The sequence below is a fragment of the Pipistrellus kuhlii genome, unplaced genomic scaffold, assembly GCF_014108245.1.
Source record: "Pipistrellus kuhlii isolate mPipKuh1 unplaced genomic scaffold, mPipKuh1.p scaffold_m20_p_17, whole genome shotgun sequence".
NCBI lineage: Eukaryota > Metazoa > Chordata > Mammalia > Chiroptera > Vespertilionidae > Pipistrellus > Pipistrellus kuhlii.
The window spans coordinates 3,682,255-3,969,195 of record NW_023425482.1 but is presented as its reverse complement, the minus strand read 5'-3'; the positions used below and the strand labels follow the sequence as shown (position 1 = coordinate 3,969,195).

Below are 286,941 nucleotides of genomic sequence, written 5' to 3'. Positions count from 1 at the left end.
TTAATATTTTTTTTTTAGTTGATTTCAAAGAGGAAGGGAGAGGGGAAGAGAGAGTGAGAGAGAAACATCAATGATTAGGCTGAGAGAGAATCATTGATCAACTGCCTCCTAAATGCCCCCTTCTGGGGATCAAGCCCGCAACTCAAGCATGTGCCCTTGACTGGAATTGAACCTGGGACCTTTCAGACTGCAGGCCAACCAGCTAGGGTTCCATTGATTTTTAAAGAGAGTTGGAGGGAAGTGGGGGCAGGGGGAAGAGACATATTGTTTGGTTGACATATCTCATCTATGTGGGAGAGACATATTGATTGGTTGAGTCCTGCAAGAGCCCCAACCAGGGCCTGGAATCAAACCTACAACCCAGGTATGTGTCCCCTTTCCCCCCTATTTTATGTTTTTATTGATTTTAGAGGGGGGAGAGGGAAAGGGAGAGAGAGATAGAAACATCAATGAGAGAGAAACATCATCAATCTACTGCCTCCTGTACACACCCCACTGGGGATTGAGCCCACAACATGGGCATGTGCCCTGACCAGGAATTGATGAGAGAATCATTGATCGGCTGTCTCCTGAATGCTCCACACTGGGGATTGAGCCCACAATCTGGACATGTGCCCTGACTGGGATTCAAACCGTGACCTTCTGGTTCATAGGTTGATGCTCAACCACTGAGCCAAGCTGGATGGGCAAGGTTTCAGGTTTGATTCCCAGCCAGGGCCAGGGACATACATAGGCTGTGGTTCATTTCTGATTGGGGCATGTACGGGAAGCAACCAACCAATGTATCTCTAGCATATCAATGTTTTATCCTTCCTCTCCCTCCCTCCCTCCCTCCCTCCCTCTTTCCCTCTGCCTCTCCCTCTCCCTCTCTCCTTTCTTCTTTAAAAAAAAAAAAAAAAAAAAAAAAAGAATTACAAAAGAAAACTAACTGTCCTTATACAAAACTGCTTGGATGGATCTCAAGGAAAATATGCTGAATGAAAAAAACCAGCCTCTAACTGATACATATTGTAGGATTCAACTTATATGAGAATGTCAAAATGACAAAATTCTAGAGGTGGAGAACAGATTAGTAATTACTAGGGGTCAGAAAGGTGGGAGATGAGGGGGTTTGACTGTAAAGGGAGGTCTTCATGATGGTGGAATACACCTGAGTTAACGTGGAGATTATAGGAATCTCATGATAAAATTGCAGAGAATGAGGCACACCGAGAAACAGGTGCATATCAGACAGTTGATGTTGAATAAGGCCTGTGGACTGTGCAATGTGGGTTTCCTGGTTTTGACATTGCTCTGTAGTTACTCAACATGCCACTAGGAAACTGGGTGGAGGACTTCTCTACACTATTTTTGCAATTTGCTGTGTATCTACAACTATGTCAAAATTCTTTTTAAAAAAGTTTTGGGGGGCAGGGGGGAGAGACATTGACTTGTTATTTCACTTATTTATGCATTCATTGGTTGATTCTTATATGTGCTCACCTAATATATTTCATGTTGGCATATCAGGATGGTGCTCTAACCAACTGAGCTATTCGGCTAGGGTCATCAAAATATAAAGTTTCAAGCAGAAACCGGTTTGGCTCAGTGGATAGAGCATCGGCCTGCAGACTGGAAGTTCCCAGGTTCAATTCCGGTCAAGGGCATGTACCTTGGTTGCAGGCACATCCCCGGTAGGGGGCGTGTGGGAGGCAGCTGGTCGATGTTTCTCTCTCATTGACATTTCTAGCTCTCTGTCCCTCTCCCTTCCTCTGTGTAAAAAAAATCAATAAAATATATTTAAAATATATATATAAAGTTTCAAAAACAGAACGCTAGGAGATCTACACTCTGAGGTCCATAAAACCAGGCCCTGGAGTGAGGGGTTTGCTATGCAGGGAGGTCAAGGTAACTTTTGATGACAGAGCTTTATTTATTTCATTATGTTTTTATTGATTTTTCAGAGAGAGAAAGGGAGAGGGAGAGCAAGATAGAAACATCAGTGATGAGAAAATCATCAATTGGCTGCCTCCTGCATGCCCCCTGCTTGGGATTGAGCTTATAACCCATACATGTGCCCTGACTGGGAATTGAACGGTAACCTCCTGCTCAACCCCTGAGCTGTACCAGCTGGGTGATGGCAGAGCTTTGAGTGTCACTACTCCCATTTTTGCTTGGAGCTCACTGACAGAGCATTGCCTTGCTATTGTTTTTCTTCTACAGCCACTCCTCCTGCTATTTTTCAACATTTTGTTCCTGTGTGTATAACTTCAGATTTCGGTATTTACAACCTTGACCTGTGGAAGGAACACATTTCAGAAATATGAGTGGTGAACCCTGGCAGGCCTTCCCAACTAGCACTCTGGAATGAATTGCATAGGGTCCCCCTAACTCTGAGGAGTCTTTGGGGAGTGAAGCTGCATCTCGCCAGATTGCCTTCCTCCTGCCGCTTGTCATTTTCCATGTTAGCGTTTCACTTTTCCTTAAATGGGAGTGTGAGCAAATGGAGCAGAGAGTTGGCTTGTCTGTTGGGTTGTGCTTGCCCCCCCCCCCTTTTTTTTTTTAGATAGATTTTTATTGATTTCAGAAAGGAAGGGAGAGGGAGAGAGATAGAAACATCAGTGATGAGAGAGAACCAATTATTGGCTGCTTCTTGCACGCCCCCTGCTGGTTATTAGCCCACAACCCGGACATGTGCCCATGACCAGAATCAAACCCAGGACACTTGAGTCCCAGCATAGATGCTCTATCCACTGAGCCAAACCAGGTAGGACTTGCTCTTGTTTCTGAATGGTTTTGCAAGTCAGAGTGATTTTAAGACATCACCTTTGTCCAGCGAAGTGTATACCTTTCTGCATTCTCCACCCTTGGCACATGAACAGGACTGGAGTCATCGTGGCATCCTGCCTTACTGCACTCCACAGCGCAGATGAGAGTGATGTCGCATACCTGGGAGATGTTTCTTTGAAGTTGTGGAGTGGTTTTCTTGGGATGGCGTGTGGTTTGGGCTGTCCTGGTAGCTGCTTTTCAGTGACATTGGTGTCAGCTCCTCAATGAGGTGGCTGCCTTCCCTGAGCTGGTACATTTGGCTGGGTCCCTCGCATTGTCATGGGAGCCTGGAGTGAGCAAACGACAATCTGCTGTGAGGTTGCAGTGCCTGCCATGCTCTCAGGGTTTAAGTCTGCAATATTTCTTCTGAATTTTACTTTTGTTAAAAGACTTAATGGGTGGTTTAAAATTGTATCTGTCTATGTCATTTTATTAGTTTTTTGAAGTTGGGAAAAGTTATGTCATGGCATCTTTATTTTTTACACTTTGCAGTATGGAATTTTTCAAACATCCACAAAAGCAAAAGTGTACACTGAGCACCCATGTCTCAGGTCAGCTTCAGTCTTGCCTGTGCTTGTCCAGCCGTAGTCCATGCACACCTCCCTCTCTTCTTCCCAGAATGTTATGTTATTTTATTTAATTAATTAATTATAGGTGATAAGAGCATTCAAATTTTTATTATAAAAAACATCATAACACTAAGTTAAAAATACTGAAAAAAATCATTCATAATCCCACCACCTTAATATTTTCATTTCTGTGCATTTCCTTGTAGCTCTTCTCTATATGCCTAACACATGCATACAAGCAGGAGACACTCAAATTTGCCTTGTGGCAATAGCATATTAAAAGGACTCTTCAAAATCATTTTGCCAACAGGAGCCTCATTTGGCATATTTACATTTGTCACATGAGCCTCAAGTTTATACAATTCTAAACTTACACATCAAGGAACAAGGATGCCCAAGATCTCATGGTAATACAATAAAAAAACTCAGAATTTTTTCTTTTTCTTTTAAATGACACCAGCCCCCAGAGACTGGGAGTCAGAGATTTTTTTTTTAAATATATTTTATTGATTTTTAACAGAGAGGAAGAGAGAGGGATAGAGAGAATCATCGATCAGCTGCCTCCTACACCCCCCCCACTGGGGATGTTCTCGCAACCAAGGTACATGCCCTTGACCGGAATTGAACCCAGGACCTTTCAGTCCGCAAGCCAACGCTCTATCCACTGAGCCAAACCTGTTTCAGCTAGAATGTTATTTATTTATTTATTTATTTTAATATATTTTATTGCTTTTTTTACAGAGAGGAAGGGAGAGAGATAGAGAGCCAGAAATGTCAATGAGAGAGAAACATCGACCAGTCGCCTCCTGCACACCCTCCACCGGGGATGTGCCCGCAACCAACGTACATGCCCTTGACCGGAATCGAACCTGGGACCTTTCAGTCCCCAGACCGACGCTCTACCACTGAGCCAAACCGGTTTCGGCAAGAATGTTATTTTTTAAAATATATTTGTATTGGTTTCAGAGAGGTAGGGAGAGAGAAATAGAACATCAATGATGAGAGAGAATCATTGATCGGCTGCCTGCTGAACACCTTATACTGGTGATTGAGCCTGCAACCCAGGTGTGTTCCCTTACCAGAATCAAACTGTGACCTCCTGGTTCATAGGTCGACACTCAACCACTGAGCCGTGCCAGGTGGGCCCCAGTGTGTTATTTTAAAGCCAACCCAAAGTTCTGAACCTTCATGCTCTGAATGTAAATGCTCTGAATATCATATAATGTAAGTTAAAAATAAGTTATTCATACCATCTAATGAGGTTCAGAGTCCTCAGTTGCTTCATAAATGTGTTTTTGCAGTTGTAGATCTGAGTAATTCATTGGGACCCTTTCTAGACTTGCTTTTAAATTCTCATGTGAGGCCGGGACCGGTTTGGCTCAGTGGATGGAGCGTCGGCCAGCGGACTGAAAGGTCCCAGGTTCGATTCCGGGCAAGGGCATGTACCTTGGTTGCGGGCACATCCCCAGTAGGGGGTGTGCAAGAGGCAGCTGATCGATAATTCTCTCTCATCGATGTTTTCTAACTCTCTATCCCTCTCTCTTCCTCTCTGTGAAAAATAAATAAAAAAATATATATATATTTAAATTCTCATGTGAGAAACCTGGGACAAAAAACCCAGACCAACTGTTAGAGGTAGAATATTCCAGAATTTCCTGGAGTAGTCACTTTGGCTCAAGAAAATGCAGTGATGAAGCATAAGAGGAGGGCCCTTGCTCCTGGGGTCCACCCTGTTAGCAGTTCCCTCCGTGGGTGCTTTGTGGACCTAGCAGGCATCCTCAAACTTTTTAAAGTGGGGGCCAGATCACGGTCCCTCAGAGAGCTGGAGGGCCGGACTATATGAACTTCTAATTCCTACTGTAACACCTCGGCTGCGCTCACTGCCCAAAAAACCTGGCGGGCCGGATCAGACTCCTCTGCGAGCCGCATGTGGCCCGTGGGCCGTAGTTTGAAGACCCCTGACCTAGAAGGTGGCTGTGGACAGCAGAGCCCAGGTTTCCATCTGCAGTTCTGCCTCCGGAAGTAAATCTGGCAAGTTCTCGCTCTTGTGATGATTTTGGTAGAAAGCTCACAGAGCAGGATCACTCCTGGGTGGGTGCTTATAGACTCTCGTGGACCCTGGTAGGAAATGTGTCCAGTGTCTAGGACCTCAGGGGAAGGACACAGTGTTGGGAACCCCTACCATAAAGGCCACTCTTTGTCTCTCAGGAATGGGCACCACTGACCATGTCATCGTCCTGGCATCCACCAACCGAGCTGACATTTTGGACAATGCTCTCCTGAGACCAGGCCGACTGGACCGACACGTCTTCATCGACCTCCCCACACTGCAGGTCAGTGTGGCCTGAGGCTGCTCTCCTTGGTCAGATGCAGCTGCTGATTTCCTCCGGTGCTTGTCTCTCCAGATTTTCTTTGGCTCACTGCTCTTCTCATGGTTTTGCAGCTTGTTTTTTGTTTCTTTCTCTCCCCTTCTCCCCCCACATTGTTTTCCCCTTTATCCTTAAGTATCTGGGGTTGAATCAACATGTCTCAGTTGAGTTTTGTAGTATATTTTTTGGAGAACCTCAGAATTCTCATCCTGACCAGCTCAAATCCTTGGTGCCTCATAGTTGTGGAACATGAGCTCTGCAGCTGCCCTGAAAGCAGGTTGGGAAGGGGCGGGAGATCTGAATCTTTGGCTCCACCAGCCTCCATGTCAGGCCTGTGGATGTCCACCTCTGTATAGCCAGGTGTGGTGGCCCCTGAGGAAGCAGGAATCCAGCATGCAGTGATGAAAGGATCACATGTGGTGGAGACCACCATGGGTAGGGACAGGGTTTGGAGGGTGAACCTAACAGTTGGTTAGTTGGTTACTGTGTCTGTAGGTACACACATGGGGGCACAGGGGTGTGGCTTATGGCACACCCAGTGCTCATTGTGAGTTCGTCTCTCAAATTACCACTCAGACTAAGAAGTGGATTGAGGCTACCCTCTGATAGCTTCTAGAGGAGTGGCTGTCCATCTTCCTGATTGTAGGAAATGTTTACATTGTTTACAAATGCATGAATCAAAGGCTCCACATAATAACTGTTATTTTGATGCACTTTAATTTCTATTCTGTTTCCTTTTTTTTTTTTTTCTTTTCATTTTGTAAGGCTGCTTGCAGCTCTAAATTGGTTTCACAAACTATGGTTGTGATTAATGATGAGGAACTCCGGAGAGTGCCTCCCTGGTGGCTCCTATCTGCGTGGCAGATGTGCTGACCCACACTTGTATCCTTCTCCCCTGTCTTTGGTAGGAAAGGCGGGAGATTTTTGAGCAGCACCTGAAGAGCCTGAAGCTGACCCAGGCCAGCAGCTTTTACTCCCAGCGTCTGGCAGAGCTCACGCCAGGGTTCAGCGGTATGGGTGCCGGTTCTTATTGATCCTGAGGGCAGAGGGCAGGTGGTCTTTCCTGCTTGTGTGGGTGCAGGCTTCCCCGGGTGCCCTCCATTCCCTCCCTGGGCAGCACGGCCTGGATGAGAGTGAGGTTGTGCACGCAGAGCAGGCATGAGATAAAAGAATTGCACAACACTTTACTTCTCCTCCGCAAGGGGTGGAAAACCCAATAGTGGTTCTGCATTTAGACTGCCCCATGTGTGTGTCCCCACTATGGGCAATCCTAGAAGTTCCGCCTTTAGGGATCCCCACAGAGGTTCTTCAGTTCCTGTCCAGCTCAAATCATGAGATTCCACTGCTCCCCCAGCTGCTACCATGGTTAGGCCTTGTCACTGCTCTCCCTCAGCATCTCAGTTTTTATTTGTAGACACAGATATCACAAATAAAGAATTTTGGGGGAACACTTTGCTTTCCAGCATTTGCCATCAGTTTGTCTCAAAATCAAAATTTAAATTAAAAATTTTTTTTTCTTTTTCTTTCTTTTTTTTTTCTATAAGGCTCTCATTTTAAAGGGCAATGTATTTTTTTCTTTTGAGTTTCTTTTTTTTTCTTTTTTTTTAATATATATATATTTTATTGATTTTGTACAGAGAAGAAGGGAGAGAGATAGAGAGTTAGAAACATCGATGAGAGAGAGTCATCGATCAGCTGCCTCTTGCACACACCCCCACTGGGGATATGCCCGCAACCAAGGCACATGCCCTTGACCAGAATCGAACCCGGGTCCCTTCAGTCCCCAAGCCGACGCTCTATCCATTGAGCCAAACCGGTTTCGGCCTTTTGAGTTTCTTAACTAGAATCTTTTGGATACTACAGAGCCTTTAATTTCTTTCCTTCCTTTTTTTTTTTTTTTTTAAGGCTGAAAATCTTGTTATTTTGTTTGTTTTTTAATTGATTTTGGAGAGAGAGGAAGGGAGCAGGAGAGATAGAGACATCCATCAGCTGTCTCCTGCACATCCTCTATTGGGGGCTAAGCCCACAATGCTGGGATATACCCTGACTGGGATCGAACCAGTGACTTTTTTTTTTTTTTTTAATCAATCTTTATTGTTCATATTGTTACAAAGGTTCCTCATTTCTTCCCCCTCCACCAGGTTCCCACCCCATCCTCCGCCCCCTCCCCATCCCCCATTGTCCTCATCCATAGGTGCACAGTTTATGTTCAGTCTCTTCCTCCCTCCCTTTCCCCGATAGTAAATCCCTTTTCAGATAATAAATCAGTTACTTAGCATTTTCTCATATCAATAATACCACCACATGCCCAATGATACATTTCACACAAAAGACATTTCCAAATAGGTCAATCAGCCTCATCCAGGCCCCACCCAAGGCACTCACAGATCAACACAGATCAACACCCCAGCCCTATACTAACTCAATACATCCAGATCTAAGCCTTCATCACTTGATTCAGCAGACCCTCAAGTTCCCACAAAAGTTTCCAGCCATGTCTGAGAGGCAGCTGTGGGGCAGGGGCAGGCGAGGAGCGAGCTGTTCCGGGCCTGGCTGCTCCGGGCCTGGCCTCTGTTGCTCTGAACCAGTGACTTTTTGGTGGATGGGATGATGAGCCCCACCAGCAGGACTGTTTGTTTTTAATCATCATCCAAAGATGTTTTTATTAATTTTGAGAAAGAGAGGAAGGGGGAGAGACAGAGAAACATCGATGTAAGAGAGAAATAGCCATCAGTTGCCTCCAGTATGCTCCCTGGACCAGGGATTGAACCCACAACCTTGGTATGTGTCCTGACCAGGAAACAAACCTACAGCCTTTAGGTGTACAGGATGACCCACTGAACAACCTGGTCAGGGCTAATTTTTTATCCATCAGTGCTTATATGAATTACAGGGTGGAATAAAACACCAGCTGGTACATGAAAGTGTGTTGATAATAGTTGTGTAATAAAGCAGTGGAGAAGGCAGAAAGACTGAAAGAGGTTAGAGTGGATGTGAAGAGGTGGTTCTTTGGGGCCAATAGAGCTGGAGCACTGGCTCACAGCCCTTATCATGCCTTATCCCTTGACCCCTTTTCATTTATTTGTGCAATTCTCCTTTCCTTTCCTCCTCTCCATCCCTGAGGGAGCAGAACCAACACCCCTGCCATTCCCTGTTTTGCTGACAGGTGCTGACATCGCCAACATCTGTAATGAAGCTGCTCTGCACGCTGCACGAGAAGGGCACACGTCTGTTCACACTTTTAACTTTGAGTATGCTGTGGAGCGCGTCATTGCGGGTATGAGGCATAAATGCCAAAAGCGAATTCAGGGAGGGTGGGGCTGAGGGAGTAGGTCAAGCTTAGATGTCACATGGAGGGTCTTATCAGCAGGGAATTACTGGACAAGAGAAAATACATAAAGTATTTGTATTTTTTTAAATTCAGGGGTTGACACTAGGACTTAAAATACTGTAAATTTGCATAACAGCAGACACTCTTTAAATCTATATATATAAAAGCCTAAGCAACGGTCTGACTGTTGGACCATTTGCCCAGTAGCTACGATGCGCAATGACCATCAGGGGGCAAACACTGCAACTAGTGGAGGAGGGAGCCCGATTCCTCGCAGAATTTGCTGTGGATTGGGTTGCTGCTAGGACACTCTTGGCCCCAGAGCTGCTTCACTCCCCCACCCGGACCCAGAGAGGAGGGAGGAGGGAGCCTGATTCCTCACGGACACGGCCATGGGTTAGGTTGCTGCTGGGGGGAGGGTGGGAAGAGATTAACCAAAGATCGTATATGCATACTAGAGGCTCGGTGCACAGATTTGTGCACCAGTGGGGTCCCTTGGCCTGGCCTGCGGGAATCGCGCCAAAATTGACTCTCCTAGATCCCCTGAGGGGTCCGGGGTTGTGAGAGGGTGCAGGCCAGGCCGAGGGACCCCACCAGTGCATGAATCCGTGCACCCAGCCTTTAGTAGAAGTGTAAACGGATCTTGCAAACCCAAATGTGAGTGGGGCTCACCCCATTAGCCATCATGTGATGCCTGAGAGCCAACTGCAAATGGACAGGCCATTGTGCATGTTGTCGGGTCTGCACTGCTGCTGCCTAAGGATAGAGGGAATGAATGTCTGCTGAGGGCTGTGCTCTGTTAGTTAACTCTGTCTCTGCTCTTCCTGTGCTCTGCTTGGGACATGAATGGGAGAGATGTTTAGGTAGTGAGGGCTGGGGTGCTTCTGTCAGTGCTTAATCATTGCTCAAAGTGGGATCTCCTCTCTGAGGAGAGTAGGACTGAAAATGAGAGAAAGCATCTAGAAGCTTTCATAACTTTATGTGGCAACGTTCAGACATGAATGGTACATCTTGTCCTTGAACAGGGTTGAAACCAAAAGCACTAGTCCAAGAAACTGAAAGTTTAAAAAAGGGAAACTGGTCCTCCCTACAGATGTTTGAGAAGCACAGGCTCTGCGTGTAGTTAGTGAGCCCTCTTTCGTAAGCTGTCCCTACAAAAAGCGTCTTCCCATCACCCCCAGTTTGAGTTAAAATCTAGGACAAATGCTGCCAGGTTTTCAGACGGCAGTTTGGGAAAGAATTAAATTTGTGTGAATAGAAGGAACTATTGTTGCTGTTTCTTACTATAAATTTTGGTTTTGTATAAGCTATTTATTTTTACACGGAAATTAATAAGCTTACAGTAATATTATCAAGGCAGGAAAAACCAAAGAAAATACTAATAGAATACTGTCCCCCCAGCCCCGCCCCCCTGTATGGGGTGCTGAGAACAGGAGGAGCTCTCTTGTCCTTACTTGGTGTGGACTGCCTGAGCCGGAACACGTTTGTGTTCAGGTAAAACCCATCTTGTGGGGCTGTGATATCATGTTTAGAGGCTCATATATTCAGCGCTGGTTGAAATGATTCGTCTGCCACAGCCAGTGCATCTTAGAAAGAATTTACAGCCTCATGGTAAATGCGGTGGATGATTCTAGTAGCATGATAAAATAAATACCCTGAACCTAGAGCTTGCATAAAATGGAAACTTAAGGATGTTTGGAAAACTTGGGACAGTGAATGAAATCTTAGCAACAATTTGAATAGGTGAAATGTAAGGTAAAGTTACCAAGACAAGAGATAGTCAACTACTAAGGGCAAAAAACTGTAGAATCACAGGGGCTGCAGTTATCCCTGCTAACTCTGGGAGAAAAGCCAACAAGAAACCTAGAATTTGGAGTGGAGCCCATACTAATCCTGTCAGCCCTGCAGCCCCACCGAGGAAGTCTGCAGGAGCTGTTTGGATTATTCCAGCATTTATGGAAGTGGGAACAAACATGCCCCCCTCCAACACCTCTCATACCTAATGAGTTTCCCTTTGAATTGGAGCAATAGTTGTGGATGGGGTCAGCTTGGGGCAGAAACACAGAAGGTGACCATCCCATGAGGATCTCGCAACAACATGGTAAACAACTTAAGGCCAAGCAAGGAAGGTTCCTGCAGGCTTACAAAGGATTATTCGTGGGCCTAAACTCCTGGGCATTCTTTCAGGGACGGCCAAAAAGAGCAAGATCCTCTCAAAGGAAGAGCAGAAGATTGTTGCATTTCATGAGTCAGGCCATGCTTTGGTTGGCTGGCTGCTGGAGCACACTGAGGCTGTGATGAAGGTAGGGTGTCGGAGAGTGGGATCCAGGGAGGGTCTGGGGTCTTGGAGAGTTGGGACTCAACTGTCCCTTCAACAAAGCTGAGTGGGAACAGCACTTGTGTGTGCTTGATGAAGAGAAAGCACAGCCTGAGGCTGACCTGGGTGGGAACAGGTGGAAGGTAACTGCAGGATCCCTCACTTTGGAATCATAGGACAAGAAGAGGTCTGACCTCTATACCAGTTGGGTCCAGTTATGGACATGACCATTTGAAATCCACATGACTATTTGGGGTTTTCCCATCTACATTCAGTTTTGGAATTAAGAACCGTCAGGTTTACTATCAGCTCTAACATGTGGATCTAATGATTCCTAATCGTAAAAAAAGGTGAGTTGAGTACACTTTTTTAAAACACTATTTTTCTAGACATTTGTGAGTTTGATGAAAATTTGATAGTTCCCCCCAAATGTGTGAATTTGTGATCATGAGGTCCTTGAATGACCACTAAGAAAAATGTAAACGTGTGGGATGCCAGGTGCCAAGTCTGTAAAGATGAGGGCACGGATTGTAATTGTACCCTCCACCAAAGCACGTGGAGTCACTGGGAGCCTGTACGTGTGGTTTGGTTCCACTGGCAAGGAAGAGCTGCATTGCAGTTCCCTAGACCCAAACACAGAAACAATGTGGCAGTTGCCACACTGGCGATCGAGCCCACAGCCGTGACCTCCTGGTTCATAGGTTGACGGTCAATCCCTGAGCCATGCCTGGCAGGTTCGTTGGTTGCTTCTTGTAAGTGCCCTGACCAGGGATTGAACCTGCAATCTTGACATATTGGGATGATGCTCTAAGCAACTGAGGTACCCAGCCAGGGCCAAAAAGTAGATTGTTAGTCTGGGAATCTGCTGACCAGGCCAGTTCCTTTTATATGCTTATCAGAGGGCTGAGTCTACTATTTTGTAATAGAGATAAGTGGATGCAGCAGCCACTGAAGTTGGTGATTTGGGCTAGGTCCAGGGTGAGGCAGGGGGGACAGTTACCTATAGTGTGATATTTATGGGACACTAAAATATTCAGTAATCAAGTTAAATATTTTAAGCCTGGCCAGTGTGGCTCAGTGGTTGAGCATCGACATGAACCAGGAGGTCATGGTTTGATTTCCGGTCAGGGCACATGCCAGAGTTGCAGGCTCAATCCCTGGTATGGGGCATGCAGGAGGCAGTCCATCAGTGATTTCTCTCTCACCATTGATGTTTCTATCTCTTTCCTCCCTTCCTCTCTGAAATCAATAAAAAATATATAGTTTTAAAAAGATAAACATTTTAATGCATTATCAACAAAATAAATATTAATGCAGAAAAATCTACAATGGGAGGATCCAAGATGGCTGCGCCCAGGTGAACACCTAGCCGCAGCCGCACACAACAATTTCAATAAAATACAACTAAAATATAAAACGGACATTGCCCAGAACTACAGGAAGGTTGACTGACTGGAAATTCTACAGCGAGAAGCAAGGAGAAAACCAGAAGGAGGCGCGGAGGAGCTGGAAAAGCCCAAGGTACGGAGACGCGGCGCGCGGAGAGGACGGAGCCAGAGAGGAGGGAGGCCGAGTGCCTGGCGGGCGTTCCCCAGCAGAAAGGAGAGAGAAGCTCCGACTGTGCTGGGCCCCCAACTGCTCTGAACCCGGTTCTGGGCCAGACCCCGGGGACTCAGGCTCAGCCATAGGGAGCCGGGCTGTAAGGCGGAACCCCGGGGAGAGGCGAAAGGAGGTCCCGGAGGCGCGCACACTGCGCGCAGAGAAGGGACGATCGGCTGTGCCGCGAGATTGCCCTGACGGGAAGGAGACCTGGGCTCCAGTCTGCTCTGAACGCCACCTCCAACTCCACTTCCAACTGAACTGAACCCCAATACCGGGCTCATTGGGGGAGAGCATAGACTGTTTGGCAGCAGGCGAAAATCGAGGGCACCTTTCTCTCAGAGGCGCCGGCAGCAGCGAGCACTGAAGGACCCGCATAGGGCGGGGCTGACAGAAGCCAAAGCTGCAGGCTCCACCCTGAAACCCCGTCCCATCTGTAACTGCGAAATGCGACAACAAAATAGATCACAAAAGAAAGAAATGGAGGACAAAAAGCGTCTGGATATAGAGTTCAAATCTACGCTTATAAGGTTTTTCAAGAATTTCCTAGAAAAGATGGATAAGGCCTATGAGGATATGAAAAGAGATCAACTAGAATTAATAAGGAGTCAACAAGAAATGATAAGGGATCAACAAGAAATAAAGAATACATTGTCTGAAATAAAAAATATTTTACTGAGTCCTAAAAACAGAAGGGAAGATCGCAAGAATCAAGTCAAAGATTTGGAACATAAAGAGCCAGAAGACACTCCTCCACAGAAGCTAGAAGGCAAGAGAATCCAGAAAATTGAAGATAATGTAAGAAACCTCTGGGACAACTTCAAGTGAACCAACATCAGAATTATGGGGGTCCCAGAAGATGAGAGAGAGCAAGATATCAAAAACATACTGAAAGAAATAGTGACAGAAAACTTCCCCTACCTGGTGAAAGAATTAGACTTACAAGTCCAGGAAGCGCACAGAACTCCAAACAAAAGGAATCCAAAGAGGACCACACCGAGACACATCATTATTAAAATTCCAAGAGCAAAAGACAGAGAGAATATTAAAAGAAGCAAGAGCAAAGAAGGTAGTAACCTACAAAGGAGCACCTATACGATTGTCAGCTGACTTCTCAACAGAAACCATGCAGGCCAGACGGGAATGGCAAGAAATATTCAAGGTGATGAATAGCAAGAACCTACAGCCAAAAATAATCTACTCAGCAAAGCTATCACTCAGAATCGAAGGCCAGATAAAGAGCTTCACTAATAAAAAAAAGCTAAAGGAGTTCATCACTGCCAAACCAGAATTATATGAATTGCTGAAGGGGGTTCTTTCAGAAGAGAAAGTAAACAAAGATAAAAATTATGAACAACAAATACATAACTATCAACAAGTGAATCTAAAAACCAAGGAAATTAAAAAAATCTGATGAACAATATTAACTGTTGAATATAATAGAATCAGAGGTATGGAAGGGGAGTGAACTGACGATTCTTGGGGTAAAGGGGAGAGGGGGGCGTGGGAAGAGACTGAACATAAACTGTGCACCTATGGATGAGGACAATGGGGAGAGGGGAAAGGGCAGAGGGCGGGGTGGGAACCTGGTGGAGGAGAGCAATGGTGGGGGGGGGGGGGGGAAAGGAACATTTGTAATAATATGAACAATAAAAACTTATTAAAAAAAAATCTACAATGATGCAAATATCACTAAAATGAACTCTTTTCAGAATTTTTTATTAGATGGCTGAAAGTCATAAACTAGTCATAATGAGAAAAACTCCCTTGAGAGGCTCATACTTTGCTATGAAAAGATAAGTTTTTATTGCTATTTGGTTATTTCCAGCATTTAATTGTAGTTTAGAGTTGGATTTTAAGTTTCCCCTTTCAATTTTCTGGCTACTGTGAGGTGGTTCTCTTGCCACTGTAACCCTCAGAAATGGCACCTGTGACCCAAGTCACTCCTTGTTGCTCAGGAACAGGCCTTGTCCTGTTGAAGCTGTTCACACACCTGGTGTTGGTCAGTGAGGAGGCTAAGGCAAGGTTACTTTCCATTTCCCCCATATAACCTCTTCGTCAGAGGGCTACTGTGTAGGGGTATGGGGGTTACTTGGTGGCCTTGGTCCCTGCACTTCCTGATTGCTTCACCTAAAAGCTCCTGTCTGGGCCGTTCTTTACTTCATTTTTACCTAGTAATGTGCAAGAAAGACACACCCACATGTGTGAGCCATTCTCTTTAATGATGGTAGCTTCTTTTTATAAAAATGGGGATAGTACAGATTTGCTTAACAGCTTAAAACCCTCTGATTAAAGATCTCATATTTCTCACCTTCATCTTTAAAGCCCACATCTTGCCTGCTAACTCAGGCCACCTGACGTTCTGCAGGTCTCCATCGCACCTCGGACAAACGCTGCACTGGGCTTTTCTCAGATGCTCCCAAGAGACCAGCACCTCTTCACCAAGGAGCAGCTGTTTGAGAGGATGTGCATGGCCCTGGGTGGCCGTGTGTCGGAGGCCATCTCCTTCAATAAGGTCACTTCTGGTAAGGAGCTGGCCCTGCAGGACCTGGAGTTCTTACAATGTTTTAACATCCTTTATCCCTTTGCATAGAGGAAGGAGGAGGGAGGGGCATTATATCTGATGAAAGAATTTGAATAGTAGGATACAAATATCATTTACATTTCCTTAAGTATGCTTTTGTTTAAAACAATCTTTTAAAAATATGTTTTTATTGATTTCAGAGAAGGGGGAGAGAGAGAAACATCAGTGATGAGAGAGAATCATTGATCGGCTGTGTCCTGCACACCCCACGCTGAGGATTGAGCCCACAACCTAGGCAGGTGCCCTGCCTGGGAATCAGACCATGACTCCTCGGTTCATAGATTGACACTCAACCAATGAGCCATGCTGGCTGGGTTCATTAAGTGTTTTTTAAAGATGAGATATGGTGAAAGGAGATTTGAAATAAACAAGACTTTTAAAATAATTTATTTGTTACAAAAACGTTTACATACATGTGGATTATAAATGCATTTACTTGGCTAATTATTGGTAATTCAAGTAACTTCACTATTCTCAAGCTATTATTTCACTGGGATGGCAAGAGAGCAGGCAGAAAACTTGCCCTGCTTGATCCTTGGCATTGGGGTTCCATGTTGACAAGTGTGTTCCGTGTATACCTGGACTTGTTCTGGAGAATTGCTTATCAAGCAAATGCAAATATGCAACCCATTTAGTTTTTTACTCTTAATTTATTTGAGGTGGGTGGCAGAGAGAGAGATAGGGAAAGAGAAGGGTGGGGGGGGGGAGAGAGAGAGAGAGAGAGGAGAAGAGAAGAGAGAAGAGAGATTAGTATGTTGTTTTACTTATTTATACATTGCATTTCATTCATTGGTTGATTTTTTTGTTTTTTATGTGCCCCACCTGAGGATTAATCCCACAATCTTGCCATATCAGGATGATGCTTTAACCAACTTAGCCACCTGGCCAGGATCTGAATAATTTTTTGGACAAAAGAGCATTTTTAAGTTTCCAGTCTCTCTCTTAAGGAACAGTATCAGGATACAGTTGTCCCTTGGAAACTCTGCATCTGCTGTCTGGCCTAGGTGTTTGCCAGTGGGGTCCTCAGGGTGCACTGGCTCTGCACTCCCAGGAAGAAAGCTTTTCTTGGCCCTATTCTCCAGGAGCGCAGGACGACCTGAGGAAGGTTACGCGTATTGCCTACTCCATGGTGAAGCAGTTTGGGATGGCACCGAGCATTGGGCCCATCTCCTTCCCTGAGGCTCAGGAGGGCCTTGCAGGCATTGGTCGGCGCCCCTTCAGCCAGGGTCTCCAACAGATGATGGATCACGTGAGTTCACAGGCCTTGTCACTGCCCCTTGTGCCAGCCTCTGCTCTATTCAGCCCCACAGTGTGGTAGAGGGCAAGTCATTGTATTCAGAGGAGGCTCCCACCATGCCCTGTCCCTGAACCTGCACATTGGGCTGTTTCTCCTGACCTCTGTGGTCTCTCTGAACTGCCTAGTGTGTGTTCTTGGATGAGGACCCCTGTGTGGCTCCTGATGAAATTGTAGATGATGGGAAATTGGGAAGAATATCAAATAAATGCATCAAATGACAGAGCCAGTGCCAATTATCCCTGTGGCCAGCATGGACATGCTTCATTGTCCAAAGGAGATTGGGCCAGGACAGTGTCCAGCCTGTCCTGGGGAGGCTCTAATGGGCCTGGTGCATGAGCATGTGAGGCATCTGCGGGCATGGAGGACAAACATGGAGGACAAACACAGGGTCCTTATCCTTTAGGAGGGGGAGGAGGGGGAATCTACAGGTGGGAATGGCTGCTGTGGGCAGGCATCCTGAACTATGACATTCCCAAGGTTGGGATGGGGGCCAGAAACTGTTGGGAGCTGACCTTTTCTGACAAAAGGCTGTGGTTCTGAAACTGCAGTTCTTTGGAGGACTTTGGTGATAGAACCAGCCTATAGATAGTGCTGGGAATAGTGTTCAGCTGTTCTCATTACAGATCTCCTCTCTCATTCTCAGGAAGCTCAATTGCTGGTGGCTAAGGCCTACAGGCACACTGAGAAGGTGCTGCAGGACAATCTGGACAAGCTGCAGGCGGTAAGACTTGGTGCATTCTAACCTCCAGGCATCTGTCTGTCTCTTCAGAAGTTGTGTATATGGGTGCTATTACTAGGTTGTGCTGGCATAGCTAGTCATGCTTTTATGGAATACCAGTGGCCTGGTGCACAGATTCATGCACGTTGAAAGGAATTTAATTAGAAGAAATATTTTAATATCACTATTTGCCCTTTCTCTATAATAGAAGTGTCAACCAAATTCACGATCAACAATGACAGATCAAAACACTCGTGTAGTTGGCGCTAGCAAGAGCTTTATATGTATCATATATGTGCGAGTCAACTTAGCCTTTTACAGATACAGAATAAACTTGCTTCATTAGGCCTACTTTCTGACGTAGCTAAACTTTTTCCAACCCAGTGAAGCACCCCAACTTGTCTTTCAGGTAATTGTCAGCAACACAGCAGTAAATATCAACACGAAGCAGATTATTATTGTAGATCACTCAGGGAGAACAAAGGGTAAAATATTTAACTGCAGCGGTGTTTGACTATATTCTGTGCAGTGAGAAAACCTAAAGTCATTTCCAAAGTCCACCATTTCTTTCTTTTCAGTCGGGTCAAGTTTCTAAGCTTTCTAAATCTCCATTTTCTGGCTAATGAAAAGAAAATAGGATTCCATTGAGTCTCCTATCTATCTACTCCAGGACTTCTCTGAGGAGCAAATGAGATGAGGCAGGGGAAAACACTTCACATTTGGTTAAAGTATAAAATGTTTCCACCTGGCCATAAAGCAAGTGGTGTTCCTGGGCTAAAGAAACTCCAAGGAGGCTAGTCGCTAGGGGGAATAAGCTGGCAATGCTACATGGCATCATTACCTGGATGGTTGGACAGTTAGCATATTAGCCTTTTATATATATAGATTTCAAATGAGCACAGAATTATTTTTTTTTTTGTTGTTAAGAGAAAGAGACAGAGAATCCAAGATGGCTGCACAGGTAAGCACCTAACCGCAGCTGCAAACAACAATTTCAATAAAATACAACTAAAATATAAAATGGACATTACCCAGAACTACAGGAAAGTCGACTGACTGGAAATTCTATAACGAGAAGCAAGGAGAAAACCAGAAGGAAAATCAGAGAAGCTGTAAAAGCCTAAGGTACGGAGACACGCGGTGTGCGCAGAGAGAATGGAGCTGGAGAGGAGGGGGCGGCTGAGGGCCTGGCTGGTGTTCCCTAGCGGGAAGGAGATAAAAGCTCCGGACTGTGCTGAACCCCAGACCCGACAGCGCTGAACCCCAGTTCTAGGCCAGACACTGGGGACCCAGGCTCAAACAGAGAGAGCTGGGCTGTAAGGCGGAACCCCGAGGAGCAGCGAAAGGCAGAGCCCCGGAGGAGCGCACATTGCGCGCAGAGGACGGACTGTTGAGTCTGCTGCCAGATTGCCCTAGCGGGAAGGAGACAAAAGCTCCGGCTGTGCTGAGCCCCAGTTCCAACTGCTCTGAAACCCAGTTCTAGGCCAGACCCCGGGGACCCAGGCTCAAACAGAGGAAGCCTGGGCAGTGAGGCGGAATCCCAGCAGAGCGGCGGAAGGTAGAGCCCCCGGAGGCACGCACATTGCGCGCAGAGAATGGACTGTTGGCTGTGCCACGGGATTGCCCCGGCGGGAAGGAGACAAAAGCCCCAGACTGCTCTGAACCCCACTTCCAACCCCACTTCCAACTGAACTTCACCCCAGTTCCGGGCTCAGTGGGGGAGAGACTAGACTGTTTGGCAGCAGGTGAAACTCAAGGGCACCTCACTCTCAGAGGTGCTTGCAGCGAGTACTGAAGGACCCTGAGGAATACTGAGACTCAGGAGCCGCATAGGGCGTGGCTGACGGAAACCAAGGCTGTAGGCTTCACCCTGAAACTCCGCCCCATCAGGGAAGCTGCGAAAATGCCGAGACAAGGAAATAGATCACAAACAAAAGAAATGGAGGACAAAAAGCGACTGGATGTAGAGTTCAAAACCACACTTATAAGGTTGTTCAAGAATCTCCTAGAAAAGGCTGATAAAATAAACGAGACCTATGAGGATATGAAAAGGGATCAACTAGAAATAATAAGGGATCAACAAGAAATAAAGAATACATTGTCTGAAATAAAAAATATTATACAGAGTAATAAAAACAGAATGGAATATCGCAAGAATCAAGTCAAAGATTTGGAACATAAAGAGCCAGAACTCACTCCTCCGCAGAAGCAAGAAGGCAAGAGAATCCAGAAAGTTGAAGATAATGTAAGAAAACTCTGGGACAACTTCAAGTGAACCAACATCAGAATTATGGGTGTCCCAGAAGATGACAGAGAGCAAGATATCGAAAACATACTGAAAGAAATAATGACAGAAAACTTCCCCCACCTGGTGAAAGAATTAGACTTATTAGTCCAGGAAGCGCACAGAACTCCAAACAAAAGGAATCCAAAGAAGACCACACCAAGACAAATCATAATTAAAATTCCAAGAGCAAAAGACAAAGAGAGAATATTAAAAGAAGCAAGAGCAAAGCAGGTAGTTACCTATAAAGGAGCACCTATACAATTGTCAGCTGATTTCTCAACAGAAACCATGCAGGCCAGACGGGAATGTCAAGAAATATTCGAGGCGATGAATAGTAAGAACCTACAGACAAAAATAATCTACTCAGCAAAGCTATCACTCAGAATTGAAGGCCAGATAAAGAGCTTCACTAATAAAAAAAACCTAAAGGAGTTCATCACCACCAAACCAGAAATATATGAATTGCTGAAGGGGGTTCTTTTGGAAGAGAAAGTAAATAAAGATAAAAACTATGAACAACAAATACGTAACTATCAACAAGTGAATCTAAAAACAAAAAAAAAAAAAAAAATCTGAGGAACAATATTAACTGTTGAATATAATAGAATCAGAGGTATGGAAGGGGAGTGAACTGACGTTTCTCGGGGAAAAGGGGAGAGGGGGGCGTGGGAAGAGACTGAACATAAACTGTGCACCTATGGATGAGGACAATGATGGGTGGGGAAAGGGCAGAGGGTGGGGTGGGAACCTGGTGGAGGGGAGCGACAGGGGGGGGAGAGGAACATCTGTAATATGAACAATAAAGATTAAAAAATAATAATAATAAAAAGAGACAGGTGTGGGAGGAGAGAGAGAAAGAAACATATTTTTGTTGTTCCACTTATTTATGCACTCATTGGTTGATTCTTACATGTGTCCTGACGAGGTATTTAACCCACATCCTTGGACTATCAGGGTAACACTCTAACCAACTGAGCTACTTGGCCAGGGCTCAAATTAACACAGAAATTTAGAAAACAACATACCAAATATGTGTTCCACCCAGCTCAGCTGAAATATAATATTTCCACTTTTTAGCATTTTATTATGAACATTTCAAGCCAATTCTTTCAAAATAGAAGAACATAATAAACCCTCATGTGTCCATTACCCAGTGCCAGCAAATATTAATGTTTGGTCAATTTTATTTAATATTTTTTCAACTCAAACTTTTCCTGAAATTTTTAAAATAAAATTTTAAGTTTAGAATAGTTTTAGTAGATTTACAGAAAAGTCACAAATGTTATAGAGAGCGGGTTTTTTTATACCCTACACCCAGTTTTTCCTATTATTCACATCTTCCATTAATATGCTGCATTTTTAGAACCTAGTGAGCCAATATTGATATATAAACTAGATTTCCTTAGCCTTTTCCTAATGTCCTTTTCCTGCAGGGGCACCCCCCTCACTACCACATTTACATTTAATCATCACGCCTCCTTGGGCTCCTCTTGGCTGGGACAATTCCTCATTTCTCTGTTGTTGATTGTCTGCAATGGCAGTGTTAGGAGATGGGTCTGATGTTCTCACAATAAGCTGGGTGATGAGTTTGGGATTATCTCTTGACTTCATAGGTGAAGTTACCGTGTCCCTATATATGTGGGCAGCTCTTGGTTGATAGGCTGTTGCGTTGATGTGAGGCACAGCCAGCTTGGCAGTTGTGCATATTAGATTTTCCAAGTGTTGCCACTCACTAGCAGAGTGTGATATTGTAGAATGCCGGGCCTACTCTACCTGCTGAGCCATAAACTTTTTTTAAAATAAATATATTTTTATTTATTTCATAGCGGAAGGGAGAGGGAGAGATAGAAACATCAGTGATGAGAGAGAGAACCATTGATCAGCTGCCTCCTGCAAGCCCCCTACTGGGGATTGAGCCTGCAACCTGGGTTTGTGCTCTTGGCCAGAATGAAACTTGTGACCCTTCAGTTCGCAGGCCAATGCTCTGTCCACTGAGCAAAACCGGCTAGGGCTGAGCCATATACTGGTACTTGTTGACAACTTAGCTGGCAAATGCCTTGGTGTCACACATGTGCATTGTCATTGCCACTGGGCAGGACCCAAGCTCCCTGTGATGGGCCGAAGATGTCCTGCCTCAGTTTGCACTGTGATCGTGATAGACTCACATCATCAGTGGGGTACGGAACTTAGCAACGTATTAAACCAGTCACACAGATTAAGTGGTCACCCAGTTTGGGGATGACAGAAACCAGTCCAAGTGGCTGTGGCAGCATTCCTTGTAGTGGGACTGAGCAGCAGTAATTGAGTGATGGTACAGAACACTCCCAGGATTCATTCAGCATGTTTTCCATGATCATCTCTAGAGAGGGAGAGGCCCCCTTCCCAAGCTGTGAGGTCCTCCAACTTACACCTCAGTGCCAGCATTCCTCTCAAGTTCCAGTGAGGATGTTCTGCATTTTAGTCCCTGCCCCCATACAGACACCCACACCTTGTTTGGTAAAGGAAATCGAAGATTGCCCAAAATAAGTAGAGATTTGGAAGGGAAACAGACAATTAATGAGGCTGCAGCTGGCAAATCATCTCCAAGGTTGAGACAGGGAGTGATTCTTTGCTTAAGCTGCCTGTGTGTGCTGCTTCCCTGGGAAAGTGGCCTGTCGGGGGGCATCCTACTCACAGACACCCCTTTCTGGGTGGGTGGGAGGCCCCCCTCAGTGCTCTGCTCTCAAAAGGCTCTTGTCCGTCCTTGTCCTCCAAGGTTAACACACTGTCCTTTGTTCCTCTTAGCTGGCAGGCGCCCTGCTGGAAAAGGAAGTGATAAACTACGAGGACATCGAGGCCCTCATCGGCCCCCCGCCTCACGGGCCCAAGAAGATGATTGTGCCTCTGAGGTGGAGAGATGCGGAGAGGGAGAAACAAGACACTGGGGAGGAGGAGGCGCCTCCGCAGCCCCCGCTTCGAGGGGAGGAGCCGTCTTAGCCCAAATAGCTGGGCCTTGTTAATTAATGGTGCCATGGGGACCCAGGGAGTGTTGGTTACTTAGCTGCTCCCCAAGTTCCTTTTCACCGGAGATTTGAACCTCATCACCCACCCTGGTCCCTGCTGAAGGCCTTTTAAGAGGTGTTTGTTTCTGTACCTGTGATTATAGTAAAGACTGCAGAGGATTGAGATACCATCAAATAAAAGTCGAATTATTTCATTCCATTTCAAAAAAAAAAAAAGACTGCAGAGGAGAATGATTTAGTTTTGCTTTTGTAGATTGTTTTTTCCCGTGAGGAGAGAGGGGTTGTCAGTGCTTGTTTCAGGTGCACCGGGAGGAGCTCCCAGGTTTATGACCCGGCAGTTGGGCTCTTTCGGGGCTTGTGCAAGAGCTCTCCAGCTCTGAGACTTTGTCAGCATGCTAATCAGGATCCAAGATGAAAGGACACTGAGCCAATGTCCTCACCCGCACTCAATTGGCGCACAGAATAGGGGACAGGCACCAGGCCTAAAGGATTAAAACACTGCCACCTACTGCCGTGCTGTCTGATGCCTACAAATACCCCTCCTCACTGGTCTGGTGGGGATACCTGAGGACTGTCGATACTTTATGATAGAGAATCCAACTATGTACCAAGTGGTCAGCTCTAATCCAGAGGGGCTGCTGGGTTTGTCCTGGACACAGGGTTGTGTGTTTACAAGTTATAATTTTAGCAGTTGAAGAGCCCCTTTTGTAGGAATCTGGGATAAGGGGACAAGGACACCTCAGCACGCAAGATAGAAAAGTGCACTCAGCTCCCATCTCCCTGGAGGTGTGCAACACACACTCAGGTGCTCCTACTTCTGCTCTCATCACTTCCCCGATTACGGGTACTTCTGACAGAATGGTGGTTCTGTTGCTGTTCCCACACTGTGCCGAGGAAATGCCTGCTGAGCTATAGGTGGGCAAATATAGGTGTGATTACACACCGGGGCAGGGGGGCACACAAGCTTTTTAAACTTTTTCTTTTTTTTTAACATATATATTATTGATTTCACAGAGGAAGGGGAAAATAGAAACATCAATGACAAGAGAATCATTGATTGGCTACCTCTTGCACGCCCCCCTGGAGACCGAGCCCACAACCTGAGCATGTGCCCTTGACCAGAACCTAACCCAGGACCCTTCAGTCCACAGGCCAACACTCTATCCACTGAGCCAAACTGGCTAGGGTGACACTTGCCTTTGCTCCAGTTTCCCTAATTCATTTCCAGAGATCTGCATATAGTCTAGTATCTTTGCCTGAGGGTAGTATCCTTTGTAACGTATAAAGGTGGATACTGACAAGCTCATCCCTTGTATTTTATCCATTAAAATGAATCTGTATTTCCTTTGGAAAATCATTTGCTGAGCCCAGAAGATGCTCAGTGAGAAACAGGATGTAAATGGCATGAATGGGCTATAGGAGGGGGCAGGTGTAGCTGGTTTCCCAGCACTTGCTGATATGAATGAGTTCATGGCCCCTCAGCCAGTGGGCAGGGGGTGCTTTGGGCTATGATTAATAGTTTGAAGACTTTGGCCCTCTGGTCAAATTATGTTACCTCCCTATCATGAGATATGGCATTTGAGAAGAGTGCCAATACTTATACCTCAACTATCTCACTTAGACGATGTTCACACCTCCTTTATTTTATTTATTCTTTGTTCTCACCTCACGATATTTTTTCCCATTGATTTTTAGAGAGAGTGGATGGCGAGCAAGTAGGTTAGGGAGAGAAAAACATTGATTACCTCCCAAATGAGCCCCACCCAGGGCTGGGGATGGAACCTATAACCCAGGTACATGCACTTGACCGGGAATCAAACCTGAGACCCTTCATTGCATGGGATGATACTCTAACCACTGAGAGCACCGGCCAGGGCTCACACCTCCTTTAAAGAGGACCCTAGCCCAGCCCTTGTTGCTCAGTGGTTGACTGTTGACCTATGAACCAGGTGGTCATGGTTCAGTTCCCAATCAGGGCACATGCCCAGGTTTCTGGCTCAATCTAGAAGGGGGGTGGGGGGTATGTAGGGACTAGTGAATCAATGATTCTCCATCATTAAAAAGAGGATTCTAAAGGTGAAGAGGCTTCAACAGTACATGGTCCCTAGAGCAGTCGGACCAAACCAGGCAACCTGTGTGCTTGATGCTGGGAACAAAACTCTGACCCTCTGCCCTCACCCAGCAGAGGCAGTATATCCTGGCCTGATTATAACTTCTGAAACTCTTAAGTCATGTGTTAATCTCCTCATTGAGACAAACACATGTTCCCTAAATAAACATATATACAATTAGAGCCTCAGAAAATAATTAAAAATAACTTGTAGCCGAAGCCGGTTTGGCTCAGTGGAAGAGCGTCGGCCTGGGGACTGAAGGGTCCGGGGTTCGATTCCGGTCAAGGGCATGTACATTGGTTGCGGGCACATCCCCAGTGGGAGGTGTGCAGGAGGCAGCTGGTTAATGTTTCTCTCTCATCGACGTTTCTAACTCTCTATCCCTCTCAATTCCTCTCTGTGTAAAATCAATAAAATATATTTTAAAAAAATAAATAACTTGTAGTTCTTAAATCAATACAGATAATTCTTCACTCTGATATACTCATAAATGTGTTTTCTGTTTAAATTTTTTATTTTTTTGAGGTATAATTGACATACTAGTACATCAGTTTTAAGTGTACAATTTAATGATTCAATATTTGTATATATTGCACAGTAAGTCAATATCAACAGTTAGTCTTTTTTTGTTCTATAAACATTTTTTTTAATTGAATTCAAAGAGGAAGGGAGAGGGAGAGATAGAAACATCAGTGATGAATCACCAATCGGCCACCTCCTGCATGCCCCCTGTGCATGTGCCTTCAACTGGAATCGAACCCAGGACCCTTCAGTCTGCAGGCCAATGCTCTTATCCACTGAGCCAAACCGGCTAGGGCCAGAGTCTTTTTTCTTGTGATGACAACTTATTGACTTTCAGCAGCTTTCAAACAAAACATTTATGATGATGTTAATGTACTTCCAGTTGTCTTTCACTGAAGTTAGTGTTTTTCCATATTACAGGAACCTTTGAATTAACCTCTATCTGGTTTATGTGCAGACCATGATTTTGGAAAGTGGATAGACTGAATGGTGATCAGTCCTGTGATGAAGCTGTGTAACATTATCCTGTTCTTTAAAAAAAAAAAATATATATATGTATGTGTATATATATATATATATATATATATATATATATATATAAAATTGATTTTACACAGGAATTGAGAGGGATAGAGAGTTAGAAACCTTGATGAGAGAGAAACATTGACCAGCAGCCTCTTGCACCCCCCGCACTGGGGATGTGCCTGCAACCAAGGTACGTGCCCTTGACCGGAATCGAACCTGGGACCTTTCAGTCCGCAGGCTGACGCTTTATCCAATGAGCCAAACCGGTTTCGGCTAAAATATATTTTTTATTGATTTCAGAGAGGAAGGGAGGAGAGGTAGAAACATCAATGATGAGAGAGAATCATTGATCAGCTGCCTCCTGCATGCCCCACACTGGGGACTGAACCCACAACCTGGGCCTGTGCCCTGTCTGGGAATAGAACTATGACTTCTTGATTTATAGATCGATGCTCAACCACTGAACTATGCCAGCTGGGCTATACTGTTGTGATTATTTGTTAGGCTATTGCTTTGCCTAATTTAGTCATCAGTCCAAATTGATATGACAAAATTAACATGCTGTTTTGCAAAATGCCAGAGATAGGACTTTTCCCCCCACTGTCAAATCACTTTGTTGCTATGATATTATTATTATTATTATTATTATTATTATTATTATTATTAACCTTTTTTGCCCTAGCTGGTTTGGCTCAGTGGATAGAGTGTCAACCTGCGGACTGGAGGGTCTGGGGTTTGATTCCTGTCAAGGGCACATACCCAGGTTTCAGGCTCATCCCCAGTAGGGGGCCCTGCAAGAGGCAGCCAACCCATGAATCTCTCTTATCGTTGATGTTTCTATCTCTTTCTCCCTTCCTCTCTGAAATCAATAAAAACATATTTAATCAATAAAAGTGTATTTAAACTTTTATTGATTGTGCCCTTGACTGGAATCAAACCTCGGACACTACAGTCCACAGGCCGACATTCACTGAGCCAAACCAGGTAGGGCTATGATACTAATTTTAAAAATAAATCAAGACTGTGTGACGAAGAGGGTTCCAGAAGCTATTGCTGACTGTCTTAGATTTCTTTGAGGCTGACCCTCAAAGCACCAGATGGAGGAGGCCGGTCAGGTGCAGGTATGCAATGAGCAGGCACTGCCATGAGTAATTGGGGCTCGGTCTTCAAGGAAATCCTGGGTGTGCAAGGTTAGGGTTGTTAGGGTTAGGGTTAGTCTCCCTTAGTTGAATTCTCCTTCCAGGGGCATTAGCTCTTTTTTGTCCAGAGGCTGTCCTAAGGGATGGGCTGTCACTACAATTAAAGGTAAAACCCTTGAGCCAGCTGTCTTTGTATCAGAAGGATTCCTGCATGACAGTTCACTTCTTTAACCTTTCTTAGTGGGAAAGTTGAGCATGTTTTCAGCAAAACTTTCCCATCAAAAATTTGTTTGGGTCGGTATTTTGCATACTTTTCGAAGGAAGTATGGAGTATTCAATTGTGAAAAATTGGATTCTACCCTGGCTGGTGTAGCTCAGTGCTTGCCCTATGAAACAGGAAGTCACAGTTCAATTCCGGTCAGCGCACAACCTGGGGTTGTGAGCTTGATCCTCAGTTGAGGCCATTCAGGAGGCAGCCAATGAATGATTCCCATCATTGATGTTTTGTCTCTCTCCCTTCCTCTTGAAATCAATAAAAAAATGTTTAACTTTATGTGCAGTAGAGTGAGGTCCTCAAATAATAACTTCACCTTATTAGACCACTAAGTATATTCTGAACAATTTGCAACTTGAGACCTCTAATCCCCATCCAGTGACCCTGACAGCAGCTTCATAACCAGGTGCAGCTGGAGCTCAGGTGGAGGGGAGGGTTAGGGCAGATGAAGCTGCATGAGTCTGGGTTTGTCCAGAAGAGAAATTGGGAATGGAGATAGGAATATTTGAGATTACAAAGCAAGGTATCTTGGTCCATGGTGAGCTCATTGAAAGGGGCCTGATAAATTTTAAGCACGTCTGCTATTGCCCTTATTCATATTAAACGCGTATCTATTAAATGGCAGTGTGGGTTTGAACTTGCCATGTAGGCTCAGTATATTTGTCTGAATAGATTGTTTGTGCCTCATCTGTTACACACGTTTTGTCTTCGGATCATAACATAATTCCTCAGTGAGCCCCAAACCTGATTTTTCTAACAGGATATCCCAATAGAGAAATCTTTATCAGCAAACTGTTTACTCAGTGCAGGACACAGGCCTCCAAATTTCTCGGTTTGTGATATTTTAAAAATATTAGTTTTTGCTCGGAGGAAGACTGGTAATTGGGGTGAAGGTGGGAAAGAAAGAGGGTTACTGGGATGTTAAGGCCTATAAATAGCAGAATGTCGAGTTCCCATACTTGTCCTGGAGAATAAGAGACGCGCAGGGCACAGATTACAGATGTATGCCTGGCTACCTAATGTTTGTTTTTTAAAAAATATACTTTGATTTTTTACAGAGAGGAAGGGAGAAAGAGAGCTAGAAACGTCGATGAGAAACATCGACCAGCTGCCTCTTACACACCCCCTACCGGGGATGTGCCCGCAACCAACGTACATGTCCCTGACTGGAATCGAACCTGGGATCTTTCAGTCCGCAGATCGACGCTCTACCACTGAGCCAAACCGGTTTCAGCATACCTAATGTTTTTTATGTCTGTCTCTGTGAAGGGGCAGCGGCCACGAGGGTTCCTGGTGCCACCACTTACTGCCCTATTTCAAAGAAGCTACCCGATCCCTCCGCCGACCAAAGGAAGTTATACCATTAAACGCATGTGAAGTAGCGGCTGCCGGCTTACAGAAGCTGCCTTAGGTATCCCATGGGGAAGCGTAGCGAGTTCCGTAAGGGTGGAAGCTGGAAAGGCCCGGCGCAGCCAGGAGTTCCCAGAATCCACGTAATCGCGGCTCTTTCCCAACGTGGTTGAAAAGCGCCTACCCTCCAGGGCCGCGAGGGCGACTGGGAGTGTGTGACATCACTTCCGTATTCCCGGCTCTGATTGGGTAGGACGCGCCATCGCTTCTGATTGGCCGGGCCCACTGCCATCCCGGGGTGCTTTGCGGCGCCGCTCTCTTTCCGCCGGCCGTTCTCTTTCGGAGAAGGTGGGTACGTGTAAGGCCATGGCTGGTGGGGGCCATCGGTTGCCATCGGGCTCCATCCGCTATCATCGGCGTAGGGCCACGCCACAGACGGCGGCCCCGGGCTGTAGCCCGGCTCTGTGGGCGCGCCGTCCGCCCGGAGCTCGGGCCCTGACTCGCTTTTCTCCGTAGGCCCGTAGGCAGCAGCCATGGCGCCCAGCCGAAATGGCATGATCCTAAAGCCCCACTTCCACAAGGACTGGCAGCGGCGCGTTGCCACGTGGTTTAACCAGCCGGCGCGGAAAATCCGCAGGTGAGTGGAGTGCTCAGCCAAGTGACGACGGTGTCCGATATCGCTGTAACCTTAGGGTGCAAGTACACTTGAACCCCATAACCCTGTGATAACCGCGTGACTTGCAGCTCCACGTTAGAGCCGACGTTGTAATGATGTAATCGAGGGCGAGCTGGTGGCGACTTTGGGCTTGGGGTCGCAGGTGGGCGGCGTTGTCTGCGTTTTCCACGTCCCGCCGTGGTGCGGGATAGCAGACGCCCGCGTGGGAAGATGGGCCTTAGGGTGTCGTAACTGCCGCCTGTCTGTCTGCTCAGGCGCAAGGCCCGGCAAGCCAAGGCGCGCCGCATCGCCCCTCGCCCCGCGTCCGGACCCATCAGACCCATAGTGAGATGCCCCACCGTGAGGTACCACACCAAAGTGCGAGCCGGCAGGGGCTTCAGCTTGGAAGAGTTACGGGTGAGTATCCGAAAAAACGCATTATTAGAGCCAAATAAGGTTTGCCTCAAGGGCTCACAGTCAAATGATGACATTCTCCGGAATCGCTGTACTGCCTTGATGAAAGTACATTTGAACCCTTTTCCATCTGACGACTGAGCCCTTCGGTTAGGGTATGGAGATTAAAGACTCCTTGGGACCTCATTGGTGTCTCTCTCTGCGGGCAGGTGGCTGGCATCCACAAAAAGGTGGCCCGGACCATTGGGATCTCGGTGGATCCGAGGCGGCGGAACAAGTCCACCGAGTCCCTGCAGGCCAACGTGCAGCGGCTGAAGGAGTACCGCTCCAAGCTCATCCTCTTCCCCAGGAAGCCTTCGGTCCCCAAGAAGGGAGACAGTTCTGTGAGTACAGCCCCCCAGGCTCCTGGTGGGGCGGTGAGGGTTGTGGAGGGTCTCTGAGGCTGCAGACTGGCAGGGTCGGGTGACTTGTGGTGTAAGTGGTGTCTGTCCCTGGGTCCAGCTGTGGTGAAAAGGAAAATATTTGCCTGTAGCCTTTCTGTCCCCCCAAACTTGGTCTTCATGTTTGGGTGGTAAAGAATTGTTAATGAGAAGAAAGATCCTAAGAATTCCCAAATTAACCCATCAGATGTGCCAAGATTCACTCATGTTCCTCAAACACTGAGCTTTGTTTTGTGGTAATGGCAAAAGCTGTTTGTCGGGAAGCTTTTTTACATTGGAAATGTTTTGCTCTAAAATGCTTTATAAATAGCACAAATGTTTCTAAAGAAAGGCGTTTTGGGTTTTTCCCCATTTTTTGTTTTGTTTGTTTTTTAGAGAGAAGGAGGGAGGGGGAGAGACAGCTATGTGAGGGAGACACATCGATTGGTTGCTTCCCACATACTCCTGTCCAACCTGCTTGGGCCTGTGCTTTTACCACTGACCCACATCAGCCAGGGCCATGGTTGATTCTTGTATGTTCCCTGACTGAAAATTTATCGTGCAAACCTGGTGTATCGGGGAGGACACTAACCAAACAAGCTATATAGTCAGGATTCTAGAAAAAGTTACAGTGTCCACCCAAATGGGCTTCCAGGGAGTTGTGTTGGCGAGTCACTTTATGCTCTAGTTGACAGTTTGCTCTGCCTGCATCTCTGGAACAGACATATATGCTCGTGCATGAGCCAGTATCTGTCATCTGTCAGATAGAGCGGGAATTCGGTGACATTCCATTACTTGGCAGAGAGAGAGAGGTCTAGGGCTGGCTTGGAGCCCGTAGGGAAATGAGTTGAGCCCAGTTGATTCTCCCTTCTCATTCATAAACAGGCTGAAGAACTCAAATTGGCAACACAGCTGACCGGACCAGTCATGCCCATACGGAATGTAAGTAAAGGTGTTTGGATGATGCTCAAGTGAATATTTCTTGAGGTGGGGATAGGCTTAAGGTGGCAAGAGCATCCTGCACTCCCCCCACTCCCTTTATTTGTTGACAGTATTAATAGATATCCCCCAATTTCTCATTAAAGATGGAGGGCCTTGTCTTCTCTTTGAGAAAACTTGGGAGACCCATATCTCCTTTTCATCCTTCCATGTTGGGTTCATTTTCCCTCCTTGCTGTTTGGAAAGCTCATGGAGTATTTGGTGATTTTTGTAAACTGCCCATCAAGTAACTGGCCCCTTAAGGTTCCTCTGGGAGAGAGGAGGTGGGCCCAAGCCTTCCTTCGCTCAGATCTTTTGTGTCCAAGCACAGCACACTACCCATCCTTCGGGTATAAGGAGCTTGCTTCTGCCTCTGCTTTGAGTTTGGGTCCTTTTCTAAATCCAGAGGTTATCTTCCTTGGTGGCCTCCACGATCTCTCCAGGTTCTGACATTTGGGTTCTGAGCCTTGTCACAGGCCTTATTGTAAGTGAGACTTTGACCTCCTGTGCTTCCAGGTCTACAAGAAGGAGAAGGCCAGGGCCATCACAGAGGAGGAGAAGAACTTCAAGGCTTTTGCCAGTCTTCGAATGGCCCGTGCCAACGCCCGGCTCTTTGGCATCCGGGCAAAAAGAGCCAAAGAAGCTGCAGAACAGGATGTTGAAAAGAAAAAATAAAGTGCTGTTGGCAACTTGTGATAAATCTGTAGTCTCCATGTATCAGTCTGTATAAGGGATAGGTGTGGGGCCTGTTTTTCCTTAGGAGGGCCTGGGGGCTGGGCAGGGGATGAGGGTGTTCTTGTAAGGCAGCTCAGATGCTGGGTTGCATCCTACTGCCTGTATTTTAGGATTACTGTTTGTTCATTTGATTGAATAATCTGTGGCAAGATTACAAATACTAATTTTTCAAGTTGAGTTCCCTTTTTGGTTGATTAAACGAGAGTAGTTTCCAGTTATTTTAGTGTGTCTGGGCTTGTCTGCACCTCTGCTGTGCTGACTTGTATGTAGGCTTGCTTTGGTGCAGAAAATAATCCTCTGGCTGTCCCTGCTTGGCTGAGAAGTGGCAATTGGGAAGTTCAGCTGCTCCCCCCTGAGGGAGGCTGGAGCCCAGCCAAGTGTTCCCTTTGTGGGTACATGGTACCAAGAGGGTCTGGTTTCTCTGCAAGTGAGATCCTCAGCTAAGGCCCCATTCTTGTCCCTGTACTGTTCGACTTTTAACATTAAAATGTTAAAAGATGCGGATTTCAATGGAAGTTGTGTGTGACATGAAGATCAGCTGAAGTGGAGGAATGGGAACTTGAGCCTAAGGTGTGTCCAGCAATCCATATGTGGAGGGACTGCTTCTGAAGGGCCAAGTGGCACCTGTTCTGATACTTTGCTTAGGGCCTGGTGAGTTGGAATAGCTCTTGCTGTGGTCTTCACAGGCTTGGAGCACAGTGTTATACAAGACAGGCCCCCACTCCACTGCACTAGCACCTTAAAGTTCTGTCTTGGTGGGTAAAGGGAAAAAGCACCTGCCTCTCAGTGGCTTCTTCCTACAGTCACGTGCATGCCTGTCCACCTTCCACCCTGTGCCACCAGCTGTACTCCAGAGAAAAGGGTCTTAGCTCTCAGGACAGTCCTAGTGTGTGCAGTGCCAGTGAGACAAAGGCCTCCCCAGTGCAAGAATCTCATCCACCCAGCCTCTAGTATACATATAATGGAATACTTTTCAGCCTAAATGGGAAGAACATTGCAACATGCTACACCATGAATTGAGGACAGCATGCTAAGTGAAATAAGCCAATTACAAAAGGACAAATATTCCATGATTCCATTTATGTTAGGTAGCCAAAATTATAAGGGATAGAGAACGGAATGGTGGTTATTAAGGGTAGGGGGAAGAGGAGATTGGGGAATTAATGGGTATAGTATAGAGTTTCAGTTTTATTAGATTAAAAGCATTTATATTGGGTCTAGTAATGTCGTTTTTAAACATTCGTTTAAAATCTTGCTTGGCGTTGACTTGTATTGACATAACCTTCAAACACGTGGTATCTATAGAACGTGTGAAGTGCAATTAACAAGTTTTGCTTGAAAAAGTTTGTGTTTGGTTTGGTTTTTGTTGCAAAACTAGGGCTAAGAAGATGGCGGATGAAGAGCATATTCGGCACTGCATGCTTTACGAGTTCCAATTAGGAAGAAAAGCAAGTGAGGCTGCAAAAAACATCTGTAGTGCTCTTGGTCAAAATGCAGTTAGCGCCAGAAAATGCCAGCGTTGGTTTGAGAAATTTTGCGAGGGAAATTTTTTGTTAGATGACAATAGTAGTCGAAGCCGTGTGTCCAATTTTGATCAAGAAGCTTTTCAAGCTCTTTTGGTGCAAAATCCTCAAATTACCCAACAAGAGCTTGCGACAACTTTAAATTGTTCACAAAAAACAATTTCCAATCAATTGTGTGCACTAGGCAAAGTCCAAAAGTTTGGAAAATGGGTTCCTCATGAGTTGACCGACAACAACTGTAATCAGAGTCACAATTTGCAGTTCGCTCCTCTCTCGTCAAAACCGTTTGCCGTTTTTAGAGCAAATTGTTACCGGAGATGAAGAATGGGTGCTGTATGTTAATTTGAAAAGGCGGCCTCAATGGTTGGACAAAAATGAGGCTCCGCAGCCCACGCCAAAACCTGACTTGCATGCGAAAAAAATGATGTTGTGTGTTTGGTGGAATTTTAATGGAATTCTTCATTATGAACTTTTACCATCTAACCAAACCATTACAAGTGCAGTGTATAGTGCCCAATTGGAAAGGTTAGCCCAAGCTTTAAGAGAAAAAGAACACGCGCTGATTAATCGGAAGGGCATAGTTCTTCACCACGATAACGCACGACCGCATACTGCAAGAATCACTGCTGAAAAACTGCGCCAGTTGGAATGGGAAGTTCTCCCTCAACCTGCATATTGCCCCTTCCGATTACCATTTGTTTCATTCTTTACAAAACTTTCTTGGAAAAAAATTTAATAATGAAGAATGCCTCAAAAATGCATTGACCGAATTTTTTGCATCAAAATCACAAGAATTTTACAACAGAGGGATTAAAATGCTTCCTGAGCGTTGGGCACAAGTAGTAGAAAACAACGGCAACTATATTGTTGATTAAATTTTGTTGTATTGTTTAAATAAATTCGATTTAAAAAAGTATTATAAACGACATTAATTATTACTAGACCTAATATGCTGAAAGCGGTTTGGCTCAGTGGATAGAGCGTCAGCCTGATTCCGGTCAAGGGCATGTATCTTGGTTGCTGGCTCATCCCCAGTGGGGGGTGTGCCGAAGGCAGCTGATCGATGTTTCTCATCGATGTTTCTAACTATCTCCCTCTCTGTAAAAAAATCAATAAAATGTATTTTAAAAGAGTGAGAAAAGCATTTACATGAATGTACTTAACACTACTGAACTATACATTGAAAATAGTTTAAAAGTATATTTTATATATTTTGCCATAATTGAAAAAACAGGTGTATTATAACCTGCATGAGTACAGTAATAGGTTACTCCACATACACCATTACCCCCACTTCAAAGAGCAACCTTTCCCTCAACCCTCCTCAATGGAGTTTCCAGCCCCAGCTGCCCACTCCAACAGCCTCCGACAGGCCCTGGTGGGGAAGTGGATGTCCAGAAGTTTATTTCACACCCCACAGTCCCCCATGCCAAAGAGCCTGTCTGTTTCCAAGTCTCAACCTCCAAGTTTGCTTTAACTAGGCTTTTAAAAAATATATTTTATTGATTTTTACAGAAAGGAAGGGAGAGGGATAGAGAGTTAAAAACATCAATGAGAGAGAATCATTGATCGGATGCGGGATGCCTCCTGCACCCCCCCCACTGGGGATGCGCCTGCAACGAAGGCAACGTGCCCCTGACCTGAATCGAACCTGGGATCTCACCCTTCCTTTCCCTCCCCTCGCCCCCCTCCCCCAGTCTCCAGGTCGACGCTCTATCCACTGAGCCAAACCAGCCAGGGCTAACTAGACTTCTTAATGGCCAGATGACCAGCGAGTCTTTTCTATCTACGCCTTTGGCGCCCCTTTAAGTATACAATTTAATGTCTTTTAACAAATTTAAGAGTTGTGCAACCCTCACCACAGTCCAGTCTTAGAACATTTCCATCACCCCACTTAGCCTTTCTGAGGCCTGGGATCTTCATCTATAAATGGAAACAAGGCGAGCTTAGCACATAATAGGCCACCAACAAATTTTGCCTCTTATTGTACTTGCTGTGTTTATTATTTATTATTTTTTTACTTGCTGTGTTTAGATTGCGCAGCCAAGCCCTAGCCCTGTGATGCCCGCCATGCACAGCGTCCTCCGGCAGGGCAGGGGGCCGCGCCGGAGAAGGCCACTAGTAGGCGCTCAGTTCTGCCGACCGCCCCGCCCCGGGCGACCCCTGCGATCGCGGAATCGGGCCTCCCCAGGCGCCCTGGCTACGTCAGCGGGCGCGGCTCCGCGCTGGATTGGTGATGCCTGGGAGTTGCGGCGCCTGCGCAGAGGGTAGGGCTGCGTTCACTGGGCCCGGCCGTGGGCGATAACTCGGAGCGGGCCGGAGCGGGTGGTGGCTGTCCTGCCCCGACGGTCGCACCATGGCGGAGGAGGAGCTGGAGGCTCTGCGGAAGCAGAGGCTGGCGGAGCTGCAGGCCAAGCACGGGGTGAGCGCCGCCTGTCCGGCCTACTGCCCTGCGGGGCGCCGCCCTCGCCCGAGGTGGAGGGCTCGGCCCCGGGCTGCGGCTCTGGGCGCCTCGGCCGGGGCTCGGCCGCTGGCGGAGAACCCGCGGCTGCCCCCGAGGCCGTCCTGGGCCGCCCCACCCTTACCCCCACCCCGCCCATCGCCTGGGTGTGGGGCGGCGCCCAGCCGCACGTGCTCTCCGCGTTGGGGTGGGTCCGGCCCGGGGCCTCTCGGGCTGGGTTGGGCTCGCCTCAGAGGTCTCGGTTCGAAGCGGAATGCTTGGCTCCTCGGGTCTGTATCCTTAGCTTTGAGATCTGGCCTGTTTCCTCTGCTGGTTCCAGCGGGATTGTTTTCTAGAATTCTGTCCCACGTAACCGACCATTGGTTGAAGGTCCGCTGTGCGTCCCGTCTCCTGTGAGGGAGTGACGGTCCGGGGAGGAGCCAGACACCGAACGCGAGTCCCACAGACACAGTCCTCTAGTGAGGACTGAATGGCTGTGATAGGGGTCGAACGCGATCGTCTCCAAGGAGGTGCCATTGGAATCAGCGTCCCCAGTGTCCTGCACGTTCCCTCCCCGCCCCCCCGAACTTATTCTTAGCACATAAAGTGCGGGTTCATTGTACAGGGACTCCCCTTCCCAATGGTTGTTTGTATTCCAAAACATTCTATTAGATTGTGACTTTAGAAGCTTATCAAAACATTTATTAAAATTGTTACATTTTCATTGATTTTAGAGAGGGAGAAGCATCAATTTTGTTATTCCACTTATTTGTGCATTGGTTGATTTTTTTTTTTTTAAATCATCACCGGAGGACGTGATTTATTGATTTTAGAGCGAGAGAAAGGTGGGGGGCGGGGATGGGGAGGGAGAAAAAAACTTCGATGTTCGGCTCCCACCGGGGATCAGATCTGCAAACCTAGGTTATGTGCCCTGAATGGGAATTGAACATGCAACCTTTTTTTTGTTAATCCTCACCCGAGGATATTTTTCCCATTGATTTTTAGGGAGAGGACGAGAGGGAAAGGGAGAAACTGGGTGTGGGAGGAACACATGCATTGGTTGCCTTCTGCAAGGGCTGGGGAAGAGCTTGTACGGAGATAGGTGCCCTTGACAGGAATCCAACCAGGGAGCCTTTGCTCCATGCACTGGGCCAGACTGGCTAGGGCTTAAGAAGTGGAAACTATCCCACTGACTTTTTGGAGGCCCAGCTTTTAATTATTTGTCAATAAGTTGATCTCTACCACTGCAGGAGCCTATTATCAGAAACAGGTCAGAATAATTGTATTTTTCCTCTGTGTATTTAGTTACTCAACTAAAAGATAAAATTATATTTCCAGGATCCTGGAGATGCAGCACAACAGGAAGCCAAGCACAGGTATGGGCTGGAGATCTGAAGGGTGGTTTCACCAAATGCTTTTTTACTTTAGTTATTTTAATAGTGTGTTAATCTAAGTTTTTCCTGGAATAGTGATTTTTTCCTAAATCATCAGGGTATTGTTATTAAATTGAGAGTTTAAATGTATAGAATATCACAGCTCTTACTACCTTGTTAATGCAATTACTGGTTGCTGTTTGTTTCTCTGCTATTATAAACTGTGACTGCTTTAAAATGAATATAATGCTAGGACTGCATCACAGGAATGCTGTGAGGGTTACAGGGGTCCAGGACCTTGCATTTAAATTCTGGGTAAATACTAACTGTTAATTGTATCCTGGCACATGGCGTGTTTATTGAATGGTTAGTTATCCCATCATGCTACCTTTTTCTAACTGTGATAAAAGAACACATAAGATGAAATTTCCCATAACAAGTGTAAGTGTATGAGAATAATGTTATATTCTCATTAGTATGCAACAGATCTCTAGAACATTTTTATCTTACAAAACTGAAACTCTATACTTATTGAACAACTCCCCATTTCCCTCTTTCTCCATCATGCCACCTGTTAACTCATCCAGCAAGTATTTATTGAGCACCTGGTCTAGGTCAGGTGCTCCGCTGGGTCTTTGAAAATGGGCAGGGCAGAGAAGGGTCCTGCCCGTACATGGTTTGTGTTAATGCGGGAAGAGAGGTGGTGAGCACCTGGGATAGTGCTAAGAAAATGAAACTGTGAATTCCATTGATTCTGAGATGGACCTTTTTTCACATTTTAACATATCTGAAATTGGGGTGATTTTCATAATTGATCACTATTGTCCTGGATTCTTCCAGAGAATTTACTTTTGCTTCTGCTACCACTTGGGTACATTTCTAATCTGAGACATCTTAAAGTTAAATTCTCTGTTTAGGGTTCCCACTCCCTCCACCCTGACAGCATGAATTCAGACAGCAAACTTGCATGACTAAAGCTTGAAGTAAAAATTCTCAAAGGAACTTTTCTTCCTCCACTCAGAGCCAAGTTTGATGCATGCATCCTTTTTTTTTTTTTTTAAATATGTTTTTATTGATTTTTTACAAAGAGGAAGGGAGAGAGCGAGAGAGCTAGAAACGTCGATGAGAGAGAAACACCAACCAGCTGCCTCCTGCACACCCCCCACCAGGGATGTGCCCGCAACCAACGTACATGCCCCTGACCGGAATCGAACCTGGGACCCTTCAGTCCGCAGACCGACGCTCTATCCACTGAGCCAAACCGGTTTCGGCGATGCATGCATCCTTACTTGCTGCTCCTTTCTGCATGGCAGGCTTAGTTGTTTTTAAAAATAAATTTTATTGATTTTTTACAGAGAGGAAGGGAGGATAGAGAGGTAGAAACATCGATGAGAGAGAAACATCAATCAGCTGCTTCTTGCATACCCCCCACTGGGGATGTGCCCGCAACCCAGGTACCGGTACATGCCCTTGACCGGAATCCCACCCAGGACCTTTCAGTCCGCAGGCCAACACTATCCACTGAGCCAAACCGGTTTCGGCCTGGCTTAGTTCATGTTTACCTTGTATGTGGTTTTGCTCTCTGATGCCCGAGCTTTAATGTGGGGTCTCTTTTTTATTTTTTATTTTTTATTGATTTTTTACAGAGAGGAAGGGAGAGGGATAGACAGTTAGAAACATTGATGAGTGAGAAACATCAATCAGCTGCCTCCTGCACACCTCCTACTGGGCATGTGCCTGCAACCAAGGTACATGCCCTTGACCGGAATCAAACCTGGGACCTTTCAGTCCACAGGCCGACGCTCTATCCACTGAGCCAAACTGCTCAGGGCTAATGTGGGGTCTCTTATTAGACTCCTCATCTAGGGTGGGTTTTTTTGTTCCTAGAAGTAGGTATCACTGTGGTCCATCTTACAATCAGTGGTATCTTAGACTCAGTGGGATATAGTAACAGTAGTTTACTGCAGGGTTGAATTGAAGTCCTCAGGTGCAATAAGGAAATGCCCCATGGAGGTGGGCTTCAGGTTGTGTTACACGAACCCTAGGGCTCCTCCGATGGTAGGTAGTGGCCCTGCCAGCCCAGCTCCCTCAGCTCAGTTAAAGAACTTCTGCTTTTGTCTGTGTTGAGTATTAAGTTCCTTGAAGGACTCACTTAAAAAATTTGCTGCTACCTAAAGTTTGAAACCATTGTCCTATGAACATGAACTAGTTTCTACTTGTATAGGTAGGAGTGTAAGGACAGTTGCAGTTAAATTTCACTCACCCTCCTCACCCAAAAACATACAACTGAGAGTCTTGGAATATGGATTTGGTTCTAGCTTGGCCACAACTACCTTATAGCTTCCCTAGATGTCTCAGCTTTTTTATTTTTATTTTTTTAATTTTTTAATGTTTTTATTGATTTCAGAGAGAGGGGGAAGGAGAGAGATAGAAACATCAATGATAAGAGACTCATTGATTGGCTGCCTTCTGCATGTGCCCTGACTGGGAATTGAATCTTGAACTTTTGGTTCATCTGTAAACGCTCAATCACTGAACCACACTAACACAGATTAATCATTTGGTCCTTTAATTGTTGGAAATCTCACTGCAGATTTCTAGCACTTCTCACACACTAAATGCATAATAAATGTTAGAGTGGTTAAACTGAAACTCCACCATGAATTATGAAAATGTAAGGTTTTATCTTTCAACGTGGTAGGTTTACACCCACACAACAATATAAAGCTGGCTTTTGAGGGCAAGAGTGGCTTCTTCAGTAATAACAGCTGTGCCATCCATGTAGCACCTACTGTAGTGCGTTCCATACATGCAGTAACCTTCCATCTTGGGAAACGTATTGAGTGAGTTACATTTTTGTGTGTTCAATAGGAATGCTGACAGCTTAGTTCTAATTTTGCTTGACCTGTTTTTATTGTAGAGAAGCAGAAATGAGAAACAGTATCTTAGCTCAAGTTCTGGACCAGTCAGCCCGGGCCCGGTGTAAGCACTTTCAGTTTCTTTTAAGTTATTTCCATAAAATTGGCTTGGGTTAGTCGAATGGGGAGATATGAAATTATTGCTATCTCTAGGTTAAATATTTATTTAACCTATAAACACTTAAAATATAGATATTTATAAGAAATATGCTGTTTGTAAACCTAAAGAAATGGACTTAAATTATTATTTTTAAAATATATTTTATTGATTTTTTTTAGAGGAAGCGAGAGGAATAGAAACATCAATGAGAGAGAAACATCAATCAGCTGCCTTTTGCACACTTCCTCCTGGGTATATGCCCACAACTAAGGTACATGCCCTTGACCGGAATTGAACCTGGGACCCTTCAGTCCACAGGCCGATATTCTATCCACTGACCCAAACTGGTTAGGGCTGGACTTAAAAATTATTAAATATACCTGCTTGGTTCTCTCCTATCAAGGAGATAATTTCCCAAGTGCTTATTAGGTAAAATATATAGCCAACAAGTCTTAAGTCAATTACAAAGTGTTGCTGGTAGTTGACATATGTAATAGGAGATTGAGGGGCTTATTTATTTATTTTTGGAATTCTTTTAAAAACATGTTTTTATTGATTTTAGAGGGAGAGGGATAGAGAGATTGAAACATCAGTCAGCTGCCTCCAGTGTGCCTCCTGGGGATGTGCTCTGACTGGGAGTCCAACCACTGACCTCTTGATTTAGATCTTGGTTCATGGGTTGATGCTCAACCTCTGAACCACACTGGTCAGGCTGAGTTCTTTTTTTAAGTTAATTTTGCCTGGCTGGCGTGGTGGTTGAGCATGGACCTATGAACCAGGAGGTCATGGTTCGATTCCCAGTCAGGGCACACGCCTGATTTTCAAGCTCCATCCCCAAAGTGGGGCGTGTAGGAAGCAGCCCATCAATGATTCTCTTCCATCATCGATGTTTCTCTCTCTCTCCCTCACCCTTCTCTAATATCAATAAAAATATATTAAAAGAAAAAAAAACTTTATTAAAAAAAATGAAGTTAATTTTATTTTTTCCATTGCCCTTTAGCCTTCTATGGCTTGAGAGATTTATTGTATTCTCCATTTTATTTAGTAATTTTTCATATTTAAAAACCAAAGAGAAAACCATGTAGAAAATATAGTATCTTGAAGCCTCGCTTAGAATAGGCAGTCTAGATAGATACTGATTATATCTGAGGTAATATGAAACATATTTTCCAGAGGGCAATCATACATATTTTTAAAAAGCATGGGGCTTAGACTCCAAGGAACCAAGTTTAATTTTGGCTCTGCCACTTCTTCTGTGTGGCCTTGACTGAGGTTGACATGGCTGAACTTTAGTTTCTTCATTTTTAAGAGGGTAACAATACTTCCTGCCATGCTACTTTCAAGACAAATAAGTCTGAAGTGCTTTGGAAATGTTGGTGCTTAGTTTTGTTACAACATAAGTGCATTTAGTTTTGACTTTTTTTTTTGTATTTTTTTTTTAGTAAGTAACTTAGCACTTGTAAAGCCTGAAAAAACTAAAGGAGTAGAGAATTACCTTATACAGATGGCAAGATATGGACAACTAAATGGGAAGGTAAGCTTAGGACTGCCTTGAGGTAGTTTTACCTATTGTGTACTTTATCCAAGCATGTCTTCAAAAGGTCAGGTCCACTCTGGCCAGGTAGCTCAGTTGGTTAGAGCACCATCCTGATATGTCAAGGTTGTGGGTTCAATCCATGGTCATGGTACATACAAGAATGAACCATTGGCTATGATAAGGGGAACAACAAATCAGTGTGTGTGTGTCTCTCTCTCTCTCTCTCTCTCCCTCCCTCCTCCTCTCTTATCCCCCCTCTCCCTCTAAAATTCAGTTAAGGCCAGTTTCATCTTCTGGTTACAGAAATCTTATTGACTATTTTTTATTTCTTTATGTTTAAATATGATTTCATTGATTTTTAGAGAGAGGAAGGAGGAGGGAGGGAAACAGAAATCAGTGTGAGAAACAGAATCATACCTTTTGGTGCATGGATGACACTCAACCGAGTTACACTGGCCAGGGCTCTGTTAAAAAAATATGTTTATTGATTTCTTTAGAGAGAGAGAGAGAGAAATGATGTGAGAGAGAGAACATCAATTGGTTGTTTTCCATATGCACCCTGACGGGATCAAAACCCCAACTTGGGTATGTGCCCTGACATGGAATCCAACAGGTGACCTTTTTAGTGTATGGGACAACGCTCAACCAACTGAATCAACCAGCCAGGGCTTGTTGACTATTTCAAGGAGAGAACATTTTTCATCAATATTGAGAGAGAGGGAGAGAGAGAGAGAAACATTGCAATGAAAGAGAAACATCAGCCAGTTGCTTTCCATACATGCCCCGACTGGGGACTGAACCAGCAACCTAGGCATGTGCTTTGACTGGGAATTCTGAGTCCTTTTGGTGCACGGGAGGAAGCCCCGACCAACTGAGGGAGCCACACTGGCCAGGCCTCAAGGAAGGAATTTTTATTTTTTATTTTTGTAGGCTTTATTTTTTATTATTATTATTTTTTAATAAATTTTTATTCATATTATTACAAATGTTCCTTTCCCCCCCTTCTCACCCCACCCTCTGCCCTTTCCCCACCCCCCACTGTCCTCATCCATAGGTGCACAGTTTATGTTCAGTCTCTTCCCACATTCCCCTCTCCCCTTTTCCCCAAGAATAAACACTTCACTCCAAGGAAGGAATTTTTAAAGGTGAGAATAGTTGGATCTACTCTAAAAGATATCCTAGTTGCCTTTCCCAAGATCCTCTGCTATGTTTCTTTCCTGACATTGTGGAACCTTGTTGATGTCTGTGTGACCCATGACTATTAGGGTCAGCTGGCTTAAAATGCTTTCATACTGGAAACGGTTTCTCAATAATACAGATTAAGTCAGGGAGGTCAGTTGTTTGGAGCGTAGTCCCAAAATGCCAAGGATGCCAGTTCGATTCCCATGGGTTCAATTCCAGGACAAGGCACATATGAGAATCATCCATGAATACATAAATAAGTGGAACAACAAATCGATGTCTCTCTTCTTCTCTCAAATCAATTAAAAGAATAAAAACTGATACATTAATAGAATAGGTAGACATTAAACTTGTTTTGCAAATGAGGAGGTGCTAAAATTCCTGGTTGTGTGTGTGGCGAGAATGTCCAGGGTGCAGATGCACCCGTCTGCACTGGGAAGCCCTCTGCTGCCACCACGGCCTGCGCCCCTTACTCTGAGAATGGTGTGGAAGAGACCATGACTGGTTCATCTTTTTTGAGTGACTTATCTGCTGCATTTAAGCTTCTCAGGGCTTAAGAGCAGAGTCAGTGTCTCTATCATTGCTACAGTAGAGGGTTGTAGGTGGCTGCCTATGTCTGCTAGCGGTGATAAAGGTGTTCTTTTTAAAAATATATTTTTATTGATTTCAGGGAGGGAGAGGGAGAGAGAGAAACACCAATGATGAGAGAGAATCGTTGATTGGCTGCCTCTTGCACACCCCCTACTGAGGATCAAACCCGAAACCCAGGCATGTGCCCCTGGCCTGAATTGAACCTAGGACCCTTCGGTTTGCAGGCTGATGGCTCTATCCACTGAGCCAAACCAGCTAGTGTGATAAAGGTGTTCTTGGATTTCTCTGAGGACCTTAAGTGATGTTCCTCCTCTCCCCCCTCAAATGACTAGCAGAGCAAATTCTATTTGGCACTTAAAACTAATACAGGCATACCTGGGAGATATTGTGAGGCTGGTTCCAGACTACCGCAATAAAACTAGTCATAATCTTTTTGCTGGAGCGTCTTGCTTTCATTTTGTAAAACGTACCATGTTCTGTGAAGTGCAATAATGGGAGGCACAATAAGACGAGGTATGTCTATAGTTGTAACTGGTAGTTTTGACCTCCTGTCCCACCTCTCTTCCCTTTGACCTCTACCTCCACACCCGGCAAGACTGAAATGCTTCAATCTCCTGAAGTCAGTTCTTTGATTACAAAAAGAACTTTTTCTTTTTGGTTATCCTAGGTAACAGAACAAGGTTTAATAGAAATCCTTGAAAAAGTAAGCCAACAAACAGAAAAGAAAACCACAGTTAAAGTAAGTTTCCCAAATAAACCTGGCAGAAGAGAAATATTGGTATTTTAAATGTTGTGTTGAATATACATCTACTGTATCAAAATATTTCAGCCCGTAGACATTTCCATTTTGTAACACCTGGACATTTGTGGGGCAGGCTGCATATATTGAGGGGTCTCATTTTTAAAAAAAAATATATTTTATTGATTTTTTACAGAGAAGAAGGGAGAGAGATAGAGAGCTAGAAACATCGATGAGAGAGAAACATCGACCAGCTGCCTCCTGCACACCCCCTACTGGGGATGTGCCTGCAAACCAACGTACATGCCCTTGACCGGAATCGAACCTGGAACCTTTCAGTCCGCAGACCGACGCTCTACCACTGAGCCAAACCGGTTTCGGTGAGGGGGGGTCTCATTTTTAAGGCTCTTGTTTCATTATATTTAAGACACTAAGTTGTTTTAAAGACAGACAAAAATGTTTTGCTGTAGTAGTTAGAGGTATTTCTTCTCAGAAAATCTGAGTTGTGCTTTATTAAACGGGTAATAACACTTGTTTAATCTCCCTCCCCCCCAGTTCAACAGAAGAAAAGTAATGGACTCTGATGAAGATGACGATTATTGAATTTAAGATGCATAGACTCTGGAACTTAATGGAACAATTCCAGGACAGATAATACTTGGCAGTTAAGATCTGATTGAATGTTCGCTTTGTTTATTGTTTATATACTTTTAGAAAAGTAAACTTGTTATGTAAAATAAACAATTTGGGCAAAGTCATTTTAGTACTGTAGCTGAATCAACAGAAGATCTGCATTTTGCATTTTTTCCTTTTCTACCAAAAACTTTTAAATGTGTAGCAGCATGGCCAAGCAGAAATAGAAGCTGCTTGAGTAGGCTTCAGTAAGAACAAAATAGCATCCAATAATGTCATGGGAGTTAAAACCTGTGGATTAAGCTAAGTCAACTTTAATATCTAGTATTCCTAAGACATAGGTTCTGAAAGCAGATGAGCTATTTTTCTCCCTGCAGATAGTACTTACATTTAATGTAAGACTATTTTTAGCTTTGGTTTCATTTATAATCTGCTTTTCAAAAGCATCGAGGTATATTAAATTATCTAATAAATATTACCCTTATCCAAAAAACCTCATAGCTAGAGTGACACTTCCATTGAAAAAAACTCCTAAAATAGGAAATATTGGTAACAGTTCAACAATAATAAACATGTCTGTAAGTAAGAGAAATAACTTCTAATGATTAAAATCTAGTTGAGATGGCTTAAAAACAGTTACCTTTTTACCTAGCTGGCTTGGCTCCGTGGCTAGTGTCAGCCTGCTGACCGAAGGGTCCCAGGTTCAATTCCAGTTAATTGAATTGATCCCCAGTGAGGGTTGTACAGGAGGCACCCAATCAATGATTCTCTCATAATTTATGTTTCTCTTCCCCTCTTCCTTCTTCTCTGAAATTAATAAATTAATATGAAAAAGCATTGTCTTATAAATATATATATAAAATAAAAATAGTTACCTTTTGGTAGAAATATTCTGGGTTCTTCACTGATAAAACTGCAGGTAACTTAAAGCAAATATCATCTCTTGTATCATGCTTCCCTCCCACTAGGTTATGAAAACTGCTCATAAGTTTAAAGTGAGCTGTTTGGTGTAACCTTTTAAATATCTTAGTTCTGTGAGACCCAGCCCAGGAGGAAGTTATAACACTTAATGAGATGAATAGAATTAGAAGCGAAAAGTGATAGGAACTGTGGTTTACAGTCCAATCTGTATATTTAAACTACATTTGAGAGTTTACTCTATTAGAGACCAGAGATTTGTAACTAACTGTATAGTTAATGAAGAAAGTCAGTGTTGGCATGAAGTGTCTAGAATTCCTGAATGAACAAATGAATGAGTAGAACCATTAAGAACATCAAGATTTTTTAAAAAGGAATTTAAAAAAATTTTCATCAAGGATTTTGAAAAAACAAAACATAAACCAATTACAGGTAAATTTTGCTTTAGTTCTCATTTACATAAAAATGCTGGAGAGAGATTTGTTACATGCTTTCTTGCAGAATAACCACTGTCCTAATGGCAAGTTAAGTCAATGGGTTGTTTTGTTCAAAAGGATGAAAAATGAGTCAAATTAGCAGAACAACAGTGCTCATTTCCTGTGTAGGCTAAGAAGCTGTAATATATTCATTTTTGTTCTTCTGATTTTAAAAGAAAACAGTTTTGGGGCACTATGCACTATATCTAATATATTGCCAGCCCTAGTCCAGGTAGATGGGTAGCGATCTCTGAAAGATGCAGTTTATGTTTCAGTCACAGTCACACCTGTAACTGAAAAATAAAATGTATATCCATCCAATGGGGGAATATTTTACCACACACACAGCACATGGTTATAGCAGAGAAGCTTAGAAACATATATTCTCTATAGCAGCACATTAAAAAAAGTCACCATGACACACTCAAGAATCATAAAGTTTACTGTTTCTTTTCCATTATTTGGCACATACCCAAGGCACATTAGAAAATTAGAAGTCATAAATTATTTTGTAGAAAAATAATCAGTCCCTCCCTTTTGTACATACACAAGTATTTCTAAGAACATGCACAAAACCTTTCCCTATTAAAAGTTATTTGAAAATGTACTCAGGATAAACCCATGTTTTGGATCTAAACCAATTAATAAAAAAATAAAAGTATAATTAGTAGAAACTCATAAAAAGGAATAAGTGGCAATAATTTCTAACTAAAGTTACTTTGACCTGGTTTGTGCTGTAAGTTTTGAAACTGATCAAAAGACAATAAATCCCTGGCCGGACTAGCTCAGTTGGTTAGTGTTGTCCCCATATTCAAAGGTTGCAGGTTTGATCCCTAGTCTGGGCACATACAAGACTCAACCAATGAATACATAAATAAATGAAACAACAAATTGATCTCTCTCTCTCTCTCTCTCACAAAAATAAAAACTAAGAAAAGATGTGCCAAATCTATTTTCTATTACCACCATCCTTCAAGGGTGACAATTAAGGAAAGGTTCTTAACAGAAAGGGATGTTTCTCAGGTGCACATGTGCAGTGACCAAATAGCTGTATTTTGTTGTAAGACAAAGTATACCCACCTTTTCCCAGTGTAGAATAGATTTTATATGTCCTTTTTACGAAAATGAACATCAAAATGGCATTTAGGCATCTTTGAGTTCAAGTGTTGCTTTTCAAAGGAACATTTTCCAGGTCCTATTTTCTTCATTCAAATGTGACATTTCTGCCCAGCCTCCATCTATATATATAAAAGCCTAATATGCAAAGTGTCCCCTGGGGAGTTCCAGAGACCAGGAATTTGATTGCTTACTATGATGTGTGCTGACCACCAGGGGGGCGGTGTGGAACAAAGGAAGGCCCCGGCTGGCAGCTAGCAGCCACTAGGGACCCTACCAGTGCACAAATTTTGTGTACTGGGCCTCTAGAAGTACCATAAAACTTAAATTACTTGTCTTCAGGTCATCCCAGGTGGAAGAATTCTTTTAGCTTGTGGTTTGTTAATTTATATAGGTGACAGAAGTTTAGCACCTTTCAGTAGGAGGTCAGATCTGGTGATGAAACATCTCGCTGTAACCAAGGCACCCTAATACTTAAGAGTAAACATCTCTAGCTGGGTAGCTCAGTTGGTTAGAGCACTGTCCGACATGCCAAGGTTGTTCATCTCTGGCCAGGGCACATACAAGAAGCAACAACTGAATATATAAACAAGTGGAACAACAAATAGATGTTTTTCTTCCTTCATGTCTCTCAAAAGCAATAAAAAAAATTCTTTAAACAAGAAACACCCGAGCCCTAGCCAGTTTGGCTCAGTGGATAGAGCGCTGGCCTGTAGACAGAAGGGTCCTAGGTTCGATTCCAGTCAAGGGCACATGCCTGGAATCGTTGCAGGCTCAGTCCAATGTGCAGGAGGCAATCAATGATTCCCTTGCATCATTGATGTTTCTCTCTCCCTTCCTCTCTGAAATCAATAAAAATATATAAAACAAAACACCCAAGTCTTAAGGAACTGACACCCCTGGAATTTTTGTCTATTCCTTTTCAAGGGCATTCATTAGCTCTGAAGAGGAAAGGGATGGTGATTTTTTTCTTTGTTGTATTCTTTGAGCCGCAGGAAAGCTTTCAGGAACTTTCTGCTTTCTCTTAAGCCAAACAGAAAGTACATTCAGTTCTATGCTGTCTGTATTCATGGTCGGCATCTTCTCATTAAGGATTCACTTCAGATAGCAAATGTAATTCCTTATTACCATCAAGACTGGGGAATACTAGCCTCGTGGGGAGCTGCTCTGGGCCTTCGGAGCAGCTGCGTCCCGGACAGTGTGTCTCCGGAGCGTTCGCCTGTTCCCAGGCGCGGCTTGTTTCAGTCCGGGCCTCAGGCTGCTCACCGTCTCCTCTGTCAGCAGTCTGCAAGGTGCTCTGGGTCGATAGGTTCTTTTGCTTCTGTGCAACCCTTTGCCTTCCTGGCTAGAGAGAAGGTACAATTTGAAAGTTCACATGTGTGCAGTACTTTAAACCACCACCATGACAATAACACCTACCTTTGAGAGCTTGTATGTGCTCATACTTTCCAGACATAATTATTATTATTATTTTTTAAATATATTTTATTGATTTTTTTTACAGAGAGGAAGAGAGAGAGATAGAGAGTCAGAAACATCGATGAGAGAGAAACATCGACCAGCTGCCTCCTGCACAACCCCTACCGGGGATGTGCCCGCAACCAATGTACATGCCCTTGACCGGAATCGAACCTGGGACCTTTCAGTCCGCAGACCGATGCTCTACCACTGAGCCAAACGGGCTTCAGCCAGACATAATTATTTTAAATCCTCACCTGAAGATACTTTTTCCATTGCTATTTAAAAAAAATTATTTTATTTTAAAATATATATTTTTGATTTTTTTACAGAGAGGAAGGGATAGGGATAGAAAGAACATCAATGAGAGAGAAACATCGGTCAGCTACCTCTTGCATGCCTCCTACTGGGGATGTGCCCACAACCAAGGTATAACCTTGACCAGAATGGAACCTGGGACCTTTCAGTTTGCAGGCCGATGCTCTATCCCCTGAACCAATCCAGTTAGGGCTCCACTGCTATTTTTAAAAAAATATTTTTTATTGATTTTAGAGAGGAGGAAGGGAGACAGATAGAAACATCAATGATGAGGGATAAAGCATTTATGTAGTATCTAACACATGGAACATGTACATGCAGAATTGTCTAAATGAGCAACTGTATACCATATTGAGAGAACTTTTTTACTCATTTATATACAAACTTAGTTTCTTCTTTTCATTAATGATTAACATATTAGCAAATTTGTTTAGTGAAAGTTGAGAGATTTTACCAAGTATGCACCCCATGAACTGCAATGTCTTTCCATGAATATAACTATTTTCCACTTTTTCTTCACTTTCCTTTCTTAATTCAGAAATGCATTATTAAATACAACAGTAAATGACTTCTATACTTTTGACCTTGCCACTAAAGAGCTCATTTTGTTATAGTGAGGGGAATAATGAAATGAGAAATGTGTTTACCATGAATTAGTTTTTAAAAAGCCAAACTTTAAAAAATATTATTATAATCCAATGTTTAATAACTCACCTCACGTAAAGACTCTTCAGGGATATTAGTGACACTTTTATCTCTTGCCATAATCTCCCTTGAAGTCCTTCCCCTGAAATCCAAAACAAATTTAATGTTTGAGATAGTGTTGCAAAACACTGTGGTTGGCCACAAGATGGCAGCATTTGATGAGAGCATATTTGTCTATAACCTATTCAAGCTGCACATAATGCTTAAGTTTTCAGTAAAGGTAGGGTCAAAAACAGACTTCAACTCAAATTTTATACTCACTTAAACTGACCAACTGAGGGGACAAAGTAAAACTGTCTTGTAAAAGGTTCATCTTGTAGATTATACATTTTTGAGTTCCCTGCAGATAAAAGGATAAACATTTGAAAACTTCCAAATAATTTAAGAATTAAAAAAAAAAAATTATGGCATAGATATCACTTTCATAGATATCACTTTTCATAGATATCATTTCAATTTCTTACTTTAACAACATTTTGAAAATTAAGCAATGCGTGCATGTACTTAAAGAAACATTTATTACTCTGTGAACCCCCATGAAACAAAGATAAATCCTTAATACACTAATACTCCCTCGCCACAGCCCTGAGATAGCTTTGGGATTATTCAGATATGTGTGTGGTTTATTCACATATTTGCACTGCAAACTCATATTGTAATTAAAACAAAACGTCTAAACTATCACAAGTTACAAAAAAAAAAGGGGGGGGGTGAGGGAGAAAATACTGCAGCCTTATCTGTTGGGCAAATGCTGTTCTAATTACCATCAACCAAAAAAAAATTATTTAAAGGTAGCATCTACCCTGATGTTCAGGAAATGCCTAGAAAAAGGACTGGCTTTGGAACATGAGACATGAAAGAAACTACCAGAGGTTGCTCCTCTCCAGTTGGTGAGTGGAGGAGGCCTGACCTTGAAGGTAATGCGAAGATTCATCATCTCAACCAACCAGAACACTAATACAGAAATATCTGATAAATTAGGGTGTAACATGTATTTCTTCGGGCCTATCTCCCCTCAGTCAGGATTATAATTACATTGTACATTTACAATGAAATGAAAACCAGCAACTACTCATGAACTTCCAATAACCCAAGTTGAGAATTATAGAAAGAAGTTCTTACATTTTTTCCTGATCTTCACGGTAACGTACTCCTTGTGGTCTGTTTCGCCAACTTCATCTAACGTGGCCACACAGCTTGGTACTACCTGAAGTAATTCCATTATTTTTGAATTCTATAATTTGAAAGGGAAAAATTAACAGTAATATTTTTTTTATTATTTTCAACAGTTAATTGCCTATTTTTTATATAAATGTCAGTATTAGGATAGCTGGACAGCAGAGCTAAGAAAAAGCAACTACAGATGAAACTTTGAGGCCATAGTGTAAAGCAGCCCTACACTCGAAGCCAGGCTCCGCCCTCTGCTAGGCACTCAGGGTGAGCACTTGGCTGCTCTGTGCAACTAGGCTGACAACAATGGGATCGATAATTTTAGTTATCAAGAGGCTATCCAAGGCCCAGCACATAGTAAGTCCTCAATAAAAACATTCATCAGAATGTTTGAGAAAGTGCTCAACTAAAAATTTAAAATATGTTGCCGAAACCGGTTTGGCTCAGTGGATAGAGCGTCAGCCTGAGGACTGAAAGGTCCCAGGTTCGATTATGGTCAAGGGCATGTTCCTTGGTTGCGGGCACATCCCCAGTTGGAGGTGTGCAGGAGGCAGCTGATCAATGACTCTCTCATCGATGTTTCTAACTATCCCTCTCTCGTCCTCTCTGTAAAAAATCAATAAAATATATATTTAAAAAAAATTTAAAGTCAATACTGTTAAGAAATGTCTGAAACTTAAAATTCATTGAATAAGTCTATGAGTATGTTGGCTTTCTGTGACTTTAACATGTCAGTAGTATCATTTAACAGCCTACTAGTTGTCTACCCAAGTGGGCGACTAGATAAAGATTCAACATGAAAACAGGAACAGTAAACATGGTAAACATGGCGGCACTGGGAATGGTCCCAGGCCATCACAATTGTCCTGCAGAATTCAAGGACTTTTAAAGCCACCAACTGAACAAACTTCCTCCATCGTGCTGTTAAGACCACAGGTGTATTTCCAATGCAGGGAGGGGGCGGCCAGAATGCTGTCTAAACCTGCTACTTCTCTGGGAGGACCTGACTGCCCGTCAGGGGGCAGACTAGGGCTCAGACTGCGGCTGGGAGAGGAGCACCTCTCCTCAGGCCTTGGAAAACGACCCCTGAAGGACTGGCTCCTGGATCCCGAGCAGCCCACTGTCCAGGTGGCAGGTTAACCATATTGGCAGACTTCTAGCAATTCACAGGTCTGCCATTTCAGATCTGGTTTACACACAAGGCCTATCCAAAGTGAGCGGGGAGGGGGTGCCGCCCGCTCACCTGCTCAGCGTAGTCCCTCGCGGTGCACTGCCTCTTGTTCAAGAGCTGGACCGACGCCCCGTGCAGCAGCAGCAGCTCCACGACCAGGACGTGCTTCTCCAGCACAGCCTCGTGCAGGGCTGTGTTGCCCTTGTTGTCAGAGGCGTTGATGGAGGCCCCATGCTGGAAAGAGGCAGCACAATCAGAAGGGACGCCGAAGACGGTGCTGATGCAGAACCTCGACGGGTGTTCACTCTAAGATTCTTTCAACTTTTCTGTATATCTGACATTTCTCTTAAAATGGGGTTAAAGTAATACTGAGAAAAAACATTTATGTGCACAGATAGTCACTGCAGCATTTATCATTATGGCAGAAGAAATAGAAGTCACCTAAATGTATAAAGCAGGAACAGTTAAATAAACACTCTATGGTTGATCCATAGATACACAACCATTAAAATTTGAGATTTTAATAAACAGTTTTCTACCATAAGCAAAATAAGATAGAAAACAAGACTGTTCTAAATTATGCACATTTTCTTTCTTTTTAAAAAAATCCTCAACCAAGTGTGTATATATATATATATTTTTTTTTAAAAATATATTTTATTTATGCCGAGACCGGTTTGGCTCAATGGTTAGAGCGTCGGCTTGGGGAACCGAAGGGACCCGGGTTCGATTCCGGTCAAGGGCATGTGCCTTGGTTGCGGGCATGTCCCCGGTGGGGGGTGTGCGAGAGGCAGCCGGTCGATGACTCTCATCGATGTTTCTGGCTCTCTGTCTCTCTCCCTTCCTCTCTGTACAAAATCAATAAAATATATTTAAAAAAAAAAAAATAAAAAAAAAAAAATATATTTTATTTATATTTTACAGAGAGGAAGAGAGAGGGATAGAGAGTTAGAAACATCGATGAGAGAGAATCATCGATCAGCTGCCTCTTGCACACCTCCCACTGGGGATGTGCCCGCAACCAAGGAACATGCCCTTGACCGTAATCGAACCTGGGACCTTTCAGTCTGCAAGCCGACACTCTGTCCACTGAGCCAAACCGGTTTTGGCTCAACCAAGTGTGTGTGTGTGTGTGTGTGTGTGTGTGTATATATATATATATATATATATGTATATATATATATATATTTTTTTTTTTTAAATATATTTTATTGATTTTTGTACAGAGAGGAAGGGAGAGAGAGTTAGAAACATCGATGAGAGAGAGTCATCGATCAGCTGCCTCCTGCACACCCCCTACTGGGGATATGCCCGCAACCAAGGTACATGCCCTTGACTGGAATCGAACCCGGGACCCTTCAGTCCCCAAGCCGACGCTCTATCCGTTGAGCCAAACCGGTCCCGGCCCAAGTATATTTTTCCATTGCTTTTAGCTTAACAATAACCCACAACCTTCAGACCAACTATATTTTTCCATTGCTTTTAGGTAGAGTGGAAGGGAGATGGGGAGAGGAAGAGGGAGAGAAAAACTGATGTGAGAGACCCAAGACACACTGATTGGTTGCCTCCCGCACTCGGCTTGGGGATGGAGCCTACAACTGAGGTACGTGCTCTTGACCAGAAAAAAAAAAAAAGACAAAGGACATTCAGCTCACACTAAAGGTAACAGTTCAACTTAACCCAATACAATTCAATCTACCCTACAGGTAAAGAAGGCAAGATCCAAACCTTCAGCAAAAGCAGTGTCTGTGCCCTTAACTCGGCATCCTGGCAGACACGGAGAACCATTGTATGGAAATTTCATGCAGAGCTTCTCTCTCCAGGGGCAGCTTAAAGCAAAGGGCAAGCCCTGCCCATCTGCAGTGCACTGCCAGGGTCTCGCCAAGTGACGAGATGCCATCACTGACCAGTGCCAGCAGCTCCTGGGCTGTGGGGCCCTTACCTGTAGCAGCAGCGCTGCAACTTCATGGTGGCCGCTGGCACAGGCGTAAATGAGGGGTGTGCTTCCACTTACGTCCTTTTTATTGGGTTTTGCATTGGAGTCTAGTAGGTACTTCACCACCTAGTCCAGAGAAGGACAATTTTTAATTGAAATTGTCTGGGAGAAATCCTTGATATTCTTTTGACTCTTCTCTAAGTTTATCAAGCAGACTCTTTAGATCCAGGAGAAAGCAGACCAGGTGGAAGGGGGGGTTAACATCTGTTGAGGGTTGACTGTGTGCCAGGCACTTGTTTCTTCATTTAATCATTTGATCTACCCCACAGAGAGCTGGAATTCTTACTCCAGCTTTACAGGTGAGGCAGCTGATGCTTGAAGCAGGTGTTAGGAGAGAGGTGGGAGAACCACTGAAATATGATTCCTGGCTTTAAAATGCTTACATTAGAATAAGGGAAAATGAAAAATACAATTCTCAAAACAAAAATGGGACTTTAAAAAAGTCAATCATTCCTTAGTTATCTCTTGGCCCTCCTTTAGAGGGCTGTACTCTACTTTATTATTATTATTTAAAATTTTTATTTATTCTTTTATTGATTTCAGAGAGAAAAGAAAGGAGAGAGAGAGAGAGAAACATCAACAAGAGCCCTAACCGGTTTGGCTCAGTGGATAGAGCGTCGGCCTGCGGACTAAAGGGTCCTGGGTTCGAGTCCGGTCAAGGGCATGTACCTTGGTTTTGGCATATCCCCAGTAGAGGAAAGGGGTGCAAGAGCCAGCTGATCGATGTTTCTCTCTCATTGATGTTTCTAACTCTTTGTCCCTCTCTCTTCCTCTCTGTGAAAAATCAATAAAATACATTTAAAAAAACTAACAAAAGATAAACATTGATGAGCTGCATCCTGCACCCCTTTCCCCCACACTGGGGATTGAGCCCACAGCCCACATGCCCTGACCAGGAACAGAACTGGTGACCTCTTGGTGCATGGGATGACATTCAGCCAAAGAGCCACACCAGCCAGGCTACTGTTATTATTTGTTGTTAATCCTCACCAGAGGGTATTTAAAAATATATATATATATATATATTATTGATTTTTTACAGAGAGGAAGGGAGAGGGATAGAGAGTTAGAAACATCGATCAGCCGAAACTGGTTTGGCTCAGTGGATAGAGCATCAGCCTGCAGACTGAAGGGTCCCGGGTTCGATTCTGGTCAAGGGCATATATTAATACCTTGGTTGTGGGCACATCCCCAGTAGGGGGCGTGCAAGAGGCAGCTGATCGATACTCTCATCGATGTTTCTAACTCCCTTCCTCTCTGTAAAAAATCAATAAAATATATAAATAAATAAAAAGAAAAAAACATCTATCAGCTGCCTCCTGCACACCCCCAAGGTACATGCCCTTTACCAGAATTGAACCTGGGACCCTTCAGTCTGCAGACAGACGCTCTATCCACTGAGCCAAACCGGTTTCGGCCAGAGGGTATTTTTAAAAATATATTTTTATTCTTTTTTTACAGAGAGAAAGGAAGAAGGATACAGAGTTAGAAACACTGATGAGAGAGAAACATCAATCGGCTGCCTCCGGCACATTCCCCACTGAATATGTGCCCTCAACCAAGGTACATGCCCTTGACCAGAATCTAACCTGGGACCCTTGAGTCTGCAGGTTAATGCTCTATCCACTGAGCCAAACTGGTTGGGCCAGAGGGTCTTTTTTCCACTGATTTTTAGAGACACTGAAAGGGAGGAAGGAAAGACAAAGGATGGAGAGAGCGCGAGCAGGTGAGAGAAACATCTATGTGAGAGAGACCCATCGATTGGTTGCCTCCTGCATGCCCCCTGACAGGGCCAGGGATTGAACCCACAACCCAGGTAAGAGCCCTTGACTGGGAATCAAACCCTCATCCTTTGGTCAGATGCTCTAACCTAGGGGTGTCGAACTCAATCAGAGAAGGGGCCAAAATCTAAAATCCAGCCTAAATCGCGGGCCGAATGGTTTACTGAACAGTCATAAACTGTCATTGTGATGGAAACGCAGCGGAGTGCAGTGATGACAGCGCGGTGCGGGCCACATTGCAAGGCCTGGCGGGACGGATTTGGCCCGCGGGCCTTGTGTTTGACACATGTGCTCTAACCACTGACAGCACTGGCCAGGGCTGTTCTTTATAAAGTGCTGAACTGTTTGGCACTGACCAAGCACTGTGGGATGTCAAGGCACTAACATGCTGCTGGAGCCTGGGAGGACCAACACCCAAGCACCAGAGAGCTCGGGTCAGGCTGGGTCAGGCCAGCACGCTGTGAGGGCGGGGAAGCGGGTAGCTCCAGTCCAGGGGCGTCAGATTCTGTGTTCTGTTGCTGAGTGGTCCATCCAGGTGCTCCCCAGATTCTCAGGCTGGGAGGAAGGAAGGGTGCTGGTCCTCTGAGCCACATGTCAAACCCCTGACCCAAGGCAGCATTCCCAAGTGAGGTTCTAAGCCAGGGGTGGGGACGTCTGCCTGCGGGCTGTGGAAGGCTGTAGAATCATTTGGTCAGGCCTTGAAAGGCTTCAAAGCTGAGTTAGTTACCTGTTTGGCCAAATATAGCGGCTAATTTTTAAGTTGACAATTCTGGATGGCCCGTGAATGATGTTATAAATATCCAAATGGTCTTTGGCAGAAAAAGGTTCCCACCCCTGTGCTAAGTACAAGCAAACACCCGAACACTCTGCCCGGGACACCCTGTACCTGGAAGTGGCCTTGCTGGCAGGCCAAGTGGAGTGGGACAGCTTGGTTGGCGTTCCTGGCACCCACGTTGGCACCATGCTTCAGAAGGAGGGGGATGAGGTCCGCCCGGCCATGCAGGGCAGCAATGTGCAGTGGGGAGGAGCCGTCCTGGTGGGTCACATTCACACCGAGCCCACTGGCGGGAATCTTTGCCAGCTTCTATAGGTTCAGAAGACAGAAACAGAGTGTCATTAGTATTTAAAAAACCAAAGCCATCTGCCCCTCACAGCCCTCAGCAAACTCAAGGTTGCACGCAGTGGCATCCAGAACCAGGTTACCCTCAGGTGAATCCCCACTACTTTATTTATTTATTTTATTTTAGTTAATCCTCACGTGAGGATATTTTCCCATTGATTTTTAGAGTGGGAGGGAGGGGGAGAGACGCACAGAGAGAAACATCGATGTGAGTGAGACACATTGATTGGTTGCCTCCCACACGTGCCCCAGATCAAGCCTACAACCGAGGTACGTGCCCTTGACCAGAAACAATCCTGAGACCCTTCAGTCATGGGGTGACATTCTAACCACTGAGCAATCGGCGAGGGCCATCTCAACTACTTACAAAAGATATGAAAGTCAAAGGATTAACTTCTATTTTTCAAGAAAACATCCCCCAAAGTAATTCAATATTATGCCAAGGGAATAAAAAGTCTATTCAACAGATGACGCTGGAACAACTGGGTATCCATATATCAAAAAACTGTCTGTCAATCCTTATCTTACACGAAACACAAAAATTAAAATGTATCTCAGATCTAGATGTAAACACTACAGTTGTAAAATTTGAAGAGAAACAGAAGAAAATCTTTCCAACATTGGGATAAGCAATGATTTCTTAGAAAAGACAAAAAGCAAAAACATAAAAGAAAACCTTGATAGACTAGGTTTAGAAATTGTAAATCTATGCTCTCTGAAAGGGACAATTAAGAAAATGCACCTTCCCCCTTCCCCTGGGAGAAACGTGGCCACGAGCAGTGAGGGGCGCCAGACGGGGCGAGGCCTGTTATGGAGATGAGAGTATGTCCTCAGACCTCATGGCATCACTGAGCGGCTAAGGATATCGTAAAAAAGACAGGATACTGTGATACTTTGGTCCTGTGTGTGCTTAAAAAGGTTACAGGTTCTGTGCTGATCTTGTAGAACACCTTAAGAACATCAGCCGAAATTCAGATAGATTTGTCCCTATGAAGGATGATTTCATCAGATTAAAAAGTTACAGGCATTACATTCATATGAATGAAGAGACCAAACAGAGAGAATCTGATTGTGGCAATTTTATGGAATAGACAACTTGAAATACAATTTAAAAGCCTCTTAAATGTTCACTGGAGCTCAAAGGGAGATATACTACCCTGTTTCCCTGAAAATAAGACAGTGTCTTATATTAATTTTTTCTCCCAAAGTTGCTCTAGGTCTTATTTTCAGGGGATGTCTTATCTTTCCATGAGCTAGGTCTTATTTTCAGGGAAACACGGTAGTAGAAACTGAGACCTGAGATGTTAAGTAACATGTCCAAAGTAAAAAAGTTTGTAAATGGAAGATCTAATATTCAAACCCATGTTCAACTCCAGAGTCCAAGACTGAGACCACTAAAACTAATTCTCTCTAGAGATGGGTTGAGACGAATTAGGCTAAAGAGAGAAAAATTTCACAAAGAAATCAGCATCATTTTTTTCCTGAGCTTAATTTTCATATTTACTGAACTTGGCTAAACTAGCTCCCACCATTTCTGGGAGAATGGAATATTTGTAAATAGTTAACTGCTCATTATATGAAATGTCTTATACATTATATTAATAAACTATGAAGAATTATGTTCCAATAAAATATTGACAATAAAGAAAATCAAAAGGCAGGAGAATTTGAAATCTTACTCCCCAGCTTATATTGTCAGTTTGGCTCACATAAACTCTAATAAAAATTCTCAAAATAGCCGAAACCGGTTTGGCTCAGCGGTAGAGCGTCGGTCTGCGGACTGAAAGGTCCCAGGTTCGATTCCGGTCAAGGGCATGTACATTGGTTGCGGGCACATCCCCGGTAGGGGGTGTGCAAGAGGCAGCTGGTCGATGTTTCTCTCTCATCGACGTTTCTAGCTCTCAAACTCTCTCCCTTCCTCTCTGTAAAAAATAAAATAAAATAAAAAAAGAAAAGAAAAAAAAAACAGAACCCAAACTCTACAACTCAATAACATAATCTAATTATTATTATTATTTAAAAAAAAATTTTTTTTATTGACTTCAGAGAGGAAGGGAGAGAGAGAGAGAAAAAATAAAACAAAACAACGATGATCCCTAACAGTTTGGCTCAGTGGATAGAGCGTCAGCCTGCGGATTGATTCTTGTCAAGGGCATGTACCTTGGTTGCAAGCACATCCCCAGTAGGGGCCATGCAGGAGGCAGCTGATTGATGCTTCTCTCTCATTTGATGCTTCTCTCTCATTTGATGCTTCTCTTGCTCTCCCTCTCCATTCCTTCCCTAAAACATCAATAAAAACATACTAAATTTATACAGGTGATTAAATAAACAAATTATGGTATATTCAACAAAATGTTACCCAGAAATAAAAATAAATGAGCTAGTAATGCAACATGGATCTCAAAAATAATCTGCTGAGCAAAGAAAGCAGACTCAAAAGGATGTGAACTCATGTACAATTCTAGAAAACGCTGATGAGTCTGTAAAGACAGAAAGCAGATCAATGATACATCTGGCAAATTGTCCGTGCTGGGGACAGGGCAGAAGGGAGGGAGGGCAGAGTTGCACGTGGCATGAGGACTCTGGTGGTGATGTGGATGCTCTTGATTGTGGTGATGGCTTCATGGGTGCACAAAGAAACTTACCAAATTGTATTCTTTTTTTTAAAAAAATATATTTTATTGATTAAAAAAATATATATTTTTTTATTTATTTTTAAAAATAAATATTTTATTGATTTTTTACAGAGAGGAAGGCAGAGAGATAAGAGAGCTAGAAACATCAATGAGAGAGAAACATCGATCAGCTGCCTCCTACACACCACCTACCGGGGATGTGCCTACAACCAATGTACATGCCCTTGACCGGAATCGAACCTGGGACCTCTCAGTCCGCAGGCCGACGCTCTATCCACTGAGCCAAACCGGTTTCGGCCAAATTGTATTCTTCACATGGATATCCAGGAAGTCCTTACTTAACATTATTGATAGGTTCTGCGATGTTAAGCATAACGACGTATAACAAAACCAGTTTTACTACTGGCTAACTGATATAAGGAGTTAAGTTCCAATAACATCTCATCAGCATTATATTGAAACTAGAGACCTAAAATACAAAAATTTGTGCAGAGTAGGCCTTTCTTCCCCCAGCTGCCAGCACCAGCTTCCGTCCTCCGGCCGGCAGGCACCTGGGACCGGTGGGACCGGGCTTGGCTCCCCCAGGCTGGCTTCCCTCTGGCCCCAGCTTCGTCAGGAAAGATGTCCGGTCTAATTAGCATTTCATTGTTATAGATATTATTTGAGGACTTGTTGTACTTTATTGTATGTAAGTTATACTTCAATAAAGAGTTTTTAAAAACTTTATATACACCAGTGGGATAGAAGAGAATGGGGTTGGGGAGAAGTTTTAATTTAATAACAGAAATGAAGCAATTTAGTTTTGTGCCTTTTTGAGAACTTCCAAAAAGAGAAAAAGATAAGAGTTTTAAAAAATAGATATTTTTATTGATTTCAGAGAGGAAGGAAGAGGGAGAGAGAGAGAGAACATCAATGATGAGAGAGAATCAATGTATGGCTGCCTCCTGCACACTCCCCACTGGGGATCGAGCCCCAACTGGCATGTGCCCTTCCTGGGAATCAAACCCGGGACCCGTTAGTCCGCAGACTGACACTCCATCTACTGAGCCAATTGGCTAGGACCAGATAAGAGTTTTTATTTTATTTATTTATTTATTTATTTATTTATTTATTTATTTATTTATTTATTTTCAAAAGTAAGAGGCAGGTTCTTTTATTTTGAATTTCACTTTAGGAGACATTTCGGGGATTGGGAGCGTGAAGAGGGTATATTTTTATTTAGATTTTTCCTCCTTTCCGTCCTTGAGGTAGAGGGGCATTTTATTCCCCCCCCCAATTCACATAATTTATGCGTACCGAGGAATGCCCAGATAAGAGTTTTTAAAAGAGCAGGGAACATAAGGCTTTTTTGGAGTCTGTTGGTTTTTTTAATTGATTTTAGAGAGAGAAAAAAAGGAGAGAGAGAGAGAAACATCAATCAGTTGCTTCCCATAGCACCCAAACGGGATCAAACCCGTAACCTGGGCCGGTACCCTGACCGGTGATTAAACCCAAGACCCTTTGGTACACGGGGTGATGCTCCAACCTACTGACCCACACTGGCCAGGACAACATAAGGCTTTACTCCAATAAATTCAACAGATATTGTCTTGTGTTTTAAGCATCTTGTTACAGCTGATGAACTAAGGTGAGAACAGAGTATAGAAAAATAGGAAAAGAAGGGAGATGGAATAACTGCTTCTAGTTGCCAATACTCACTGACTGGAGCTGGGGTTTTGTTACTTCATTCTTTTGAAACATCAGTTGCCTTCTTTTTTTTTCTTTTTCTTTTCTTTTTTTTTTTTTAAATAAACGTTTATTGATTTCAGAGAGGAAGAGAGTGGGAGAGAGATATAGAAACATCAATGATGAGAGAGAATCATTCATTGGCTGCCTCTTGCACATCCCCCCTCTGGGGACTGAGCTCACAACCCGGGCATGAGTCGAACCAGGGACTCCTCAGTCCACAGACCAATACTCTGTCCACTGAGCCTAGCTAGCTAGGGGAATCCCTATGTTTTTCATAGTCACCCATCTAGGGGAAAAAGTTTTTGGACTGTACACATCCGGCACCATGGGAACAGAACAAAAGCTGCACAGTCTAATGTACATATTACCCTGCTGCTGAAAAGCTACACGTGAGTGAAAAATATAGTCATTTCAGTACTCTTAGGTTGCAGAAACCCATGGTAAAGCTTTTCAAATAAGGTAGTATAATCTTACAATATGAAACATAACACCACTATATCCATTTGTAAAGTCAAATTAATTTTCTTAGTATGGAACACACATTGAGTTAAGAGCTAGCACATGAGTGCATACTATGTACATGATGCTATTTACAATTACACAAAAGAAAATGAAATACTTAGGTATACATTACAAAATGGACAAAAGTCTGTTATTCTGAAAATCACAAAATGTTGATGAAGAAATCAAAGAAGGCCTAAATATATTAGAGATATACCATATTCATGAAGACTCAACATAGTAAAGATGTTATTTCTCTTCAAATTGATCTACAGTTTTAATGCAATTCCTATCAAAATTCTAGCAAGGTTTTTTTTGTAGAGATAGTCAAGCTTTTAACTTATAGGAAAAGGCACAGGCTCTAGAATAGCTAAAACAATCCTGGCAAAGAAGAGTAAATTAGGGAGAATTCACTTTACCCAATATTAAGTCTTACTATTCAGCTGCAAAAATCAAAATAATGTGGCACTGTGTGGCCTGCAAGGGAGGGCAGTTGAGAGAGACCAGGCCTGCAATGAGGGCAGTTGGGGGCGATCAGCCCTGTAGGGGAGGGCAGTTAGGGGTGACCAGAACAAAAGCTGGAAGCAAGGAAATTGGGGGCAAACAGGCTGACAGGGGAGTAGTTAAACATCAATTAGTCTGGCATGGGAGTGGTTAGGGGGTGATCAGGCTGGCAAACAGAAGCAGTTAGGGGCAATCAGGAAGGCAGGCAGGCGAGCAGTTGGGAGCCAGCAGTCCTGGATTGTGAGAGGGATATCTGACTGCCCGTATAAGGCCCGATCCCATTGAGCAGTCGTACATCCCTCGAGGGGTCTCAGATTGGATAGGGTGCAGGCTTGACTGAGGGACACCCCCCCACCCTCGGGCATGAATTTCGTGCTCCAGGCCTCTAATACTAGTATAAAGAACTCTGAAAACTCAACAGTAAAAAACACCAACACACACACACACACACACACACACACACACACACACACCCCCGAGGCCCAGAAGCTCCAGAGTGTCGTCCTGATATGCCTGGTCAGAGCACATTCAAGAATCAACCAATAAGCCCTAGCTGTGGAGTGTGGGCCTGTGGACTGAAGGGTCCTGGGTTTGATTCCAGTCAAGGGCACATGCCTGAATTGCGGGCTTGATCCCCAGTAGGGGGCATGCAGGAGACAGCCAATCAATGATTCTCTCATCATTGATGTTTCTATCTCTCTCTCCCTCTTCCTTCCTCTCTGAAATCAATAAAAATATATTTTAAAAAATCAACCAATGAATACATAAATAGGTGGAACAACACATTGATGTCTCTCTCTTCCCAATCAATAATTTTTTTTTAAAGAAAGAAAAGAGTAACAAAGTGGGTAAAGGAAATGAACAGACATTTCAATGAAGAATATATACAGATGGCAAATAAGCACAGGAAAAGAGGTTCAATATCATCACCCAGTAGGGAAAGCAAACTGCAACCCAATGAGACAGTGTTACACTTATTCGAATGGCTAAAATAACAAAGAGTGACAACACCAAGCTGGTGAGGATGCAAAAAACTGAATGGCTCAGAGATTGCTGGTGGGAATGTAAAATGTACAACCAGTCTGAGAAAGTCTGTCAGTTCCTTACAAAACTAACCACAGAATTAACATGTAATCACTCGAGTCAGCAATCGCACTTTTGGGCATTCACCTTAAAGAAAACTATGTTATGTTCTTACAAAAAACTTGTACAAAATGTTCATAGCAGCTTTATTTGTAATTTCCCATCTAGAAACAAGCAACATGTCTCAACAGGAGAGTGGTTACACCAACTGGCACATACAACCATGAAATACTGCTCAACAATAAAGAAGTAAACTGTTAACTACATGCAACAACTTGGAATCATGCTAGACAACAAAGCCAATCCTCAAAGGTTACGTGCTGTATGATTACATATATAGCATCTTTGAAGTGGACAACAGATTCGTGGGTGGTGGGGTGAGGGTGACAGAGAGAGGTGGGGGTGGTCGTAAAAGGGCAACGTGAGTGATTCTTCTCCTGGTGAGGGAACTATTCTGTTCCTTGAATGTGGTGGTGGGTACACAAAGCCACATATGTGATAAAACTAGAACTAAACCCACACACACACGAGCACAGGTAAAATGGGATATTTCAGCAAGGTGAATGGACTGTATGTGTCTATGGTTCTGCAAGCTGTTACCATTAGGGGAAGTGTCTGCCACAGAGGAAGCACCAACGTGAGCAATGGTAGTGGCAACGGACCTCGAGTGCAGCCTCCCCAGGGGATGTGGCCACGTGGACGGAGACCCTCAGGCGTGTCTATTTTTTTTTTTTTAATAAATATATTTTATTGATTCTTACAGAGAGGAAGGGAGAGGGATAGAGAGTTAGAAAGGTCAATGAGAGAGAATCATCCATCAGCTGCCTCCTGCACACTCCCTACCGGGGATGTGCCCGCCACCAAGGTACATGCTCTTGACTGGAATCGAACCCGGGACCCTTCAGTCCGCAGGCAGACGCTCCATCCACTGAGCCAAACCGGTTTTGGCGAGACGTGTCTATTTGTAAACTCCTGCCTGTGACTCAGGGGCCCAGAGAGCCATGTGGATGTCCCTGCTTACTGACCAGCCTGTTCAGGAAGCAGGCAGCCCAAGCCAGATCCTGTAGGGGCGCCAGCTTCTCTCTGCCCTTACCTAACTAACCACACCACATCTCAGGGATACCCACTACCAGCCACTCAGAAATCAGCTGGCTGAGAAGCAGACATCGTTCTCAAGGGGACAAAGAAGAATGCTCCCTCCTATCACCACCCTCATCAACAGAAGCAATGCCAAACCTTTTGAGCTGGAGCACATTTTGGGCATTGGCACAAGGGGTGACAAAATTCAAGGTCTGCAGCACTGACAGCATCCTCCGCATCCTCCAGGTCCTCCTCTGTCCACTCCAAAAGGTAACGCACCTGAGGATGTACAGTAAAAGAGAAATAGGAACTTAAAACTCACCCTTAACTCTTTTATAAGATACAGTACCTTAACTCTCTAACTGTTCCCAAACCAGGGCCACAGTCACTAAAAAAATGTCAGCTGCTGCTCACAAAGATTCCAGGGGTCACATATGCTCAAGCCTTTTTAAACCCTTTCATAGTGATAGAGAGATTAAGCTACTGTTTCTGAAGCTTGTGTTAGAAATTCATCCTTTCTTCCTTCCTTCCTTCCTTCCTTCCTTCCTTCCTTCCTTCCTTCCTTCCTTCCTTCCTTTCTCCCTTCCTTTCTCCCTTCCTTCCCTCCTTCCTTTCCTCTCTCTCTTTATTGTCGAGAGTATTACAGATATTCTCTTTTCCCTACCATTGCCCCTCCACCTGGTTCCCACCCTGCCCCAGGCCTTTGCCACCTTATTGTCTGTGTCCATAGGTAATGCATATCTATATAACAAAAGCCTAAACGACCGTTACGGTGGAATGACCAGGAAGACCGGTTGCTATGATGCACACTGACCACCAGGGGGCAGACGCTCAGCACAGATGCTGCCCCCTGGTGGTCAGTGCGCTCTCACAGGGGGAGTGCCGTTCAGCCAGAAGCTGGGCTCACGGTGGCGAGAGCAGCTGTGGTGACTGGAGCCTCTCCTGTCTCTACAGCAGTGCTGAGGAGCAGCAAGCTGAGTGCTAAGGAGCAGCAAGCAGGCAGGCTCCAGGAGCAAGGTGTCCCGGACCGTGAGAAGGATGTCCGCCTGCTGGCTTAGGCCTGATCCCCAGGGGCTCCTGGGGTGTGAAAGGCACCAACCAGGCTGAGGGACCAACCCCAATGCACAAATTTCATACACCAGGCTTCTAGCCTATATATATATAAAAGCCTAAGCGACTGTTACGACTGGATGATAGCTATGATGCACCATCACCAAGGGGCAGATGCTCAACACAGGAGCTTCCCCCTGGTGGTCAGTGTGCTCCCACAGCCAACCTCCTGTGGCTGGCCAACCTCCCCCAGTCCCTCCCTTTGACCCGCTGGCCCAGAATGGGCCCGATTGGAACTGGACAAGATGGCCCCGATCGCCTGCCAGGACAAGAGACCCCATCTGTGCACAAATTCATGCACTGGGCCTCTAGTATGTATATAAGATCTTTATTGAATCTCTTCCTGCCTCCCCACCCCTTTCCCTCTGAGAACCATTAGTCCATTTTCATGCTTGTAATTCTATTGTATTTGCAAGTTTATCCTATTCATTAGATTTCTTTCTTTTTCTTTTCTTTTCTTTTCTTTTCTTTTCTTTCTTTTTTTTTTTTTTTACTATTTTATTTTATTGATTTTCCACAGAGAGAAAGGGAGAAGGATACAGAGCCAGAAATGTCGATGAGAGAGAAACATCGACCAGCCGCCTCTTGCACACCCCCTACTGGGGATGTGCCTGCAACCAATGTACATGCCCTTGACCGGAATCGAACCCGGGACCCTTCAGTCTGCAGACCGATGCTCTATCCACTGAGGCAAACCGGTTTCGGCTCATTAGATTTCTTATTCTTTATTTTGATTTTTAGATTCAATTGTTGATATGTATTTACTGGCATTTTATTGTTCATAATTTTTATCTTTTTCTTCTTTCTCTTCTTAAAGAATACGCTTCAACATTTCATGTAATACTAGTTTGGTGGTGATGAACTACTTTAGTTTTTCCTTGTCTGTGAAGCTCTTTATTTGATGATACATTTGCAGGGTAAAGTAATCTTGGTTGTAGGTCCTTGCTATTTATCACTTTGAATATTTCTTACCACTCCCTCCTGGCCTACATAGTTCCTGCTGAGAAATAAGCTGATAGTTATATGGGTGCTCCCTTGTAGGAAACTGCTTTTCAGAGTATCTATCTTTAACCCTTGGCATTTTAATTATGTGTTTTGGTGTGGTCCTCTTTGGGTTCCTCTTGTTTGGGACTCTCTGTGATTTCTGGACTTGTAAGTCTATTTCTTTCACCAGGTAGGGGAAGTTTTCTGTCATTATTTCTTCAAATAGGTTTTCAATATTTTGCTCTCTCTTTTTGCCTTCTGGCACCCCCATAATGTGAATGTTGGTACACTAGAAGTTGTCCCAGAGGCTCCTAAAACGATCTTCATATTTTTGGATTCCCTTTTCTTTTTGTTCTTCTGATTGGGTGTTTTTTGCTTCCTCACATTCCAAATTGTTGATTTGATTCTCAGAATCCTCTATTTTCCTGTTGAATCCCTGTAAATTAGTCTTTATTTCAGTAGTCTATGCTTAATTTCTGACTGGTTCTTTTTCATGTCTTTGGTATTCTCACTAAAATCCTTGAAAGTCTAAGTGTAAGTGTCTTGAAGGTATCATAAAAATATGTTGAACTTGTATCCAGTAGTTGACTCTCTCCCATTTCCTTTATTTGTGACATGTTTCTTTGTCACCACATTTTGGCTGCTCACCTGTGTTTGTTTCTATGTATTAAGTAGAGCTAGCATGTCTCCTGGAGTTGGTAAACTAGCCTTATATAGTAGGTGTCCTATAGGGCCCAGTGGCTCAGCCTCCCCAGCCACCCAAGCTGGGCACTATAAGTGCTTCCCTATTTAAAAAATAAAAAATAAATTTAAAAAATTGATTTTTTTACATAGAGGGAGAGAAATAGAGTTAGAAACATTGACGAGAGAGAAACATTGATCAGTTGCTTCCTACACCCTCCCCCCACTGGGGATGTGCCCACAACCAAGGTACATGCCCTTGACCAGAATCAAACCTGGGACTCTTCAGTCTGCAGGCTGACACTCTATCCAATGAGCCAAACCAGCTAGGACTAAGTGCTTCCCTTTGTGGGCTATTTGCACAGTCTTATTATATTTGAGCCTGATTGCTATTGGTGACACTAGGAGGAATAGACCTCCAGGCAAATTACGGTAGCTGTGAGGACCAGCTGCAACTATAGTGGGAAAGCTGCTGTGCCGGAAACCCCTCTATGAAGCAGGACTTGCTTCACTAGGGCTATGGAGCTCACTGAGTCTTCCCCTTGAGTGTGTTGCCTGTGGATATGTAGAGTGCAATGTGGTATGGTTTGAAGCTGTCTACTGGATAAGCTGGCCCTTGGGTCTCTTGGGAGGTGCAAAGTCAGCCACTACCTGGGGCCACTTGGCAGGAGCTAGAGATATCTGCAGATTCTTTCTATTTATTTTGGGTTTGGAAGTGCCCAGGTGAGGTCCAGCTTTGAATTAAGGCAAGCTGGTGCTGCTGTAAGGTGTCAGGCCCTTTATTGATAAGTTTGGGGGTATGCTGATGCCAGCTGCTGCTTGTTTAAGAGATTTTAGCAAAGTCTAAAGCCTGAGCCAGGACAGGCCATTCATATGGAAAAGCTACTGCAAATATCTTGGGTGGGGCTGCAAACTGGAGGGGATGGGATCTCAGGGAATCATCAGGTTGATGGGGATTCAGATATGATTGCCAGTCAGCCCTGGGACAGGAAGGTCCCAGAACAGGAACAATGACTGCTGTGAGCACTTCCGTCTGATAGAAAGCTGCCCCTGAGTTCCTGCACTTCTGCCAGACAATCCAGTTCCTTTCCATGGGTCTGGGTCTCCCAACACTACAGCTCAGAGGAAGTAAGTCTAAGCAAATTCATGCCAGGCCTTTAAGATGGACACCTGGGCCTTCCTGGCAGCCTCTGTGTTCCTCAGCCACAATCCCTGCTGGTTTTTACAGCCCCAAGTTACAGGGACTTCTCTTCCCACTTCTTAAACCCTGGATAGGAGGTCTGGTGTGGGGCTAGGACTCCTAGCTCCTCAAGGGTGGCCTCCACAGGGATAATTTACTTCTGGATTAAGAAAAAAATGGCACACGTCTCTAGTTGGTTTGGCTCAGTGGATAGAGCATTGGCCTATGGATTGAAAGGTCCTGGGTTTGATTCCAGTCAAGGGCCTGTACCTCAGTTGCAGGCTTCTCCCTAGGCCAGGCCCTGGTCAGGGCTTGTGCAGGAAGCAACCAATCGATGTGCTTCTCTGACATTGTTTCTCTGTCTTTCTCTTCACTCTCTCTAAAAATCAATGCAAAAACATAATTGGATGAGGATTAAACAAATAAAACAAAACAACACAAAAACCGGCACACATGGGTGTCAGACCAGCCTGTTCTATGCCTCCATCCATCTTACCAGTCTCAATGTGCTTTCTTCTTTCCTTCTCTAGTTGTAGGGCTTCCCTTCAGCCAGTTCAGGTGTTCTGAATGATGGTTGTTCTGTATTTTAGCAGAGTGGTGCTGCTTGAAAATGCTATTCCTGGAGCATTTAATAAGCACATCCTCTTTGATCTAACTGTACACTTTCCAACCAGCCCCTCCCTTTTCACCTGGAGAAAACTCACTCAAGAGGTCAATAACTTGTTCAGGGCCATTCAACTATTAAGTTGTGGTTGGAACTCCATACCAATGTCCTCTCCAATAGAGAGCACTGGAAAGACTGCCAAACAGGTCAAATTTATGTTCCAGTAAAGAAAAGCTTCTAAGATATTAAATTTGAGAAAACATTCTCAATACATATCTAGGCCTGGTTCTCAGCACTGAGGAAGTCAGCATATGCCTGCAAGACTGACAAAAGGTTTCAGGAACCCCTCTTTGACCCCAAGCTTCTCTCTTCGAGGTCCCTTCCATCCAAGAGACAGACACTTGGTCAGGGTGGAAACACCAAAGGCCCTGACTGAGGGTCCTCACTGACCAGGTTAGCCAAGACTGAGGGCAGCTTCTCTTGATGAGAAGAAGGGAACAAGAATGGGGGCAGGGAGCTGAGGTGGTCCCAGCAGGAGGTTGGAAGCTATCACATGAGTAGATCATTTGGATGGGGGCTCCAGGGCATTGGACAGTTGGTCTCAGTTCTCTCACCCACCCACAAAAGGAAGGAATTTGCTAAGCACCTAACTGTTTCCTCCTTTGAAGACAAAACAAATCCCTTTCAGGAAGCCAAAGGCAAGCCAGGCAAACTGCCTGTGGGAATCTGTCTCCACTCTCAAGTGATCTCATCATAGATGTTCCCCGTCACCTGGCACTGTGGGTTAGGACACACACCTTCCCTTCCTGCAGGACATCCTCAACAGGTTCAGACCTACACCAGTCAGCACCATCTTGTTTGGCACCTGCTTGACTCCTTGGGGCCTCAAGCCTCAGACTTCAGCCTCCTGGCCCAGGTGTCCACAACTTCTCCAGGGCCACCCTAACACCCCCTGGGCTCTGCCCTCACCTCCACCACCTCCTCCTCACCACCTCCCTGTCTGCTCACCTTCTCCCTAGCTAGTGGGTCAGGCTTTGAGCCCATATATTGAGACCTGGGTGTGGGCGGGCTAGTCTCTTACCAACATCTCACCACCCTCCCAGAATATGAATGTCTAAGAGGCAGGGACATGATCACTATGCAGCTTTATGTCCTCTCGCCTCATTATTTGTGGTGGAAAGGTCACATTGCCATTACCAAATATTTACTAAGTGTACCGCCTCCTATGTGAAAGTGAACAAAAAGCCACACAACTCCTAACTGAACCGAGAGCAAGCTTTGTAAAACGTACTTCTACAAACTCACCATTTCTAAATCTCCATCAGCAACTGCTCTCAAAAGCTTTTCTACCTTAAAAAAAAAAAAAAAAAAGAATGTTAGAAAAATAAGTTTAATAAAATAATAAAAATAAGAAGCCCTGGCCAGGTAGTTGTTTGGTTAAAGCATCATCCCAATATGCCAAGGTTGCAGTTTTAAGCCCTGGTCAGAGCGCATACAAGAATCTACCCACGCCGAAGCCGTTTGGCTCAGTGGATAGAGCGTCAGCCTGTGGACTGAAAGGTCCCAGGTTCAATTCCGATCAAGGGCATGTACGGGTCTAGTAATAATTAATGTCGTTTTTAAACATTCGTTTAAAATCTTGCTTGGCGTTGACTTGTATTGACATAACCTTCAAACACGTGGTATCTACAGAACGTGTGAAGTGCAATTAACAAGTTTTGCTTGAAAAAGTTTGTGTTTGGTTTGGTTTTTGTTGCAAAACTAGGGCTAAGAAGATGGCGGATGAAGAGCATATTCGGCACTGCATGCTTTACGAGTTCCAATTAGGAAGAAAAGCAAGTGAGGCTGCAAAAAACATCTGTAGTGCTCTTGGTCAAGATGCAGTTAGCGCCAGAAAATGCCAGCGTTGGTTTGAGAAATTTTGCGAGGGAAATTTTTCGTTAGATGACAAGAGTGGTCGAGGCCGTGTGTCCAATTTTGATCAAGAAGCTCTTCAAGCTCTTTTGGTGCAAAATCCTCAAATTACCCAACAAGAGCTTGCGACAACTTTAAATTGTTCACAAAAAACAATTTCCAATCAATTGCGTGCACTAGGCAAAGTCCAAAAGTTTGGAAAATGGGTTCCTCATGAGTTGACTGACAACAACCGTAATCAAAGAGTCACAATTTGCAGTTCGCTCCTCTCTCGTCAAAACCGTTTGCCGTTTTTAGAGCAAATTGTTACCGGAGCTGAAGAATGGGTGCTGTATGTTAATTTGAAAAGGCGGCCTCAATGGTTGGACAAAAATGAGGCTCCGCAGCCCACGCCAAAACCTGACTTGCATGCGAAAAAAGTGATGTTGTGTGTTTGGTGGAATTTTAAAGGAATTCTTCATTATGAACTTTTACCATCTAACCAAACCATTACAAGTGCCGTATAGTGCCCAATTGGAAAGGTTAGCCCAAGCTTTAAGAGAAAAAGAACCCGCGCTGATTAATCGGAAGGGCGTAATTCTTCACCACGATAACGCACGACCGCATACTGTAAGAATCACTGCTGAAAAACTGCGCCAGTTGGAATGGGAAGTTCTCCCTCAACCTGCATATTCTCCTGATATTTCCCCTTCCGATTACCATTTGTTTCGTTCTTTGCAAAACTTTCTTCTTGGAAAAAATTTAATAATGAAGAATGCCTCAAAAATGCATTGACCGAATTTTTTGCATCAAAATCACAAGAATTTTACAACAGAGGGATTAAAATGCTTCCTGAGCATTGGGCACAAGTAGTAGAAAACAACGGCAACTATATTGTTGATTAAATTTTGTTGTATTGTTTAAATAAATTAGATTTAAAAAAGTATTAGAAAACGACATTAATTATTACTAGACCTAATACCTTGGTTGAGGGCACATCCCCAGTAGGGTGTGTGCAGGAGGCAGCTGATTGATGTTTCTCTTTCATTGATGTTTCTAACTTCTATCTCTCTCCCTTCCTCTCTGTAAAAAATCAATAAAATATATTTAAAAAAAGAATTTCTTCATTATGAACTTTTACCATCTAACATTACAAGTGCAGTGTATAGTGCCCAATTGGAAAGGTTAGCCCAAGCTTTAAGAGAAAAAGAACCCACGCTGATTAATCGGAAGGGCGTAATTCTTCACCCATGACCTCATAAATATGTCTCTCTCTCTCTCTTTCTCTCTGTCTCTACCTCTCAATAAATGAGAAAAAATATTTAAATAAACCACCTTTCTGAAAGCCTAGTAGCTTTCATTTGTTTCTTAATTTGGAGTCTTGATTCAATAGCTTTCAAATATATCCCTATAACTGCTCAGACATCCTAGAAAGTGCTGGTGTGCTCTGAACCCATCACCCTGCAAGGTCTATAAAACGACACTGCTATCATGTGGCAAAGTGAGATGATGGCCACCTTGAAGCACAAGCACTCCCTAGGCCAGCCACCTTCAGAACTACAATTATTCAGTCCTCATTATCTGCTAGCTGAGAGTACATACAGGGACATCCCTCCCAAGGATGATCCCAGGTCTCTGTAAGGCCCTAGAGAGTGCCTGTTGGTTTTCTTTGCTGTGTTTTTGCATTGGCCTAGCTTGCTGGGTTATCTCCATGGGCTGGTCAGGGCTTGAGGGTAAATGGGAGAAGGGGGTCTTAGGTAGAGTTAGTGAGGGTCCCCACCCACAGGGAATGAGCAGAAGAGTGTGGTGTGGCACATCCATGCAATGGTCTACTCTGTGGGCTGACACTGAACAAAATCTAAGATTAAATGCAAAAAACAAAACCCAGGCTATAAATCAGCTTTTACTAAACACAATGTGTGAGTGTATATAAATGTCTATATAAACTTTGTAAGGAGTTAGAAAGGACCCACCTCAGCTAACAGAGGTCTTATGGAGTGGGAGGTGAGGGCAGAGAAAATTCGCTTTGTAAAATGATCTTAGATCAGTGGACTATAGGTGACTTTACTTATACTTTTCTTAGGCTATTCTCTCTCTCACACACACATTGTCCACAAAGCAAAGAGCTGCTGAGGGAGCAGACCATGAAGGGCAAGCAGGGTGAGAACATCTGGGCTCCTCTCCAGGCACCGACGTTGGCCACAGCAGGCAAGGCTGTCCTGGTTATGGTGGTCAGGCCAACTAGGTGGCCCTCATCAGGCCCTCTTTTCTTTTCTTTTTCTCTCTTTTTAATATATTTTTATTGATTTTAGAGAGGAAGGGAAAGGGAGAGAGAGAAACATCAATGATGAGAGAGAGAATCATTGATTGGCTGCCTCCTGCATGCCCCCTATTGGGGATTGAGCCTACAACCTGGGCATGTGCCTGTTACTGGAATCAAACCCGGGACCCTTCACTCTGCAGGCTGATGCTCCATCCACTGAGCCAAACCAGCGAGGGCAAGCCCTGACTCTTTAACCAGAGCCATATGCAGGGCCTCGCAGCCCTTCCTCCCAGCTGGGGCCTCACCTCTCTGTAGTCTTTCTTGGGTTCCCTTTGTCTGGAGCTGACAGACACAGAGGAAGAGCTGGAGGCAGAGGACCTCTGACTGATGGAATCCATGAAGTGTTGAGGGGGTGGCACAGGGACCTGCAGCAACGGAGTACGACAAGAGAAGAGGCAGGTGAGAGCCAGAGAGGGTGCTCTGGTCATAAACAGAGCCAAGGATTACCGCCCTGTTCACTTACCACTGAAGACTGTTGTCTCCTTTCAAAGGACATGGGACGGGCTTCCATTATAGACAGAATCTAGGAGGACAAAGGGGACAAGCAAAGTACTGAATGAGATGGATCACCAAAGCATCACCCATAATACCCCACTGACTGCCCATCTCCTTGGAAAGGGAGACAGCTCAGCCACACCCTTGGAGAGACAGGGAAACCGCAGCCTGAGTGGAACTGCTCAGAACCAGAGTAAGTCTGGGCTTCCTCTTGCCGCACCACATTCCTGCTGCCTGGCAGAGGGGCTGGTGCTTCCCATGAACGGGCTCAGAGGACAAGAGAAGCCCAGCCACAGAAGGGGCCTCAAAGGCTGCCCTGTCTAGCCCCCGGGCTATTTGTCCACAGGAATGAAGTGTGGCCTCTTCACTGGCACCACGAGCAGCTCAGAGCAGACCCAAGCAGGCAGCTATCTCCTTCCCTCTGAGACCTCCCTTGGGAAAAGGCCTTTGGAAGAAGAAACCCTCAGCTCCGCCGGGCATCTCAGGCCACAGGCAGCACCCCCCAATCCATCAGCTGTGGCTGCTACAGAGCAGACCCTATGAGTGCACGGGAAGTATGGCCCAGGGGTCAGGAGCAGGGATTTCACCTTCAAAAACTGTGCTCCTGTAGATCTTATGTTAAGTGTTCTTGTCACACACAAACATAATAAAGATTAGAGGAAACTTTTGAAGGTGATGGATATGTTTATAGCACAGATTGTGGTGATGATCTCACCAGTATGTACGTCTCTCCAAATGCATCAAGTTGTGTACCGTCGTGCCTCATTTGATTGTGCTTTGCTATATTGCACTTCTCAGATGTTTCGTGTTTTACAAATTAAAGGCAAGACTCTCCCAAGAGCAAAAATTTATGACTCACTTTCCTGCGTGGTCTGGAATCAAACCTGCTATTTCCTAGGTGTGCCTAAACATGAAATATGTACAGCTCTTTGTATGTCCATCATACCTTAATAAAGTAGTTTAAAAACTGTGCTACTTGCCGAAACCAGTTTGGCTCAGTGGATAGAGCGTTGGTCTGCGGACTGAAAGGTCCCAGGTTCAATTCTGGTCAAGGGCATGTACATTGGTTGCGGGCATATCCCTAGTAGGGGGTGTGCAAGAGGCAGCTGGTCGATGCTTCTCTCCCATCAATTTTTCTAGCTCTCTATCCCTTTCCCTTCCTCTCTGTAAAAAATCAATAAAATATATTAAAAAAACACACACAAAAAACCAAACAATAAAACAACCGTGCTACTTCTAGAAAATGATATAAACTGTAAGGCTTCCCTAGAAGAGAGTCAGAAACTAAACGGAAGCCGAAAGCATCAAGAAACAAAAAGCAAGGCCTGTGCAGAGGGAGACAACAGGAGGCCTGTATTAGAATAGAATCATTTGCCCTAGCTGGTTTGGCTCAGTGGATAGAGCATCAGCCTGCAGACCAAAGGGTCCCAGATTCGATTCTGATCAAGGGCACATGCCTCAGTTGAAAGTTCCTCCCTGGCTCAGGCCCTGGTCAGGGCTTGTGCAGGAGGGAACCAATCAATGTGTTTCTCTCACTTCGATGTTTCTCTCTGTATTTTCCTCTCTCCCCCACTATCTCTAAAAATCAATGGAAAAATATTGGGTGAGGATTAACAACAACAACAACAAAACAATCCTTTGCCCTGACCAGTATTGCTCTGTGGTTAAAGCATTGTCTCGTGCACTGAAGGGTAAGTAGCAGGTTTAATTCCCTGTCAGGACATATACTCAGGTTGTGGGTTCAATCCCCAAATGGGGTGCGTATGGGAGATAAACAATTGATGTTTCTCTCTTATCTCCCCCTCTCATTGATGAACAATATCCTCAGGTGAGGATTAAAAAATAAAATACATAAAATGGAATCATTTCTGTGAGCCACAAATGTTCTATTGTAGACACATCAACCTGATGACCTGGGACCTTTCACTCACATGGCTCAGCTTCCTCTGGCCAGCTGGCCGACCACACTTCACTGAAGGCATGCCTTCAATCTGCTGGGAGATGAGGTACAAAGAAATGGTTTTTCTAAGCTGCAGACTCCTCATTCCCCACTCACTTATGAAGTGAGCACTTTTACATGTCAAAAACTGAATGCTAGTCCGGACTGGTTTGCCTCAGTGGAGAGAGCATCGGTCCCAGGTTCGATTCTGGTCAAGGGCATGCACCTTGGTTGCAGGCACATCTCCAGTAGGAGATGTGCAGGAGGCAGCTGATCGATGTTTCTCTCTCATTGATGTTCCTCTCTATCCCTCCCCCTTCCTCTCTATAAGAAATCAATAAAGTATATTTAAAAAACAAAAACAAAAGAAACAAACAAACAAAAAACCCCAAAGAAAAACACAAAAAAACTGAATGTTCCCAGACATTAACAAATCACTTTTGGAAGAAGTAATACCCAATGATGCTCAAAATTGGTCAAATCAGGATCAAGTTTTTAGGAGCTGAAGATAAAGTAAAATCCTTTACTGCTTCCATGTTCCACTCCCTTTCTCCACTTCTGCCGGTCAGAGTTACTCTCCCGTTTTACCCACTCCATTTGCTCATAAGGCAATAGCATTCAGAGGCTGGGGCAAACTCTGCTGGGAGTAGCTCTAAGAACACAAAGAACAACTCATCCTAATATATAAAAACCCAGGGTCCGTACTGACCGACTGAAGGATTGACTGAATACTGGAAGTCAGTCCTGCACTCAGTGCTGGGTTGCCATGGACCCAGCACTGACTGCTGCTGGTGCAGGCGTAGTGACCCAGCACTGACTGCTGAGCGGGCTGTGGATCAGGCCCAGAGAGAGGCCTGAAGAGAGAGGCAGGGTCTGATCCAGAGCCTCCGTGACAGCTGTTGATCAGCTGTTGCCTCTCTTTCTCTTCGGGCTTCACCAGCAGCCATACCTCTTTTTCTTCCTAGACCTCCAAGGGGGCTGCTGATTAGCCCTGCCTCTCTGATCAGGCCTGGAGATAGGCCCAGAGATGCTAACTGGCATAGAAACTGACCAATCAGAACCAAATCTGGGTGAACTGTGAGGAGCCAAAGGCTGCCTAGAGGAGGAGCTTTTGACGCCAACTGGCATAGAAACTGAACAATCAGAACCAAATTGGCTGGCAGGGGAGGGTAGTTGGGGGTGATCAGGCAAGCAGGGGAGGGCAGTTGGGGACAGGTGAGTGGTTAGGAACCAGCAGTCCCAGATTGCAGTAGGACATTCTCCAAGGGGTCTCTGATTGGACAGGGTGCAGGATGGGCTGAAGGAACCCCCCTCCGTGCATGAATTTCATGCCCCAGGCCACTAATAATAATATAAATAAGTAAAAACCCATTAACCATCAGGATCCAAATGCAGCAGAGAGAGTACAGGCCAAGTCCTGCCCTCAGGCACTAATGCAATTTGTCCAGCATAGCCAAGACCTAATCTGTAGACATTGATTTTCTTTTTAAAGTCATAGTCCTTTAAAAAACAAACAAACACAAAACACAAAAACATACACACACAAAAACAATCTACCTTTGGGTTTAATGCACACTTGAGGGGCGTTTCTTTCATTCTGTTCTGGATCTCTGTGGATGCTCCATTTTGTAGCAATGTCTCTATGATGCCCTGGTAACCCCAGCGTGCAGCTATGTGTAGGGGGGTGTCTCCTTTCTCATTACCAATATCTAGTTTGCATGATTGCACATCATAGTAGACCAAAGCCTTCACACACTGCAAAGAAATTGGGAGATGCCACATTATCTCACATGCTAAGCCCCAGGCAACATCTGTGTACTCCACAGCCTAGATCCAGGTCCCAGCTCAATCAAGGCTCCACTAACCAAGCAACTGCACAGTTACAGAGAGGGAACCCAGGGGCTCCAAATTACCTGATCAAGACACCTCGCTTTCTCAAAGAACTCAAGGGTCTGTCAGTTAGAAATGGCTAAATACATTGTGATGTATCTATGTGCAGAAAGAAATGACCACAACAGGCCCGAGACCACAGTCCCTTGAAAGGCCTGACTGCAAGGTTGGCCCATGACTTGCAGTATTCCTTGGAAGCTTGGATTTAGGTTGTGTCTAAGTCCTCTACCTGGTAAGAGGGGCTCACTGTGCCCAACCTGTTGATATGAACACCTGTTTTCTTTCTGGAAGTCTGACATTTTGGTACATGCCAGGCAGAGGGTGTTTACATGACCAGCCTCCAATAAAATGTGCCCTGAGTGGCACAATGAGCTGCCCTGGTAGATAATATTTCATAGGTATTGTCACAATCAATGGGTAGTCTTAAGAACTCTGATACAATACACATAATTGATTACTGCAGCGATGAAAGACAGGCCAGATCTATATTTACTGACCTAGAGAATTTCCATAATGTAGCATTAAGTTAGGAAAGCAAGCTGCATGAAAATGTGTAGGGTACGATCTCGTTTTTACACATCACCCACCCCACCCAGCTTCAACCCTATCTATAATAATAAAAGCATAATATGCTAATTAGACCAGATGGCCTTCTGGACGACCTTCTGGATGAAGCCGGGGCTATGAGGGAAGCCCGGGTCCCGGGGGCCTTCTGGTGGCCAGGGGGAAGGCCTACTCTTGCACAAATTTTGTGCATCAGGCCTCTAGTATATGTATAAAACTACTTGTATGTTACTATGAAGAGAAGGGGGAGGGAGAATAATTAGGAAAAAATAAAACACACTGTTAAATATTAAGTGAAAATGGAAATTATGAAATTCTTGGATATTACTATAAAAAAGTAAAAGGTAGAAATTGAATATGAATATAAGAGTCAGATGGTAGCAGGGATGAATGGAAATAATTTTATGACAGATAATGAGCAATCAAGTTTCAGGTTTATTTCAACCTATCATGTAAAATTTTTTAATTAAAAAAATTACACACCATATTGTCCAATAATTATCCACACAAAACACACTACACTAAACTAAGTAAAATTTCACATTTCTTCACGGAGAGAAAAGGTGAATACAGCCGGGGACAGCAAGCACCACTTACGTCTTCGTGGCCGTGAGTGCAGGCCAGGTGGAGGGCGGTGTTGCCGTTATTGTCTTGCACATCAGTGCTGGCCTTGTAGTGCAACAGCAGCAGCTTGCAAAGGGGAGGAGAAAGCAGGTAATAAGGGGGAGGTCACTTGCTTCTATTTTCAATCTTATTTACCCATTCTACAAATAAATGATATCACTCTCATCCTTCCTTAGAGAGAAAAATGTTTTGAGATATAAAAAAGTACAGCCCTCCCTCCCTCTACCCCCAGATTATCAGGACATTTTAGGAAAGCAAGTCCTAAAATGTTTGTTCTGATAACCTAGACCTCACAGTTTTGTCCGGGGTTGGAGGAGCCCAGACTCGCAGCCCTGCTGTGCAGCTGCAGCATAGCCAGTGGGACAGAGGAGCGCAGTCAGCACGACTGGAGTCAGTCAGAGCCCAGCTCATCTAGCACGTGCACTGGTGGCGCCGTCACCCCCTGCTCACCGTCACGCTCTGATAGCCCTTCTGACATGCAAGATGAAGTGGAGTTGACCCGTGATAGTCCATGGCATTCACCACAGCGCCTCTGGAAACCAGGAAGTCAATAAGGGATGCCTGCCCTACAGAACAGAAGGACTTCACAATGGAGAAAAACAAAAGGCTTTCAGACCCTAAGTGTGAAGTCACAACATTACTTTACCCTCTTGTTCCCTGGCATGAATCAAGTCAGACTCCACAGATTCTGGGCACTTCAGGGTGCCTCTTAAGAGGGACTTAGCTCCTTCTTAGCAAGAGAAGGTACTGGGAAAGAGCCTTAACACCCACAGAAGATTCCCTGGTTCATAAGATGAATACTGAGAACTATTAAAAAATATGACAAGAAGAGCCGAAACCGGTTTGGCTCAGTGGATAGAGCGTCGGCCTGCGGACTGGAGGGTCAGGGGTTCGGTTCCGGTCAGGGGCATGTACCTTGGTTGTGGGCACATCCCCAGTGGGGGGTGTGCAGGAGGCAGCTGATCGATGATTCTCTCTCATCGATGTTTCTGGCTCTCTATCCAACTCCCTTCCTCTCTGTGAAAAATCAATAAGATATTAAACCAGAAAAAAAAAAAAAAATATATATATATATATATATATATGACAAGAAGAAATGTTCTTACCTACCACTGAGTGAAAAAAGCATAGAATAGAACAGTATGACCCCCACAAGATCATATGCTTTATATTCATATACACACAAGCACAGGGAAATTCCAGATACTCATAAATAAATATTATATCTGGGAGACAGAAGGATGGCAGGTGACACTGGAGAAGATTGTGTTTCTACTTTGTGCACTTTAAAAGTTATTTTTTAAAAGCGGGATATAAGAAACCCAATTCTAAGATCATTCTCATAGCTCGGACTCAAGCCTTCCCTCCCTGTCCCCAACCCAGGACAGTGAGAACATGGATAAGCCCAGCAGCAGCACAGGAAAGCCTGAGGAACGTCTGCTATTCTCTTCCAGCTAAGCCATCAGCAGTGGCCCACGATACAGCCCTTTCCACACCCAACTCCACTGCACCTGTTGGCCAGGCTTCAGGCCTCTGCTAGGCCATCCTTGGCTCCATCCCTTTTCCTTGACAACCCTCAGAGGCCCATCCAAGACCACATACCACAGAGGGCAGCCACATGGAGTGGTGTATGACCCCTGTCATCTCTGGAGAATGGAGTGACGACTGAAGGATCATTCAGCCTCCTAAAACAGAGAAAAGATACAGAGAAAGACACCCGAGGAATGGCAGGGCAAAGCCTCCTCCTGACAGGGCTGGCCATGCCAAGGTCTTGGGACTGGAAGACAGAACTCAGGGTGTGATCCAAACTGGGTCTCTCTTATAGTGTCCTGGAGAGAATCCACTCCCTACTCACAGGGTGAGGGACTGAGGCATCTAGTGTCCCTGCTGGCCACCCCACTCCTCCAGGCCTTGACACCCAGCAAAACAACCTGAGGAAGTTAAGGGGAGACCAAAAAGAGTTTCTGGAGGAAGCTGGTGTTCCTCCCATCCTAAACACATTTGCCGAGGCTGGGCAGGCCCTATATCTGCCTACCCTGTATCCAGCCCAGCAGCATGCCAAGTACTTTTAGGACCTTTATTCCATCTAATGCTCCAAAGAGGCAGAGATGAGTGTCCCCACTTTATGGCAGAGGAAGCTGAGTGTATCCAGGATAAGTGCCTCATTCAAAATCACATGGCAAGGAAGTAGAAAAGTTCCATCAAAGCCCTGAGTATCCTGCTTCCTGGCACACAGAGCCTCTGTGCGACTCTCTTACCCAGAGACCAGTTTCTCACAGTCATCACAGAAGCACAGGGGGTGGCACATCTTTTGGATGGCATCTTTTTCTTGGTCTTCTTGGCTCAGAAGTCTTTCCACTTCTTTTTGGTTACCTGAAGCAATGTGCTGAGAAGTGATATCAAAGATACTATCAATATTGAGAAATTTGCTTTTTAAGGTGTGAATTTTTTGAGTGTTGCTGAAACACTAATATATGGATGGATGAATTGATTTGCTCTCTGAGATTTATTTCAAAATCATCTGGGCGGGTGAATAGGGAAAGGGGGTGAGAGTAGAGATGAACTAAGTTTGGGAGATGGCTATATGGAACCTGTCCATGACACTAATCTTTTACTTTTGTAGTTTGTAAATGTAAGAAATTTTCATAATTAAAAAATGACAACTGACAAAATTCCCAAAGCAACAGAAGTAGAGAAGCAATACATTCAGAATTCAGACTCTTACTAGAACAAGCCTCGGTTCTGTGCTCCTGTATCTGATAAACCTTAGCTTGCAGGGTGAGGGAGGAAACAGCTGCAATCAGCAGAAATCCCATCAAAAACCAAGACTGCAAGGTTCACTCCTGTGATTCCTGGATGTGTTCCCCCAGGAAGTGGGATGTTCTGGGGAGCACCCTGCCCCAGGAGGCGCTCTGGGCCTCCATGGAACCCACTCTGGCTCCGGTGACCTCTTGGGGCGATCTGCCCTCTCCTAGTACTCCCTTACTGCCCAGTGGGCACCTCGACAGCCTCCCAGCAGTTGAACAGATCTGAGCAGGTAGCTGGGTGCACGTTCTGCTACATGATCAAACCACCCCCAGGCAGTCCGCTCCCAGCCCAGGGGAAACACACACTTGAGATGTGGGGCTCCTGGAATGAGAAGAAGCATCCCCTCTGTGGGGCCTCCAGGGAGGTGCCACTGAACTGGCCTATGGACAAACTGTGTTTTGTCGAGTGGAAAAAGGATGGTTGGGGCAGAGAGTTCCACAGGTGGAGGCCCAGGGCCCTCGGTGAATCGTCCAGCAGAGCTATCACATAGCACACACTGTGCAGATGAGCACAGGCGCTGATTTCACCTGTAAAACCTCAGCATCCCTACCACCCCGAGCACAAGGCGAACTTCAGTGTTCAGCTATGTCAACCACCATGTGGATTCTGTAGAGATGCTGAAAGATGGCGTGCTCCTCACAAAGAACGACTTCTGGTGTCTTACCTTAAACAGGCAGTCAATGGGAGTTGAAGTCATCTGAGAGAGTAAGCTCATTCTCTGCTTAAGGAACAGTCTGTCACCAAATCCCTCGGACTCCTGCAGGAAAACCCAACAGTCTGTTTTATCCCTCGCTCCTCTTTCCCCCTTTCCCTGAGCCACAGAGCTGACCCTCATCAGGATGGGAGAAGGACTTCCTATCTGTCTCTCCAGAAAGTGGTAGCTCTGATGACCGTTTTTCAGGGGAGCTCTGGGAGAGCGGCGGCACACTGGCTGTGCAGGTGTAGAATGTGTCACCTCTAAGTGTGGAATGTTGCATGCACACACCATCCTCCTGCAGATGGAACCTGGACTGTGCTGGCCTCCTTCTCCTCTCAAGCTTCTGTCCCAGCCTGCACAGCCCTATCCCCTGCCATTTTATCTGCAGTCCACAGGCAGGAAAACCATCGGACAGATGGTCTATATTTCTCTGCCGGGAGCCGTAAGGAAAAAGTCCGGTCTCACTTCCTTGTCAGTTCCACTTCCTGGTTGAGCAAGAGGCCGCCAAGACTGTTATCCCTCACACATTGGAATAGTCAACCAGCTAAGAACAGGTACCCACCGCCCAGTCAATCACCTTGTGACAACCCCCCCTTTTCTTACCCCTCCCCTCCCAGCCTGAGAGCTTATAAACTGTTGTTCTTGAATAAAATTTTGAGGCTTGATCAGAACCCTGTCTTGCCTCTGTTCTTCGCGTTCCTTGTTTGCTTCATTCTCGTAGGTGATTTCCACGTGCCCTCGTTGTTGCCCCACGGGTCGGGGCATTTCTCAATGTCAACCAGCAGGGGAGGGAGGAGTCTTAGTTTTTGAACATATTTATTAAAATAGCAAACAATAGGACCACTGGCTCCAAGTCCAATAGGATACTGTGGTCTACCCAATTAATAAAGTTATGATTACCTAGATAAAAAAAATCTAATAATGTACCCTTACTTTATTTTTCTTTTTTCTTTTTTTAAAAGTATTTTATTGATTTTTTTACAGAGAGGAAGGGAGAGAGACAGAGAGTTAGAAACATTGATGAGAGAGAAACATCGATCAGCTGCTTCCTGCACATCCCCTACTGGTACATGCCCTTGACTGGAATCAAATCTGGGACCCTCCAGTTCACAAGCCGACGCTCTGTCTACTGAGCCAAACCGGCTAGGGCTATTTTTCTTTTTTATTGAACTTATTGGGGTGACATTGGTCAACAAAATTATATAGATTTCAGGTGCACAATTCTATAACAAATCATGTACTGTGTGTTCACTACCTCAAGTCTCCTTCTGTCACCATTTATTCCCCCTGTACCTTCTCCTATCTATCTTTATTTTATAAAATAATTTCTAGTAAGATACTTTAATAATGCTCAGTTGAGCACCTGCTACTAAACTGTCTAATGACAAATTAACTTCCTTAAGTCGTCTTTGGTGGTAAAGGGAATTTTTTTCCAGCGAGTTGCTGCCAGAAGAACTCACCAACCCAGATAAAACTTTAAGATAAGGCCGAAACCGGTTTAGCTCAGTGGTAGAACGTCGGTCTGCGGACTGAAAGGTCCCGGGTTCGATTCTGGTAAAGGGCATGTATCTTGGTTGCAGACACATCCCCAGTAGGGGGTGTGCAAGAGGCAGCTGATCAATGTTTCTCTCACATCAATGTTTCTAACTCTATCCTTCTCCCTTCCTCTCTGTAAAAAATCAATAAAATATATTAAAAACACACACACACACACAAAAAAAAACAAAACTTTAGGATAAGGCTTACAGGTCCAGCTAAAGTTAGAGCTGACAGCATTTTGAGAAGTAAATCATTTCTGGGGTCTACTGTCAAGACTGCCCTCAGAGGATTAACTTGGCAAACAAACACCAACACCTCTAAGACAGTAAGCTCATTCTCTGCTTAAGGAACAGTCTGACAGCATTAGAACCACTTTAGCTCTCCCAGCTGTTATAAGTTATGAGTACTCTGTAGGTTTTTTTTCAGTGATTTATAGCTGAGTAGCTTAGGGTCAGAGAAACATCAAAGACATTACTGTCCAGGTAAATTCAGTGTTCTTTCCTCGACTCTGGGGAATTATCAAGGGCAGCAATGAAGAGAGGCAAGACTTCTAGGACTGAATCTTCAGGGGAAAATGAGCTGCCAGAAGACATAGCATAAGAGAGAAGACCTATTTAGGAATGGGGTGAACACTACTTATTAGAAACCTGATCAAGTGAGAAAAACCAGAGCCTGAAAAGCTAGAGCAGAGGAGGTTACAGATGCTTCCAGGTTCTCTCTCTTGGCTTTTCATCCCATTAATGTGTGTTTTAAAAAAAATATTTTTATTGATTTTAGAGAAGAAGGGAGAGGGATAGAGAGATAGAAACATCAATTATCAGAATAATTGATCAGTTTGCTCCTGCTTGCCCCCTACTGGGGAGAGAATATTAAAAGCAGCAAGAGAAAAACAGTTAATTACCTACAAGGGAGCACCCATACGACTATCAGCTGATTTCTCAACAGAAACTATGCAGGCCAGAAGGGAGTGACAAGAAATATTCAAAATGATGAACAATAAGAACCTACAACCAAGATTACTCTACCCAGCAAAGCTATCATTCAGAATTGAAAGTCAAATAAAGAGCTTCACAGACAAGAAAAAGATAAAGGAGTTCATCAACACCAAACCAGGATTACATGAAATGCTGAAGGGTATTCTTGAAGGAGAGGAAGAAGAAGAAGAAAAGTAAAGGTAAAAATTATGAACAACGAAAAGACATCAAATACATACCTATCAATAAGTGAATCTAAAAATCAAGTGAATAAAAAATCTGAAGAACAAAATGGACTGGTGAACATAATAGAATCAGGGACATAGAAAGGGATTGGACTAACAATTCTCAGGGGGAAGGGAGTCTGAGGAGTGAGGGAAGAGATTGGACAAAAATCTTACACCTATGGATGAAGACAGGGGCGGGGGTAAGAGCATGGGGTGGAGTTGGGAATCAGGTGGAGGGAAGCTATAGGGGAAGAGGGGGGAAAGAGGAACACCTGTAATAATCTGAACAATAAAGATTATAAAAAATAAAAAAATAAAAAGATCCTCAAAATTCACATAGAAATATAATTTCCTCTCCTTAGCCAAAGCTCACCAACCAACCAAGAAAGTAATAATAAGGTCACTGAGTCCTAAAATTGCATACATTAACCTCATTTCCTGCCTATATGGTCAAGATATCCGAAGTCATTGTTTCTAGCTTCCCCTCTGCCCATGTGCTTTTGAGGATGCCGAGGATCAGTGAAGTAGGATATAAACAATGTAAGTCCGGATGAAAATGCACAAACTTTCACAGCCAAATCTGGTTCTCAGTGTGCAGTGTGCTGGGTTGCTTTCCGGGCTCAGGGCCTGTAAACAGCTGAGGCCCCATTCTAAGGAGACCATTTAAAAATTCACCCTCCATACCAACCTCAAATGTGCAATGACACGCCCCAAAGACAGACCAAGGTAGGAGGGGATCTTACCAGCGGTTTAACAGAGAGGCTTCCTTGCCGAATATATTCAATTGCAGCTTCAATTGAGGTCAGGCAGTATCCCAATTCATCTTTTGTCGAGTTGCTAAATCTAAAGTTTTTGATATAACTTAAATTTGCCATCCTAACAAAAGGGAAAAAAAAATGTTTTATTCTTGTATACAAGTAACACTTGCAGAAACAATGCCATTGGCTTAAGTGACTGAACTTGGTTAGCTCCAGGAACACTGATTGCTAACACCTCACTCTCTATTCAGAGTGTGTGTAATTAGGAAATAAATAAAACTACTTGTTATTTTCCTGGAATAGGCTTAAAATATATATATATATATATATATATATATATATATATATATATATATATATATATATATATTATTGATATTGTACAGAGAGGAAGGGAGAGGGATAGAGAGTTAGAAACATCGATGAGAGAGAAACATCCTGCCTCCTGCACTCCCCTACTGAGGATATGCCCGCAACCAAGGTACATGCCCTTGACTGGAATCAAACCTGGGACCCTTCAGTCCGCAGGCCGACACTCTTATCCACTGAGCCAAACTGGTCAGGTAGGCTATTTTTAATTTTTATTTATTTTTAAAATTGATATTTAGAGAGAGAGGGAGGGAACATGTGAGATCGAACCATGGATCAGCTGCCTCCTACATGCTCCCTCCAGGGAATTGAGCCCGAAACCTGGGCATGAGTCCTGATTGAGAATTAAACCGGCAACCTTTCAGTGCACGGGACGATACCCAACCAACTGGGCTGAAATAGGCTATTTTTTTTAGAAAGCTCATTATTATAAAGTGAGCTGTGAGTTCCTTTGGGACCACACAGCTTCCTGCTTAGCCACTGACTAGCTGTATGTTCCAGAATGAGAAACGTAAGCTCTCTGGACCTCCATTTCCCATCTATAAATGGAATGAGAGCCACTCACTGCCAAGTGAAGGTGGAGCAGGCATAGCACCTGTCTCATGAGAGGTGCTCAATTTCCTACCCTGTTTCCTCGAAAATAAGACCGTATCTTATATTAATTTTTTCTCCCAAAGTTGCGCTAGGTCTTATTTTCAGGGGAAATACGGTAGTTATACTTAAACTGCCATTTCAAAAACTATTTTAACAAAAAATATTACCAATTAGGAATCTCTGTTTTCACAAGCAAGTATAACAGGACCGATAGCAGATCATCAGCACACATAGTCTCCAAGTTAACTGCAAGGGGAAACATGTTCAAAGTCATCATGAGACTGAAATGGACCAATAATCCTCTCAACTCCTCATCACAATTCAATCCCAAAACCACAATCCAGTAAGATTAAACATTAGAAATTCGATTGCACAATTTCCTTTACAGTGTCCTGAACAGATGTCAGGTTCAAGGGGAACACAAACGCCTAGCACTCCCATAACATGTATTATACAAGACAAGGGAACTCCAAGCAAACCACCCCTCGCCCCCTTCCTGGATGGGCAAAAGCCCAGGGAGTCAGTGATAGTGGACAAAAAGCAAAGGTGTGCCCAGAGCCACTGCTGAAAGCCTCTTCCCTCCTGAGATCATTTCTGGCTTATGCACTGTGGAGTCCAATGCTGAAGTAGCTATTTTTTTTTTTTAATCCTCACCCAAGGACATGCTTGTAGAGAGGAAAGTATGCCACATACACCACATTTTATTTCATTTAATTTACTTTTAAAATCATTCCCTATCTGCATACACAAACCTGCCTCATTATTTTTTTCTGGGTTATTTTGTTTAACTTTTATACTGGAAAATTTTAAACATATACTAAATGAGTGCAAGCAGTCTAAAGGATATTTGAACCCCTATGTATCCATCACTAGCTTGGCTCATTTCTGAGGCTGTTGTTCCTCTGCCACCATTTTTTTTTTCTCCCCCACCACCCCACCCCCTTCTTCCTCTGCCACCATTTTCTTACCACAGTCATGACACATCTACCCCCATCCCTTTAGTAGGCCCTCATCAGCACAGAACCCAAGGTGCTCAAGCTAGAAGGCTGGGCTGCACACACCAGCCCATCTGTATGGTCCTTTAAGACAGCACTGCTCCTTAACAGACTTCTGCTTCTGGGTGGATGCATCTACCCCCTGCCCGGCCCCTTCCCCAGCACAAACCTCTCTGGCTAGGAGACTGTGTAATTAGCTGCACCACCTTTCGCAAACAAACCAACTTCTGCTGTGGGGAGGTACATTTGTTCAGCTGGGCCAGTTCTCTCTTTGCACGAGGTATGTTGAAGCTGTAAAATAATTTGGCAAATGACAACTGAAGAGCACAGCATAAGAGCCCTTTTTCTCTGGTCTAATAATGTACCTCTGATTTACATTTCTTATAACAAATCTTAGTAATGAAAAATAAAAATAGAAACTCAGAAGCCATCTCACTCAAGTCAGTGGCAAAACACAACAGCTTCAAATGTCTCATTCAGGCTACCTACTGACAGCAGCACCAGAAAATTAGAGGGGGGGAGAGGGGAAGCAAAAGTCCTTAGCCTCAGAATGAAATAGCCCAAAGGGGAAAAATAAGTAGTTTAAACATAAACACTTTAGATATTTTTTTTATCCTGATGAAACTTAATCCAGAAGGAGGTGTCTCTTTGACAGGGTTCCCTCAATGGGCAGATGAGGAAAGCTGTCTCCATGCAGAACCCACCTGGGTGAGCTATGTGCCCACCTAGAGACCAACTGTGGGTAACCACAGCCCCGTTAGCTCCCACCCAGGTGGTACGTGGGCAGACAGTTGCAGGAGGGTGACAGCTACAACATAGTCACCTGCCAGCATCAGCACCTTATCCTTGGTCACAAATAACTGCACTGCTCCTCAATGTGAAGCAAGTCAAACCAGCCTGCCGGCACTGCTGCCGAAGGCCTTGCTTCTGAGGAGGCTGAGCTGCTACAGTGCAAACCCTTACCTGAACTCAGGTTTCACACCAATATCTTTCTGCTGAAGATCTTGAAGGCTTCTTGTGATTTTGTTAAAGGCAGCATCCTAACAACAGATTTTAACGAAGCTTCAAATTTCCTAGAAAGCACAGAATAAGGCTTCCAACCTGGGCGATGCAGATTTAGAACCTACCTCACTTGCCTCCATCGTCCCCACATATTTAAAGATCAGATCATAAATATCGTGTTGGATGTACATCTGTGAAATCAACGAGCCCCAGTTCAGGGTGTGTATGTGGGCAGCAAGGAGCGTTGCAGCACTGCCGCCTTCTCTCCCCTCACTGCCCTGGCCTCTTACCTCTACTGCCTGCTTCATCAGGTTCATCTGAGCCTCATGCCTAGCAAGCATCTTCTAGAAGACAAGAAAAGTAACGTAAAAGTGCTTGGCTTTGCATGTGGGCAAACAGCAATTCTCTCTTTTGAAAGTCCTGCTGCTTACCAGGTGAGAGTCCCTCAGAAGGTGCTGGAGGCATTTGGTGTAGAGCGCATTCACCGCGTCCTAAGTGACAGAGCGGAGAGACAGGTCACTCTCATAATCTGAGGCCATAACACAAAAACCCGGACATGTTGCATGAAGAAAATATTTTACAAAATGTAACAGACTTTAAGTGATTATGCATGCTTATCAACTCAGTGATTTTTTTTTTCAACTTTTTTTTTTTTTTTTTAGTTGTATATGCATTAAAAGTAGAAACAAATCCTTTTGGAGTTAACAAGATGCATACACACACACACACACACACACACACACACACAACATTGATTTCAGAGAGGAAGTGAGAGGAAAAGATAGAAATATCAATAATGAGAGAGAATTATTGATTGGCTGCCTCCTGCATGTCCCCTAATGTGGATCAAGCCCCCAACCCAGGCATGTGTCCTTAACAGGAATTGAACCAGGCCAGTGCTCTATCCATTGAGCCAAACCAGCTAGGGATATACCATATATATATATATATATATATATATATATATATATATATATATATATATATATGTATATGTATGTATGTATGTATTTTAGAGGCCCAGTGCATGAAATTCATGCATGGGGGCGGGGGGGGGGGGAAGAGGAGGTGTCCCTCAGCCCAGCCTGCACCCTCTTCAATCTGGGACATTCCTCTCACAATCCAGGACTGCTGGCTCTCAACTGCCTGCCAGTCTGATCACCCCTTAACCATTCCCCTGCCAGCCTGATCAACACCTAACTGCTCCTCTGCCAGCCTGACTGCCCCTACCCCCCCCCCCCCCCCCTTGCCTGATTGTCCATAACTTCCCTCCCCTGCAGGCCTGGTTCCCCCCAACTGTCCTTCCCTGCTGGCCTGGTCACCCCCAACTGCCCTCCCTTGCTGACCATCTGTGTCCACATGGGGGCAGCCATCTTGTATTGGAATGATGGTCAACTTGCATATTATCTCTTTATTATATAGGATATATTTTTTTAATCCTACCAGAGGATATTTTTTCATTGATTTTTTTTTTTTTTTTTTTTTTTTTTTTTGGTGAGGGGTAGAGTGGAAGGGGAGAGAGAGAGAGAAACATTGATGTGAAAGAGACACATTGTTTGGTTGCCTCCCAATGCACCCTGACTGGGACTGCATGTAGGATGATGCTCTAATCACTTTGCCCACTGTCCAGGGTGATAATATTAATTTTTATACTTCTCTATGATTTTCAAGTTTTCTACAGTGGCTTGTACTACTTTTATAGTTAGAAAGAAATATTTCAAACAAACTTCCAACAGTGGAGGCAGCAAAGCTTCAGAGTAAACTGAGGGATTCTGGGCTCTCAACTGGCCTGAGACCAGGCATGCCTGGCAAAGCAAGACACAGATACTGACTATGTGATGACGGAGGCTCTTCCTTTCACATTCCCTGAATGTTCGCTGGAAAGAGGCAATGTTCTTGTCAAATCTCTCCGAGTGTCTTCCCAAAAACTCTCTCACATCTTCGATGGTTTTCAAGGAAAAGGTATCGGAGGGTGTTGAAGGCTCTTCTGAAAAAGAGACAGAGTCAGGGTGAGTGAAGCTTTCACTGTTTCCTAACAGGGGAAGTGCCACATCCTTTGCCCTGCTTCCCCAGGGGGAAGAGGAGGATGAACTTATTTCAAGATATTGCCCAAGGGCAGCCCAGTTATAAGACAACCTAAGGGTCAGAGAGCCTGGTCCAATGAGACTGTTTTCTGGGACAAAAACTAGACTATCTGGGACCTTGGGCTTGATCTGTGTGGCTCTTGTGAAGAAGCCCTGATACCTGATAAGAGCCTCAGACTACATTTGGCACATTGCTGCCTCAATTTCCTGCAGCAGCTGGAGAATTGTTATTAAAAATAATGAGATGTCAAAGAGGCACCACAGTGGGGCTGGTGGGTAGTAATGCTATAAGAGTTAGCTCTAAAGCTGAGGTCGAAGCAAAGCCAGGGCTACCACTTTGCACAACTCTAAGGGACGACACCCACACTGAGGCCTATGTGAATACTGCCTCCTGGAACTGTCACGTCCAAACTGTGAACCTTCCACAGCAGCCCAGTCCACACCTCAGCTCGAGAAAACCTGATTAAATTCTATGGGGAATTATGTAAATAATTACTCAGCTTTCTTGTGGGCTCTTAAATATTTTATGAGATGTTTGTAACAGTTACGTCTGGAGGAAATTTAATAAATACATTGCTCCAAATCATGAGAAAGGGGTTTTCTTATAGAATACCTGAACTCTCTCTCTTCTCCAAAGGATGGGCTATACACAGCAGGCTGAAACTTTCTTCTTTTTCATTGTAGAAAGTTTCTTCAAAGAGAATGGGCACTGAGAGAAGACAGGCGAAACCAGTTCCTAATTTAATCCTGTTTCCTTGTATAAAGACATCCTAGAACAAGAGAACCATTACTGCACTACTAGCCAGTGGCGACCATTGACCCCTCCGCCTGGTCCCAATACAGTATTTTACCCAACCTGCCCCTCTTTGCTCCAATGTGGCTTTGCAGGAACAGCACTACTCTTATTGATTTTTCACACACACACACACACACACACACACACACACACACACTGACTTGTTGTTCCACTTATTTATGCACTCATTGGTTGATTCTTGCATGTGCCCTAACTAGGGATCGAACCCACAAACTTAACATATATGGATGATGCTCTAACTAATTGAGCTATGGCCATGGGAGGACTACTCTTTAATTTGCTTTTTGATACTAAAATGTTTTTCTTTCCTCTTTGTTCACTCTGTAGTTGTGGCTACAGTAGTATCCTGAGCCTTTTTATATTCTTTGAAATATATTTTTATTTCAGAGAGAAAGGGAGGAGGAAAGGATAGAAACATCAATGATGAGGAGAATCCAAGATGGCTGCTCAGGTAGGCAACTAGCCGCAGCCGCACACAACAATTTCAACAAAATACAACTAAAATATAAAATGGACATTACCCAGAACTACAGGAAAGTCGAATGACTGGAAATTCTACAACAAGAAGCAAGGAGAAAACCAGAAGGAAGCGCGGAGGAGCTGTAAAAGCCCAAGGTACGGAGACACGCGGCGCGCGCGGAGAGGACAGAGCCGGAGAGGAGGGAGGCCGAGTGCCTGGCTGGCGGTCCCAAGCGGGAAGGAGAGAAAAGCTCCAACTGTGCTGGGCCCAGCTCCAACTGCTCTGGACCCCAATTCTAGGCCAGACCCTGGGGACCCAGGCTCATCCATAGGGAGCCGGGCTGTAAGGCGGGACTCCGGGGAAGCCGCGAAAGGAGGTCCCGGAGGCACGCAGACTGCGTGCAGAGAAGGGCCGGCCGGCTGTGCCGCGGGATTGCCCTGACGGGAAGGAGACAGGGGCTCCAGACTGCTCTGAACGCCACCTCCAATCCCACTACCAACTGAACTGAACCCCAATACCGGACTCATTGGGGGAAAGCATAGACAGTTTGGCAGCAGGTGAAAATCGAGGGCACCTTTCTCTCAGAGGCGCTGGCAACAAGTACTGAAGGACCCTGAGTCTCAGGAGTCGCATAGGGCGGGGCTGACGGAAGCCAAGGCTGTAGGCTCCACCCTGAAACCCTGCCCCATCAGGAAAGCTGCCTGCGAAAATGCCTAAACCAAATAGATCACAAACGAAAGAAATGGAGGACAAAAAGCGACTGGATATAGAGTTCAAAACCACACTTATGAGGTTGTTCAAGAATCTCCTAGAAAAGGCCGATAAAATAAACAAGACCTATGAGGATATGAAAAGGGATCAACTAGAAATAATAAGGGATCAACAAGAAATAAAGAATACATTGTCTGAAATAAAAAATATTTTATGGAGTCCTAAAAACAGAATGGAAGATCGCAAGAATCAAGCCAAAGATTTGGAACATAAAGAGCCAGAAGACACTCCTCCGCAGACGCAAGAAGGCCAGAGAATCCAGAAAGTTGAAGATAATGTAAGAAACCTCTGGGACAACTTCAAGCGAACCAACATCAGAATTATGGGGGTCCCAGAAGATGAGAGAGAGCAAGATATCGAAAACATACTGAAAGAAATAGTGACAGAAAACTTTCCCCACCTGGTGAAAGAATTAGACTTATTAGTCCAGGAAGCGCACAGAACTCCAAACAAAAGGAATCCAAAGAGGACCACACCAAGACAAATCATAATTAAGATTCCAAGAGCAAAAGACAAAGAGAGAATATTAAAAGAAGCAAGAGCAAAGAAGGTAGTTACCTATAAAGGAGCACCTATACGATTGTCAGCTGATTTCTCAACAGAAACCATGCAGGCCAGACGGGAATGGCAAGAAATATTCAAGGTGATGAATAGCAAGAACCTACAGCCAAAGATAATCTATCCAGCAAAGCTATCACTCAGATTCGAAGGTCAGATAAAGAGCTTCACTAATAAAAAAAAGCTAAAGGAGTTCATCAACACCAAACCAGAATTATATGAATTGCTGAAGGGGGTTCTTTCAGAAGAGAAAGTAAATAAAGATAAAAATTATGAACAACAAATACGTAACTATCAACAAGTGAATCTAAAAACCAAGGAAACTAAAAAGAAAAAAAATCTGAGGAACAATATTAACTGTTGAATATAATAGAATCAGAGGTATGGAAGGGGAGTGAACTGTTTATTCTTGGGGAAAAGGGGAGAGGGGGATATGGGAAGAGACTGAACATAAACTGTGCACCTATGGATGAGGACAATGGGGGGTGGGGAAAGGGCAGAGGGTGGGGTGAGAAGTGGGGGAAAGGAACATTTGTAATAATATGAACAATAAAAATTTATTTAAAAAAAAAAAGAATACATGTTAGCTTCAGGAAACATTATTTTTTGAATCAATAAATGTTTATGCAAACTTAAATAATAAGTAGCAAAATGTTATAGATTAATAGATTATATAATAATTCTAAACTTCATAGAATTGTTTTGGTATACTAGCATTCTTATTGAATAAAGTGACATTTAGAGAAAAAAAAAAAAAGAAAAAGAAAAAAAGAAACATCAATGATGAGAGGGAATCATTGATCAGCTGCCTCCTGTACATCCTACACTGGGGATTGAGCCCAGAATCCAGGCATGTACCCTGACAATGAATCGAACCCATGACCTCCTTGGGTCCATGCTCAACCAGAGCCACATTGGATGGGCCCTGATCTTCTTTAAATGTTGCAACAGAAGAAGCACTAAGCTGCTTCTCAGAGTAGCAGAAATGACACCCTCCAGGTATGGAAGAGTAGGAAGGCTCTCCTATCTGAACAGAAGACCAAAGTGTCCGGTGTTCAACTGGATGGGACTGGACAATGATGCTGTGTCCGCTTTGAGGCTCATCACTCTGGCCATGGCCAGGGAGCCCATGGCAGACCCGCTGTAATAAGCCTGACTGCTCTGCTCTTTGTAGATCTGGGTACCCCAAAGAGAACAAAAAACTAACAAGGGACTGGCAGCTGTGGTGAGCAGATCTCTGGCAGGAAAACAGTGGCATGCCTCGTGAGCCACTGGGCTGCTGACCTCCAAGCCAGTGTCCAGGTCACTCCATGCCCCATCACTCCTCTTCCCCACAGTGCCTACTGCTGCTGGGTTGGAGGGTCCTGACTAGGAATGGAACCTCCCACTGTCAGAACCTACCTGTTTACACTTAAAAAATAAGAAAATGCATACTCCAAAGTTAACTCTGACAATGAAATAGATGGACATCATGTGCCCCCTGAAGTGATACACTGAGGAAGATAAAATACCCTGTGGAAGCAATCCTACCAGAAACGATAACTGCTAATCTAATCATGAGGAAACATCCGAGGGCCCACACGGAGGGAGAGTCCCCAAAGCAAAACAGAAATGCCAGTGTCATGAGAGACAGACTGAGAGCCTCTTGCAAAAGAAGAAAACTAAAAATGCGTTCTGTGACCCTGGGTCTGAAAGGAGAGTATTAGTGCAATTAGCATAGCTTGTATAAGAGCTAGATGTTGGAGGACAGTACTCTATCAATGTTAACTTTTCTGAGTGTGATCACTGTGCTCTGGTTATGTAGGAAATACAGACTGAATTATTTTGAAGTAAAGGGACATGGTTTATGAAACATTTTCTGAAAAAGGTTTAGAAAAAGTAGTAGTATAGTGATAAAAAAAAGTATTATGCATAGTGATAAAATAAATGTGGCCATAATGTTAATAGTTCACCAATCTAGGGGAAGGGTATAGAAGAGTTCTTTCTACTTTACTGAAACTTTCTGCAGGATTGAGATTATTTCTAAACAAAATTGTGTGTTTTTAAAAAATATATTTTTATTGATTTCAGAGAGAGAAAGGGAGAGGGAGAGAAGATAGAAACATCAATGATGAAAGAGACATGCCTCTTGCATGTCCCTTCCTGAGAATCGAGTCCATGACCTGAACTTGTGCCCTGACCAGGAATAAGGACCTCCTGGTTCATAGGTCATTGCTCAACCACTGAGCTATACCAGCCTGGCTCAAAACAAAGTTTAAAAAAAATTAAACTTCATCCCTGATCTCCAATTTGTGGCCAAGAAACCAATGAGCTCTCAATGTCACAGGGATATAATAGCTTGCTTTGCCAGGACCTTAAGGAAGAGATATCACTGGCAGGAAACCCACAGGCTGAGGAAGAGATGCCCAGCCAAGGCCCTGCTCAGCTCTGCCATCTCCTCTTTCCTCAAAGGCAGCGGGCCCTCCAATCCCATCCCACAGGGCTGATGTGATAAAGCCATCATTTAGCATAGATGTGAAAGGGCGACAAGCAGGATTCTCTCCCCTCCAGCCCACCCAAATACTGAGTGAGTAACCCTGGTTGACCCACAAAGAAATGAATACCTTTCCATTTAAGGTCTGAAAGTGTTCTTCCACTGGTTTCAAAATATAGGACTCAAACTGACAAGTAGACTGAACATTGCTTGTTAGGCTTCCTTTGCAGGGTACTAAGACCTGGAAAAAAAAAATAATTAGAGTGAATACTAGAAATGTGTCATTTACAACTTCAGCAGAACAGGATGCATCACAAAATATTCCAGCTGGAACTGTTGTGGGGACCTACTGCAGAGATAATGCCCGGTTCACTTGCCAACACGGCAGCAGGTGATGCTAGCAGGCTCAATCTGTTGTCATTGTGATGGAGCCCAATCAGAGGGAGATAGTTCCCACCCTGTAGGGTCCCTCCCCACAACTGGACTGGGTGCCCCACTCAGTCATCAATTGGCTCCTGAATGTTCCAGATGGAGAGAGGATAGTTTAGAAAGCACAGAAAAGTGACACTAATAAGTCACATGTATTCCCACACCTAAATGACAAACACTGCACATGAGGACAGTTTCCTTCCCATCTTCCTTCCATGTTTGTTTTTAAGACCAGTTGTGATCACAGTTGTAACACAAGTACAGAAACTCAGTTTCTTATTTCACACTGTCACCTCCACCAGAGATGCCTCAGTGTGCCAGACCCTGGCTTGGGGGAAGGTGCAATCTGAAACCTGAATTTTTAGTCCAACAGCGGCTACCTCACTGACCAGACACCAGCTCCTCAGCTCCATGCAGCACAGGAAGGAGTTTGACTCAAAATGCCTGCTGCCCTGGCACATGGATCTATGCTTAGCTCAGGGACTCTCAGACTCCAGTGTACCCAGAAGGAAGATGACCCAAAGCAGCTAAGTCATTCAGAGCCCCATCTCCTAAAGCAGCCCAGCCAAAAGCAAGCGGCTTCTGCGCTATCCCCACTCTACACAAGAGGAAAGTGAGACTCCGAGTTACATAACTTGCCCAGGGTCACACGGCCAGGGGGTGGCAGAGCCACATTTCTGACGCCAGCCGCCCTCCTATCTGCTGCCTCGTGGAAGCACTGCCCAGCACCTCCTGCACTTTCCTCTGCAGACACCATGGAACTCGGGGGCCTCTGGGAGCAGCGGTCTTCAGGAGCTTCCTCAGGGAGTCAGAAAGAGCAGTGCAGCCTCTCTCCCCACGGAGACACCCCAATCCCCCACAGCAGGAAAGGGAGGCACTGACTGATGGAAGAACTCAAGCCTGTCCACGAAGTGGCCTTGTCCTACCTCTAAAAATCAAGACTGAACCAGATCAAGATATAGATTTAACTACCAATTTCAGGAAATACAGAGAACAGAGGGCCATGTTAAATACCACTACACGCCTGAAACTGGCAAAAGCCAGATCTACAGAATAAATGACCAAAGAAAGAAAGAAAATTAGAAGAAAAAGTTAAAAAGAAACTGAAGATTGCACATTAAGTTTTGTGCAGTTTAGTGTACTTCAGTTTAGCTCAATAAAGTTAGGAGGAAAATGCCGAGACCGGTTTGGCTCAGTGGATAGAGCGTCAGCCTGCGGACTGAAAGGTCCCAGGTTCGATTCCGGTCAAGGGCATGTACTTTGGTTGCGGGCACATCCCCCAGTAGGGGGTGTGCAAGAGGCAGCTGATCTATAATTCTCATCGATGTTTCTAACTCTCTATCCCTCTCCCTTCCTCTCTGTTAAAAATCAATAAAATATATATTAAAAAATAAATAAATAAAGTTAAGAGAAAAAGAGAGACTTATCAATTCAACATAATGTGTGGATCTCCTTTGAATCTTGATTTGAACAAACCAATTGTAAAACTAACAAAAAAATATGAGCGATTTGGGAAATTTGAACAGGACTAGCCATTAGATAACGTTGAAGAAATATTGAGGCCCTAGCTGATTTGGCTCAGTGTATAGAGCGTCAGTCTGCAGACTGAAGGGTCCCAGGTTCAATTCCAGTCAAGGGCACATGCCTGGGTTGTGGACTCAATCCCAGTGTGGGGCTTGCAGGAGGCAGCCGATCAATGATTCTCTCTCATCATTGATGTTTCTATCTCTCTTCCTTCCTCTTTGAAATCATCAATAAAAATATTTTTTTAAAAAGAAACATTTAGTAATATTTTTAGCTGTGATAATGGCAATGCCATTTTTATATTTTTAAACGATAAGAGCCCTTATCATTTAAAAATATATTCCTAAATATTTACAGATGAAATCCTATGACTACCTTATATAATTTTCTAGGATTTGCTTCAAAATAATCCATGGCTGAGGATGCAGGGCAGGAGGCGTAGAAATGGTATGTGACTGATCACTGCGATGGTGCATAATAATATTATTCTTTCCACTTTCATGTGTTTGAAATGAAACATAATTTAAAATTTTATTAACAAGAAAAGGAAGGTCCTCAAGTATGAGCCTGGATTGAGAAACCTCAAGGCTCCCAGAAGACCTCATGGCAGAGTGAGCACAGAGAGAAGGAAGATCCTGGGGGCCTGGAAGTCTGCCACAAGCAAGGGAACGCCACAGACCAGACACAGGGGATGCGGGATGCCAAACTCAGAGAGGCCCTTCCTCGTATGGACCCAGTCCAGCTCTGTGCATGAAGGAGTCTCGTGGTCCCGTTAGAAGGGCCTCTGAGGATCAGGAACTTCTGAGGTGCTTGGGGGAACTCCACCTCAAGGGTGAATATATTCTATTTCCTTGTTACGAAAGCCTCCTCCACCTCCCTAACTTGCATAGAGTATGATTGGCTCCCACTGCACTATAACCTTATTATCCAGCACATGGCTCGAAGTATAGAACTGCCCAATCAATGTCTGTGGAGTGAATAGAGGGTCCTCCAACTTCAGGCCCTTCCCCCACGCCCCCAGTTTTCAGGCAGACAAGGCTGCCCAGAGCATTTCATTGCAAGCAGAAGCTAGAGGGTGAGTCCTGAGTCCTGCTGCGTTTGGGGGTGGGGGTCAAGTGCCTCAGAAGCTGCCCAAGGCCGACACTCTATCTACTGAGCCAAAAACGGTTTCGGCTTTATTTATTTTTTTACCCTCACCTGAGGATATGTTTTTATTGATTTTAGAGAGGGGAGAAGAAAGAGAGAGAAACACATTGACATGAGAAACATCGATTGCTTGCCTCTCGTATGCTCCCCCACCAGGAATCGAACCTGCAACCTTTTGGTGTACGGGATGATGCCCCAACTGCGTCACCTGGCCAGGACCACAGTGTGGCATTGAAAAGCACCTGAAACTTACATATGTTATCTAGACAGTACTTATTAAATATAATAGAACAAAGATGGGAAGGAAATATTTTCCTAATTAGGTTAAGCCCTCCCAGTCAACATGATTGCTTTGCATCCCATACCTTTTCTCTATGACACTTACCATCTCTCCCACTAGAATTTAAATTCCATAAGGGTAAAGATGATGAAGTATATTCATATTTTTTGTTGAATTCCCAGCATCAAACATAGTACCTTGCCTAGAAAAGCATTTAATAACTAGTGTGAAATGAATAGATAACAATGACTGTCTCTAGTGACCTTTCATGAGATTTTTATTTTCTTCTTTGGCAACAGCTGTATTCCCCAACTGTTTTTTTTTTTTTTAAAATCTTTATTGTTGAGAGTATTACAAATGTCCCCCCACCCCTTTTCCTCCCATTGCCCCCTCCACCTGGGTTTCGCCCCACCCTAGGCCTTCACCACTCTATTATCTGTGTTCATAGGTCATGCATATATGCATATAAGAACTTTGGTTAATCTCTCCCTGCTCCCTCCCCTTCCCTCTGAGATGTCTTTGTCTGTTCTATGTTTCCATGCCTCTGGTTCTATTTTATTCATCAGTTTATTTTGTCCATTAGATTTCTTGTCTGTTTGACTTTTAAATTCAGTTGTTGACAAGTATGTGTTTATTATAATTTTATTATTCATATTTTGGATCCTCCTCCTCCCTGCCCCTCTTCTTCTTCCTCTTAAAGAATACTCAACATTTCATGCAATACTGATTTGGTAGTGATGAACTCCTTCAGCTTTTCCTTGTCTGTGAAGCTCTTCATCTGACCTTCAATTCTAAATGATAGCTTTGTTGGGCAGAGCAATCTTGCTATTCATCACTTTGAATATTTCTTGCCAGATTTATTCCCTTCTGGACTGCAAAGTTTCTGTTGAGAAATCAGCTGACAGTCTTATGGGCACTCCCTTGTAGGTAACTGACTGCTTTTCTCCTGATGCTTTAAAGTTTCTCTTTTTGTCTTTAATTCTTGGCATTCTGATTATGGTGTGTCTTAGTGTGTGCCTCTTTGGATTCCTCGTTTGGGATTCTCTGGGCTTCCTGGATTTGTAAGTCTATTTCTTTCACCAGGTGGGGGAAGTTTTCTGTCATTATTTCTTCAAATAGGTTTTCAATATTTCATGTTCTCTCTTCTCCTTCTGGCATTCCTATAATGTGAATGTTGGTACTCTTGCAGTTGTCCCAGAGGCTCCTTACACTATCTTCATATTTTTGGATTCTTTTTTATTTTTGCTCTTCTGAATAGGTATTTTTTGCTTCCTCATATTCCAAGTTGTTGATTTGATTCTCAGAATCCTCTATTCTCCTCTTGAATCCATGTAAATTATTCTTTATTGCAGTTAGTATATGCTTAATATCTGACTGGTTTTTTTTTTTGGTTTTTTTTTGACTGGTTCTTTTATATGTCTTTGACATTCTCACTAAGATCCTTGAAAGTCTTACTAAGTCCACTGAAGCTCCCATTAATTCACTTCAAACTCTCATTAAAATCCTTGAGTAAACTTGTAATCATTAAATTCTATATCCAATAGTTTGCTTGCTTCCATTTCTTTTACTTGTGACATGTTTCTTTGTCTCTGCATGTTAGCTGCTTCCCTGTATTTGTTTCTCTATATTAGGTAGAGCTGCTATGTCTCCTGGAATTAGCCTTGTTTAGTAAGTGTCCTGTAGGGCCCAGTGGCTCAGTTTCCCTAGTCAGCTGAACCAGGCACTCTAGGTAGGCTCATTTGTGCACAGACTTGAAGTTGAGCCTTGACTTTTTCTTGTCTGTGAAGCTTTTTCCAACTGTTTTTAAAAAATATTTTTAAAATATGTTTTTATTTATTTCAGAGAAGAAGAGAGAGGGAGAGAGACAGAAACATCAATGATGAGAAAGAATCATCAATAGGCTATATCCTGCATGCCACTGAGGATAGACCTTACAACCCGAGCATGGGCCTTGACCAGGAATCGAACCATGACTTCCTGATTCATGGGTCAACACTCAATCACTGAGCCAAACTGGCTGGATTCTCCAACTGTGTGTGTGTTTTTTTTTTTTTTTTTTTTTTTTTTTAATGTTTTTATTGATTTCACAGAGAGAAAGGGAGAGAGAGAGAAAGAAACATCAAGGATAAGAGGGAATCATTAATTGACTGCCTCCTGCACCCCCAAATCCCCACTAGGGATTGAGCTTGAAATCCAGACATGTGCCCTAACTGGGAATCGAACAAGTGATTTCCTGGTTCATGGGTGGATGTTCAACCACTGAGCTCTCTATTTTTACAATGAACTTTATGACTTCTAAAATCAATAGTAAGCCCTAGCTGGTTTAGTTCAGTGGATAAGAGTGTCAGCCTGTGGACTGAAGGGTCTTAGGTTCGATTCCAGTCAAGGGCACATGCCCAGGTTGTGGGCTTGATCCCCAGTAGAAGACGTGCAGAAGGCAGTCAATTAATGATTCTCTTTCATCATTGATGTTTTTCTCACTCTCCCTTCTTCTCTGAAATTATTAAAGATATATTAAAAAATAAAAATAAGCCAACCGGTTTGGCTCAGTGGATAGAGCGTCGGCTTGTGGACTGAAAGGTCCCGGGTTTGATTCTGGTCAAGGGCATGTACTTGGTTGCGGGCACATCCCCAGTAGCGGGTGTGCAGGAGGCAGCTGATCAATGATTCTCTCTCATCGATGTTTCTAGCTCTCTACCCCTCTCTCTTCCTCTCTATAAAAAATCAATAAAATATATTTAAAAAATAAAAAAAAAATAAAAAAAATAAAAATAAGCCCTAGCTGGTTTGGCTCAATGGATAGAGCGTCAGCCTGTGGACTGAAGGGTCCCAGGTTCAATTCCGGCCAAGGGCACATGCCTAGATTGTGGGCTTGGTCACCCGTAGGGGGCGTGCAGGAGGCAGCCAATCAATGATTCTCTCTTATCATTGATGTTTCTATCTTTCTCTCCCTCTCCCTTCCTCTCTAAAATCAATAAAATATATTGAAAATAAATAAATAAAATAAAAATAAAAATAAGCCCTAGCCAGTTTGGCTCAGTGGAAAGAGTATTGACCTGAGGACTGAAGGGTCCCAAGCTTGATTCCAGTCAAGGGTACACGCCTGGGTTGCAGGCTCAATTCCCAGTTTGGGGTATGCTGGAGGCAGCTGCTCTCATCATTGATGTTTCTATCTTTCTCGCCTTCTCCCTTCCTCTCTGATAATATATATATAATATACTTTTATTTACTAAAATTTAAAAACAACAACTTTAGATAAAATGTATGAATCACAAAGCCAATCATAAAAATCAAAAGGGACTTCAAGAAATCAGGCTTTTGATAAACTGGGTGGACTGGGTGGTGTGAAAGTCAGTTGCAATTTTTCAGAGGGCAGCTGAGAACCTGACATCATTGGGCTAAAGTGACTTCTCCTTTGGTTCAAATCCACAGCCTCCTGACATGCCTGAGTAAAATCACACCCCATGGCAGGAAAAGCAGGAACATAGTATGAGAAGAGGACAACACACAGAAAGAAGACTCCTCAAGCACAGGATGGCCCAGAGGCGCCCACACACTGTGTCCCACTGTGCTGTGTAAGACAACCTCAGAACTGGACAGACCTGCAGTGTGAGGCCTGCCTTCTCGCCAAGCAACAAGGCCCCACAGACAGACTACAGTCTCTCTTGCACACTTCCCTCATTCCTGTTACCTGGCTGCCGTCAAGGTGTTTGAGGTTGTGGCCCCTATTTTAAACATTCCTTCACTGCAGAAAACGCCTTTGGAAGTGACATGGGAATGTGTTCACAGATTCTCTTATTCTATAGGAGTGAGCGCCCACCTCACACCAGGACTCATGAAGCCCTGAGAAGGAATGTCATTTCTGTCCTCAATAGCCCTCACGGTCAACATGGAAACAAAAGAATCAGAGGTGAACACCATGAGACCTGTGTCAACATGGACTGAGAGTGCAGAAAAAAGATCACACCCTGGGTTGGTACTTGTTCATACCGAGTACAGTCTGGGGCTTGCATAGGTTTGTAGCTGATTCCATATAAACTTAACTGAAGCCTACTATATTTCTGGCCTCACCAGCACTACTTGGTCCATAGCTAATGGAAAAGGACAACCCTAAGGGTTGATGCACTTACAATGCCATGAAGTTGGGCCACCTTGTTGCACAAGTCAGGACGCCACTTTTGAAGGGCCAGGTAGAAAGGGTTTTTCAGGAGATCCTCATCATAAAGAGCCATATGGACTTCAGATGGGGCAAAGCGAGATCCTGGGACAAGGGAGAAAAAGGCAGTAAATGACCACCGTCGGATTCATAAAACACATGCAAGTCTGGATCTGGCAATTTCTAAAAATGGTCCTTGACACAGTACTCTACACACCTAACATCCCAGCACGAAATGTCAAAGATAATCCATCAGTTCTAGCATGACGTGTTTTCACTGGTTAAATGTATAAATTATGTTCAGGAAATTAAACTCCAAGTCACTGCAAATGTGAAAGTGGTTCTTGTTTAGAACATCCTACATGACTAAAATTATGACATTTTATTAAAGATATGCGGGTATTTTTAATCAAATATTTTAAGCATAAAGAAAAGTAAAAACAGAAACTACCACCCAGAATTACCAATACTTAACACTTTGCCATATTTGCCTCAAACTTTATTTAAGAAAGAGTCTATCAGAACAGACTGGACCCCTGCTGTGCCCATCCTGATCCCATTCTCTCCTCCCCTTCCAGAAGCAGCCATGATCCTGGAGTTGAATATCATTTCTGTTTACATTATTATTCCTTTAACACTTATATATTCATAAATAAACTAGAATATTGTTTTATGTGGCTCAAAATTTACATAAATGGCATCACAGTATAAGTATTCTGGAACATATCCTTTTCAATCAACATTACATTTGCAAGTTCTACCCATGCTGATCCACACAGCTCTCATTCATTCAGATTTTTGTATAATATCTTTAAGTAAACATGACACAATTTATTTATCTAATATCCTATATTTAAGTTGTTTCTACATTTCTATTATTACAGACAATGCTGGAATGACCACTCTGTACCAGACTACACATCTAGGAATGTCCCAAGGAGGCACTATAGGGCAGATCCACCTGTACCATCACCAGATGCTGGCAAGGCCTTGTGCTCAGGATTTATAGTTATTTATATATCTGGATATTAAAAAATGCTGCAAATATCTTCTCTCAATCTGAAACTGTCTTTTCATTTTTTCAAATGGGTGTTTTCAGATATCAAAGTGTTTGATTTTTTTAATTAAAAAATTTTTTGTTTGTTAATCCTCACCCAAGGTTGTTTTTCCATTGGTTTTTAAAGAGAGTGAAAGGGAGGGAGAGAGAGAGAGAAACATCTATGTGAGAGATATATTTCGATTGGTTGCCTCCTGTGCATGCCCTGACCAGGGCTGGGGATCAAGGTAGATGCCCTTGATTAGTATCAAACCTGGGACCCTTTAGTGTGAGGGCCAATACTATCTACTGAGCTAAAGTCATTGAAGTGTTTGATTTCTTTTCTATTTTTTTTTTTTTTAATTGGCAGCAGGAAGGGCACCAGGGGTCTGACTGGTGGGGTCAGACCAAACCTGGGTTCAGCAACCTCAGAACTTGGGTTCCGGCTAGGAAAGAATTCAGAGGAAGACCCAAACTGTAAGAGAACATTTATTTGGTAAATTATAGAGGTAGAAGTAGCTCGTAGAAGAAATTGGTTTAGAAAACGAGTTATTGAGATAAAGAAAGGGCCCTTGGAATGGGTAAAGTGCCAGGGGAAGGGGGAGGGGTAGGAAAGGCACTGGCTTCTCCCTGGAGGGAGAGCACCAGTGAAGTGTTTGATTTTATTTTATTTATTTTTATTATTTTATTTATTTATTTATTTATTTTGAAGTGTTTGATTTTAATGTAGTTGAACTTGTCAATCTTTGCCTTAACAGTCAGAGCTTTTACGATTTTAGGGAATCTTATAATCTGGCATGTCTCTTTGCAAAGGGACTTAACATTCCCCCAATCAGAAAGTGGTGTCTACTTCCTCACCTCTTGAGTCTGACTCAGCCATGAATTGCTTTAACCAGCTAACAGAATTGATACTGTGTGATTTCTGAGGGTTGACCTCAATAGGCCTTGCAGAGTCCACTCTCATTCTCTTGGTGTCCTGAGTCTACTCTGCTATGAAGAAGCCCATGGGATGAAAGACCATCAAATAAGACAGAAGCCCAGGTGGTCCAGAGAGCACAGCTATCCCACCAGCTGAAGAACCACCTGCCACCCCACAGAACAGTAGGAAGTAATAAAATGTGGCAGATTAAGCTACTAAGTTTTAGGCTGATCTGTTATGCAGCAAAGGCTATCCCTGAAACCACATCCTTTCCAATACCAAGGCCATAAAAATTGTCCCTATAACTTCTAAGAATCCTTAAAACTTTTTCATTTTTAGGTGGTCTTTATATTTATACTAATGGCCCAGTCTGGCCTGTGTACCTGTCATAGTGCGGGAGCCCTCCATTCCATTGTCCCAAAGGGGTAGGCCCCGCCCACCCATCCAGGGTTCCTCAATGGATTGCCCCAAAGAGGTAGGACTGAGCTAAGGGTCCTGCCTCCAAGCCATGTGGAGCTGTGGGACCCTTAAGCCTTGCCACATGAAGGTCTCCACTGGGCCCCAGGCCTCCTGATGATGGACTGTGACAACGTGATGCAAGTCCCTGCCCACCCATGCCTGCTGCACATTGGTCATTATGTGTGAGGGCATCCTGACCATTAGCATATCAGCTCTTTATTATATAGATGTTATAAATCAGACATCTAATTTAATTTTTTTTCCATAAAGCAAATTGTCAGTTTGTTTGGAATGCTATGACAGAACACCATAGACTAAGTGGCTTAAACAACAAAAATTTATTTCTCACAGCTTTGGAGACTAGGAAGTCCAAGATCAAAGTGCCAACAGATTTGGTTCTTGGTGAGGGCCCACTTCCTGGATTGTAGACCTTCTCACTGTATTCTCACATGATAGAGAGAGAGTATCCCTGTCTCTTTCTCTTTTTATAAGGGCATTAATTCCATAATGAGGGCCGTACCTAACACTAATTAGATCCCAATGTCCCACCTCCAAATACCATATTAAGGATAGGGCTTCAACATATAAATGGGTGTGTGTGTGTGGACGGATGACATAACAATTATCCAATTATGTTTTTTTTTATGTTTTTATTTTATTTATTTTAGAGAGAGAGAAAAAGATAGAAACATCGATGTAAGAGTGTAACAGCGATTGGCTGCCTCCTGCACACTCCCTATGAGGGATCAAGCGTGCAATCTGGGCTTTCAGTGCACAGGACAATGCCTAACCAACTAAGCTTCGTCGGCCAGGGCCCCATCATTGTTTTCTAAATAATCTATCCCTTTCACATGGCTGATAATGCTATTTTTGCCATACTCCAATTTCCCATACATGTTTCCTCTGTTTTTAGGCTCTATTCTGTTTCAATGATCCAGACCAGTGCTGTCCAACAGATGTATGTAGAAAATATAATAACATACATATTATGCATAGTTACATATGTAATTAAAAATTTTCTAGTAGCCACATAAAGAAAAAAGGGAAATTAATTTTAATAATATATTTTACTTATCCTATGTTCAAAAGATTAATTTTTAACATGTGACCAATATTTTAAAGTTATTAAAGACATATTTTACATTATTTTTTTATCCCTACTAAGTCTTCAAATTTTACGTTTATAGCACTTCTCAGTTTATACTAGCCACATGTGCTTAATAGCTGTTATATTGAACAGAGCAGGGCCACATTATGTTATGACTACAGCTTCACAATCTGCCTTAATATCTCATAGAGAAAGACCTCCCTCCTTGTTCTCCAAAATTGTCTGGTTATTCCCAATTGTTTGTAATGTCATACGAATTAGAATCAGTTTATCAATTCCATGAAAAATTCTGTTGGGATTTTTATTGAAACTACTAATTTGAGGACAAGAGAGTCAATATCTTTATAATAATCTTATTATCCATGAACATTGTATGGTGTGTCTTTCCATGAACATCTTCTTCTATGTCCTATATAAAGACCATATATAACCCAGCCAGTGTGGCTCAGTGGTTGAGCATTGACCTATGAACCAGGAGGTTAGGGTTAGATTCCTGGTCAGGGCACATGCCAGATTACACGCTTGATCCTCAGTAGGGGGCATGCAGGAGGCAACCGATCAATGATTCTCTCTCATCATTGATGTTTCTCTCTTTCTCTCCCTTTCCCTTCCTCTCTGAAATCAATAAAAATATTATACAAAATATCATATATAACTTTTATTAACGTTATTTATATGTTCTGTATAAATTTGTTCCTTTTATGAATGGGAACTCCATTGTCCCTGGGTTGCGGTTTTTACTGAGTTCTCAGAGAGGAATATGAAAAATGGGCACAGAAAAGGAGTCAGAGGTCTAGCCATGTCACTGTATCTCTTGAGTCTCCATCTCACTCTGTGCAATAGAGAATACAAATATCTTTCTTACAGGATTTCCATTTCCATTCCTCCCTCATCACTTTTGCCATCCTGCATACGAAAGTACCACCACTTACTGCTAGCCCACATGGTCCCTCTGTGAGGATTAAAAAGAAATACCAGGACACATGGGTTGATAAATAGCTAACAGGCTACATATCAGCCCGTTTCCCACAGTGCCCCTCTCCCAAGCAGAGTAACTTTTACAATAAATAACCTGCACATTGCACACTATAGCTCTATTGTTAATGTTTGACATTTTCCTTTAAAAATCTACTCCCTTTTAAAAACTTATTTAAAATTTATTTTAAAAGAATATTATACCTAAATGAAAAAAAATCAGTATCAAATTCCATAAAAAGAAGATAAACTTAAAATTAAAAGTTATAAGAACAATTCACACTATTTAAAACCTTGCTAGATACTATTGCCTAGCAAAGGTTCTGAGCTCAAGCCTGTGGCTTCTTCGTTAAAAAGAAAAAATTAGCCCTAGCCGGTTTGGTTCAGTGGATAGAGTGTCAGCCTGTGGACTGAAGGGTCCCGGGTTCAATCCTGGTCATGGGCATGTATCTCGGTTGCAGGTTTGATCTGGGCATGATTGGGGGGCAACCAACCAATCGACGTTTCTCTCTTACATGTTTCTTTCTGTCTCTTTTCAAAATTCAATGGAAAAATATCCTTGGGTGAGGATTAACAAAAAAGAAAAAGAAAAAGAAAACTAGCAATTATTAAGGTGCATCAAGTAAATTTATCCTTGATATAATCAGATGAATGAAATATGAATGAAAACTAAATTACTTTCTTACTATGTAATAATATTCCAATATGCTTCCTTGGGAAAACACCAGAACAGTATGCATAAGTATATTATGAATTCTCTCCCTTATAGTTAATGATAAAAACAGCTACCATTTGAGAACATCCTTGGTCCAGGCACTGTGGTGACTTCTATACATCCTCACCCCATTTTAATGCTCCTGACATCTATGGGTAACTAAAAATAACTAATACAACAACCATAGGTATCATTAGCCCTATGGCACAGATGAAGAAACTGAGGCTCGTTGGCTAACTTGAGATTACACAAAGATGTCAAAATTTATTCTAACACCTTCCCCTTTAACCACTACCCCCATCATGCAAAAGAAATATGCGTGGGTTAGGGGTTATTTCATGAAGCATGGATGCAAGGATTCCACACTTCATTTACCCCAAAGGAAAAGTCCCCCTACAGACAGCTACACAAGCCTCACATGGAATCTCCTCAGTCTGGTCGGGCCAGAGCTGTCCTGGCTGTAGCTCCTGGGGACTGCCTGAAGGAGGCCCTGCCAATCTGCTTATCGAGGAGTCTAGCGTGAAATCAGTTACATATAATCCCTTCCTGGACCACAGAGATAATTCTGCAACAACTTAGGTATTTGATCTGTTGAATTACATTATTACAAGCACAGATAATCCTTTCATGAGTCCTTACCAGAAGAACTGAATAATGTAATTTTGCTGGGACAGTCACAAGAAAACCAAATTCTTCCAGGTTACTGACACAGTTGATTCTAAATGGCAGAGTGCAAAAGTAAAGATGCCTTGGACAAAAACCTCACGAAAAACAAGGTATGATATGGTCAGACTAAAGCTGCAAAGGGATACTCCTGCTCTTCCAGCAAGATGCTGGCGGAACACCAACACCTCCGCCCCCAAGATGAAGGTGACAAGGGCTAGTTTTGACAGAGAAACTAATAACCTAGCTGGGAAGCAAAGAATGTGCACCAGAAGAGTAAAACAAACCCCGAACAGTGCTGGGAAAAGTGAGGACCAGAGACAGGAACAGGAGGGAGGAGATTGGGGCAAGAAGTGTGTGTGTGGGGGGGGGGGGGGGGGAGGGGGAGGGGGAGGATCCTGGCAGGAGGCAGGAAAAGGTTCTTGTGGGCACAGAAAACCTGAATAAAGCCCCAGCCGGTTTGGCTCAGTGGACAGAGCTTTGGCCTGCAGACTGAAGGGTCCCAGGTTCAATTCTAGTCAAGGGCATCTACCTAGTTGTAGGCTCAATCCCTGGTCCTGGCCAGGGCATGTGCGGGAGGCCACCAATCAATGTGTCTCATATCGATGTTTCCTTGCCCTCCCTCTCTCTTTCTCCCGCCCCCCACCTTCCATTCTCTAAAAAAAAAAAAAAAAAAAAAAAAAAAAATCAATGGAAAAATATCCTTGGGTGAGGATTAACAAACAAATAAAAAATAAAACCTGAGTAAACCTTTTTTGACTTGATGAGAAGACGAGTCTATAGAAATAATAATAATTCAAACAGAGCAGGTAAGAGAAGGCTCCTAAATGCCACATCAAAACATTCAGTTTAAAAGCATGAACTGTGTAAACACATAAGACTCCTAGCAAGTATTGCTGGTAAATGGGATGGAGCTTACTGTTTTTCAGTCCTAAATAATCTGCTTTCTTTTGGACATAGTCCTCCTGGTTGCCAACGACTGAACCCTGAACTCTGTCTAGGAGTAGATTCAAAGAGCTCTGTCCAGCACTGTTCTCAACCTTTCTGTCCCAGGTTTAAAATATGTAATAAATCACATACAATTTGGTGCTTAATGCCAGAGTTGAATTCTTAAAAATAATATTTAATATTCTGACAAGTTTACTTGCAAGAATTAGTTTTATATTTTAAAATATCAAGCAAAGTAAAGATGCCTTGGACAAAAGCCTCATGAAAAACGATATGATATAGTCAGACTAGTTTTTCCTCATAAAACTAAAAAGGTGAGTGAGTCCTCTTATAAAACTCCTTTTTTAAAAAATTACACCCCTGCCCAGGCTGGTATGGCTCAGCTGGTTGGGTATTGTCCCATGCACCAAATGGTCACCGGTTCAATTCCTGGTCAGGGCACATGCCCAAGTTTTGGGCTCCATTTCCAGTAGGGGGGCATGCAGGAGGCAGCCAACTGACGTTCCAATCACACATTGATGTTTTCTCTCTCCCTCTCCCTTCTTCTCTTTAAAAAAAATCAGTTAAAAAAAATAATTAATTGCATCCCTGCCTAAGCTCAAATAATGGATTCATTTACAGAAAATCTAGCAAAGTTAGAGATCAAATAGCCCTGAACCTGAGTTATCTAAAGCTACTCTGTGGTCAGGATAGCCAGGCAAGGCCTCAAACCAGTACCAGGTATTTCAGGAGGCAGTGTGCACACTTGTGGTTTTGTGGTCTTCAACCGTCTTGCCAGCCTGGAGGTCTCTGGCTGGCCAGGGACAGCAAGTGACAGTGTGCAGCCTGGCTCAGCAGAATCCAGCATAGGAGAGTCTGCACCTCCAGAGATGCATTCCCTGCTGAAATCTCACTGCTGTGGCTCTTCCTACCCTTCCAGGGACCTAAAGACCCTGAACAGGCAAATTGATGAGCAATATTCTCCAGCTGGAGGAAAAGGCAAAAAGGAAAAACTTTCTACTCATCTGTTTTCATTTCAAATGGAAGCAATCTGCTGATATAATAATGTATGGTCTTATGGTCACTTGTGTCCTTCTGGCCTATAATGTCTATGGATCTCATACATATTTTTCTCAAAGCTCCTCTTTGAAGCACCCTGCCTGCACCTGGCTTACTTAGCTCCCTGTAGGCATGTTAACTATTCTTCCACTTGACCAAAATAATAGTGGGGTGTTAGAGGAAGCTTAAGCTCCCAGGGAGGGATCATCTCTCACTGGAGCTGGAAATCCACTGCCCAAATCCAAGGGAAGAGGAAGGGCTGTCCCTAGGCAGCCATTGGCTAAAAACAGAAACAAACAGCTTTCTTAGAGCTGGCTAAACACAGTGACAGCTGGACTGTGGAGGGTCACAGAGGGAGAGAAGGTCTCATGGTTGGAAAGGGATGTGACCACCAAGGGAGCAGGAAAGTTTGGAGGAGCACAACTGTTTGCAGAATGCCACTCCATCACCCTGCTCCCACAGTTACAGGTGCAGTCACCTCCCTGAGTAACCCACCTCCCTGCCAGTATCTTGGACAGAAAGGCAGGAGCTCCACGGGCCACTTCTCAGTATGTCTCAGATGTGGAAGCAACCTCAGGACAAACCAGGTCTGGATTCTTCAGATGTAAATCTTTTCTAGGTCTGGTATCTATCATCACATGTTCGCATTCCTCTGCTCCTCTAGGAGAACATGAAGTTACTGAATACCAAGCTAATCCTGGCAGTTCATCAACAGACAGACACACTAACAGGCACAGACACGTAGAACAAAGAACCAGCAGCTGCCCTCATGAGGACAACACAATCCAAGGAGCCACAAGGAGGCACAGTCAAGACCTGACGGCAGGCCCTATGCAGATACCACAGCTCACTCCCCCAGGGACACTGTCCTACAGGATTATTGCAGGTGACAAGCCACGGATGGGAGAGCTCACCCAACGTGTCCATCCAATGGCACAGCCCCAAATGCTTTCTTGCTACTAGAGCCTGTCAGAAGTATCTGTTTTGGCTCTCATACTGCACTTTTCCCTTGGAAGCCTACAGGCTTCGCCTGCTGATGTCGCTCAAACTTGTTCACGGGAAAGACCACAAAGTGGTCTGTGCAGGATTCCACAATGACTTCCTCTCCACTCACTAGGAGATGAACTCTTAATTACTCTGGTTGGCATTAAGGGTCTCTTATATCTGACCTCCTACTCATCTCCACAGCCTCATCTCCTTCTGCTGTCCCCACAACTCCTCAAAGAGATGGGTTCTCCCTCCTACCATTTTGTCCCGAAAACTACACTTCCTCTCTCAAGGCATCCTTTTGACAGGTGGGTGGCTGAGACCCTCCTTGGCAAAGAATGGACAAGGCCAAGAGAACCTGAACCCTCACCACAAATGGCAACTGAATCAACGAACTAAAGGACAGTCTCCTGAGTGAGAGCAAACCCTGAGGACCAGCCCTCTGGACCCTCCAAAGTGCCTCAATACCAGGACCAGAGAGGTGACCTAGAAATGCCAAATCCCCTGCTCTGCTCTAACGCTAGTGCGACTGTGTGCTGACCCTCGTTTCTTGAACGTCCCAAACCCTCAATTAAGACTTGACAAACCTGCTCTGGCGGTCCAGCAAGGGCCCGAAGTGCCCAGGTCCCCAGCATCTCAAAGGGCACCCAGAGGAACGCGGCCTGGCACTAGAACCTGTAGGCTGTCCATTTCTAACAAAAAGAGCTGAACAGACCCAGTGTCCGGAATATCTCTAAGTGCTTAAGAATTTTCCTGAAGTAATCTTTACCTAGCAGGACGAGGAGACCCTGTTCCGCGAGAGGCAGGTAGGCAGGGGTTCCCTTTTCCTTCCCCGGTACCTTCATCACCCTCTACCCGGGATCCACAAGAGCCTGGCCGGAGGCCCTGGACAACCACTCACAGCCTTCTCTCCACTTTCACGGCCCAGGCCGCCCGCAAACCCAGGAGGCCACTCCGCCAGGAGCTACGGTCCCGCCCACTGCCCGCAACTCTGAACTCCGGAGACCCCGGACTCGCAGGCCCGTGCCAGCGCCGCGGGGGTCAGAGGGCGCCTTCTTCCCCCACCTCACCCCACCCCAACCCATCCCGGAAAGGAGAGACCGAACAAGTCCTGCTGCGGACGGGACCGGAAGAGCGCGGGCAGAGCGGGCTATCGGCGAAGGGTCGGGGCCTTAGGAGTCGCCCGGGAGCCACCGTCCCTGCCAGGGGCGCCGTGGGGCGCCGGGGGCGGAAAGAGTAGTTGCCAGCTCCGGCCTCCTCCGGCCTCCGGGTCCCGAGCGCAGCCGTCCCGAGGGGAGGGAGGCGCGGGAGCAGACAGGAGGGAGGACACTTACTTAAAAGGCTACATAGTTTCACTCCCTGCCCTTTCCGGAGCAGCGGCGACACCACCGGCCCCTGGGCTCGGGCCTCAGGTACCGCCACCCTAGCGCGCGGCCCCACGCCACCGCCCACCCTCTTACTCCACCGTTGGGCGGGGCCGCGTCCCGGAGTCAGCCCAATGAGCGGCCATCCTGACCCAGAGTGATGTGCGCGCAGAGCAATCATTAAGCCCGCCCAGCCGGGGGCGGGGCTCAGGCGGCGCACTGCGCTTCCTACTCCGGCGAGAGCCCAGAGCTGCCGACTGCGCATGCCCACACCGAGAGAGGGCGGGGTCGCGAGCAACTGTGTCAGGGAAGGGGTCCAAGCTTGGTCTCTGGAAAGCGGGCTGGATTGAGATTGGGGACCCAGGAGCCATACCTCCTCATGTATCGCCCTTTACTGCTTGCTTTGGAGGACGGAGGTGCCCAGTCCTATGAAGAACAACACTCCCGTCGCTGGCAGGGGCTGGGAGTCATGATCCTTTATCCTCTATTAATAGACGAGGTTCTAAGCCCCTCACTTGCTTGGATGTAGAATGACACAACCCCTCACCCCTTTATTTTTTTTTTACCTGGGCCTCAGTTTTCCCCATCGGTAAAATAGAGGGTTAGATATGCGAAGCGCTATTATTCCCAACTGCAACGGGGGGTGGGGTGGGTGAGAAGGAGGGAGAGACAAGGGACCTACACGTGACCTCCCGCGCGGGCCCCGCCTATCCCTTGTCCAGGGGATGGAAGCATCCCGCGGGGACGAGCGGGCGGGATGAGTGGATCCTAAGAAGCACGACTCAGCCATCCTGGGCAGCGGCTAAAGCGGAGCGCGCCGCTCGCGGGTTAGTCCTAAAGACGGTACCCGAGGATGGGGACCACAACCCGGGCTTCGCAGGGGGCCGCCGTGGAGGCCAGGGCAGGACAGAGACTCAGCGTGTGACCTGAGCGTATCTGGGAGGATGGACGAGGAGACCGGAGGCAGCTAATGCGCCGGGCGGCGCACATCGCGAGTCCCTATCTGGCTCCGTCGACAGCACTGCAGCACGGAGCGGGTCTGGGGCCATGAGGAAGGTGCCGGCGGCCCGATCCGGAGCCGCAGGGGGGATTGGCCGTTTGGCTGGGCGGAGGGCCTGAGGCCGGGAGGGGCGCAGGCTGTCAAGTCGCGCCGGAGCGCACCGCTATGGCGAGGGAGGAGTGCAAGGCGCTGCTGGACGCGCTCAACAAGGTGACCGCGTGCTACCACCACCTGGTGCTTACTATCGGGGGCTCGGCGGACTCGCAGAACCTGCGGGAGGAGCTGCAGAGGACGCGCCAGAAGGCGCAGGAGCTGGCGGCGGCCACCGGCGCGCCGCTGACGACCGCGCTGCGAGACAAGGGCCTGCGCGCGGAGGAACGCGCCGAGTTCGAACGCCTGTGGGTGGCCTTCTCCGGCTGCCTCGACCTGCTGGAGGCGGACATGCGGCGCGCGCTGGCGCTGGGCGCCGCGTTCCCCCTGCGCGCGCCGCGGCGGCCGCTGGTGCGCACCGGCGTGGCGGGCGGCGCGGCGGGCGTGGCGGCCCGCGCCCTGAGCGCTCGCGCCCTGCGGCACGAGGCGGAGCGCCACTTCGACGCGGACGATCTGCGCGAGCTGGAGCGGGATATCCTTCAAGTGGGCACGATGATCTACGACCTGGAGATGAAGGTCAACGTGCCCCGCTGGACGGTGCAAGCCCGGCAGGCGGCGGGCGCCGAGCTCCTGACCGGTGCCGGAGCCTCCTCGGCGGGTTTGGTGTCCGTGGAAGAGCGCACAGGGCCCTGCGACCCGAGCAAGGCCCTGGCTGCCACCGTGTTCGGCGCCGTGCTGCTGGCCGCCGTGGCCCTGGCGGTGTGCGTGGCGAAGCTGAGCTGACCGACACCCGAGAGCCTGCCGCCCAACTCCTTCCGGACCGCCGCCGCTCCTTCCCCAGAGATGCTCCTCTCCCGGAGTGACGCTTCCCGCCGGGACTTGGGATGGGAATGGAATCTGGCATGTTTAAGGGGAGCGATTCTAAAACCCCGTGTGTGTGTGTGTGTGTGTGTGTGTGTGTGTGTGTGTGTGTGTGTGTAGGGGTACACGCGTATTTCAAGCACACACCTACCAGCAGAACGAGGTTTCCTCCTGCTGGCCAGGGAGGAGTTAACTTGTGCAGGCTGCCAGGGCATTACCGCTAATGTTTGCGGGAGCTTTATCCTCTATTAATAGAAAACGGTCCACAGTGACCCCAGGTTCCTCTGAGTTAATGGGTTACCGCGTGTGCTGCTGGGGCGTGTTTGCACAGAGTCGCAGTTTGGTGCCACCAATCGCTACCGGAAACTCCCACGTTCTACACGGGGCAGTTTGATAAAGGCGGTGATGAAAAGAAGGGTGGAGAGGGGGGCTGTTTTGCTGGAAAGGGGTTGTTTCTTCCTGGACAAGAGGCAAATTGCAACAGGATATAAGCAGGTTTTTGTTTGTTTTGTTTTTACTTTAATCCTTTGGGGCCTACGTTTAGGAGAGGGAAAATGGACGTTCATGCAAAGTGCTTTCTGGATGGTTCACGATTGCGCTTCTTGGCAAAATCACCAAAAGCAGCTAGAAGAGGCTTGGGGTTGTGCCCTCGCTGCAGGGTCTGACTCTGCTTAGGAAACCAGAGATGGGCCACAGGACCTTCCTTCACCTTCACCAGGTTGGACCCCCTGCGCACACTGCCTATTTAAAAGGGCTCTCTCTCGCCTGCCGGGGCGGGGCAAGCTTTGGGAAGGGCCACATGCTGTATAAACAGGAACTTTCTCCTTCCCTTTGGCTTATTTTTGTTCCTCCTTTTCGCGGAGGGCTAGGGAATCCTCTTTGGAGCCCTTAATCCTGTCTATCCCTTGGAATTTGCTTGCCAGCCAGTAGGACAGCTGGCTTTGGAAGGAGCTGCACAGCTCTCTGACCCAAACACTGCCCCCTGAGGGGACACAGTGGCATCACTGGCGTGCAGAGAAGTAATCGTTTTAACTTGGAATTTAATGTTTTAAAAATAATCACTTTAAAGAAAAATCACATTGTGTACTATCAAAGTTGTGTTTTTTGTTTTTTCTAAAAAACGTTTGGCCACGAATTTATACGTGCCAATAAATCAGACACAGTCTTTATTTATATACTTTGGTTACTAAATATATATTTCCATTTAGTTTTAAAATTGATCTTGAAGGCAGGAGTCATAACAAAAACTACTAGAACCACAGGTGTAGGTGACAGAAATTAAGCAGCCCTTCCTTCTCTTGGTCAATAAATAAAGAAATGTAGAAAACACCCTGGGTCTGAGGCTAGAATTTGCCTGAGCTGGGCTGCCACCTCCTACCTGTGTTACCCAGAGAATGTCTGTTGAGAAAAAAGATGTATTTACTCCCTGAAGGTAATAATTAACTGACAAGGATTTTTTTTTTCTTTTCTCTCTCTCTCTCTCTCTCTCTCTCTCTCTCTCTCTCTCTCTCTTTATTTCAGAGAGGAAGGGAGAGGGAGAGAGATATAGAAACATCAATGATGAGAGAGAATCATTGTTCGGCTGCCTCCTGGACATTCCCCACTGGGGATCGAACCCTCAACCACCCATGTGGCCTGACCAGGAATCGAAGCAGGACCTAGTTTGTAGGTCAATGCTCAAACACTGAGCCATGCCCCTGGGCCCTCAGCCACTTTTTTTAAAAATATATTTTTTTATTGATTTTTCACAGAGAGGAAGAGAAAGGGATAGAGAGTTAGAAACATCGATGAGAGAGAAACATCGGTTAGCTGCCTCCTGCACACCCCCCACTGGGGATGTGCCTGCAACCAAGGTACATGCCCTTGACTGGAATCGAACCTGGGACCTTTCAGTCTGCAGGTCGACGCTCTACCCACTGAGCAAAACCAGTTCTGGCTTTCTTTCTTTTTTACCCCCAAAATAAGAAAAGGGACCAAGAGGAGAGAATTGGCAGGTTTTCACAAAGGCAACTTGGGAGGGCCAAAGGTAGAGGTAAATAGCAGCAGGAGTGCTGTTTGGGCGCAAAGTCCTACCTAAGGACAATCCTCCCAGCCCAACCCAATCCCACTCCTCAGTACACAAGTTCCAGAAACTTAGAATATGAGATGCTTGCATAGCGGTTTTAAATGATTCACAGGGTCTTAACCTGAATAAAAGTTTTATGACAATAACTAATTCAAAGGAACTTATGCCTCATCCAGTCTGGGTGAGTCTGAATAGCAGCCAACATAAAATTATTTTGCATCTGACAGTCCAGGGTACTTTCAGAGATGACACTAAAGTTTTCTAACTTTTTTCTTCCTTTTCCCATACACAACACAACATGGAATCTCTGTCATTTTCCCCAAAGTCTCATCCCAGGCAAGAGGAGGCTGGGGCATTTTGTGACCCAGTGTTGGAAAATATCCCTAAAAACTGAGCCCTAAGTAAATTCTTCCTTTTCTAAGACTGTGATTCTGTTCTTTTTTTTAAGAATATATTTTTTTTAAGAATAGTTTTATTGATTTTTTTTTTTTTGAAAGAGAAGAGTGGAGAGGGAGAGAAAGAAATAGCACACTCCCTACTGGGGATGGAACCAGCAACCTCCTGGTGTGCAGGACAACCCATTGAGCCACACTGGCCAGGGTCTGACTATGTTCTTATCAAGGTGTTTTGTTCATGAGAAACAAATTGTTCAGCAGAACCTGTTTTTTAAAAAAAATCTTTAGAAGTTGTGTAATCCATAGAGAGCAATTGGTTGTCACTCTTTCCACCCACTTGGCAGATCCTTGGGTCTTCACTTATATTGTATGTGCAATTAGATGTGCACCTGATTCTGAGAGTCCTCTGCTCACTGAAATTAGTGACAGAGTGTTGCAAAATTAGACCAAATTACAATAAACATATTTTTTGCTGTAGACTTGTTAGCTTAGACAACACCCTGAGTTTGAAAATGTTAAACATTAGGACTATTTGGCATTATTTGTAGATATAACATTGCCTAATAGAACTGTTGCTCGATGATACAAGCAAAATCACTTGCTGCTTGAGCAATAGGCTACTCTTTCTCTCTGCTCTGATTCCTATATATATTTCAAGAAATTGCTTTCTTGTAGAAGCCTGATTTAATTTAGATGTTTGATATGTTAATAATTCTCTAAAAAACACTTGGTATGATCTTATACCATGATACAAGTGATAGAAAAGAAAACAAATTCAACATGTTTAATATAGGGTATAATGAAGCGGTCAATGTTAAGGTCTATGTCAGAGAACATCTAATTTCCCAAATTAAAAGTACAAGCTAAAGCATAGAGTTTTACTTCCAAAGTAAAATGCTGTTGTTAAGTAAAATCTCTTGTGAAGTTAAATACTTGTAAAGAGGAAACATCCCTGGCTTTTCCTTTGGGAAAACAGCACTGCTTTTTGTGACACTGAAAAGACAAGAACTTGATATGTCAAGGCACTTATCATGGGAACTTTGAATTATTGCTATTAGTTTAAAAAAAGCACCAACTAATAATGTTTGTGGGAGAAAAAAATGCCTGCTGGCAAATTTTTTTATTTTATTTTTTTATGTGCTCTAAAAACTTACACTTTTAAAATGCCAGAAGGGAAAATATTTTTGGTAAATAAAAGTAGAGCATAAACTTTATGATTTACCTAAAGTTTACAATAAGCTACATATGAGATGGATGATGTCGAATGACTAAAAAGTACTTTTGATTGAAGCAAGAGAGAGAGAGAGAGAGAGAGAGAGAGAGAGAGAGAGAGAACCCTAATAATGCTGCATTTTCCTTTTCAATGTGCACATTGGTATGTTTTTATTACTTGGTTGCTTTTCAGAATGTAGTTCTCTCTTTATTGAGTGCTTGTTAAGGTTGTGAGCGCCAGAGTGTGAGTCTGGATGTCAGTCTGAGAAATAAAGTAATTAGGACTGGTCCCTATGAGGGCATGCCTCCTCCGGCAAGGCCGGACCAGCTGCAACTGTCAGGGACTCTGCCTCTCTTTCCAGGTACCTCAGACAAGTCACTGACCTCCCTGTGCCTCACTTCCCTCATTTATGACATGGCTATGTGTGTGTGGGGGTCCTCACTAATGCCAAGGTCCCTTCCAGATCTTAAAACGTTTAATGGAATGCCGTTAAACAAGAAAGGGTTATTTTGATTGTTTGTTGTGTTTTGGTGCATATTGAAATGAAATCTTACAGTTTGGTGGTTATTGTCTAATATTAGTCTGTGGGTAAATTCCATATGATTTTTAAAAATTAGAATGAACTAAGCTTATTTTGATTTTAGTCCGTATCAGAACTAGTGGGTGGACATAAAAAGCAAATTTGTGTCAATGCTACTTAAATTAGATTAGAAATTTAAATACAGACCCTAACTCTAAGTCCAAGGAAGCCCAGTATTTATTAAATAGTTTGTTGTACCCAGCAGCTGGACCATCTAAATTGATTCTGGGAAATTACAGACGTGAAAACCTGTCATTTGTCACGCAGACTGGGAGAATCCTACTCTGTAAGTAACCTGGTGCCCTCAGAACTGTAACTACATTGGCCGCCTGATGCTGGGGAGTGTGAGCACAGCATGGATTGTTTTGTATGTGGCATTGATAGGAGCAGGAAGGAAATGGTAGGCACTAACAATGTTCATAGGTATTATAAGTCATTTCTGTTCTGTCTTCATCAAAGAAGATACACTCTGACCTGGTAACTGGCTCTCTCTGGGAGTTTTCCCCAGGATTGCTGTCCATTCTCTGATTCTGGGAACGGGCTAAGCTGTTTGACATCATAAAGGATTAACTACCTGGTTTTCAGTGCTGTCGGATCTGGAGTTCAGCACAGTCCAGGGCTTTTATCTCCTTCCCGCTAGGAAACGCCAGCTAGACACTCAGCCTCCCCCTCCTCTCCGGCTCCATCCTCTCCGAACGCACGTGTCTCCGTACCTTAGGCTTTTACAGCTCCTCTGATTTTCCTTCTGGTTTTCTCTTTCCTTCTCGTTGTAGAATTTCAGTCAGTCAACTTTCCTGTAGTTCTGGGTAATGTCCATTTTGTATTTTAGGTGTATTTTATTGAAATTGCTGCAGTTAGGTGTTACCTATGCCGCCATCTTGGTTTCTCTCTCTATCAGATTTTAGGATTCTGGGATCGGACACACTGACCACATACCCCACAGCCTTTATTCTGCTATACGTAGCTTTTCTTCCCTATCCCTATGTAGTCAGCCAACTGGTGGAAGCTGTTAGAGTAGTTTAAAAAAAATAGTTTTTATTGATTTGAGAGAGAAGAAGGAAGAGGGATAGAGAGATAAAAACATCTATGAGAGAGATAAACATCCATCTGCTGCCTCCTGCATGCTCCCTATTGAGGATCAAGCCCACAACCCAGGCATGTGCCCTGACAGGGAATTGATCTGATGACCTTTTGGTTCATGGGTTGATGTTCAACCACTGAGCCACATCAGCGGGCTGAGTAGTTTTTTAAAAGATGCCACATCTGCTGCTCTCTCCTATTGCCGATAATTCGAATAAACATAAGATTCAACCTGGTCTCTACTCATTGACTTTATGGCAACAGGCAGCAACGGACCTGTTATGTCTGGTATCAGCATCAGATCCAAGGTGGAATAAAAAGCTTTGTGTATTTTAACTAAAATGTTTATTAAAAATTAAAGATAACATATATTTTATATATTTTTAACTTAGTTGGAAAAGGTGCCCTCAAATGATTCAGCTGTCAACTATTGTGATTTAAAAAAAAAAAAATCCTAATCTTTTTCATGCATATTTAAAGTGAATGTTATTTACCCTTCACAAATTTCATTACATAAAGAGGTGTTCAGAAATACCCTAGGATTATAAATCTCCAAGTGCTGTTCTACAATGTGATTATACTCATCTTTTAATGCAGCCTGAAATCCAGGAGGAAAAGTAGGTCTCCGCATGAAGGATCTTTGGCTGTGGGCAACAAAGATCAAAGTCACATTTAAATATTGTTTCTTTGGCTCTTAGGGAACAGAGACCAAAGGAGCAGGGACTGACCACATGCTGCAGCCCTGTGTCCACGAGGAATAAATGGATTTCTGGAAAAGCATTCTTCTCTTTCATTTACTTGTTTTCATCTCATTTCACAGAGGAATCTGAGTGTTTTTATTGTAGTACCATGAGATCTTGGGCATCCTTGTTCCTTGCTGTGTAAGTTTAAAATTGTATAAACTTGAGGCTCATGTGACAAATGTAAATATGCCAAATGAGGGTTCCTGTTGGCAAAATGATTTTGAAGAGTCCTTTTAATATGCTATTGCCACAAGGCAAATTTGAGTGTCTCCTGCTTGTATGCATGTGTTAGGCATATAGAGAAGATCTACAAGGAAATGCACAGAAATGAAAATATTAAGGTGGTGGGATTATGAATGATATTTTTTTCAGTACTTTTAATTTAGTGTTATTATGATGTTTTTACAATAAAAATTTGAATGCTCTTATCACCTAGAAAATGTTATTAAATATATATAAAATTATATATATATTTTTACAGTTCGAGTCTCAATTATAATTAGAAACAATTTTTAGAACCTTCCTCCCCAAAACAAGGCAAAACACTTCTGGAATCTTACCCCAGAAAATCAGAAGCATTCTTTGAAATATGGTATCAAGACAGAATAACGTAGAGGTTAAGAGCACACTGCCTATGGAATAAAATACACCTAAGTTCTGATCCGACTTCCTTAAATAAGTTCTTTAATCTCTCTGACTTCAATTACCTTATCTTTACAATGGGAATATATATATATATATATATATATATATATATATATATACACACACACACACACACACACACATACATACATACACACACATACGTACATACACACACACATATATTAGTATGTGAAAACATTTTAACTTTCTAAAAATCAATTTGGAGATAAAACTATGTAGATAAACTTGTCAAATGAGAAGTTATGTAACAAAGAAGGCTACAGAGGGAAATTCAGGTTGATGTAGAAATTGGAATCTATACATTTATTAAATCAAACTTATTGAGGTATAATTTATTTTTTTAAAAATATATTTTATTGATATTTTACAGAGAGGATAGGAGAGGGATAGAGAATTAGAAACATCGATGAGAGAGAATCATTGATCAGCTGCCTCTTGCACACCCCCTACTGGGGATGTGCCTGCAACCAAGGTACATGCCCTTGACCGGAATCAAACCTGGGACCTTTCAGTCCACAGGCTAAAGCTCTATCCACTGAGCCAAACCGGTTTCGGCAGGAAATATCAATATTTTTACTTTTACAATATTACTGTCGATAGCCTCCACTTTATTACATATGAGTTTTTCCTGATGCTGGCGAATTGCCATCAAAGTCACACTTGCTCTGTTTTTTTTTTTTTGGTTTTTTTTTTTTTTAGAAGGAAAAATCTGGGACTGGGTGGACTGCTGCCTTCTTCTTATGGAGAGACAGTGACGCAGAGCCAATGCAGTGTGTTTATTTTACAACCCCAGTACCAGGAAGCTTTCACCAAAAACTTAAGATAAGGGAGCTTGGGTGGGCCCAGGTCATATTCATTCCCTCATTCCAGGTGCTAGACAGGATTTACATATCAAAACCCACTTCCCTACATCTGGGCAAAGATAAGAGTCAATGCTGAGAACATTTCTGCCTTTTTGGTAATATGTGTAACCAGAGATGAGCTTTGCCTATCGCCTTGGGTTCAGCTGACAATTTAAAGAAATGCCCATGTGCCTTCCCAGGGGGCCCTTTACCCCCCCCCTCCCCCCCCCACACACACACACTGAGGATTGAGCCCACAACGCAGGCATGTGCCCTGAACAGGATTCAAATCATGACTTTCTGGTTCATGGGTCAATGCTTAACCACTGAACCACACTAGCCAGGTGTCCTGATTTTTCAATACTGTACTTTTTTTAACTACCTCATGCTGCCAAGAAGGAAGTCCCAAATGTTTTGGTTTTTTTGTTTTACATATAAAATAATATGATATTCAAGATTCAGTGTCTGTAAGGTTTCATGATGCTCAGCCATGCCCATTCCTTGACGTATTTTCTTTTTCTTTTTCTTTTTTTTAATCAATCTTTATTGTTTATATTATTACAAAGGTTCCTCATTTCTTCCCCCCTCCACCAGGTTCCCACCCCACCCTCCGCCCCCTCCCCATCTCCCATTGTCCTCATCCGTAGGTGCACAGTTTATGTTCAGTCTCTTCCTCCTTCCCTTTCCCCGATAGTAAATCCCTTTTCAGATAGTAAATCAGTTACTTAGCATTTTCTCATATCAATAATACCTCCACATGCCCAATAATACACTTCACACAAATGACATTTCCAAATAGGTCAATTAGCCTCATCCAGGCCCCACACAAGGCATTCACAGATCAACACCCCAGCGCTATACTAACTCAACACATCCAGATCTAAGCCTTCATCACTTGATTCAGCAGACCCTCAAGTTCCTGCAAAAGTTTCCAGCCATGTCTGAGAGGCAGCCGTGGGGCAGGGGCAGGCGAGGAGCGAGCTGTTCTGGGCCTGGCTGCTCCGGGCCTGGCCTCTGTTGCTCTGGTTCGTTCCACAACCAGCTGCTCCAGGTCTGGTCAGTGCCGCTCCCGACCTAGTTGCTCTGGACTTGGCTGCTGTTGCTCCAGGCCTGGCTGCACCCGACCCAGATGCTCTGGGCCCGGCTGCTCCGGGCCCGGCCGCTCCGGGCCTGACCGCTCCCAGCCTGGCAGCCACTGCTCCGGGCCTGGCCGCTCCCAGCCTGGCAGCCACTGCTCCGGGCCTAGCTGCTCCTGGCCTGGCCGCACCAGACCCGGCTGCTCCGGGCCTGGCCGCTCCCAGCCTGGCAGCCGCTGCTCCGGGCCTGGCCGCACCAGACCCGGCTGCTCCGGGCCTGGCCGCTCCCAGCCTGGCAGCCGCTGCTCCGGGCCTGGCCGCTCCCAGCCTGGCAGCCGCTGCTCCGGGCCTGGCCGCTCCCAGCTTGGCAGCCGCTGCTCCGGGCCTGGCCGCACCCGACCCGGCTGCTCTGGGCCTGGCTTCTCCAGGCCCGGCCACTCTGGGTCTGGGTGTTCCTGGACTAGCCACACTGGGCTTGGCCCCCTCCGCCTCAGGCCTGGCTGCCACTTCCCCAGGTCTGGCTACTCCAGTGCTGGCTGTTGATGCTCTGGTTCTGGCTGCTGCTGTTCTGGGGCCTGGCCATTGCTGCTCCGGGCCCAGCTGCCACTGCCTTGTGCCTGGCCACTCTAGGCCTGGCTGCTGCTGTTCCAACATTATGTCCTTTTTTTTTTTTTTTTTAAAAAAAACGCATTTATGTTGCAACGTTGGCTGGTGAGCTGATTTCTGACTTAAGTCTTTGATTTTTCAAGATCGTCTTTGTATTCTTTCTTAAGTAATTTTACTATCTTTTGCTCTCACTTGATTTCTTCACATTGAGAACTTCTTTGGTTTCTTCCTCCTTGTCCTGGGAGCTCAGCAGGTTGGCCTGTGGCACCCCTTTGTTCTCTGCGGGCTCCTGCGCTGCTTCAGCCTGTTGCCAGGGTTGGCGCCACCCAGGAAGCAGCCCCCAGCCTTGGCTCCGTTGCCCGCGCTCAGCGGTCGAAGGCTCAGGGGTACCCCCCGCCCCTGGGGGCCCCGTCGCCCGGCTCCTTGCTGGCGCCCGGCTGGCCGGTGTCCAGCAGGGGCTCCTGCTCCTTGTCAAGTTCCTCCAGTCTGGAGCCTTCTTTCTCCTTCCCGCTAGGGGAGTCTAGGATCAGAGTCAACAGCCTGTCCTATGCGCGCAGTGTGTGCGACTCTGGGGGCTCCGCTTTTCGCCGCTGCCCTGGGATTCCGCCTCATAGCCCCGTCTCCCCCTGCCTGAGCCTGGGTCCCCAGGGTCTGGCCTAGGGGAAGTCCCAAATGTTAACACTACATCAGATGATTTTAAAAACCATGCTTCTTATACCTGAGCGATAGAAACAGGGTTGACACTTCAAGTCCCTTCCCAGATGAGGTGGCCTATTTGCTTATATAGTCTAGCTATCTCTACCACCACAACCACAAGAAGGTAACAGGCTTCAAAAATTATTTGCTGTAACCAATAATTGTAAAAACGTTATATTTTGTTACCCCAACTTCGTGATCCCCAAGGACCACCAGGGAGCTGAGTCCGATGCAATAAACAAAAGAGCCTTTTCCATGCTAGCATGGGCTCTGCCCCACTCACGCCGGCAGCATGGTGGAAGAGAGAGCAAATTTCGCCCAGTCCAGGGGTTTTACTCCGGTCGGTGGTGATGTCACTGCCTCAGCTAACCCTGATTGAACCCTGAGGGCTAGGGTTCAATTACAGAATGGAGGATAACTCTGCCCTGCCCCACAGTGGAGTCAGGAGCCCATCCTCGCCCCACCCTGCCCTCTCATTCCCCCCTTGTCTAATGTGCCTGAGTCAAATCATTGACTCAGCCTACTTCCTTTCAGCATAAACAACAAATACAGTTACCAAGACCCTTAGTATCACAGTTCCCATCAGTATTGTCCTCACTGAAGTGCAGTTCCCCCCTGCAGGCATCAGTTCTCCTCCTGGCTTGTAGTTTCCAGGATCCAGGCCATGCAGGAGCTGGGAGTCATGTAGTCAGGTCTGGGTGCCATCTACTTCAACAGCAGTGGGCGTGTTCAGGATAACAGTGCAGTGTCCCTTTGAGTCCTTGGGCAGTGAATTTCTTTACCCACATTGAGTTCCTGGGCTACAGGGTCTGTGGTGGGCACTGGCAGTGCATTTGGAACAAGCAAACTGCAGAGCCTGTAAGGACTTGAGCAAGGGAATGGTTACCAAACATGATCCCCTCCCCCCAAAAGGTAAATTTGTCCCAGTAAGGGGTACATCTGGCCCTCAAGAGGGCAAAGGACAGGGGGTTGGTCCAATTTTCACCGATTCTAGAACACATTTAGTTAAAGCCCTTTTCCAGAGTCTCACTTACCTGTCCTAAGGCTAGAGCTATACTCTGAGATATCTTAGCTACCAAGGTGGGGCTGTTATCTGATACTGGCTGCCCGAATCTAGGTTTAATCTCCTGGAGTATTCTCTTGACTACTATAGAGGCAGTTTTTGTCTTAGTGGGGTATACTTCAACCTAATCTGAAGTGTCTACAGAAACTAGACCTTAATGCTGGTGGTTTAATCTCTGAAATACACCTACCAATGCTCTCCTGGGGAAGTTCCCTAGGACCCAAATTCCCAGAGGGACCCCCTTACCTTGCTTAGCATTTACCTGTGCACAGACAGTACTTCTAGCAACTCTGCCTCACAGAAGTTCAAAAGTCTTAGTTTCACTTAAATGGGTAACCTGGTGTCACTGGGCAACTCTGACCTAGAGCCTCTGGGACCAACAGTCTTGTCATCTGGAGGGTCCACCAATCACCTGCTTGCTTCTGTTCAGCCGAATCCTTCCGGCTGCAGTTGGTAACCCTCTTTTCTCTGTGGATGGCACAGTGTCTCCATCAAAGGGCCTGGATTAAGGCCAAAAGTTCTGGAATTGTGCCCAAATGGTGTGGTCCAGGGTGACTACCACTGCCCCTGCATATCAGGTCCCATCCTGAACGTAACTGCTCCCATCCGTGAACAGTACCTTGTCGTCTGTTACCTCTGTGCAGTCATGAATGGGTTCCTCCATCATCATCTGGAAGCAGGCTGGCAGGGTTGATGGCCAGAGTCCTATGAATCCGAACACAGGGCTGGTCCAGGAAAAAAGCCTGGCCCATCCACGTTAGCTCCTGGCCCAGAGTCTGCTTATCTGCCTCCTTCACCAGCAATGCTGTGGTGGCCACTGCCTGGAAGCACGCTGGCCACCCTGCTGCCACAGGGTCCAGTCTCTTAGACAGATAGGCCACAGGTCTCTTCCAGGGACCTAGAGTCTGAGTGAGAACCCCTTTGGCAATGCCTCTTACCTCACTCACATAGAGGTGGAAGGGCTTCGCGAAGTCCAGCAAGGCTAGGGTAGCTGCTGAGATGAGAGTCTTCTTTAGCTCCTCAAAGGCCCGTTGTTCCACTTTGGACCAGTTCAACAGCTGCATTCCCCCAGTACGTGTTCCTTCTGAGGACCACAGTCCTTCTTGATGTCCAAGGAAAACAAGGCAGTTTGCCTGGTGGCTTTCTGGGCTGATATACGGGTCCTATTGGCTCTCTCAAGACTAAATAGGCTGCCCCAATGCCAATCAGGAAACTAACAGGCTTGCCTCTCCTAGCTAACCTGTCAGGACATACTCTTTATAACTTTTATAAAAATCTTATCTTCCAAAAATACATAACCATGCCTCAAATTTTAAAGAAAAGGCAAGGGAGGAGGGAGCAGGTCCAGTACCTGTTCCCAGGCCTCTAACTGCTTGAAATTTAAAATGCCACATTTTTCCTACAGATATAAATTTATCTGCATTTCTAAGCCCCCCTTTACTCCCCCCCTCTCCTGCAGAACATCGGTGAAAATTGTCCAAGCAGTCGTGGGGGGTTAAATCATACAAATAATTATTTTCACATTGTTTTAACACAATTCTAAATAAATTATAAACCTTTGTGATGAAGTCTACTTAAATCTATAAAGTAGACACACATGACTGAAACCAAAAATGATTCCCTAAGTTTAAACAACCGAATGTACAAATACAAGATGCAGGTACAAGCCCAAATTCAAGCTTACAATGTGATTACAAATGATAACATCAATGGCATATGAGAAAAGCAAAACAAAATAAATTAATATGGCTATCACTTTTTCTACATTAAGAGAAAAATATATGACTTGGCCTACTTCTTCACAAGAGGCACACTATAAATTCCAAACAAATTTACTTAGGTCTGTATGAAACAACCTGGATAGGGCTCAAGTATCATATAGATTCCTCATCTGACAAATGAGAATAAATCAATCCTTGAGATCTTTGATCATTACTGCTTATTCTTAACACATGTAATACAGTTTAGCCTGCCATATTCTAGGCATTTAGTTACTGCAATTAACTTTTCCTAATTCAATTTATACTTTGAACTTTTAAAGTTGGCAAGTCAAATATATTTGGCATTTTTTTAGATTAATAACATTACATTTCTAAGAAAAAAATACAAGACAACATAATTAAGAGTCTCAGTTCTGTTCTCTAGATTTTTGATGAGGCAAATCTAAATTTTACTTTCCTGTCTTTTTTCTTTTACATCCTGCTTACTTAGGGGGGAGTTTCAGCAACAGATCTGGTCACACATTTTTTTTATATCTCAAAATTTTTTCTGAAGTTCAAACAAAGCACTGAATAATCTCTTTGCAGGAGAGCTAATAGTCTTGCTCTCTCTGGCCTCCCCTAGACCTCTCCGCACCAGAGGCAGTTTACTAAGATTTAAGACAATGTCAGAAAAAATGAATTTTGTTCATAGGTCAATCACAATTCATACTTAAGTAGCTATATGACTCTGCTTAGCTGATGCCAATGACAAAGACTAACCATTGTAAGCAAGGCCATCTGGGCTGCTTCACCACGGAATCACCTGCCACTCCCTGCAGATCACTGGAGTAGCATTCAAATGCAAATGAATACATTCTTTAGCTGAAGACTCCCAGCCATCCATGTAAACTTGTTACCATTACCATTTAGTTTCTGCCTCATGGAGGGGAGTTTCAATAGCTGCTTACAATGACTTGGGAAACCAGTTTTAATTTATCTCCCAGTTAATCTCCACCATTTTAAAAACCCATTCTGTACACAGAAAAGAGTTTTAAGCACAGCCCAAAACTATGCTCACTCGTTTTGAACTGTCCTTTTCCCTTTACTGAGCATAGAAATTCACCCTTGAGCTCTTCTTCCGGACCCGATGCCGCCACGCTGGCCCAGGCCCCGCTGCCGCCCCAGCCACGCTACTCAGGCGGCCCCCAAGGAGGAAGTGTGGGTTGCCCCAGCAGCTTCCCAGCTCTGCCTCCCCTTCTCCAGGCAGCCAGCAAATTAACCCAGGTGCCTGCTCCCTGAGCGAGGCCACCACTGCCCAGCCACACTCCAACGCGCAGACTGAGCCCCGCGGAAGCCCCCGCTCCAACCCAACGCCGCCAGGGGGACCTGCACCACCACGCCAGCCACACTTCGCCGGCTCCATCCTGGGGCACCATGTCGCCCGCAGATACCAAACTCAGACCTGGGAAAGGTTCTGTCACTTTCCACAGGTGAGGGGACGGCTCACGCCACTCACCTCGTCCTGGGAGAGGCTACCATTCCTCTCCCCACATGAGGGTCCCTCTAGGGCCCTCTCGGGAGGTCAGAATGTCTTCTGACCTCCTGCCCATGGCCTTCATGGTGTGTCCACCAGGCGTATTCGGGCACCAATTCCATGAGGGGTTTTACGTCCCTCCAGAGCGCGCACACAAGGACACAGACACACACACAACTACCGTGGCCAGTCAGACTCTCCGGATCGGGGTCCCTCATGGTCCTGGCTGGGGATCCTGGACGAATTCCCCCATATGTTACGCCCAGACTTCGTGATCCCCAAGGACCACCAGGGAGCCGAGTCCGATGCAATAAACAAAAGAGCCTTTTCCATGCTAGCATGGGCTCTGTCCCACTCACGCTGGCAGCATGGCGGAAGAGAGCACACTTGCTCTATTTGAACATGATCAGAAAGCTGTGAAGAGTGCCCAGAATGCCATTAAAGGACAGGAAGGAGATATGAAACAATGCTGGAGGTCAGGTGACCGGAGGCAAAATGTTCTATAAGTTCCCAGAGCTCAGGTGGCTCAATAAACTGACCACTTGTGTATTTTTTAAAAACACATCAAGTCAGAGTCTGCTTTGCCTTTTTGGCCCTGCTGGTTGGCCGAGCTCTCACCCACGAACGCGTTTGGCCACCGTCCTTTCCGTGGGAAAAGCATTCCTCTTCCTCAAAGAAAGCCTCATCTCTGATCGGATACAAATTGGTCAGAGGTTGTTAGTTAATTAAAATGACCTCAAAACCTTCAAAAACCCACAGAAACCCAAAACATAAAGGTTCAAAAAACAGAGGAACCAAAGGGCCAAGATGACCCGTCTTGGAAACAGGAGATCCTTGGAGGTCCTTGCTCGTAGGGTGTGACGGTGCAGGGAGGCGGTGGTGAGGGTGTTTGGAGACAAGGAAATCCGTGCTGAGCTTCAGGCTCACCATCTGCCTGTTTGTACAAGCATCGCGTACACATACAGGGCTGGCAACGGGAGAACTGAAATGCGAGTAAATATGAAGCGATTGCCCACACAGCGCGGGGAAGGAGTACAGAGCGAGCACCAGCATTCGGGATCGTCTTTCTTGGGGGAAATTGCCAGTTTCCTGGGGGGACAGTGTGATTCGAATCCTGTCCATTCTATACAAGCAGGACTTTGCCCCTTGGACCTGAATGTGAGAACTGGAGCGATGGACGCTGAGCACGAGTGCTCTTTGGCAGGTGCTCAGAGCACCAGGAAATGCCCCTCTCTCTGCCACAGGTGTGTCGTTCTTCGGAGGCAGCCAATTATTTATGGAAAACTCAGCCTGTGTCACCAGGAAATAATATCTCAGAACCACAGGCTGTTTCTCGTGGTCCTGGCAGAGCTTAATGTCTAAGTTCAAGACGCGAGCCCTCTGGGATCACAAGTAAGGCTCTCGGGAATGCGAGGCAAGGGCAGCAGGTCACCAAGAGAGAGCTCGCCCAGAGGCTGGACTCCGCCTGCCCACTTCTCCATCCCCTCCCTTTATTTTCATTTCTGACTTCGCTGTCCGTGATCCAGAGGCCTGCATAGAACAGGACGGTAGGCTCACACCTCCCTACTTTTCCAGGACGTGAAGGCAGTCTGCTCCACCTGCATGGCAATTTCCTTCTTCTTGCTGCCCATGGCTTGTGGAGCCCACAGAGGGCCGCCAGGCGATGGCATCTGAGCAGCTAAAGAATTGGGGTCTATTGAGGTATAATTTAAATGCAGCAACACTCACTCGTCTTAGGTGTGCAGTTTTGAGTTTTGACAGATGTATACAATCATGTAACCACCACCCTAGTCAAGATAAACAATGTTTCCTTCACCCCCAAAAGTTTCCTTTAGTAGTCAATCCTTTCCTCTCCCCCCTGACTCTGGCTACCACTTACCTGATTTCTGTCCCTATAGTTTTGCCTTTTCCAAAATATCACATAAATGGAATCTATACATTTAAAAAATACATGTTTTTATTTATCTTAGAGAGGAAGGAGAGAGGGAGAGAAAAAAAAACATAGATGAGAGACATTTATTGGCTGTCTTCTGCATACCCCCTATTGGAGATCGAACTCAAAACCTGGCAAGTACCCTGTCCCAGAATCAAACCTGCAATCTCATGGTGCACAAAATAATGCTCACCCAACTGAGCCAAACTGGCCAGGGCAGAATATACATTTTTGAGGGGGAAAAAAAAAATGTTGTGGCCAGGGCCAGTTTGGCTCAGTGGTAGAGCATCGGTCTGCAGACTGAAGGGTCCCGGGTTCGATTCCGGTCGGGGGCATGTACATTGGTTGCGGGTGCAACCCCGGTGGGGGTTGTGCAGGAGGCAGCTGGTCAATGTTTCTCTCTCATCGACGTTTCTGGCTCTCTATCCCTCTCTCCTCTCTGTAAAAAATAAATAAAAATATATTAAAAAACAACAACAAACAAACAAAAAACATGGGCAAAAAAAAAAGTTGTGAATCTTTTAAAAACTCTTCTTAAAAAACCCTTTGGGAACTGAGTTTTAGGTGGTGATTCTTGGTGCACAAATGTTACTGGCCCTTCATAAGCGAATTTTGTTCCACAGCAGTGACATGCCTTGGTTTCTAGGTAGGTGGAACAAACGCCTGTTACTGTTGAATCTCTAAGCTAAAGTAATCTCTCTATGGCTAGCCCTGCAGATCACATTCTCTTCCATTTTCAAGTGAAAAAACCTGGTAAGTAATGGATAATAGAAATGAATTTAGGATCGAGGAAAGAGATTGAAATAAAAGCTCACTTGAGCTGTCGGTAAGAAGCAATGTGACATGTTTGAAACTCTCCCCTCTCCCCAGGATTATTCATGGTCTAATAAATCAAATGAGGAAATTTTGTATTGTGAAGATAGCTAGGGAGGACTAGTAGAGCATAAGAATGAAGAGTCAACTTTCCTTAGCTATGAAGTAACTGTTGACTCGTATTGTGAGGGAGCGGCATATGGTAATTGCTAGCACTAGAAGGGGATGGCTGTGTGCACTTCCTGTCAGGCCTGTGGTAGCTGGCAGTGTGCATGGCAAAACGGGGCTGGGCATGGCATTCAGAACAAAATCTGGAGAGGTTTTGCTACTTGCTGTTGTGGGACCTTGAGTAAATCACAATGAACTATCATTTCATTATCTCTTGCCCATTTTTCTACACAATTGGAGTTTTTTCTTTTCCATTTTTTCTAATTATTTTTAAAAATATATTTTTATTAATATCAGAGATGGAGAGTGAGAGTGAAACATCAGTGATGAGAGAGAATAATTGATTGGCTGCCTCCTTCGCACCCCACACTGGGGATGGGGCCCATAACCCAGGCATGTGCCCTGACCAGGAATCAAACTGTGATCTCCTGGTTCATAGGTCAAAGCTCAACCACTGGACTATGCTGACTGGGCCATTTTTTTTCTAATTCTTTATCCTTTATGACAGGCATCACAGGTAATTTTTGTTTTGGTTTTTATATCTCAGACTCTCTTCTGGTGTTTTAATCATAATAAAGTTATACATATGGACAGAAAGTGTGTCAAACTGAAAGCCATGTGATTGAGGCATTGTAGAAATGGACCCTCCTACCCAGTGCCCAGCCAAATCCCAGCTGACTTGCTGACCACAATCTGATAGGAGATAGAGTCAGAATCACACAGCTAAGATGCTCTTGAATTCCTAATGTGAAAAACTGTGAGATAGTAAATGTTTGTTTTAAGCCACAAAGTTTTTTTTTTTTTTAAGAATTTAACAGCAATAGATAAGTAATAAATCTATTAATTCATTTTCCTGTGAGCAAAGCACATTAGATTTTAATATATGTGTATCTCTTGCTGCTCAGGGTCTATTCTTTGATTCTGTTCTGGCTCTTGGCTATGGTTCAGACAACTGAGGTTATAGGTTACTTGAGGCCCAGTGCACAAAATTAGTGCACTGGGGGGGGGGGTGTTTCTCAGCTTGGCACCCTATTGCAGTCTGGGACTCTGGGAGATGTCCACCTGCTGTCTTAGGGCCTTAGCTGGGACTCAGACATTCCTTTCGTAGTCCAAGACTCCTCACTCCTTAACGCCCATCTGCAGCTGAGGTAGGACTGCACTCCCCAGCCATGAGCCTGACTTCTGACTGAGCAGTGTTCCCCCTGTGGGAGCACACTGACCACCAGGGGTAAGCTCCTGCGTTGAACATCTGCTTCCTGGTGGTCAGTGCACGTTATAGTGACCCGTTGTTCCACCGTTCGGTTGATTTGCATATTAGCCTTTTATTACATAGGATGATCTCTGGATACATGCATAAAGTGGTGCTGCATTATCATAGAGCTGCCTAAGACCCACACAGCAGCGTGCAGTTCTGGAGACTGTTCTGCACCGGTTAAGATCTAACCAAAGTGCATCACTCTGCTATGTACTCCAGAACTCGGCCATCTCTCAAGAGTGACTACCTTTGAGAAAACCACCTGACATAGAAACAAACATTTATACCTACAAACCATGGTGTTATTTTACAGTGAAGAGTGTGTCCTTTCTTAACTCTTCTGTGAATGATTTCTCATCTGTGAAATGGCAATAGCTATTTCTACCTTATAAGATTTTGTGAGGATTATACAAAGTTCCTAATGCCTCACACACAGAAAGTGCTTAGTAAATATTAATGTTATTACACCTAGGACTTAAGGACTGTTACTTCAGTCTCCCAAGCTAGAATCTTAACTCCTTCCTCTCCCTTGCTCTCTAAGTCACTCCCTTCTCCCACCTCACCCGCCTCTCCACAGCTACTCCCCTAGTTCAGGCCCTCATTATTTCTTGCCTAGCACAGTCCAGTTTACAGCCATCTAGTAAATCCTATCTTCCCCAAATCAGGGACACTTAAGAGTAAGTGGTTTGTACTTCTCCTCCCCAACCAGAGGATAAATAGCTTAAATCACCTACTCGGGAGACAATCAGCAGTGTTGGGAGCCGAGTCCCCTACCGACCTGAGAATCAGGGGATGGAGCAAGGGTAGGTAGCCCTGCCTGCTCTCCCCCAGAAGTCGGGTCACTTGGGGACGTGGCAAGCAACAGTGTCCTTCGTTCTGCTGTGAGTGCAAGATTGGAATCTGCAAACACGTCCTTGAATTAACAGCAGAGCACAGCTGGATGAACTTTTCTGGCTAGATATCTTCCTGTGTAGGTCTTAGGGAACTGGCATGCAGCATCATGTCCTTGGAGAAAGCCATTTGGAGGAATGCCCAGCTTTAGTGTATAAAAGAGATTGTGCCCTTAATAAACTTGCTGCAGTGCCATCGAGCATTACAGCCCTCCTGAAGCCCCGCTGTTCCTGTCTTTTCTTTTTCTCAGCCTCCTAGCCATACCTTCAGGACCTGTAATACCGGCTGATTCAGGTACAGCAGATATCCAAATAGTGCCATTTGCCAACCACACTCAAGGACAGATGAAGTTAAAAGAATAAATCTCATGTTGGCAATCTGCATAAAGCTGATGAATGTTATATTGAGATCCTCCCCTAAATAAACCCCTCAAAATAAAGGTCCAGCTCCATGCTCCCCTTCTTTCCTCACAGGCATGTACTACAAACTTCTAAAGGACCCACGAGGCTTGGAACCAGGATAGCAACGGGCAGTGGCAGTTCATCTGGAACAAACTCCCTGAGCCTCTCTTCAAGGCCCCTTTTCTCTGACGTCTTAGTGAGCCAATGCAGTAGAGCCCAGGCTCATTTCCTCTGCCCTTCCTGCTTTCATCGTCCCCACCTTTTTTTTTTTTTTTTTTTTTTTTTCAAGTCCTCACCTGAGGATAGGTATTCCATTGACTTCCAAAGAGAGAGAGAGAGAGAAGGGGGCGAGAAGAGGACAAGAAACATTGGTATGAGACACATCCATTGGTTTCTCCTGCCATCCCCCACGATACGTGCCCTTGACCTGAAATCCAACCCCCAGCTCTTCAGTGTTCGAGCTGACGCTCCAACCACTGAGCCCACCAGCCTGGGTCCAGCTTTAATAAATGTCCTCTAAAATTTACCAGGACTTGTGTTGTGAATTTTTTCCACAAACTACCGACTGGCCCACTCAGGGCCAGGTCCCCTTTTGGGTCACATCACTGGCCTGGGTGTGTATCACACTTTTATGCCGGCAGGTCACGGCCCAGAAGCATTCCTGCTTTTGGTCCAGTGTCCCTTGTGAGGGCTGCGTGGCTCTCCTTTAATGCGGCGGTGACAGCCCTCGTCCTCAGAGAGTGGCCTGGGTGGGGACAGGGCTCTGGAGGCGGCGCTTGCTGGCGGCCGCACCACGCCTCTCCCCCTGGAAGGCACCAGCCAAGCCTCACCAGCCGGTTCCAGGAGCCGGCGGTGGCGGTTCGACCTCGGAGACACAGGCCTCCATCCTCAGGCCCGGGACGATCGCGGGCGGCCCCAGGGGGTCCCGGAGCGCCGGACACCATGAGCGGTTACCTGCGCTCCGGCTCCAGCAACTGGCGGCGGGCAGCCACCCTGGTGCTGGCGGCGGGCTGGGCGCAGCCAGGCCCCGGGGCGCCGCCGCTGCCGCCGCCGCCGGCCGAGGGCTTCCGGCTGCTGCTGCTGCAGCGCTCCCCGCGGCAAAGCTTCATGCCCGGGGCGCACGTCTTCCCGGGCGGCGTGGTGGACGCGGCGGACCGCTCAGACGAGTGGCTGCGCCTCTTCGCGCCGCACCACGGGCCGCCGCGCTTCGGCCTGGGCCCCGCGCCGCCCTCGCCCGCCGCCTTCCCGGTGCTGCCGGCCGCCGCGGAGGACCGCGAGGGGCTGCCGGACGACGTGGCCTTCCGCATCTGCGCCATCCGCGAGACCTTCGAGGAGGCGGGCGTGCTGCTGCTGCGGCCCCGCGCCGCCCCGCCGCCCGCCGCGCCCGCGCCCGGCCGCGCCCTCCCGCCGCCCGCCGACCTGGCCGCCTGGCGCGCCCGCGTCCGCCGCGACCCGCGCCACTTCCTGCGCCTGTGCGCGCGGCTGGACTGCACCCCCGACATCTGGGCGCTGCACGCCTGGGGCGCCTGGCTCACGCCCTTCATCCGGCCCGGCGGCCGCCGCTTCGACACGGCCTTCTTCCTGTGCTGCCTGCGCGACCCGCCGCCCGTCTTCCCGGACCTGGATGAGGTGGTGGGCAGCCAGGTAGGGCGTCCTCCCCCTTGACCAGAATCGAACCTGGGACCTCTTAGTCCGCAGGCCACGCTCTATCCACCGAGCCAAACCGGTTTCAGCTAATTCCGTTTCCTTTTAAAGGTCATTGAGACTTGCTTGATAGCCACATACAGGGCCTATTTTGGTGGGTTGTGTCCTTTGCTTCTAAAATGAATATTCTGCTGTTTGAGGGAGTGTTTGTAAAAATTGACAATTAGGTTAGATTTCTCGATAGTGTCTTTTAGGTCTTCCCGTATTTACTGGTTCCATCAAATACTGAACTAAGAGAGGAATGCTTAAATTTTCAGCGAATGGTTGTCTTTTTTCAGTTCTATAAGGCTTGACAAGGATAGGACTGGCCAGGTCTGGATCTAGCCCAATTGGGGTGGGGTGTGGTGGGGAGGCGGCGAGGCCGGGTCTGGGTTTCACGTGATTAAAAAAAAATATGTATATTTTTAATTGATTTTTTACAGAGAGGAAGGGAGAGGGATAAGAGAGTTAGAAACATGGATCAGCTGCTTCCTGCACACTCCCCACTGGGGATGTGCCTGCAACCAAGGTACATGCCCTTGACCAGAATTGAACCTGGGAACCTTTCAGTCCGCAGGCCGTCGCTCTATCCACTGCTCTATCCACTGAGCCAAACTAGTTAGGGCTGTACAATGGTTTTAAGGTCCTTTTCTGCTATTTTCATTATCTCTGTAGTATTTGGGGTCTGTTTCTGTTGACAGATTTTTCCTCTAGTTATGGGTACTGTTTTGCAGTGGGTATTGCAATTTTTGGTTGAATGTTGGGAATTGTGATTTTGAGTTGGGTACTGGATTTTGTCATATTCCTTTAAGGATTGTTGAAGTTTTCTTGGCAGGAACTTAAGCTCTTGCAAATTAACTTGATCCTTTTGAAGTTTGTTACTTTAAGTGGTCTTAGGGTGGGTCTATGGTAGTCTATTCTAGGGCTAATAGCTTCACTTTTAATGTGTGCCCCCTGGGGGTCTACTGAATGGATAACTGTAAATTCAATGAGATCTCTCCACAGGGGTTGAGGGAATTTGAAATACTTCTGGCCTAAGGTGAGCCCTGGAATTGTTGGTCTTAAAGCTCTCAGGTAATTGTTGTTTTCTTAAAATTTGTTCTCCAGTGTCATGTGGTTTCACTTTATGCATATGTTGATTACTGTTTAGTGAAGACTCCAGAGCTCCCTGTACATATTTCAGGAGGTTTACCTTGTGTGGATCCCTCCCCTCAGGTACATTGCCTTCCCAATTCTCCTCTGTATTTGTCTTTCCAAACTCTGGTCCTTGTCTCTTCAAGTCAGTGAAAACCTACACATTAGCTTCCCCTCTTGGTGCTGTGGTCTGGGGATTACCTTTAGGAAAGAAGCCTTGGCCACTCTTGGAACTTTACTGAGTCCACCTAATTTGTTTTTCTTTCCTCACATACAATTCTTCATTTTTCAGTGTTCAAAACTGTGATTTTATAGACTTTGTCTACTTACCTATTTTTTGCATTATGTTGGGGGAAGGTAATATAGAAGAGGAGGTTCCAATAAATAATTCTTACCCTGGTCTAGTCTAGTGGTTCTCAATAGGGGATTTGTCTTCCCCACACCCAGGTACATTTGTCAATGTCTGAAACATTTTTAGTTGTCGCAACTCAGGGACTTCTGGGGGCTTTTACTGGGTGGAGCCTAGGTATGCTACTAAACATCCTTTAGTGCACAGGACCACCTCCCAGGACAAAGAGTTATCTGGTCTAAAGTATCAACACTGCTGAGGTTCAAAGCCTAGTGGAAACAAAGTATTTGAGCAATGTTTTACTAGTAGCAAGTAACCAATAAAAGGTAAATTCTTTTAACCTATGGTTTGAACTAACCGGAACAGGTTGGATTAAGTGGGTCCATGCTTATTGTTTAACCCTTCATCTTGATTAATGTCATTGAACTCACATAGAACTGACAAAGCAGAATGCTTTGTAAATAACTTGATTGGGTGGTCCTTTGAGGTCCTAGGTTGGTTTACAAAATGTAGCCAACTTCAGAATAATCTGGGGTTCTTGCTGAACAGATTTCTGGGCCTTAGAGACTGAAGTTTTAACAAGCTTCTTAGGGGATCTTGAAGCATATACGAGCTTGTGAACCTTTGGCCTATAGTTATCCAAGGCAGAAATCAATGTCAACTCCCTGGGTTTGGGCGTGGGAATCAGTTTTCCCCAGCATAAGTGGATATTTTGTAAGCTAGTTAAAGAAAGACCTATTGGGGTTATTCCATATTCATTGAGTCAGCAGCTCGTTTTGTGCAAATGTGTATGGAAGGAGGGCTCCGGAAGAGGGTAAGTCATTGCACTGAGACAACATAAGTTAAATGGGCAAACACTGGCTGATTGATGCCCTGCTTTTATTACATTCCTGGGACCTTCCTTGAAAGCTCCTACTGCTTCTTACTTTTTACCCCCATTATGACATGAGGTACATATCATGTTCCATTTTGGTTTCTGGAGACCCCCCAGCGCCTGAGAGAGCTTTGTCTTGTCACTACCACGTCCTCCGGGCCTGGCCAAAGCACCTATTTATGGGAGAAACAAATGGATACTATTATAAATTCTCAGTTTGCTGCCATGAGTTTACACTTCACAGTCTTCTTAGACCGGAACTGCTTTGCCTTCTCAGTATCACCTGCCCTTTATGCTGAATGACTCTCAACCCTGGTGATCTATGCTGGTTTATTTACTAGTTCTCAGGGTCAGTATTCCAATAATAAACTCTTAAGGGGATCAACACAGCTTTCTTTATCAAACCTTTTCATGTTGTCTCCAAGTAATCTAGCAAGGCACATTAATGAATTAATTTTATATATTCAATGAGACATTAGGTACTGATCTAACAATCTCAAATCTTGTATTGTTTATGAAATAAACCTTAGGAAACCATACCTTTGTCTTCCCCAGTGGTCATCTCCGTCAGAGGCAACTGAAAGTTTCATATCAAAAGAAATTTGGTTGGCACCCCCGCAGTTCTATGAAATAAGAAGACTGGAAAACTTTGCCTCTCTCTTGGAACTGCACAAGTTTTGTTTGGATCATGAATTAGAAGGGGTAGAAAGATGGATGCCGATCATGTTATTAACTGCTGATGGGCAAATCTCACTTTTACCAGGTAAAATCAGTGAAGTTTCAATACTTTAATTAGTATTCGTATTTAATTCACTGGGCTATATTGGCAGTATTGCCCAAAAGAGAGGACACGATTTATAGTCTGTTTTATACACTACAGAAGTATTAATGAAATAAGATCAAAGTCTATAAAATATCCATAGTATTTATTATAACCTGGAGTTCTGAATAAGTTACTTTATATATACACATACACATTTATGTAACTATATTTCCTAGACATTGACAAAGTTCTTTCATGTTATTTCACTTTTTTACATTTTAATTTTGAATCATGAGAACTTGTAAACTGTCATCTTATTTGAATTAGGGAGTTTGTTGGTAGTCAGTTGTTGGGCAAATATAAGATGGAGGTTTTGTGACAGTTTAGCATTGGGCTTGTGACCTGTCTTATTTATGGCTACCTGTCTCAGTTCTCACAATAGTGATACTATTTATTACTCATCCTTCTGTGGGAGAATTTAGCAATATTAATGTATAAATGAAATTTTTTCTGATTTTAAAATTATTATAGCATTACACATTGAGACACAAAAATATGTATGGACAAGGCCAATATTAATATTGACCATAATAAAGAGAGTCATGAACTATATAAAAGTTATAATTTATGATGAAAAAGTATCAGTCATAGATATTCATGTGCCCAAAGAAAGTTTTTGGCTGGGGAATGGGAAGCTAGGGAATGTACCGTATTTTTTGGACCATAAGACGCACCGGACCATAAGACGCACCAGTTTTTAGAGAAGGGAAATGAAGAAAAAAAGATTCTGAAACAAATAGTGTCCTAAAATATTTTATGTGCATTAAAACCCAACATCACAGTCATAAACATATGTAATCAACCCTGTAAAGTAAACAGCAGCATTTAGAACCATTTTAGAGCCGGGCAAGCACACAGAGACCACACAGAGCCGGGCAAGTAAAAAAACTTTTTTTTTAAAAGTATATGTGTAGGCTATATTTGGACCATAAGACGCAGGGACTTTCCCCCCCCACTTCTGGGGGAAAAAAAGTGCGTCTTATGGTCTGAAAAATACGGTAGGTATTAAAAACACAAGAAAGAGTTCAAAACAAAGTTTTAGCCCTAAACACACACACACACACACACACACACACACACACACGAAAGAAATTGAGATAACTGATAAAATTAGGGTTATTTATTATCTTAGTTCTAAGCACATGAAACAGATTAAAAAAACTGATTTATATGTCACTATATATTGGAATAAATATATATGAAAAAAATATATATATTGGAATATATATGTATGAAAATAACACTGTGAATTAAAATATTTTTCAGGAGATGAGCTGTACTTAGAAGATTCAAACTTCTTAGAAAATAATTTGTCCACTGAAAAAAAGACTGAAGAAATCATGAAGGAAGGCAAGAAATTTCACCGCATAGTGATGTACAGTCGCCATGTTTATAGTATTCATGTGACTGTTCAGTCAAAGTATAAACATGTTTATCCCAAGACTTATGTAATAAGTAAGAGCCATTTGTAGTGCATTGTTTACTTGTAAGCTGGCCTACTTGAAGTTGTCCTAATAAGTAATGAAGGATAAATAGACTTGCTTGGAACTTAAAGGAACTTTGTGCCTATACTGAAAAAGTTATAGTACAATGTTTTATATTTTAAGTGTATTATGGAGCTCTCTTGTATATTTTATCTAAACTTTACAGTGTCACGCAAGTATAAAGTATTAATGATATTTTTACTAAAATGAGAAGAAAAATTTCACAAGGGTTTTCACTTCGGTATTGTTTTATTATTAAAAGTTTAAATAAACTGTTCTACTGCCATTGTTTTTTAAATGTCCAGTGTATTAGCACTTTCTTTGATGTGCTTAGGAGATTGATCCATGAATTCCTTAGACTGTCTGCTAGAATTAATTTAAGGGTGTCTGATTACATGATGAATAATAGACTTATTTAACCTTTTAGTGAAATTGTCATTATTTTTTAAAATACATATTTCTAATATATTTTATTGGTTTTTTACAGAGAGGAAGGGAGAGGGATAGAGAGTAAAAACTATTTTTTTTTTATTGATTTCAGAAAGGAAAGGAGAGGGAGAGAGAGAAAGAAACAATGATGAGAGAGAATCATTGATTGGCTGCCTGCTGCCCACCCACACTGGGCTGGGGATTGAGCCCTTGAATGGAGTCAAATGAGGGACCCTTTAGTCTGCAGGTTGAAGCTCTATCCCCTGAGCCAAACCAGCTAGGACATTGTTACTTTGTTAGTCTTTAGGTTGATGATAAAAATACAGTTCTGGCTCTCTCTTTCTCCACCATCACCATCGAGGTGCCTGTGTTCGCCTCTCCTTCACCATGTCTTCCCACAAGACTTTCAGGATCAAGATGTTCCTGGCCAAGAAACAAAAGCAGAATCGGCCCATTCCCCAATGGATTCCGATGAAAACTGGTAATAAAATCAGGTACAACTCGAAGAGGAGACATTGGAGAAGAACCAAACTGGGTCTATGAGAACTCACTCATGAGAGATGACTCACATATTTATGCTGTATCCAGGTTGCCTACACCTTTAAATGATTGAAAAGATGCTACTGTCTGGACAGTTGGAGCATTTAAATTGGAGAATTAATGGACTTGTGATTTTACTCTCTTGATTCCCCCCCCCCCCCCCGCAATAGTAGGATGGTTCAGTAATAAATGTGTGAGATCTTTTTTTAAAAAAATAAAGATACAATTCTGTTGAAAACCAAATGGCATTAAATTATTTATTAGGTTTACCAAATTGGGAATCTGTCTTAATTAATATTTTAGAGAAATATGATGCCATGTCAAAAGCTATAACTATTTTTACTCTGGAGTTCTAGTTAATGAAACAGGTTAGCGAGATGTAGAATTAACATTTAATGGTGTTTATTAATGTTTATTTTTAGTATTTTTAATATGGGTAACTTTTCCACCTTCTCCTAAGGGGAATAATATTTGTTGATTAAAGATGGGAAAGACCTAGCTGGTTGGTCTTTTCACCATCTATTGAAGAGACTGTCTTGACTCCATTGTATGCTCATGCCTCTTTTGTCAGATATTAATTGAGTGTAATGATTTGGGTTAATTTCTGGGGTCTTTGTTCAGTTCCATTGATTTATATGCCTGTTCTTGTGCCAGTACCAAGCTGTTTTGATTATGGTGGCTTTGTATAGTATAACTTGAAATCTGATATTGTGATTCTTCCAACTTTGTTGATCTTTTTTTTTTTTTTTAGATTTTATTTATTTTATTTATTTATTTTTAAATAAATTTTTATTGTTCATATTATTACAAATGTTCCCTTCTCACCCCACCCTCTGCCCTTTCCCCACCCCCCATTGTCCTCATCCATAGGTGCACAGTTTATGTTCAGTCTCTTCCCACATCCCCCTCTCCCCTTTTCCCCAAGAATAAACAGTTCACTCCCCTTCCATACCTCTGATTCTATTATATTCAACAGTTAATATTGTTCCTGAGATTTTTTTTTTAGTTTCCTTGGTTTTTAGATTTACTTGTTGATAGTTATGTATTTGTTGTTCATAATTTTTATCTTTATTTACTTTCTCTTCTTAAAGAACCCCCTTCAGCAATTCATATAATTCTGGTTTGGTGGTGATGAACTCCTTTAGCTTTTTTTTATTAGTGAAGCTCTTTATCTGACCTTCGAATCTGAGTGATAGCTTTGCTGGATAGATTATCTTTGGCTGTAAGTTCTTGCTATTCATCACCTTGAATATTTCTTGCCATTCCCTTCTGGCCTGCATGGTTTCTGTTGAGAAATCAGCTGACAATCGTATAGGTGCTCTTTTATAGGTAACTACCTTCTTTGCTCTTGCTTCTTTTAATATTCTCTTTTTGTCTTTTGCTCTTGGAATCTTAATTATGATTTGTCTTGGTGTGGTCCTCTTTGGATTCCTTTTGTTTGGAGTTCTGTGCGCTTCCTGGACTTGTAAGTCTAATTCTTTCACCTGGTGGGGAAAGTTTTCTGTCACTATTTCTTTCAGTATGTTTTAGATATCTTGCTCTCTCTCATCTTCTGGGACCCCCATAATTCTGATGTTGGTTCGCTTGAAGTTGTCCCAGAGGTTTCTTACATTATCTTCAACTTTCTGGATTCTCTGGCCTTCTTGCGTCTGCGGAGGAGTGTCTTTTGACTCTTTATGTTCCAAATCTTTGACTTGCTTCTTGCGATCTTCCATTCTGTTTTTAGGACTCCATGAAATATTTTTTATTTCAGACAATGTATTCTTTATTTCTTGTTGATCCCTTATTATTTCTAGTTGATCCCTTTTCATATCCTCATAGGTCTTGTTTATTTTATCGGCCTTTTCTAGGAGATTCTTGAACAACCTTATAAGTGTGGTTTTGAACTCTATATCCAGTCGCTTTTTGTCCTCCATTTCTTTCGTGTGTGATCTATTTGGTTTAGGCATTTTTGCAGGCAGCTTTCCTGATGGGGCGGGGTTTCAGGGTGGAGCCTACAGCCTTGGCTTCCGTCAGCCCCGCCCTATGCGACTCCTGAGACTCAGGGTCCTTCAGTACTTGTTGCGAGCGCCTCTGAGAGAAAGGTGCCCTCGATTTTCGCCTGCTGCCAAACTGTCTATGCTCTCCCCCAATGAGTCCGGTATTGGGGTTCAGTTCAGTTGGAAGTGGAGTTGGAGGTGGCGTTCAGAGCAGTCTGGAGCCCCTGTCTCCTTTCCGTCAGGGCAATCCCATGGCACAGCCGGCTGGCCCTTCTCTGCGCGCAGTGTGCGCGCCTCCGGGACCTCCTTTCACCGCTTCCCCAGAGTCCCGCCTTACAGCCCGGCTCCCTATGGATGAGCCTGGGTCCCCGGGGTCTGGCCTAGAACTGGGCTTCAGAGCAGTTGGAGCTGGGCCCAGCACAGTCGGAGCTTTTCTCTCCTTCCCGCTTGGGACCCCCAGCCAGGCACTCGGCCTCCCTCCTCTCCAGCTCTGTACTCTCCGCGCGCGCCGCGTGTCTCCGTACCTTGGGCTTTTACAGCTCCTCCGCGCTTCCTTCTGGTTTTCTCCTTGCTTCTTGTTGTAGAATTTCCAGTCATTCGACTTTCCTGTAGTTCTGGGTAATGTCCATTTTATGTTTTAGTTGTATTTTGTTGAAATTGTTGTGTGCGGCTGCGGCTAGTTGCCTACCCGAGCAGCCATCTTGGATTCTCCCAACTTTGTTCTTCTTTCTCAAGATTGCTGCAGCTACTAGTATTTGGGGTCTTTTTCTAGTTCCATATACATTTTTGGAGTATTCGTTCTAGATCTATGAAATATGCCATTAGTATTTTAATAGGGATTGCATTCAATCTATAGATTGCCTTGGGTAGTATAGACATTTTAATGATGTTTATTCTAACAATCCATGAACATGGGATATTCTTCCATTTGTTTATACCTTCTCTTTTTTTCAATGCCCTGTAGTTTTCTTTTTCTTTCTTTTAAAAAAAATATATTTTATTGATTTTTCACAGAGAGGAAAGAAGAGGGATAGAGAGCTAAAAACATCGATGAGAGAAACATCAACCAGCCGCCTCCTGCACACCCCCCACCGGGGATATGCCCGCAACCAAGGTACATGCCCTTGACCGGAATCGAACCTGGGACCCTTGAGTCTGCAGGCCGATGCTCCATCCACTGAGCCAAACCGGTTTCGGCCGCCCTGTAGTTTTCTGAGTACAAGTCTTTTACCTCCTTTGTTAAGTTCATTCCTAAGTATCTTAATTTTTTGTTGCAATGATAAATGTTGCAATGTTTTTGTTTTGTTTTAGTTTCTCTTTCTGATAATTCATTATTCTATATAATAAAAGTCTAATGTGCAAATTGTTCCCTTGACTGGGAGTTCTGCCGGGAGTTTGATCACTTGCTATGATGTGCTGTGCTCCCTGACCACCAGGGAGCAGCGTGGAACATGGCAGGTGTTGGTGATGTGGCATAGGCAGTGGCCAGCAGTGGAGGCGCTGCACGATGAGAGTGGGCTTGGGGCAGAATGGTGGAGCAGGTGAGTGGGCTGCACCAGGCCAAGGCAGGTGTGAGCCACTGGTCACCAGGTGGGGCGATTGCCCCGCTGATCCGATGGCCACACCACCACCGGGCTCCCAGGCTCTGAGTGAGCTGAGTAGGGGCCTTATGCAGGTGACCAGCAGTGGTGTAAGGGAGTGAGGCTGCTGCCCGGCTCATTCAGTGCCTGGAAGCCGGGCAGAGTAGGGTGATTGGCGGAGTGATCAGGCCCCACAGGCAGCAACCAGCAGCAGTGGCGAGGTCGGGGGCAGGTGGCAGGGGGAAGAGAGAGAGTACCCGACCAGCAGCCAGAAGCCACTAGGGAAACTACCAGTGGAAGAATTTTGTGCACTGGGCCTGTAGTTGGTGTATAAAAAAACTCTCAATTTTTTGGGTGTTGATTTTGTATTATGCTACATTTCCAAATTAATTTATTAAATCTAGGTTTTTGGTAGAGTCTTTAAGGTTTTCTATGTATAATATTATGTCTTCTGCAAATAATGAGAGTTTTACTTCCTCCTTTCCAATTTGGATGCCTTTTATTTCTTCTTGTCTGATCATTGTGACTAGGACTTCCAGTACTTTGTCAAACAGGTGTGTTGAGAGTGGACATCCCTGTCTTGGAAATGGTTTTAGTTTTTGCCCATTGAGTGTCATGTTCTCTGTAGGTTTGTCATATATGGTCTTTACGATGTTGAGATATGCTCCCTCTATTCCCAATTTGTTGATTTTTTTTTTTTAATCAAAAATGGGTGTTGGATTTTGTCAAATGCTTTTTCTGTGTCTATTAATATGTGATGTATCATGTGATTTTTGTCCTTCAGTTTGTTTATGTGATGTATCACATTTATTGATTTGTGAATATTGTACCAGCATTGCATCCCTGGAATAAATCCCATTTGGTCATGGAGTATGATTTAAAAAAAATATATATTGCTGGTGCCGAAACCAGTTTGGCTCAGTGGACAGAGCGTCGGCCTGCGGACTGAAAGGTCCCAGGTTCGGTTCCGGTCTAGGGCATGTACCTTAGTTGCAGGCACGTCCCCGGTAGGGGGTGTGCAGGAGGCCGCTGGTCGATGTTTCTCTGTCATCGACGTTTCTAGCTCTCTATCCTTCTCCCTTCCTCTCTGTGGAAAATCAATAAAATATATTAAAAAAAAATATATATATATTGCTGGATCTGATTTGCTAATATTTTATTGAGGATTTTAGCATCTATGTTCATCAAGTGATTTTGGTTTGTAATTCTCCTTCTTTTAGTGTCTTTATCTGGTTTTGGAATTAGGATAATGCTGGCCTCATAAAAAGAACTTGGAAGTGTTCTTTCCTCTTGGATTTTTTTGAATTTGTAGTTTGAGAAGTGTGGGTATTAGTTCTTCTTTGAATGTTTGGTAAAACTCCCCTGTGAAGGCATCCAGACACGGGCTTTTGTATGCTGGGAATTAAAAAAAATATATATTTTATTGCCGAAGCCGGTTTGGCTCAGTGGTAGAGCGTCAGTCTGCGGACTGAAGGGTCCCAGGTTCGATTCCAGTCAAGGGCATGTACATTGTTTGCGGGCACATCCCTGGTGGGGTGTATGCAGGAGGCAGCTGGCCGATGTTTCTCTCTTATCGACGTTTCTAGCTCTCTATCTTTCTCCCTTCCTCTCTCTGTAAAAAATCAGTAAAATATATCTATCCACTGAGCCAAACCGATTTCAGCTAGAAATTTTTTTTATTACTGCTTCTATTTCATCAGTTATTGGCCTAGTCAGGTTTTCTGATTCTTCCTGATTCAGTTTTGGGAGATAGTATTTTTTCTATGAATTTGTTCATTTCATCCAAATTGTCCAGCTTGTTGGCATATAGTTGTTCATAGTATTTTCTTTCTTTCTTTTTTTTAAATATATTTTATTGATTTAAAAATATATATTTTATTGTTTTTTTACAGAGAGGAAGAAAGAGGGATAGATAGTTAGAAACATCAATGAGAGAGAATCATCGATCAGCTGCCTCTTGCACCCCCCCCACTGGGGATGTGCCCTCAACCAAGGCACATGCCCTTGACCGGAATCGAACCCGGGACTCTTCAGTCCGCAGGCCGACACTCTATCCACTGAGCCAAACTGGCTTCAGCTGTTCATAGTATTTTCTTAAAATCCTTTTTATTTCTTTAAAAAATTTTTTTAATTGATTTTTTACAGAGAGGAAGGGAGAGGGATAGTTAGAAACATCAATGAGAGAGAAACATCAAGCAGCTGCCTCCTGCACACCTTCTACTGGGACTGTGGCCGCAACTAAGGAACATGCCCTTGACCAGAATTGAACTTGGGATCTTTCAGTCTGCAGGCCGATGCTCTATCCACTGAGCCAAACTGGTTAGGGTAAATCCTTTGTATTTCTGTGTCAGTGGTTACTTCACTTTTGTTTCTGATTTTAGTTAATTGGGTCCTCTTTGTTTCTTGATGAGTCTGGCTAATAGTTCATCAATCTTATTTATCCTTTCAAAGAATCAGCTCTTGGTTTCACTGATTTAGAAAAAAAAAATATATATATATAATATATATATATTATAATATATATATATATTATAATATATATATATATATATATTAGTCTTTATGTCATTTATTTTTGCTTTAATCTTTATTATTTCCTTCCTTCTACTTACTCTGGGATTTTCTTATTGTTCTCCTTCTAGTTCTTCAAGTTGTAGGGCTAAATAGTCTTTTTTTAAAAATTATTTTTTCTTATTTTCTTATTCATAGCCTGTAGTGCTATGAACTTCCCTCTCAGACTACTTTTGCTGTGTCCCAGAGATTTTGGGTAGTTGTGTGTTCATTTTCATTTGTTTCCCAAAAGTTTTTTTATTTTTTTCTTGATCTTATTGGTAACCCATTCAGTGTTTTTTGTTGTTGTTGTTGTTTTGTTTTTGTTTTTGTTTTTCCATTCAGTGTTTTAATAACATGCTATTTAGCCTTCATGAGTTTGAATGTTTGTGGGTGTTTTTAGTGTAGTTGATTTCTAATGTCATTCTACTATGATCTGAAAAATGCTTGATAGGATTTCAATGTTCTTGAATTTGCAGAGACTTGTTTTGTGTCCTAAAATGTGGTCTATCTTTGTGAATGATCCATGTGCACTTGAGAAGAATATATATTCTGCAGCTTTGGGGTGAAATGTTCTATAAATATCAATTAAACCCATCTGATTCAGTGTGTTCTTTAGAGCAGTGGTTCTCAACCTTTCTAATGCCACAACCTTTTAATACAGTTCCTCATGTTGTGGTGACCTCCAACCATAAAATTATTTTCATTGCTACTTCATAACTGTAATCTTGTTATTGTTTATGAATGGTAATGTAAATATCTATGTTTTTCGATGGTCTTAGGATCTACAGCAGTGGTTCTCAACCTGTAAGTTGTGGTTGAGAACAATTAAATGCCAACAAGCTGGATAATTTGGATGACATGAACAAATTTCATAGAAAAAATACAATCTCCTGAAACTGAATCAGGAAGTATCAGAAAACCTGACTAGGCCAATAATAACTGATAAAATAGAAACAGTAATAAAAAAAATTCCCAGCATACAAAAGCCCGTGTCTGGATGCCTTCACAGGGGAGTTTTACCAAACATTCAAAGAAGAACTAATACCCACACTTCTCAAACTATTCAAAAAAATCCAAGAGGAAAGAACACTTTTAAATTCTTTTTATAAGGCCAGCATTATCCTAATTCCAAAACCAGATAAAGAGAATTACAAGCCAAAATCACTTGATGAACATAGATGCTAAAATCCTCAATAAAATATTAGCAAATCAAATCCAACAATATATTAACAAAAAAATCATACCCCATGACCAAATGGAATTTATTCCAGGGATGTAAGGCTGGTACAATATTCACAGGTTGAGAATTCAGTTTGAGAACCACTGCTGTAGAGCCTAAGACCATCAGAAAATACAGATATTTACATTATGATTCATAACAGTAGCAAAATTACAGTTATGAAGTAGCAACAAAAATAATTTTATGGTTGGGGGTCATGACAACATGAGAAACTGTATTAAAGGGTTGTAGCATTAGAAAGGTTTAGAATGACTGCTTTAGTCACTGTTTCCTTCTTTTAAAAAATATATATTTTATTGATTTTTTACAGAGAGGAATGGAGAGGAAGTTAAGAAACATCAATGAGCCAGAAACATGGATTAGCTGCCACCTGCATGCCTCCTACTGGGGATGTGACCATAACCAAGGTACATGCCCTTGACTGGAATTGAACCTGGGACCTTTCAGTCCACAGGCTGAGGCTCTATCCACTGAGTCAAACCAGTTAGGGCAGAGTCACTGTTTCCTTGTTAATTTTTTGCCTGGAAGATCTATCCAGTGAAGTCAGTGGGGTGTTAAAATCCCCTCCTATGCCTGCATTGTGGTTGATCTTTCCCTTAATGTCCTCCAGAATTTTTAAAATAAATAAATAAATATTTATTTATTTGGGTGCTCTTATATTGGGTGTTATATTTACCAGGGTTATATCATCAGAGTAATTTCTTTAAAAATGCTTCCCACTACTTGTTGGGGGTAAGGGGACTAGTTATAGGAACATATACTGACCCCCTTTAGCCTTAAGGAGATGACTAGGTGACTGGAGCCCCAGGGTAGTGAGCTCCCATTTCAACAATCTTGACTCTTCATCCCTGTGTGAGGTCTAAATATTTCCATTTTCTGTGAGCTGTGTTGTGGAAAAGTTTGGGAAGCACCACATTATAGCATGGGTTCTAATCAAAAGAAAAAACAAACAAACACTGATCTACACTAAAAGCTGGGAGAAGGCTATATTCTGCATCTTTAGAGATTGGGAGCTGTCTCTGGAATCTCCCATTTAAATCGGATCTGGTGATTTCTCATTTCTTTTTGACAAGGTCTGGAGCTTTCGAGTGACTTGGCCCTGCCAGGTGACTTGGCCCTGCCAGGTGACAGTTGGGAGTAGGCCTGGTTAGCCCAGTTCAGCAGTAGGTGAGCTTCACTTAGGTTGCAGCCTTTTTCCTCCTAACGAAGTCAGCACACCTCTCCTTTCCAGCTCTCCTGCCTGAGACAACAAACTTGGTTTGCCTGATCTTGTGAAATCATGTTTACTTTTCAAATTGGATGCTTATGTGAACATTCTGTTTCCCAAATATATAACCCCACAACTGACATGCTCTTTCTGAAGTGGTGCAGTCTGTTGCCTTCTTGTTGATTCCAGCACTAGTACTTAAGAATTTTTTTTGTTTGTTTGTTTTTTCACAATGAAAATATTAAATAATTCATCTGCAAAACCACTTAGGCTCATCACTTTTTTTTTAAAAAAATCTATGGCTCCTTCAATATTTAAGAAATGTTCTTCCATTTTTTTTCCTTGTTTGTTGGCTTATTCAAATGTTTGTTGGGTTATTCCTGAGGTAGTAATAGAAGCTGAGTGCTTCTTGGGTGTCCTTAGTTTCATATAGTGTGATCTCATCTAATTCTGAGACCCCCTTCTCTGAGTCCCCATTTTCAGGCTTCTAAGTTTTCAAAGCTTGAGAACTCTGGTGCCCTAACAGCAACAAACAAACAAACAAACAAACAAACAAAAAACTCCCCACACATCTGGGAAAGAACCTGGTTCATGAGGCTGTAGTTTGTGACCCTTGATGACTAAACTGGGATATCCTGACGGTGGAGGGTCAGGTGGGACAAAACTCAGGAAGGAGGACCTTTCAGAAGGAGGAGAGGAAGTGGGGTGATGCTGCCTGCAGGCTCCTAGGTACCAGGCATCCGTGGCTAGTCCTGACTCTCATCCCACGGATGGGCGGTGAAGGATGGCTAAGAGGGAGTCAGGGGGCCTCCTGGCAGGCAGCCGTGAACTAATCCGGCCCTCAAGCGGCCACTCTGCCCCTCGGTGAATGAAGGAGTCCCTAGACCCGTGAAGCTCCGTGACCCCTGAACCGCGTGAGGTCTGACCCTTCCGGGCGAGCAGCCCCGCCCCCTGCGTCCGGCCCCGCCCCCTCCGCTGGACGTGGGCGCGGGGCACAGCGTCGTGCGCCACCTGCCGTTGTGCGCGCCGTTGGCGCACCACGTGGTTTCTGGGTCTCGAGGCGCGGGCGGCGGGAGGCGGCGGCGGGGCCGGAGCGGGAGCCCCAAGCGCGCCTGCGGCGTCGGGGTCGGAGGACCAAGTGCGTCGCCTGAGGTGCGTGGCGGCCGGGGCTGCGGGCTGAGGTGGCGGGCGGCAGGGGGGTCCGGAGCGGGGCGCGCGGAGTCTGAGGAGGCGCGACCCCCGCGGAGGGCGGAGGCGGGCACTCAGAGACTCCGCTTTTGTCCCCCAAGTTTACTCCGAGCGACGCGAGGCGGAGACCCGGAAAGGGGCGCGGCCGTGACGGCGTTACGGTCCCGGGGCGAGCCGGCGGGGCGCGGTGAGGCGCTGGGAAGATGCTGGAGGTCCAGGTGCTGAAGGTGAGAGGCACGGAGCCCGAGCGGGCGGGGCCCCTCCGCTCCCCCGCAGGCTTCTGGGGGGACGCGGTGTCCGACCCGGGTGGGGGTGCCGGCTGTGGCCCTGGGCTCTCTAAGGAGTCCCGTGCACTGTTTAGGACATAGCATGAGAGTTATTCGCCATTTTCCCGAAATTCCGGTGAGTGGGCGCGGCCAGTATTTATAATCCAGAATCTTGGGGTGTGGGCCGGACTGTTCCCCCACACACCCCGCGTCCGCGCTGGTGGAGCGCCTCTGCACGCCCAGGCCGGTGGATACGGGGACCCTGACCAACTCCCGACATGGGCCCTCTCCAGGGTCACTACCTCCGTTGGACAGGGACGGGGTGACCGGTAACCCTCTTCCCAGCCAACCCCTCACACTTGCGTTTGGCCTCCATTTGTGTGACTCCTGCCCGCTTGCACCGCTGCTCTGGCGGCCACTGGTGACCCTCACGCCTCGGGGCCTGCACCCTTGGAGCTGGGATGCGGGTGGGGGTTCGCGTCCCGGTGGGGGCTCACCCCGGGTGAGGCCTGCTGAGTTGGCGGCAGCTGCAGTTTCTCAGCCCTCGAGTCAGGTGAGTGTACCTTGGCGATGCAAGAGACTGGGGAAGGCGTGCTGTGTTCACCATGTTCCTTGGAGGAAGGAGTTTATAAACCAGAGCAAAGGGGTGGGTTTTGGTTCCTGGGAAAAAGGAAATATAAATTATGTTGTTGTAGTTTTTTTTGTTGGTTTTTAAAAAAATTATTTTATTGGTTTTCTATAAAGAGGAAGAGAGAGGGATAGAGAGAAACATCGATGAGAGAGAATCTTCGATCAGCTACCTCTTACATATTCCCTACTGGGGATGTGCCAGCAACCAAGGTACCAGCATTGAACCTGGGACTTTTCAGTCCACAGGCCGAAGCTCTATCTACTGAGCCAAACCGGTTTTGGCTGTTATAGTTTTTTAAAAATTACATTTCAGTGGGCAGAAGAGAGGGCCATAGCAAATGATGGGATTAAAAAAAACCCAAACTACATTCCTATTTTATGTCATGTTATTTTATATGAATTGAGATTCATAAACATTTGAAGTAGCTGTTTCTGACAGGATTTGCTCTGAGACTTTTAAGGGTTTCAGATCCATCTGCTAAACTCCTAGGAACCTCTCTCTTTTAATTGGATTCAGGAACCTTTTTATCTACCCCCTTAGCTTTGGTCTGCCCCCAACTTCCTGCTCTGACCGTGCTCACACTGAGCAAATTATTTAGACAATATAGGAGAATTTATTTTCCCCAAGTGTAGTGTACTAGTAAGTACCGGTTGTTGTTTTCCAGATTAAGTTAGCTTTTACATGGATGAAATATTTTTCCTCACATGTCCATCAGGTGATGAATAGGCAAGCAAAATTTGGAAGATACATTCAATGGAATATTATTCGGCTCTAAAAAGGCAGGAGCTCTGGCTGGTGTTGTCAGTGGATAGAGTGCAGCCAGTACACTGAAGGGTTGTGGGTTCAATTTCTGGTCAAGGGCATGTACATAGGTTACAGGTTTGATCCCTGGCCCTGCTTGGGGCATGTGCAGGAGAAAACCAATTAATGTGTGTCTCTCGCCTCCCTCCATCCTTTCCACTCTATAAAAATCAGTGGGAAAAATATCCTCAGGTGAGGATTAACAAAAATAAAGGATCCTGGTGATCCAATTCCATTCAAGTCCCAGCTCTTTGGATACTTGGGGACTTTGATTCTGCCTGCTATTTACTTACTTATTTGGGTTAAAATATCCTTACCGAGGATATTTTTTTCCATTGATTTTTAAAGAGTGGAAGTGGGGTGGGGTGGGAGGAGAGAGGCAGAAGCATTGACATGTGAGAGACAGTTTGGTTGCTTCCTGCACATACCCCAACTGGGGCCAGGTATTGAACCAGCAACCCAGGTATGTGCCCTTGACCAGGAATCGAACCTGCGTCTCTTTGGTGCATGGGCCGATGCTCTACCCACTGAGAACACATTCCAGTGCAGTTCTGGGTATTATAGAAGGTCAAAATTCTCTCCTGTGAGCTTGCTTTGGTTACATGACTTAGGTTATTCTTGAAAAACAATTCAGCATCTAATTATAAACAGGACAAGTGTTTATAATTGAACTGGTTCTGGGGTTACACATATTTCAAAGGGATGGGAAGGATTCACAACTGTAAGCCCTTTAGTAAAGGAAGTCAACGGCATTTGTCAGGTGTTGGCCAGAACAAACAATAAATTCTGGCAGGCACACCAGAGTTTGGGTGGCCTCTTAGTGCAGAGGTTGAGACAAGTCCGTGCGCTGAGAGTTCTACAGTTCTCATGAGCAGCAGCTTTACTAGTAAAACTGTTTCTTTCAACTTTCCAATGCTGCTTTTCTCTGGACTCCTTGGAGTCTTATCTTCGCAATTCTGCCAAGGGTTGAGGGTTTTCTGATGCAGACCTTAGGGCTTTCCCTCTGTGGCTCTTCAGAATTTCTCGCCTTAATTATAGCTGCTCTGGCAGGTCCATACTCTGTTCTCTGGCTCCTCTAGCCACAGACTGTGGCTTTCGACTTGAGTTTGTAGCTTCTCTGCACCACCTGGACTGGGGAGAGTTCCCGAGAAAGCTGCATGTAAATGTAGAAAGAAGATTAATTCAAACACCTGTATTCCTGCCACTGGGTACCTAGAAGCCAAATCTTGGAATGTCATTGCTTTTAGGCTCTTTTAGGAGGAAGGTTTAGGAAATAGACACATAAGATAACTACATAAATAACTTCCTATTACTTTCAATTCAAATTTAATTTTTCATTTTATATTTGCATCTTTAATAGTGAAAATCTTAGTTTCTAAGATAACAAGATACATTCAAAGAAATATGACTTTCATCTCTGTTCTTTTGTATCCCATTTCTGGCTTCCTCTATAGGTAATAATTTGTATTTGGTTTTGTTATCTACCTTCATTTATTTCTTTGGACATGAGCAGAATGTATATTTCCTTCTTACTTTTTAAAAATAATATATTTTTATTGATTTTAGAGAGGAAGGAAAAAAGAGAGAAAGAGAAAGAGATAGAAAATCAATGATGAGAATCATTGGTCAGCTGCTTTCTACACGCCCCTACTGGGGATCAAGCCCACAATCAGGCATGAGCCCTGACCAGGAATCGAACCAATACCTCTGGGTTCATAGGTCACTGCTCAACCAGTGAGCATATCAGCTGGGGTATTTCCTCTCTTTCTTATGAAAGACATAGGATACTAAAAACATTGCCTGAACCTTACTTTTACATTTTATTATGGATATTTTCAAAATACAGGAGCTCAAGGATATTGATCTCTGCTTTTTGAGTCATAATACATAATAAAGAATTACATATTATTGGTGACATGTTTTAGATTTTATTTTTGTGTCTTTTATCTTTTTTTCCTAGCTTTATTGAAAGGCAATTAACTGTAACATTGTATAAGTTTAAGGCATACAACATGATGATTTGATATGCATGTATATTGAGGGTCTTTTATCTTTGGTCTGACTATTTAAAAGAGGTGCTTATCAAGAATTTGTTAGATCACTTAAATTAGAAACAGTCATTGTGATTCTAAGTTTTATTATTTTGCGGTTCTACTTTAAAATCATGCATTATTTTGTTTGTCTTAAAATTTTACAGATTGAAGATCTAGGTTGCTTCTGGGTTATTATAAAAGGGAATAGTCCCCTTTTAGATCATGAAGCTGACTACCAAGAACTAAATAGTGCCATGAATGACTTCTATAATAGCATGCGTCAAGATATCAAAATAAAACCATTAATGTTGGAAGAAGGGCAGGTATGTATCTAAATGTGCTTTAAGCACCATCTCTTGAAATACTTCTCAAAATATAGAATATTTTGGCAACTAAGATGATAAAAGATTTTAAAGTATTCTGTGGCTTGTAATCATTGCCTTGTGTTAAGTTCTTTTGTTAAGTTCTTTTGGTTGCACAGGTTAATCATGGAACATGGCAGTTGTATAGGGTCATATGGGGCAACAGGAGATGGACTGTAAATTCAGGCATTGGGTCCACCCTCTTGAGACCAGAGGTATTATTCTAGATTTATCACAGGTGTTGGCACCTCAGCAAAGAGGATATGGGGGTTTGCAGTCTAGGGTTGACGCTTCCCTTGTAGTTTGCCCATGACTTTGGTCAATTCATGCTCCTTTATTTTTCTTACCCTAAATCATTGTTCTTCCTTGCTTTCTTGTAGCCTCAATTCCAAATCCTGTTATCTGATTCTGTCTATAGATCAGTTATTTCTCAGAAAAGTTTGAATTTTTTAAATAGCATGATAGGAAAAGATTTATAAACTCTTTATGAGAAAAATTATAAACAATTTTAATTCCTTAAAATGGCTGCAATGAGAAGGCAGGCTGCAAGATAGTATATGAATGAGAGAATGAAAGGAGAGTGTGTGGATGTGCGGGTAGTGTCTATTTGTGAGTGAGGGACAACTATATTCCAAGGGACTGTTGGGGACTGCTGAACTGGTCAGCCTCCACTGCTGCTGAAATCTCTCCCGGAGCGACTGGCTCTGCCACAGAGACCACACCATTTGAAGGAGAGAGTGGCTTTGATCAGAAGCTGAGTCTTACCTTCAATTGGGAAGAATCAGATGCTCCTGGGACTCTACAACTACAACAGCCAGAGACCAGCTGCGAACCCACAAACACCAGGTTTCAAGCAGCATGAATACGCAGACTTGGATGAGCTCTGCACCTTCTCACAGAAAGGTCAGATTTCGCCCAGAGAAAGGTGAGGTCTGCGATCCAGGCTGGAGGGAGAAATGCGCACAGCAGGATCTAGAGTAGGGGTGTCAAACTCAATCAGAGAAGGGGCCAAAATCTAAAATCCAGCCTAAATCGCGGGCCGAATGGTTTACTGAACAGTCATAAACTGTCATTGTGATGGAAATGCAGCGGAGTGCAGTGATGACAGCGCGGTGCGGGCCACATTGCAAGGCCTGGCGGGACGGATTTGGCCCTCTGGCCTTGTGTTTGACACATGTGATCTAGAGGTTCAGAGGAAGTCTGCGCCTCACAAAATCGGTGGCCATTGGGGCCAGTGTAGTCTGTGAATGTGGCAGGACTGCTGATAGAAGGGAACTCTAGAAATCAACCCATAGTTGGGCTGAGCACAAAAAAGCAGCCTGAAGCTTTACCAGTAAACTTGCTGTGCTGTGCAGGGAAGCGGTGGGAGAGAAGACGTGCACAGAGACATAAGCAGAATTGTGCCCAGTGCAGGGGCAAAAAAGCCATGAGTTTGTGCACTTTGACTCTTTTTTCTCTCTTTAAATCCTTGCTTTTGATTGCTAAGCCCAGTACATAGGAACACCCAATTAAAAACACTCTCAGAGACTGCAGGGGAAAGTTGTTTTTGTGGAACCTGGGATCAGAGTGGGGAGAAATGATAGGGAAAAAACCCAGTCCTGGGGCAGACCATACCCCCAAGCCAGTATTAAGTGCAGCAGGGAAAACAGATTGTAAATACTGAGTAAGGAGGACTTTATAGCCCCAGATGTCAATCCAGAAACACTGCCACCCAAGGGTTGAATCACAAATTGACTCTTGTGTAAACACAACTACAGGCAGGCTGAGAAACAAAGAAATACTGCCTGTTTGAAAACAAGATTGTGACTATGACACAAAGGAGTGGTGGAACACAGGGAACTTCAGTACTGTCCTGACTACCTGACAAGAAACACGTGTGCCAAACTGCACATTTTTATTTTTTATCTTTTAAGAAACTATTTTTTTGTTTTTTCTGACTTGATTTTAACTTTTTAATTATTATATATTTTTAAAATCAGTATTATTACTACTGATTTTATCTTTTTAAAAAAAGTTTTATTTTAATTTTCTCTTTATTTTATTTTGGCATTAGTGTTCTACATTCTATTTTAATTTTTTCTTTAGCATCATTTTACTCTATCTCAACTTTACCTTTATGCTAACACACTCTCACTTTTCCCCTTTGTTGTCCTGTTTTTATTTCCCTATTCCTGCTTTAGATTTTCTCTATTCCTTCTTTTTACTCCCTGTTAATTCATCCTACTTATATATCTAATTTCCAGTCCCTTGCTCCAAGTCCATACACATCTCTCTTCTCTTCCTTTTTTGTTTTTTTAAAATGTTTTTTGTTTTATTTTGTTTTCTTCTTTTTCTCTGTCCTATTGTTGTTAGATTGTTGATTAGCTTTTTTTTTGTTTGTTTATGTGATTGTTTCTCTTTTTTTGCTTCTGTTTTTCATCTCACTTGTTATTATTTGTTGTTTATAGTTTGCATTCATATCTAGGTGTTAGTTGTTTGCATTTTTTTGATTAGTTGTTGTTCTATTTGAGTTTCCCCTCATATAAATAGTTTTTCCACCTTTTTTATTCTCCTTATTTTCTCTCTTATTTTTTATCCTATTTTTTTGCACTATTTTTTTTTTAAATCCCCTAATTCTCTCTCTCTCTTTTTTTTTAATAACCCCAAATAAAGGTGAACCCCAAATAAAGGTGGTCACCTTTATTTGGGGTTATTAGTATCATGAATACATTTGTGTTCAGTGCCTTGTGCATTGTGCCTTGTTGTGTTGTATTTTGTGCCTTTAAGTCAATGCAGGAGAGAGAGAGCTATATGATCAGACACCCAGAGAGGAGAGATTATAGGGAGACAAAGAAACAGCTCACATATGGAAGAAAAGCAGGCATCACTAGGAAAGGAAGTAAATTAAATGGAAAAAAGCAACCTGCCAGAGAAAGAATTCAGAGAAAGGTCATAAGGTCAGAAGACAAATTCAACAATATGTATAAGAACCAAGAGGAAATGAAGAAGAACCAAGAAGAAATGAAAAATGACATCACTACAATAAAGAACTCAGTAGAAAGTATCAACAGTAGAGTAGAAGAAATGGAGAATTGCATCAGTGAGCTAGAAGACAAAATGGGGAAAAAAATACCCAAGCAGAGCAGCATCTAGGAAAAAAACTTGAAAAAAGGAGGAGAGCCTAAGGGAACTTTGGGACAACACGAAACGAAACAACATCTACATAATAGGGGTGCCAGAAGGAGAGAAAAATGAGCAAGGAATAGAAAACCTGTTTAAAGAAATAATCACAGAAAACTTCCCTGATACAGGGAAGAGAAAAACTCACACAAGTCCAAGATGCTCACATAGTCCCAAACAAAATGAACCCTGAAAGACCGACACCAAAGTACATTATAATTAAACTAGATGCCTGATGCACGAAAATTCATGCAGAATGGGCCTTCTTTATCCTGGCTGCCAGCACAGCCTTTGCTCTGGCCCGGAGCTGCCTTTCTGCCTTCCCACGCTGCCCAGAGGCCCTCAGTGGCTGGGGTGCTGCCCCCAGCTACTGGGTGCCTGTATTTGCAAATTAAGCTGCCATCTTTGTTGGGCTAATTTGCATATTCACTTCTGATTGGCTGGTGGGCGTTGCAAAGGTATGGTCAGTTTCCATCTTTCTCTTTTATTAGTGTAGACTGGCAAACAACAGCGATAAAGTAAGAATCTTAAAAGCAGCCAGAGAGAGACAGAAAGTTACCCATCAGACTAACGACTGATTTCTCAACAGAAGCACATCAGGCCAGAAGGGAATGGAATGAAATGCACAAAGTTGTGCAAAGGAAGGGTCTGAATCCAAGAATACTGTACCCAGCAAGGCTATCAATCAAAATTGAAGGTGAAATCAGGAGCTTCACAGACAAAAAAGACTAGGAGTTTATTACCTCCAAACCAGCAATACAAGAAATATTGGGTCTGCTGTAAAAAGAAGAAATAGGAAGTGAAGAAGGAACACAGGGATAAAAAATAAAAATGGTGACAAGTACTTATCAATAATAACTTTAAATATAAATGGATTAAATGCCCCAATCAAAAGACATAGGGTAGCTGAGTGGATAAAAAAACCTGCTGTCTACAGAAAATCCACTTCAGATAAAAGGACTCACACAGATTGATGGTGAAAGGATGGAAAAGGTATTTCAGGTGAGTGGAAATGAGAAAAAAAAGTGGGATAGCAATACTTCTATCTGACAAATTAGGTCTCAAAGTGAAGGACATAACAAGAGATAAGGAAGGCCACTTCATAATACTAAAGGGAGCAATCCAACAAGAAGATATAACTCTGGTAAACACATCACCAAATGCAGGAGCACCCAAGTACATAAAAAAACTGGAGGCTATCAAGGGAGAGATTAACAGCAATACAGTCACAGTAGGTACTTTAATACCCCACTAACACCACTGGGCAAATACTCTAAACAAAAAATCAGCAAAGAAATAATCCTAAATGACATGCTATATCAGAATGAATTAATTGACCTCTTCAGAACATTTCACCCCCAGCCATAGAATATATATTCTTCTCCAGTGCATGAGTCATTTTCAAAGATAGACCACAGGCAAAGTCTCTTCAAATTAAAGAAGATAGAAATCATATCAAGCATCTTCTCAGATCACAATGGCATAAAACTAGAAATCAACTACAATAAAAACAATGAAAAATAATCAAACACCTGGAGGCTAAATAGCATGCTATTGAACAATGCCTGGATTACCAGAGAGATAAAAGAAAAAATAAAAAGCATCATGGCCATAAACGACAATGAAAACATAACAATCTAAAATCTGTGAGACACAGTGAAAGCAGTCTTCAGAGGGAAGTTTATAGCTCTACAGGCCTACCGGAAAATACAAGAAACAATGGTAATAAATTATCTAAACCTACAACTCAGAAAGAGAGCAACAAGAAAATCCCAGTGTAAGCAGAAGGATGGAAATGATAAAGATCAGAGTGAAGATAAATGACATAGAGACAAAACAACAACAACACAGAAAAGATCAACAAAACCAAGAACTGGTTCTTTGAAAGGACAAACAAGAATGATGAACATCTAGCCAGGCTCACCAAGAAGCAAAGAGAGAGGACCCAAATCAGAAATGAAAGAGGTGAAGTAACAACCAATCTCACAGAAATACAAACGATTATGAAAAAACACTATGAACAACTCTATTCCGACGAAATGGACATATTCTTAGAAAAATATAAGCTCCCAAAACTCAACCAAGAAAAATAAGAAAAACCTGAATAACTACCAAAGAAATTGGAATAGTGATAAAAATACCTTCCAGCAAACAAAAGCCTTGGTCCAAATGGCTTTACAGGGTAGTTCTACCAAGCATTCAAAGAAGAACTAAACCTATCTTCAGACTACTCCAAGAAATTCAAGAGGAAGGCATAATTCCAAGCTCTTTATATGAAGTCAACATTATCCTAACACCAAAACTAGATAAAGACACCACATAAAAAGAGAACTAGAGGCCAATATCCTTGATGAACATAGATGCTAAAATCCTCAACAAAATTCTAGCAACTCGGATTCAGCAATACATTAGAAAGATCATACACCATGACCATGTGGGATTTATTCTGGTGATGCAAGGATGGTACCATATGGTGCAAATTAATAAATGTGATAGATCGATCCAAGATGCCTGCGCCCAGGTGAACACCTAGCCGCAGCCGCACACAACAATTTCAATAAAATACAACAAAAATATAAAACAGACATTACCCAGAACTACAGGAAGGTTGACTGACTGGAAATTCTTCAGTGAGAAGCAAGGAGAAAACCAGAAGGAGGCGCGGAGGAGCTTTAAAAGCCCAAGAGGTGCCGGCAGCAAGCACTGAAGGACCCGCATAGGGCGGGGCTGATGGAAGCCAAAGCTGCAGGCTCCACCCTGAAACCCCGTCCCATCTGTAACTGCGAAATGAGACAACAAAATAGATCACAAACAAAAGAAATGGAGGACAAAAAGCATCTGGATATAGAGTTCAAATCTACGCTTATAAGGTTTTTCAAGAATTTCCTAGAAAAGATGGATAAGACCTATGAGGATATGAAAAGAGATCAACTAGAATTAATAAGGAGCCAACAAGAAATGATAAGGGATCAACAAGAAATAAAGAATACATTGTCTGAAATAAAAAATATTTTACAGAGTCCTAAAAACAGAAGGGAAGATCGCAAGAATCAAGTCAAAGATTTGGAACATAAAGAGCCAGAAGACACTCCTCCACAGAAGCTAGAAGGCAAGAGAATCCAGAAAATTGAAGATAATGTAAGAAACCTCTGGGACAACTTCAAGCGAACCAACATCAGAATTATGGGGGTCCCAGAAGATGAGAGAGAGCAAGATATCGAAAACATACTGAAAGAAATAGTGACAGAAAACTTTCCCCACCAGGTGAAAGAATTAGACTTACAAGTCCAGGAAGCGCACAGAACTCCAAACAAAAGGAATCCAAAGAGGACCACACCGAGACACATCATACTTAAAATTCCAAGAGCAAAAGACAAAGAGAATATTAAAAGAAGCAAGAGCAAAGAAGGTAGTTACCTATAAAGGAGCACCTATACGATTGTCAGCTGACTTCTCAACAGAAACCATGCAGGCCAGAAGGGAATGGCAAGAAATATTCAAGGTGATGAATAGCAAGAACCTACAGCCAAAAATAATCTACCCAGCAAAGCTATCACTCAGAATTGAAGGTCAGATAAAGAGCTTCACTAATAAAAAAAAGCTAAAGGAATTCATCACCGTCAAACCAGAATTATATGAATTGCTGAAGGGGGTTCTTTCTGAAGAGAAAGTAAACAAAGATAAAAATTATGAACAACAAATACGTAACTATCAACAAGTGAATCTCAAAACCAAGGAAATTAAAAAAATCTGATGAACAATAGTAACTGTTGAATATAATAGAATCAGAGGTATGGAAGGGGAGTGAACTGACGATTCTTGGGGAAAAGGGGAGAGGGGGGCATGGGAAGAGACTGAACATAAACTGTGCACCTATGGATGAGGACAATGGGGAGTGGGGAAAGGGCAGAGGGTGGGGTGGGAACCTGGTGGAGGAGAGCAATGGTGGGGGGGGGGCGGAGAAGGAACATTTGTAATAATATGAACAATAAAAACTTACTAAAAAAAATAAATGTGTTAGATCACATAAACTGAGAGACAAAAATCACATAATCATATCAATTGATGCGGAAAAAGCATATGACAAAGTCCAATACCCTTTCTTGATAAAAATTCTCAGCACAGTGGGAACAGAGGGATCATACCTCACCATAGTAAAAACCGTATATGGCAAACCTACAGCCAACATCATACTCAATGGGCAAAAACTAAAACCATTTCCCCTAAGAACAGGAACAAGATAAGGATGCCCACTGTCACTACTCTTGTTTGACACGGTACTAGAAGTACTAGCCATAGCGATCAGACAAGAAGAAAAAATAAAAGGCATCCAAGTTGGAAAAGAAGTAAAACTGTATTTGTAGATGATATGATACTATACATAGAAAACCACGAAGACTCCACCAAAAAACAGACCTAATAAATGAATTTAACAATGTAGCAGGATACAAAATTAACACCCAAAAGTCAATGGCCTTTTTATATACCACTAATGAACTCACAGAAAGAGAAATGAAAAAAATCCCATTTACCATTGCACGCGTGTGCGCACGTGCGCACACACACACAAATAAAATTATGATATCTAGGAATAGCCGAAACCAGTTTGGCTCAGTGGTAGAGCGTCGGTCTGCAGACTGAAGGGTCCCAGGTTCGATTCTGGTCAGGGGCATGTACGTTGGTTGCGGGCACATCCCCAGTCGGGGGTGTGCAAGAGGCAGCTGGTCAATGTTTCTCTCTCATTGACATTTCTAGCTATCTCTCTTCTCTGTAAAAAATCAATAAAACATTAAAAAAAAAAGATATCTAGGAATAAACTTAAGTAAGGATTTAAAAGATCTGTACTCAGAAAATTTCAGAACATTGAAAAAGGAGATAGAGGAAGGCATAAACAAATGGAAGAACATACCATGTTCATAGATTGGGAGAATCAACATCATTAGGTCCATACTACCTAAAGCAATCTATAGATTCAATGCAATACCTATTAAAATGCCAATAGTTTATTTCAAAGATTTAGAACAAATGCTCCAAAAATTCATCTGGAATAAAAAAAGACCCTGAATAGCCACAGCTATTCTGAGAAAGACGAACAAAGTTGGAGGATTCACAATACCAGATATCAAGCTATATTACCAAGCCACGATTCTCAAAACTGCCTGTACTGGCTTAAGAACAAACATACAGACCAATGGAACAGAACAGAGAACCCAGAAATTGACCCAAGCCATTATATTCAATTAATATTTGACAAAGGAGGTAAGAGCATACAATGGAGTCAAAACAGTTTCTTTAATAAATGGTTCTAGGAAATTTGGTCAGATACATGCAAAAAAGAAAAAAAAGAAAGAAACTAGATCACTAACTTATCCCATGCACAAAAACAAACTCAAAATGGCTAAAATACTTGAATGTAAGAAGGGAAACCATAAAAATGCTACAAGACTCCATAGATAGCAAAAGTATAGATGTATGTCATAGCAATGTCTTTACAGACACAGATCCTAGGGCGAGATAATCTAAGGAAAAAATAAATGAGACTATATCAAAATAAAAAGCTTTTGCACAGCAAAAGAAACCAACAAAACAGCAAGAAAGCCCACTGTATAGGAGAACATATTTGCCAATGTTATCTCCAATAAGGATTTAATCAACATTTACAGGGAACTCATACAATTTAACAAAAGGAAGATAAACAATTCAACTTTTTGAAAGGACATTTAGAAAGCCACGAGACATATGAAAAAATGCTCTAAGTCACTAATCATCCAAGAGATGCAAATCAAAACAACAATGAGGTACCTTCTCATACCTGTCAGAACAGCTATCATCTATAAATCAACAAACAAGTGCTGGAGAGGATGTGGAGAAAAAAGAACCCTCTTTCACTGTTGATGGGAATGTAGACTGGTGCAGCCATTGTGGAAAACAGTATGGTGTTTCCCCAAAAATTTAAAAATAAAATTGCCATTTGACCTAGTAATACCACTTCTAGGAATATATCCCAAGAAAACAGAAAAACCATTCAGAAAGGATATATGCACCTTTATGTTCATAGCAGCGCAATTTATAATAGTTAAGATTTGGAAACAGCCTAAATGCCCATCAGCAGATGAGTGGATTAGAAAACTATGGTACAAAAAAAAAGAAAAAAAGAAAAAGAAAACTATGATACATCTAAACAATGGAATACTATGCTGCTATAAAAAAAATAAGGAATTCTTACCATTTGCAGCATCATGGATGGAACTGGAGAGCATTATGCTAAGTGAAATTGCCAGTCAGTGAAAGAAAAAGTCCACATGACCTCACTCACTTATGGATAATAATGAACATTATAACCTGATGAACAAAAAGATAGATACAGAGGCAGAGAAGCATCAAACAGACTTTCAAATTACAGTGGGAAGCCTGGGGAGAAGTGGGTTGGGGGAGGTAAGAGATCAAAGGACTTGTATACATGCATGTAAGTATAATCAATGGATGCAAGACACTGGGGGGTGGGGGAGGCTGGGGGAAGGTCAATGGAGGAAAAAGGAGACATGTACTACTATTTGTAATACTTTAAACAATAAAATAAAATTTTAAAAAAGAAACTACAAAAAAACAACTCCATATTAAAAAGAAACACTCCACGTTTTGGATAGCCTGCTTGTTTCCTTGTGGTGGTGGTGTGAACTTTCCCTCTGTATACCCTGTATTTTCTGTGGTCCAGTAGTTAAAGCTTTGATTAGATTTAGGGTCACTTGCCCCCGGCCCCCTGGAACGATTGGTACTATAAGCATCATCTTGGATTGGATTGGGAGATAATATCACTTTTGATGATGCTAAGATTGACCAGTGGATTTAGATGGCAACAGCCTGTGTGCTCCCTGTTGGTGGTGCCATCAACTTTACATGTCATGGTTGTACCATCCAGTGATTACCAAAGCCCCAATCAGTCCTTTCACTTAAGCTTGCAAATTGGTTGTTTTCACATTCCTTCTGTGTTCACGAGCTGCAGTTCTTCTGTAGATAATGTTCCCTCGTGTTAGGATTGTTCGGCTACCCTGACATAATACAGTTTTTCCTGGAAAGTTAGGAACGCATAGTGATTTATGCCTAGTTATCTACATTGGTGTCCACAGGGTGTTTTGCTTCTCTTTTTTATTTTTTAAGTACTCTTTTGAATTCATGGCTTTTTATACATTAATCAGTTATAATCATTGTTTTTGATGCTTAATTTATTCCATTTTTGGCTAGTGGAAACCCTAATATACCACAACTTCAAAGTTAACTGGCTATGTGAATTAGTACCTATTCATACCATTCCTACAAGTTACTTTGACATAAGAATTAAACAGAAGTAACCTCCATCCTTTGGCAGAATAAGTCTTGAATTATTTGAGTTTTGCAGAATGGCTGCAGTATATTTTCCAACTTTAATTCCTAAGGGTAGATTCTCAGTTGGCCTACTTCCTTGCTGGGCACAGCTGTCCTCACTGGGCCACTTTGTATTTGGTTTGCCGGTCTGAGGATTGCCGTTGAGTCACTTGTGGCCTGGCAGTCTTGTGGGACAGCCGGGATGCCCAGGCCTGTCAATTCAGCAGGGTAGTTTCCCTAAAAGGGGACTACAGAAATTTTTTTTTTAAAATTTATTATTTTAATCTTCACCCAAGGATATTTTTTAAAATTGATTTTTATTTTTAAAAAATGTTATTGATTTCAAAGAAGAAAGGAGAAGAAGATAGAAGCATCAATGATGAGAGAGAATCATTGATTGGCTGCCTCCTGCATGCCCCACACTGGGGATGAGCTCACAACTTGGGTATCAAACCATGACCTCCTGGTTAATAGGTTGACGCTCAACTATTGAACCACACCAGCCAAGCTAAAATTGATTTTTAGGGAGAGGAAGGGAGGGAGGAAACGAAGGGAGACAGGAAGAGAGAGAGAAAAAATTCTATTGGTTGCCTCCCTTATACACTCTGCCACCTTTTGATGTATGGGGTAATGCTCCAATCAACTATGCCATTCAACAAGTCGTTTTTGAAGACTTTAGTACAGGCCAAACACTGTTCTAGGTGTTGGGGGTATGGCAATAAACAAAACAGACAAAAAATCCACATCACAGAGCTGACGTACAGGTGTGTTAGGTAGTAAACAGGTGTCAGTAGGCAGTAAAAGCCACGGGAGGTAAATGGGGAAGATGACCTGGGGTTGAGGTTTCATTTCTTAAGCTTTGATTTAAGAAACCTTTCTTTAAATTGTCATGTAAACAGTCAAAAGCATTGTTGTAAGAAAAATAATGAGCTAGAATTCAGTGTCCTGTGTTTAATGAAATTCTTTCACTGATAAGCAGTATCCAGCTTAGGCAGGGTCAGCCCCCTTGAATCTCTTTCCTCTTCTTAAAGGTGAAATGAAGGCTGAGATGATTTTGAGAGTACCTTTTAGGATCCCATTAAGTGGCTAGAGATGTTAACACTGAAGTTTTCATTTTGTAGGTTTGTGTGGTTTATTGTCAGGAACTCAAGTGCTGGTGCAGGGCTGTCATTAAGTCAATTGTATGTTCAGCAGACCATTACCTGGCAGAATGCTTCCTTGTGGATTTTGCCAAGTACATTCCAGTGAAATCGAAAAAGTACGTATGACTTTTTTTGCCTTATGCTTTTTAAGAAGATAAATGCCAGTTTTAAAGGAGTGTGCCAATGTTCAAAGTAAGGGGATAGAGGTCATAAGCTGGAGGTTTTTTGCTTCCCCCCCTTCTTCAATAAGGGAAGCCTTCTTCAAGACTTCAGGTTCCGTTCACTTCTGCATGGCAGTGAGTGTCGGAGCAAGTAGTCAGAATGAAGTCTTAGCAGGCAGCTCCAGCCTCCTCCCACCTCCTTTCCTAGAAAGCACAGGTGCTCTGCATCTCTTAGGTGCCCCTGCCACATGTCACAGTTCATGAGAAAATATTGTCCGTAAGTGTGTGTGGTAATTTTTCCATGGTTTCCCATCCCAGATTAAGAGGATATCAGTTTAATAAATATGAGGACTCTTCTTCCAAAAGAGTAGCACCAAATAGATTTTAATTGCAATAAGAGGTTTATATGATTAAATTTTCTTAAGAATGCCATGGCAGAAGGGGGTATCAGACATTGGGAATTTGTAGATACTTTTTAAAAAAGGATGCATCTCTAGCTTGTGGTTTGCAACTTTATAACTATAATTGTTAAAAACACACACACCTGTTGTGTTGAACTTTTGGGGGATGTTTTTTTTTTAGTGTTTGGAATGTTAAGTTTAGTTTGTTTTGGGCAAGAGAATCATATGATTAAATAGAGCACAAGGAGGCCTTGAGGGGCAGTTAATGCCACCACTGTTTTCTGAACTGTGACAGAAGGTGCCTAGCCTGTCCATGCGGTATCTTCATAACCAGGGTGTGATGAAATGGTGTTTTCAAGCCTGTCATTTACCTGGAAGAAGGTAAAGAAAAAATGTTGAGCAACTTATCAAATCTCAGTCCTTTCAGCTCTTTTGTGCAGAGTTGACAAACACTTATCTATGAAAACATCTCATTTATAGAAACTTTAAGGTATTTCTGGTTGTGTATTGAAATTGAAACTTAAATATCTTCAAATCTTTAAAAAATTTTTTAATTTATTGACGAGAGAGAGAGAGAGAGAGAGAGAGAGAGAGAGAGAGAGAGAGGGGGGGGGGGGAGGGAGAGAGAGGGGGAGAGAGAACACATTGATTTATTGTTCCACTTATTGATACATTCATTGGTGCACTCTTGTATGTTTTCTGACCAGGGATCAAACCTGCAACCTTGGCATATTAGGATGAAGCTCAACCAACTGAACCACTGACCAGGGCTGATACTTAAAAATCTTAAATAAAATTTGCTCCCAAGTTTGATCATTATTTTTCAACCTAAGAACCTCACAAGACATTTTTATAATCCCTCCCCACTCCCATGCCATGAAATTTTAAAAAGTATATGTTTTTATTGATTTTACAAAGAGGAAAGGAGAGGGAGAGAGAGAGAGATAGAAACACTGATGAGAGAAACATCGATGAGCTGCTTCCAGCATGTCTACTGGGGATTGAGCCCACAATGTGTCCTGACCTGGAATCAAACTAGCGACCTCTTGGTCACTGGGAAAATGCTCAATCCACTAAGTCGGGCCATGCCATGAAATTTTAACATCAGCCGAAACCGGTTTGACTCAGTGGTAGAGCGTCGATCTGCGGACTGAAAGGTCCTGGGTTCGATTCTGGTCAAGGGCATGTACCTTGGTTGTGGGCACATCCCTGGTAGTGGGGTGTGCAAGAGGCAGCTAGTCAATGTTTCTCTCTCATCGACATTTCTAGCTCTCTCTCTCTCTCCTTCTCTGTAAAAAAATCAATAAAATATATTTTTTTAAAAAAGAAATTTTAACATCAGTTATACTGAATACCTGTGTATGTACTGCATGTATATCTGCACTTTATACATAAAAAAAGTGCGATCCCTCCTCTCCCCTGCTCAAGAACCGGTGTTCGTCACCTTTGGCAAATGTCTCTAAGTATTTCTTGCTGTTAGTGGCTATATTAGAAACAAAAATAATGTTTTTTTGTGTGTTTTGTTTTTATGTTGTGCATTAATTATATTTGTGTACTTTAAAGAAATATTACATATAATTTTCTTTATAATTGAACTATTTCTGTTTCACTGTTAAAGCATCCGAGTTGCAGTAGAAACTTTTATGCAGCTTCCCTACAGAGCGAAAAAATTCAGACTGTATTGCACAAAACCTGTTACATTACACTTTGACTTTTGTGAAGACAGTGCTAAAATTGTGTAAGTACATCTTCTAATACAGTAACTCATTGGTGAAACACTTAACTGAGTATCTGATGTATCTATGAGATTAATTCCTCTTGAGAAGTGCGAAGCGATCTCAAGGGTCTCTTTTTTCTTCAGGAGATTTTTCTGAGTCCATGTGTGTCAAACCTGGTCATAAGCAGAATTCTCTGGGCAACTCCACCTACAGCGGCTGCAATTAAGGGGGTTAGAGTAGGGTCTGAACTCTATGCTTTTTAGCTTCCTTTTTTCTTTTTCTTTTTCACTTACAGAAAGTAATAACTTCCCGGCCTGTGTGTCCCAGTGGTTGAGGGTCAACCTATGAAAGAGGAGACCAATGTTCAAGTCCCAGTCAGGTGCATGCTCGGGTTGTGTACTCTATCCTCAGTGTGGGGTGTGTAGGAGGCAGCCGATCAATGATTCTTTCTCATCATTGATGTTTCTATCTCTGTCTCCCTCTCCTTTCCTTTCTGAAATCAATAAAAATATATTTTAAAATAATAACTGTTAAGGGTAATAGCATGTAGGGTCATGGAGCATTAAAAAAAAAAAAAAAGTTCATTGCATTCCTCTCCAGCCCCACTTCCTCTCTTCTGGGAGGCCTCTGTGACCTGTGTAGGCTCTGAACTTGCAGACTCTTTTCAGGACTTATATACATATTCATTTACATGGAGCTTTTATGCAAATTAAATTTTTTAAAAATATTTTTATTGATTTTACACAGATGAATTGAGAGGGATAGAGAGTTAGAAACGTCGATGAGAGAGAAACATCAACCAGCTGCCCCCTGTTCACCCCCCACTGGGGATGTGCCCGAAACCAAGGTATTAGGTCTAGTAATAATTAATGTCGTTTTCTAATACTTTTTTTAAATCGAATTTATTTAAACAATACAACAAAATTTAATCAACAATATAGTTGCCGTTGTCTTCTACTACTTGTGCCCAATGCTCAGGAAGCATTTTAATCCCTCTATTGTAAAATTCTTGTGATTTTGATGCAAAAAATTCGGTCAATGCATTTTTGAGGCATTCTTCATTATTAAATTTTTTTCCAAGAAGAAAGTTTTGCAAAGAACAAAACAAATGGTAATCAGAAGGGGCAATATCAGGAGAATATGCAGGTTGAGGGAGAACTTCCCATTCCAACTGGCGCAGTTTTTCAGCAGTGATTCTTGCAGTATGCGGTGGTGTGTTATCGTGGTGAAGAATTACACCCTTCCGATTAATCAGCGCGGGTTCTTTTTCTCTTAAAGCTTGGGCTAACCTTTCCAATTGGGCACTATACACTGCACTTGTAATGGTTTGGTTAGATGGTAAAAGTTCATAATGAAGAATTCCTTAAAATTCCACCAAACACACAACATCACTTTTTTCGCATGCAAGTCAGGTTTTGGCGTGGGCTGCGGAGCCTCATTTTTGTCCAACCATTGAGGCTGCCTTTTCAAATTAACATACAGCACCCATTTTTCATTTCTGGTAACAATTTGCTCTAAAAACGGCAAACGGTTTTGACGAGAAAGGAGTGAACTGCAAATTGTGACTCTTTGATTACGGTTGTTGTCGGTCAACTCATGAGGAACCCATTTTCCAAACTTTTGGACTTTGCCAAGTGCACGCAATTGATTGGAAATTGTTTTTTGTGAACAATTTAAAGTTGTCGCAAGCTCTTGTTGGGTAATTTGAGGATTTTGCACCAAAAGAGCTTGAAGAGCTTCTTGATCAAAATTGGACACACGGCCTCAACCACTCTTGTCATCTAACAAAAAATTTCCCTCGCGAAATTTCTCAAACCAACGCTGGCATTTTCTGGCGCTAACTGCATCTTGACCAAGAGCACTACAGATGTTTTTTGCAGCCTCACTTGCTGTTCTTCCTAATTGGAACTCGTAAAGTATGCAGTGCCGAATATGCTCTTCATCTGCCATCTTCTTAGCCCTAGTTTTGCAACAAAAACCAAACCAAACACAAACTTTTTCAAGCAAAACTTGTTAATTGCACTTCACACGTTCTGTAGATACCACGTGTTTGAAGGTTATGTCAATACAAGTCAACACCAAGCAAGATTTTAAACGAATGTTTAAAAACGACATTAATTATTACTAGACCCGCTTACATGCCCTTGACCGGAATCGAACCGGGGACCTTTCAGTCCGCAGTCCGAAGCTCTATCCACTGAGCCACGCTGGTTTCGGCGCTATTTTGTTTTAATTTGTATTTTCCTGACTTGTAAACTTGGATATCTGTGATGTAGTTATTCTGTGTGTGATGTGTGTAAGACACACGGACACATTGACATGTGAGACTGATTTACCTGTTAAGTGTCTAGATTGATTTTTCTCTTGGGCCTTTTTCTTATTAGGATTCTATTAATCATTTTTTGTTAAAGCTTATTAGATAATTTTATTGTGTGTAGCAAGGTTTTAGAACCACTGTCTTTTTGTTGTTGTTAATCCTCACCCAAAGATATTTTTTCCCATTGCTTTTTAGAGAGAGTGGAAGGGAAGGGGGGATACAGAAAGAAAAACATTGATGTGAGAGAGAGGGAGACCTCAATTGGTTGCCTCCTGTATGTTCTCTGCCTGGGGCTAGGGATGGAGCCTTCAACCTAGGTATATGCCCTTAACCAGAATCAAACCTGTGATTTAATTTGTGGGCCAGTGCTCTAACCACTTAGCAACCAACCAGGTCTATAACCAGTCTTTTAAAGATTTAATATAATTTTTTTTTTTAAATTTTAGAAAGGGAGTCTTGGGGTCAGGGTCAGCAGGTTAGCCCAGGACAAGATGCTGCTGCCCATTACTCCCTGGTTGCAAGCCTCCTGGGATCTCTTAGAGTTTAGAGTAGGGGTGTCGAACTCAATCAGAGAAGGGGCCAAAATCTAAAATCCAGCCTAAATCGCGGGCCGAATGGTTTACGGAACAGTCATAAACTGTCATTGTGATGGAAACGCAGCGGAGTGCAGTGATGACAGCGCGGTGCGGGCCACATTGCAAGGCCTGGCGGGACGGATTTGGCCCTCGGGCCTTGTGTTTGACACATGTGGTTTAGAGGATGCATGCTTATAGGGAATAAGTGTGAAAAGAGAATGGCACAGGATCCTGGAAGGGAGAGCTCACCTAGAACCACTGTCATTTATTTAGCCTTTATTTATTTATTTATTTATTTATTTATTTAATTCTAGGCTAATTTTTTTTAAATTAAATTATTATCTGTGTACATATTTTAACATTGCCCCTCCTTACAAACCTTCCCTCCCCAGAGTTTTGTGTACATTGGTTGTACTTAAATGCTTGAATACAAGTCCTTCGGTTGATCTCTTATCTCCCCTAGATGTCCCTACCCTCCCCGATGTAATTTGACAGTCTGCTTGTTGCTTTCTGTCTTTTGGTTCATCTATCTTTTGGTTCATCAGTTTATAATATTCTTTAATATTCATAAATGAGTGAGGTCATGTGGTATTTCTCTTTCATTGAATGATTTAGCCTTCTTTTAGAAACCCTTTGTAATTCTCTTGAAGTAATATGCTTAATGTCTTTCTTAGTAAAAAGAAAAATTAGTAATATTTTAGTCCAGGCACTGGGCTATGTGCTTGTGTACATTATCTCATTTGATCTTTAAAACAACCCTTGGAGGAGAAACCAATTTGGCGGCATAAATAAAAACCTAAACTGCTGCCTTGCCCAACAATTTCAAAACTACAACTAAAAGACAAAATGTTTATCACCTGCATTGAGACGTGTACAAGCACTGAAAAGCTGAGGTATGGAGGCGCACGAATGGGGCTGGTGGTGGGCAACTTGGTGTGCTGCTATTTTTCAAAACAAAGGGAGACAAGCTCCCGATTATTCTGAGCTCCAGTTTCTGGGGAGACACTGGGGACCTAAACTCCTACACGGAGAAGCTGGACTGTCTGCCATCGAGTCGGAAAGTGATGGTGACTTTCTTACAGAGATGTGCACAGCAATCACTGTTTATTGCTCTGGGACGCGGGACACGGGGACTTGGAAACACGGAGACCCAGAGATGGCTGACTGGCAGCCATCGCTCTTTGCCACGTTTTAGCCTAGTGTCTCTCTGAGACACCACCCTGCACAATCTACAAACCCACCCAAGCTCCACACAGCAACTTTTGCATATAAATGGCCTGCCCCATCGCAGCTGAACCTAACAAACTGCAGCTCTGGAATGACAGCTCCAAAACCTCCAAACCCCAAGAAAAGAGGAGAAAACTGTAGTTCTTGCTGTAGCTCCTGCTGGGTGGCCTCAGCTGACCTGCACCACATTGGAGATCCAGAAGCTAGTGTATCTATTGGTCAGTGTGAGACAACACCACATTTCAACTACTCACATCCATAAGTGACACATTCAAAAGGCAGACTCAGTGAGCACCAAAGCCCCACTGAAGCAAGTCCTGCCTCATAAGCGTGTGTCCAGCGCAGCAGTTCTTCCATTATAGACAAAATGGGTTCTCACAGCCAATTGGCCTGAAGGTCAATTCCTCCCAGTGACACCAACAACAATCAAGACTTACCTACAACAAGGCTGTACATGCAATCCACAAAGGAATACACCAGGAGTGTCCACCTCAGGTAACTGGAAGGCCGATCCACTGGCCCGTATAGGACACCTAGCACACAAAGCCACCTTACCAACTCAGGAAAGCAGCGAAAATGTGGAGACAAATAAATAGATCACAAATGAAAGAAATGGAGGAAAACAAACGACTGGATATAGAGTTCAAAACCACGGTTATAAGATTTTTCAAGAATTTCCTAGAAAAAGGCCAATAAATTTAACTAGACCCTTGAGGATATGAAAAAGGACCAACTATGGGCCCAGAGCAGCCAGGTCGGGTGCGGCCAGGCCCGGAGCAGCAGCAGCCACGCCCGGAGCAGCCAGGTCGGGAGCGGCAGTGGCCAGACCCGGAGTAGCTGGTTGTGGAGCGGACCAGAGCAACAGAGGCCGGGCCTGGAGCAGCCAGGCCTGGAACAGCTCGCTCCTTGCCTGCCTCCACCCCAAGGCTGCCTCTCAGACGTGGCTGGAAACTTTTGGGGGAACTTGAGGGTCTGCTGAATCAAATGAGGAAGGCTTAGATCTGGATGTGTTGAGTTAGTATAGGGCTGGGGTGTTGATCTGTGAGTGCCTTGTGTGGGGCCTGGATGAGGTTGGTTGATCTATTTGGAAATGTCTTTTGTGTGAAGTGTATCCCTGGGCATGTCGAGGTATTATTGATTTGAGAAAATGCTAAGTAACTGATTTACTATCTGAAAAATTTAAAATTCTGAAAGTTTAAGGTCTCTTGACAAAAAGAGATTTTAAAGCTAACACCTTAATTTTAATGGAGAAAGGGAATGACAAGCCCTTCCCACCCAGAACAGGTAATCCAATTCCAACCAGCAGCTATGTTTAAACAATGTGTCCATTTACACTTGAATGGCTACACCTTTTGATAGCCTAAGGGCAAGTTTACATGTAAACAAGTTTGCTCTCAATTCCCAGGGCAGAAAAAAAGCAAGGTTTAAAATTATTAGATTTTAAAATTTATTCTTAAAAGTGTAAAAGTTTATTAATTAAAACAAAAACAAAAACAACAACAACAAAAGAGATTGAAAAACCTGATGAACAATAATAGCGGTTCATTGTAGTAGAGTCGACGATATGGAAGGGGAGTGGACTGACTGTTCTGGGGGGGGAGGGAGGGAGGAAGAGACTGAAGATAAACTGTGCACCTACGGATGAGGACAATGGGGGGTGGGGAGGGGCCGGAGGATGGGGTGGGAACCTGGTGGAAGGGGGAAGAAATGAGGAACCTTTGTAATAATATGAACAATAAAGATTGATTAAAAAAAAAAAAAGAAAAAAAGAAAAAGGACCAACTAGAAATTAAACATACACTGACTGAAATAAAAAATATTATACAAAGACCCAACAGCAGACTAGAGGAATGCAAGAATCAAGTCAAAGCTTTGAAATACAAAGAAGCAAAAAAACCCACAAAAAACAAAAAACAAAAAAAAACAACAAACCTCCCCCCCCACCCCCCACTCAAATAAGAAAGCAAAAAGAAAAAAGAATCCAAAAAATTGAAGGTAGTGTAAGAAGTCTCTGGGACAACTTCAAGCATACCAACATCAGAATTATGGGGGTGACAGAAGAAGAAAGAGAGCAAGATACTGAAAACCTATTTGATGGAAATAATGACTGAAAACTTCCCCCACTTGGGGGAAGAAATAGACTTACAGGTCCAGGAAGTGCACAGAACCCCAAACAAAAGAAATCCAAAGAGGATCACATCAAGACACATCATAATTAAAATGCCAAGAGCAAATGACAAAGAGAATCTTACAAGCAGCAAGAGAAAAACAATTAGTTACCTACAAGGGAGCATTCCTATGATTGTCAGCTGATTTCTCAACAGAAACTAAGCAGGCCAGAAGGGAGTGACAAGAAATATTCAAAGTGATGAATAGCAAGATGTTACAACCAAGATTACCTAGTAAAGTTATTCAGAATTGGAAGTCAGATAAAGAGTTTCACAGATGGGATCCAAGATGGCTGCGCCCAAGTGAACACCTAGCCACAGCAGCACACAACAATTTCAATAAAATACAACTAAAATATAAAATGGACATTGCCCAGAACTACAGGAAGGTTGACTGACTGGAAATTCTGCAGCGAGAAGCAAGGAGAAAACCAGAAGGAGGCGCGGAGGAGCTGGAAAAGCCCAAGGTACCCAGGCGCGGTGCGTGGAGAGGACGGAGCTGGAGAGGAGGGAGGCCGAGTGCCTGGCGGGCATTCCCTAGCGGAAAGGAGATAAAACTCCGACTGTGCTGGGCCCCCGACTTCTCTGAACCCCAGTTCTAGGCCAGACCCCAGGGACTCAGGCTCAGCTATAGGGAGCCGGGCTGTAAGGCGGAACCCTGGGGAAGCGGCGAAAGGAGGTCCTGGGGGCAGCACACACACTGCGCGCAGAGAAGGGACAGTCGGCTGTGCTATGGGATTGCCCTGACAGGAAGGAGACTGGGGCTCCAGACTGCTCTGAATGCCACCTCCAATTCCACTTCCAACTGAACTGAACCCCAATACTGGGCTCATTGGGGGAGAGCATAGACTGTTTGGCAGCAGGCGAAAATCGAGGGCACCTTTCTCTCAGAGGCGCTGGCAGCGAGCACTGAAGGACCCACATAGGGCGGGGCTGACGGAAGCCAAAGCTGCAGGCTCCACCCTGAAACCCCGTCCCATCTGTAACTGCAAAATGAGACAACAAAATAGATCACAAACGAAAGAAATGGAGGACAAAAAGCGTCTGGATATAGAGTTCAAATCTACGCTTATAAGGTTTTTCAAGAATTTCCTAGAAAAGATGGATAAGACCTATGAGGATATGAAAAGAGATCAACTAGAATTAATAAGGAGTGATCAAGAAATGATAAGGGATCAACAAGAAATAAAGAACACATTGTCTGAAATAAAAAATATTACAGAGTCCTAAAAACAGAAGGGAAGATCGCAAGAATCAAGTCAAAGATTTGGAACATAAAGAGCCAGAAGACACTCCTCCACAGAAGCTAGAAGGCAAGAGAATCCAGAAAATTGAAGATAATGTAAGAAACCTCTGGGACAACTTCAAGCGAACCAACATCAGAATTATGGGGGTCCCAGAAGATGAGAGAGAGCAAGATATCGAAAACATACTGAAAGAAATAGTGACAGAAAACTTCCCCCACCTGGTGAAAGAATTAGACTTACAAGTCCAGGAAGCACACAGAACTCCAAACAAAAGGAATCCAAAGAGGACCACACCGAGACACATCATACTTAAAATTCCAAGAGCAAAAGACAAAGAGAGAATATTAAAAGAAGCAAGAACAAAGAAGGTAGTTACCTATAAAGGAGCACCTATACGATTGTCAGCTGACTTCTCAACAGAAACCATGCAGGCCAGACGGGGAATGGCAAGAAATATTCAAGGTGATGAATAGTAAGAACCTACAGCCAAAGATAATCTATCCAGCAAAGCTATCACTCAGAATCGAAGGTCAGATAAAGAGCTTCACTAATAAAAAAAAGCTAAAGGAGTTCATCAACACCAAACCAGAATTATATGAATTGCTGAAGGGGGTTCTTTCAGAAGAGACAGTAAACAAAGATAAAAATTATGAACAACAAATAACATAACTATCAACAAGTGAATCTCAAAACCAAGGAAATTAAAAAAAAAAATCTGATGAACAATAGTAACTGTTGAATATAATAGAATCAGAGGTATGGAAGGGGCGTGAACTGACGATTCTTGGGGAAAAGGGAAGAGGGGGGCGTGGGAAGAGACTGAACATAAACTGTGCACCTATGGATGAGGACAATGGGGAGTGGGGAAAGGGCAGAGGGTGGGGTGGGAACCTGGTGGAGGAGAGCAATGGTGGGGGGAAAAAAAGGAACATTTGTGATAATATGAACAATAAAAACTTATTAAAAAAAAAAAAGCTTCACAGATAAGAAAAAGCTAAAGGAGTTCACCACCACCAAACCAATATTCTATGAAATGCTGAAAGGCATTCTTTAAGAAGTGGAAGAAGAAAAAGGTAAAGATAACTTATGAACAACAAATACATATCTATCAACACGGGAATTTAAAAATCAAGTGAATTAAAAATCTGCGGAACAGAATAAGCTGGTGAATATAATACAATCAGGGACATAGAAAGGGAGTGGATTGATAATTCTCGGAAAGGGGTGTGGAGGGTGAGGGAAGAGACTGGACAAAAATTGTACACCTGTGGATGAGGGCAGTGGGGGGTGGGTAAGGGCAGAGGGTGGAGTGGGAACTGGGTGGAGGGGAGCTGTGGGGGGGGGAAGGAGAAACAATTGTAATAATCTGAACAATAAAGATTTATTAAATTAAAAAAAAAACCCTTGGAAGATGGTGGTGCATCTCTGATAAATCTAGCAGAGAAACAAAACATTCACTCTAACCTTATTTTACTTTTGTTCCTTGCTTCCAAATATTGGCTTCTCCTGATTTTCCTCTGCATATAGCTTTCCCTGAAAATTTCTTTAAAAAAAAATACTTTATTGATTTTTTACAGAGGAATAGAGAGTTAGAAACATCGATCAGCTGCCTCCTGCACATCCCTTACTGGGGATGTGCCTGCAACCAAGGTACATGCTCTTGACTGGAATCGAACATGAGACACCCCCCCCCCCCCCCCACTAGTCTGCAGGCCGACTCTCTATGCACTGAGCCAAACTGCTCAGGGCCAGTTTTCTTTTTTTTAAATTTTTTATTTTATTTTCAATTACAGTTAGCATACATTATTGTATAGTTTCAGGTGTACATCACCATGATTAGATTATATAACTCAGTGGTCGGCAAACCATTAGTTAACAGAGCCATATATGAACAGTACAACGATTGAAATTTCTTTTGAAAACCAAATTTTTTAAATTTCTAACGCCACTTCTTCAAAATAGACTCACCCAAGCCGTGGTATTTTGTGGAAGAGCCACACCCAAGGGGCCAAAGAGCCGCATGTGGCTCACGAGTTGCAGATTGACGACCATGGATATAAGTGATCATCTCAATAAATCTTGCACCCATCTGACACCATATTTAGTTATTACAATATTATTGAGCATATTCTCTGTGCTGTACTTTACATTCCTGTGACTATTCTGTAACAACCAATTTGCACTTCTTTTTTTAAATATTATTTTTTAAAAAGAATATTCTTAACGACTTCAGAGAGGAAGGGAGAGGGAAAGATAGGAACACCAATGATGAGAATCATTGACCAGCTGCCTCCTGCATGCCCTGCCTGGGGGTGAGCCCGAAGCCTGCAACCCAGTCATGTGCCCTGACTGAGAATCAAACCATGACCTCCTGATTCATAAGTAGATACTCAACCACTGAGCCATGCCAGACTGGGCCAATTTGTACTTCTTAATCTCTTCATCTTTATCACTCATTCTTCCCTACCGATTTTTATGTGCCACACATGAGTGTGGGACCATTCACTTCCCTGTGTCCACCTCTCCTACCAATCTTGTCCCTTATACCAATCTCGATGAGGCTGCTTCTTTATATCCTTAGTTGTAGGACTTCGGTTTCAGTAAGATTTCAATTGGTTCTGAATGATGGTTGTTCTATAGTTTAGTAATTTTGATGTGGTTGTGGGAGAAGGTGAGTACTATGTTAATCTATGCCACCATCTTGAGCAGAAGTCTTGCGATTTTCTTTCCAAAGCATAGGAAAAGGCAAGATGATAGAAAATGGGCGACAGTGAGGAGTAGCATGAGACAACAGTGGCTACTCTCAGGATGTTGGTTTGACCATCATGTTTGGAGCCCTTGCTTTGTGCCAGCCTGTGCTGAATACTGCATACTCAGGATTCCTTCCCCAGGGAGCTTGTGTTCTGTTGGGGAGGCAGCTATGTCCCAGGTAACTGGGGGCAATGGTGTTGGGACAGACGATGGCAGGCTCATTCTAGAAGAGTTTGCGCACAGGCGCAGGCAGCAGCAGTGAGAGGAGCTTGTTGCTGGTAGCAGCTGGGACCATCCCCATTACCTGCATCATATGTCAATAAATGTTGGAAATACCCAGTGTATGTTACAAAGTGATGTTAGTGTACTGATCTCAGATTTTTATTTAATGACATTGAATCTGTCCACTGTTCCAGACCCGCCAAGAAGTGGGACACTGCAGCTGTTCAGTACTTTCAGAACATCCTAAAAGGTAAGGCAAATGTGCCATCTGCAGCCGCTTTGAACCAACACCCATGGTGGTTTAACCTTCAGGTGGGGAGGTTTGAGATGTGCATTTTTAGCTGTTTGATCCTCCTCACATGGGTTCAAAGTTATCTGGAGCCTTTTCTACCCCAATGTCACAGTGACATTGCAGTCCTGGATTTTTTTATTTTTTTATTTTTTATTTATTAATTTTTTTTGTGGTGGGTGTGGATATCAGTAATTGAGAGGTGAAGTTAGAAAGAGGCTGTATGGGTAAGAGATGCTGACACAAAAACACTGCTTGCCTCTTAGTCTGCATAGAAGCTGAAGCACTGCAAAATAAATTTACATGCATTTTACTGAACCAGCAATCGATTAAAATCCTAAGTTATTGTGTAATCATTATTGCTAATTTAAAAGGTATAGACTGTCTCAGAGCATCTATGCAGTATGTTCTCTTCATATTGTTGCATGTAGCAATATATTATAATATGAAGACTCATTTGTGGCAACTGTCCAAACCTCTGGCAATCAAGAGCCAAATAACTGTGCCAGCCTCTGAGGGCTGTTTTGAGAAGAAGTGGGTGTGAACTCTTGGAGTGCTACCTGTACCTGTTGAGGCCCTGGCCCTTCTCCTCTGCTGCCCCACTGTCCAGTTAAAGCAGGATGTGGAAACTTTTTACTGTCAAAGACACCTGGCTGATTTAATATTCTCAGGCCATACAAAATTATCAAGTTAAGAATTAGCCTGTTAAGCCGAAATCGGTTTGGCTCAGAGGTAGAGCGTTGGTCTGTGAACTAAAGGGTCCCAGGTTCGATTCCGGTTAGGGGCATGTACATTGGTTGCAGGCACATCCCCGGTGGGGGGTGTGCAGGAGGCAGCTGGTCGGTGTTTCTCTCTCATCAATGTTTCTAGCTCTCTATCTCTGTAAAAAATCAAAAAAAAAAAAAAAAAAAAGAGCCTGTTATATTTGGTCAAACATTTAATTAACTCACCCCTAATGCATTGGCAGGGCCAGACCAAATGATTTCATGGGCTTTATATGATTTCATAGCCCTCGTGCCAGATCTTCCCCACCCCTGTGTTAAAGAAACAGCCAGGTGCTTTGAGAAATTGGAGGTTGGGGGTGAGGGTCACTGGTTTTGGAGTTTTGGTCCTTGTGAACCTATTAGGGAATGCTGGGAGTCAGAGTTTGGAAGAGGCAGAGTGCCTAGATTTGAATACTGCTTGTGACTGCTGAGCCTTGTCTCTTCACTGGGACAGTGACCCTCAAAGGTTATGGTAAGAGTGAAATGAAATACGTTTCTAAAGGACTTAGCATAGTGTCTAGTAGGTACCCATACATGGAGCTGCTGTTTGGATTAGTAAGTCTCTGAGAGGGTAAAGAGCTCTGCTCTGTGGGCATTTGGAAAGTGGACTCAGATGAAAGATGGTGGTTGGTTGGGGACAGAGGATACAGGCTTCCTGCCTGCCAGGAGAGCCTCCCCTCGACTTGCCTACCTCCAGACCCCTCCTGCATTAAGACCCACCTGCAGGAGGAAGCCATCGGACATGTGGCACTGGGTAATCAGAAGTGGTTAGCAGAGATTAATAGGTGGGAAATAGTCAAATTGTTTCAAATATACTTTTGATATCAGCTAATTACTGTTTTCATTTATGCCACTTAGCAACTACCAAGGTGGAAGCCAAATTATGTGCTGTAGAAGATGATACTTTTGAGGTTTATCTTTATGTAACTATAAAGAATGAAAAAGTAAGTGAAAAAATTGTATTTTAAAAATAGTTTACCATTGTTTAAAAATCTTAATAAAACAAAGACTAAACACCAAAGGAAACAATGTCATTTACACAACATAGACATTTTCTTAAACTTTCAAGGTCTGGCTTAGATCAGAAGTAAGCAGGACTGTTTCTTCTTTTTATTACTTCAATAATTACTTTAGTGTTTTATTTAGACAGCATTTTATTTAGTAATGGGCAAGAAATTATTCCTATTGTGATGAGTATGAAATGTTATTTCCTTATAAGAGAACATCTGTACTAATAAAAGGGTAATATACAAATTGGTCTTTACTAATAAAATGGTAATATGCAAATACGCCCTTACGGTAACAACCAAACAGCAGGCTGTGTGGGATGACCAGGCCAGCAGGGGGGACAGTGAAGGGCAACCAGGCTGGCCGGGGGGGGGGGGGGGGGGGGGGGCAATTTGGAGCAACCAGGCCGGTGGAGGGACAGTGAGGGGCAACTAGGCCAGCTGGGGAGAGCAGTGAAGGGTGACCAGGCTGGCGCGGGGGTGCAGCTGGGGGCAACCAGACCAGCAGTGGGGGCAGGTGGGGGTGAACAGGCTGGCAGGGGGGAACTTAGAAGCCAGCAGTCCCAGATTGTTAGAGGGATGTCTGATGGCCCAGGGATTGGGCTGAAACAGTCAGTTGGACACCCCCCAAGGGACACCAAGCCTCTAGTAATTTAAAAATATATATATTTTATTGATTTTTTTTTTTGAGAGAGTTAGAAATATTGATGAGAGAGAGAGTCATCGATCAGCTGCCACTTGCACACCCCCTACTGGGGATGTGCCCGCAACCAAGGTACATGCCCTTGACCGGAATCGAACCTGGGACCTTTCAGTCTGCAGGCCGATGCTCTATCCACTGAGCCAAACCAGTTTTGGCTCTAGTAATTTTCATAAATACATTTATTTGGTATAGTTCACTGCTTCTTCCACCCCATAATTTTCTCATCATGTATAATATGTGCACATTATAAAACTTCAGATAACAGCCCTGGCTGGTTTGGCTCAGTGGATAGAGTGTCATCCTGCAGACTGAAAGGTCCTGGGTTCAATTCCAGTCAACGGCACATACCTCGGTTGTAGGCTCCTCTCTGGCCCAGGCCCTGGTTAGAGCTCATGCAGGAGGCAATCAGTCGATGTATTTCTCTCACATTGATTTCTCTCTGTCTTTTTCTCTCTCTCCTGCTCTCTCTGAAAATCAGTGGGCAAATATCCTCGAGTGAGCATTTAAAAAAAAATAAAAAATTCAGATAACGTGAGCCCCCTGCTTTAATTATAAGCTGTTAGTATTTGGTCGCCTTTATGAAGGGTGCAGCTCAGCACCTTGTGTGGAGGTAGATGAGATGCTGATTTAGGCTGTTTGGGGCTCATAGAGGTCAAACTAGATCACAGATTTATTTAAAAAATTTACTTTGAAATATTTTTATAGTTATAAACAAGATGTAAAAATAATGGAGAGTTGTGTATATCCTTTACCTGGGTTCTCTTCATGTTAATCATACAAACCAGTGATTCAGTGATTAAAACCAGAAAATTGAAACTGATAAAAATACTATTTTTAGAAAATCTACAGATCTTATTTGAATTTTGGCAGTTTTCCCACTAATTTTCTTTCTCTGTGCTAGGATCTGAATGAAGATCCCACATTGTATCTGATTGTCATGTCTCTAATCTCCTCAGTCTGATGAGACAGTTCTTCAGTCTTTCCTCATCTTTGAAGACCTGGCTATTTTGTAGAATGGCACTCAATTTTTATTTTATTCCATTCCCTTCTGGCCTGATGTGTTTCTTTTGAGAAATTAGTCACTAATCTGATGGGAGATACTTTGTAGGTAACTTTCTGTCTCTCTCTGGGTGCTTAGAAGATTCTTACTTTGTTGTTGGTGTTTGCCAATTTAATTATAATGTGCCTTGGCATAGGTCTTTTGGGGTTCATTTTGCTTAGGACTCTGAGCTTCTTGGATTTGTGGGGGATTTTTTCTTCCCTATATCAGGGAAGTTTTCTATCATTATTTCTTCAAACAGGTTTTCTATTTCTTACTCAGTCCCCTCTCCTTCTGGGACCCCTATAATGCGGATGTTGTTTCATTTTGTGTTGTCCCAAAGTTCTCTTAGGCTCTCCTCCTGCTTTTTAATTTTTTTTTTTAGAAGCTGCTCTACTTGGGTATTTTTTCCCTAACTCTGCTTCTTCTAGTCTACCTTGATGCTTACTATTGAGTTCTTTACAACAGTGATGTCATTTTTCATTTCGTCTTGGTTCTTCATTTTCTCTTAGTTCTTATACATATTGTTGAATTTGTCTTCCATTGTTTTCATCCATCTTATGACCATTTCTCTGAATTCTTTCTCTGACATATTGCTTTCCTCCATTTCGTTTACTTCCTTTTCTGATAATGCTTGCTCCCCCCCCCCCCCCCCGTATGCTGGCTGTTTCTTTGTCTCCCCATGATCTCTCTTCTCCGCATGTCTAGTTATGTAGTTTTCTATCTCCTGTGTTGATTTTAAGGCACAGAATACAATACAACAAGGTAGAACACACAAGGCACTGAACACAAATATATTCACGATATTAATAGCCCCGAATAAAGGTGACCACCAGAGAAAGGAGAATTAGAGGATAGGAGAGAATGGGGGCGGGGGGAGAGATTGAGAGAGAGAGAGAGAGAGAGAGAGAGAGAGAGAGAGAGAGAGAGAAAAGAGTGCAAAAATTAAATTGGGAAAAGGAAAAAAGTAAGAGTGAAGAGAGAGAGAATAAGAAAGAAGGGAGGAAAAAATACACACACACACACACACACACACACACACACACCGTATTTTCCGGCATATAACACGTCTTTTGAAATGAAAAATAGCCCGCTAAGATTGGCCAGATTCAGAGAGGCGGTCTATTAAAAAAAGAACTGGTGTTGCCTCGGAAGTGGGGGGTAGTCTTATACAGCGAATATAGGCCTAAACCTATGTTTTAACTGTAAAATTAGGGGGTCGTCTTATACGCCGGAAAATATGGGGTGTGTGTGTGTGTGTGTGTGTGTGTGTGTATGGAGAAACTCCAATAGAACAGCCACTAATCCCAACACATGTCAGCAACAAGTACCTGGAGATGAATGCAAATTGCAAATAACAACTAATATCAAGTGAGGTGAGGCAAAACAGAAGCAAAAAAACAAAAAACCCCCACCAAGAAAACAAAAAGAATAAGCAAAATAATAACTCAAACAAGCATAAAAAATTGATATAATCAAGCCAACAACAACAACAAAAAGGAAAATTTTTTTGATAGTGAAGAAAGAGGAGAGGTGTGTATGGATTTGAAGCAGGGGATTGGGAATTAGATTTATAAGTAGGTTGAAATTTTAACAGGGTAAAATAAGTCATAGGGGAAATCTAAAGCAGGAATCAGGTAAGAGAAGCAGGACAACAAAAGGATAAAAGTGAGGAAGAGAGTGATGGCATAAAGGTAAAGTAGAGATTGAGTAAAATGATGCTAAGGAAAGTTGAAAATAGAATGAAGGACACTAATCCCAAAGTAAAATAAAGAGAAAATAAAATGATGCTTAAAAAAAAGTAAAATAATATTAGTAATAATACTGATTGAAAATAAAAATGTAATAATTAAAAAGATAAAAATCAAGCGAGGAAAAAAGAAAAAAATAGTTTTTTAAGTAAAAGATGAAAACAAATGTCAGTAATGAAGGTCATTCACTTCCTCTACTGTTCTGTTTGACATGCCTGTTTCCTAGTCAGGACAGTATTGAAGTTCCCTGCTCCTCAGTTGTAAGCCAGTCCTGATTTTTAAGCAGGCAGTACATCATTATTTCTCATATTCCTTTATTTGTGTTTTACACAAGAGTCAATTTGTGATTCAACCCCTGGGTGGCAGTGTTTCTGGATTGACCTCGGGGGCTATAGATCCTCTCTAGCTAGTGTTTAGATTTTGTTTTTCCTGTGGCACTAAATACCGGTTTATGGGAGTGGGTTGCCCCAGAGCTGGTTCTCTGATGGTTATTTCCTGTTCTGATCCCCAGGTTCCAGAAAAACAACTTTTCCTTGCAGTCTCTTAGAGTGTCCCCAGTTGTGTGATCCTATGTATTGGGCTTAGTAATCAGAAGCAAGGATTTAAAGAGGAAAAAAAGAAAGAAAAAGAAAAAGAAAAAGAAAAAGAAAAAGAAAAAGAAAAAGAAAAAGAAAAAGAAAAAGAAAAAGGAAGGAAGGAAGGAAGGAAGGAAGGAAGGAAAGAGAAGGAAGGAAGGAAGGAAGGAAGGAAGGAAGGAAAGAAGGAAGGAAGGAAGATTAACTGTGCGAACTCTGGGGCTGTGTGCAAGCAAGTCTGCGCAGTCTTTTTTTCCCCTTGGGTCTAAGCAGCTGGCACACTTTTAAAAATTTTAGGCTGTCCTTTTGCACCCAGATGAATTGGGTTGCTTTTTAAAGTTCCCTTCTATTAGCATCTTTGAGGACCCCTTTCATCATTCATGGACTGCCCCCTCCCCCCCCAACAGCCACCGATTTTTCTAGCCACAGACTTCCCCAGGTCCTCCAGTACCTACTGTGGGTGCATTTCTCTCTCCTGCAGGAACTACAGACCTCACCTTATCCCAGAGGAAATCTGACCTCTCTGGGAGGGAGTGTAGAGCTCCTCTGAATCCGCGTGCTTGGACCACTTGGGACGAGTGTTCTCGGGTTTGTAACTGTTCATTGGGAGCCGTAGTTGTAGATTTCCTGGGCTTTTTCAGGCTTCTGATAACATCACTTTCCCCTTCAAGATGGCACGGTCTCCTCATCTGAGCTGGTCACTCCGGGAGGGAACCTAGCAGCAGTGGGGGCTGCCCGGTCAGGGAGCCCCATCCAGCAGTCCTCTACATTCTCCTCGAGTATATCTGTCTTTCAACTCACCAACAAACACTCCCCGTGTGACCCACACACTCTCCCTTTGTTTTCTCACTCACACACTATCTTGCAGTCTGCCTTCCCATCATCAGCATCTTCATTTTCTTGCCTGGGTTCTTTCACTCAACAAAGTTATTTTAAGATCCATCCATGTTATTCCTTTTATTGTCAAAAATAAAGATATTGTTTTTTTCTGGATAAACTTGTGTGTTTATCCATTCACTTGTTGATGGACATTTGAGTTGTGGCCACTTTGGGTAATTACAAATAAAACTTCTGTGGCTGAAGCTGGTTTGGCTCAGTGATAGAGCGTTGCAGACTGAAAGGTCCCAAGTTCCATTCCAGTCAAGGGTATGTACATTGGGTGCGGGCACATCCCCGGTAGGGGGTGTGCAAGAGGCAGCTGGTGGATGTTTCTCTCTCATCGATGTTTCTAGCTCTCTATCTCTCTCCTTTCCTCTCTGTAAAAAATCAATAAAATATATTAAAAAAAACTGCTGTGAATATTCATGTACAAGACTTCCTGTGGACCTATGCTTTCATTTCTGGATAGTAGATATTGAGAAACTACCAAAGCCTTGGCCGGTGTGGCTCAGTGGTAGAGTGTCAGTCTGTGCACTAAAGGATTGGGGTGTGTGCCAGAGGCAATGAATCCATGTGTGTCTCTCACACTGATGTTTCTCTTTCTCTCCCCGTCTTGCCTTCCCTCCCAGTCTCTCTAAAAATCAATGAATAAAATATCCTCGGGTGAGGATTTAAGAAAACAAACAAACAAACAAAATGTTTATCAAATAGTTTTCCAAAATGGTTGACCATTTAAAATCCCCTTAGCAGTGTATGTGAGTTCTACTTCCACATTATCTTCAACACTTGCATGGTCATTCTTATAGATGAGTAGTGGTATCTCTTTGTGGTTTAAATTTGCATTCCCCTGTTGATAGTGATATTGAGCATCTTTTCATGTACCTGTTGGCCATCTGTATGTCTCCTGTGGAAAATTGTCTTCAGATCTGCCCATTTTTTATTTGGATTTTTTTTAATATGTTCTGGATACTAATTCCATATCACATATATGATTTGCAGATATGCTCTCCCATTCAGTAGGTTGCCTTTTCATTTTGTTTAAGGCTTCCTTTATTGTGCAGAAGCTTCTTAGTTTGATGTAGTGCCACTTGTTTGTTTTTGCTTTTGTTTTCTTTGATACCAATAGGTATCAAATTAAAAGAATCATCGTCAAGATTGATGTCAAAGGGCTTACCACCTAGGGTTTAATTTGTAGGAATTTTAATAATTTGAGGTCTTATATACAAGTCCTTTATCCATTTTCGAGTTAATTTTGTGTATGGTGTAAGGTAGTGGTCCAATTTTTCTCAGTACCATTTACTGAAAAGACTGCTCTTTCTCTGTTGTATATTCTTGGCCCTTTGTCATAAGTAAACTAACTGTATCTGTGCGGGCTTATTACTGGGCTCTCTATTCTATTTCATGTATCAGTTTTTATGCCAGTACCATTATGTTAAGTAATTTTTTTTTTACAGTTTACATTCCGTATTGCATTAGTTCAGATGTACAGCACAGTGGTCAATTATACACTTCACAGTGTGCTTTTCCATGCTGCTTGAATTACTATCTTTCACTCATTTTTTATGGGTTGTTTTTTTTCTTTATATTGAGTTTTTACAGGTTTTTTTTTAATTTTTATTTTAGTTTTTACAGTTTTTAAATGTTTTGGGTTCACATCCATCCAGATAAGTTATTTAGAAAAATATATTTTTAAATTTTATTGATTTTTTGAGAGAGAAATGGAAAGAGAAACATTGATGTGGGAGCAAAGCATTGAACGGCTGCCTCATGGACAACCCCTCCTGGGGATCAACCCCACAACCTGGGCATGTGCCCTGACCAGGAATTGAACCTTCTGGTGTACCAGACTATGTCCAGTCAACTGAGTCACACTGGCCAGGGCTAGAAACGTTTTCTTCCTGTCTTTGGATTGTTCTAACAGTATGTTTTTAAGAGCAGAAATTTTAAATTTTGATAAGGTTTGATTTATCAGTTTTTCCTTTTCTGACTTGTATTTTGTCTTTGCGTCCCTCCCTCCACCCCGATCTTTACATGGCAAAGTTATGTTAGCTCTTCAGTGCTTTTAAGAAGATTTTTTGTTTAGTATTTCATATGGATTCTTATTGTTTTTCTTATCTGAAAGAATGGTCAGAAATATCTGGTTCATCATTACAAGTGCAGCAATCAAGAGATCAAGTTCTATCAAATTATGTTCTATAAAATAATTTTTTTGAGGATCATAATTGTGGTTAATTTGGAATATTTTCTGAATAGTCATTTAACTATATTTGTCTTATAATTCATGAAATGTTTAAAATTGTACAGGTTTGTGTTAATGATGACCTGGTTGCAAAGAACTTCGCTTGTTATGTATCACCCATGGAGAATAAAAACTTTGATTCTTTAGAGAAACCAAGATTGAGTATAAAGTCAGCATCCTTTCCCAATAAACTCAATCCAGCACTTAGTCTTTGGCCAATGTTTTTGCAAGGAAAAGATTCTCAAGGAATGGAAAGTGAGTAACTCCTCACCGATATGTTTCCTTTAAATTGTTTTATTTATAGAGATCTTAGTGTGTGTGTGTTTTTAAATCTTTATTGTTGAAAGTATCACTTAACGTCTTTTCCCCCCATTGACCCTTTCTAGCTCTCCCCTCCCCCACCTGAATCTTAATGTTTTGATATAGTTGTATAAATGTTTCCCAATACAGAGACAGGGACTTGAACTCTCAATTTAACACTTTAATTACATACTTAGTGAGTGTGTTACAAGTTTTGAGGTCCTAAAGCTGCTACAGCTTGTTTTTATGAGAACAGGAAAAAACTATTCTCAATTTCTTATTAACGTGAAATTATGTTTTCAGGAGTCTGTCCATGTGTTCATAATTCAGAGATACTGCCAAAACAAGCTTTTGTTTGTTGTTTAAAAGAACTAGTTAATAGCATGAATATATGAGAAAAATCAGTCATGGACAATGGAAACACTTCACCTATTTCTACATTCAGTTTTCTTTAGTCCTTCACATCTTTCCTATTGAGGAGCAATGTCACCTATAACCTTACTATTAAAAGTGAGAGCAGAAGTATGTAAAATAATTCACATTTGTATTTGGGTTTAATTTCATGCTTTAATCCTGAAATATATTATTTTTGTCAGAGTCACATGGTTTAACTTTTCTGGCGCAGTCTCTCCAGCATTCGTGGCCCAAGCGTGTTGTGAGTGATCCAGGGCCAACAGCTACTATCCTGGGTAAGTTCTACTTGCTTGCTTCTTTTCAGAAGCAGCATAAAACAACCCTCTTAATGGTCTGAAGATAATAAGGGTCGTTTAGAAGGGGGCTATGGTATTTCTCTCTTTTCTTAATTTAATGGGACCAGTTTGTGATGTCTTGCTGACAAAGATAATTTGCCATGCAAATTAATCGATGCTCAATTCATACTTACAAGATTTGATAATAATGTAAGGAGCATAACAGGCACTTGTTCATGTATCATAGAACTGATTTATTCCAGCCCAGATATAGGTAAATGATAGTTATTTATCCTCAGAGTATATATATGTATATATGATTGATTTTTATTTTAAGTAATGGGATACATAACAATAAGAAAGACACCTTTATTAGAGCAGAAATATGCAATCTTTAATTTCATATCTTTATGATATTAAATTAATGGAAATTGTTGGACATGGGTGAAATCTGCCAGCATCTTTGATGCTTGGCTCACCCTGTGGTAATTCCTAAACAATTTTGTTACTACATTGGGTGTACACGTACTTGTGGATATAATATTTCATATGCATCCATAGTAAATCTCAACTAAGTTATAGCTTTAGTCAAGTAAAATATTCCCTTTACTTAAAATTGTTTTTAATTAGTTTGGTAATGTTAAATATAGAAAAATACAGATAATAAAAATTTCAAACATCTGTGATTTTTATACCCACTTATTAAAATTTTGGAGCCTTTTTCCAAAAGTTTTCCAGATGTGAGAGTGTGAATACAATTTTTATTTTCCAGAAATGGGATTCTACTATTCGATATATATAACTCTGTGTAGTGTTTTTCACATAATATATGGCTGAACTTCTTTTTAGGTCAAATGTGTCCAGTATAACGTGAGTTTAAGGATATGGGCTCTGACATGAGACTGTCGGGTTATCAGTCCCATTGCCTTCTCTGCGAGTGGGGAGGCATTACTTCTGTCACATTGAATTTATTAGGTGGGTCATTCATGAACAGAGTTCACATAGCTTAGCACCTGCAGCCCTGCCCCAGATACTGATCTGCCTCCTGTAGGGATCTTAAATTAGAATTGCTGCTGAAAGGAGACTCTGGTGGGAATGTGTTCTTTCAATTTGTGTTTCTTTCATTTTCATTGGAACAGGGAAAATACAAGGCATTTATGTTGTGTTTAATCATTGCACAGCTTTCTATTGTGTGAATATGCCATTATTATTCTAAGTAGCCCCAGATAGCTGGATAGTCATTGTTTCCAATTGTTCTGTATTACATCAGTGTTGCAATCAACTATGCATGTCTTTGAATAGGAAAAAGTTGATGGTAAATAAAATGTGAGATTTTATTGGATTGTCACGTAAAAATGAAGGTATTAGCTTGACTGGTATGGCTCAGTGATTGAGTGTTGACTGGGAGGTCACAATTCGATTCCTGATCAGGGCACATGCCCAGGTGTGGGCTCGATCTCCCATTGTGGGAGGTGAAGAAGGCATCCAGACCAATGATTCTCATCATTGATGTTTCTATCTCTCTCTCTCTCTCCCCCTTCCTGTCTGAAATTAATAAAAATATTAAAAAAAATAAAAACCATAAAAACCACAATATTATTGTTATTTATCTAAACAAAGATTTCTTTTTCCTTCTAATCATTGTGATTAATTTTTGATATTTCTCTTTAAAGTTGCTTTATTTTACTTTTTAGTCAAAGTTTTAATATTTTAAAAAATACTTGGTTAAATAATCAAATAATACAGAAAGGCTGTAATAAAAAGTAATTTTCTCTTGTCCAAAATCTTCTCACCCCAGGCTTTTTTCTTAGCCATTTATTTTGGCAGTTATCTCCAAATCTTAAAATAACTCTGATTAGATCTGAAGATGGCAACTGGCAGAAAGGTAGGGAGGGAGAGAGTATGAGAGAGTGAGGGAGCGATAGAGGAGTGTGTGGATGTGGTGTGTGTGTGTGTGTGTGTCTGTGAGTCTGTGAGTTAGGGACAGTTAGATACTGCCGTCTTCCAAGAGGCTGCCAAACTGGACAGACTTAGACAGCGAAGCTCCGTTGCCAGTGTGGACATTCTGGGGGGCGGCCAACGCGGACACAGAGACCAGACCATCTTGAAAAATAGAGCTGCTTAAGATTAGGATCCTGGCCTCAGCACCACCAAGTCTGGTCTCAGACGCAAAGTAGGACCTTGCAGCCACTGGTGACAGATACCTCTACAAATCAACCAATGACAAGTGCTGGAGAGGATGGGGAGAAAAAGGAACCCTCATGCACTGCTGGTGGGAATGCAGACTGATGCAACCACTGTGGAGAACAGTATGGAGTTTCCTCAAAAAATTAAAAATGGAACTGCCATTTGACCCAGTAATAGCACTTATAGGAATATATTCCAAGAAAACAGAAACACCAATCAGAAAGCATATATGCACCTATATGTTCATAACAGCACAATTTACAATAGCTAAGATTTGGAAACAGCCTAAATGCTCATCAGCAGATGAATGGATTAGAAGACTGTGGTACATCTACACAATGGAAATCTATGCTGCTATAAAAAGAAGGAATCCTTATCATTTGCAACAGCATGGATGTATCTGGAGAGCATTATGCTAAATGAAATAAGCCAGTCAGTGAAAGATAAATACTATATGAGCTCACTTATTTTTAAAAATATATATTTTATTGACTTTTTTACAGAGAGGATGAGAGAGGGATAGTTAGAAACATTGATGAGAGAGTCATCGATCAGCTGCCTCTTTTACGCCCCTTACTGGGGATGTGCCCACAACCAAGGTACATTCCCTTGACCAGAATCGAACCTGGGACCCCTCATTTCGCAGACCGACGCTCTATCCACTGAGCCAAACCGGTTTCAGCTGATCTCACTTATTTATGAATAATAAAAAAAATTGCAAACTGTTGAACAAAAATAGAGGCAAAGAACCATCGAATAGACTGTCAAACTACAGCAGAAAGGTAAGGAAGGGTTGAGGGGGGTGGTAAGAGAGCAACCGAAGATCTTGTATGCATGCATATAAGCACAACCAACAGACGCAAGACACTGGGGGTGGGGAGATGAGGGCAAGTGCCCGTGGGTAGGGGAGGCCAGTGGGAAGGTTGTAGGGGTGGGGGAGGAGGAGACATATGTACCACTATTTTTAAAAAAATATATATTTTATTGGTTTTTTACAGAGAGGAAATGAGAGGAATAGAGAGCTAGAAACATCGATGAGAGAGAAACATTGACCAGCTGCCTCCTGCACACTCCTTATCAGGGATATGCCCGCAACCTATGTACATGCCCTTGGCCGGAATCGAACCTGGGACCTTTCAGTCCGCAGGCTGACGCTCTATCCACTGAGCCAAACCGGTTTCGGCTGTACCACTATTTAAAAAAAAAAAAAAAAAAAAAAAAAAAAAAAATATATATATATATATATATATATATATATATATATATATATATATATATATATAGATTTTTTACAGAGAGGAAGAGAGAGGGATAGATAGAAACATCGATGAGAGAAACATCAATCAGCTGCCTCCTGCATACCCCCCACTGGGGATGTGCCCGCAACCAAGGTACATGCCCTTGACCAGAATCGAATCTGGGACCCCTCAGTCTGCAGGCCGACGCTCTATCCACTGAGCCAAACTGGTTTTGGCATGTACCACTATTTGTAATACCTTAAGGCTTAAAACCTTGATTAGTTCTTTATAGGTTTATCAATTCTAAATATGGTCTTGACATCTATGACAGATCAGCTTTCATTCCCCTAATCCACAAATATTTATTCATCAGAATGTCATTAAGTGTTCTAGCTGGTTTGGCTCAGTAGATAGAGTGTTGGCCCAAGTACTGAAGATTCCCAGGTTCAATTCTGGTCAAGGGCATGTACCTTGGTTACAAGCTGGGAGGAAACCAATCGATGTGTCTCTCTCACATCAGTGTTTCTCTCTGTGTCTCTTCTCTGGCCAATGTGGTTCGGAGGTTGAGTGTCAGCCTATGAACCAGGAGGTCAGTTTGATTCCCAGTCAGGGCACATGCCCAGGTTGTGGGTTTGATCCCAATTGGGGGACATTCAGAAGGCAGCTGATCATTGATTTTCTTTCATCATTGATGTTTTCATCCCCCTTCCCCTCTGAAATCAATAAAAAATATTTTTTAAAAATTAAAACTGCCTTATGACCTTGTTATTCCACTTCTGGGAATTTATCCAAAAGGAACCCAAAATACTAATTTGAGAGAATATTTGTATTCCTATGTTGATTGAAGTATTTACAACTAGAGGCCCGGTACACGAAGTGTGTGCATGGGCTGGGGGAAGGGGTGTTGGTCCTTCAGCCCAGCCTGCACTCTCTCCAATCTGGGACATCCCTCTTACAATCTGGGACTGCTAGCTCCTAACCACTCGCCTGCCTGATTGCCTCTAACCACTCTACCTGCCAGCCTGATAGCCCCATAACTGCTCCACTGCTGGCCTGATTGATGCCTAACCGCTCTCCTGTCAGCATAATCTCCCCCAACTGCCTTTACCTGCAGGGCTAAGGGGACTTGGGGACTCTGGCTGGATAAGGCAGGGCTGAGGGAACTGGGGTACTCTGACTGGATGAGGCAGGGATGAGGGGACTGGGTGCTGCCATCTTGTGGCTGTGGGCATGCCATCTTGTGAGGATGTGAGTCAATTAGCATATTCACTTTATTGACTGTGGACACTGCCATCTTGTGAGGGTGTGACATCAATTAGCATATCCCCTCTTTATTAGATAGGATAACCAGGATATGGAAGCAGTTCAAGTGTCCATCTGTAGGTAAGTGGATAAAAAAGCTGTGGTACATTTACCCAGTGGAATACTACTCTTCCATCAAAAGGAAGAAAATGTTACTCTTTGTGACAGCATAGATGAACCTGGAGAACATTATGCTAAGAGTGAAATAAGCCAGTTAGAGAAAGATGGCAAGTACCATATGATTTCAGTCATATGTTGAATCTAATGAACAAAATGAACTAACAAAATTGAGACAGACTCAGAGAGCAGACTAACAGCTTCAGGGTGAGAGATGCAGGGCTTGGTGGTGGGGTGGAGGGATTGAGCAAAATGAGAAAAACCTCATGGGACAACAGTGATGACTGCTGTGGGGGTGGATGGAGAGGTGGGGAGGTGGATGAGAGTAAAGGGGATAAATGGTGATGGAAGGAGACTTGATGTGGTTGGTGAACACACAGTACACAGAGGATATGTTGTGGAATTGTGCACCTGAAACCTGTATAATTTTGTTAACCATAAATAAGTGCAATAACCCCCCACACACAAAAAATAAGTATATACACGTGAGTATACAGTGTTTCCCAGTACACATTATTTTATGTTCATGGTGATATATTTCCTATGTAGATTTCTAGAAAAAGGACTTCTGGGTTAAAGGTTGATTTTTATTAGAACACTGGAGCATAAATTTGTGCATGGGTGGTTCCCTTGGCCTGGCCAGTGATCAGGGCCAATTGGGGAGGGGGCCAGTTTGCCAGGGGGAGGGACCACGGGAGGTTGGACCCAGCAGCAAGCTACCCACAGCCGATTCTGCTCCTGTCTGGGTCTGGGGTCTGGGTGAACCAGATTCAGGGCTGTTAGGACCCCAGCAGCAAGGTTTGGGCCAGTGCATGTCATAGCTACTGGCTGGTCATCCGGTCATTCGGTCGTGATGGTCGCTTAAGCTTTTATATCTATAGATTGCCAGGTGCTTGTGCATAGGTGCCATATCATCCTGGAGTCCCACTGGGAATCTAGGGAGATTGTGCCAATTTTTGCCCACAGCCTCACCAGCAGAAGAGTATTCCAAATCTTTGTTTTTTTTTTTCAATCTGCAAGTAAAAAATAGTGTCTTAGATTAGTTTCCATTTCTCCTATTATAAGTGCCACCTATGATTTTGTAAAAAGTCATGTACATTTACTGTGGTTAAATATGTATGCTGTTGCAAAAGATAAGGTTTTTTGTTTTTTTTGTGGCTGAGTAGTATTCCATTGTATAAATGTACCACAGGTTTTTGTTTTTTTTTAATCTACTTACCTACTGATGGACACTTGGGCTGCTTCATTGGCATTTGTAAATAATGCTGCAATGAACATATAGAATATGTTGATGCACAATAACACACTAAGTAAATGTTGGTTATTATTAGTAGTATTGCACTACTGGTTTTACTTTTTCCTCAAGTACATATGTTAATAGTTCATACTATTAACTGGTAGTTCAACTCCAAGTCAGGGCACATAACCTAGATTGTGGGTTTGATCCCTAGTCAGGAAGCATATGGGTGGAACTACTTGATGATTCTCTGCCCCTTTCTCTAAAATCAATAAAAAACATCTTCAGGTGAGGATTTAAAAAAAAAAAAAAAAGATAGTATTCCATTTTCTTCTGATCTCTGACAGTTGATTATTTTTTTGTAAGTTCTTAGTATGTCCTGTTGATTGACTTTTTAGATTTTATCTTTATCTTGACAATCTGTAGTTTAATATATTTAAGAGTGGATGGTTCAATATTCATTTATTAACACTTGGAATTTTTCAATTACTGAATTCATGTTTAACATGAATTTCTGAAAAGTTTTAAATTTTAATGTTTTCAAAGATTTCCCCTTACCTCTCTTCCTGAATCTACTGGCCATAAATTAGTGTGTTCTTTTATTATCATTTTCTAGCTTCTTTTTTGAATTTTTTCATTTCTCTGAACTGATTTCTGAAAAGTTTTCGTAGTTTAATTCTTTAAATTTCCATTTTTCCCTTTGCTTCTAGGTCAGTATTTACTTCATCTTTTGAGTTTTCAATTTTATCACTGTTTCTTACTGCTTAGCATTTTACTGGTTCTTCTTTATGTTTGCCTGTGTTTTCATAGCCATCTGTTTTGTTTCATGTATACTATTTCTTCTTTTATCTCTTGGATATTTTCAATAGATTTATATAGGAGTTCTTTTTAAACTGTTGTTTTATCCTCATTTCCTCAGATGTGAAGCTTCACCTCTTTGCAGACCTTTGTGAGGTGGCATTTTTTTTTTTTTACATTTATGATGGCATCAAACGAATTTGTGATTTCAGTGATTTATTCAATAGGTGAAAGGTATATCTTATCCTCTTTCTTTTAATCCTCACCTGAGGATATTTTTTCCATTGATTTTTAGATAGAGTGGAAGGGATGAGGAGAGGTAAAGAGAAACGACGATGTGAGTGAGACACATCCATTGGTTGCCTTCTGAATGCACCCTCACCGATCTGGGGATTGAGCCTGCAACCAGGTTTTGTGCCCTTGTCCAGAATCCAACCAGGACTGACACTCTATCCACTGAGCCAAACTGGCCAGGAATATACCTTGTCATTTAATTTGTGTTTCTCTTATTGATACTTAGAGTACTAACACTTTTCCAGAATTGTTCTGTAATACTCTAATAAATGATTGCTGGGTTGAATTCCCCCCCCCCCTTTTTTGTGGAGTTACACCTTAATTTTTACCCAGCTTAATTATCCAAATTATTCACTAGGCAAATTTTGTCACTTTTCACAATTTAAATTTAGTCCTAGAGGATAAATATATTTGAAAGAGTCCTCTTCAGAAACTTGCCACTTCCTGATCATTCAACTTCAGCTTGTTTTTTAATATGTTTTCTATCCATTGTGCTATTAATAAGTGAAACTCACAATTACCCCAAATCATTGCTGAACTGAGTTATAATTGGTGTTCCAGTTGTTGCTATATAACAAACATAATAATCAGTGTTGTGAAACCACCATTTGATAATGCTCATGGATTCTGTGGTCAGCGATTCAGTATGGGCACACTAGAAAGGCTTTAACTCTGTTCTACAGTGTATGTGGGGCCTCGGTTGGGAAGACTCGAAGGCTGGTAGTAACTAAATGGTTTGATTCATTTGAAGATTTATTCAGTCCTATGTCTGGCAGTTGATGCTGGCTTTTACCTGGGACTTCAGCTGGGCTGTCATATGAAATTCCTATCGTGGCTTTTTCATGTGATTGCTTGGACTTTCCTCCCAACTATGGTGACTGAGTTTCAGAAATAAGCCGGAATCCAGGAGAGCAAGTCGCAGTACATGACATTTCTGTGATCTAGCTTTAGAAGTCACATGTTGTTTACAAGCCAACCCAGGATCATTGGAAAGGAATATAGAGCCCATCTCTCAGTGGGAAGAAGTGTCAAAATCACATTGTAAGAAGAGCATATGTGTTGGGAGACATGTTCTGGCCCTTTGGAAAGTAGAGTATGCCAAGTTACAGTAGTATATTATATTTAACTCTTAGTAATCCAGTGTAAAGGAATTTTTAAACTATTTTCTAATAAGAAGGGTTGAAACAAGATTTTAAAATTTTCTCAAGAGACCAACCAAAGGACTTGTATGCATGCATTTAAGCATAATCAATGGACAGAGACAGTAGGAGGGTGAGGACATTTCCTGGGGGTGGGAGTTGGCTGGGGAATGGTTAATGAGGGGGGGGTGGGAAGAGACATATATAATACTTAAAACATTAATACTTAAAATTAAAATTTAATTCCCTCAAGTAAGATTTAATATAAAACTCTATTCCATAATTTTATGCATTAAGATTTTATGATTTTATTTTTGTCATATTTTCTATTTATTAATAACACCTTTTATCACTATTTTTATTTTTCAGATAAAACTATGAAATGTAAAGTGGATTCCTTGACTGGTTCACCTAAAAAGATATCTGAAAAGAAACAACAGTGCATCTCTTTAAAAGATGAAAATAAGGTTGTTTTTTAAAATATTCATTAAATATAAAGTTAATTTTAGAATATTCTTCTTTAAAATTTAGGAACCAAAATGTTTTCTGTTAAAAAACCTTTGGCTATAATAACTCCATTCATGAAAAAGTGTAGTTTGCATGTTTGCTCTATTTCACAAGGACAAAAACTCCAGCCAGCTCTCACTTTGTTCTTGGCCTAGTAGCCTCTACAAAATTGAGTATTTATCCTCATTGAAATTAAAAAACACACACTTATTTCAGAGAAGAAGGGAGAGGGAGAGAGATTCATTGTGGAGACTAATTGGTCACCCTCCTGTACACCCTACACTGAGGATCAAAACTGCAACCCAGGCACATGCCATGACCAGGAATCAGTCTGTGACCTCCTGCTTCAAAGGTTGATGCTCACACACTAGTGGGGCTATTCTCCTTTAAACAATGGTGTGAAAATCTGGGATTATGGGATACTATAATAGTTAACTTCAAGACTAACCTGTCCTTCTAGCCCCTTTGGCAATACAGGTGAAAGTTATTACAGGACATTTTAAATATGAAATGCCAGTTCCTGCTATGTGAATACTTCAATATAATAGTTATAGCAATGGCGTAATCAGTTCTTTGTCTCTATATTTGTGTTGCCTGAAAATTATCTATGATGGTTGTTTATAAGAATAATTTCCATGGAATTTTCAGTACATGGGACGATGTCCACCAATTGAGCGACACTGGCCAGGGCCTCATGGAATTTTGATTCATCAAGAATATATATTTTGCCAAAACCGGTTTGGCTCAGTGGATAGAGCATTGGCCTGCGAACTGAAAGGTCCCAGGTTCGATTCTGGTCAAGGGCATGTACCTTGGTTGAGGGCACATCCCAGTAGGAGATGTGCAAGAGGCAGCTGATTGATGATTCTCCCTTATCAGTGTTTCTAACTCTCTATCCCTCTCTCTTCCTCTCTGTAAAAAAATCAATAAAATACATTTTTTTAAAAGAATATATATTTTGCTAGCATATTACTTTTTCTGAAAATAATGTGGGTTTTTTGTGTGTGTGTGTGTGTGTGTTTTTTTTTTTTTTTTTTACCAGTGTGTTGAATCTTCAGTGTATTGGCCAACAAAAAGAGGCATAACCATATATGCTGATCCAGATATACAAGCAGACAGGTATGATTTGAAAATTTAGTGTAATTAACTAGAAACTTAAGTATAATATTGTCTTAAGTAGTGTATGAGATTGATGATAAAGTATTCATTTTTCTTTTTCTAAAATTTATTAAGATATTACATATGTGTCCTTATCCCCCCATTACATTCCATCCCCTCCCCCCCTCCACTCATGCCCTCACCCCCCTGTTGAGGGGTCCTCAAACTTTTTAAAGTGGGGGCCAGATCACGGTCCCTCAGAGAGCTAGAGGGCCGGACTATATGAACTACTAATTCCTACTGTAACACCTCGGCTGCGCTCACTGCCCAAAAAACCTGGCGGGCCGGATCAGACTCCTCTGCAGGCCGCATGTGGCCCGCGGGCCGTAGTTTGAAGACGCCTGATTTAGTGTAATTAACTAGAAACTTAAGTATTATATTGTCTTAAGTAGTGTATGAGATTGATGATAAAGTATTCATTTTTTTTTTCTAAAATTTATTACAGTATTACATATGTGTCCTTATCCCCCCATTACACTCCATCCCCTCCCCCCCTCCACTCATGCCCTCACCCCCCTGTTGAGTGTCTATTGGTTAGGCTTATATGCATGCATACAAGGCCTTTGGTTGATCTCTGTCACCCCCACACTCCCCTACCTTCCCTCTGAGGTTTGACAGTCTGATATTTCTCTGTCTCTGGATCTGTTTTTGTTCATCAGTTTATGTTGTTCATTATATTCCATAAATAAGTGAGATCATGTGATATTTATCTTTCTCTGACTGGCTTATTTCACTTATTCGGTCTAGTAATAATTAATGTCGTTTTCTAATACTTTTTTTAAATCGAATTTATTTAAACAATACAACAAAATTTAATCAACAATATAGTTGCCGTTGTCTTCTACTACTTGTGCCCAACGCTCAGGAAGCATTTTAATCCCTCTGTTGTAAAATTCTTGTGATTTTGATGCAAAAAATTCGGTCAATGCATTTTTGAGGCATTCTTCATTATTAAATTTTTTTCCAAGAAGAAAGTTTTGCAAAGAACGAAACAAATGGTAATCGGAAGGGGCAATATCAGGAGAATATGCAGGTTGAGAGAGAACTTCCCATTCCAACTGGCGCAGTTTTTCAGCAGTGATTCTTGCAGTATGCGGTGGTGTGTTATCGTGGTGAAGAATTACGCCCTTCCGATTAATCAGCGCGGGTTCTTTTTCTCTTAAAGCTTGGGCTAACCTTTCCAATTGGGCACTATACACTGCACTTGTAATGGTTTGGTTAGATGGTAAAAGTTCATAATGAAGAATTCCTTAAAATTCCACCAAACACACAACATCACTTTTTTCGCATGCAAGTCAGGTTTTGGCGTGGGCTGCGGAGCCTCATTTTTGTCCAACCATTGAGGTCGCCTTTTCAAATTAACATACAGCACCCATTTTTCATCTCCGGTAACAATTTGCTCTAAAAACGGCAAACAGTTTTGACGAGAGAGGAGCGAACTGCAAATTGTGACTCTTTGATTACGGTTGTTGTCGGTCAAGTCATGAGGAACCCATTTTCCAAACTTTTGGACTTTACCAAGTGCACGCAATTGATTGGAAATTGTTTTTTGTGAACAATTTAAAGTTGTCGCAAGCTCTTGTTGGGTAATTTGAGGATTTTGCACCAAAAGAGCTTGAAGAGCTTCTTCTTTTTTTTTTTTTTTTTTTAGCAGTTTTATTTATTTTTTATTTTTTTTATTATTATTTTTTAAATCAATCTTTATTGTTCATATTATTACACAGGTTCCTCGTTTCTTCCCCCCTCCACCAGGTTCCCACCCCACCCTCTGCCCCCTCATCCTCATCCATTGGTGCACAGTTTATGTTCAGTCTCTTCCTCCCTCCCTTTCCCCGATAGTAAATCCCTTTTCAGATAGCAAATCTGTTACTTAGCATTTTCTCATATCAATAATACCTCCACATGCCCAATGATACACTTCATACAAAAGACATTTCCAAATAGGACAACCAGCCTCATCCAGGCCCCACCCAAGGCACTCACAGATAAACACCCCAGCACTATACTAACTCAACACATCCAAATATAAGCCTTCATCACTTGATTCAGCAGACCCTCAAGTTCCCGCAAAAGTTTCCAGCCATGTCTGAGAGGCAGCCGTGGGCCAGGGGCAGGTGAGGAGCGAGCTGTTTTGGGCCAGGCTGCTCCGGGCCTGGCCTCTGTTGCTCTGGTTCGTTCCACAACCAGCTGCTCCGTGTCTGGTCACTGCTGCTCCTGACCCAGTTGCTCTGGACTTGGCTGTTGCTGCTACAGGCCTGGCCACACCCGACCCGGCTGTTCTGGGCCCGGTTGCTCCGGGCCCGGCCGCTCCGGGCCTGGCTGCTCCCAGTCTGTCAGCCGCTGCTCCTGGCCTGGCCGTACAAGACCCGGCTGCTCCGGGCCTGGCCGCTCCCAGCCTGGCAGCCGCTGCTCCGAGCCTGGCCGCTCCCAGCCTGGCAGCCTCTGCTCCGGGCCTGGCCACACCAGACCCGGCTGTTCCGGGCCTAGCCACTCCCAGCCTGGCAGCCGCTGCTTCGAGCCTGGCCACTCCCAGCCTGGCAGCCACTGCTCCGGGCCTGGCCGCACCAGACCCGGCTGCTTCGGGCCTGGCCGCTCCCAGCCTGGCAGTCGCTGCTCCGGGTCTCGTCACTGCCTCTCCCGACCTAGTTGCTCTGGACTTGGCTGTTACTGCTACAGGCCTGGCCACACCCGACCCGGCTGCTCTGGGCCCGGTTGCTCTGGGCCCGGCCGTTTCAGGCCTGGCTGCTCCCAGCCTGGCAGCCACTGCTCCGGGCCTGGCCGCACCAGACTCAGCTGCTCCGGGCCTGACTGCTCCCAGCCTGGCAGTCGCTGCTTCAGGCCTGGCCGCACCAGACCCGGCTGCTCTGGGCCCGGTTGCCCCGGGCCCGGCTGCTCCGAGCCTGGCCGCACCCGGGCTGGATGCTTTGGGCTTGGCTTCTGCTGTTCTGGGCCTGGCTGCTCCCAACCCGGCTGCTCTGGGCCTGGCTTCTTCGGGCCCGGCCACTCCGGGTCTGGGTGTTCCTGGACTGGCCACCCTGGGCTTGGCCGCCTCTGCCTCAGGCCTGGCTGCCACTGCCCCAGGTCTGGCTGCTCCAGTGCTGGCCGTTGATGCTCTGGTTCTGGCTGCTGCTGCTCTGGGGCCTGGCCACTGCTGCTCCGGGCCCGGCTGCCACTGCCTTGTGCCTGGCCACTCTAGGCCTGGTCGCCGCTGTTCCAACATTCTGTCCCTTTTTCTTTCTTTCTTTCTTTCTTTCTTTTTTTTTTTTTTAAAAAACGCATTTATGTTGCAATGTTGGCTGGTGAGTTGAGTTCTGACTTAGTCTTTGATTTTTCAAGATATTCTTTGCATTCTTTCTTAAGTAATTTTACTATCATTTGCTCTCACTTGATTTCTTCACATTGAGAACTTCTATGGTTTCTTCCTCCCCGTCCTGGAATCTCAGCAGGTTGGCTTGTGGCACCCCTTTGTTCTCCGCGGGCTCCTGCACTGTTTCAGCCTGTCGCCGGGGTTGGCGCCACCCAGGAAGCATCCCCGGTCCTTGGCTCCGTTGCCTGCGCTCAGCGTTCGACGGCTCAGGGGCACCCCCCCCCCCCTGGGGGCCCCGTCGCCCAGCTCCTTGCTGGTGCCCGGCTTGCCGGTGTCCAACGGGGGCTCCTGCTCCTCGTCGTGATCCTCCAGTCTGGAGCTTTCTTTCTCTCTCCCGCTAGGGGAGTCCAGGATCAGAGTCAACAGACTGTCCTCTGCGCGCAGTGTGCGCGACTCCGGGGGCTCGGCCTTTCGCCGTGCTCCCAGGACTCCACCTCACAGCCCCGTCTCCCCCTGCCCAGCCTGGGTCCCCAGGGACTGGCCCAGACCGGGAGTTCGGGGCGGTCCGGACTGAGGCTCAGCGCCGCCGGAGGCTTTGTTTCTTCTGGCTAGGGTAATCCAGCATCAGAGTCAACATTCAGTCCTCTGCGCACAAAGCGCGTGACTCCGGGGCCCCCCGCCTTTCGTTTTTCCCCTGGGATTCAGCCTCCCAGCCCCGTCTCCCCCTGCTGTAGCCTGGGTCCCCAGAATCTGGCCCATAATGGGGCTCAGCGCTGCCGGTTCAGGGGTTCAGCCCAGGCTGGGGGTTTTATTTCCTTCCTGCTAGGGAACGCCAGGCAGCATCCAGCCCTCTCCTCCTCTCCGGCTGTGACCTCTCGGTGCGAGCGTACGTGCGAGCGCGCAGCATGTCTCCGTACCTTAGGCTTTTTTTTCAGCTCCTCTGATTTTCCTTCTGGTTTTCTCCCACCTTCCTATTGTAGAGTTTTCAGTCAGTCGACTACCTGTAGGTGTGGGTAATGTCCACTCTACATTTTAGTTGTATTCCATTGAAATTGTTGTAAGCTGCTGCGGTTAGGTGTCTACCCGAGCAGCCATCTTGGATCCTCCTTCTTGAAGAGCTTCTTGATCAAAATTGGACACACAGCCTCGACCACTCTTGTCATCTAACGAAAAATTTCCCTCGCGAAATTTCTCAAACCAACGCTGGCATTTTCTGGCGCTAACTGCATCTTGACCAAGAGCACTACAGATGTTTTTTGCAGCCTCACTTGCTTTTCTTCCTAATTGAAACTCGTAAAGCATGCAGTGCCGAATATGCTCTTCATCCGCCATCTTCTTAGCCCTAGTTTTGCAACAAAAACCAAACCAAACACAAACTTTTTCAAGCAAAACTTGTTAATTGCACTTCACATGTTCTGTAGATACCACGTGTTTGAAGGTTATGTCAATACAAGTCAACACCAAGCAAGATTTTAAACGAATGTTTAAAAACGACATTAATTATTACTAGACCCGATAGCATAATGCTCTCCAATTCCATCCATGCTGTTCCAAATGGTAAGAACTCCTTTTTTTTTTTTTTTTTTTTTTTTTTTTTTTTTTTTTTTTTTTTACTGCAGCGTAGTATTCTATTGTGTAGATGTACCACAGTTTTTCTTTTTTTAATTCACTCATCTACTGATAGTCACTTAGGCTGTTTCCAAATATTAGCTATGGTGAATTGTGCTGCTATGAACACAGGGGTGGATATATCCTTTCTGATTGGTGTTTCTAGCTTCTTGGGATATACTCATAGAAATGGGATCACTGGGTCAAAAGGAAGTTCTATTTTTAGTTTTTTGAGGAAACTCCATATTGTTCTCCACAGTGTTTGCACAGTCTGCATTTTAATGGGGATTGCATTGAATTTACAGATTGCTTTGGGGGTAGTATGGACATTTTAATGATGTTGATTCTACCAATCCACGAATAAGGTATATTCTTTCATTTGTTCATGTCTTCCTCTATCTCTCTCTCTCTTTTTTTAAAATATATTTTATTGATTTTTTACAGAGAAGGGAGAGAGATAGAGAGCTAGAAACGTCGATGAGAGAGAAACATCGACCAGCTGCCTCCTGCACACCCCACACCGTGGATGTGCCCGCAACCAACATACATACCCCTGACCGGAATCGAACCCACAGACTGACACTCTACCACTGAGCCAAACCGGTTTCGGCCATCTATCTCTTTTTTTGGCATTCTGAAATTTTCTGAGTATAGACAGGTCCTTTGTCTCCTTGGTTAAGTTTATTCCTAGGTTCCTTAATTTTTTTGTTGCAATGGTGAATGGGATTGCTTTTTAAATTTCTGTGAGTTCATTATTGGTCTATAAAAAAGCCATAGACTTCTGCGTGTTAATTTTGTATCCTACTACATTGCTGAATTCATTTATTAAGTCTAGTAGTTTTTTAATGGAGTCTTTGGGGTTTTCTATATATAATACCATGTCATCTGCAAATAAGGACAGTTTCCCCCCCCCCCTTCCCCCCCCCCCCCCCCCAATTTGGATGCCTTTTATTTCTCCTTGTCTAATTGCAATGGCTAGTACTGCCAGTACTATGTTGAACAGGAGTGGTGAGAGTGGGCATCCCTGTCTTGTCCCTGTTCTTAGGGGAAATAGGTTTAGTTTTTGCCCATTGAGTATGATGTTCGCTGTGGGTTTGTCATATGTGGCTTCTATTATGTTGAGGTATGATCCTTCTATTCCCACCTTGCTGAGAATTTATATTAAGAAAGGGTGTTGGATTTTGTCACATGTTTTTTATTTTTTATTTTGCATCAGTTGATATGACTATGTGATTTTTATCTCTCAATTTGTTTATGTGATATATCATGTTTATTGATTTGCAGATAATGTATCATCCTTGCATTCCTGGGATAAATCCTACTTGGTCATGGTGTATGATCTTTCTGATGTAGTGCTGGACCCAATTTGCTAGGTTTTTGTTGAGGATTTTGGCATCTGTGTTCATGAGGAATATTGGCCTGTAAATCTCTTTCATTGTGTTGTCTTTATCTGGTTTTGGTATTAGGGTGATGCTGGCTTCGTAGAATGAGCTTGGAAGTGTTCCTTCCTCTTGAATTTTTTGGAATAGTCTGAGGATAATAGATTTTAGGTCTTCCTTTAATGTTTGGTAAAACTCCCTGGTGAAGCCTTCTGGCCCCATGCTTTTTTTTTGCTGGAAGCTTTTTGATGACTGCTTCAATTTCTTCCATAGTTACCTGTCTATTGAGATTTTTAGATTCTTCCTGATTGAGTTTTGGAAGGTTTTATTTTTCTAGGAATATGTCCATTCCTATTTCGCCACTTTCATTTTTTATTTTGTTTATTTGGGTCCTCTTTCTTTGCTTCTTGGTGAGCCTGGCTAGAGGTTCATCAATCTTGTTTATCATTTCAAAGAACCAGCACTTTGTTTCATTGATTTTTTTTTTGTCTCTATGTCATTTATTTCTGCTTTGATCTTTATTATCTCCTTCCTTCTGCTCACTCTGGGCATTTCTTGTTGCTCTCTTTCTAATTTTTAAGTTGTAGAGGTAGATACTTTATTACCATTTTTACTTGTTTTTGTTTGTTCGTTTTGTTTGTTTTGAGGTAGGCCTGTAGAACTATAAAATTCTCTGTCAGGACTGCTATCATTATGTCCCATAGATTTTGGATTGTTGTATTTTTATTGTCACTAGTTTTCAGGGTGTTTTTAATTTATTCTTCGCTCTCTTTGGTAACCCAATCATTGGTTAATAGCATGCTATTCTGCTTCCAACTGTTTGAATTTTTTGGGTTGTTTTTATTGTAGTTTATTTCTAATATTATGCCCTTTGTGGTCTGAGAAAATGCTGGATATGATTTCAATCTTCTTGAATTTGGGGAGACTTTGCTTGTGACCCAATATGTTGTCTATTTTTGAAAATGTCCCAAGTACCTTTGAGAAGAATGTATATTCTGTGTCTTTGGGGTGAAATGTTCTGAAGATGTCAATTAAGCCCATCTAATCTAGTGAGTCATTTCGGATTGCTGTTTCTTTGTTGTTTTTTTCGTCTAGTGGATTTATCCAGTGATATCAGTGGTGCATTAAAGTCCCCTACTATGATTGTATTGTTGTCAATCTCTTCCTTGATATCTTCTAGAAGTTTTTTTTTTTTTTTTAATGTATTTGGGTGCTCCTGTATTGGGTGCATATATGTTTACCAGAGTTATATTCTCTTGTTATATCAATCCCTTTAGTATTAGGAAGTGGCCTTCCTTATCTCTTGTTATGGCCTTCACTTTGAGGTCTATTTTGTCAGTTAGAAATATTACTACCCCAGATTTTTTTTTTCATTTCCATTTGCTTGAATGATATTTTCCCATCCCTTCACTTTCAGTCTGTGTGACTCCCTTGTTCTGAGGTGAGTCTCTTATAGGCAGTGTGTGTGTGTGCATATATATATATATATATATATATATAATGTTTTGTGCCTGGGTTCCTTCTTACCTTTTTATTTCTTCTTTTTACAGCAATCCCTTTAGCATTTCTTGTATTGCTGGCTTGGTAGTGATAACCTCCCTTACCTTTTTTTTTTTTTTTTTTTTGTCTATGAAGCTCCTTATTTCCCCTTCAATTTTGAATGATAGTCTTGGATAGAATATTGGATAGAATATTTTTTTTATTCAATCCCCTGCTCTGTATCACTTTGTAAATTTCCTTCTTTTCTGGCCTGATGTGTTTCTGTTGAGAAATCCTTTGATAATCTAATGGGAGATCCCTTGTATGTAACTTTCTGTCTCTCTTTTGCAGCCTTTAAGATTCTCTCTTTGTCCTGAACATTTGCTATCATAATTATGACATGTTTTGGTGAGGTTATTTTTGGATTTGTCTTGTTTGGGACTCTCTGTGCGTGTGTGACTTTTCTGCCCCACATCAGGGAAGTTTTCTGATATTATTTCTTCAATTAGGTTTTCTAACCCTTGTACCTCTTCCTATTGTTCTGGCACTCCTATTGTTTGTATGTTGCTTTGTGTTATGTTGTCCCATAGCGCCCTTAGGCTCTCCTCCTGTCTTTTAATTGTTTTTTTCCAATTGCAGTTTAGTTTGGGTGTGTTTTTGCTTCCCTGTCTTCTAATTCGTTAATTTGGTCCTCTGCTTCTGCTAGTCTACTGTTGAAGCTTTCTATGGTGTTTGTTTATTTATTTAAAAAAATTATTGATTTTTTTACAGAGGAATGGAGAGAGATAGAGAGCTAGAAAAGTCGATGAGAGAGAAACATCAACCAGCTGCCTCTTGCACACCCCCTACCGGGGATGTTCCCGCAACTAACGTACATGCCCCTGACCAGAATCAAACCTGGGGCCTTTCAGTCCACAGACTGATGCTCTACCATGAGCCAAACGGGCTTCGGCTCTATGGTGTTTTTTATTTTAGGTATATCACTCTTCATTTCTTCTTGATTCTTACAAAAGTCATTGACTCTTTTCATCCATTTCTTCTTGATTCTTACATAAGTTATTGATTTTTTCATCCATCTGGTTTATGAACTATTATATATAACCCTTATTCTGAATTCTTTTTTCTGACATATTGCATGCCTCTGTTTCACTTAGCTGCTTTTCTGACAATTCCTCCTTTTCTTTCTTTTGGGGGTTTCTTTGTCTACCCATTTTCTGTCTCATGGACTGATCTAAATGTCGAGTCATGTGAGGATTGTGCCTTTGCTGGCAGTGGCTCCTCAGGCTGTGGTCGCTCCTTGGGCAGTCACAGAAGCAGCTGCTCTTCAGTTGGCATCAGCTTTTCTAGTGGATACTGTTCACAGCAGTGGTATCTCCTTTGGCTGGTGAGGGAGGCTGCTCACACAGCTACTGTTCTTGGATGGGAGTGGGCTGATCATGAGGCTGCTGCTCCTCAGATGGGGGCGGGCTGTCTGTGGCTGTTGCTCCTTGGACAGGGTGGGTTGCTCATGTGGCTGCTGCTCCTCAGATGAGGGCGGAGTGCTTACATGACTACTGCTCCTTGGATTGGGTCTGGCTGCATGCTGCTGCTATTCCTCAGATGGGGTGGGTGAGGCTGCCACTTCTTGGACAGTGTCAGGTTGCTTGCAGGGCTGTTGCTCTTCATACAGGTGTTGGCCCTCCTCAGATGGAGGATGGGCTACTTGTGCGGTTGCTGCTCCTTGGGCAGGAGTGAGTTGCAAGTGTGGCTTCTGCTCCTCAAACGGGGGGGGGGGGGGCTGCTCACCCAGTTGCTGCTTGTCGGACAGGTGCAGGCTGCGTGTGGCTCCCGCTCCTTGGACGTAGGCGGTCTGCTGGTGTGGCTGCTGCTCCTTGGACTGGGGTAGCTCTGTTCGGTAGCTGCTGCTCCTTGGGTGGGAGTTAGGTGCACATTTGGCTGATGCTCCTCATATGGCGCAATCTGCTTGCATGGCTGCTGCTCCTCAGATGGGGGTTGGGCTGCTTGAGCCACTGCTGCTGCTTGGGTGGGAGTGAGTTGCACATGTTGCTGATGCTCCTTGGATGGTGATGGGCTGCTCACCCAGGTGCTGCTGCTCAGATGGGAGCAGGCTGTGTGTGGTTGCAGCTCCTTGGACCAGAGCGGACTGTGCAGGGCTGCCACTTTTTGGACGTGGGCGGTCTGCTCATGTAGCTGCTGCTCCTCAGACTGGGGTGGGCTGCTCAGGCGGCTGCTGCTCCTTGAATGGGGGGCAGGCTGCTTGAAGCACTGCTATTCCTCATACAGGGCAGGCTGCTCACACAGCTGCTGCTCCTTGGATAGGGGCAGGCCATGTGAGGCTTCTGCTCTTAGGCTTGGAGGGGGCTGCTCACAGGGCTGCTGCTCCTTGGATCTCATGTATCTGCTGCTTGCATGGCTGCAGTGCCCTTGGCAGCTGAGTCTCCTTTGCCAATTTGGGTGAAATGTTATTTGTTTCAAATGCTCATTCTATTTGCTCCGGGACAAGGCTTGGGACATGTTCATCTGTTATGCTGCCATTTTGTCTCTCCCTAATCTTCTTTCGAAAGTATTCAATTAAAAAAAAAAAAAAAAAGATTGGCCCAGGAAATTTTAGTTAAACATATATAAATTTAAGTCAAAACTGGTTTTGGAGAAACCAAGATGGCAGCATAGGGTAGACACCCGAATGCAGCCTACCACAACAAATTTGAATTTAGAACTGAAAAACAGGAGAGGCATTGCCCTGAAGCGCCAGACGGCTGGCTGAGAGGAGGCTCTACCATCTGAGAAGGAGGGAGAAGGCACGCTGAACCTCAGGAACTGTGAAGGTACGGAGAACTGTGTGCGCGAAAAGGCGCTGGCTTAATCCCGGTGCGGAGAGGAAGGGCCGGACCGAGATTGCTGCTGGCTTACTCCCTGCATGCAGAGAGGGCGGGCCTGACTGAGTTCGCTACTGGCTTACTCCTGGCGCGGAGAGGGCGAACAGCTAACGCGGCTGGATTTCTTGTCCGAAAGGAAAACAGAATCACCCTATTGCTCTGATAAACGGCCCCAGACAGGGAGAGGCCAGACTGTCAGGCAGTGGGCAGAGATCTCTTGGAGGTGTGTGAAGCCAGAGGCCATTACTGCGGGACATAGGGAGGAGCCGAAGGGAAAACAAAGTTTGTCTGCACCAACCCGAGACTCTGCCCTACCTGTGGCTGAGCACAGAAGCTCTCCCAGAGGCTGGCTTTCTCTAAGGAGGGACTTGCAGGAATCCAAAGCTTGTCTGCGCCTTTACCAAAGAGGTGCGCGCGAGCCTGCAACCAATCTTCCAAAACTCTCCATGAACAGGACTTTTCTAAGGCGAGACTGACAGGGAACCAAAGATTGTATGCGCCACCCCGAGACCCCGCCCTATTCAAGCAGAGTACGGAAATCCTTCTAGCTGAGACACTGCTGATCCTCACAGCCAATTGGCTTGGATATCAACGCTTCCCAGTGATACCAACAATAAGCAAGGCTTAACAACAAGACTGCACACACAGCCCACAAAGGGCTACACCAAGACTGTCCACTGCAGGTAACTGGGAAGGCTGTGCTACTGGGCTCTACCAGAACATCTAGCACACAAAGCTATTCCATCAAATCAGGGAAACAACTAAATGCAGACAAGAAGAAGGACACAAAGGAAGGAGATGGAGGAAAAGAAAAGATTGGACATTGAGTTCAAAACTACAGTTATAAGGTTATTCAACAATATCCTAAAAAAGGCCGATAAAATAAATGAGACCTATGAGGATATGAAAAGGGAGCAACTAGAAATAATAAGGGATCAACAAGAAATGAAGAAAACATTGTCTGAAATAAAAAATATTATACAAAGTCCTAAAAACAGACTGGAAGATCGCAAGAATCAAGACAAAGATTTAGAACACAAAGAGCCAGAGGACACTCCTCTGCAGAAGGAAGAAGATAAAAGAATCCAGAAAGTTGAAGATAGTGTAAGAAACCTCTGGGACAATTTCAAGCGAACCAACATCAGAATTATGGGGATTCCAGAAGAGAGAGAGCAAGATACCGAAAGAGTACTAGAAGAAATAGTGACAGAAAACTTCCCCCACCTGGGGAAAGAAATAGACTTACAAGTCCAGGAAGCCTGCAGAACCCCAAACAAAAGGAATCCAAGGAGGACCACACCAAGACATATCATAGTTAAAATTCCAAGAGCAAAAGACAAAGAATATTAAAAGCAGCAAGAGAAAAGCAGGTAGTGACCTATAAAGGAGCACCCATAAGATTGTCAGCTGATTTCTCAACAGAAACCATGCAGGCCAGACGGGAATGGCAAGAAATATTCAAGGTGATGAATAACAAGAACCTACAGCCAAAAATAATCTACCCAGCAAAGCTATCACTCAGAATCAAAGGACAGATAAAGAGCTTCACAAATTAAAAAAAGCTAAAAGAGTTCATCACCACCAAACCAGAATTATATGAATTGCTGAAGGAGGTTATTTAGGAAGAGGAAGAAGATAAAGATAAAAATTATGATCAACAAATACGTAGCTATCAACAAGTGAATCTAAAAACCAAGGGAATTTAAAAATCTGATGAACAATATTAACTGGTGAATATAATAGAATCAGAGGTATGGAAGGGGAGTGGACTGACGATTCTCAGGGAAAAGGGGAGTAGGGGTGCGGGAAGAGACTGAACAAAAACTGTGCACCTATGGATGAGGACAATGGGGGATGGGGAAAGGACAGAGGGTGGGGTGGGAACCTGGTGAAGGGGAGCAATTGAGGGGGGGAAGAGGATCACATTTGTAATAATCTGAACAATAAAGATTTATTTAAAAAAATTTAAAAAAAAACTGGTTTGGCTCAGTGGATAGAGTGTCGGTCTGTGGACTGAAAAGTCCCAGGTTCAATTTCGGTCAATGGCATGTACATTAGTTGTGAGCACATCTCCAGTAGCGGGTGTGCAGGAGGCAGCTGGTCAATGATTCTCTCTCCTCTCATTGATGTTTCTAGCTCTCTATTCCTCTCTCTTCCTCTCTGTGAAAAATCAATAAAATATATTTTTTAAAAACATATATAAATTTAAAAGAAAAATGTTGTAATAACTGGTTAGTAGCACAACTGACCAAAAACGTAGTGGATCTAGAATCTCCTGTTACCTTGTCAGACAAAGTTGTTCCCATAAGGCAGATTTAATGAAGTTGCCTTGATGTAAAGGATGATCAAATGTGGGCCAGATGGCAATATTGGATGGTGGAAAGCAAAGGATGGTGTTTTTTGTTTTTTGTTTTTTAATAAATCTTTATTGTTCAGATTATTACAATTGTTCTTCCTTTTTCCCTCCATAACTCCCCTCCACCGGGTTTCTACTCCACCCTATGCCCTTTATGCACCTCCCACTGTCCTCATTGATAAGTATAGAATTTTTGTTCAGTCTCTTCCCACACCCCCCACTCCCCTTTTCCCTGAGAATCATCAGTACACTCCCTTCTATACCTCTGATTCTTTTTTTTTTTAATATATTTTATTGATTTTTTACAGAGTGGAAGGGAGAGAGAGATAGAGAGCTAGAAACGTCGATGAGAGGGAAACATCAACCAGCTGTCTCCTGCACACCCATGACCAGGGATGTGCCCACAACCAAGGTACATGCCCTCGACTGGAATCGAACCTGGGACCTTTCAGTCTGCAAACCGACGCTCTACCACTGAGTCAAACGGTTTCGACTCTATACCTCTGATTCTATTGTATTCCGGTTAATACTGTTCATCAGATTTTTTAATTCCCTTGGTTTTTAGATTCATTTGTTGATAGTTACGTATTTGTTGTTCATAATTTTTATCTTTATCTTCTTCCTCTTCTTAAAGAATACTTTTCAGCATTTCATATAATTCTGGTTTGGTGATGGTAACTCCTTTAGATTTTTTATTTTATTTGTGAAGCTCTTTATCTGCCCTTCAATTCTGAAAAACAGCTTTGCTGGGTAGAGTAATCTTGGTTGTAGGTTCTTGCTATTCATCACTTTGAATATTTCTTGCCATTCCTGTCTGGCCTGCATAGTTTCTTTTGAGAAATCAGCTGACAGTCGTATGGGTGCTCCTTTATAACAAACTAACTGCTTTTCTCTTGCTGCTTTTAATATTCTCTCTTTGTCTTTTGCTCTTGGAATTTTAATTATGATGTGTCTTGGTGAGGATTCCTTTTGTTTGGGGTTCTGTGCACTTCCTGGGCTTGGAAGTCTAATTCTTTCACCAGGTGGGGGAAGTTTTTTGTCACGATTTCTTCTAATAGGTTTTCAGTATCTTGCGCTCTCTCTTCTTCTGGGACCCCCATAATTCTGATGTTGGTAAAATTGAAGTTGTCTCAGAGGCTTCTTACACTGTCTTCAACTTTCTGGATTCTCTTCTCTTCTTGCCTCTGCAGAGGAGTGTCCTTTGCCTCTGTATTCCAAATCTTTGACTTGTTTCTTGCGATCTTCTGGTCTGTTTTTAGGTCTCTGTATAATATTTTTATTTCAGTCAATGTATGCTAAATTTCTAGTTGATCCCTTTTCTTTTCTTTTTTTTTCAATATATATATTTTATTGATTTTGTACAGAGAGGAAGGGAGAGAGACAGAGAGTTAGAAATATCGATGAGAGAGAGTCATTGATAAGCTGCCTCTTGCACAACCCCTACTGGGGATATGCCCACAACCAAGGTACATGCCCTTGACCGGAATCGAACCCGGGTCCCTTCAGTCCCCAAGCCAACGCTCTATCCACTGAGCCAAACTGGTTTTGGCTAGTTGATCCCTTTTCATATCCTCATTGGTCTCCTTTAGTTTATCAGCCTTTTCTAGGAGATTCTTGAAAAACCTTATAACTGTGGCATTTTTTTCTTTCTTTATTAATAGTCCATTAACAAAACTAATCAATCCACAAACTTTTATAAATTTTTATTTTTATTTTTATTTTTTTTAATTGATTTTGTACAGAGAGGAAGGGAGAGAGATAGTTAGAAACATCGATGAGAGTCATCGATCAGCTGCCTCTTGCACACCCCCTACTGGGGATATGCCCGCAACCAAGGTACATGCCCTTGACCGGAATCGAACCAGGGACCATTCAGTCCCCAGGCCGACGCTCTATTCATTGAGCCAAACCGGTCTTGGCACAATCCACAAACTTTTAATTTTAGGTTTTCAATAATGCTTTCTCTTCATATGACCACCAGTCCAACCTCCCCCACAAAATTCAACCAATCATCATAAAAAAAAGTTGGCTGCCAAAACCAGTTTGGCTCAGTGGATAGAGCGTCAGCCTGCGGACTGAAAGGTCCCGGGTTTGATTCCGGTCAAGGCTACATACCTTGGTTGCGGGCACATCCCCAGTGGGGGGTGTGCAAGAGGCAACCGGTCGATGTTTCCTTCTTATCGACGTTTCTAACTCTCTATCCCTCTCAATTCCTCTCTGTGTAAAATCAACAAAATATATTTTTTAAAAATTAAGTTGGCTATTCTCTATGTTTACCCTTAAATATTTTTAAAGCCAACGAGGGTAAAAATTCACGGTGGAAAGGGCAAAAGTAAAAGAAAAAGAATCACTTCTCCTCGCACAGAAAGAAACTCCCATCTTGAGCACAGTCCTCACTCTGCAGGGTAAGGTGTCTCAATGCTTGGGTCCCCTCTTCAGTCCCATCACTGTGAAGGTAGCAGCCACCAGTTTCTCATACACAAGGAACATGAGAGCAGCAGTGAGGACTGTCTTTAGCAGTTTGGCTTCAAGTCCTTCGTAGAGTCCTATTATTCCAAATCTCCTTACTCACTGGTGAAGAAGATAGAGCACATTGTGAAGACTCCCCAATGTTCTGTTTTCTGGGTTGAGTCTGTGACATCTAAAACTCAGAATTGACTGTACTGTCTGCATGGGGTAGGTAATGGTGGTGGCAATTGCTTTGGCTACTGCACCAATGATGAACACATCCAATGAAGAAAGCATGTTTCATTTCTTTGAAGTTGCCATTTTAAACCTTCATAGAACATGAACTGGATGGCAGGATTGAAAACCAGCAGCAAGAAGGGAAATGTGCCATTTCATAAAGACAAGATTCCTTCATCTCAAATGATCTGCTGAAAAGCATCAATAATACCTTTGTAGTTGGTTGGTACAATGCCTTCATTCCTGAATTTTGCCCCTTGCAGCTTTAGTCTGGTGTTTACCACCCAGAGTGGAGTTGTCAGCAACACATTCACCACTCTTGCCACAAATCCAACCACCAGATCTTTTCCAGTAGAAGAATGTTAACCTTTGACTCAGACTGTTTTGAGGCTATTAAAAGTGTAGAAATAGACAAAATTGGAGTAGCAGAGACTGGAGATAACTGGAAACCACCCTTGATATGGGGCCAGGAGGCCTTCTTCCTTAATGATTTCCAGGAGCACTATGTGTGTAGTTTTGGACTTTCTTTTCTCATCAACTTGAAGTCGAAGTCGAGCTGTATCCAAAGGAAAAAACACTGTCATTGCTGTAATGCTGCCCATGGCTCCGGCCACCGCATGAACCAAGCTTTCGTAGGACAGCATGGAAGCCATTGGTGCGGTTCTCTCAGACTTAGCCACACTTTACCGCAGGAACAAGGCCAGGCAATAACTGTGGTTTTGAACTCTATATCCATTCTTTTGCTTTCCTCCATTTCCTTCATTTGTGGCCTGCCTCTTTGTCTGCATTTTAGCTGCTTCCCTGAGTATATGGAGTAGCTTTGCATGCTAGGTGTCCTAGCAGGGTCCAGTAGCTCAGCATCCCCAATTACATGAGCTGGACAGACTTGTTGCAGCCCTTTATGGGCAGTGTGTGTGCAGTCTTATTGTAGTTAAGCCTGGCTTGTTGTTGGTATCACTGGGGAGAGTTGATCTCCAAGCCAGTTGGCTGTGAGGGTCAGCAGTGTCTCAGCTAGAGGGCTTCTGTGCTCAGCTTGGATGGGGTGGAGTCTTGGGGTGGCGCAGACAAGCTTTGTTTCCTATTAGCCCCATCCTAGAGAGACCTGTTTGCTGAGTCCTGAAACAATGGCTGCTGGCCGCACGTCTCTTGAGAGAAGGCTGCTCTCGAGTTTTGCCTGCTGCCTGACAATCAGTTACTTCCTGGACCAGAGCTGGCTGTCAGTGCCATTCGGAGGTTTTATTTTTCTCCCGGATGAGAAGGCTAGCCACTGGGAGGGCTTCTGTGCTCCGCTTGGATGGAGTGGAGTCTTGGGGTGGTGCAGATAAGCTTTGGTTTCCCGTCAGCCCCGCCCTAAGAGGGTCCTGTTCATCAAGTCCTGCAGATATGGCACCTCTGAGAGGGTTTTGCCCGCTGCCTGACAGTCCAATTTCTTTCTGACTGGAGCTGGCTATCAGTGCAATAGGGATGTTTTTTTTCCTCCCGAACAAGCAAGCTAGTCGTGTGTTAGCTGCCCACCCTCTCCACGTGCCGTGTGTAAGCCCGCAGCGTATTCAGCCAGCCACCCTTTCCGAGTGCACAGATCTCCACACCTCCACAGCTCTTGAGGCTCAATGTCTTTTCTCTTCCCTTCCTAGTTGGTAGAGCTTCCACTCAGCCAGCCTCTGGTGGTCAGGGTGATGTTTGCTCTGTTTTCCAGTTGTAATTTTAAAATTGTTGTGGTAGGCTACATTTAGGTGTTTACCTTATGCCGCCATCTTGGTTTCCCCAGTTTGTTATTTTCTTGAAGATGAGAATCAAAGACTTTTGACTATAACCTTATCCTTACTAAAACAAACAAAACATTATTTTCAGAAAGAGTACATATGCTAACAAAATATAGATTTTTGATAATAATGAAGTTGTAGAAAGGATGTAATATACCACTTCATGGATAGTGTAAGACCTTAAAATAGTATGATTTCATTTCTCTCTACCTGGACTTTATGCTAGTGTTGTTATATACTTTATACGTTTGTTATAAATGCTAGACTCTATAGTCATTTGTATTGAAAGTATCTTCCATAGAGATTTAAATAAATAATAAGAAAATAATGTCTTATATTAAAGGCCCTTGGCTGTCATGCTGTAATGCCATCACGACCAAACAAGCAATGGCTCTCATGGCGGGTGGGGTGGGGCGGGGCGTGAGCTACCAGCAGTGGAGAACTATGAGAAGTGGAGACCAATGAGCAGTGGAGGGCGGGAGCTAGCTACTAGCGGCAATGGGCGGGGCTTCCAGCTGAGACAAGCGGAAGTGAGCTACTCATGCTCATGCATGATTTCATGCTTTTCACTATTTTTGGAGATCCAGATTTCTATCTGGTATCATTTACTTTCCACCTGAAGGACTTTCTTTACTATTTCTTATATTGTGGGTCTTCTGGTGATGAAATTTTTTATCTTTTGTATATCAGGAAAATTATTTTTTAAAAATATATATTTTATTGATTTTTTACAGAGAGGAAGGAAGAGAGATAGAGAGCCAGAAATGTCAATAAGAGAGAAACATCGACTGGCTGCCCCCCTGCACACCTCCCATCGGGGACGTGCCCGCAACCAATGTACATGCCCCTCACCGGAATCAAACCCGGGACCTTTCAGTCTGCAGACCAACGCTCTACCACTGAGCCAAATCGGTTTCAGCTTAGCTTATTTTTTTTTTTTTAAATCAATCTTTATTGTTCATATTGTTACAAAGGTTCCTCATTTCTTCCCCCCTCCACCAGGTTCCCACCCCATCCTCCGCCCCCTCCCCATCCCCCATTGTCCTCATTCATAGGTGCAGTTTATGTTCAGTCTCTTTCTCCCTCCCTTTCCCCGATAGTAAATCCCTTTTCAGATAGTAAATCAGTTACTTAGCATTTTCTCATATCAATAATACCACCACATGCCCAATGATACATTTCACACAAAAGACATTTCCAAATAGGTCAACCAGCCTCATCCAGGCCCCACCCAAGGCACTCACAGATCAACACCCCAGCGCTATAATAACTCAACACATTCAGATCTAAGCCTTCATCACTTGATTCAGCAGACCCTCAAGTTCCCACAAAAGTTTCCAGCCATGTCTGAGAGGCAGCCATGGGGCAGGGGCAAGCAAGGAGCGAGCTCTTCCGGGCCTGGCTGCTCCGGGCCTGGCCTCTGTTGCTCTGGTTCGTTCTACAACCAGCTGCTCCGTGTCTGGTCACCACTGCTCCCGACCTAGTTGCTCTGGACCTGGCTGCTGCTGCTCCGGGCCCGGCCGCTCCGGGCCCGGCCGCTCCCAGCCTGGCAGCTGCTGCTCCGGGCCTGGCCGCACCAGACCCGGCTGCTACGGGCCTGGCCGCTCCCAGCCTGGCAGCCGCTGCTCCGGGCCTGGCCACTCCCAGCCTGGCAGCCGCTGCTCCGGGCCTGGCCACACCAGACCCGGCTGCTACGGGCCTTGCCGCTCCCAGCCTGGCAGCCGCTGCTCCGGGCCTGGCCGCTCCCAGCCTGGCAGCCGCTGCTCCGGGCCTGGCCACACCAGATCCGGCTGCTCCGGGCCTGGCTGCTCCCAGCCTGGCAATCGCTTTAGCTTATTTTTTTAATAAATATATTCACTATGTATAGAATTCTAGGTTGACAATCCTTTTTTTCCTCTATATTTTAAAGATGTTGCCCACATTCTGTCCCTTATATTATTCCCAATGAAAAATATATTGTGATCTTTTTCCTGTGACTACTTTTAAGATTTCTCCTTATTGCTGGTTTGAACAATTTAAATATATAATAAAAGGCTAATATGCAAATTGACTGAACAGCGCAGTGACTGGTCTCTATGATGTGCACTGATCACCAGAGGCAGATGCTCAATGCAGGATCTGTCCCCTGGTGGTCATTGTTCCCACAGGGGGAGCATTGCTCAGCCAGAAGCTGGGCTCGTGGCCTGCGAATGCAAAGGCAGTGGAGGGAGCCTCTCCCGCCTCTGCAGCTGCTCTAAGGACAGCTGACTGCTGGCTGAGGTCCGCTCCCTGCAGTCAGTCAGATTCCCCTGAGGGCTCCTGGACTGCGAGAGGGCACAGGCCAGGCTGTTGGATGTTCCAAGTACAGTGGGCCTCTAGTATACCAATGTATATATTTTAATTGACTCCAGAGAGGAAAGGAGGAGAGAGAAATAGAAACATCAATGATGAGAGAGAATCATTGATTGGAAGCTTCCTACATGCCCTACACTGGGGATTGAGCCCACAACCTGGGCATGTGCCTTGACTGGGAATCAAATCATGACATCCTGGTTCCTAGGTTGACCCCCAACCACTGAGCCACACAGGCTGGGCTGGTTTAAGTAATTTAGTTATTATATGCCTTGGTGTTTTTTCTGTCATTTTTTTTGTTCTTGGAGTTCTTTATTTGTAGGTTTGTGTCTTTTATCAAGTTTAGGGAGTATTCAACAGCTGTTCTACAAATATTTTTTCTGCACCCATCTCTTTTTGAGACCGATGAGACAAATATTGATATTATCCAAAAGGTCCCTGAGGCTCTGTTCATTTTTTCAAAAAAATTTTGGTTGTTATTCTTGTTAATAATTCTTAATTGACTATTTTGTCATCTTTATTCTGCTATTGAGTCTACCCATGATGTTTTTATTTTATGTTTTTTTCTAAAATTTTCATGTTTTTTTTTATAGTTTGTATTTGTTTGCTGAGTGCTTTTATTATCCTGTTCAAGAGTGCTCACCTTTCCTTTTCTTAAGGAACATGGTTGTAATCATTGCTTCATAATTCCCACTTCTGATCATTTAGAGGTTGGCACCTGTTGATTATATTTTCCCATGACAATTGATCTGATTTTCCTGGTTCTTTGCATGTTGAGTAATTTTTTATTATATTCTGGAATTTTGAATATTATGATGTGATGCTCTGGTTTCTGTGAAAATACTCTGTAGAATATTAATTTTTCGGTAGTTCTTGTTCATTTTTTTTCAGCAGGGAGTCAACCACTCCTTTCGGTTCAAACCTCAATTCTGTCTTTCTTTCTGTAGGTGGTGATTGCAATGTTGGCTCAATCTCCAAGTCTTTGATTTGCTACTTTGGGTCTCTTCTGAATATGCTCAACTTGGAGTGAGCTTGGGATGTGTTTTTGGTCATTAACAATAATAGGGAATACCCTCTTCCCTCTGGCTTTCTTCTTTTTCCAGGATTTTTCTCACATCCACTTCTTCCTTATTGCTCCCTCTCCCTGTTCTTCTGACCAGGTAGATGATTTCCCTTGGAGAAACTGCCATGTGCTTCTGTGTGATTGGGACCACTTGTGGAGAAAAACAGCAATAGAAATAAAAGAGAGAGAGAGAGGGGGGGGGAGGGAGGGAGGGAGGGAGGGAGAGAGAGAGGAAAAAAAAAGCTTGCCCTCACAGTCTTTAGACCATATAGTACCTGTTTCCTAGGGACCCACAGGTTGAGAACTGCTAGCTGTGTCGCCTAAGACTATCGGAAACACAGATATTTACATTACGATTCATTAACAGTAGCAAAATTACAGTTATGTAGTAGCAACAAAAATAATTTTATGGTTGGGGGTCACCAAAACATTAGGAACTGTATTAAAGGGTCACAGCATTAGAAAGGCTGAGAACCACTGCTCTAGAGGGAGGGGGAGGCTTTCCTCAGGGTTCCGGTCACCATACTGCTGCAGCTCTGTGGATCAGAGAGAAAAAGGGAGTCAATTGGGATTCCCAGCTTCTTCTTGAAAGCTTCTCTTCCCCATTCTTTGTCTTGAGGTTTCTCTTGAGATTTTTATATTTATATCCTCTACACCCGTGGTCAGCAAACTGCGGCTCTTTGGTTCCTTGAGTATGGCTCTTCCACAAAATACCACGGGTTGGGCGAGTCTGTTTTGAAGAAGTGGCGTTAGAAGTTGTTTAAGTTTAAGAGATTTGGCTCTCAAAAGAAATTTCAATCGTTGTACTGTTAATATTTGGCTCTGTTGATTAAGGAGTTTGCCAACCACTGCTCTACACCGTTCCAGGTATTTCTCAGTTTTAACACCAAGCTATAGTGGAAGGTAAAAATTTAGGAAACTCTCCATGATTGTGGTTGTTTTTCATGTTTTGACGTCTCACCCCTATAGTTTTGTATTTTATCCAGAGTTCCTAGTGGTGATCAGTAGGAGAGGGGCTGTGGTGTGCTCACTCCCTCTTGGCGGGCACCAGAACTGTCAAATGGTGTTTATATTTGAGGGGCTCAGCTCCAGTCCCATATAAACTTACCTACATAGATTGACTTATTCCTCAGTGGTACTTTTTAAATTTTCTTCCAGGAAATAAAGATATTTTCAGGATTGGATTTATAAATTTTAATAAATGTTTTTTTGTTTCTAGTGCTTTATGTCAGAAGTCAAATGAAAAACCACTCAGATTGGCTGAGAAGAAAGAGTACAATGAGAAGAATGGCTGTGTAAAGTATGAATTTTTTTCTTGGCCTTAATTTCTTATTGAAATAATTATAAGCAGGAAGAATTTACATATGACTTTATTATAAATTTCAAATCTTTGTTCTCATTTAAAAAATATATATACAGTGGCTTTCTTAGGCTTTGAAGTTAGTTTTTTCTTTTATATAAGGTAGATTTTTCTGTTTAAAGTTCTCTCCCACTATAAATATACATTTCCTATCTCCCCTTCTTGAATTTCTTTGGTGAAGTGAACAATTTTATGAAACAAATTAGCTGTAGTTAATCTTTTGGGGCTGTTGATTTTATATGGGTTGGTGTTTGCTTCTTTCCGGTTTTGTTATGTTAAATAGATTATCACTGGTTCAAGAAACTGTTTAATTATTTGCAGTGTGGAACTGGGGGATCTTTTTATCTTTGCCCTGCCATATTTACAAAGTATTTACTTACAAGTTGTTTATAGTAGAGTAGTAACTTCATTTTATACTTGTTTAACACACAAAATATTTTCATACCTACTTTTAAGATTTCTTACAGTACCAGCCTATAAACACTCTCACAGCCCTGGCCAGTGTGGCTTAGTTGGTTGGAGGGTATCTTGTACACCTAAAGACCACAGGTTTGAATCCTAGTCTGGACACATTCCCAGGTTGCAGGTTTGTCCCCGATCAGGATACATATGGGAGGCAACCAATCTATATTGATGTTTCTCTCTTTCCCTCCCTCTCTCTCTAAAATCAATGCAAAAATAAAATTAAACCACTCTTACATTTCGAATACTGTGGCTGCTCTAAAACTACCAGAGTGACAAAGAGTTTAAGATAATTCAGAAATGGGTATAAGTCATGCTGTTCACTAATTTTCTTGAGATGACAGGGCAGAAGGTATTGACTGTGGAAGTCCTTCAGGCTCCCCAGCTTCCCAGAGGCCACCCTGTGGGATACAGTGTTGTCTCATGCAGCAGAAGCTCCTCAGAATGTTTCAAAGCCAGGAGCTCTGAAGGCAGCCATGGAGCCCGCAGATCTGGAGTGGCACTTGCATTGATATCCTCCTCACTAACACCTGAAATCTGTGGTGTCACAGTGGGTGATTTCCTTGGAACAAAACACCTTTCATTATCCATATAACTCATTTCTTTCTTTTATTGTATTACTTAGTAAATGACCTCTGAGATTGCTCCATTGAGATATGTTTTTGTACTAGAGACCCGGTGCACGAAATTCGTGCACAGGGGGCGTCTACTCAACCCAGCCTGCACCCTCTCCAATCTGGGAACCCTTGGGGGATGTCCTGATCCTGGGGATCAGGCCTAAACCTGCAGTCAGACATCCCTCTCACCACTGGCTCCTAATCGCTCACCTGCCTGCCTGCCTGCCTGCCTGGCCACCCCTTATTGTTCCCTCTGACAGCTTGGTTGCCCCCACCTGCTCCCCTTTACTGGACCGGTCACCCCTAACTGCCCCCTGCTGGCCCGGTCACCCCCAACTACCCCTTGTCGCCCCCAACTGCCCCCCCCCCGCCACCAGCCTAGTTCCCCCTCACTGCCTCCCCTGCCAGCCTAATCACCCCCAACTTCCCCCCCTGCCAGCCTGGTTGCCCCCAATTGCAACCCCCCTGCTGGCCTGGTTGCCCCTAACTGCCCTCCCTTGCTGACCTGGTCGCCTCCAACTGCCCCCCCTCCCCCCACCAGCCTGGTCACTCCTCACAGCCTGCGGTTCAGTCATTTGGTCATCCCTCACTAACCTCCCAGCTGACCTGGTCATAGGCAGCCATCTTGTGAGGATATGAGAGTCAATTTGCATATTACCTCTTTATCATATAGGATTAGAAGGTTGTATCTTACCTCCTGCTTGACTGAGTGCCCTTTACTTAGAACCCACTGATTATACTTTGTCACTCCACTGTGGGTTCCAGGGAGGTTGGAGGTGTTCAAGATAAAACAGCAAAGAAGGAAGGAGATGGTGGATATTTTAGAAACTCTGATGACCTGGGGATCACACAGTCTTTCTCCTTGTTTAGAGCAGATGGCCTGGGATTGGCAGTTCTGTGTCTACAGCCTGAGGCCCAGGGTGGGGCTGGGGGAAGTATGGGACTGCCTTGACCACAATGGCCTTTGTATCACAGTGAAGAGGCAAAACAGAACAAGTACCAAGTTTCCCCGAAAAATAAGACAGTGTCTTATATTAATTTTTGCTCCCAAAGATGCGCTAGGTCTTATTTTCAGGGGATGTCTTATTTTTCCATGAAGAAGAATACAGTACACATTTATTGTTAAATGAAAATAAAGAAAATTTATTACCTGTATACGGTACGGTAGTACGGTAGTTGTCAACACAAACCAGACAAACTGTGAATCCTACAGTATCAAGAATTTACTCATTTATTCAATGACAATCATGTCATCTTCTGGAACATCATCATAACAATCCAATTCCTGAATTTCTTGGTGAATTTCTTGTGACTCCATTTCTTTCAGAATCAGTGGACCAAATCTCTCATGTTTAGCCTGGGGGGGCCTTATTTTTGGGGGGATGCCTTATATTTCACTCAGAAGGAAACCTGTAAGTAAGTCTTATTTTCGGAGGATATCTTATTTTCGGGGAAACACCCCGACCATCGCAACTGAACAGATGACTGAACAGGCTGCAGGGGCAAACAGGCTGCATGGGGCGATCAGGCTGGCAGGGGGGTTAGTGAGGAGTGACCATACAACTGAGCAGCAGGTTGCATGGAGCGACCTGGCTGGTGGCGGGGGAGAGGGGTCAGTGAGGTGCAACCAGGCTGGCAGAGGTGGCAGTGAGGGATGACCAAGCTGGCTGGGAGGGGCAGTTGGGGGTGACCAGGCCGGCAGGGGAAGGAAGTTGGGGATGACCAGGCCAGCAGTGGGGGGAGTTAGGAGTGATCAGGCAGGAAGGCATGTGAGCAGTTAGGTCCCAGATTGTGAGAGGGATGTCCGAATGCCGGTTTAGGCCTTATCCTGCCTAAACTGGTAGTCGGACATCCCCCAAGGGGTCCTGGATTAGAGAGGGAGCAGACTGGGCTGAGAGAAATCCGCTCATGCATGAATTTCATTCACTGGCCTCTAGTAACTCAAGAAAAAAATACAATTTTTTCCCTTCATATTGTCTTTTTAACTATTTTACAGATTATTGCAGTTTCTAAATCCTGATCCTTTGAAAGCTGATGGAATTTCTGATCTGCAACAGGTATTACAACTTTAAAACAAAAGTGAAAAAAGAAAGAAAACTTTATTCTTTAAATTCCCCTTCTTCCTCTTTCTAAATTGAGATTAGAAGAGAAACCCCTTCAATTGGAGACTTTATCTAAAGACATTCTTTTATTTTTTATTTTTATTTTTATTTTTTTAAAATATATTTTATTGATTTTGTACAGAGAGGAAGGGATAGAGATAGAGAGTTAGAAACATCGATGAGAGAGAGTCATCGATCAGTTGCCTCTTGCACACCCCCTACTGGGGATATGCCCGCAACCAAGGTACATGCCCTTGACTTGAATCGAACCCGGGTCCCTTCAGTCCCCAAGCCGACGCTCTATCCATTGAGCTAAACCGGTCCCGGCAAGACATTCTTTTAGAAATTGTCTAGTGAATCAGTGCTTTAGAGAAATCGTTCTTTTCAGGTTTGGGGATACTAGAAGAGCTTTCATTTTGGTAGTTTTGGTGGTTTTAAAAAATATATATATACTGTATATTATTGATTTTTCACAGAGAGGAAGAGAGAGGGATAGAGAGTTAGAAACATCGATGAGAGAGAATCATCCATCAGCTGCCTCTTGCACACCCCCTACTGGGGATGTGCCCACAACCAAGGTATTGTACATGCCCTTGACCGGAATCGAACCCGGGACCTTTCAATTCGCAGGCTTACGCTCTATCCACTGAGCAAAACTGATCCTGGCGAGTTTTGGTGGTTTTTGATAAGCATGTACACCTAGGTTTTTACATTGAAATCAAACTCGTGTCTTTTCTCGTGTCCATAAAGTTCTTGGTGTTCTGTGCTGATGCCGCGGGGCAGACTGTCTGTCGTGTGTGTCCTCTAGTTGCAGAAGCTGAAGGCGGGTGCACAGCCGGCCTCTGCAGTGCTCCAGAACAAGATTGAACCTTGCTTGTCCATTGACACGGCGCCGCTCTCGGCAGACCTGAAAAAGGTAACCGTGCTCCTGAAACCGAACTCGAGGAGGAGTGCCGACCTGCCCGAAGGTGGAAGGATTTTTAATAAATGCTTCTACTGAACTTGCATTTGTATAATTTCTGCTTTTGAAATTCTCTTTTAAGCTTCTATTACTAATTTCTTATTTATTCTTAAGTCCAGGCTAACTTCTTACAGGTGACTAATTCTTTTATGGAGAAACCATGTGTAACTGTAAGTGCTTTTCTGAAATACGTTTTCAAAAGTGCCAGTGGAAAGGGACTTGGCAGAAATGAGTTGCCAGGACGATTATGATATACTTCTTAGCGAAGTTGCTTTATAGACCTTGGTTTTACATAGTAAATTGATCATACATGTTTATCTACTTTCTTCTTGACAAAAAAAAGTTTTAAAATATTTTTTAAAGGGATAAAACCCCGAGGGTGACTAGAATGAGAGCAAAGTCTTCAGCGGAGAAGAGTTTTCCACAGCTGCAGAGAGTGACTGACACCCCTGGGGGAGGAGTGACGTGGTGGGTCGGGAGCTTCCCCATCCTGTTTCTTAAACAGCCAGAGCCAGTTGCTCAGGAAGGAGAAGGAAGGGTCCGTGTGGAGAAACTGAATAGCCCTAGAGAATGACCTTCAGGTGATGCTGTTTGGAATTCTCCCACTAAAAACACCTGCTTGCTGCCCCGAGTTCCCACAGTGATGTGACTCGCACATGGTGCTGAGCTTTGCTCTGCCCACAGGTGAGCATCAGGGATGGTTAGATGTTTGAGGAAAGCCCTCACCCAAGGGAAAGAAGTAAGACCCAAGCAAACTGAAGAAAATAAACAATGTAGAGAATAGCAGAAAACATCAGAAAATAAATAACCTTAATAAGGTAATATTGTATGTATTTGACAATTACATAGCACCCCACACTTTTTATAGAAAAGGAACAGAGAATAAAAAAAAATAGGTTCTTAGAAACTCATACTATTGTAGAAATAAAAATCAATAGTTGATTTAAGAGATAAAAGCTAATAAACAAAGTAGAACAAAAGACAAGGAGATGGAAATAGGAAGGAAAAGAGAAATTAAGTGTCAACTAGAGGTCCAATATCTGCAATGAAATTTCCAGAAAGAAAGGGGGGAAAAGGGCAGAAAATTCTAACATCACACATGAATAATTTCTAGACTCAATGGATATGACTCTCTGAGTTAAGGGAGATTACCTACCACAGGCCCAGCACAACTGAGGAACAAGATAGTAGACGTTGTTTTGAAGCATCTAAACTGAAGGGATTCAGAGACCATGAAGGATTCCAGGGAGAAGAAACTGGTCCCACACACAGGATCAGGAATCGGAATGGCTTCAGGCTTCACTGTAACACCAGAGGAGCACTGACTTCAAAATTCTAATAAGTTATTTCTAACCTAGAGGCCTATCAACGAAGTGTGAGGGTAGAATGGAGACATTTTCAGATGTGCAAAGTCTCAAAGTTACTTCCTCTGCACCCTTTGTCAAGAAGCTACTGAAATATGTTTACCAACACAAGAAAGTAAAGAAGACAGCGTGTGCTGCAGACAAAGGGGGATGGTGCAAGGCGACCCCAGGACGGCAGTAGCACACCAGGTGCAGAGTGGAGTCAGCCCTGATTGCAGTGGGGCTCAGGGCCTGGGAGCAGGACTTCCTGGAGATAATGGTGCTAATGAGATCAGCCTTTTGGAAAATAGTATCAATGTGGCTGGAGAACTTGGGACATTTGGGAGGTTTTAGTAGCAGTCATATAGAAAATAAGCAAATAAAGGCATGTTTTTAAAAAGATTTACCAGTGAAGTTGATGCACCGGCAGATTTAGACAAGAAGCCACATCCTTATGCTGGAGAGTGTTAAGCACCTGGATGGTCAATTGGATTCTTTAATTTGGAGCCTAGAAAAGCAAGAATCTTCTAGCAGGACTTAGGCGCTAGAAAAGATTCAACGGGAAATGCCAGATTGAGCAGTGCATACTGTTATTGGGATACATGAGCAATGGATGGGTTTTCATTAGTTTATTGTGGTTTTTGATTATTGATGTTTTGTAGGCTCTTCAAAGAAATAAATTTCTGGGACCTAGCCACACTGAATCTTACTCGTGGCCTGCCATAGCACGTGGCTGTGATGTGGTTGTCATTTCTCAGTGTGGAAATGACCCCTTGCTGTACCTTCCACCAGTGCTTACGATTTTGCAAATAGGGGGCTGCTACAAGTCATTACCAAGTAGAAACGGAGTAAGTTGAAGACAATTTTGTTTCACAACAAAATTGATTAAATATTTATTTAAAAATTTACACCTACCTTTGGTAAAATTTAGGTTACATTATTCATTTGGTGTTCAAACTGTCAGGACAGAAACTGTCCTATGAGAAACTTTTACCACAGTCATCGCTTCTCACACTATTCTCACCTTTGACCCCCCAGTTGTGGGCCATCTGCTGAGTCAACAGAGACCAGCTTTTAGAGACAACTATATAAAAAGTATTTCCTGATTACTTTAGTTGGCCTGGCAACCCTATGAGATGGTCAGGCCATGTGTTCTTTTCACCAGTATTACAGAAGAGAAAATTAAATTAATGGGCAGTTACTGGTTTAATTTCTTAACAGCTGGCAAGTGTGACAAGTGAGCTTAGAATGTAGATTTTCTGTCATCTCGTATCATATTATTTTAAATATTTTCCCATAGCACCCCCACACTTTTACAAACCTTTATTTTTCCCATGTGTCAGAATCTGAAAATAGCTGAGAAAAGATGATAGCAAGGAGAGAAATGGGGTGTGAGGATCAAATATTTGACAGTGGGTAATGACATCTGCTTTGGTGGAATGGCCTTTGTCTCAGATCCTATCCCAAAGGACACCCTGGGAATTGTTCTGCCACTCAGTACAAGGTGAAAAATAGCAGTACGAAAAGACACTTTGGATTGCATTTCAGAAAAGATGACAGTTTACTTTTCAAATTATGCTAGGTAATGACCTTCCTTTGGCAATCTGCATTGGCTAAGTTATTATGTATTGATTTAATAAAACTAAATGGGTACATTTATATCTATCAGTTAGTAGCTGACCACGTTGATGAGATGCAGCTTGTGTGGAGATAGAACCCTGGCTGGGCAAGGAAAGGCTGTCCAGGTGTCTCTTGTGTCCACTCTTGTTTTCTCTGCATGTCCATGGTCAGCCCACTTTTAGGCCTGGCACCTGGAAGCTGGCACTCACCTGGATCTGTGTGAAGGAAAGTCTCAGCATCTCTTCAGTTAGATGAGGGCAGGTGTGCAGGAAGATGTTGGCAGGAGATATCTCTGGCATAGTGGAGGGCAGGTTCAGATGTTGCTATAAGAAACGCAGTCACCTAAGGAAGACATGGTAACCTTTTAAAGGCCCTTTCTAGGAAGCAGTTAGTTCTCCCTTGGGCTCAGGAGCAGGAGCTCTAGATCTAGGTTGCCTGGCTTCAAATCTTGTTGCTTCCATGGATTAGCTGTGCAGCCATGGGCACCTGACTTCCCCTCTGAGCCACAGACACCTGTGGAATGAGGCAGCACTAGGTTCTGTCCTGTAGGAGTGCTTTAAGGACTAAGTGAATTAATACTTGTGAAGTGCTTAGTTTAAGCCCCAGCAAAACCTGTCTTCAATCCTTTTTGATGAAATTATATTTTAACTTTTCTGACCTATGTGATGATGATAAAATTTATATAGTGCTTACTCTGGACAAAGAGTCTACATGCTTCACAGATAATGTGTTTGATTCCTAACTTTTGCCCAAAATTATGTGGATTTGTTTGTCTTTGCAGCCTCTGGCAGTCATCGTGTGCCCTGGGTGGAAAAAGGCCCAGTTTATTTTTGAGCTATTGGGAGACTATGGCGTGTCCTCCAGGCCACTTCATCCTATGTTATTAACAATTGGACTCCACAAAGATGAAGCCAAAAATATGAAGCTTCCAAGGGGGTGTAAGCATCCTTCCAAGCTGTTTGGTTTTCCCTACGGAGCACAGTGGAGCCCTGCCTAGCAGGCCTGGGAGCTGCAGGTGCCAGGGCTGTGTGATGCAGCTGATGGTCACTAGCTCAGGCCGCCCCTGTCAGTTACCGATGGGGATAGATGATGAAGGTTTATTTCTGTGAGAAAAAGAACTATGTGATTTCATTCATTTATGAACTATCTACTGAGCACCCCCTGTTAGATGCTGACTAAACGCTCCCTTTTAGTTGTGCAGAACGTGATGGGAGCCAGTTATTTAATCAGATAATGAACGAGGTTGTTAGCCGGGCAGGTAAACTTCTTGCCTCACCCACCTAAGTAAGAAAAACAGCTTTTTGTGTTGTTAGAAGGCATCTCTAGAAAGTATGTGGAATCTTAGGAAAGAAAATGTTAGAAAAACCTGTGGAAAATCTAAAATGTTAATTTTTTCTCTCTTGAAATATAGGTGATGTAATGGTTACAACACCGCATAGCCTCCTGAGATTTCTCAGATATCAAAGCTTGTTATTTCTTAGACTCTGTCACCTCATTTTGGATGAGGTGGAAGTATTATTCTCTGAAGCTAATGAACAAGTAAGTAAGCATCCATTTCGATGTTATTACTAAAATATATAAAATTAAAGTGTTCACTGTTTTTAGGACTCAAGAAGAGTGTCTATTTGTGGTAGAAGCTGGTTAATTTAAAAATTTTCTCTTTAATTTGTAGATTAAGGAGAGAGAATGTTTTTCTGAAATTTTCTTACTAGTGTTCTCTTTGAAAAGCAAAACTATAGAGGTTTTCAAAATTATTTAATATTTTTCTGATTATAAATTTTTTTTGTATTAGAAATTTTGAGAAATAGAGGAGAGCACTTGAAAACATCCATAACCTTACATTCAGGAAATCACTATTGTTGTTATTCTTGTAGTAGTTCTTTCTTTTTTGTAATTCCTCTGTCATAGGAATTAATAATATCACTACCTTTCTGAGGTCATTTGTAAGTTGCATTTTTTAGTAAATAGCATTGTATTGTTACTATTCTACAGTGTGATCGTTACTTGCTATATGGTATTGAATCCTATGGACATAAACATAATTTATTTTAATATTGTCTTATTTTTAGGTATTTAGCATTTTGTGTGTGTGTGTGTGTGTGTGTGTGTGTGTGTGTGTCTTCAGAACATAATACATCTTTTTAGCACATTTCCCATAGGGTAGATTCCTACAAAGGGGGTTGATGGATCAAGACATTTGTTGGAAGCAGTATAACATGATGACCAAGAGCAGTCATTTGGGAGCAGTGATGGCCTCAGGTTCAAGTCCAAGCTTTAGTTACCGACTCTGTCGGTCTGCACAGGGTTTCTGAATGCCTCTATAATCTCAATTCTCATTTGCAAAACTAATATCCAGAATACTGCTTTGCACAGTTGCCTTTCTGGAAGCGATTTACACTCCCTTAGGCAGTGTGCCGCCACGCTGCACGCCCTGCACCCCTGGCGGTGGGAGGCCTCATACCAGCTTTTGTGTAGCCTAACTTGTGATATGGCGTCTGATTAGTTCAATCTGTATTTCCTTAATTACTTGTTGAGCATGAATTCATACTGGCCATTTGTTCTCATTCTATGAATTGCTTATTATTTTCTGTTGGTGGGGTTGTCTTTTTTTAATCAGTTTGTAGAAGTTTTTGTATAAGAATGTTAATCCTTTGGTACATACGTTACATATATTTACCTGGATGTTAATGTTTTAATTTTGTTTGCACCTAGCATTTTTTCCTTTTTCGTTTTTTTTTTTTTTTTTTTTTTTTTACTTTTATGTTTGTAAAGGCCTTCCCACTTGAAAACAGAAAATATACAGTCCTTTACCTTTTAAATTCTGTCAAACTAATATCTTTTGAAATAAAAATGAAATTATACTTATTTTTTTTAGATGTTTGCTATATTAGATAACTTTAAAAAAAATATTGAAGTTGAAGAAAGGGAATCTGCACCATATCAAATTGTTGCAGTTGGAGTTCATTGGAACAGACATATACAACATTTAATCAAAGAGTTCATGAATGATCCCTACATTGTGATCACCGCCATGGAAGAGGCTGCTCTCTACGGCAATGTCCAACAGGTAATGAGTCATGGAGATGTGGTGGGGTGCTAATGAATGTGTCATGACTTAATATTACAAGACTAGAGGCCCGGTGCACGAAATTTGTGCATGGGTAGGGTCCCTGAGCCTGGCCGGCAATCAGGGCCGGTCGGGGCCTGCCTCCCCTGGCTGCTGGCCAGAACCTTCTTTCGTTTTGCACCGCACTCTGGTGATCAGCGCACATCATAGTGAGTGGTCGAACTCCTGAGGGGACAATTTACATATTAGCCTTTTATTATATAGGATTGTAGCTTTAATTCCATCAGCAAATCTGTAATTGGGAAGTTAAATTTATATTGGTTTCTTATACATCCTTTTCTATTAAAATCACAACTTGCCTAAGTAAAGTAAAACTGGAGCACTTTAAACATTTAAAAAATCACATTGTTTCTGTATTTCATTACTAGGTGGTACATCTTTGCCTAGAAAGTGAAAAAACCTCTACTTTACTCCAGACCCTTGACTTCATTCCAAGTCAGGCACAAAAGACCTTGATCTTCACCTGTTCTGTAGCTGAAACTGAAATAGTGTGTAAGGTGAGCCTTTCCACACAGAAAATGTTCTTGCTGTTTGTTTAAACTGTGATTGGATTTTGAGTCATCAGAAGAATTATAGAGCAAATATTCGACAGAGGAGTAAAATTTTACAAGTTCAGCATCCATCAGAATGGGTTCTGCTCAGAGTGAAAAAGGGTGGCAAGAGGTCTGCCACTGAGGGCAGGGGCCGAGTAGGTGGGGCAGACGTTCCCCAGGGGAGCAGGGCTTTGTATTTTGTCTCAGAGCATTCGAAGGATCTGATTCACGAAATCTTCTGTACCCTCTATTTAAGAAAATAGAGAAAATTAACATTAAATATATCATTATGTAGCCAGAAAGGCCAAATAAATTGACTAAAGATTTATTTAATCTAATTGTATATAAATGAACGCTAAAATGTAGAAATGAGGCCAAATACAGAATAAAGTAAAAGAATCAGTAGTACATTACATTAGAGCAATAATGAATCAGCAGGTGAGGTTAAAAAGCTCCTGTTGAGCCCAGCCAGTGTGGCTCAGGGTTGAGTATCCACCTGTGAACAAGGAGGTCATGATGTCCCTGCTGCAGGCTCGATCCCCAGTTGGGGGGTCACGTGAGGGAGAAAGGGCTGGTCAGTGATTCTCTGCCATCGTTAATGTTTCTGCCTCTCCCTCTCCCTTCTCTGAAATCAATCTATAATAATAAAAGCATAATATGTTAATTAGACTGGATGTCCTTCCGGATGACCTTCCAGATGAAGCCAGGGCTGTAAGGGAAGCCCCCAGGTGCCTACTGGCAGCCGGAGGGAGGTCCGTGTCTCAGGTGCCTGCCAGTGGCTGGAGGGAAGCCCAGGTTCTGGGTGTCAGAGGGAAGACAGTGCCGGCAGCCAGGGGAAGGAAGGCTTGCTTTTGCCCAAATTTCATGCATCAGGCCTCTAGTAAAAATATATACTTTTAAAAAGCTCCTGTTGATAATAGTGCCATAAATTTGGTGTATACATATAGATATACAGTTAACTCTCAAACAGTACAACCCAAAACACCAAACAGGTTTGAAATGCATAGGTCAATTTATGTTTGTTTTTTTTTTTTTAATTTATCTTTTTTTTTTTTAATATATATTTTATTGATTTTTCACAGAGAGGAAGACAGAGGGATAGAGAGTCAGAAACATTGATGAGAGAGAATCATCAATCAGTTCCCTCTTGCACACCCCCCACTGGGGATGTGCCCGCAACCAAGGTACATGCCCTTGACCGGAATCGAACGCTCTGTCCACTGAGCCAAACCGATTTCAGCTTAAAATTTATCTTTATTGTTGAAAGTATTACAGATGGTCCCTTTGTTTTTGTTTTTCTTTTCCCATTAACCCATTTCACCCCACACCCACCTCTCTCAGGCCTTCACCACACTCTTGTCTGTGTCCATGGGTTATGCATATATGCATATAAATTCCCAGTTAATGCCTCCATACCCACCCTCCCAGCCCCACCTTTCCTCTGAAATTCATCAGTCTGTTCCATGCTTCTATGTCTCTGGATCTATTTTGTTCTTCAGTTTATTTTGTTCATTAGATTCCGTATATGAGTGAGATCATATGATATTTATCTTTCTCTGACTGGCTTATTTAGCATAGTACTCTCCAGGTCCATCCATGTTGTTGTAAATGGTAAGAGTTTTTTCATTGTTATAGCCGAGTTGTATTCCATGGTGTAAATGTACCATAGTTTTTGTCCACTCATCTACTGATAGGCATTTGGGCTGTTTCCAGATCTTAGCTATCAGAATGGCTACCATCAACAAATCCAAGAAATGCTGAAAGTTCTGGCACCCTCTTAAAGGTGTTCTGGCAGAAGGAGGGTGAAGTGGACTGGAGCTCTGAGAGCAGAATCCAGGACTGGGAACTCAGGGGATAGAGCTCAGAAGGCAGATACCCCAAATTTCCTGGGCTGAGTCATTACCTCACACAGTGGAAGACATCTTTCCTACATACACATTTACCTTGCCTGGTGGGGGTGTGAGGAAGACACACCCTATTGGAAAACACCTTCCCCTGAGGGCACTTGAGAGATTAAAAGTAACAATTAGCCTCCAGACAGAAGTAACTGCCCCACCCTGTTGAAAAAACTCTTGCCACACCTGAGGATGATTGCTTGGGGCAATTCAAGTCGAAATCCTATTAATCCATAGATAGAGGTAGTCTCTGGAGGCTTTGAGTCTTTGCCGATCCAATTAGTCAGAAATAGCCTTTAACACCGTCCTGTACTAGAGATTGAGAGGTATAGAGGATCTACCTAAATCATAGTCACACACCCAAACAACCAAAATAAGGAAACAAAGAAACAACCCCCAAATGAAAGAACTATAGAATTCTCCAAAAGAAGAGAGAAATTTATCTGAAAAATAAAGAACACATTGGAAGGAATACACAGCAGATCAGAGAAAGCTGAGGATCAAATCAGTGAATTAGAAGACAGAGTTGAAAATATCACTCAATTAGAGAACCAAAAAGAAAAAAATAATTAAAAAATAGGAGAATGGCATAAGGGATCTGTGGGACAATGTGAAACATAACAATATTAGAATAGTAGGTGTTCCAGAAGAGGCAGAAAGGGAGAAAGGAATAGAAAAGGCATTTGAAGAAATAATGGTAGAAAACTTACATAACCTGGTAAAGGAAAAAGTCACACAAGTTCAGGAGGCACAGAGAAAGAACCCCAAACAAGAAGAACCCAAACAGACCCATGACCAGACACATCATAATTAAAATGGCAAGAATTAACGACAGAGGATCTTAAAGGCAGCAAGAGAAAAACAAAACAAAAACTGTTACCTACAAAGGAGTTCCCATAAGGGCTACCACCTGATTTCTCATCAGAAACTATACAGGCCAGAAGGGAATGGCATGAAGTACTTAATGTAATGGAAAGGCAGGATCTGAGACCAAGATTACTATATCCAGCAAGGCTGTCATTCAAAATAGACTGTCAAATAAAGAGGATCCCAGACCAAAATAAATAAATAAATAAATGCTAACAGTTTATCACCGTCAAGCCAACATTACAAGAAATGCTAAGGGGATTGTTGTGAGGGATTGCTGAGAAGAAGAAACAGAGAGAATCCTAGCCATACAGAATTAAAATGGCTATAAGTACCTCTCAATAATAACCCTAAATGTAAATAGACTAAATGCTCCAATCAAAAGGTGTAGGGTAGCTGAATGGATACAAAAACATGACCCAACTATATGCTGTCTACAAGAGACCCACCTCAAAACAAAAGACACACACAGGATGTAAGTGAAGGGAAGGAAAAATTTTTTCCATGCAAATGAAAAAGAAAAAAAAAAGCTGGAGTAGCAATACTCATATCCGACAAAATAGACTAAAAGCATCATGCTAAGCGAAACAAGCTAGTTGGAGAAAGATAAATATCATATGATTTCACTCATTTGAGGAATATAATGAACAACATAAACTAATGAACAAAAATAGCCGAAACCGCTGAGACTGGTTTGGCTCAATGGATAGAGCGTCGGCTTGGGGACTGAAGGGTCCCGGGTTCGATTCCGGTCAGGGGCATGTACCTTGGTTGTGGGCACATCCCCAGTAGGGGGTGTGCAAGAGGCAGCTGATCGATGACTCTCTCTCATCGATGTTTCTAACTCTCTATTTCTCTCCCTTCCTCTCTGTACAAAATCAATAAAATATATTAAAAAAAAAAAAAAATAGCCGAAACCGGTTTGGCTCAGTGGATAGAGCGTCGGCTTGGGGACTGAAGGGTCACAGGTTCGATTCCGGTCAAGGGCATGTACCTTGGTTGTGGGCACATCCCCAGTAGGGGGCGTGCAAGAGGCAGCTGATCGATGACTCATGGATGTTTCTAACTATCTCTCTCCCTTCCTCTCTGTAAAAAGATCAATTTTATATATATATATAAAATAGAGCCAGAGGGGAAAAATATATACTAGAATATAATAGAAGTAATCCTGTTATTTGCAGATTTCTAATAATTCCTACAACTTTTGTGATATCATACTATATTAGTACAGTTTTGGTAATATTATACCTAAAATCCTTTTATTCTTTAAATATTAATGTTTGTTGCATGTAATATTATATGTAAGATAATTTTTCTTGAATGATTGGTATTTATTGCATGTAACATTATTTAAAATAATTTTTCTTGAAAAAACAAAACAAAAACTGGCTCTAGTTGGTTTTGCTCAGATTGTCAGCCTGAGAACTGAAAGGTCCCAGGGTTGATTGCGGTCAAGGTCACGTGCCTGGGTTGTGGGCTTGATCCCCAGTGGGAGACTTACAGGAGGCAGCTGATCCATGATTCTCCCTCATCATGGATGTTTCTGTTTCTCTTTCCCTCTTTTTTCCTCTCTCAAATCAATAAAATATACATTTAAAACAAAACAAAACAAAACAAACAAAAAACAAAAAAAGTAAAACTAGAAAAAAGAAAAGAAACCTGAAACACCAGGTTTAGATAGCAGTATCTATAATACATGTTTTTTTTTCAATGAATACATTTAGTTCTGTAATTGTATTTTCTCTTCCTTAACATTTTTTCTCTAGCTTTATTGTAAGAATACAGTATATAATACAGATAACATACAAAATGTGTGTTAATTGAGTGTTTTCAGTAAGGCTTGTGGTTAAAAGTGGGCTATAAGTAGTTAACGTTTTGGGGGAGTCAAAAACGGATTTTCAACTGCATGGGGGGTCAGCACCCCTAACCCATATGTTGTTCAAGGGTCTACTACATGTACAGATATCTGTGTATATATGTGTATACACACATATTCAGACATATGCATATGCATGTGTGCATTGTTTGAAATGAAGGAAAATAATTCAGCAAAATAATGTTTGTTTCACTTGAGCAAAATTTTAGATCTAAAATAGGGAATTTTGGAAATATATTTATTTATATCAACAATCATCTCATTATGGGAATTATTTTATCAGTGATACAACCCTCATAGATAATTTTACATGGTTTCTATTGATGATTATTGACAGAACAAATTCAAGTTTATGTTCTTGACTGTGAACTGTTCTCTTGGTTTCATCTTTAGGTGGTAGAAAGCAGTTCAATATTTTGCTTGAAAATGCATAAAGAAGTGGTTTTTAATTTAAAAAGTGTATTAGAACAGTGGAAGAAGAAGTTAAGTTCTGGCTCTCACATTGTATTAGGTATGTGTTTTAATTTCTCCTTATATTTAGAGAAGGTAGAGGTATTAGGAATCATGCCTTCAATTCATTTATGTATCTCATCTCCAAATTTCTCATCAGATTTATTCAGAATTTGTTAATCTGAATTTCAAAATGAAAATTAACCTCTATTAAGATTTTAACGTTGCCCTAGTCAGTGTGGCTCGGTTGGTTGGGTGTTATCCTGTGCACTGAAAGGTCTCCGATTCGGTTTTCTTTAGGGCACATGCCCTGCTTTCGGGCTTGCTTGATCCCTGGTAGGGGCATGCAGGAAGCAACTGATGAATGTTTCACTCTTACATCAATGTTTCTTTCTCTGCCTCTCCCTTCCTCTTTCTCTAAGAATCAATACAAATATATATATTTAAAACGTTTAATATTGAAGTGGATCTAGGTGCTCCCCCCCCCCCGCCCCCCCCGGCTCTCAGGACGTTAGGCAGCAACCTTTCTTAGTCCAGACATTCTCCCTAGAGTTCTAGCTTGAGGATCACTGTCTCATTTATAGAGATACATGTGCATGTCATACATGACTGTGACATTTAGTATTAGAAATTTAAAAGTCAGCCTTAACCGGTTTGGCTCAGTGGATAGAGTGTAGGCCTATGGACTCAAGGATCCCAGGTTTGATTCTGGTCAAGGGCATGTACCTGGGTTGTGGGTACATTCCCAGTAGGGGGCGTGCAGGAGGCAGCTGATTGATGTTTCTCTCTCATTGATGTTTCTAACTCTCTATCCTCCCTTCCTATCTGTAAAAAAAAATCAATAGGCCGAGACCGGTTTGGCTCAATGGATAGAGCGTCGGTTTGGGGACTGAGGGGTCCCGGGTTCGATTCCGGTCAAGGGCATGCACCTTGGTTGCGGGCAAGTCCCCGGTGGGGGGTGTGCAGGAGGCAACTGATCGATGACTCTCTCTCATCGATGTTTCTAACTCTCTATCTCTCTCCTTTCCTCTCTGTACAAAATCAATAAAAATAAAAAAATCAATAGAATACATTTAAAAAATTTTTTTAAAGTCAATATGTATAAAATAAATGTTAAAATAGATATGGGCAGCCTAAATTTTTAACAAAAAGAGGGTTTTTTTCCTTTTAAGCTAAAAGGAGACCACTTTTTCTCTGGAATTTAATCACAGGGCTGTGACATATATTGGAAAAAATGGGAAAGCCCTGGCACAGTAGCTCAGTTGGTTAGAGTGTTATCCTGATATGCCAAGGTCGTGGGTTCCATCCCTGGTCAGGGTACATACAAAAAGCATCCAGTGACTGCATAAACAAGTGAAACAGCAAAGTGATGTCTCCCTCTCTCTCTTCTCCCCCTCCTCCTGCTTCCTCGCTCTGTCTCTCAAGTCAATAAATAAAAAGAAAAAGGTCCTGGCTGGTGTTGCTCAGTGATTGAGCATAGATCTATGAACCAGGAGGTCACAGTTGGATTTCCAGTCAGGGCACATACCTGGGTTGTGGGCTCAATCCCCAGTAGGGGGTGTGCAGGAGGCAGCCAATCAATGATTCTTTCTCATCACTGATGTTTCTATTGCTCTCTTTCTCTCCCTTCCTCTCTGAAATGAGTAAAAATATATTTTTTAAAAAGAAAGAAAATGGAAAGCCTTTTTTTGCATCTCAAAAGTAAAATGCAATAAAGAAATGTATTGAAGTACTAGAGGCCTGATGCATAAAATTCGAGCAAGGGCCTTGGTCCCCGTCACCGTGGTGGCTGCCTCTGCCTTGGTCCCCAGCTTCTGCTGCCTCTGCTTCAGCCCCTGCCCACCACAGCTTTGTCTAGAAGGAAGGATGTCTGGTCTTATGAGCATATTACGCTTTTATTATCATAGATGGTTGCTGGAATTGTTTGGTAGAGTGCAGTAAAACCATAGTCTCATTTGAAATTGTCGGTCTCCTTTTCTCTAGCTTTAACTGACGACTGCATCCCACTCTTGGCCATCACTGATGCCACGTGTGTGATTCACTTCAGCTTTCCTTCCTCACCAAAAATTTTTGGTGGACGTCTGTATTGCATGTCTGATCATTTTCAGAGTTTAACTGAACAGGTTTGATTATGTTTTATTATCTTTAAATATTCTACTGTGCAATAAAAAATTCAGAATCCACAAAGTTTTATTGTTCAGACTGGTATGGATGATCCACTTTCTTTATTCACCCTGATTTTAAGGGTTCTATTGCAAAACAGGGAGGTAAAAAGACCAAATCTGTCTTGCTGCTGACGGAGAGAGGTTCGTGCCATGCTGTGGGTGTTTTGCGATACTTGGAAAGAGCAGATGCCAAGATTCCATCAGAGCTGTATCAGTTTACTGCAGGCGTTCTAGAAGCCAAGGAGGAAAAGAAAGCTGGGAGGCCTCTCTGTCCATATCTTAAGGCTTTTGGATTTTGCAAGTAAGTCAGGCATTTTTTTTTTTTTTTTTTTTTTTTTTTTTTTTTTTTTTTTTTTTTTATCATTGACGTGTACAGTAAAGGGCACAGGGGGTCAGTTTAAGCTCCATGACTTGTTCCATGTGTGCACCCATGTAAACCACCACCTGGCTCTAGAGAGCGCCCCAAAACCCTCTCATGCTCTTTCCCAAGGTGCCCTTCCTCCAGAAGTAACACCCTTCTGATATCATTCAGCACTGATCAGTTTTGCTTGTTTTTTACTTCATATTCAACCTAATATATGTGACATTTATTTGTATATGTATATCAGCCTTTTGCTTATTTGTTTATTTAGTAGCTCAGTATTTTATTACGTGAATACTAGAGGCCCGGTGCACAATATCATGTACGGTGGGGTCCTTCGGCCTGGCAAGTGATTGGAGCCAATTGGGGCCATCTTTCCCAGTCCCAATCAGGGCCAGCTGGCCACGGGGAGGGACTATGGGAGGTTGGCTGTGGGAGCGCACTGACCACTAGGGACAGCTCCTGCAATCAGTGTCTGCCCTCTGGTGGTCAGTGTGTGTCATAGGTACTGGCTGGTCACTTAGGCTTTTATATACTATCTAATAAAGAGGGAATATGCTAATTAACCCTCACACCCTCACAAATGGCAGTACAAATGGCAGTGCCCACAGCTAATAAAGAGGGAATATGTTAATTGACATGCCCTCACAAGATGGTGGTACCCATAGCCACAAGATGGTAGTGCCCAGTCCTCTAATCCTTACCTCATTTAGCTGGAGTCCCCCAGTCCCCTCAGCCCCACCTCACCCAGTCCCCGCAGCATCCAGCCTCATCCAGCCTCACTCCCTCAGTCTCTCAGCCCTGCCTCACCCAGCTGGAGTCCCCCAGTCCCCTCAGTTCCGCAGGGGGGGGGGGAAGAGAAGTTGAAGGCAATTGGGCTTGCAGGGGAGGGCAGTTGAGGACAATCATGTCAGCAGGCAAGTGGTTAGGAGCTAGTAGTCCCGGATTGTGAGAGGGATGTCCAACTGCCGGTTTAGAAGGAAGGATGTTTTATTATCTTTAAATATTTTACTGTGCAATTGGACATCCCTCAAGGGATCCCAGATTGGAGAGGGTACAGGCTGGGCTGAGAAACCCCCTCACACCCCTCACCCCGTGCACAAGTTTCATGCATCAGGCCTCTAGTACATAGATAACACAATGTGTATATCTATTATATTCTTTTCTTGATGATCCTATGAGTTGTTTCCAGTTTGGGCTATTATATAGGAAGCTGCTGTGAACATTCTTATACCTATATTTTTGTGGAAATATGAACCCATTTCTATATACTTTGGAGTGGAATTGCTAGATCATGGGATAAGCATATGTTTAACTTTTCCAAAGTGCTTGACCATTTTACAGTTTAATCAGTAACATGTGAGAAAGTTTGAGTTACTTTATATCCTCACCAACACTTAGTATTCTGGAATGTAGAGGTAAACCATTGTGATTTTCTTTTGTTTTCCTAATAATGATGTTGACTGTCTCTTCATATGCTTGTGGCACATTAGAGAATCCACTTTTTGTGATGTGCCTATTCAGGTCTTTTGTCTATTATTATTAAAAGGATTTATCCTGATTAACCCACAGGTTGAGAACTGCTAGCAGGGTTGCCTAAGACCATCGGAAAACACAGATATTTATATTATGATTTATAATAGTAGCAAAATTACAGTTATGAAGTAGCAACAAAAATAAATTTATGGTTGAGGGTCACCACATGAGGAACTGTGTTAAAGGGTCGCAGCATTAGAAAGGTTGAGAACCACTGCTCTAGAGGCTTTGCAGCTTTGGCTTCACATTTAGGTGTGTGATCCATATTGAGTTAACTTTTGTGTACAGTGTGAGATTCGAGGCACAGCTTACTTTTTCCAATCACTTGCTGCAGCATCATTTATTTAAGTCATCATTGTGTCCTCACTGAGTTGATGCCTTTAATATAAACCAGATGATAGTATTTGTGTTCCTTTTGTGGACTCTTTTGGTTACATCAGCCTACTTGTCTATCCTTATACCAGTCTATTTTTTTCTCAAGTATTGTAGCATATTTTATAGTGAGTCTTGGCATCTGGTATATTAAGTTCTCCAACTTTACCCTTCTTCAAGGTTGTTTTGGCTACTATAAGTCTCTTGCTTCTCTATATACATTGTAATATACAGGTTTGTCAACTAGTTTAAAAACTCAGCTGGAATTTTGATAGCAACTGCATTGATTCTATAAATCAGTTTGGAGAACTTGAATATCTTAACAGTCCTGATCCAGACATAATGCCATTACTTGATACATAAATGGATGGCTTGGACTGGGTAGTAGATGTCTAATAATTTATCTTTTGGATTTAATGTAATTTTAAGATAACTTGACATGTATTTTTTAAATCTATGTTACATTGCACAGTATTATCAGCAGTTTCCTCTATGCCTTTAAATAGAATGTTGACTTTTAAAGCTGAAGTTTCAACTACTTCTAAGTTTGGGTTAAGGCAAGCATGTCAAACTCAAAAGCTAACAGGTCAAATAAAGGAGGCATGTGGCCCACAGGCTGTGAGTTTGACATGCTTGGGTTAAGGACTGGCTTAGAGTCTTTATCTTGGAAATCCATTTTATTCATTTATGTATTATACTTAAGAATGTCTAAAGAAATAATGAAGTAACTTCTTAATTCAGCATTAATTAAAATTTAGGGTCCTATTTTATATACTTTGTTAGTATCATCTGAAGTATTTAGTATATTATTTATCTTTTAAAGTGTTTCAAGTAAAAGTTCTCTGATTTAAATTATAGATTTATATCTGGTTTTAAAATCTGGCTACTTTTTTTCAGAGACAAAAGGATTTGTCCTGATCGACACCATATTAATCCAGAAATAGACAATCCAAGAAAATTATCCAACCATGCTATACCAATGTTTGGATACATTAAAGTAAGTTCTGAAAATTGTTTTGTTGAATGATTAATGGTCATTTTAATGAACATATTTTTTGCCGAAACCGGTTTAGCTCAGTGGATAGAGCGTCAGCCTGCGGACTGAAAGGTCTCGGGTTCAATTCCGGTCAAGGGCATGTATCTTGGTTGCAGGCACATTCCCAATAGGGGATGTGCAAGGGGCAGCTGATCGATGTTTCTCTCTCATTGATGTTTCTAGCTCTCTATCTCTCTCCCTTCCTCTCTGTAAAAAATCAATAAAATATATATTTTTTAAAAAGATAATGAACATATTTTTTAAGCAGCAAAATCTTAGTATAATATAATTATGACTTCTAGTGTTCAGTATTAATTTACCACCATTAATTCAACAATAGGCACATATCCTTAGAAGGCTCCCAGGTTATTTAGAAAATCAAGATCAAATTGGGAAAGTGGATAAACCCCTTCAACAATTTCAGAAAGAAAGTTGTTTTTGGGGGGAAAGGATTATTAAAAATAATGTATTGATCACATGAATCTTTTCAGAACATCCATGATTATTGCTTTGAGGAAAAATCTGAGATGCAGATAGAATTGCTGAGTTAAGAGTTTGTTGCTTTAAAAAAAAAAATACTTTTTATTACTTTTTGAGTTAGATTTCTTTTCATCTTTCCTTTCCCTTAAAGTATATCTGTTGTGCTCTTCTCATTTTCTGGGGCTGTGGTAACAAACCACAAACTGGGTGACTCACAACAACAGATTTATTGTCCTGGTTGAGTGTCATCCTATGCACGGGAAGGTCATACTAGTAGGTTTGATTCCTGGTCCCAGCACATACCCAGGTTTCAGGATGGATCCTCATGTTTCTCTCTCACATGGATGTTTTTTTCAACTACTTGAGTAAATACCAAAGATTGTGATTGCAGGATTGTATAGTAAGAATTTTTGTTTTGTAAAAAACTGCCATACTGTTTTCTGAAGGGCCTGTACCATTTTTCATTCCCACCAGCAGTGAATGAGTTATAGCAGCATTTGACATTGTCAGTGTTTTGGCTCTTATTAGCCTTTCTAATAGGATATTTTTTTCCATTGAATTTTAGAGAGTGGAAGGGAGAAATGGAGGAAAATATCAATGATTGGTATCCTTCCATACACACCTTAACCAGGGCCAGGGATTGAACCTGCAAACCAAGGTTTGTGCCCTTGACTAGGAGTCAAACACGAGACCTTTCAGTGTATGGGCTGACAATCTGTCTACTCAGCCATACCAGCTAGGGTGGTAGTGGCATCTTGTTTTATTTTGTATTTCCCTGATAACATATGATTTTGTTTTATCTTTTTTAACCCTCACTTGAGGATATTTTTCCATTGATTTTTAGAGAGAGTGAAGGCGGAGAGACAGAGAAATATATCAATGGGTTGCATCTGGTGCCGGGGATTGAGCCTGCAATTTAAGTGTGTGCCTTTGATGGGTATTGAACCTGCGACCCTTCAGTCCACAGGCCAACGCTTTATCCACTGAGCCAAACCATCTAGGGCCCTGATGATTTTTGAACATCTTTTCATATGCTTATATTTGTCACTTGTATATTTTCTTTGGTGGGTGATGGGATATTAGTTCGGGTTTTTTGTCCTATTTTGTTGTTGTTAATTCTCACTCCAGGATATTTTTTCCATTGATTTTTGGGGAGAGTGGAAGGGAAAAGAGAGAGAGTAAGAAACATCAATGAGAGACATTGATTGGTTGCCTTCTGCACATGCTGAAGGGGCTGGGAATCAAACCCATGAGTCTTCAGCGCACAGATCAGTGCTTACCTATTAAGCAACACTGGCTGGACTGCCCATTTTTTAATTTGGATGTATGTGTTTTTTTTAAATCTTTAATGTTGAAAATATTACAGATGTTTCCTTTTTTCCTCTCATTGCCCCCCACTACCCTGTTACCGCTCCACTCCAGGCCTTCACCACCCTATTGTCTGTGTCAATAGGTAATGCTTATATGTATGTAAGATCTTTGGTTAATCTCTCTCTGCTTCCCAATCCTCTTCCTTCTGAGATTCATGAATCTGTTCCATAGCTCTTATTCTATTTTATTAATCAGTTTATTATGCCCATTAGGTTTCTTATTCATTTGATTTTTAAATTTAGTTGTTGATAGACATGTATTTACTGCCATTATATTATTCAACTCCCCTTCCTCCTCTTCTCCTCCCGCTCCTACTCTCCTCTTTTCCCCCTTCTCTCTTCTGCACGCCCCCCCCCCAACATTTCATGTAATAACTGATTTGGTGGCAATGAACTCATTTAGCTTTTTCTTGTCTGTTCATCACTTTGAATATTTCTTGCCACTCCCTTCTGGCCTGCATAGTTTCTGTTGAGAAATCAGCTGACAGTCATATGGGCACTCCCTTGTATGTAATCAACTGTTTTTCTCTTGCTGCTTTTAATATTCTTTGTTTTTTGCCCTTGGCATTTTAATTATGACGTGTCTTGGTGTGGTCCTCTTTTTGTTCCTCTTGTTTGGGACTCTATGGGATTCCTGGACTATTTCTTTCACCAGGTAGGAGAAGTTTTCTATCATTATTTCTTCAAATAGGTTTTCAATATCTCAAACCCTCTCTTCTCCTTCTTGCTCCCCCAAAATGTGAATGTTGGTACTCTTGAAGTTGTCCAGAGGCTTCTTATATTATATTCATATTTTTTTATTCTTTTTTATTTTTGCTTTTCTGAGTAGGTGTTTTTTGCTCCCTCATTTTCAAATTATTGATTTGATTCTTGGAATCTTCTAATTCTCCTGTTAAATCCCTATAAATTATTCTTTATTTCAATTAGTATATGCTTGATTTCTTACTGGTCATTTTCACGTCTTTGACATTATCACTAAGATGCTTGAAAGTCTTACTAAGTCCATTGAAGCTCTCATTAATTCCCTTGAAACTCTCATTAAGACCCTTGAATAATTTGATAACCATTGTTTTGAATTTTGTTTCCAGTAGTTTTCTTGCTTCTATTTCTTTCATTGTGACATGTTTCTCTGTCTCCACATTTTGGCTGCTTCCCTGTGTTTGTTTCTCTGTATTGGGTAGAGTTGCTATGTTTCTTGGAATTGGTAGAGTGTCCGTCCTTGTGTAGTAGGTGTTCTATAGGGTCCAGCTTCCCCAGTCACCGGATCTAGGCACTCTAGGTGTACCCCTTTGTGGGCTGTATGCTCGGTCTTATTGTAGTTGAGCTCTGATTGCTGTTGGTATCACTGGGAGGAATAGACCTCCAGGCCAATTGGCTGTGAAGACCAGCTGCATCCACAATGGAAGCTGGGGCTTTGGTGCTCACTGAGTCTGCCCCTTAAGTGTGTCATGTTGTAATCTGGTGTGGTCTGAAGTTGTTAAACCAGGGCCCATGGGGCCACCTGGCAGGAACTACAAAGAGATCTGTAGATGGCTGCTACTTGTATTGGGCTAGGAAGTGCCCAGGCAAGTGCCTAGCACTAGCACCAGCCTGCCTAGCACTAGCACCAGCCTGCTAGGCACTTCCTGCTAGGAAGTGCCTAGCACTAGCACCAGCCTGTGAAGCAAGGCAGGCTGGTGCTAGTGCTAGGTCTTGGGCCTTTTATGGATAGGTTTGCTGCCAGCTGCTGCTGTTTCCAGAGATTTTAACAAAATCTGAAGCCTGAGCTAGGACAGGGCATTCATATGGAAAAGCTGCTGCAAACAGCTTGGGTGGGGTGAGGCTGCAAATTTCATGCATCAGGCCTCTAGTTTTACGATAATGAGTTTTACAAAAAAAAAGTCTGGTAGATTTAAAGTGAAGCTAATTATTTGTGGATAGAATAATGTTTTTATTGTGTTTTTGCTTGCTTGTTGGCCAGTTTTCCAGTTTATTTTTCTATCTCTGTTCATGTGCTTTGGGTTCTTAGGTCAGGAGTTGATATTTGCAGACAAGTCCTGAGTTTAGCTTGATTTTATTTCCTGGCCATGTTTTTATATTTCAGATAATACCCTTTTACATTTTGAATGCAACGAATTACTTTGGTCGTATAGTTGATAAACATGTGGATCTTTATGCAACTCTTAATGCTGAAATGAAGCAGTATTTTGAGGATTCCAGTAATAAAACAGCCATTGAAAAGGTGGAGAAATTTGGATTATATGGATTAGCAGAGAAAACACTTTTTCACAGGTAGAATGTCTGTTATTTCATCTTGAAAAGTTATGAAGCACTAGGTGATTTGAACCCCCATTTTCACTTATGTTCGTTCGGCCCACTGTTTACTTGTTAGGTCTGCTGACTCCCAGAATGGTGATGTTAAGGTCATGGCCCCAAGACCCTGGGCACAGTTCCACAGTGGGACTCAGAGCTTTGATCACAGAGCCTGGATGACTGTAGTGTTTATATACTGACAGTTGTGGAGCCATCATTGTGTGCTAAATACAAATATATCTTTAACTCAATTTTCACAAAGGACGTGGCATTGTTCCCATTTTACAGATAGGCATACTGAGCCTTGGCGAGGCTGTATATTTCGTCTAAGGTCAATTCAATACGTGGAAGTATTCCAACCTGGGCATTTGATGACTCACATACTTGTTGGCACCTGCATCCTTTGGATGCCACACCCTACTCCACTTGGTGATAACCTAGTTTGAGAAAGTTTTAATTTGCTACGTTAATTTTTAATGTGTTGTCAAAAAAGGGATCTACTCTATTTGAGGTATGCTTTAAATAAACCATTGCTAAGTGTTCTTGACAGCTCTAGGTATTTTATTCCTAGTATGAAATAAAACAATGCAGCTCGGGGTCTTATTATATATTTAGCACGTAATGGGTAAGCTGAGGCAAAGGTTATCTCCATTTTGGAATCTCTGTGTTAAACCGGTGCCACTGCTGTTCTTCAGAGTTCAGGTGTTGGAGGTGAGCCAAAAAGCAGACACGTGGGCCTTAGACACTGTCCTTGTGAAGTTTATAGATGAAGGCAGGACTGGACCCATCCCCAGAGACCAGCTGCTGCATCTCCCAGAAAACTTCCAGGCTCTGCCCCCCCAGGCCATGGAGTTCATTGTTTGTCGAGTGAAACCCGCTGACAATGAAGCTGAATGGAACCCAAAGGTGAGCGGTGTTTCGGCTTCTTATAGTTTGCTGGCTTTTGGAGTATGCTTAACACAGAACTGAGGTTTACTTGAATGTACAGTGTTGAGGTTGGGTAAATGCTTCCTGTTCCTGAGCAGAGAAAGCACGCTCTGCCTGGGTCCCTGAAGGCATGGGCTGCGCTGACAGCCAGCCTGCAGAGACCCAGCTCTGACAGGCACCCTTTTTGTTGGGGGCGGCTGCCATCATCATCATCAGCTCTCACAGACGTAGAATTGGTGGGAAGTGTGTGTAGTGATAAAGCAAATTGGCTGTCAGCTTCAGGAGAAGAAACAGTGTAAGAACCTACAAAATGGATACCCTGGCCAGAGGGCCCACCCGTGATGCCACTTTCTGGAGTGACCAGGTAATTCCGTGGGGTTGGGAGGATGGACGAGGAAAGAGAGAGAACAGACAAGCTCTCAAAGGAAGGAACATTTCTCTGGGCCTTTCGGAGGAGTGACTAGGATGTCACCAAGAGGATTGGATGAGGCCGTGAGGCTAAGAAAACAACATGAGCCAGGACAAGGGGCACGGAAGAGTGGTCCAGGGTGGGCTTCCGCAGCCTCCCAACATGGGCTGCAGAGGTACTCGCCGCCTGGGAGAGGTCACCAGACAGTCCTCATCCCCAGAGCAATGAGGCCTGTTCTTAAGGACGCCCTGGTTCTTCAGAGGAAGTTAGTTTTGTATCCTCTGATTAGTAGGAAATGAAATAAGCCATTGCAGCTGGCAAAGTAAAAACAATTTGGGTTATACACAAGGTTGCACGTTATTCAGGAAATACATAGGTGAATGTTTCCACCACACAGGGTGAGCACACAGCCTTCTGTCGTGAGTTTAGTAGAATAGACCGTTACTTACTAAATAGCAGTCTTTTCCTTCACAGAAAGTATTTGCTGATTGTCCACTGTGTGCTGGTGCCATATGTATTCTGGGGGTGTAGCCATTAGCAAGAAAGTCATGGTCAAGAAGCATTTGGTCTGTCAAGGAGATCAACCACAAGTATTTCTTGAAGAGGAGCCTTCTGTAGAAATGGGGGCAATGTTCTCCTGTGCGTGTTCTTTCAAATTAATTACCAAGTTCAATGGAGGGGAAATAATCCAGTCACAATGAATCAGCTCCCTTCCAGTCTGCTTTACTGGAGTCAAAATGTGCCTGACAGTGCTCAGACAGGTCTCATCCGCTGGGCCTCTCAGGTCCTGGTGCAGAGCAGCTCCATGCGTGCCTGCCTCCCCTGCACCTGCAGGAACGCTATTTCACTCCCATTGAGCTTTCAAGGAAATAAACATCCACCCTTAAAGACAGGTTGATAGTTACAGAGGAGGTGGGGACACATGACCAGGGTAGGAAGCACTCAGTATTAGGAGTCCAGAGGCATGGACCTGGTGAACTCGGCCTGAGCACCTGCCCTTTTATTGTTAATACTCACCTGAGGATATTTTTCCATTGATTTTTCAGAGGAAGTGGAAGGGAGTGAGGGAGGACAAGAGGTGTGTGTGTGTGTGTGTGTGTGTGTGTGTGTGTGTGTGTGTGTGAGAGAGAGAGAGAGAGAGAGAGAGAGAGAGAGAGAGACACACACACACACACACACACACTGGTTGGTTGCCTCCAACCAGGGCCAGGATCGAGCCTGCAACCCAAGTACATGCCCTTGATCAGGAATTGCAGGCTAACTACCCATGAAGACACACGGGCCAGGACTCACCTGCCCATATTAAGCTCCACGGTTACTCACTCTGGTTGGTGAAAGTGGCACACCAGCCTCCATAACCTACCTCAGGGGATGGTTGTGGGCTCTAATGAAATGCAGGGAGTGTTCGTTGCAGAACCACATGGCCTGTACAGAATGAGGACTTCCCTTAAAGCTTCACACAACTCACGTCAGTGTGTTTTTCAGGTTACTAGGTACATTCATCATAAAGTTACTGGAAAATTGCATGATGCAAAAGTGGTATTTGCTTTAGGAAATACAATTTGGATTGATCCAATGGTAAGTACACAGTTTTCTTAAAAAGAAATGGGCCTCTGAAATAGTCCATGTTATTCTAACCTGTTGCTTTGAATAACTTTTGTCTCACATGAATGGAGGCTTATTTGGAACTCTGAGTTAGGAGTTTTTTTTGTTTTGTTTTTTCATGTTATTTGGGTAATAATTTGATTTTGGTGTTTTTGTTTAAAGGAATCTTTTTTTTTTTTTTTTAAAGACTGAAGTGGGAGCTACTTCTTTTTTTTTTTTTTAATGTATTTTATTGATTTTATACAGAGAGGAATGGAGAGAGAGAGAGTTAGAAACATTGATGAGAGAGAGTCATCGATCAGCTGCCTCTTGCACACCCCCTACTGGGGATATGCCCGCAACCAAGGTACATGCCCTTGACCGGAATCGAACCCAGGACCCTTCAGTCCCCAAGCCGACGCTCTATCCATTGAGCCAAACCGATCTCGGCTGTTTAAAGGAATCTTTTGCATTGTCTCCCAGTGCTAACAGGCATGTGTGTGTATACACACACACACACACACACACACACACACACACACACTCACAACCGAGACAAGCTTCAGGGAACTGTCCTTACTGTGTGACAGTCTCTAATGCTTACAGTTCTGCCTGTTTCACTTTTGTAAGTGTTGGTTGTGCACTGTTAGGTCGATTTCATAGTCCTCTGTCCACATAGGTGGGGAGGCCTGGGGTCAGTGACTGCCCTCTGTCTAGTTGTAAATGAGCTTAAAGTCCTGACACGTGATTGGTAGTATGGTGAGTTCCAGCCTGTGGGCTTTCAAAATTAGGTTTTATTATGTCCCTAATTTCTCTCTCATTCATTCACTAAATATTGATTGAGTACCTACTGTGTACTAGGTAGGATCTGTATGGGACACTTCAGTTTCAGAGACTCCTATCCTGTGAGCTGATGTGGGGGAGGGTGGTGACTGTGGGACGGGGCCATGGAAATGGGGTCTCAGTGCATCCCCTCTGACGAGGGCACCATCTTCTCCCTGGGCCCAGGAGCTCTACTTTTCAAGTCAAAGTTTTTCTCTATTCGAGTTAAATCTTAGTTACTCATTATTGATAAGTTTTAAAGGAATTCATTTTGTAAAAACTTCTGTTGGGTTATTTTTGTAAGATTGGAAATGCCTTAAAATTTTTTTAAAATTTGGATTGGGCATGTGATTTAAGAGTAAGAGAATAAATGATTTTTAGAAGAGAAGGTAGAGATTACTAGATGGAACTGAAATAGTCAATATTATGGTTCTTTATTTGAGAAAAATGGAAACCATCAAGCAGCAATTTTTAAAGCTATAGCTAAGAAACACCGCCCACCCCCCCGCCACGGGCAGATATGCTTAGGCAGTTCTAAAGTGTAGCAGTGGCCGGGGCACGCTGGGGGAGACAGACCCATGACTTCTCCCTCTCCACTCGACCACTTGGCTTTCCATTGTGGGATAGGAACACCAGTCCCACAAGGGACACATCCCAGGGGTCGCTAGGAAGCTGCCTCCGGCAGTGCCAGCACGCCATGAAAGGGATTCCCAGTCCTGGGTGTGCATCTCCAATCAACAGGAATCAGTTAATTTTGTGTAAATTGAAATGGGTGAGAATGTTTTGGTTGCAGAAGAGGTAGTGGAGGAAACTCCTGAACATAGGATTCAGGGCTTTGGTGGAGAGCCTTTCTGGGCACCTGGAGACCAGGGTCTTCCTTGTGGAGAGAGGTAAAAGCACCGGAGCAAAAATCAGAAAAAGCCTGACTGTTGTGGTGGTTACAGCATCACAGATTGGTCTCATCTGGGGCTTCCCTGCCAGGATTTGGTCTTGGCCCTGACCCAGGCTGTTGGTGTTTGTGTGGTGTGAGACTTGGCTATGAAATGATCGGCTGTCACGGTGGCATGTGACCCAGGGCATCACACATTACTGAGCTGGATCGAGAGGCCACGGGAGCGTGCTTGTGATTCATTTAAAGTTCGAAGTTTGATCTGCAAATGTATTTTTTTCTTTGATTCAAGGTGCACGTTACAAAACTTTTAAATTTAAAAACTTCTGTCATTGATTACAATGTTCGAGCTGAAATTTTGTCAATGGGAATGGGCATTGATAATCCAGAACATATAGAACAACTGAAAAAATTGTACGAAGGAGCTAAAATACAAACTGTTGAAGAAAACCTGAGCCAAATACTGTGAGTGGATTTTTGTCTCTCTTTTGAAAGAGCTATTTTGTGGAAATATAACTTACAAGCGTTATAGACATTTTTTTTTTAAAGTAGACAGTTTAATGCTTTTATCACTCAGCTTCAGTAGTTTCTTTTGGGAATCTTGTTTTAACCAGACCTCAACCTTCACTTTTGTTTTTGTGGAGTGTTATAAAATGGATCCCAGATGTATTATTTTACCTGTGTGTCTCTTATGGAATGAGTTTTTATTAGCTTTTTATTGACAGCACACAGACTGAAAAGTGCACATGATGTAAATGTCATTTGATAGGTTTTCTGAACACAGAAACCAGCCCGGATTAGAAACAGGACTCAGACCAGCTCCTCCCTTCTAGGGCAGCAGTTGGTTTGTCCTCTAAGCAGAATCTTGCAGTGTGTGTCTCTTATATCTAGATCTTTAGCTCAGCATAATTTGTGAAATGCATTCATGTTGTGCATGTAGCTGAAGGCCTGACATTCCCATTGCTTCATTATATCCCATTGTGTGAATGCACCATGGTTACCCATTCTACTGTCGATAGGAGAAACACCCAGTGCTGGGCTGCTTCAGGTGGTACTGTACCAATTCTCCTGCATGCATTTTGGTGAATTTAAGAATGTATTTCTGCCCTAACCGGTTTGGCTCAGTGGATAGTGTTGGCCTACAGACTGAAAGGTCCCAGGTTCGATTCTGGTCAAGGGCATGTACCTTGGTTGCGGGCACATCCCCAGTAGGAGGTGTGCAGGAGGCAGCTGATCGATAGTCTAATTCTCTATCCTCTCCCTTCCTCTCTGTAAAAAAGCAATAAAATAAATATATTTTTAAAAAGAATGTATTTCTGATAGAATCGCTGAGTCAAGCTGGAGCTACTGCCCCCCAGTTTTCCACGTTGGTTGTATCAGCAATGTGAGACACTGAAAGTCACTCTGAGAATGTACAGTCTCAACCCCCAAAGCGGGAGGATGATACAGCGAGTGTTGCCTAAGGACTCAAGTCAATAACTTCTTTCAATTAGGATAGACACCTGTAGAAAACTGGGCAAAAGACTTGAAACTTCACATTGTTCAACTAATTAATTGTTTAATAATTAATACGTGAAAAGATTCTTAAACTCATTAGCCATCAGGGAAATGCAGATTAAAAACACAATGCAGTAATACTTCTATGTATTCACCAGAAATGAAAGAAAATACCATGTTGACAAGGAAGTGGAACAAAAGGCTTTTAAAAACTTGACTGGTCAGGAACCAAGATGGCGGCATAATAAACATCTAAACTTGCTGCCTCGAACAACCACTTCAAAACTACAATTAAAAGACAAAATAGATATCATCCAGAACCACGGAAAGGCTGGCTGAGTGAAATTTATACAACTAGAAGGAAAAAGAAAAGCACATTGAGACTAGGAGGAGGGGCAGAGATTTGAAAGTGAAGTGTGGAGGTACGGAGGTATGCATAGAAAAGGGCTAGTGACTGAATACTCTGTTGTCTTTTTCAATTGGGAGGGAGATACAAGTTCCCAACTGCTCTGAATTCCAGTTCTAGGTGAGACTCTGGGACCCAGACTCATACGGGGAGAAATTGGGCCAGAACACAAGGGCTGCTTTCTCTCAGAGGTGCTTGCAGTGATCATTGTTCCTGCACAGTGCCATGGGACACAGAGACTCCAGGACCTCTTCAGGGCAAGGCTGACAGCAGCCATTGCTGTTTGCTCTGCCCTGGTGATTCCCTGAGATCCTGCCTCACCCAATCTACAACCCCACCCAAGCTGTTCACAGAGGCTTTTGCATATGAATGGCCTGGCCTTTTGCAATCTAAAACTTAACAAACTATAGCTGGGTCAGAAAGCCCCAGAGCCTCCAAAAGAAGGCCCAAGGCTGGACAGCAGCTTGCATTACTTCACAGCTGGGCCTCATCTGGGCACCTCCAAACCCCAAACAAAGAGAAGGAATCTGAAGATCTCTCTATAGCTCCTTCTGGGTGGCCTCAGGCAGTGGATGACTTTGAACCTCATTGGAGATCCAAGAGCCAGCGTACCCAGTGGTCAGAGTGAGACCATCCATATTACAACTCTTCACATCCATAAGAGACACACTCAAGGGGCAGATTCAGTGAGCACCAAAGCCCCACTGAAGCAAGTCTTGCCCCATAAAGGTGTCTCCAACACAGAAGTTCACTCATTGTAGACACAACTGGTCCTCACAGCCAGTTGGCCTGGAGGTCAATTCCTCCAAGTGACACCAACAACAATCGAGGCTTAACTACAACAAGACTGTGCACACAGCCCACAAAGGGGTGCACCAAAAGTGTCCACCTGAGGAAATTAGGGAGGCTGAGCCACTGGGCCTTATAGGAAACATAGCACACAAAGCCACTCTATCAACACAGGGAAGCAGCCAAAATGCAGAGACAAAGAAACAGGTCACAAATGACAGAAATGTAGGAAAGCAAACTACTGGATATAGAGTTCAAAACCACAGTTATAAGGTTACTCAAGAATCTTCTAGAAACCTCTGAGAAATTTAGTGAGACCCTCAAGGATATGAAAAAGGACCAACTAGAAATTAAGCAAACACTGACTGAAATAAAGAATGATATACAGAGATCCAACAGCAGACTAGAGCAGTGGCTAGCAAACTCCTTAGTCAACAGAGCCAAATATCAGTAGTACAACAATTGAAATTCCTTTTAAGAGCCAAATTTTTTAAACTTAAATTCTTCTAACACCACTTCTTCAAAATAGGAGGAGAATCCAAGATGGCTGCATAGGTAAACACCTAGCCGCAGCTGCACACAATTTCAATAAAATACAACTAAAATATAAAATGGACATTACCCAGAACTACAGGAAAGTCGACTGACTAAAAATTCTACAACAAGAAGCAAGGAGAAAACCAGAAGGAAGAGTGGAGGAGCTGTAAAAGCCTAAGGTACGGAGACATGCGGCACGCGCGGAGAGGACGGAGTCGGAGAGGAAGGGCGGCTGAGTGCCTGGCTGGTGTTCCCTAGCGGGAAGGAGACAAAGGCTCCGGACTGTGCTGGGCCCCAGTTCCGACTGCTCTGAACCCCAGTTCTAGGCCAGACCCCGGGGACCCAGGTTCATCCATAGGGAGCTGGGCCGTAAGGTGGAATCCTGGGGGAGCGGCGAAAGGAGGTCCCGGAGGCACACACATTGCGGCAGAGAAGGGACGGTTGGCTGTGCCGCGGGATTGCCCTGGTGGGAAGGAGACAGGGACTCCAGACTGCTCTGAACGCCACCTCCAACTCCACTTCCAACTAAACTGAACCCCAGTTCCGTGCTCACTGGGGGAAAGCCTACTGTTCGGTAGCAGGCGAAAATCGAGGGCACCTTTCTCTCAGAGGTGCTTGCAATGAGTACTGAAGGACCCTGAGGATTACTGAGACTCAGGAACCGTATAGGGAGTGGAAGCCAAGGCTGTAGGCTCCACCCTGAAACCCCGCCCCATTCAAGCAGAACACAGACTTTTAGGGCTACCAACTCAGGGAAGCTGCGAAAATGCCGAGATAAGAAAATAGATCACAAATGAAGCGACTGGATATAGAGTTCAAATCTATGCTTATAAGGTTTTTCAAGAATTTCTTAGAAAAGATCGATAAGACCTATGAGGATATGAAAAGGGATCAACTAGAATGAATAAGGAATCAATAAGAAATAATAAGGGATCAACAAGAAATAATAAGGGATCAACAAGAAATAAAGAATACATTGTCTGAAATAAAAAATATTATACAGAGCCCTAAAAACAGAATGGAAGATCGTAAGAATCAAGTCAAAGATTTGGAACATAAAGAGCCAGAAGACACTCCTCCGCAGAAGCAAGAAGGCAAGAGAATCCAGAAAATTGAAGATAATGTAAGAAACCTCTGGGACAACTTCAAGCAAACCAACATCAGAATTATGGGGGTCCCAGAAGATGAGAGAGAGCAAGATATCTAAAACATACTGAACGAAATAGTGACAGAAAACTTCCCTCACCTGGTGAAAGAATTAGACTTACAAGTTCAGGAAGCACACAGAACTCCAAACAAAAGGAATCCAAAGAAGACCACACCAAGACAAATCATAATTAAGATTCCAAGAGCAAAAGACAGAGAATATTAAAAGCAGCAAGAGCAAAGCAGGTAGTTACCTATAAAGGAGCACCCATATGATTGTCAGCTGATTTCTCAACAGAAACCATACAGGCCAGATGGGAATGGCAAGAAATATTCAAGATGATGAATAATAAGAACCTACAGCCAAAGATAATCTACTCAGCAAAGCTATCACTCAGAATTGAAGGCCAGATAAAGAGCTTCACTAATAAAAAAAAAAGCTAAAGGAGTTCATCACCACCAAACCAGAATTATATGAATTGCTGAAGGGGGTTCTTTCAGAAGAAAAAGTAAATAAAGATAAAAATTATGAACAACAGCCAAAGCCGGTTTGGCTCAGTGGTAGAGCGTCGGTCTGCGGACTGAAAGGTCCCGGGTTCGATTCCGGTCAGGGGCATGTACATTGGTTACAGGCACATCCCCTGTAGGGGGTGTGCAGGAGGCAGCCGGTCGATGTTTCTCTCTCATCGACGTTTCTAGCTCTCTGTCTCTCTCCCTTCCTCTCTGTAAAAAATCAATAAAATATATTTTAAAAAAAATTATGAACAACAAATACGTAACTATCAACAAGTGAATCTAAAAACCAAGGAAATTAAAAAAAAATCTGATGAACAATATTAACTGTTGAATATAATAGAATCAGAAGTATGGAAGGGGAATGAACTGACGATTCTTGGGGAAAAGAGGAGAGGCGGATGTGGGAAGAGACTGAACATAAACTGTGCACCTATGGATGAGGACAATTGGGGGTGGGGAAAGGGCAGAGGGTGGGGTGGGAACCTGGTGGAGGAGAGCAATAGGGGGGGGGGGGAAAGAGGAACATTTGTAATATGAACAATAAAAATTTATTTAAAACAAAACAAAACAAAACAAAAAAAACAAAATAGACTGATTCAGGCTGTGGTATTTTGTGGAAGAGCCACACTCAAAGGGCCAAAGAACCACATGTGGCTCGTGAGCTGTGGTTTGCTGACCACTAGACTAGAGGATTGCAAGAATCAAGTCAAAGATTTGAAATACAAAGAAGCAAAAAACACCCAACTGGAAAAGCAAAAAGAAAAAAATCCAAAAACATGAAGGTGTTAAGCCTCTGGGGCAACTTCAAGCATACCAACATCCGAATTATGGGAGTGTCAGAAGAAGAGAGAGAGCAAAATATTGAAAACCTATTTGAAGAAATAATGACAGAAAACTTCCCCTACCTGGTGAAAGAAGTAGACTTACAACTTCAGGAAGCACAGAGAACCCCAACAAAAGCTCTCCACTGTTTGGGCAGTGCTGTGCCGCAGGCTTCATGCCTGTCAGTCATGTCTCTGGAGACCCCTTACCCCATAGGTGTGCGAGTGTGTGTATACATGGGTATACACCGGTGTACACACGTTGCATAGGTTTGCTCCTTTAAGCTTGACTTCTCAAAGGATGCACACAAAATGAATTATAGTCACCACAAGGAAGGAGTTTGAGTGGCTGGGCAATAGGGTGGACAGTCACTGTGTAGACTTTCTTATTTATTAAACCACATGAATGTGGTTACCTGCTCAAAAAACCAAAAGAGAAACAATTTAGAAACTATAGAGAAAGGAGTTCGCCCTCTAATCTCTGGTTTTATTAAGTCAATAAAATAAGGGGCAGGAAAGTGAATTCAGTAGGTTTCCTTCTGTTTAAACACGCCTGTGTGTGTATGTGTGTTGTGTGAGAAAGATCAGATATTTGCTTTTATATGCAAAGACCTTCTAGAAACAGACACAGCTTGTTAGAGGAGCTGAGGGATCAGGAGGCGAGGGGAGAGCAAGCGGTGGGGAGGGAAGGGATGGCAGCGGCCGTGGGGGGTGGGGAGATGGCTTTTACTCTGCCCTTTTATCCTCTTTAAAGTGGGGGCAGTATGTTATTCTCAAGTTGGATGACTGGGCAGGGAACTTACTTTGGCAAATGCCGCATCTATCTAATAATATGTATCAGTTATCTACTCAGTGCTTGATGCCAGCCCACAGCATGAGGAAGCTGGCTGCCCTGGGGTGTCTGTAACCTGTGGCTCGTGGGGGTGGACACTGCATGGTCATTGGTTGCCTGCCTGCCTCTGGCTGGGAAGTCCCTGCAGAGCAGGTTTGGCCTGTCTCCTCGGAGTTGACTTCACCTGTTCTGTTCAGGGCACCATTGACCACAGAAGATGCCGCCTGTCTGCAGAGCACACAGCAAGAGGACGGGGCTTCAGAGAGAGGTGCCGACTCCGGAACGAACTTAGAAAACCGGAAGCATGGTTGGTTATGTAAAGGATGGTTAACAAAATCATTATTAGAAACTAGAGGCCAGGTGCACGAAATTTGTGCATGGGGGGGAGGAGTGTCTCTTGGCCCAGCCTTTACCTTCTTCAATCTGGGACCCCTAGAGGGATGTCCAACTGCCTGTAGGCCTAAATGGGCAGTCGGACATCCCTTTCACAATCCAGGACTGCTGGCTCCCAACTGCTCACCTGCCTGTCTTCCTGATTGCCCCTAACCGCATCTGGCTGCCAGCCTGACCACCCCCTAACCACTCCCTGTCAGTCTGTTTGCCCCTAACTGCTCTCCCCTGCAGACTTGATTGCCCACAACTGCCCTCCCTTGCAGGCCTGGTCCAGCCCAACTTCCCTCCTCTGCTGGCTATCTTGTGGTGGCCATTTTGTGTCCACATGGGGGCAGCCATCTTTGACCCCATGGGGGCATCCATTTTGTGTGTTGGAGTGATAGTCAATTTGCATATTACTCTTTTATTAGATAGGATAGAGTCCTGGAGCTCGGGTAGGGGCCAGCTGGTTTGCCCTGAAGGGTGTCCCTGATTAGGGTGGGGGTTCCCTTGGGGCATGGTGCAGCCTGGAGTGAGGGGCCTGTGGTGGTTTGCAGGTGCCATGCCCCCTGGAGACCTAAGTTGAGGCCCTGATATCTGGGATTTATTTATCTTCTATAATTGAAACTTTGTAGCCTTGAGTGGAGGCCAAGGCAGGCCAGGGATGCGGAAGCTTGGCTTCCTCCATTGCTGAGGAAAACAAACCTTCCTGCTCGCTCCATGGCCACAGCCAATTTGGTTGGGTTAATTTGCATACACACTCCTGATTGGCTGGTGGGTGTGGCTTGTAGGTATAGTGGAAGTACAGTCAATTTGCATGTTACTCTTTTATTAGGATGTTCCACTGTATAGGCTCTCCATTTTTAGATGAATTATAGAGAAGGTGATTGCCCAAACTTCCTATTTTTGTCAATTCAGCTTCCAGTAGTGTTTTGTTTTTTGGGGGATGACTTTTTTACTTATTGTTTGAGGTATAAGGTTCATTCAGTAAAGTTTACACCACTCACCAGATATTTTTACATGTGTGTATGTCCAGCAACCAGGCCAAGAACGTGTCCAGAACCCCAGAGTCTTCCTTAGGCTCCTTCCTTGTCTGGAACCTTACCCAGTAACCGCTATTCTGACTTCTGTCACCATCAGTTTTGCTGAAGCACATAGTATACACTCTTGTGGCTTCTTCATTCAGCATATGTCTGGGAAATTCATCTATATAGATAATTGTGTAGCAGTGTATTTTTTTTTTTATTTTTTTTTTTGCTGAGATTTTCCTGTGCTATGAATATACCACAGTTCATCAATTCACCTATTGGTCGATGATGTTATTTTGTTTTTTTTAATCTTAATTCTTTATTGTTGAAAGTATTACATATGTCCCTCTTTTTCCCCCATTGACTCCCTTCAGCTCACCCCTGCCCCCAACCCCTGCCCCTCACTGCCCCATTGTCTTGTTGTTTGCAGTTTTTGATTATTGTTATTTAAGTTGCTATGGACACAGTCTTCAGATAGAAGCTTCAAATATTTTAGATGGAGAAGTTTAGTAGCTTTGTTTTAGAAAGTGCTATGCTTAGTGTTGTTCCTTGAGTGTTCTCCTTCTGTTGTGGAAGTCACCTTAGTGGGTTCTAGCAGGTGGAGACAGTGGAGGAGCCTGAACACATGTGTCCTGCAGCCATCGGTTGCAATGTGGGTGCTTTTCAGAGAGTAACCTTAGCTTCCCAGTTGTTTAATTGTTCGGTTTGTCAAAGCCTGTTTTCATTAGTTTTACTAAGTGAAGTGTGTTTCAGTTTTTTTAATTATCTTTGCAGCTGTACACTTAAGTTACTAAGAAATTTATGCTCTTAGGGAGTACTTCCTCAGCTAAAAGTTGCATAAAGTGCAAAAAATGTAGGTAAATGTTAAATTATGGAGTTGCATATAAATAACCTCTGGGGAAATGTGACCTTTGTTCAGAAGCTTCACCTGGATACACTGGAGATGCTTCCGAGAACAGAGCTGTGGAACCTCTGCAAAGGTATGGCTGCCCCTCCCTCGGCGCTCCCCGCCCTCCCCCGGCGATGGTGGTGAGATGTCAGCCTTTTCTTTCCTCCAGCTTCCACCCCCCAGTTCAGTGGTTCCAAAAAGATGATGTGGTCATATTGAAGATAAGACTAAGGAATGTAAAAGATTACAAGTGCAAATATTTTAGAGACAGAGTCATTTTCAGGTAGGTCTATGTAAATCTTACAAAATAAAATAGAAATAATTCCCAACATTTTAAAAATCTGACTTTTTTTTTTGTAAACCTAGTGCCTGGGTAGGAGAAAAATTTTACTTGGCTGATTTGGAGTTGCAGGCCAACATAATAAAGGACGATTGCAAATGCATAATTAAAAACGAGGAACCTATAATCACTCTTGTAAAAGAGAGAAGGGAGTCTTGGTGTAGCTTACTCAGACAGAGGGTAAGTTGAAATTAACTGGCTGATCTTAACCTGAGCGTGTGTTATTTTCTCACTTAATGTACATTTTTATTGAACAGAATCCTAATGTGACTTTCGATTTTGATCATTGGGAAGAATGTGAAGAGGAGAGCCACTTCTCCAAGGGTAAGAGGGGATGTCCCCGCCCCTAGAGGGCGGGGAGGGGTCCTGAGTGCCTCAGGCGGACAGAGTCACTCGGCTGATTTTAGGAATGTGTGGCCTTTGGAAGGATTAGCTTTCTTCCTGTTGTTGATCTTGATGCTACATGTTCCAACTTGAGGAGCTATCAATTATTATAACATACCTTTTTTATTAAATATATTTTTATTGATTTCAGAGAGGAAGAGAGAGATAGAAACATCAATGATGAAAGAGAATCATTGATTGGCTGCCTCCTGCAGGTTGGACTGAGCCCACAACCCAGGCATTTGCCCTTGACCGGAATGGAACCTGGGATCCTTCCATCGCAGGCCGATGCTCTATCCACTGAGCCAAATTGGTTAGGACAACATACCTTCTTGTAACACATTTTACAGGTAGTTTTCCTAGGAGAAAATTTAATTTATAAGCAGGTGAATTTTACCTGTTCATTTCCTGCCCAAAATAATGAAATTATAAAATAAGTTGCAAAATTGATAGAGGTAGAGCTCAAGAGACTTTTTCTACATTGACCAGAATAATAGGAGGGGAAAGGATTTGCTAATTAGCCCTTAGTTAACACGTTTTAAAATAATATCTGTCTCTTTTAGTTGTAACATCTAAAAACCTGTCCTGCAAAGTGGCGGAAGTGGTTGAGAGCAGTGACCAGACTTCGGAGGATGAGGAGACTGAGAGTGACTGAGCCTGTGGGCCCAGTTCTGAGGCGGACAAGGGACCACTGAGTGACTGGACGTTAGAGAACAGCAGTCACGTTCACACCTTTTTATTAGTAGGGGTCATCTGGCGGTGCTGGGATTGGTAATGGTGAGAAATTCTGAATCTATTTAAAAATGGGCTGCAGGTCTGGGCCTGGTAGCTTAGTTGGTTAGAGCAGTGGTCGGCAAACTCATTAGTCAACAGAGCCAAATATCAACAGTACAACGATTGAAATTTCTTTTGAGAGCCTAATTTTTTAAACTTAAACTTCTAACGCCACTTCTTCAAAATAGACTTGCCCAGGCCAAGTGGAAGAGCCACACTCAAGAGGCCAAAGAGCGGCATGAGGCTCTCGAGCCTCAGTTTGCAGATCACTGGATTAGAGCGTCATCCTGATATGCCAAGGTTGTGGGTTCGATCCCCAGTCAGGGCACATACAAGAATCAACCATTGAATGCATAAATAAGTGGAACAGCAGATCGATGTTTCTTTCTCGAATTAATAAAAAAAAAAAAATGTTAAAAAAGGACTGAAGATGAGACTATGAAGGAGGTGGGAGCGGAGACGGGAATGCTGGTCTAACAACCCCTTTTCCCCGCTGTACTGCTCATTGCATCATTGCGTCATTCTAAGCCCATCCTGACATATCCCAGTTGAATGACAAAGAGCACTTAGCTTTTGGATAATGAACTGTACTATCTGGAGCTAGTCTATTTTTTTTTTTCTTCATTTAAACCTATGTTTGGTGCATTCCTAAAAACATGTTGTGTATATAAATTGAAGTTTCTGTCTCATAAATCCATACTTGGCAGTGCTTAACAGATCCTTTCAGCCATGAGTTAGTTGGGATTCAAACTTGCAGTAGCACCTCTGTTGTCCTTAAGGTATTGATTGCTGCTCCGGGCAAGTTTACTTAATATAAAGATATTTCAGGGATAAAAATGGGGTGGCCTCAGCAATACCAGCCAGACCCAACACTTTCTGGAGGTAAGCTACTGCTCCGGCAGGACCCTCTGAACCTGCGGAGTCCTGGGCCAGTGGGACAAAGGTTCCCCTTCAGTGGAAACGGAAAAGGACCTGTGCGCTGCCTGCAGGTAACCCTCAGGACACCTGGATGTGATGGCCCTGAAAACACTCCCGGCCCCATTCTGGGGCCGTGGGCCCAGGTTCACAAGACACTTGGCAGGAAGGTGTCCTGCCTCGACCCCTTAACCCTGGTGCCCAGAGCTGACTTTGCCTGTGACTTGGAAAAGGTAGAGAGAGCCGCTGTGCACATCTTCAATGCTGTGCACGTCTCCATTCGGGGTGAGTCTGCAGCCGCCCCCACAGGTGGAAGAGCGGCTGCTGGAATGCGACGGTGCGCCTGGCCCGAGGTCTTTAGTCTCATAGGCCAGAACGCACAGATGCTCGGGCGCTGCATCTCCCAGGTGGGAGCACCGGGAGAAAGAGGTAATCTTCTCACCAGGCTGACCCGTGGGCAGGTTGGATCCCACTCTGGCTCAGTTTCCTCATCTGTAAAACAAGACCACCTGCTTACCACGCTGCCCCTCCTCGGGAGGTGCCCGGAGCGCTGCTGCTCAGGGCTTCTGTTGTGGGAGGCGGCTCCGAGCAGGAGGTCAGACCACTGCCCTGGCAGGAGGACACGGTGCGCAGCCTGGATGGTGGCCAGAGCACAGGAAACAGGAAGCTCTGTGTCTTTGCTGGCAAAGGTTTGGGCTGCATGAGGGTCGGTGTCTGGGCACAGCCTTAGCTGCGGCTACAGGAGGCCGTGGGGTGGCGGCCAGCCTCCTGAGCTGCCCTGGCTTTCCCTGGCTTGTCGGCCAGCTGCAGTGATGCTCAGTGTATGTAGGCTCTTGTAAAATATAGCAAATAGCAAGTAATGGAGCTGCACAAATGTGTTCCCATGTGCAGATGCTGGGGGCCTGCTCTCAAAGACGACGGAATGCTCACTCACTGTGGTTCACAAACAGCTAAATGAAAGTACGGGGAGGCCCTGGCCGGGTGGCTGTGTTGGTTGGAGTGTTGACCTCTATACCAAAAGGTTGTGGGTTCAATTCCCAGTCAGGGCACATACTTAGCAGATTTGATCCCCAATCAGGGCACTTAGGGGAGACAACTAATTGATGGTTCTCTCGCACATTCATGTTTCTCTCTCTCCCTTCCTCTAAAATAAATAAGACAAAACAAAACATGTCCTCAGGTGAGGATTAAAAAAATAAATTACAGGGGAGGAGGCTTAAACTAACCTTCATTTATTTTTTCAGACATTTATATTTACTGTTTGAAGATCTAAATAACGTTTTGCAGGACATAGGACACTGACTTGTGAAATGTAAACAACTACTAATTGTTTTTTTTTTGTACTGATTTCATGTTTGGGAAAGATTTCTGAAATATAAGGTAAAAGTACGTTGTCTTTATGTTTCTAAAATCGTTCCCATATTTAGTTGTGTGATCTCTTTTGAAGTATATCAATAAAATTAGTGTTTTCACAGAAGTGTTTATTCTTAAATTCTTTTAGACAACATTTCCCTGAGTGCCAAATGCAAAACAAAATTTTATTCACCGTGCTTTCTTGTTTGACCAAAACACCAGTGGAGGCTGTTGGGGAGCCGGGATGCTGACCGCTGGTTGCAGCGCCCTCAGTTCCCACGGTTAGCTCTGCAGTGGGGCCGCGACATCCCGCCTGGGACAGGCCTGCCGTGCACGTCCCAGGTTAAATATGGGGGCGGCACTAAGTTTCACCAGTTTCTTGTATTCCTTTTGATCACTAAGTTTAAAGACACCCTTATTTAAGGAGGTGTGATCTGCCCCTTGGTAAAGAGTCGCCGCCCAGTGGTGGTAGTTTTTAATCCAGCCCTCCCCTAGTCATCAGCCTCTGGAAGTGACATCTTCGCCTGTTAGTTTAGCTAGCACCCCCCTTGAGAATTAAGAATATCTAAAAATACCACTATTATAGACATCGCAATACATTTTTTTTTCTTAAGAAAACATCAGAAAGAAGTACTTGCAGATATTGCTTACAAAATAAACACATCACTGCTGGACCTGCTGCAGGCGACTGAGTCTGTTACTCTGGAGCTTCCTCTGCTGGGACAACTTCCATCAGCATCTGAAGGTGCATGGTGATGGGCTCTGGAGGAGAGTTGGAAAGTGCAGTTAGGAAGCTAATGAAACGAGCAGGCTTATTGGTGAGCAGTCCTGCTGTGACTCTGCGGTGCTGGGAGGCAGGCAGAGCCATCCTGGCAGCTCAGTGGTGGTTTGGCACAAATTATTTCCCCAAAAGCATTAGAGACCTGCTAAATATTTTATTGCCACCAAACAATTTGTAGGAAAAATATGAATGACCCAAGTATATGCATATGTTTACCACTGACCAATGGTTGAATATGAATCTGAAATCACTGAAGACTTTATCTTGTTTAAAACACAAATTGTTCACTCTTTTCACCTGTTTAATTCCAACGTCTTAACTGGTTTTTGTAGGGAGCAGCTTGGCTAAATATTCTAAAGCTGAGAGGACATGTTTCGGGGGAGGTGGAAGAGGGTATCGGGCATAAGTGGTGATGAAAGGAGAAGTGATTGACTTGGCGTGGTGACACGGTACAATATACAGATGAAGTATTATAGAGTTGTACAGCTGACACATTTAATTTTATTAATGTCACCCCAATAGAGTCAATAAATAGTACAGTATGTGGGGGGATGACATATTTTGTACCTGGCTAGATTCTCTGTCAGCATGATCAAATGCAAGTTTATTTTCCAAGGCATGGGGGGAAATAGCTGCTTTTTAAATAGTAATAAATTATCTTTCCTTCCTATGGTACTATGTCTGCAATTCCTCTCTCAGTTTATGGTTAAAGAGGTTGGGATGGGGTGAGCCATTTCAGGAAAGGAGAAAAGTCCTTGGTGGAAATATAAAGCTAGATTTCGCTTTTTGGTTCACTTTGTTAATCAACATGAAAGAGATCCTCTCTTCCTTATGACAGGACGGTCAGGTAAGTGGTGGAACCTGGTTCCACAGAGGAGGACATGGAGGCTGAGAGAGGACCTGGAACTTGCCCAAGCTCTAGACATTTTCGTCTAAGAGCTCAGAGTGAATAAACCTCACCCAGGGGGTTTGCTCTTTCCTACCTTTACTTCGCATGCCTATCTAAGTTCATTTATATAAGTAACCACGTGGGCATGTCTGAAGAGAGGATTGTACTTCCCTGTTCAGATAAGCTGAAGGAGAAAGGAAGAGAAAGATTTTTAATCACATTCACTCAATAAATGTTGAATAGCTTCAGCCAAATCCCTGCCTTTAGGAACTCTGGTACAGGGAGAAGGAGACCAGGAAATACCCATCATGCTCAGGGCCTGGAGGCTTTTATAGCTGGAGTTCCCTGCAGTGGGATGTGCCAAAGAGATGACACCTGGTGAGCATCATACGCACTGATGTACTGCCGAGTCTCCATGATGTACTTTGGCGCTACTTTCTTTTTTCAAAGTGAAAGTGGTTATATAGTTAAACTTTTAAACAAGTGCCTTATAATAGACTAGAGGCCCAGTACATGAAATGCGTGCATGGGTAGGGGTCTCTAGGCCTGGCCGGCAATCAGAACCAATTTATGGGGTGACTGGCAGGGTGAACAGTGGGTGGACCCCTGGTGGCACCCACCTTGGCCAGCTTGGTGCTGCCCACTCGCTGGCCCTGCCCCCCACTGCTGCTGGTTGCCTCTCTACAGGGCAATCAGGCCCCTGCTCTCACCCACTTTGGCTGGCCTGGGGCCTGCAGGCTGTGGGCAGCTCCTGCATTGAGCGTCTGCTTCCTAATGGTCAGTGTGCATCAGAGCAACTGGTGGTTCTTTCGTTTGGTCGATTTGCATATTAGGCTTTTATTGTATAAGATGAAGACCCAGGATTGCTGAGTGGAAAATGAGAGCTGTTGCCTTGGCATTGAAGGCTTGGGCCCTTGTCTCAGCTCTGTCACCTCCTGGGTGTCTCTGGGATGCCTCTGAGCCTCCCAGATGCTGCCTGTGGTTCTCTGCAGTTAGGTGCCCAACAGTGGGGAGAGGCAACACCACTGAACTGTGTGCTTAAAATGGTTAAGATGGTAAGGCTTATCTGTATTTCACAATTTTAAAAAATGGTGCCTTCGCATCTGCTTGTTACAGTAATTGATGGAAACAAGGGAGGAGGCCACAGGTGGACCCCAGAGCTGTCACACTGAGGTTAAGGTGAAATTTGCCTGCTGCCTGAGGTCCTGTGATGGTCCTGGGAGACCCAGGGCCAGTGTGCTCCCCTAATAGAACTGCCTGCCCCTCTGTTGACACTTACTTGAGATTTTCTGAGCCCATCCAAACTTGTAGTGGACAAAAAGGAAGTAAAATATCGTGCCGCTGAGAATAAATAACATGCAATAGAGGTACTCCATTTCGGGTTTGCTGATGATTGGAGCCAAAACCAAGAACACGGATATGAGAGTCACCAAGATGGGGATGAAAATGGGAACCTGTGGGCAAAACAGCACGTGTCATGATTTGGCCATGCACATTCCTTTCGGAAATTTTTATTCAGAACCAAGACATTGATACAGAAAGAAGAATTAATGAAATCCATGTCTCTCCTCCTCTAATTTCAATATTTAATTTTCCCAACTTTATTCTACTTTTTATTTCCTTGGAATACAAAGAAAATGGCAGACTTCCTATTATTTTTAACTAACATTTTCAGTAATCATCTTTAACTGGTAAGGATTTTTTTTTTTTATTGATTTCAGAGAGAAAGGAAGAGAAAGATATAGAAACATCAATGATGAAAGGAAATCATTGATTGGCTGCCTCCTGCACCCCTACTGGCAACCAAGCCTGCAAACCAGGCATGTGCCCTTGACCATAACCAAACCTGGAACGTTTCCGTCTGCAGGCCGACAGTCTATCCACTGAGCCAAACCAGGTAGGTCAGAGATTTTGTTTTTAACATGTTCATTCCCTTCCCTGAATTATTATAATGTATTATTTCAGAGAAGAGTAGGGTCAGGTTGGAAATGTCGCCCTTGGAATTTAAAATAGTTATCCTCCTCTCTAACTCATTTCAAGAAATCGAAGGTATTCGTGTCACTTGGGGCATTAAACCTACCCTGATAGGTCTTTCCAGTTCTTTCCTCGTGAACCTCATCACGATCAGTCCCAGAACCGTCATGCCATAGAACATCCAGGCAGCAAAGCTGAAGTAGTTGACTAAGGAGTTGATATCACCAGGGATGATATAAATGAGGGCTATGATACCCTAGTGGGAAGAAGGACACATTCTTAGGTCATTAGCATATAAGACACCATCTTTATCCCTCCCCGGAGGGATGATGAAGCAGCTTTCCCTGTGGATAAACACCAGCATGGAAGGCAACTGCGTCCCATCATCCCGGGCAATAAATCAGGCTGGCTCTGATGGGTGTTCTCTTCTCGGCCTGGCGGAAAGGATTTGGAAAATGTGTGACTCTTTGAAGCTGTGGTTTTAGGGAGGAACACAACATGTAAGAGTGTGTATATTACACCAGCTTCTTAATTATGAATTTTCCTTCCAGAGAGCTTTTGCCATGGGAAAGGGCCCTGGGCTAGGAAACTCGGGCTGTCGGGTCTGGTCGTGACCTGAACTGTCTGCACCGTGTGAACCCAGATCTTGTGATTCTGGGTCTGTTTCCTCATCGTCAAAAGGAGTAGATGTAGAGAATAGTGGTTCTCTTCTGGGGTGGGTGGAGGAGTCTGGCCCCGAGTTTGAGTGGATGGTCTCGGGGTACCCAAGGCCATTCACGCACAAGGATCCTATGACTTCTAAATTACTAGACCATAATGAGAAGCTGTTGCCAGTAGCTAACTTGTAAATGCCTTACTCTTTCCCTATAATGGTGGTTTGTTACCAGGGGTCTAGGGCAAACAAATGTACATGTAAGAGATATAGAGGATACAAGTTTGGAATGTTCAAACAGTATCTCTCATGGATAAATTCAGAACAAGGAGCCAGAGGTTGAATAACTGTCTGAATTGTCTTGGGCTTTTATTTTATTATTTATTGATTGATTTTAGAGAGAGGAAAGAAGAGAGAGAGAGAGGGACATTGATTTGTTGCTCTACTTACTTATGCATTCATTGGTTGACTCTAGTATGTGCCCTGACTGGATATCGAACCCACAATCTTGGCATATCGAGGCAATGCTTTAACCAACTGAGCTACCTGGCCAGGGCCTTGAACTTTTTTTAATGTATTTGAGGTTGAGGATTAAGAGAACCTGTGTCATTTGAAAACCACTGCACTTAGCAACGGAACTGAGGGACCCTCTGCCCTTAAGGGGGATGTTTTCATGGTGGAATCCATACTCACAATAAAGATGATGGCAGGGGCTGGGGTCAGGCGCTTGACGCTAATGTAAGAGAGCACTTTCAGCATGTGGCCTTCCCGGCCTGCGACGTAAACCAGTCTGGAAAATGCAGAAGTCAGTGGGCTGGCGTGCAGGCTGCTGAACTATCCCTGAGCAAGTATGTCTCAGCTCCCCTTCCTCTCCCCGCCCAGCCAGGCCACAGAGAAGGACTGAGCTGTGACCCTGGTGTTTTCAGGCAGGGCTGGCCTCCGGAGGTGGGTGCGTTTAGCTGAGTGAGGGAGAGAATTGCATCCTGATGCAGTGGAGTCACCTACATGGGGAAACGGTGTGGTGGCTTGGGAGACCCTTTCATTTATTTTTTAATTTTTTAAATTAAGGTATTATATGTGTACATATCTTTCCATTGCCCCCCCACTCCCCCGGGGGTTTTCGTCCATTGGTTTTGTTTATATGTATGCATACAAGTCCTTCGGTTGATCTCTTATCTCCCCCAAATCTCCCTATCTGGGGAGGCCCTTTCAAAGAGGAGATTTCTGAGCTGAGTCCTGAAACTTGTGCAGGAAATAAATGTGAAGTGCCTTAGCCAGTTTTTCTCAGTGGATAGAGCATCAGCCTGCAGATTAAAGGGTCCTGAGTTTGATTCTGGTCAGGGCAGGTAACTTGATTTCAGGCTCCTCCCTGGCCCAGGTCCTGGTTGGGGCTCATGCAGAGGGCAACCAATCTATGTGTCTCTCTCACATCGATGTTACTCTCTGTCTTTCCCTCTCTCCCTTCTACTCTCCTTAAAAATCAATAGAAAAATATCCTCGGTGAGGATTAACAACAACAACAAGGAAGAAAAAAAAAAAAGGAAAAGAAGAAAGATATGTGTAGTCCAGACCCAGGTGACCCCTGGGGGTGTCTGGTGCACTGAAAGGCTGCCAGTTCCATTCCTGCCAGGGCACATGCCCAAGCTCTGGGCTCCATCCCCAGTAGTGAAATATGGTAGCAATCATACTTGGGTAAAAACTGCTGTTTGAATTTTAACCTTGCTATCTGACTTCGACCTTCGATTACTTGCTTAAACAATAGGGTAGTTACAGGAGATTGACTCCCACTGACTCAGTAGCTTCAGGGGTAGAAACTATAGATAACCTTTAGAGATTAACCTTTGAGTTCTGCTTTTGTATTATGGGCAAGATAGGGCCACATTCCAATGTTCCCAGCCTTTAGAATTTAGAACAAAGGGAAATTCCTGTGGTTTGAAGCTTTAAAAAGGATTGCCTACACGTGGATCAGTGCGGTCCTGTGGGGCCCACCTGCCTGTGGTGCTCCTGCGGCCATCCTGGCCAGTTTTTCAATAAACCCTTGCCTGCTTTTTTAATCAATCTTCAGCCTCCGGTGGTCTTATTTTGAACCCAGGGTTCGACCCCACAACAGTAGGAGGCAGCTGATCCCTGTTTCACTCAGTCTTTCCCTATCCCTTCCACTCCCTCTAAAAATCCATAAGAATATTTTTAAAAATTTCAATCAACATAGATACAAGTGAAAAATTAAGGTGAAACTAGATCTAAGTATAAAGCACAGAGAAATGAAAAGTGTGGACAGGAAGTTGAGAAAAGAAACAGGCTGTGGAATGTATGGATGATAATAGCACAGGAAAAGACCTATCAGTGAAACTAAATGAATCAAGTATATTGGAGACGATCATGGTGGCATTTCAAGCCAGTAAGAAAAGAGTGGACTATTCAATAAGAAATACTGGGACAACAGATAAAGATTTGGGGGTGGGATGGAAAGTGAGGTTTATGCCTCACATCCAAATGTACTAGTATTCCAGATTGATCAAAGAACTACAGTAAAATGCTAGAAGAAAATTTGGTGGGTGTTCTTGAAAGGAGAGGAAGGTTTGTCTATGTGAAATAGAAAACTCAGAAACCAACAAGCAAAGATCTTAGATTTGACCCCATAAAAATTACATCCAACATAATCCAGTATATATAAGTCCCGGTCCAACCCCTACTCTGCACAAGTACAGAACTGTCCAAAATTCACTCAAAATGGATCATATGCCTAAATATATTCATTTAGATGAAATGTCTGGAAAACTAAAGTTATAGACACAGAAGCAGATCACTGGTTACCTAGAGCTTGAGGTTAGGCATGAGGGAAATTTTTGAGATGACAGAAATTTTCTAGAATTGCCTTGTGATGATGTTTGCTCAGCATTATAAACTTACTAAAATCCTTGAATTGTGCAATTCCAAAGTGAATTTTATGCTATTTGTACCTCAATAGAGCTATTAAAATTGTGTTTCTATGTAATAGCAATAAACTAACAAACTGTTTGTGTGTTTTTTTACAGTATAAACAATACAATGGGCTCTGGTTAGTGTGTCTCAGTTGGTTGGTTGTGGTCCCTTGCACCAAAGGGTAGCCAATTGGATTCCTGGTCAAGGCACATGCCTGTTTACAGGTTCAATCCCTTGTTAGAATGAGTGTGGGAGGTATCTGATTGATGTTTCTCTCTCTCCCTCCCTCTCCTTTTATCTCTGTCTAAAATAAATAAAAGCATATTAAAACATACAATGACATAAAAAATATGAAATATTTTGAGTAAAGTCTTAAAAATATGTGCAAAAACTGTATACTGAAAACTACTAAAAAGCATTCTTAAAATAGATTTTTATTTATTTCAGAGAGAAAGGGAGAGGGAGAGATGAAACATCAGTGATGAGAGAGAATTATTGATTGGCTGCCTCCTCTATGCTCCCATTGAGGATAAGCCTGCAACTCAAGCATGTGTCCTGACTGGAAATCAAACCTTGACTTTCTGGTTTATAGGTCTACACTCCACTGCTGACCCACACTGGCCAGGCAAAAAACATTTTTGAAAGAAATGAAGGATGACCCAAATAAACGGAGACACAGTCCATACCCATAGATTGGAAGAATCAATACTTTTAAGATGGCCATCCTCTCCAATTGATCTATAGATTAAAAGATTCAAAGTAGTCCTGATCAAAATCCCTGAAGGCTTTTTTAAATAAAGAATTTAATAAGCTAATTCTAAAATTCATGTAGAAATGCAAAGAATCTAGAATAGCCAAAACATCTTTGAAGATGTTTAGTTGTAGGATCAGACTGCCTGTATTCTGATACAACTTTAGAAAGCGATTTTGTGGTAATGTATTTCATTTATTTAAGTATCTAAGTGATTAACATTTGGCAATTTCAAATTCAGAGATATATCCACTCAGAATGCTGAACAACTGGGCAAAAGCATGTTTAACAATGTCCCCTGCAAGCAGCAGCTGCCAGGCTGGGAGCGGCCAGGCCCAGAGCAGCAGCTGCCAGGCTGGGAGCAGCCAGGCCTGGAGCGGCCGGGTTGGGTGTGTCCAGGCCCGGAGCAGCAGCAGCCAAGCCCGAAGCAACCAGGTCGGGAGCGGTGGTGGCCAGACCCAGAGCAGCTGGTTGTGGAACGGACCAGAGCAACAAAGGCCAGGCCTGGAGCAGCCAGGACCGGAACAGCTTGCTCCTCGCCTGCCCCCGCCCCAAGGCTGCCTCTCAGACAAGGCTGGAAACTTTTGCGGGAACTTGAGGGTCTGCTGAATCAAGTGATGAAGGCTTAGATCTGGATATGTTGAGTTAGTATAGCACTGGGGTGTTGATCTGTGAGTGCCTTGGGTGGGGCCTGGATGAAGTTGGTTGACCTATTTGGAAATGTCTTTTGTGTGAAGTGTATCTTTGGGCATGTGGAGGTATTGATGTGAGAAAATGCTAAGTAACTGATTTACTATCTGAAAAGGGATTTACTATTGGGGAAAGGGAGGGAGGAAGAGACTGAACATAAACTGTGCACCTATGGATGAGGACAATGGGGGAGGGGAGGGGGGCGGAGGGCGGGGTGGGAACCTGGTGGAGGGGGGAAGAAATGAGGAACCTTTGTAATAATATGAACAATAAAGATTGATTTTAAAAAAAATGTCCCCTGCAATATATAGGTGGCCAGTAGACATATGAAAAGATGCTCAATATGACTAGTCATCAGAGAAATGCAAACCACAATGAGATATCACCTCACACATTTCAGACTAGCTGTCATCAGAAAAATAAACAAGTGTTGGCAAGGTTATGGAGAAAAAGGCACCAATTGGGAATACCAATTGGTGTAGCCAGTATGGAAAACAGAATGGAGGTTCTTCATAAAATTAAAAGTAGAACTACAATATGACCCTCTTCTGGGTATTTATTTGAAGAAGTCCAAACAGTAATTCAAAAAGATATACACATCCCTACATTCATTTCAGCATTATTTACAAAAGCCAAGATATAGAAGCAACCTAAGTGCTCGTTGATAGATGAATGCATAAAGAGTGTTACATACATGAAGTGGAATATGACTTGGCCGTAAAAAAGAATGAAATCTTACTATCCTAAAAGGTATTATGCTGAGTGGAACAAGTCTGATGGAGAAAGACAAGTACCATATAACTTCATTTATATGTGGAGTCTAAAGAACAAACTAAGTAGAGAAACCAAGATGGCGGCAAAGGTAAATACCTAAACTGCTGCCTCACACAACAATTTCAAAACTACAACTAAAAGCCAAAACTCACATCATCCAGAGCCACAGGAAGGTTGGCTGAGTGGAAATTCTACAACTAGAAGGAAAGAGAAAAGCACACTGAGATTCAGAGGAGCTGTAGAAGGCAGAGGTACCGTGGCACGCATGTGCGTGCACAGAGAGGGTTGGCAACTGAGTACATGGCTAGCTTTCTCAATCGGGAGGGAGACAAAAGCTCCTGACTGCTCTGAATTCCGGTACTGAGCAAAACTCTGGGGACCCAGACTGATACGAGGAGAAACTGGACTGTCAGGAAAGAGAAAAGCACACTGAGACTCAGAGGTATAGGGAGTGGACTGACAATTCTCGGGGGGAAAGAGGTGTGGGAGGTGCGGGAAGAGACTGGACAGAAATTGTACACCTATGGATGAGGACAGTGGGGTGGGATAAGGGCAGAGAGTGGGGTGAGAACCGGGTGGAAGGGCGGTATGGTGTGGGGGAGGAGGAAGAGGAACAATTATAATCTGAACAATAAAGATTTATTTAAAAAATAAAGGAAGAACAAACTAAAACAAAAATATTGAATAGACTGATAAAGAGAACAAAGTGATGGCTGCCAGATGGGAGGGGTTTGGGAGCTGGATGAAAAAGGTAAAGGGATTAAGGAGTAAACATTGGTAGTTACAAAACAGTCACAGGGATGTAAAGTACAGCACAGGAACTATAGTCAATAATTTTATAATAACTGTGTGGTTCTAGGTGGGTCCTAGACTTATTTTTTTAAAATTTTTTTATTTTATTGATTTTTTACAGAGAGGAAGGGAGAGAGATAGAGAGCTAGAAACATAGATGAGAGAGAAACATCAACCAGCTGCCTCCTGCACATCCCCACCGGGAATGTGCCCGCAACCAACGTACATGCCCCTGACCGGAATCAAACCTGGGACCCTTCAGTCCGCAGACCGACGCTCTACCACTGAGCCAAACCGGCTTCGGCAAGGGTCCTAGGCTTATTGGGGACCACTTTATAAGTTATGTAAGTGTCTAACCACTATGTATATCTGAAACTACGATAATATTAAATACCAATTGTAATTGAACTTTTTTTTGGTTAAATTAGAAAAAAAAGAAGCCCTGCAGCAGTGCTTATGAGAATACCCCCACCTAGGCCAGGCGTGGAGTCATGCTAAATGATGCTAATCATAAGTAGATGACATCATCAGTGATAACTGTCTCTAGACCAGGAGGGTCAAGGAGGTTGGCCAGGCTGTGGGTGAAAATAATAACCACTGTTGGCTTTTGTGCTACAGAGATGGAGTTGAAGTCTAAAATATTGGCTGTCTGGCCTTTTAAGGAAAAGTTTGCCAATCCCTGTTCTAGACTGTATATTAGCAGGAGACAATGATCAAGAAATATCATTAGGTAAATAAAAGGACAAAGTGGAAAGACTGCATGTGAACCAAAGCCTCTCTCTCCGTGTCACCAGACGGCCTGGTGCTGGAGTCGTTAGCATTGTTACCCCCAAAGAGGAACCAGGGCCTCTCTTCGGTGGGGCCAGCCACGTCCAGGGCCAGCGTGCAGGCTTGCCCATGCTTTTCACTCCCTTCCCTGGACGTCGGGTTTCCTGCCATGAGGGTTTAGCCTGCAGAGCCCTAAGGAATTAGCCCTGAGGCTGGTGTCCTCCTGTGCAGTCAGCTCTGGTGCCCTTGTCCCTGGGATGAGTATAGGTCACCTACCTGCCCGCTGTAAAGCAGGACCCGTTAGCAGCACCGATGGTTGAAAATGCCACAAAGAGTGGAATGACCCAAGAGGCTGGATAGAGAACACGGTCCCCAAATGTCTAGTGAGAGAAGCAAGATCGAGTCCTGAGGGTCTTGCATGGCTGCTGAGAACCATGGGTCCCAAGAAAGCTGCTGTGCTGCCCCAGAGGCCTGGTCCCCACCCTCAGGGGTGCAGCCCCTGAACCCTCCTGGAGAGGAAAAGCTGGAAACCACCCAGGAGGGATCAACTGGGCCTCTTCTCCTCTCAGAGCATCTCAGCACCTATGGATGGTGACAGAAATCTCCTCTCCACCTCTCCATCATCATTCTCAGGCATCTCCGTCTCGTTTGGACACCGTGGCCTCTCAAAACCTCGGCCCCCTCATTCAGAGTGACTTGTTCTCCCTCGAACTCCGCTGGGTGAACTCATCATAACCAAGACTGCTTCCCCCTGCTCCCACCCTCGTCACCTCATTGTCTGTTTCTAGTTGGTTTCCTCTCCAATCCAGCTCCAAGAGGCCTCCAGTGCATGGACCCACCCACCCTTCTCACTGTCCCTCACACCCCACGTTGTCCTCTCCTCCTTGCCCGGTCTACAGTCCTCATTGCATTATTGTAACTCCCTCCCACAGGGACTCCCTGGCATTTTCCTCTCCCTCCTACTTGTCTGTCACAATCCCGGCCTGCCCCCAGCCACTGCTGTACGGGGAAAGGGACCTGCCAGCCAGCTGGCGGCCCTCAGCCTCAAGTGGGTGTTTGGAGCTGCCCTCACCTGTTCACTCTCCCATCTCCGGGCCAACCGCTCCCCGCCCTGTGATGTGAGGGCTTCGGCTTGAGCGTTTCTCCTCCCACAGAACGCAGCTCCCTCCCACAGAGGCCTGCACTCACCACGGCCACCGCCTGCGACTGCAGGAGCTCGGTCGCTGTCATCACCGTGAAGTAGGACACGTTCATGAGGATGTAGCACCCGGTCACCAGCGGGATCCCGATGATGATAGCCAGGGGCAGGTTTCTGTGAGGGGCAGGGACCCGGGGAGCCGGTGTCAGACCAGAGCAGCCCTCGAGAGACTCACCAGCCTGTTGATCTTGCCCAGTCTTTCCTCCCGCCTGCCCTGGCCAGCCCTCCGTCTGCCCCCGTGGTGGCTGGGACACGGCGGCCCCCCGAGGCCCACCCAGCAGGGCACTCGTGAAAAGCACAGCCCAGCGGCCCGTCGACATCTTCCAATGAGAAAGACCCTCCCTCTGACTCCCAGGCAGTCAATGGAATTGTTCACAAGCAAAACAAGCCAGAGCTAACGTTGGAGTTCCCCCTTCCTATCAGCCATCATCCCACCACCCAAAACCAAACCAAACGCTACGAGTGGAAACGAGGGTATAGGAAACCGGTCAGTGTCAGGCAGGGGTCTGGGATGATGGGAGGAAGTGATTCTCCTTTTACTTGGGCGAGAGAAACATGCTTGCCTGCCCACTGTCTCCAGTCCTGACTCAGTTTTCTCACCTGAAAGGGTTTTTAAGTTCCTCTGTGATGTAATTGAGTTGATTCCTAGAAAGAGAAAAGAAACATCTATATATATAAAACCCTAATATGCAAATATTGTAGATGGAACAGCAGAGCAAGCGAACAACTGGTTGCTATGACATGCGCTGACAGGGGACCTGGCGGGCGTCGGCAGCAGGTGGCGGAGCACGGAACATGGTGGGCCTTGGCCGCAGCAGGATGATGGAACAGGTGAGTGGGGCCACCAGACCATGGCAGGGTGCCGGTTGCTATCATCAGGGTGAGCCTCTGGTGGTTACTGAAAATTCTTTGCTCCTGTGCACCACAGTCCTGCCTGGCACTCGCACCTGCTGCCAGCAACCGAGCCACCGCGAGCATCCGCTGCTGGCGCTGGCCCCAACTGCTCTGCCGTCAGTGGGTGCAAGTGGAGCCGGTGCCATCAGCACGTGGGAGCCGGTGCCGTCAGCACGTGGGAGCCGGTGCCGTCAGCACGTGGGAGCGGCGGGAGTGGGGCTGCTGGCAGACAGGAGACCAGGAGGCTGCAGCAGGAGGAGCCGGGCGGGGGCACGAATGATGGGCTGAGACCGCCCTTGTGCCCACCTCAGCCTCGTGGCCCACAGTTCCTTTCAAGGTGCACGAATTCGTACACTGGACCCCTGTGAGTATCACAATTTGCTGAGGTTGTGAAACACCAAATAGTGAGTGTTGGCCTCGTTTAAGACTCTCCGCCCCAGGGAAGGCGCCCTGCGGGGTTTGGGGTAACTTCCTTCAGAGGAAGCCTGGGCTGCCCGCTGCAGAGATCTGCACGTCCATCGGTTGGGAAGTCTTTGCCCTCCATGGGAATCACGCGACTTTTCAAGAATTATTGGCAGTCTCCCCAAGGCGCTTTGAAAAAATGGAAAATTCTTGGAAAAGAGAATGAAACCTGCAGATGCTGTACATTAGGGAAAGATCATGTCATGGATGGCCACGCTTCTTCCTTGAAGGACATAAGCAGAATCTCACCAACTAAACCTCGGTTTCAAGGGGAAATAGGAGCTGCTGGACACCCCCGCCCGGTCACTCCTGGCGGCCCTGCCTGTCTGCGGGTGGGCTGAGCCTCTGTTTCTGCAGAGCCGCTGGCCCCCGGCCCCACCACTGCCGGCTCGCAGGCCACGCCAGGGGCTGGGGCCACAGAGGGACCGGGAAAGGGGCATGTGTCCCCGGGTCTGAGGAGAACAGAAGGGTGAGGGGGTGCTTAACAAAATGGAGACGATGTGACGGTGAATTTCAGGGTCCCACCAGACCCCAGAAGCCATTGCTTTCCGGGCAGTGCCAGTCGCTAGCCAGGAGAACCCACACCCGGAGGCGCTGCCTTTGCGTGCTTACCATCCGTCGTACGCCCAGAGTCCGTTATAAAACGCCAGGCTGATGGCTCCCACGGACAGCTGTGAGCCCTCAAAAGAATTCTCAAAGTTCTTTGTATTTCCTGTAATGAAGCAGGTAAATAAAGTCGGTATCAGCCGACCAGAGGGGGACTGTGCATCCTCTCCGTGTGAAAGATTCGTGACCTGAGGTTATTAAACAAACTCCGAGAAGCTGGAAAACAAGCTCCTGCTGCGTGTGTGTGTGTGTGTGTGTGTGTGTGTGTCCCGGAGAGATCTGCTCAGCAGGAGACTCCGGAGAGAAGGAGGCCCGTGCTGCGGCGCCCGCCCCGCCCCTCCCGCTGAAGGTCACCTTGAGCCAGGAGGACCAGCCCGCTGACGATGATGACGGCCACGATCACCAGCTTGGCCGCTGTGAACACGTTCTGGACGTAGCTGCCCAGCCGCACGCTCAGCGCATTCACCGTGGTGATGATCACTGGGGAGGGGCAACATGCTGTGTCGGGGTTCAGCATCTCCTCGTCCGAAAGGCCCTGGGAGGAGGCTTCTTTCCAGCCCCCCACCTCCCCTCACAAAGACCTCTGGGATCGGAGGGCGATGGAGAAGCAACCCGGCCCCTCCCGCCGGCCCCGCGGACAGCCAGCGGCGCCCTGGCTGGCAGCTCCCCCAGGGAGGAGCGGGGATGGCAAAGCGGGACGGCTCTGCCCGCCTCGCACCTCCCCCAGGCCCGCTTCTGCACGTGTGGCACCTGAGACCAGAGTCCCCGCCTCGTCTGTGCCAGGTCTTCTCTGACCCCCGCCCACGGCTCGCTCGGGCGTGGGCACTCACAGATGGCAGCGGCGGCCAGGCACTTCACCACCGCTTCCGGGGGCTTACAGCCCGCGTAGAAGGGCGCAGAGGCGTACTCGGCAAAGCTGAGGCAGATGATGGCGAAGGAGGAGGGCTTAATGATGAACAGGCTGGTCCAGGAGAAGAGGTAGGCGGGGATGGGGCCGAAGGCCTCCATCAGGTACGGGTACTCGCCCCCCGACTTGGCGATCATCGTGCCAAGCTCTGCAAAGCACAGAGCACCTGGAACAGAGAGGAGGCCCCAGGCCCCGGTGAGGCGGCCCAGGGAGAGCCCTCCTCCCTCTGGGGGCCATGCTCGCTGGGCCCAGCATGGTCCCCTCATCCGACTGGCCACTGGACACTTGGGCGCAGCCTGACTCACACCTACTGCGCGCCGCACGGGAAGGGACCCCGCGGCCGCAGGGTCAGGGAATGGGATCGCGCTCAGATAGCCCAGCCCCCGAGTCACCAGGAGACCCCGCCAGGGGGCGGCATCTTCGTTACCCAGGGTTGCGAGAATGCCGCACGCCGCCCATATGATGAGACAGGGCCCCACGGCCTCCGTGTTGCTGAGCACAGACTTGGGGGAAATGAAGATCCCAGAGCCGATGATGGTGCCCACGATGATGCAGATGCCGCTGAACAGCCCCACCTTGGGTGTGGAGGAGGGAGAGAGTTAGTCCTGCGCCGGGTCCAGCTCCGATGGCCAGCTGGGTGCAGCCAGCACAGCCCCAGGCGCAGCCCCCTCCCAGGCGCTGCCACCCCGGGCTGCTGCAGGAGTGACCAGGGGCTCTGCTCATACGAAGTCCATTAATCCCCACAGCAGCCTCGTGAGTCCGGAATAGCACATCATACCCGTTTTACAGAAGAGAAAACGGAGGCACAGAAAGGCAGACCTGGTGCAAGTCCCTACACCAGCACTGCGCCTGCTGCCCGGGCCAGAGGGCTCTGACGCTAACGGCTGATTTAGCAAACAGTCCCCAAGGGAAAGGCTGTGGGCACTGAGAAGTACAAATCAGGGTGTAAAGTACAGCATAGGGATATAGTCAATAATGTGATAACTATGTACAGTGCCACGTGGGTACCAGATTTATTGTGGGAACCACTGTGTAAATTACACAAATATCTAACCACTATGCTGTACACCAGAAACTGGTATGAAATAATATTGAACATCAACTATAATTAACAAATTTACTTTTAAAAAGGAAGGCTCTGCTCTAGTCCTAGCTGGTTTGGCTCAGTGGGTAGAGCGTTGGCCTGCGAACTGAAGGGTCCCAGGTTTGATCTGGGTCAAGGGCACATGCCCAGGTTGTGGGCTCACCCCCAGTAGGGGATGTGCAGGAGGCAGCTGATCAACGATTCTCTCACATCACTGATATTTCTCTCTCTCCCTCTCCCTTTCTTTCTGAAATCAATAAAAATATATTTTTAAAAAATTAAAAGGAGGCTGAAGGGACATGCCTGTTCTCGGGGCAGAGCAGAACGGAGCTTCTCCCTCAGAGCTGACAGGGAAATCGGAGCGTGGGGCCGGCCAGGCCGTCACAGGGCCGGGTGGGAGGAGAGCAATGGAGGCCTCCAGGGACAGAAACTCTGGGGCTGTGACCTTTCTGAGGCCATTTTATAAGGTATGTGCTTCCTGCCAAGGCCCAGCTCAGACACACTCTGCTGAGCTCATCCCGTGAGGTTCCAGAACCGGCAGACGGAATCCGTGGGGCAAGAGCTCAGGCAGGCCGCTGGGAACTGGTTAACATAATGGGGGAGATCCGTTTGTCAGAACCAGCAAACTGAGCACTGGAGATCTAGACACTTCGCTGTGTGTGAATTACACATGAACCAAGTAAGAAAAACACTATTTCAAGGAAGAAAGTGTCCGATGCAGGCCCCTGCTTTGAACGTCTGCCCCCAGAAGCCGCCAGCCTGGTGACTGGAGCCCGAGGTGAACGTGCTGTTTGTCTGGGCAGAGGGAGTGCCTCCCCTCAGAGCCCAGAGAACAGAGCTTCCCGGCAGGACACACACACACACACACCCACACACACACACACGCTGGGGGCCCAGGGAGCAGTCAGCCTCTGTTCTGGCCTCAGGGCCGTCTCAGTCTCAGCTTCCCTCCTCTAAGGGCACAGCGTGCTCACTCATGCCCGGGGGTCCTCCAGAACCTCCTGCTGAGGTCTGCCATCACCCCAATTCGCCCGGGCTAGCTCAGCTGTGCTCTTTTTATTTTTGTTTGTATTTATTTATTTATTTATTTATTTATTTATTTATATTTTATTGATTTTTTTTTTTTTACAGAGAGGAAGGGAGAGGGAGAGAGAATTAGAAACATCGATGAGAGAGAAACATCTATTAGCTGCCTCCTGCACACCCCCCTGTGGGCATGTACTTTGGTGCCCACAACCAACGTACATGCCCTTGACTGAAATCAAACCCAGGACCCTTCAGACCGCAGACTGATGCTCTATGCCACATGTGTCAAACACAAGGCCCGCGGGCCAAATCCGTCCCGCCAGGCCTTGCAATGTGGCCCGCACCGCGCTGTCATCACTGCACTCCGCTGCGTTTCCATCACAATGACAGTTTATGACTGTTCAGTAAACCATTCGGCCCGCGATTTAGGCTGGATTTTAGATTTTGGCCCCTTCTCTGATTGAGTTCGACACCCCCCACTGAGCCAAACCGGTTTCGGCTGTGTTCTTTTTATGAAGGAAGGCTGTTACTGCCTGTCAGCAGACTCCTGGGGCCCTCAGATTCCAGGCCAACCCTCAGTCAGTCCAAGCCACCCCCTCTCAACTCCCAGGTCCCTCCTCCCTCTGCTGCCAGGAGTGGGCGCCTCTGCCCAGAGCTCAGCCCACTTGCCCTGCTCTCCTGCTCTGGAAGCCGCTCTGGGCTCCCATGACCCCCCAGGAGCCTGCAGCCTGTTCCTCCCCGGCACCCCCCATAGCTCCCTCCACTGGGACCAGCTGCTCCCTGCTCAGTATGGGGCATCTGGCTCCTTTTTGCCTCTGCCCCCATCCTCTCCCCACCCTCACCCCACAATGTCAGCCCCATCTCACACCAGCGCTGGGCCCCCAAGACTGCAGATACCTCCCCGTCCAGCCCTGATTATATCCCAGTCAGAGCGCTCCCCTATGGCACACCCGTGCCAGGCTCACCACCCAGCCAGGCTGACTAAGCAGGAGGGGGAGTTTCTTAGCACTGGATCCAGGGGGACAGGCATTGGTGAACGTTACAGAGGAAGCTCAAACATCAAAGCGCCTCTGACCACCCCGGAGAGGCCATGGGGCTGAGCGTACACCAGCTCCTCCAGGCACGCCCAGTGCACACCTATCAACAAGAATGTGCTGAGCTCACTGGCGGGAGGGGAGGAAGTTAAGTGCAAAGTTGTGTTCCTTCAGAGATGAGATGCGCTTTTCCAATCAGAGGTCAGGGCCTTTCCCCGCCTGCACCCCGGGGCCACGCCCCAGCATCGGCTCCGCCTTACCTCCTTTTGGAGACTTGTGGTCTTGGGTTCATTACTCTGGATGGACTTCTGATCCTCTCTCCTTTTCCTCAGGCTCGTCTCCTCCATCGTTGCCTCCTGCCAGCTCTAAGAGGCTGCGAGGAGGGCGTGGGCCTGATTCAGCAAATGCCCAGCAGATGGGCGCCAGGGGAGCTCGGGGGTCCTGCCCGGCCAGTGCCCTGGCTGTGGGAACTGACTCCGAAAGCAGATCAGAGCTGCTGTCTCAGGGAATGATCTCAGCCCCCCAGTAAGTTTTCCTGCGTGCCATGCAGGCCTCCCTCGGCACAGGCTCCGGGCTGTCTCCTAACCCCCCTGCCAGGCGCCTGCCCCTCCGGGCTGAGCCTCAGCAACGACACGCGTGGAAGCCATTCTAGCTGCATGGTCCAACTCCATTTTTCCCAAAGTAAAAAGGAACTTTGTATTTACTAGTAAATATGGGTTTACTGAGTAGAACCTCATTCCCCGAAGGAACATTGTTCTCAGAATTACTTCCTCGCACATAACAGATCCACCAGGTAGGTGTCTTCCGCCGAAGGATGCGAGACAAGGAAAATATGCGGAGGAGAACGAGCTCGAGGCGCCCCTCGTGGATGGTCCTGCCCGTCCCTGTTCTGTAAACCAGGTCCCACCCAGCCCGAGGCGAGGAAGCGGCCCGCCGCCCGCCGCCATCGGCCTTACCTTCTCACTCTGTGGAGCCCGTGAGGAGTGCCTGTGTCTGCACGGCTGAGCCCGGGAATGGCCATGTCTTGTGGCCAGGAGTGGAGGAAGCCAGAAGGTACAGAGGTCAACAAAGGTAATAATTAAACACTTTTTTTTCCCCTTAAGAAATGAAGTTTGGATGATATTCTAACACCACACCAAGAGGGGAGAGCCAGGCAAGCCAGTGTCTCTCCAGAAACGTTTATGTTTCGTTCATTTGTGTCTAGATCAACTTTCCCCCTCTGCTGGCTTCCCCCCCATCAGCAACATCTCGTAAGAAGAAATCTCTGTAAAGACGGGAACCCGAGGAAATAAACTTTGGAACCAACTCTTTTATTACTTAATAGGCTGCATTTACAACTCCAGCCAGGCAGCACGGAGCTTGTAACTCCCCTGTCAGAACAGATGTAACTCCCCGGGGCCTCGTTCTGACCAGGCGGGTGGGAGGGTGGCGAGTCCGTCCTGCTCCTGTTTGCCAGGGACTGGGTTTGGCCCCTCCTGGACCTCTGAGGGCGCTGGGCGCATGCAGAGTCAGCAGTGCAGCTCCCTACGGGTCCCAGCCCACCTGCCCCCGCCCCTGCCCCAGCACCCACACCCGCACCCAAACCCCCTCGCTGGTTCAGTTCGAGGTGCCGCAGTAAAGTAGCCGGTGTTCACCGCTGTGGGTGGAAGAGGGCCGCCCGCAGTGACATCCACGCGCGCCCGGCCCAGGCTCTGATTCCCAGCGAGACCCACTGCGCCTGGGCCGGAGGAACCGGGTGCCCCTGCCTGCTCTCCCCTCCACCACAGGACTAGTCTCAGGAGAGAGAGACCTACATTACCAGACATCCTGAAAAGAGAGACCATGGGGAGACAAAGAAACAGCCCACATATGAAAGAAAAGCGGGCAACACCAGAAAAGGAAGTAAACGAGTTAGAGGCAAGCAACCTACCAGAGCAAGAATTCAGAGTAATGATCATAAGATGGCTAAAAAGAATGGAAGACAAATTTGACAATAGGAGCAAGAACCAAGAGGAAATGAAGAAGAACCAAGAGGAAATGAAAAATGACATCGATACTGTAAAGAACTCAATAGAAAGCATCAAAAGTAGGCCAGAAGAAGCAGAGGACCGAATCAGTGAGCTAGAGGACAAGATGGAAAAAAAAAAAAAATACCCAATTAGAGCAGCTTCTAGAGTGGAAGAGGGGGAGAGACATCATCAGCTTCACCCTCTCACTTACCGAATGGGGAAACCGAGGCCCTGAGGCCACCGGGCTCCGCCCTGCCCGGAGGTCTGGCTCTGGGGGCAGAGGTGCTGCAGCGGTGCATCCAGCGGGGGCAGACCCACCCTTCCCGGTGCAGCTTGAGCCCCTCACCTCAGAGAGGCCTCCTGTGGGCTGGGGGAGCCCGGCTGTGGCAGGGCCA

The 286,941-nt window shown here is 43.7% G+C and overlaps 9 protein-coding genes, 1 non-coding gene and 1 pseudogene across 30 annotated transcripts in view; 8 read left to right on the top strand and 3 right to left on the bottom strand.

The window, feature by feature from the left end:
* Nucleotides 1–23,039, top strand: part of SPG7 (SPG7 matrix AAA peptidase subunit, paraplegin) — a 49,583-nt gene extending 26,544 nt beyond the window's left edge. For 6 of the 17 annotated variants that reach the window (XM_045582580.1, XM_036440868.2, XM_036440876.2 and 3 more), the window contains 8 exons: nt 5,586–5,710; nt 6,655–6,757; nt 8,913–9,023; nt 11,265–11,380; nt 15,362–15,518; nt 16,660–16,826; nt 17,518–17,595; nt 22,664–23,039. In XM_045582580.1, the coding sequence (XP_045438536.1) occupies nt 5,586–5,710; nt 6,655–6,757; nt 8,913–9,023; nt 11,265–11,380; nt 15,362–15,518; nt 16,660–16,826; nt 17,518–17,595; nt 22,664–22,855 (1,049 nt within the window). In that variant the 3' untranslated portion in view covers nt 22,856–23,039. Of the gene's footprint in view, nt 1–5,585; nt 5,711–6,654; nt 6,758–8,912; nt 9,024–11,264; nt 11,381–14,718; nt 15,296–15,318; nt 15,519–16,659; nt 16,827–17,517; nt 17,596–21,924; nt 22,627–22,663 lie in introns of those variants that run through there. The other 11 variants (XM_045582581.1, XM_036440869.2, XM_036440872.2 and 8 more) reach the window with 11 other exon arrangements.
* Nucleotides 23,040–29,008: 5,969 nt separating this feature from the next.
* RPL13 (ribosomal protein L13) lies at nt 29,009–31,968 on the top strand. The gene is made up of 6 exons (XM_036440921.2): nt 29,009–29,150; nt 29,319–29,439; nt 29,733–29,874; nt 30,081–30,254; nt 31,176–31,232; nt 31,785–31,968. The coding sequence occupies exons 2-6, from the start codon at nt 29,336–29,338 to the stop codon at nt 31,941–31,943; spliced, it is 636 nt and encodes a 211-aa protein (XP_036296814.1). The 5' UTR covers nt 29,009–29,150; nt 29,319–29,335; the 3' UTR covers nt 31,944–31,968.
* Nucleotides 29,940–30,022, top strand: LOC118721033. Its single transcript, XR_004988605.1, has one exon. It is a non-coding gene; the product is annotated as a small nucleolar RNA MBII-202 (small nucleolar RNA).
* A 3,774-nt stretch (nt 31,969–35,742) lies between the features above and the next one.
* On the top strand, nt 35,743–52,698 carry PDCD5 (programmed cell death 5). 5 transcript variants are annotated; one of them, XR_004988505.2, is made up of 6 exons: nt 35,743–35,948; nt 37,305–37,342; nt 40,260–40,321; nt 41,800–41,891; nt 50,822–50,947; nt 51,952–52,698. XR_004988505.2 is itself a non-coding variant. In XM_036440929.2 (6 exons), exons 1-6 carry the CDS (start codon nt 35,883–35,885, stop codon nt 45,007–45,009), a joined length of 378 nt encoding a protein of 125 aa, XP_036296822.1. In that variant the 5' UTR covers nt 35,767–35,882; the 3' UTR covers nt 45,010–45,164. The 5 variants fall into 5 exon arrangements, 2 of the variants coding, with proteins under 2 accessions (XP_036296825.1, XP_036296822.1); XR_004988504.2 differs by having other exon boundaries at nt 51,939–52,698; XR_006741830.1 differs by having other exon boundaries at nt 50,822–51,623; nt 51,850–52,698.
* ANKRD27 (ankyrin repeat domain 27) lies at nt 48,412–114,076 on the bottom strand. The gene is given in 30 exon segments (XM_036440852.2): nt 48,412–48,804; nt 48,806–48,894; nt 50,040–50,112; nt 50,292–50,370; nt 51,153–51,264; nt 52,444–52,605; nt 54,314–54,433; nt 57,035–57,232; nt 64,957–65,079; nt 70,665–70,709; nt 73,821–73,940; nt 74,039–74,098; nt 77,567–77,764; nt 79,061–79,153; nt 79,538–79,653; nt 80,690–80,772; nt 81,346–81,473; nt 82,560–82,652; nt 86,076–86,208; nt 87,221–87,299; nt 88,218–88,339; nt 89,012–89,088; nt 89,176–89,241; nt 89,341–89,394; nt 89,482–89,541; nt 90,883–91,037; nt 91,748–91,904; nt 96,344–96,454; nt 103,723–103,853; nt 113,931–114,076. Coding segments are annotated over 29 exon segments (3,117 nt in total). The 5' UTR covers nt 103,825–103,853; nt 113,931–114,076; the 3' UTR covers nt 48,412–48,695.
* A 111-nt stretch (nt 114,077–114,187) lies between these two features.
* LOC118720689 (regulator of G protein signaling 9 binding protein) lies at nt 114,188–115,980 on the top strand. Its single transcript, XM_036440920.2, has one exon. The coding sequence runs from the start codon at nt 115,126–115,128 to the stop codon at nt 115,831–115,833; it is 708 nt and encodes a 235-aa protein (XP_036296813.1). The 5' UTR covers nt 114,188–115,125; the 3' UTR covers nt 115,834–115,980.
* Nucleotides 115,981–136,409: 20,429 nt separating this feature from the next.
* On the top strand, nt 136,410–142,279 carry NUDT19 (nudix hydrolase 19). The gene is made up of 3 exons (XM_036440914.2): nt 136,410–137,278; nt 140,230–140,437; nt 141,764–142,279. Exons 1-3 carry the CDS (start codon nt 136,577–136,579, stop codon nt 141,967–141,969), a joined length of 1,116 nt encoding a protein of 371 aa, XP_036296807.1. The 5' UTR covers nt 136,410–136,576; the 3' UTR covers nt 141,970–142,279.
* Nucleotides 142,280–142,578: 299 nt separating this feature from the next.
* LOC118720697 (60S ribosomal protein L39-like) lies at nt 142,579–143,090 on the top strand. Its single transcript, XM_036440933.2, has one exon. It carries the CDS (start codon nt 142,798–142,800, stop codon nt 142,951–142,953), a length of 156 nt encoding a protein of 51 aa, XP_036296826.1. The 5' UTR covers nt 142,579–142,797; the 3' UTR covers nt 142,954–143,090.
* Nucleotides 143,091–146,458: 3,368 nt separating this feature from the next.
* TDRD12 (tudor domain containing 12) lies at nt 146,459–264,261 on the top strand. The gene is made up of 34 exons (XM_045582895.1): nt 146,459–146,470; nt 152,452–152,647; nt 152,890–152,924; nt 156,593–156,751; nt 168,433–168,569; nt 170,634–170,753; nt 181,435–181,490; nt 183,152–183,237; nt 190,552–190,741; nt 191,383–191,475; nt 200,157–200,254; nt 201,337–201,413; nt 223,519–223,599; nt 226,735–226,795; nt 227,649–227,756; nt 229,807–229,992; nt 231,546–231,702; nt 232,176–232,303; nt 233,640–233,831; nt 234,260–234,388; nt 239,456–239,573; nt 241,496–241,635; nt 241,758–241,978; nt 244,844–244,943; nt 248,916–249,103; nt 249,820–250,030; nt 251,946–252,038; nt 254,048–254,220; nt 260,497–260,699; nt 262,598–262,679; nt 262,758–262,871; nt 262,955–263,108; nt 263,186–263,252; nt 263,876–264,261. The coding sequence occupies exons 1-34, from the start codon at nt 146,459–146,461 to the stop codon at nt 263,965–263,967; spliced, it is 4,257 nt and encodes a 1,418-aa protein (XP_045438851.1). The 3' UTR covers nt 263,968–264,261.
* On the bottom strand, nt 216,709–217,830 carry LOC118720686 (annotated as a pseudogene).
* A 2,200-nt stretch (nt 264,262–266,461) lies between the features above and the next one.
* On the bottom strand, nt 266,462–285,764 carry SLC7A9 (solute carrier family 7 member 9). Its single transcript, XM_036440911.2, has 13 exons — nt 285,515–285,764; nt 284,819–284,931; nt 281,842–281,989; nt 281,338–281,580; nt 280,862–280,987; nt 280,514–280,613; nt 279,146–279,190; nt 278,536–278,659; nt 277,624–277,727; nt 271,344–271,440; nt 270,105–270,254; nt 269,304–269,478; nt 266,462–267,116 (listed from the first exon to the last, which is right to left on the bottom strand). The coding sequence occupies exons 2-13, from the start codon at nt 284,903–284,905 to the stop codon at nt 267,052–267,054; spliced, it is 1,464 nt and encodes a 487-aa protein (XP_036296804.1). The 5' UTR covers nt 284,906–284,931; nt 285,515–285,764; the 3' UTR covers nt 266,462–267,051.
* Between the last annotated feature and the right edge of the window lie 1,177 nt (nt 285,765–286,941).

Excerpts from the sequence above, each read along its gene's own strand:
- TDRD12 (XM_045582895.1), top strand. Across the intron at positions 170,754-181,434 it reads GAAGACAGTGCTAAAATTGT|ACCCGCCAAGAAGTGGGACA; the intron begins GTAAGTACATCT and ends CCACTGTTCCAG. Across the intron at positions 254,221-260,496 it reads GAAAACCTGAGCCAAATACT|GGCACCATTGACCACAGAAG; the intron begins GTGAGTGGATTT and ends TGTTCTGTTCAG.
- LOC118720689 (XM_036440920.2), top strand. The coding sequence starts at position 115,126 with ATGGCGAGGGAGGAGTGCAAGGCGCTGCTGGACGCGCTCAACAAGGTG.
- NUDT19 (XM_036440914.2), top strand. The coding sequence starts at position 136,577 with ATGAGCGGTTACCTGCGCTCCGGCTCCAGCAACTGGCGGCGGGCAGCC. Across the intron at positions 137,279-140,229 it reads ATGAGGTGGTGGGCAGCCAG|TGGTCATCTCCGTCAGAGGC; the intron begins GTAGGGCGTCCT and ends TGTCTTCCCCAG. Across the intron at positions 140,438-141,763 it reads GCAAATCTCACTTTTACCAG|GAGATGAGCTGTACTTAGAA; the intron begins GTAAAATCAGTG and ends AATATTTTTCAG.
- PDCD5 (XM_036440929.2), top strand. The coding sequence starts at position 35,883 with ATGGCGGAGGAGGAGCTGGAGGCTCTGCGGAAGCAGAGGCTGGCGGAG. Across the intron at positions 41,892-44,334 it reads ATGGACAACTAAATGGGAAG|GTAACAGAACAAGGTTTAAT; the intron begins GTAAGCTTAGGA and ends TGGTTATCCTAG. Across the intron at positions 44,407-44,961 it reads AAAAGAAAACCACAGTTAAA|TTCAACAGAAGAAAAGTAAT; the intron begins GTAAGTTTCCCA and ends CCTCCCCCCCAG.
- LOC118720697 (XM_036440933.2), top strand. The coding sequence starts at position 142,798 with ATGTCTTCCCACAAGACTTTCAGGATCAAGATGTTCCTGGCCAAGAAA.
- RPL13 (XM_036440921.2), top strand. The coding sequence starts at position 29,336 with ATGGCGCCCAGCCGAAATGGCATGATCCTAAAGCCCCACTTCCACAAG. Across the intron at positions 29,875-30,080 it reads TCAGCTTGGAAGAGTTACGG|GTGGCTGGCATCCACAAAAA; the intron begins GTGAGTATCCGA and ends CTCTGCGGGCAG. Across the intron at positions 30,255-31,175 it reads CCAAGAAGGGAGACAGTTCT|GCTGAAGAACTCAAATTGGC; the intron begins GTGAGTACAGCC and ends ATTCATAAACAG.
- SLC7A9 (XM_036440911.2), bottom strand. The coding sequence starts at position 284,905 with ATGGAGGAGACGAGCCTGAGGAAAAGGAGAGAGGATCAGAAGTCCATC. Across the intron at positions 280,614-280,861 it reads GCTGGTCCTCCTGGCTCAAG|GAAATACAAAGAACTTTGAG; the intron begins GTGACCTTCAGC and ends GCTTCATTACAG. Across the intron at positions 271,441-277,623 it reads TCCTGCTTTACAGCGGGCAG|ACTGGTTTACGTCGCAGGCC; the intron begins GTAGGTGACCTA and ends TGCATTTTCCAG.